The 243,793-nt window shown below is 42.5% G+C and overlaps 8 protein-coding genes and 1 long non-coding RNA gene across 27 annotated transcripts; 5 read left to right on the top strand and 4 right to left on the bottom strand.

Moving 5' to 3' along the window:
• Positions 1–13,456: 13,456 nt before the first annotated feature.
• Positions 13,457–112,209, top strand: CDON (cell adhesion associated, oncogene regulated). Of its 12 annotated transcripts, none has more exons than XM_032356537.1 (21): positions 13,715–14,157; positions 49,021–49,148; positions 51,038–51,310; positions 52,775–52,921; positions 53,779–53,922; positions 54,777–55,064; positions 56,978–57,247; positions 63,379–63,729; positions 69,630–69,919; positions 71,201–71,375; positions 73,257–73,385; positions 76,496–76,699; positions 78,530–78,711; positions 79,289–79,394; positions 83,263–83,385; positions 86,425–86,646; positions 88,784–89,064; positions 92,201–92,280; positions 101,399–101,644; positions 101,738–101,764; positions 101,977–102,061. In XM_032356537.1, exons 2-20 carry the CDS (start codon positions 49,070–49,072, stop codon positions 101,757–101,759), a joined length of 3,612 nt encoding a protein of 1,203 aa, XP_032212428.1. In that variant the 5' UTR covers positions 13,715–14,157; positions 49,021–49,069; the 3' UTR covers positions 101,760–101,764; positions 101,977–102,061. The 12 variants fall into 12 exon arrangements, 10 of the variants coding, with proteins under 10 accessions (XP_032212423.1, XP_032212428.1, XP_032212426.1 ...); XM_032356535.1 differs by lacking the exon at positions 101,977–102,061 and adding an exon at positions 101,867–101,970; XR_004288976.1 differs by lacking the exons at positions 101,399–101,644; positions 101,738–101,764 and adding exons at positions 105,622–105,653; positions 107,581–107,678 and having other exon boundaries at positions 13,716–14,157; positions 101,977–102,173.
• Positions 112,210–113,181: 972 nt separating this feature from the next.
• On the bottom strand, positions 113,182–123,472 carry VSIG10L2 (V-set and immunoglobulin domain containing 10 like 2). The gene is made up of 12 exons (XM_032358153.1): positions 123,382–123,472; positions 121,581–121,931; positions 121,067–121,342; positions 118,954–119,229; positions 118,154–118,402; positions 116,967–117,227; positions 115,378–115,668; positions 114,705–115,001; positions 113,913–114,035; positions 113,583–113,607; positions 113,421–113,473; positions 113,182–113,279 (listed from the first exon to the last, which is right to left on the bottom strand). Exons 1-12 carry the CDS (start codon positions 123,470–123,472, stop codon positions 113,182–113,184), a joined length of 2,391 nt encoding a protein of 796 aa, XP_032214044.1.
• A 21,106-nt stretch (positions 123,473–144,578) lies between these two features.
• DDX25 (DEAD-box helicase 25) lies at positions 144,579–163,718 on the bottom strand. The gene is given in 13 exon segments (XM_032358546.1): positions 144,579–144,843; positions 146,112–146,300; positions 148,395–148,557; positions 149,633–149,870; positions 157,369–157,400; positions 157,402–157,547; positions 158,537–158,651; positions 160,109–160,211; positions 160,297–160,389; positions 161,932–162,067; positions 162,543–162,584; positions 162,839–162,905; positions 163,535–163,718. Coding segments are annotated over 13 exon segments (1,518 nt in total). The 5' UTR covers positions 163,667–163,718; the 3' UTR covers positions 144,579–144,781.
• A 1,028-nt stretch (positions 163,719–164,746) lies between these two features.
• On the top strand, positions 164,747–173,431 carry PUS3 (pseudouridine synthase 3). Of its 3 annotated transcripts, XM_032358547.1 has the most exons (5): positions 164,747–164,943; positions 170,272–170,696; positions 170,810–171,375; positions 172,463–172,653; positions 172,794–173,104. In XM_032358547.1, exons 2-5 carry the CDS (start codon positions 170,322–170,324, stop codon positions 173,102–173,104), a joined length of 1,443 nt encoding a protein of 480 aa, XP_032214438.1. In that variant the 5' UTR covers positions 164,747–164,943; positions 170,272–170,321. The 3 variants fall into 3 exon arrangements, with proteins under 3 accessions (XP_032214438.1, XP_032214440.1, XP_032214439.1); XM_032358549.1 differs by lacking the exon at positions 170,272–170,696 and having other exon boundaries at positions 164,904–164,943; positions 172,794–173,431; XM_032358548.1 differs by lacking the exon at positions 164,747–164,943 and having other exon boundaries at positions 170,322–170,696; positions 172,794–173,431.
• On the bottom strand, positions 166,942–177,617 carry HYLS1 (HYLS1 centriolar and ciliogenesis associated). Of its 4 annotated transcripts, XM_032358550.1 has the most exons (4): positions 177,442–177,615; positions 175,481–175,530; positions 169,631–169,746; positions 166,943–168,262 (listed from the first exon to the last, which is right to left on the bottom strand). In XM_032358550.1, exons 3-4 carry the CDS (start codon positions 169,642–169,644, stop codon positions 167,335–167,337), a joined length of 942 nt encoding a protein of 313 aa, XP_032214441.1. In that variant the 5' UTR covers positions 169,645–169,746; positions 175,481–175,530; positions 177,442–177,615; the 3' UTR covers positions 166,943–167,334. The 4 variants fall into 4 exon arrangements, with proteins under 4 accessions (XP_032214444.1, XP_032214445.1, XP_032214441.1 ...); XM_032358553.1 differs by lacking the exon at positions 169,631–169,746 and having other exon boundaries at positions 166,942–168,262; positions 177,442–177,617; XM_032358551.1 differs by lacking the exon at positions 175,481–175,530.
• Positions 177,618–177,681: 64 nt separating this feature from the next.
• On the top strand, positions 177,682–182,594 carry LOC116598991 (60S ribosomal protein L29-like). Of its 3 annotated transcripts, none has more exons than XM_032358555.1 (2): positions 177,682–177,766; positions 182,066–182,594. In XM_032358555.1, exons 1-2 carry the CDS (start codon positions 177,745–177,747, stop codon positions 182,578–182,580), a joined length of 537 nt encoding a protein of 178 aa, XP_032214446.1. In that variant the 5' UTR covers positions 177,682–177,744; the 3' UTR covers positions 182,581–182,594. The 3 variants fall into 3 exon arrangements, with proteins under 3 accessions (XP_032214446.1, XP_032214448.1, XP_032214447.1); XM_032358557.1 differs by lacking the exon at positions 177,682–177,766 and adding an exon at positions 177,792–177,810; XM_032358556.1 differs by lacking the exon at positions 177,682–177,766 and adding an exon at positions 177,848–177,938.
• An 11,296-nt stretch (positions 182,595–193,890) lies between these two features.
• Positions 193,891–196,262, top strand: LOC116598992. The gene is made up of 3 exons (XR_004289216.1): positions 193,891–194,055; positions 195,531–195,607; positions 195,738–196,262. It is a non-coding gene; the product is annotated as an uncharacterized LOC116598992 (long non-coding RNA).
• A 23,047-nt stretch (positions 196,263–219,309) lies between these two features.
• Positions 219,310–221,634, bottom strand: PATE3 (prostate and testis expressed 3). Its single transcript, XM_032356456.1, has 3 exons — positions 221,586–221,634; positions 220,121–220,243; positions 219,310–219,611 (listed from the first exon to the last, which is right to left on the bottom strand). The coding sequence occupies exons 1-3, from the start codon at positions 221,632–221,634 to the stop codon at positions 219,487–219,489; spliced, it is 297 nt and encodes a 98-aa protein (XP_032212347.1). The 3' UTR covers positions 219,310–219,486.
• A 16,100-nt stretch (positions 221,635–237,734) lies between these two features.
• PATE2 (prostate and testis expressed 2) lies at positions 237,735–240,988 on the top strand. Its single transcript, XM_032358146.1, has 4 exons — positions 237,735–237,742; positions 238,640–238,797; positions 240,404–240,532; positions 240,852–240,988. The coding sequence occupies exons 1-4, from the start codon at positions 237,735–237,737 to the stop codon at positions 240,986–240,988; spliced, it is 432 nt and encodes a 143-aa protein (XP_032214037.1).
• The last annotated feature ends 2,805 nt before the right edge of the window (positions 240,989–243,793 follow it).

The raw sequence follows: 243,793 nt of genomic DNA, 5'->3' as shown, positions 1-243,793 counted from the left end.
CAGGCAGTGCGGCTAAGGGAAGAAGATCAAGCCTCTTGCTCCCAGAAATCTTGGAGCCCTTTCAATTTTGTGTTCACTCCCTGCAAAATAAATGTTTTGTGTTACAAGGAGACAGAGATAGTATCTCATCGGCCCTATAGTTTAGCACGGCCTCTGCCCACGGCTCACTTGACGTTTGGTGGAGGGGGGTGGGGGGGGAGGAGCATGGAGAAAAACAGGCCCAGGTTCTGTTTGCAAAACATTTTCATCAGTCAAAAAGCTGCCAGGGTTGCAAATATTAAATAAACCCTGACTCACGGAGACATATACCTTGCTTGGCTTTGCTGATCGGCTGGGTAACAGACAGAAATTACGTTACTGTGGAAGTGACAGCTCTAACATTCTGCAGACTTCTCAAGACGGCTCTGGCTTTTTCTGAACAAAGAACAATCCACAAAACGCCCATGGTTTGCAATGCATAGGAGACTGCTTACAGGATCACAGACTCTGGGCTCTCTCCTTGGTCAAAGGGGATGGGGTGAGATCACTCATTTAATGGCCTTCCACCTCCAGGTGGGGCTGGCTGGCCCGGAAGGTCTTCTGCTAGTGGATTTAGTGAGAGTGTGGCCCAAGCCTCGGGCCCTTACCGTGAGATCCCCAAGGGCCAGCCCCGTTTTTTCCATTGCAGAATTATAAGTGGGTTTGAAATGAGAGCATGGTGTTGCTTTGCCAGGAACAAAGGTTTTCAGTGTATTCCAGTCACTAACCTAAGACACCATAATGTAAGCCAGGCTCCCCTCTCCCCAACTCTAGCCAGTCCTGAAGTAAAAGTTCATCCAAGAACAATAATAGTAATAGTAGAGCCAACACTTACACTGGGCTTGCTACGTGCAAGGCATTGTCCTAAGGCTCACAAAACCAGGAGGAAGCCACTATTACTACCATCATTTTGCAGAGAGAACTTTGCTGTTTTCCTTATTCTAAAGTCAGGCAAGGCTCCCGCCTCATCTCATACTTTCTTTTTGGATCCCCAGGTTGACCCCCTCATTCTGCACGAGAACAATGTCTTCTACCAGCTTTGAAACAGTTCATCCCGGCTCTCTCTGTGGTTCTTTTCCCAGAACCATTTCTCTCTTGCTTTTTAAACCCATAACCTCCGTGGACACCATGGCAAACCAGCATCTACGCCACGACAAACCAGTGTCACACGGCTCACTTTACATGGCTTCCTCTCTGTCGTAGAGACGCCTTTGCATGAGAGTCACGCGTGTGGCTTGTGAAGCGCACGTGGTGGGATTCGAACCCAGCTCTGTTCTCTCCAGTTGTGTCACCTTGGGCCATTCACTCAGTCTCTCTGAGCTTTGGTTTTTGCGCCTATAACGTAGGAATGAGAACACCTCTCTCACAGGAGTGTTAAATGAGTGCTTGTAGACAATGCTCCGAGCTCTACGCCTGGCACTGGGTAAGAGACTACGTAAGTGCCTGTTTTATTTCATCAAAAAAGACTAAGTATTTCAAGAGCTGAGACACTGTCATGTCCTTCCGCAGGCAAGCCAGAGATAGACAAAGAGAAAAAGCTTGAGAAGCATTTGTTGACTTGCTTGGGTCTTAAGTGGCTCAAAAGAAAAGCCAGGCAGATATATATTTATATACTGACCTTTCCCACGGAAGCAGCAGAACAGGAGGCAGACACAAAGAAGGGTAGAAACATTATGTTTTGCCTGATAATATCTTGTACGTGCTTAGTAAACATCATTGAATACATTTGTTGTACTTAAAAATCGGCAACATTAACCTTGAGGCAGCGACAGCATTTTATTTTATTTTTTTAAAGATTTTATTTATGACGGAGAGAGATAACAAGTAGGCACAGAGAGAGAGAGAGAGGAGGAAGCAGGCTCCCTGCCGAGCAGAGAGCCCGATGTGGGACTCTATCTCAGAACTCTGAGATCATGACCTGAGCCGAAGGCAGAGGCTTAACCCACTGAGCCACCCAGGTGCCCACGTCAGCATTTTAAAGGTAGAGAGAGAAGCAGAGGAATCGAGAGACGAGGGATGGTGATCTAGTTCGTCTCCTTCGTGACTTTGGCTCATTTTTCCAAGAGCTTGTTCTGTTCGGAACCTTCTGAGCCATCTCCAGGACAGCCTTAGGGTGGAAGTACGCCCAGACCCAGGCACTAGAGGAAAACAAAGGGTTGACCCTCCAAACAAAGGGTTGACCCTCCAAACCGGGGGCTGCAAATGTTGAGTGAGAAGCCAGGGAATGACCATCTCTCTTTCCTCCGCAGACAGATCAGATGGCTCACAGGTGGGAGTCTAGACGGGCTGACCATCTCGAAGAGGTCCTGAAATAGTTCCCGTGTTAGAGGACTACCCAGCCAGCCTTCCCGCTCCAGAAGGGGCACGGTTACGACGTGCCGTGCCTCCCAGTCAGGAGTCTAAGAGGCTGACTTGTGAGAGAGAGGGAGTTAAATCTGGTCTTTTGCAGAAAGGAGCAAGCCGTCTCTGAGCCATCCTTCATGCGTGGAGGCAAGGGACAGGGCCTGATGAGCTTAAGAGAGCGCCGTGTATCCCCAAGCTCATGGCCCAGGATGGTCAGTAAAAAAGAAAAGGATCTCACTGTAGAAAAAAGTCTGAGTCTCAACATTTTGTATTGGTTTATTTTGAGTTTCAGTCTGCGAGCCCCCATCTCCGTTCATTCCAGCTCCAGAAAGGCCTCTGCCCTCCCCCTCGGGCATTTGTGAAGAATGTTAAGCAGCTCCTCGGGCAGCTCCTCGGGCCCAGTCCTTTCATCAAGGTGGAAGCCCTTTGTGAAGGGGCCCAAGAGGATCTGGGCGGCAGGGGGGGCTAATTGGCTCAGTGTTGAGCTTTTGACAAATCCTGCAATGAATACAACAGAGGAGCTGGGGAAAGAGGTGTTCCTGATTGCAGGTGGGGGTCGGAGGAGAATGGAAGGGGCCTGTGAATGGACTCTTCGACAGGTTTTCCCATGCTCCCTCCCAGCCCGGGACCAGGTCAGGGAAGGTGGCTGACATCAGCCCCCCACTTCCCCCGCTTGTCACCAGGGAGCCCTGTGATCCGAAAGGTGGAGGAGACAGAAGGTCCCCCCAATTCAAAATATCTCCCTAGGGATCTATCTGCTGCAGTATCCAAAAGTCTACACCTGGAGGGCCGTTCCCTAATGATACAGCTGCTGTTAGTTACTGACACTGGTCAATGAGTTCCCTCAAGCCTGGCAGGCCAGAAACGTGCCAGTAAGCCCCCCGGCCAGTTTGCATCTCCAACCTTGAGAAATCTGGAGAAAACCCTTCTCCTTCTTCCGTTGCCTTCCCTCCATTCACAGTCCCTTTGCAAGGAGGCCCGAGGCAGTGAGCAACAATTTTCTGACCATGATGGCTCATCAGAGAGAGAGAGAGAGAGGGGTGGATTGGAAGGGGAGTGGAAATGGCTACTAATTTCAGTTGTTCTCAATCTCTGCTGCTCTGTCCTAAGTCTCCACATGCAGGTGTCTAGCTCCCAGGGGCTCTTTCCCTCCTTGCTCCGCCTCCGTTTCTGGCATAACCATGGAGGTAAGGCTGTATCCCAAGCTGCTGCGAGGAGAGCCGCCCAAAGCAGAAGCCACTAGCTCCTTTAGTCTGTTTGCTCTGCTCCAACAGGCCAGAGTTCCAGGTCTGCTTTCAAGGTATCCTCACCCTGTGCAGCCCTTGTCCAGGATCTCTCAAGCTCCCAGACCCCTGATAAGGTGATACAGAGAACTCTGTTCAGAACCATTGTCTTAGGGGGTAGCAGCATGAATGCCCTTCATAAGCACATTTAAACTTTTTTCTTTCTTTTTTTTTTTTTTTTTTGGTTAGTTTTCAAACAGTACAATATCGGTTTCTGGAGTAGAATTCAGTGATTCATCACTTCCTTACAATACCCAGTGCTCATCCCAACCAGCGCCCTCTTTAATTCCCATCCCCCATCTAGCCCACCCCGCCCCCACCTCCCGCCATCATCCCTCAGTTTGTTCTCTATAGTTATGAGTCACTTATGGCTTGTTTCCCTCTCTCCTTTTTTTCTTTCCCTTCCCACATGTTCGTCTGTTTTCTTTCTTAAATTCCGCATATGAGTGAGATCATGCGGCATTTGTCTTCTCCTGTCTGATTTACTTCACTTAACATAATACACTGTAGCTCCATCCATGTCATGGCAAATGGCAAGACTTTGTTCTTCTTGATGGCTGAGTAATATTCCTGTGTGTGTGTGTGTGTGTGTGTGTGTGTGTGTGTGTGCGTGTGCGCACGCGCGCGCGCGCCCGCGCACGTGCACCACGTTTTCTTTATTCATTCATCAGTTGATGGACATTTGGGCTCTTTCCATGGTTTCGCTATTGTTGATAATGCTGCTATAAATATAGGGGTGCATGTATCCCTTTGAATCTGTATTTTTGTATCCTTAAGGTAAATACCTAGTAGTGCAATTCCTGGATGGCAGCGTAGTTCTATTTTTAACTTTTTGAGGAACCTCCCATACTGTTCTCCAGAATGGCTGCACCAGCTTGCGTTCCCACCAACAGTGCAAGAGGGTTCCCGATAAGTGCTTTTAATTAACGCAAAGAAAACACTAGGTTACATCGTGCAAAAGTGAGACTAAGAATAATGATTCATGAGATTTCCTTTTTAAATATATGTACATGTTTATTTTGTTAACAAGCACAATGAAATGCTTACCGGGTGCCAAGCTTGTCTGATTTTTACCAGTCTTCCAAATTTATGCCACTTAAGAATAAATACCTATATGCTATTTACAGCAAGCATCATCCTTATTACAAATCCATGAAAGACTCTAACACAAACCAACAACGCATGTGTGCTCCATCTTTCATTGCCCCTGTAACATGAGAGGTGCTCACGGCTAAAGCAATTAGAGACAACTTTGGTCTGTAGGAGAGGAATTCGCAGTGATTCCTACCACGATGATGATGATAAAAATAATAATAGTTCATCCTTATTCTTGATTATGTCCTTGTTTCTGGGCCAAGTTCTTTATAGGCATTACTTCCCCTTAACCCTCACAAAGTTTTCGCAAATGGTACTATTTCTGTTTCTCATTTTGGTGAGAAAACAGATGCACCAAGCATGTTAGGTGCAAGTTAGTTTTCATACCATTCTCTGCCGCTGCTCTAAGGAATATTCGCAATGGATACGGAACGCTGGTTGCCTCAAACCAGAGAATGGAAAGTCAGAGCAGTCATTACATGGCGTGCCTGTTCCGTGACACTAGCCTAGGTGCTGTTGGACAGCTTCAATCCTCAAAACCAGCTGGCAACATGTGACATGGATACTTGTGCTGATGAGAAGACTCAGCCAGGTTCACACTGCTTATGGACAACAGGACTGGAGAGAAGGGTTCCAGCACCTCCGGAGACTAGCCCAGTTAGAACTGCCCTAGGTGTTAGGTATCAGGAAGGGGACTTAAAGCAAAACCTTCAAGCAGCAGCTAAGACATTATCTTTGTGTTCTAATCCATGCTAGAGCTACAGACTGGCCAGAATTTGCTCTAACAACACCAAACTCTTAGAGACCTTGGCGTGATGTACCTCCTTTTCCCTCTTTGAGAAGAAGGAGGGAAATTCTCCTGTAGAGACAAAGTGATTGGCCTAAGTTCACACAGCAGAAGGAAGGATAAGGAGAGATCTGGGGATAAATTATACTGAACAGGTTTCCCAGTCTTTAGTTCAGTGGTCTTCCTACAAGACCATCCTGTCTCTAGTAACTCATTCGTTAGCTGCCCCCTCTGCAAATGTCCTCAGCCGGCCTTTTTCTTTTTACGTCTCAGACAGGGACGGACTCCTCCACTGCACGCATGCAACAGAATGATATGGAAGACGGCATCCGTATCTGCTTAGCACCTGCCAGTCTTTCTTTTTCCTGTAAAGTGATCTCCACGTTCTTCACTAGTGCAAAGAAGATGCGTAAAGTCATTTTTTTCCTCTCCTGGTGGGTCGGGTAAATTAATCTAGCATCACAAACCCAGTCACAGAGTTAGGTGATGTGTGTGTAATGGGTTTAGGCAGTGAGTCTCCGGGGCTTAGGCTGTTCAACATAAAAAAGGCCATAGAAATCTCCCTCTCCGTGAAATCCTTTTGCACATAATTCAGGAAATGTACAAGACAATGAGAATACAGTCAAACTATTGGAATTTCTTTTTGAAGCAAAAAATATCTTGCAGGGGCAAACTGTTGATTACCAACACTGGTCATGGTAGGAGAGCTAGCTACCTTGCAGTTATCAGATGTAAAACTCTGAAGGCTTGGGGGAGGGTTGGGCCATTTAATAACATGTCAATATTAAATTACATCATAAATAATCAGAACTTCCTGCATATTTAACGGGAACTTTTTTGTATAAATTTGGAAATTATCCAAATAGAACAAGCGACTTCTGTTATTACTGACCCCCTCCCCCACCCTGGGGTTCAACATATTTTGGGGGTTTAGTTGTCGTTTTGAACTTTGGAACTCTTAGCAGAGAGTAAAAAGACCCTAAACCAATTGACTTTTGATGGTCGTTCTCCCTTCTCTTTGTCGTTTTAAATGGATTAATGGTTTTCTTATGCAAATAAGATAAAATAAAATCCAAAACCAGGACCCAAAGCAAAACGTGTGAAGTCACTTTTTAGTCAGAAAGCCTTCAATAGACTGAGCTAGCTTGATGATGATACCCTTTGACCAATCTTGCTGTTGCCAAAAGGGACACTTCTGTGTCCCAAGGGACACAGAACATCTGTGTGATATTTGCCACATCTATTAGATCGTTTCTAGCCCAAGGATATTTTAGAGGCTTAAAACTTTAACGTGAGTTGGTATCAATCCAGACAGTAAGATTCGAGTTTCTAACCTAAGATAAAGTATAAAGATTAGTTATTATGATGACCCAAAGAATAAAGTCTCAAGGTCTTATTTACAATTCAAACCCTCCCTATATGGCTCCAATTGGCTGACTAACTTCATCTCTCACCGCTCCTTTGCCCTAAGCCCTGGGCCAAGCCCTATCTAGAGTCTTCTACCTGCAATCCTGCTTTCACAGGAAGGAGAATGGACCCATTTCTTACTTCTTTCTGAGTCTTCACCAGTCTCTGAGCTTAGATTAAGTTCTCTTTCCTTCCTTTTCTTTTTAAAGATTTTATTTATTAATTTAATTTAATATATTTATTTGAGAGAGAGCCAGAGCATGCAAGAGTAGGGGGAGGGGCAAAGGGAGAGGGCGAAGCAGGCTCCCTCCTGAGCACGGAGCCTGACTCGGGGCTCCATCCCAGGACCCTAGGATCATGACCTGAGACAAAGGCAGATGCTTAACTGACTGAGCCACCCAGGCGCCCTACAAATACATATTTTTAGCCTCTCCCTCCTATCTCTATATAAAAGGGCACAGCACTGTATATGCCATTCTGCTTTGACATCTCGCTCCTATTTCCCATTTCAGGACAGCTCCTAGAGTACTCGCTTTTATCCTCCCAGTTTTATTGTGATGTGATTGATATACAACGTTGTATAAGCTGAAGGTGCACAACATCATGATCTGATAGATGGGTATATTGTGAAAAGGTCCCCACGATAAGTTAACATCTATCACCTCCCATAGTTACCATTTTTCTTCTCATGGTGAGAACATTTAAGATCCACTCTCTTAGCAGCTTTCAAATACACAACATGGTTTTGTTCACTATAGTCCCCATGTTGTTGTATGGTACTTCCGTAGGACTTACTTAAAATCCCCCCCTTCCCCCCACCCATCTCTCGTAACCACCAATCTATTCTCTGTTTCTATTAGTTCTATTACCTAGATTCCAAACACAAGTGAGATCATCTGGCGTTTGTCTTTCTGTGTCTGGTTTATTTCACTAAGCATGAAAGTCCATCCATGTTGCTGCAAAAGGTAGAATCTGGAGTATTTTCCATAGCAATGCTCCAGAATGCCCCCCCCACACCCCTTTTTTCGGCTGCATACTACTCCATTGTGTGGCTGTAGTTCCTCATGATGGATATTCTGGTTGTCTTTAACCTGTCCTAAACAATGTTGCAGTGAATGGACCTTTGCATGTAGCATTTTATATGAATGCAAGAGTATCGGGAGGATAAATTTTAAGACTGGAACTACTAGATCAGAGGGTCAAAGCATGTGAAATTTTCCTAAATGTCATCAAATTTTCTTCCCTGGAGGCTGTACCATTTTTTGTTCTCACCACCAGTGTATGAAAGTATGGCACAGGCATTAGTATCCCCATTCTATGTATGAGGAAACTGAGGCACAGAAAAATATAAGGGGACGCCTGGGTGGCTCAGTCAGTTAAACCACTGTTTTCAGCTCAGGTCATGATCCCAGGGTCCTGAGATCGAGTCCAGCATTGGGCTCCTTTTCCAGCAGGGAACCTGCTTCTCTCTCTGCCTCTGCCTGCTACTCTGCCTGTTTGTGCTCTCTCTCTGACAAATAAATAAATAAAATCTTAAAAAAAAAAAGAAAGAAAAATATAAGATCATGTAGTTACTGTTCAGGCAGGGACTCACACGTGCTCTGCTGCCTCCTATGCCTTCAGTGTTTATCAAACTGTTATCAGTGTTGTTACCTATTTTATATAGAGATAGGCCCTATCCTTCTAAGGCTTTATGAACACAAGTCCTGAAGTTCAGAGTCTCTCTAGAAAACAGAAATTGGGGCAATTAAGTCAGTGCCTGGTGAGAGTGTGGGAAAAGGGAAATGCAGTAGGAAAACTTGGGAAATAAATGCAAGGTGACAGCTGGTCACTGAATAGGTGCTCCTGTTCGGCCACCAGGGATGTCTCCAGATGAGGAAGACTAGAAAATCATGCCTCTGGGTGGAGGAAGGGAGAGGGAATGTGTTGAGCTCCTCCATGTTCTTCTCACATTCAGAGGGCAGACCCACTCACACTTCTGGTTGGGTCAGCAGACCTTCTCAGATGCTGGGGGAGTGAGATCCCAAGCTTTGCAGGCTCCAGGAACAGCAGAAAGAGCCCCAAATGGGTCACTCTGATAGATAAGGGTCCTAGAGACAGGTGAGGACAAGGGATCCTGAGGAAGTCCATAGATGTATTTAAATCTAGGCATTTTCTTTAATTTGGTAATTTATGCCAAAAAGGTGCTCCATGAAAGTCTTTTAATGGACACATTAATTTGTAGTGACTTTAATAGAGAAATATTCTTTATTGTTATCCTTGTACATTAATGGACAGTAATCAAGAGTCTAGCCTCTAGAGCCAGGATACGTGGGTCTGAACACAAGTTCTGATACTGACTAGGGGTGTGCTCCTGGTCAGGACACCTCATGTTGCTTGGCCTCAAGTTCTCTCATTTGTAATACGGGACTCATGCTTAAAATAATACTTGGCATAACAAGTGTTATATAAGCATTAACTATTATTATTATTATTATAAGATCTAACTTTTATTCAGTGTTTGCTATTGCCAGGCACTAAGTATTTACATGTTTTACATCAGTTAATCTCTTTAGCAACCCTATGAAAGGAGGTCATATTATCAACCCTCCAAGAGGTATTAATATCATCTCACTTTCGGAAATGACGAGAAGACGACTCCAAGAGTTTAAATAACTTAACCAAGTCCAATGAGGTGGAGTTAGAATTTAATGTAGGTCAGCTTGACTCTACTCAGTCTATCATATTACTCTTAGAGAACCAATTTTAACATTTATTTTGAATTATAAAAGCACCCAGTTCAGGCCTAAAAGTCATGAAATATACATCCGTGTCACTTAAGCATCTGTCAACCTTCTTTTCATTGTGGCCGTGGGCACTTGGCTCATGGTATTTCTCTTAACATTTCTCTTGATCTCGTCACTGTCTCCCCATCTCCCCAGCCCTGATCCCATAAATTAGGTTAACCTGAAATCTCTGCACCACTTCCTCCACCAGCATCCTTTAGCCCCCTAGACCTAATCATTACCCGGAACTGTTCCACTTTGGAAACGGTGATCATAACCAAAGACCTGGTGGATTTTTCACTCCTCAATCCTGTAACAACTGCTCTTTAACCTCACAGAAATTTCCTTTTCTTTTGACATCTTATTTTAGTTTATCATTCCTTTCCAGCTCACACTGTGGATCCTAGGATTGATGATTTAAATTACTTTCTTACCAATACCCTGTATTATTCTCCTTCTCACACATCACCCAGCAAAGCTCCAAATTTGGATCAGAGCTAGCTTTTCCCTTTATGCTTGAGTGGTTACACTTTGATAGAGAAAATCAAATCATCATGCACATGCCTCCACTACGAATTCATGATCCCCAACCTCAGCCAGGCTCTCAGCATCACTCCTTACTCCTCTGATTGACTTTCAGCTTTCAATTTTCACCTCTCATTTTTCCTAATTCCAAACCCTCACCACCTTCCTCAAGCATCTTCTTTATGTTACACACCTTGAATTCAGTAAGCAACATTCCCTCCAAATTCATCAGGATAACCGGGGGCTTTAGATACTAGAGTTTTAAAGCTTGGCCACAACTTTAGAGGTTTCCATAGTCTTCCTGAGGGGATCACTTCTACTTTCACAGCATAAATACACTCTGTGCTGATGATTTTCAAGTTTATATCTCCAACTTAGACTTATCAATCTTGTGGACACCTGTCAATGGAGGTTCCACAAGGACCTCAAATTCAGAAGGCTCAAAATTGAACACACCATTGTTTCCTTAAAACCTGTATCTCATGTAGGACATTACAATCTTCCCAGGCACCATGGGGTAGGGGGCATGACTACCATCCCCTCAAGCTAGAAGGCTGATGTCATCCTTGAGTTCCCTCTCTTCTTCACTTTCCACATGCAGTTTCCAAGTCCTGTCAAGCTTTCTTCTTGTTTATGGAATCTCCCCTCTCTTCTCTGTTATTCTTTTCTCTCTTATTTTATTGTGGTCCTAGTGCAGTCTCTTGATCCAACTGGACAGTCCAGATGGCTTCTGAAGCTTCCCAATTTTTTGACCTCAGACTTGACTCCTTCATTCAGTCCTCATCACTGCTGCTAGCTAGATGATGTTCTAAACACAAACCTGATCATATCCACTGCCACTTAAGATCTTGCATTGAATCCCTATTGCCTACAGAATAAAGTCCCATCTTCTTAGCATGACATGCACTGCCCTCTGTGATGTGGCTTTAGCTTCATTCTGCAGTGCTTTCATTTACCCATCCCTACATAGTGCCTTAAACTTCAACCACAGGGTAGAGTCTGCAGTTCCTGTGGGCTGCCTTGCTTCTCACTTCTATACCTTTATTCATCATGCCTCCTCTGCCAAGATGCCCTTCTACTCCTTCACCTTTACCTGGCTAGCTCATACTATCTTTTAAGACTTAGTTCATGAGTCAGTTTTTTTCTGGAAGCCTTTCTTGACAAGCCACCTTCCCCTCCCCCTGAACTCCATGCAGTACTAGCAACACTGCCTTTGGCTCCCACAGCTCCTTGTTGATTGCACTGAAGACATCGCAGCATACTTACCCATTTATGTGTCTGGATCACACTTACATGGTGAGTTCTTTGGACCTTGGGGCTATGTCATATTTCTCTATATACCTCTTTGCTTAGCAGGGGCATACAGTAAGTGCCCGGTAAGTATTTTTATTTTTCAAAATTTCTTTTTAAAGATTTGATTTATTTATTTGACACACAGAGAGATCACAAGTAGGCAGAGAGGCAGGCAGAGAGAGAGGAGGAAGCAGGCTCCCTGCTGAGCAGAGAGCCCGATGCGATGCGGGGCTTGATCAGAGGACCCTGAGATCATGACCTGAGCTGAAGGCAGAGGCTTAACCCACTGAGCCACCCAGGCCCCGGTAAGTATTTTTTTTTTTTCAAGATTTTATTTATTGATTTGACAGAGAGAGATCACAAGTAGGCAGAGAGGCAGGCAGAGAGTGAGAGAGGTGGAAGCAGGCTCCCTGCTGAGCAGAGAGCCCAATGCGGGACTCCATCCCAGGACCCTGAGATCATGACCTGAGCTGAAGGCAGTGGCTTAACCCACTGAGCCACCAGGTGCCCCCCGATAAGTATTTTTAAAGTAAATGTTGAACAAATAAATGCATGACCCATTAATGAAATACTATTTTATGCATGATTTGATTTTTCCACTTTATGAACAAGGCAGAAGGAGAGGAATCAGTATCAATAAACATTTTTTACAATAAAGAGTATCAATAAACTGATTATTTCTCCATGTGATTATGAGCAACTAGAAGCATAATGATGGTCAAATGGCACAGTGAGATGGGGGGTATCCAGAGAGGAACCAGGAAGTGTTTACAGTAAGTGTAAGCCTGTGGTGATGGACAGCTAGGATTCCTACAGAGTAGCCACGGGACACCTGCAAGACTTCCCTCCTAGACATACAAAACTCTCTCGGTTAAACCTTCAGTGGTTATAAGATTTATTTGCTGAATGAGAAATCACTTAATATCCCTTAAGTTAAAAACATACAGATTTGTGATTGGAAGTAAAAAACGGGACAATGGAAAGCAAACTAGAGTTGCCGCTCATTCACCCCGCCCCCCAGCTGACTTTCTGAGGATCTAATGGTTTCACAAAGACCTGGACATAGTAAGAGCAGAAGACTAAACTGTTTGTCCACCACCACTTTCAAAGCATTTCTTTGTGGAATTCAAGTAAGAAGGTAAGGGAGACTGGCATGTTTTTCTGAAGTTCAGTACTGAGTGTTTTTATTTTTATTTTTTTAAGTCGGCTCCACTCCCAGCGAAGAGCCCAACTAGGGGCTTGAACTCACATCCTGAGATTAAGACCTGAGCTGAGATCAAGAGTTGGTAGCTTAACAGACTCAGCCACCCAGGCACCCCGGTAGTGAGGGTTTTTGAACTTCAGGTATCACTAGAACTCCTTTTGTAGTTAAAGTAATAAGTAATAATGGTGGTAAAAAGAAAAGAATAGAAAGCTAGTTAAAGTTATTATAAAGAAGTCACAGTCCTCGAATGCCCAGTGAGATGCGGGTGCTTTTCACTAAGTATCATACTTAACGCTTCACAACAACCTTGACATAGAAATTATTTTTCTCTTTTTCTGTTTGAACAACTGAAGTTCAGGGAGATCAAAGAACTTGAGGCAAGTCCAAAGGACGGCATGGGGAGACTCTGGGACCAAAGGCCACGTTAGCTTCACCAGGTGACCCTGAGCCTCTGCTGGTCACTGAGCTTTGTTACCTGCTCGCGTGTATGTGAATGCAGGGCGGGATGAAGCTGTCTGAGGAACTAAACACTGAACGTGCTGGAAAGCCTCAGGAGCCACAAGCGGCGGGAAGCTGGAAGCAAGACTGCACAGACTAGGTAGAAGCCAAGAGAAGGGCTGGACTCGCGGGCTCCAAGGAGAAATTAGGTGGCTGGGCGAGGGGCGGAGCGAGGGGCGGAGCATGGGCGGGGCATGGGCGGGCAAACAGGGGAGCGTGCAGACCATTCGCGGACCGGGCAGAAATGCCGCCTCTCCGGGGGAAGCGAGGTGAGGACAGAGTGAGCGAAGGCATTGTGGAGTCTCCGTGAGTTGCTAAGGTAGCTCATCCTCACCATCCTAAACCAAAGCAGAGACCGGACTCGACCTTCCTGGGCCGGCTTTCCCGTAGAGCAATCAGGAAGGGGATTGGGAGAAGGTCCTGCACAGAGCGTCCCCCTGCCCCCTGGCAGATTGGTACGGCTCATCCCCCCGCCGCTGATCTGGCAGGCTGCGCGCGCACCCTCCGGCGGGGTGCGGGCCGGCGGGGCGCTGCGGCCTCTGCGGCCCGGTTCCCTCCTCCCGCTCCTCGCGTGCTCCTCGCTGGCCCCGCGCCCGCCGGTGACGCGCCCGCGCTCCTTGCCGGAGAGGAGCGCGGCCGCGGGGGCGCGCCCCGGTGGCTCCGCCCCCCCCAGCTCCCTCCCCTGAGTCCCGGGTGCCCAGCTCGCGCGGCTCGGTGCAAGGAGAGCGGGGACCCCGCGCCAGCCCGCCCCTGCGTCCCCGCCCCGGCGTGCGAGGCGCCGCGCCCTCCTGCTCCCCTGCTCGGTGCATGGAGGGGCCCGTTCGGATCGCAGCCGCCGCCGCCGTAGCAGCCGCCAGAGCGCGGGGGATGACCTGGGGGTGGCTTTCGGAGCCGGCTGCCGCGCAGGAGGTCCGGGGACTGAGGCTGCCCCGCCGAGAGGTGCAGGGGTGGGCCCGCCGCAGGATCGGAGGGAGGGGTGGTCCGGGGACCCCGGGCTTGGGGGCCACGCGGCTCGGGTGCGGGAGGTCCGCGGGAGGGCAGGCCGGCGCGCCCGGGAGGGCATAGGGGTACCGGGCTGAGTGCGGGGTCTGGGAAGGGCAGCTGACGGATGCCCAGCGGGGGAGCTCCGGCGCTCCGGATCCTCGGGGACTCTGAGCCACCTCGTGGGAGGAGGCGGGGTGAGGTGTCAGTAACACGCTTAATTCTCTTTGACGGTGATCCGCTGGGGCAGGTGAGACCCAGCATAGCCGGGAGTAAGGGGCGCCAGCAGGTTTTCCCAAGGGAGCGGGATTCCTCGCCTCTCTCAACCTCCATCCCGCAGAGCGCCTATGAGAGACAGTGATTTATGTGTAGGGAGAAGCAAGAGAAATTTCCTGCACAATGTATCTTTCTCTGCCTTCACAGACTCAGTGACTTCCCAGCCCCAGGGAGTGTATTTTTCCTTCTCCTCTGTAAAGCTTTCTGTGGATTGCATTATCATTTGCTAAATACATTACAGCTCGCTATTTATTTCGGTCTACAGCTTACAGACCTTTGTTGCTTTCTCTCCACATCTAGGGATTTCAATAATAAATCACTGAGGAGGATAGATAGACTCTCTCGCCCTTGCCTTCATTGTTCTCCCTCACCCCACCAAATCAGGTGGAAGGCTTTCCAAAAGGCGCTCTTCTCCAGAATGCCTTCCTTTCCTGCTCAGGACTATCAGAGGATGGCAGGTGCTTTAAGGTCAGGCCGCTTTCCAATTGAGGTCTAGAATTTAGGGAACACCATTCACAGAAAATGAGCCTCTATGTCCTAAAACAAACGCTGTGAGAAACAGAAAATTGAACCAAAAGCTAACATGAGATTCATTCTCAGGGCAGTGGCCAGTAAAAATGATAGAGGCCAGTCGTGTTTCCATGCCTCACTGATACCATTGCCTGCCGACTCCCAGCTGACCTCTTGGCATACCTGAAGGGCAGTGTCAAGGAGGAAAAGGTAGGGAGGGGAGCTGAAAAATAAGTGGGTTTATTCTCAGCGCAATTCTAAGTGTTCTATGACATTTTATAGCTCATTTAAAATAAGTAGTCTATTTTAGCTGAAAATGGGGGGGCATTATTCAACTTTTAGGACAAGATGAAAGAAAAAATTTCTGGAAATTTAAAATTAGTGCTTAAGTAGAAAGCATTCTTAGGAACCCAGAGAGGCACCAAATACTGTAGTTTCTGTTATGCACATGTTGAAATAAACTGCCTCATACTTTAAGTTATATGAGAAGGATGGAGAAAACCTGTTTCATTTTGTAAAGACGTGCCCTGGGTGTGTGCTTGGCAGTGGGTAGAGCAGAAACATTTATATTTCTATAAAAAACACACAAGTGTATATTGTTTAACTTTCATGCAAAAACTCGGATATAGTATTTGCAAATCTGTCTTTGTTTGAATAGTTTAGTCAACCAGGAAAATCAGTTACTAGAGGTACTGTGCTATTGTTTGTGTAGTAAGTCACTTGGGATGCTTTGATTGATTGCTATGGTTCTCATGAACCTCCTCTTCTGTGGAAAGTACTTAAACAGCTCTGACCCTCAAGCCGGGAAGTACAAAGAACCCTTAGGACTTGGAGCATACTGATCTAGCCTGTGTAGTTTGGTGTCTGAATCAATCTTACCCCTTGCCTTCTTTGCAAGAAAGGAATTAAGTTCACTTAAAGATAGGACCCCCCCCCCACCCCAATCAGCAAGGTATGTATAGAGATGGAGGCTTTGTGTGGGAATAGGAACGTCTGTAATGGGCCACTGCTCTAAGGAGGTCAGGTAAATATGTTGACTAGTACTCCTGCTTTTCTTTTTCCCACTTTGCCCTTATGCTGTCATAACTTTCTAGATGATTTCATTTATGGGTTTGTCAAGATAGACATTGAAGTAAAAATTTTCCTCTCTAGAAATGTTTCTTTTGCACAATTTTAGACCAAAAATTGGTGATTGTGTCTGAGTGTGTCCTGGGGAAATGATTTCCGGAGTTCAGCATTGTCTTAGTGAAATTAGGCTGGGGTAAGAAATTAAAAATAACTAATTGAAAAATTGGTTATTTATAACGTGTAATTACATTAGCTATGGCCTTGTAATTAGCATTTGTACTGTGCAGGAGAATATGCAAGACAGCACATCAGGAGAGCAGATGAGTTGTCTACACAGGTAGTCTTTCTTTAGATATATGATCTTACTACTTAATAGGAACTAATTAGATTAGAAAGAGAATTTGGAGTCCGGTTGCTAAATAGGTTGCTTTGAAGAACTTGATTTTATGGTAATTTTTTGACGAGTGCTTTTTTTACCCCCAGAAGTTTTATTAACTTGGATTGAATTAGAGAAGGTTTTACTGTTTTTATTCAAGATTTTATATTGCATGTAAACATTCCATTTATTTATAAACATTCCATTTATACATTTTTATTGTGTATATGGCCCTCATTCACTTTTAAGGGACTGAGGAGGAGGGCTTTGATTCTTCTCAATTAAAATTATAAGATCATATACAGAATATCCTTCATGTCATTTTAAAAATATTGGATTACAATTAAGTGAAAAACTGGTTTGTTGGTTTTTGTTTTTTTTTTTTTTAATCCTTCAAGTTTTCCGTCATTGTTTGTGCTCTTTCCCCCATTGTCAGGCTTAAAACATACAGTATCATTGTCATCTGTCCCCTGAATAATGGTCCTGAGGTGATATTATTAATGTGGCTTTTTAAAATCAAACTAATTATACTTGCCTAAAAGAGCCACATGTGTGTGATTCTAGCTGCCTGGTGCCTTTTGAGAGCCCGGGAGACAAGCTAGTGAATAGAGCTGAAAATTCATTCTGTATTTGATTAAATGGAACAGACTCGCTGCTCCTTACCCCAGCAGGGGCTATGAGATCTCTTGATCCCCGAAGCGGCTCCAGGACCCTGGGAATTCCATTAGCAAGCACCTGAGGAATTTCTGCCCTGCAGTGCCTTTTTTGTATGTGTGTATGTGTGTGTGTGGAGAGGGAGTGGAGCTGAGTGGTGATGGGGTAGTGGAGGGAGGGGGGTGGAGAGAGGCTACATTGGAAGACTCCATATGTTAGCAGATCTAAAATCAAGGCATGACTTAACAGTTTATCTTGTAAGAGAAAAGCCCAACCCGAAGGCAGATTGCTAGTCAGGACTTTCCTCCAAGCAGGGACTGTGTGGGGATGTGTTGCTAGCACTGAACCGAGCGCCACTCTAGGTACAGAAAGTCGCTTCTCTGCTTTCCCTCCGAAGCACAAGCATATACACGTTGCAGCCTTGGTAAGTCTTCTCCGTATGATCTTTTGATAAATATGTAAAATTGTGTTATAGTTTGGTCTTGCCTGGAAGGACCGATGTATTGTTCTAATAACTTTTTAAACTGAGAGCAAAATCAGACTTTTATGGGAAGCCAGTTGCTTTACAGAGATGAAAGGCTCATTTGAATAGGCATATTTTAGTGTGCTCTTTTGTTTTTATATCATTTTATTGCATTCTTGTTACCTTGTTATAGAATTCAAATTCATGGGCGGTGTATGTTTCTTTCCTGCTGTCTTTTTGAGAATTCTGATTTTAAGTATCTTTTAAGACATTGCTTTGCAGACTTGCTAGCAGCCACAAGCAAATGAAAATATATCTACCAAAAATATTCGTGTAAAATCTTTGGAGCAAAATTTTTGGAAACATGAGTGTGTCTTCCTCCCCTGCCAGCCACCCTCCTCCCCACACACCCACAGCTGCCCCAAATAATTTTTGGATACAGACATTTTTCAGGATATTAGTCCAGTTTGTTGCTTGTGTACTTTTCCAGGAGCAGCACTTCTGAATCTTGGATGGTATTGTTAATTGATTTTCATATTCCGAGAAGAGTTAAACACGAATGTGAATTCCAGTGCCAGTTTCCAACTGATGCAGAATGCTGTGGCTTATTCGATGGTTAATTTGGTATATTTTGTTCCTGATTAAAATCATGTTGTGTCACAGTGCTTTCCCCCACTTCCAGCATGTAGTCCTCTCCCAAATTCTCACAATGCAGAGTGCTAGGAAAATAAAGAAGCCTTTTAGAGACCATGTTTAAGTCTTTCCCACCTTACTCCCGGGTATCCCTTTTCTAGTGCCGCCACACTGAAAGGACTCTAGAATGAGTTGGAGTAAACACTGAAGTCAGCAGTGTGTCTATCTCGGTTCACAGTGATTGAGACTCTTTTGCCGTGTGATATATTTTGATGGCCAGAGATCATTAAAAAAAAAAAAAAACTACCCCAAAACACATTTTGTTCTGCTACATACCAGTTGGAATGTGCGTAGGACTTCAGTTCTGGACAGCCAGCAACATGCCTTGCAGTCACAGAATGAAGGAATGGTGAAGTCCCTTGTATCTGAATTCAGAGGGAAAGAAATAGCCGGGTTATAGGACTGAAATGAGATCTAGTCTGCTTTCTGTTTTGTTGCTTATAGCTGCCTGGTCAATTTAATTTTTAGGTTACCATACTAGAAACAGAAGGAAAAATTGACACATAAAGCTTGCTCTTCAGCTACAGATTCATGTTAAAAGACTGCCCGCTGTTTTTAGTTTGTTTGTTTGTTTGTGAGCCGGGGCAGTGAACTTGACTGAAATCTTGGTTTCCTCATCTGTAAAATGGGAATAACAATAGTATCTCTTAACCACTTGTTGTGGGGGCTCCATGGGATGATGAAAGTGAATTGCTTGGATATACCAAATCGGCTCTGAGGGTTAGCTACTGTTACTTGTAGTAACTTTTCCCATCCACATTAGTCTATTACTCTGATCCAGAGTAGTTTCTTTGAAGTACTAACTAGTAAGAAATTCTTGGAAGTTAGTACATACAACTATAGTTGTAGTGTGCTACATTTTCTTAATTTTGCTGTTGAACTGAAATGTTACATTTTCCTAATGGATTGTATAATGTAATACAATATTGCATTTTTCTAATTGATTGTATAAGAATGTACATGAGTATACAGTTAATGTACACCGAGCAAACAGCTAGGCAAGGTTTTACATATGCACATATGTGTGGTAACTATGACCCAGAGCAGGATCCAGAATATTTCTTTCACCTCGGAAGGTTCCTTGGTGCCCCTTCCTGGACAACCCTGCCTCCCCCAGCAGGCAGTTACTGTTCTAACTAGTCCCACCGGACATTAACTTGAGCTGCTCTCAAACTAGATTTATAAAAATGGATTCATATGGTATATACTCTTTTTATATCTGTTTTCTTCCACTGCTCATTGTGTTTATAAAATTCATCTGCGTTATTGTGTACGGTAGTAATTTGAGCTTTTTAAATTGTTAGAGCATCTTTGGTGTGTTTTGAAATTTGTGTTAGTCAGTTTTATCGGCACATTGGGTATGTGGCCACTGGGAAGAAAGAAAATAGCACTTCTTCCTAAATTATTTGACAATCAGATCCTAGTAGCTAGCTTAGAAAAATTACCATGACCTTATTTTTGTACCTAAAATTGGGTAAAAGTAGTATAATTATTGTTAGTCACAATTACATAAAGCAAATCCATTAATAACTGTGTTGTTGTATGTGTGTTTTAGTTTTTAATATTTTGTTTAATTTTTAATTTTTTTTTTTTTTTCTGAGAGAGGGTGTGTGTGAGTGGGGAGGGGGTGGGGCAGAGGGAAAGTAGAGCAGGAATCATAAGCAGGCTCTACACGGAGCTCAGGGCCTGACACAGGGCTCGAGCTCAAGACCTGGAGATCACTACATGAGCTAAAATGAGGCGTTGGACACTTAATGGACCATGCCACCCAGGCGCCCCTTGTGTGTGTGTGTTATTAGAAGGGAAGGAAGAGACCCTCAAAGGGACCATCGTGCTTAGCATTTAATCCATAATCAATACTTAGAAATGTACAGAAGAAACAATTAGCCCAGCATTAGCGTGATGCTCTTTTAGAAGAGAACAGAGCAACACAATGTTCTTTTGAAAAATAAAAATAAAAATAAAAAAACACCCAAAAGGAAAGAAAGTGGAGCTAAGACGTTGTTATTGCTACGGAAAAATTTTGTACCCCCTTCAGGGAGAAGGTTTTGGCTCCCTCCTTGTTGTCAGACAATGCCTAGATGTTTAAAGTTTCTGTCCGTATTGTTGGAATTCCCTCATGTGCTAAATAAAATTTATTTCACCTAAATAGTGAAACAAGGCTACGAGATGAGGTTACTGATTTAGAAGGCCACTCCTTTGTTTCTTAAATTTTGGAGGGGGTTGTGGTTGAGGTAAATAGCTTGTATTTCTGTTCTTGGAAATGTTGAGGGAGGATTTTCTGGATGTTCTGCTTGAACACAAGCCACTTCTCTCTCAGGAGACACTGTATTTTGCAGCTCTTGTGATTTTATTAAATCTTATGATTTCATACTCCTTGACACGAGGTCATTCTTCACCGACAGCCATGTGCAGGGATGGGTTCCCCTGGACTCCAGAGAGACAAGTTGTCCCCTTTTCTACTTACATCAGACCACCAGTGGTCTAGACTTCAGGGAGGTGGAGAGAGTTGAGATAGTCATCTGTGATTCATCTTTTGTCCCGTAGGGGCGCTCCAAAGATGCAGATTTTGGTTCAAACGAAGGAAGAACTGTGACAAATAGGACTGCCTCAGGATAGAAAATGCTCTTTTGAGGGGACTTGAGCTCCTCTTACTTGACACTTGCTGAGGACACTGTGGAAGCCATTTCTTCTTTGGGTGAGAGATTGAACTGCCTGACTTCTAATGGCACTTGCAGAACTCAGGCTCCATGAAATGGGCTTTTCTGAAAGAGTGATTTTACATAACCAATCCATGTGTAATCTTGGAGGGAGAAAAATACGTTACAAAGTCCCAAACAGCCACTGAAGAAACAAATTTTCTCAGACCAGCCCTAGTTTAAAGTTGAGGACTGCCTCTACTTGTCAGCTCTTTTCACTCTAAATAGAATTCTTCCTTTAACACTAATAAGTAAATGTCAGATATTCTTTCTTACTTAAAGAGAAAATAGGGACTTTTCCAATATTCTAAGTATGTAAGTGTCAGAAACAGTAATGCTTTCAAAGGATAGTAGTTGCTCCCTTTTTATGGAGGGGCACAATGAGAATTTCCTTGAGTCCCTCCACTGGCCGAGATATTTCTTCACTCCTACAACGAGCGTACAGTCAAAATGATTAAATATACATCTTTGCTCTCTGCCCTCTCTCCTCCACCCTACTTCTCTATACTTGAATTTCAAAAGAGAGATAATTTGAGGGGGGAAGGCCTATACTAGTGACTTATCCCATCAATAAAACGGTATTTGGAACATTTTCTGAGGTCCATAGTTATTTATTCCAGCCATGTACACATCTTGTATCTGCAAAGATATGCTAATAATATTTAATAATGGATATTTAGAATGATTGAAGGGAGTGTATTATAAAGCAAAAAAGAATAGTAGATGGAGTTTTCATGGTTTTGTGTTTATGCACATGAACCCTCTGTGCCCTCCGTGGCTCTCAGCAGGTCTCTGTCCTCTCTTCTCTGTCGCGGCTACCTTTTACTCCTCCAGCATTCTTTTTACAATTTCGGAGAGGGATGAGAGGAGATTCAGAATGTGAGACCAAAAAAAGAAAAAAGTGATTCTGCGTGGTAAGCACAGCTTCAACTAATGAAGACAGTGCTTTAGATAAAAAATAGTTAAATGTCATATTGTGATTGGAATTCATGCATGGTGTTTTAGCAATTTTACTTTTTTCTTGAAAAAAAATTCTTAAATTGTAAATGGATAAAGTTTTAAACAATTTTTTTTAACATTAATTTAAAATGTGTATTTCTCTTCTGTGCAATGTTTGGTGTCCAGAGAACTGATTTCATGTCCTGTTTCTAAGATACTTGGCATTGCAGGTGTTCTCTTGGGTATCTAGGTACTAAAATTGCATTCTGGCTTCTGTCTCTTGCCAGGGAAATGCCTGACAGTTGTTGACTTTTTATGGTATCAGAGTAGAAGTAATTAGTATTCTCTATTTTACTATAATGGTGATATCTGTTCAATGAGTGATTGTACACACTGCCTAGTTGGAGGTAAATTTGGCAAGGGGGACGAATGTTTAATGGATAAAATACTACTTTTATCAGGCCATGAAATTACTCTAGTGACATCAGAACTTGGCAGCCTCTTTTATTCCAATAAAAACAAAAATAGCATCATAAGCTAGGGATAAGACATTTTTCTTGTCCATTTATTTTGGCTTATTCTCATGGTTTTGGCCTCAGGGTGTGCGTATAACAAAATAACAACACAGTGAGTAAGAGGCAATAAGAATTAGGGAATGAAGGTAGTTTCAGCTGAAACAGACATGCTGTTTATCCGTCGCCTCGGTTTCAGGCATTTAAACTGTTCCTCTCAGTTTGGTGGCTAGCATCAGGGTGGATATGAGGAAGCCTCATCGGTTAAATGGAGTTAAACTTCATCATTTGGCTTGTTAGGACCTTACTTGCAGTATGTTGAAAAAGTTTGGTGATCGGCTTATAAAATTGTCACGTGTCTGGGCGTGATTACAAATGCGACAGTACAGATCTGTAGAAAGGGTGCTGCTTAATCCTTTTTATAATCACCAGTGTAAAATAAACATCGTGTTACCAGTTAGTTCAGTTTGATTGGATGTAGTGTTTCCTCTTGCCTGTTTTACCCTGTTCACTCTTACTGTGAAGTTAGATTTTTAGATGTTATCATGATTTTTTAAAAAGATTTATTTATTTGAGAGAGAGAGAGAGAGAGGGTCGGGTGGGGAGAGATGGGCAGAGAGGGAGGGAGAGGGAGAAGCAGACTCATACTGGGTGCAGAGCCCCATGAGGGGCTCAGGCTCAGGACCCTGAGATTAGGACCGGAGCTGAAACCAAGAGGTGGACACTTACCAGACCACACCCCCCAGGTGCCCCAGATGTTCTCATGATTCAATGGCAGTGCTTATACCGGGTTTCAGTTTGGTGTCCCAGCATCTGAGCAGTAGGTCTGTTGACCCAGGGACTACTAGCACTGAGAAGATACTTTCATCATGCTTGATAGGTCATTAGACTCCTGAGTAGAACCGTACTAAAGTCTGACTGCTACATTCTCTCCATGATTTAACTTGTGGGTTTACCTCACTGTGATCACCTTCTTAAACAAGCTCATTTTATTTATCAATTAAATCTTTTATAGTAAGGAGAACTATAGTTCTGATGGGTTAAAGTATATTTCAGAGTTCTTTTTTTTTAAAGATTTATTTATTTGAGAGAGGGAGAGAGAGAGCATGCACACACAGAAGGAGAGGGAGAAGCAGACTGCCTGCTGAACAGGGAGCCCGATACGGGGCTCGATCCCAGGACTCTGGGATCATGATCTGGGCCGAAGGCAGACGCTTAACTGACTGAGCCACCCAGGTGCCCCCAAACCTGCTTCTAAGTAGCTACTTTTACTTTACCTGTTTTTAAGTCATATTATAGTCAGATTAGAATGGTTCTGATCTCTTCATCCGATCTTTTGTTTCCTACTTACTGATAGTTAGGCATATTTTCTCTTTTAATGGTCAAATCCTTTTTGAGATTAAAATAAAAACATCAAAATCCTACCCTGCATTTCTAACTCCAAGCTCTAGTCATCTTTTTTTTTTTTTTTTTAAAGATTTTATTTATTTATTTGACAGAGAGAGATCACAAGCAGATGGAGAGGCAGGCAGAGAGGGAGATAGAGGGAAGCAGGCTCCCTGCTGAGCAGAGAGCCCGATATGGGACTCGATCCCAGGATCCCGAGATCATGACCTGAGCCGAAGGCAGCGGCTTAACCCACTGAGCCACCCAGGCGCCCTCTAGTCATCTTTTTTTTTTTTAGATTTGTGCTTTAGTTTGATTTCTCTTTTAAAAGAAATTGCAATACTCATGTTTGATTGTAGACCTATATAGGTCTTTCATATAATTTTCATCATATGTTTTTGTGCTAATTTTTTTTTAATCCCATGGCTAACTAAAGCCCATTTGAGTCATTATAAGATGGGTTGTTAACTGTGGTCTCCTATTAGGCTAGCAAACACAGTTGTCATTATTTGTTACTTCTTTTGTGTTTGAGGATGCGTTTTAAAAGAGCTATTGTCATAGTGGTTAGGTCTTAAAATAATTTCACATTTGTTACTATGACAGCAGCCACAGTGGGGTTTTTAATCATACAATACAGCTTGTACAGAGATTGATATCAGCATTCTGTGGCATCAGATACATTTTAGCTCTGGGATTTGACTACATACATCTTTCTTTTGTCAGGAGGGGTTCTTGCAGCCAGCTCCCAAAGTGGGTTTCTAAAAGTGGTCCTTCCAAGTCTGGGCTGTATCCCACCCACAGGAAAATAGCATAAATTGTTTTAAAGAAAAATTGTCAATGTTTTACTTATTTTGGGATCTCTCTTTGAGATAGCAGCTAATCAGAAAAGATAAGGACATGATTAACCCTGTAAGACAAAGATCAGATTCCTGTTTTCTTAGCTAGCTGTGCTTAGATACAGAATACTTAATTAGTCGTGATCACACTAACGGATAGGCACTACCTATCCAACAAACTCCTGAAGCCTTCAACACACAAGAAAGAGAAACTGAGTTTTGAGTTTTTCATTCATTTCTGGGTTGATGAAATTATCCCCCCCTTCATACTGAAATGTGAGTCATCTGGCAAAAAAATCCTTCCACTTGACATTGGAAATGAAGTCCCCATTTACTTGTAAAAGTTCCTTCTAATTCACTGAGAAATACTAACCTCTTTTGTGTCTGATTTACCCAGAGTGAATGTAGGGCTGGTATACTGGGGCAGTTAACAGGAAGGAGCCTGGTGACGGAGGACTGGCAGATTGCTTTTGCAGACTGGGAGTCTTGTCTCTCTGGGTGCCCTGCAGACGTGCAAGAATGGTGCCTCCAGAGGACTGGGAAAGCAAAGTATTGTTCCATCGGGTGTTGCATGTACAACACAAGTGGGTGTACATGCCCCCCGCCCTTGCTCACTTAGCTCTTTGCAGAGGAGTGGCCCGTCCCAGCAATGACTACATGGGTCTCATGGTTCTTTTTATTCCATACACAGAATAATTTTCTCCCGCCTCTGATGTCATCATTTCTTAAATAACTTTTATACAGCCCTTTGTACTTGGCAGAGTGTTTTACACTGGTGTGTGTTTGCTCTTCTGCTTAAATATATGACGTAGTAAAATTTTCGTGAGAGTGGAAACCATGAATACAATATGTGATTGAGCATTAGTATCAGATACGAGAGTTTTTAATGTAGCTTGGAGTTAGGTGATCTTTAAAATCTCTGGAATGTTGGGAAAGGAGGTTCTTTGAAACTGTAGTCTTTCTTTTTAAGCTTTAAGTGGGTTATAATTGCACACTTGTCTGTGCTTAGGAATAGAATAAAATACTTCTAAACTGGTTATTTTTTTTTTCTCTTTGACATTTCTATGCCACAGACTCTGTGTTATACATTCTTTTGACCTAAGGGAAGTTACAGAAGTGAATTTTGCCTAAGGTGAAATTGATTCCCTGTCATCTTGGATTTTTAAAGTCTTTCCTTTATAGAGGTCACTTTATTTTTATTTCTAGCCACAGGGATGCTTCTTTCTAGTACATTTCTTTAGAGCAGGTACCTGTGTGCTTAGGAATTTTGTAATAGAATGTCCCAAGTGAAAATGAAGTTCGAAAGCCCTTTCCAAGTCTATGTAAACAAAATAGCAAAGGGAGCTTTTTAGAAATAAATCTCATTTTATATGTGTGTCGTTGATTATGGAATGAATATAAAATCTAAATTGATATGCTCTTTCTCTTAACAGTTACTCCATGATACCCTTGTATCCAAAACATGACGGGTGATATTGAGAGATAATTTGGTTGTTCGTTTCTTGGATATGGAGGAAAATGAATGTGAGCTTTACAGTTTTCAGTGAGCCTTTTAATGTTGCTTTGGTCTGTTATTGGTTATTTCCTTTTCATTTTGTATCAGTATGTCATGTTGGCTGAAACACATGTGAATGCTAAAGCATTTGGTCACAGCCAATTTGGGTCATTTCGGTGAAAATCAAACCAGTTGTTAGCTATTTAATGAAATGATTTAAAAATGGCTTTGATGACCTGGTTGAGAAGGAAAGAAAGAAACATAGATATTCCTAAAGTCAAATCCTGCCCCTCCTCCTTCATTGGAGTGAAGAGGGAGCTTTAATAACCAACAGAGACCAGCTCCCAGTAAGAGGTGTGAGGCTGTTTATTTTCACTCTGGAGATGTATATACTACAGAAGGAAAACTCTGGCCTTGCTTAACCTAAGCAAGTCATTACTTATCTACGATCTGGCAAGCAATTTGATTAAAGTTGACAGAGCTCATATAATATCAGAACCAAGCCCTCTTAATGATTGATGAAACTTGTCTGTCTTTTTTTTTTTTTAAAGGAGAAAAACTAAATAACGCATACTTGTTCAGATTTCTAATTACCAAGTATAAGCCAAGTCTATAATGTAGTTTTGTCTGTAGTGATTAATAGGTATTCATTTGTATGTTGTTTTTTTTAAAGATCATGATTAAATGGTTTCAAACTAATATTTTTATGTTAGCAGGTTAATTTGGCTTTTATATGATTCAATTCTTGAAATTTTGAAGTTCCTACTTCACATTTTTAACATCTTTTAAAGGTGGTTTTCTTTGTTGTTTCTTTGGTATTCTTTAGTGGTAATTTTGATCAATTAAGAACTTTCCTCTTTGTCCTCTTATCAAATTGAGTTAGTTGAAAAAGTCTTCAGCTTTAATGTTAATTTTTTTCAACCCCTTGCTTTCTAACCGTATAAACATGGTTTGGACAATTATCTTAGCAGATTTGGGCTGGGAAGTGTTGTGGCTCATTCCTTCGCTGCATTTCTTGTTCTCATTCCCAAGAGATTGATAGCAAGTGTGACTTGAATGTGCCCAGTGGTCTTGGGATGATTTAAACCAGGATTCTATGTACAGTGCTGAACCCAACTCCAGAGGATCGTTGTTTCATGCCATTCATAGGCTGCCTAGCAGACAGTCAGTACTGAACTGCCACACCCCTCCCCCACCCGTATGCCTTGTTTTAAGCAAATTTAGCATGTGCAGTTTTCAGATTAATGAAGCAATTGAATCGAGAGCGAATTAGTTTTCTGTGAATGGAATTTTCTTAACCTGGGAATTTTAAGGCTTTATATCATCAGGGTTTGGACGAGGGTAGGCTCAATGTGTCAAAACCAGATTCCACTACAGTCTGGTGACACAACCTCCTTGTGCTTTAGCTCTTCACCTGCATGATGGGAATGGATGAGAGCTTACCAGGCTGTTGGGCTATCTCATTTAATGTTCAGGTCCTGTGATCAGTGTATGGTAGGTTCTCCTGGAGGATGAGAGCTGCTGCTCTGATAGAATGTGCTGTCCCTGAGATGAGGGTTTATAGTCACAAAACAGGATGTAACTGTGACGTGACTGAATTAGACCGTTGAATCAAAATCAAATGAGTGGGGGTTAAATTCTGGGGAGCTACAGATGTGGGAATAACCTAGAACTGATGATATATTTCTGTTTTTGAATTGGTTAGAACTTGGTGCATAGTGAAGATTAGAACCTGGTGTGTAGCAAAGAGAGCTAATGGGGATCTTTTGGGTAAATTTCTGTGAATCTCCAGCATTTGACTTTCTTGTTCCATATATTTAATTTTGTAACTTTGTAATCTCCTCTTTCTCCTTTCTATCTCCCCAAACTCAATATAATCATATCAGTTTAATTGCCAGGAAAATAAAATTCGCTTTGTGAGAGATGTGTTTCATACCTCCCCTTTTTGACATGTTCTGAGAAGAAAGGGCTACCTGTTCTTGGAATCCTCTGCTCACTTTTCTCTCGATGATTTTCCCAACAAGTGTTGTCATCTATGGGAAATCCCAGTGCTTTCTAGAATTCTTATATGTATACTGCATGAGCTTGAATCTTATGTCCTTTTACATTCTTTTCTTTTGGGCTTACATATGGTCAGAACAAATAAACCCTTCACTGGGATGGTTAAAGAACACCAATAAAGTGCCATTCCCCAGTTGTTTCCAGAAAAGAAAAAGGATAGACATGGAATCATCAGATGCAAATATTTGACTTGGAGGTGGGCCGATTATACACACTGTTGTCTGCTCCACCCAGCAGCTCCCTTATGTTGTTTCTAGCTGGCCAGTGTGAGTCCGTTGCCCTCAAGTGACTGTTGCAAAGTCTGAGGGTTAGCAGTGGAGGGGGATCCAAAGAACTGGAGACAGGAGTTGTAGAATCAGTTAAGTGTTGAGAATTCTGTGTGTTTCTTCTACCCCACAGGTTGGCCTAAGTTTTGGTTTTTTATCACTGGAATCCAGGTTTTCAGGGAAGCACAGTAATGTCTGTTGTGATACTGAGTGTGTTTGCAGGAGAAGACGTTGGGTCACAACTCTGCAAATGCACAGACTTTAATAAGATATTCCTTCTGGGGCCTATAATGTAGAGGATAAAGCTTGACTGTATTGCATTTATAGAGTTTTCTTAGGGTACTGGTCTTGGTGGCTATGGAGGTAGGTTAGCATTTATAGGATTCTTTTAACTGCTTTGACTTGGGGAACTGTGCATCTTGTGTTTGAAACTATAATTCTTGTCCTATCCCTCACCCCCACTCTGAGCTCAGATTTGTAGGGATGTGTGAGATCAAGGAAATAGCTGTGTTTTGGTTAGTTAACAGAGTGTCTTAACCAAGATGATAATGGCTTGTATTTTTGCTAAAAAGGGGTCAAACTTGGATAATATATGACTTTTTCACAGGGAAAAATTCTTGTAAACTAATTTCGATTAAATTATTTTTATTAATAATCTCAAGTAGATACAAAATAAACTAGATGCAAAATTTTTAGAAAACGAAAATTTACAAAATAAATGCATAACTGCAAAACCAGTATAATCGAAACATTAAAAGTCCTTGAAATTTTTTTAGATTATCAGTATTGTTTAATGTAGAAAGATAGTTATGCTTATTTTATATTTCTCTTGCCTGATTTGGCTCTTTCGATTGAAGCACAATTAATATTTTTTTTCTTTTTTAAAATAATGACCTTGTTTTTAACTACCGGCCCAATATTTTGTGGACAGTCACTTTGAAAGTGCACTGTTCTGTGTGGTACTGGGAACTTTCAAACCCATTGAATGAAATGTGTGGGTGTATTAATACTTATTGTTGATGAACCAGAGTAATATGTGATCTTTGTAATAAGTGTGTTCGTAATGTGTAAGGCTGATTGCTGTGTCACATGCTTTTCAAGTTTGTTGCACTTACACTGCCATGAGCTAGAAGAGAATTCACATCTGCTTTTCTTGTCACTGATTCCAAAACTTTCTTTGTCCACTGTGTTCTGTAACATCACTTGACCTTCCCATGTCATAGACCTGATCCAAAAACACAAATGTCAGTTGGGCACCGGTATCTCTTGGCCCATCCTCATTGTCCGGCTGATAACCTGCAGTAAGCCTACGGTAACTGAGCTACAACAGGACAGAAACAGTGAAATTCATAAAAAATAATTTCATGCTGCTAGCAACCCATCTGCAGATTAAAACGGAGAAAGAGATCTAAAACCTGGTAGGCTTGAGAATCCCTCTGGAGTGAGAAGTGGCTGTGGATTCACACTGAAGTCAGTAGACATAAAAACAGATTTGTACTCAAGGCCTCTCTTTTATTCGGGAGGCTTTGTATAGAAAGGGGTAAGCGTAGGTCTGGGATTGCCCTGGGTTCAGACGTTACCCCTGCCATTTATTAGCTGTGGGACCCTGGGCAGGCTATCAGAGCTTTCTTTACTGTTCCCTCATTTGTAAAATGGCAACAATACCCATCTTTAGGATTGTTGTGAAGATCAGTAAAAGTACACGTAAAATCTTTTGCCTACAAACTTAATAAATGGTAGTTGTTATTACTCTTTGGAATAATGAATCTCTTAGGACAGCTGTTTGGTAAGATGTACAAATAGATGTATTTCCACGCAAACCACTTACTCCCTAGTGCCTAGTGGAATCAAGAGGCAGGGATGTGGTGAAATATTGGAATTATTTGGCAAGGTTTTTTAGGCTGCACAAAGAGCCTGCTTCCTCATTACCATTTCCAAGGGACCTACCCTTACCCCTGGCAATGGACCATTTCTCTCTGGTGCTTGGGCAGGAAGACAACAGAGTACCGACTGAAGCATTTGAGTCTTTCTCTGGTAACTCTGCCTTAAATACTCGTATGGTCTTTTGAAATCCTAATTTTATAAATACTTATAAAGATGAACTTATTTATTTATACAAACAAATCAGCAAGTTGATTTGTCTGATATTGACAGGGAGTGTTTAATCTAACCCACGTGCATGTATAAATTAACATTGTGGCATTTGGCTTTTAAAATGTGCTTGTTTTCTGTAGGTATTTATTTACCAAATTCGGGACTTTAAAAAGTGTTATGAAAAGATGGGACAGATTGACTTGATAGTTTGGGGGTGAGGGTTGGGCAGCAAAGCAAGGTTTATTGAGTGACAGCAAAATGATAGCACAGAGCTTCCCAAGGAGGGAGGGGACCCAAGAGGGTTGCCCTTGATAATTTTATAAAACTATTTGTGGGTTGACCCAGTTAACTTGGCCAGTACTCTTTAAGTATATTTGAAATTCCTCCTTGAGAGTTATTTTTTAAATTTAATAATGCTTTATGTGGTAGGATTTTGTTTACATGACTTGCCCTTATAAAAATTCATACCACATTGCAGGAAACATGACTATGTACAATAGAAACCCAGATATTTCAGTCTGTAATGCCAGTCTCTGTCATAAATATGTGAAGAGTCCATTATTTTAGCTACAAATCCTTGTAACAGTCTGAAAAGCAGAGACTTCCACTTACCCACCGTTGGTCCTGTGCTTTCAGAACTTTCAAGATCACGGTGAATGCTTTGTAGACCCTACTGGGTCATTTCTGTGTGTGAGCAAAGAGTGCTTTTGGTATTGTATGTGGTATCCTTTTGTGTTCAGGTTTAAAAGCACTTTTTGATAATGGCTGCTATTTAAACTCTTTTTTCTTTTGCCTGTGGCTTTTCTGTAATTCTGGGTCATGCCCTTTGTTTGTCATTTGGGTTAAGTACCTATTAAATATATTAGTTATTGATTTAAAAATCCGCATAGTAAAACACAAGTAAATATGGGAGTTCGCGTCTATCGAAGACCAGATAAACTCAGTGAACAGGTCAGAGACCATTAATGCTGATTCTCTTAAACTGTTGCTTAGTAATGTGAGGACCATTCTCATGTTATCTCTTTTGGCTTACTAGAATGTACATTAGTCATCTGTGAAATAACTTCGTAAGTCCCAGGGAACATTGCTGGGTTTCTCTCAATGTACATTTATCCCTTTATCAACATTTATTCAACACTCATTTTGTGCAAGAAACTTCTCAGGTGTCGGGTAGACTGTCATGGACAAAACAGACATGGTTCATTTCCTTCAATCCGGGTCTGGGTGGGAATCATTTATGTGACCGGTAAATCTCCAGCCTCATTCTTTTTTCCCACCGTATGAAGAATCAGATGAAAATCAAATTCTGTACTTTCTCTTCTAGGACGCCTCCTTGGCTGTAGTTTTAACCCAGGGGAGGTCAGACTACAATGAAAATCAAAGCCATTCCTGAAGACGTTTTAAAAAGCATGGAGTTCTAGAGTGGTGTGTGAAGAGAGTCATGGGAATTTTTTTAGTTGAATGTAGGGGTGTCTGTGTCAGTTTCCTGCCTCTCAAATGCCAGTATCCCAGCAAGGTCTGTAAGTCTGGCCTGTGTTGAAGAGGAATGTTTCTTTTCTCTTCTTCTTCTTTTTTTTTCTTTTAAAGATTTTATTTGTTTGATAGAGATCACAAGTAGGCAGAGAGGCAGGCAGAGAGAGAGGGGGAAGCAGGCTTCTCGCTGAGCAGGGAGCCTGATTCGGGGCCCGATCCCAAGACCCCGAGATCATGACCTGAACCAAAGGTAGAGGCTTTAACCCGCTGAGCCACCCAGGCGCCCCGAAGAGGAATGATTCTGCTGAAGAGTAGGAATTGCAGCCTGGGACCAGTTGAGGATCTTTGAGTGGCAGAAACCTGTCAATACCAGGAAGATTAAACATGCTGCTTTAGGGACATTTGTTGGTTGACATTTAAGATGAAAAGCTTCAGGAAGTCTGTGGTTAATGGTCCATTGGGGGCACATGATTTAGCCTATTTTGGAACCAAATGTATTGAGCTGTTGCAATACATATAATTACAATATATAATTATATAACTGAATATAACATATGATACATGATACTAATTAATATGTATAATACATGCATCTATAATATACGTAGCCAAACGGATAACATATAATATGTGTAATAACCACATAATATTAAACATACCAATCTAAGACCGTGAAAACTTAGGTCTACTGATTAGTTGTTTCTCAACATTGATTTTCAGAGCAGTAGTTTATTTATTTATTTATTTAAGATTTTATTTATTTATTTGACAGACAGAGATCTCAAGCAGGCAGAGAGAGAGAGGAAAGCAGGCTCCCCGCTGAGCAGAGAGCCCGATGCGGGGCTCGATCCCAGGACCCTGAGACCATGACCTGAGCCAAAGGCAGATGCTTAACCCACTGAGCCATCCAGGTCCCCGGGAGCAGCATAGTTTATAATGAAGATTTTATATTTGGGGTAACATGAGGAACGACCAACCAAAAAACATGCAGTAATGATTTCTTAAAGCCACATTTATTCTGAAACAGTGTTTTGCCTACCTGTTTGTACTGTACTAATGAGACAGTGACCACAGATGACAGTCTTTAAAATTTTTTTAAAAACTATTCTTACTTGGCAAATTGTGGGCAAGCTTACGTGGGACATGCAGGTGCTTTGCTTTAATTTACGTGGGACATGCAGGTGCTTTGCTTTAATTTTCAGTGTTCCTGGTTACTGACATCCAGATGTCTGGGAACCGCTGCTGTAGATTAAATCTAGCAAATTCTCAGTATGCAAGTTGTTCATCCTGGGGATATGGCTTCTTCGGGGTTTCTCATGCTAGCTGTTTTGTCCATCAGTGAGATTTAGGCCTGGGTGTTGATGATGCCTCATCAGGAAGGGTTCTCTTCCTTGCTGCAGCGGAAGTTGGCTTTTTAGCCTTCTCCAGCAGAAATGGAAATGCCTCACTTAGTGTTAAGTGCACCTTTATTGTTCCATGTGCTGAGGTCAGGAGGCAAACCCCTAAAAAATCTCGCTATATAAAGGCTGCTTTTTAGATGTTTTATTAGTACTGCTGTTGGTTATTTTAATTAGTAGTATGTTTTATGTGCACCCTGAGGCCATTCAGGCAAAGAATGTAATTCAAATAAACAAAATAATATCTGATGTTTTGGAACACCCACACCTGCCATCTGGGCCTTTACTCTTAAGGTGTGCTTACTTAGGTTGGCAGGGAAGCTAGGAAGAGAAAAAGGAGATGATTATGTAGTGTAATGAAATGTTTTAAACATCCATTCTTGGAAAGCTTGATGACCAAGTTTTTAGCTTGGTAATGCCATTTTCTGCGTAAGCGGTGGTTCCTTTTTTTAGGGTAAATATGAAGTTTGCATGGGAAGACCTGTCTTCTCCATTGTTTGGAGCGTTGCTCACACCTTTTACCTTTTTTTGACTGTGTTTCTGGGGTACCTGAGAGATAATTTGACTGTCAAATGGTGGATGGTGCTTTCACAATGCAAGAGAGTTTGCTAGGGTAATTTCCACAGGGTTTTTGTTTTGTTTTGTTTTACTTTACTATAAAGTAAAGGGGCCACCTCTCCCAAGTTTTTACAATGAAATCATAAACTAGTCTCATTTTTTTTTTCTTTTCGACTTGGCTTTTTTTTTTTTTTTTGAGTTTACACAAATATTCTCTTTTCTGTTTGCAAACTGAAGTGAACTATATGCTTTTGACTTAATTTTGAGAGCCGAAATTGTGTTGATTTTGGATACCTTTGCTGGATTTTCCTGCCATTCCCTCTTTCATTAAGTATAGTCCTTTTTGGAGTTTGCCAAAGATGAGGCAAAACTTGTGTAAGAGGTGCACCTGACCTTTTAAGTGTGTGTGTGTGTGTGTGTGTGTGTGTTTTCCCCACCTAAACATAGCACTTGTAAAATGTTTGTCATAAAGCTGGAAAAAATTATGGAGGTTTTTTTCCTTCCTTAGAGACGGAACCTAAACCATACTAAATTAGTAAATTGTTCTACCTGACTGACATTCTCTAGGAAAAAGAAATATATCCATTTAGAACACTAACTTATTTTTTAAAAATATGTTTAACATATATGTTAATATGTTAAAATATTTTATAACATTAAAAAAATACTCTGAAAAACAATCTGAGGGGTTTGAAGTGGCGGTGGGGTGGGAGGTCGGGGTACCAGGTGGTGGGTATTATAGAGGGCACGGATTGCATGGAGCACTGGGTGTGGTGAAAAAATAATGATACTGTTATGCTGAAAATAAATAAATGAAAAAATATACTATTTTTAAAATAAGGGCTACTGCCACTTTTTGAATCTTTTTTCTGCCTTAAAAACAGTTTTAAATGCTATTGTTTGTAGGTAACCCAAGAGTTAAAGATGTCAGAGACTTAGGAAATGAGATCATGGTGTCTCTATTGTCTTGTTCTACTTTATTGCCCCCCGCCCTTCTTTTCCCCCCAGCTACCTTGAATATAAGTACACAGTACATTTTCTTTCTGTAAGTGAATGAGAAGCTGCTTTTTTTGTGTTTTGGGGCTATAGATTCAACTGCATTCACAATCTGGCTTAGAAAATGGATCTAATGAAGAGATTTTAGAGTATTAAGCTAAGGCTACATCCCACAGCACTTTTTTTTTCTTTTCAAAGATTTTATTTATTTGACAGAGAGATTGAGAGAGGGGACAAGCAGGGGGAGCAGCAGGCAGAGGGAGAAGCAGGCTTCCCACTGAACAGGGAGCCTAACGTAGGACTCAATCCCAGAATCCCAGGATCATGACCTGAGCTGAAGGCAGATGCTTAACTGACTGAGCCACCCAGGCATCCCAATCCATAGCACTCTTAAAATTCCAAGACTCATATTAATTATGTCATTATGTAAAGAATGAAACTGTAACAAAACAAGACAAAAACCTCCCCATGTTGTTCATAGAAGCCAATGATGACAAGTCTTTCCAGGAAGAGCCCTGCTACTAGGGTATATAGATGTAGCAACACAGAAAATGTATTCTGCGGATGAAAGGTGTGACTAGTGTTAGATACATAGGAAATGTTGAGTATAATGTAATACAAAAGATTTTAAGAAGTATGCCAGAACTTATGTATCTAAGTTAGGGTCTGTAAGCTGTGTCTTCCATCTCACATTTTTGTTACTGCATCAAGACACTGGGAACTAGTTATAGCACTGTAAGAAAATTCTTGGTGTTCTTAATTTGTTGGGAGATAGCCATTAATGAATAAATTGGTTAATAATGTTGGAGTTAAGACATTGTAGTTTTGGGACGCCTGGGTGGCTCAGTCAAAGCATCTGCCTTCCGCTCAGGTCACGATCCTGGCCAGGGTCCTGGGATCGAGCCCTGCTAGAGGGGAGCCTGCTTCTCCCTCTCCCCCTGCTTGTGTTCTCTCTCTCTCTTTCTCTCAAGTAAATAAATAAAATCTTAAAGAAAGAAAGACACTGTGGTGTTAAAAATCAGGTGTGATTATAAGAACATAGTAACAATCAGGTTTATACATTGGCACTGAAAATAGTTAACAAAGGATTTTCAGGGAAGTTATGCACAGAGGAGTTATCAATGGGGTAAGTTTTTGTGTCTTCCAAGTTGGGCCAGTCTCCTGTGGTTTCCCCAGTTGTGTATCAGGTGTGTGCGTGCGTGTGTGTGAGTGTCACGTGTGTCAGTGTGTCCATGAATGGTCTTGACCCTCCTGTTTCCTGTTGCCTCCGCGTAATGTCAAAACGCAGGCACTGTTGTTTGCTACACACTCAGCCTAGCCGAGTTGTTCCCGCAGGCTTTGCATTTCTGGGAGACGGGCTAGACCTTCAGCTCTCCCAGCTGGATTAAAATGACTGGCAATATTGTGCTGTGTTTGCAAAGATACCGTGATCTTAATTGATTGTTCCACTTTGTAGTCCACTGGGGCCTTGTATCTTGATCATTGCTTTGACTCTAACTGCCTAGCAAAGTTTTCTGGGGTGCAGGTTTTCTTCCTACAGGCCAGTGCATATTTTTACATATCTGGAGACTTAACAGTCTGAGGTGATTAGGTACTTACTACACAGTCAACTCTGATTGACTTGTGTGTCCATTTGTGAGTGTTCCTGAAGAGCCCCAGGATCAGGGCATGGCTTCTCTTAGACTCTGTGAGAGCTGCGATGGAATTGTGTCCGTCCTAGTTCCCGTCACCAGCTGAACAGAAAGCGTAGGCAGCTAGGAAATCCAGACTCCTTTAGTGATTTTATGCAGCCGTGGTTAAAGGCGGAATGAAGTTCTTCGAAACCCGAGTCACTCTGTCCCAGGTCTCTAGGAAGTTTCCAGCTGAGCAGGTAGCAGAGTATAAAAGTCATTGTGATGGCAGTCCTGTGCTCAGCCAGCATCAATTTCAAGTTTTTTGCAGCATAGACTTTTTTCTTAGGTTTCTCATTTTTATTTTGCTTTCCCCCAAATGTTTGACTGTAAACATTAGAATCCATTGCATGAAAATGAATTTCTCCTTGAGGTTTTATTTCCTTGCTATTAAAATGAAATCCAAACCGAACCCCAGGGAGGGTAAGTCTTTTGGAACATCCAGAGAGAACTTTGTTTCATTTGGTAAGGTCTCAGCAATGCACTGGACATAACAACAGCTTTATTAAATTTATTACCTAACACTTATCTAGAGCCCCTTTTCAAATGTTTTCATATTCCATCCTGAATCCAAAAAAAAAAAAAAAAAGAAAGAAAGAAAGAAAAAGTTAGCCAGATGCCTGTCTGGGTCTTTTTAAGATCAGTCTGTTCAAGTTTAACTAGTTCTTAGCAAACTTAAAATCTAATGCTCTTAGCTAGCTTTTGTTTCATGGTTACCAAAACCCTATTATTATTTTTTTTTCTTTCCCTGTGAAACCAATGCCAGTGGCAACCTTGAAAAATCTACTGAGTGTTCACCTGTGGCAAGTGCTGCCTCTTCGGTGTCTGCAAAGTAATCCTCTTGAAACTTGGCTATATTTTGTCTTTTTAATAATCTCTGCCAGGTCGCTTGGTAGAATTTCGCTGTTTGTCCGCAGCTGTGTTTTAAAATACTCGTAATGCGCCTGTCCAGCTCACGGTGGTTGCCAGAATTATCTTATCTCCGTGATTTTTGGTTTCCTGTGTTCTAGAAGCAGGAAGAAATAGTCTCTTTGAAAGATGGTAGAACAGGAACACTTGGCTTTTTCTTTCTTTATTTTTTTTTTTTTTCAAACACACACATATTGTGAATAGAACCTAACTCCGCACTTAGACCCCCTTCTCTTTTGGTGTGTAATTAGGACCACACTGACTCCTCAAGCCCCTCACTGTTGCCTTTTTCTGCTGGTGACCTCTGACCCCAGTGACCTTTCCTGGGGTTAGTCCTAGGCCCTTTCCATTGTGTTGGAGCCCAGGCGGCTCATGTGGAGTTGATTATTTCTTTGCTCATTTGGCCTTTTTGGTGCCATAACTCCCAGTCACTTCCATTTTCTTCCTCTGCTTCTGACGGTCCACAGTGAAAGGAAATGCCTTCCACAGGCAGCAGGACCCGTCTGGGACCCGTCTGTAGGCTCGGCTGACGCGATGGAGGCTGGGGGACCTGGGGGGGAGGGGTGTGAGGTCTGTCGGAGTCGCTGGGAAGGAGGGTGCGGCCCTTCTGGGCCCATCACCCGGGCCCTGGGAAGAGCTGGGTGTCCCTGGCAGCGTCCCAGTCCTGGTGGAGGGGGGACGCCCCGGGTTCCGGATGTGGACCTGGCTGTTCGATGGCCTCCAGCTCTGCGCCTGGAAGATTTATCTGTTCCTCCCACCGCCTCCCAGCTCCTTGGCAGGTCGGCGCATGCATCACTGTCACTGCACATGACTGACTGCTCTGAGGGAGTCTTTCATTTCTGAAGAGAGGAGGATCACCCCCGTAGATGAACGTGCTGACGGGTCGATGGCGTCTTTGTTGCGACTGGACTCCTGATGGCACTTCGCTGCTTTGTCCTCACCCTCCTCCTGCCCCTACCCACTCCTGCAGTGAGATCGCTGAGAGATGTGTGGCAGCTGTTAGTCTCCCTTTTCGAGGCCCCAGGGGACCCCGGGAGGACTGCTCGGATCAAAGGCTGGAGGGATCTCGAGGGAGTCAGCCGTTAGAGGGATGGGTCCGATTACCCCAAACCGGGTGCTGCACCGATGAGTTACTCAACTCTCCGTCTGAAACTAACGATGGCTAATTGAATTTAAATTAAAAAAAAAAAAAAAGGTAGAAGCATATGAAACTCAATGACATTTTGAAACTCATTTTTAAGAAATCTAAGGGTTCATCCTGAGTTCATCCCCCTTTTCTTCTTTGTTTTCAAAGGTTTTATTAATGGTATTGATCACATGGATTGTTTTGAATGAGGCGTCGCTACACCTTCCAGTGTGGTGGAATTTTTTTTTTTTTCTTTTTAGGATTCTTCCCTCCTCAAAAGGGAGCAAGAGTTTTGTCTGTTGTTTTCCCTTCAACTCTCGTAGAAGCACTTCAGACTTCTTTCTGCTGGCCTCCTTGATCTCTTTCTTAGAGTTCCACTTTTGGCCAACTCAGCCCATTTTCTCTGTGCCTAAAGGACGCATTCTCCATTGCCTGCCACCATCAAAACGGCGACGACAAACCATGGAAAGCCATGCTGCTTCTCGTGTGTTTCCTGTACTCGGTGACCGCATGTCCCACACTCACTTGTCCAAGTAGAAATATGGACAGCATCCTTGTTCCTTATTTAAGGTCGGAGCCATGGGCAAACAAATGGACGCTGATGTATTCCAAAGACGTCTGTCTCAGAGACCATTTCTTTCCCGGCCCAGATCATTCACTATCCAAGGCCTGTCAGTGCCACCTTTTAATAACATTCGGTAAATATGTCCATGTCTTAAAAAAAATTTTTTTTTTAACCTTTTAAGTCTATTCCCTGCTATTTCTCTAGTGCAGGCCCCTAACTTCTTTCCCCAGGGCCTTCTCACCTCCATTCCTCTTGTCAGCCTTGCTCCGCAAGGCAGCGTTAAGTGATTTTTTCAAAGGCACAAGTCAGATCTTGTCCCTTGCCTGCTTGAAAGCCATTAATACTCCCCTCTCAGGATAAAAGCCAAATACCCTGACCTGATTTATATTGTTCTGTATGCCGTAGCTTCTGCTCACCCGTGCCAGACACCCCCCCCCCCCCCCCCCCCCGCCGCCTTTTTTTTTCCCTCCTCGTACTTGGCTCTGCAGCGATACTCCCTTGCTCCTTCTAATTCTGGGCACACACAGCTCCTACTCTTTGGAGCACCACCTCCCCTTGCTCTTTCTCCCTCCCTTCCTCCCTCCTGCCCCCAGACTCATGTATTCACATTCACCTGATCAGTGTTTCCGTGAGAAGTCTTCTTCAACCTTCTCAGACCAGGTGAAATGACCCTTCTGTGTTTCCTGTAACACTTCTGCTTTCTTCAGTGGTTCATCCATCCCCCGTCTGTTAACTACTGTAATTCTGCATAACCTTTATTTCCTAAAAGCGTTGCTTCTTAGAGAAAACCACGTCCATGGATGTTGATGGGAAAAAGTCATGATGGATTCCATCCTGATCCAAGATAGCCTGATCCAGGTAGAAAAACAAGTCAGCTGAACAATAAAAACAAACTTGTAAACAAACAAGTTGTACAGGTGATAAACAGTATTTTGAGAGTAAATACAGAATGTTCTTAAATACAGTGCAGTGAAGTTATTGGGCTCAGTCACGGAAGAGACGGCTGGAGGTGTGGTGGCTGGTAGAGGAGGGCCTGGAGGAAGTCCTTGTCCCAAGATGGTGGAGAGGCAGGAAAAGGACATTCAGACAGCAGGTCTTTTTAAGGAGTGAGCTGCATTCACGCTGAACTGAAACACAGAATTACAGCTCATGAAAACCTCTGAGGGCAAAATCAGGCTAAACCGGGAGGTGCTCCCCAACTTCCAGAAACAGGGTACAGAGAGCTTAGCCGAAAACGCTCTCCGTCCTCCCACTCGCTTGGCTTCTGTACACAAAGCTCTGTGTTTTGGGTTCATTCAAATACAGCAGGCCATTCCCATTCTCCGAGATGAGACTTTCTGAAAACCGTGGGGTCGTGGACGCGGACACTGGTGGGTGTATCTTTGCCCGAAACTGTAATATCAAAGTACTGCATTTTCGTTTCTGATTGGAAAAATTGTGATGCCCAATAAAGAAAAGGCGTCCAGAAAGTGGGATGACTGCAGGAGCCCTTGTGGTGAAAAGGCTGATTGTTCTGTGAGGCGAATGTGTGTTTGGGCGGCCTCATTAGCCGTCACTTCCCTTACCTGAGCACGAGCCGCAGGGAGACAGAGGTCTTGAGCTCCCAGCAGACCAGTGCATACAAGATAGATTCCTCTCAGTATATTTCCCACTGCCATTGTGCTGATGACACTTTATTCCAAAGCTAATTATGTACATGCTCTCTTTTCTCAATTAGACTGCAGTATCCTTTAGTTCAGGAAGTGTGCCTACCTCATCTTCCTTAATCTTTGTACCCCCACCCCACAGGTTCTTGCCCAAAGTAGATGCCCTGTGTATGGAATTAACGGACTGTGTATCTTCTAGGAAAAGTAGGGTTCTTTGAAAGCCTGCACAGAAAACAGTTTAGCTTCCTAGCTAAACTATCCAAATATTCAGAATGAAGAAAACTTTTATGAGATTTATAATTCGATGTGATTAAGGTCAAGGTAGCTCAATGAGTTTTAAAAAAAAAAAAAAAAGGTAAGCAGATGTTTGACTTCCCTCATTGAAATGGTGCTGAATTAATCTTGAGAGTGTTTATTCAAAAATTTTTAGGTATGGGCGCCTGGGTGGCTCAGTGGTTTAGGCCTCTGCCTTCGGCTCAGGTCATGATCTCAGGGTCCTGGGATCGAGCCCCACATCGGGCTCTCTGCTCAGCGGGGAGCCTGCTTCCCCCTCTCTCTCTGCCTGCCTCTCTGCCTACTTGTGATTTCTGTCTATCAAATAAATAAATAAAAATCTTAAAAAAAAAAATTTTTAGGTAGACATGTTCTATTTCTTCTTTTGTTTAGTTACTGCAGAAGACTTATTTTTTAAATCAACAGGAGACATAGCATGTTTTGGAGTAGATTATTTGAAAAGAGAAGCCAGTCTTGTTTTTAAAGAAGGAAATTACTGTGTCATGCAGAATAAGATGGTTTTAAAAAGGGAAACTTAAAGAATTTTCTGTTTTGAAGACCTGCATGGATCCCAAGCGGAGTTTTTATTCACAGATTAATCACAGTTATTCCCTAAACCTGAAAGAAAACTATAAGAAAGTTTGATATAGGAGTCTAGGGAGGGAGATAATTCAGAGGGACGGCTTTGATCATCCTTAGGAAGGCAAAGGCATTGCTTCAAAAACAAAGGAATCAAATCTAGAAATTCAGGAAAGACTTTTCCCAAAGGATTATTCTGGCAGCATGTTGAAAAGAGGTTATAAAAGCATTAAGTTCACAACCTGAACAATAAGTTAAGTAAATGTTAGGGAAGTATTTCCTTTCTTATTCTAGGACTAGGCATACCTTTAGCTTGCTTTTGCCAATAGAAATGCTGCTACGCCTGGGCTGGCATAGAAGTCCAGTGAGTTACATAAGACAGATTTTCTTCTGTGTAGAGGTGAAGGAGAGCTTCAAGGAGGTCCGATAACTCAGGGCATATACCAGTCATCTTTAGGAACATCAGGCTAGGACTCATCCCATACAAAAGTGGGGAGCCTTCCAGTGATTTTTATAGCATGGAGGAAGGAGTTGTGCCCTGATGTGTACGTTTAATGGGGGTACTACACCAGGCTGTTCTATTTTGGTTTTGGCTTTTTGTACCCTATTAGTCTTTTCCCTGGAGAGAGAGTACTATCAGGTGCTTTCTTGGGAACATCTCACTTAAATCAGCCACTCACAGCTCCAGTGAAAATAATAGAATCATGTTGACCATTAACTTCCTCTGAAGATATGAAGCAGGTAGAACTTCCTCATGGTCCTGTTAATTTCTTCTGAGACCAGTGAGTGGATAAGCCTCAAGAGTTCCGATTTTCACATAGGGAATTGATCACATCTTTGCTGAAGTCCAAAAGTAAGACAAGAACAAACCCAATTTAAAATCCAATTCCTTGAGTTATTTTTATTACCCCTAGTAGTTTAGGGAAGTAGAGGTGTTTAAATGCTTTATGGCTTTAAATGCTCGGTGGCTCACGTGGTTAAGCATCAGCCATTGGTTCAAGTCATTATCACAGAGTCCTGGGATGGAGCCCCACATCTGGCTCCTTGCTCAGCAGAGAGTCTGCTTCTCACTCTCTCCTCTGCCTGTGTGCACTCTCTCTGTCTCTCTCTAAAATAAATAAAACCTTAAAAAAATGCTTTCTGGATAAGAAAAGCAATAGGGGAGGGAGAGTAATGTTTTGAAATAAATGGTAATTTATTATTTTGAATGCCAGGAAATATTGCCAGAGTGTGTCTGTCAGCAGTTTTCACATACAGATTTATTTTTAGAGAAATGAATTTTATAAATTAAAATCACCCGGTATAACAACAGTGACCCTGCATCCTACTTTACAATAAATTTTGGGTAAAAAGCAGAGATTTTTGTGTCTGTGGTTTTTTTTGCAATTGAAAGCTTAGAAACTAACAAGGGTTGATAAATGTCCACAGTGTCCAATCCTTTTACTTTTTTGGGTGGTTCTTTATTTAAAAAAAGATTTATTTATTTTACAGAATGTGTGTGTGGTGGGGCGGAGGAGGGAAGGGGCAGGGAGGAAGAATCTTAAGCAGGCTCCGTGCAGAGTGTGGAGCCTGACATAGGGTTGATCTCAGGACTCTGAGATCATGAACTGAGCCGAAACCAAGAGTCAGACGCTTAACGGACTGAGCCACCCAGGCAGGCTCCCTTTGTTGTAGTTATTTTATTTAAATTTAGAAGATTATTTTTAGAAGTCCATAGTGGATTAAACAGTAAATGTTGCTTTGTCTTACCAAATACTTTAATTGCTCAAATTCATGTGTGACATCCATGCTTTGCTCACCACAGGGTAAGGATGTCAACCATATTCTAGTGACTGGGAGTCTTCCCCCCACTATGCTAATGGTGGCTATTGGGGGTAGGGTTTACATTGTTGCCATTTTGGGGGAGAACCACGTGACAGTATATATGTTAAGAGTATTAAAAATATTTTTATTGGGGCGACTGGGTGACTCAGTTGGTTAAGCATCCGACTCTTGAATTTTGACTCAAGATCGAACCTCACATTGGGTTCCCCATGCTTAGCGGGGAGTCTGCTTCTCTCTCTCTCTCCCCCTTTAAAATAAGCAAATAAAATCTTTTAAAAAGTTTGTGCTCCTTGACTCAGTAATTCCACTTTAAAAAATCTAAAAATGTAAGTAGAAGAGTAAAGATTTATGGACAAGGATATTTATAACAACATTATCTGTAATAGCGAGACAAATATACATGGCTACACACCCATATAAAAAAATGTAGCCTAATTACACAAAAGGGAGTGCTTAAGAAAATTAAAGCACATCTATTCAATAAAGTATCTATGGCTGTTATAGTTTGTAGTTTTATAGTTTATAGTTTGTATAATGAGTAAAAATGATCATTAGATAAAAAATGAATAAAGCATGATTTAAAACTATCGCATATATGTTATAATCTCAGTTATGTATATATACACACACATATGGAAAGGATTAGAGGGAAATGCATCAAAATATTTATGTGTTATCTTTAGGTGGTAGAATTGCATTTACTCGTTTTTGTTCTGTGTTCTACACATTGCTGAAAGTGTAGTGGGTTTTTTTGGTCAATGAATATTTATAGAAAATTTCTGTTAAGAGTTTTCTACTTATAAAAGTAATATATTCATTGTTGAATATGTGAAGAAAACTTGAATATTTTATTTAAAATATCATCTGCCTGTTAACTACATTGGGTGCTTTAAAATTTTTTTAAATGAGAAAAACACTGAAGTTTGAAACATGACATTATAATTTAACTCAGAATCCTATTCCATCTGATATGATTTAAATCACAATTCTGTTTTTAATTGTTGCATGAGAATATTTGGATGTTGTGTATGCTAGAACGGAGGTCAAACAGCCTTTGGCGAGTAGGAAGCCAGAAACGCTGTGTGGGCAGTGGGCGGGTGTGATCCTTCCGTGGACCTTTCCTATGCTGCCCCCTGTTTCCAGATCAGAAGAGAGTGTATGAGGAGGACGGGGTAGCAATTTCTATGCAGAGAAAATTAAGGTTGCTATCTCCCTTGCTGGGGTAGGTTTCTGTAGGTAAAGAAAAGGAGGAAAAGCACCATACATGTTAAGACATGTAAGAAGACAGTAGGAGACTTGTTCTGTTGTGGTAAATTTGATAAAAAAAAAAAAAAAAAATTGGGGGCGTCTGGGTGGCTCAGTGGGTTAAGCCTCTGCCTTTGGCTCAAGTCATGATTTCAGGGTCCTGGGATTGAGCCCCACATTGGGCTCTCTGCTCAGCAGGGAGCCTACTTCTGGAACCCTCACTCTCTGCCTGCCTCTCTGCCTACTTGTGATCTCTCTCTCTCTCTGTCAAATAAATAAAATCTTGAAAAACAAAACAAAACAAAATTGTCCATTTGTTGAAGCAGTGCAGGGGAAATACGGAAATATTTACATTATATATAAATATACATGTAGTTGTTGTTTTCCAGTAACTTCTTAGTTCAATAGTAACAGTAACACTAACACTAAGAGTTTCCTTTTTTGGGGGGGGGGGGGACCAAGATAGTACTTTTGGAAGTGACATAGCATTAAACAGTTTTCCAGGAGTGCTAATGGATATATTCTGCTTCATATATCACCCCACTTTCCTTGTGGTCAGCAATGTTTATTTGTGAGATCAGACCTAGGTCACGGTTGGTGGCTGTCGAACGTAACTTCAAGCTACCTGACTCCTTTGGCAATGAAATCCAGGCCCTCATTCTCGTTATCACTGTTCTCTAACAAACGCAGCAAGCTTTCCTTGGGTGTCAACGAAGTCACCAAATACTTACGATACAGTCGGAAGTTCTTTCCAGCCCCCAAATTCAACTGACAGCACGTTGCAAGGAACCCAATGGAAAGATAGAATTCATCCCAGATGATCCTGTGGGATTGTTTAGGTAGCAGTAATGAGCTGTGAAGTTTTAAAGGACAGCTGTAACGTAACTCAGCAGATCATGTGCTGGGGTTAAAGTTGACTCTGCTGTTTGTTTCACTGCTTTCTGATAAATAAATCGTTGAGGAAAGATTTGGCAAAAGGAACGCCCCTCCTTGTCCCCTTCTCCCAGGACTGCGGCTCCTGTTAACAAGTTGTTTGAATGTTTACTTTGCCTTGACTGCTGACCAGTGGTGTGTCAGTCCTTGCCGTTGAACCAAGTGAGAATTCAAATAAACCAAAAAAAAGGTTTTCACACAGCTGGCCTCTTCCACCAGTGAGTGGTACCAGAGTATCCTCTCCCACTTTTTGAAAGAGGTCAGCAAGAAAAAACTTATCAGGCGTCCGTGATCTGATGATCTGTGATCCAGATGAACTTGAATTGGCAACTCCTAGATTTTGGAGCGCATGGTGCAGAGAAGGAAACAGATCTCAGGAGACGTTATTTGCTGAATTAGAAGCCACACTTAAGGTCCATGCATTGTATTTCTTTTTCTTTTTTAAAAATTTTTTAATTTATTTTCAGCATAACAGTATTCATTGTTTTTGTACCACACCCAGTGCTCCATGCAATCCGTGCCCTCTATAATACCCACCACCTGGTACCCTGACCTCCCACCCCCTACCCCTTTAAAACCCTCAGATTGTTTTTCAGAGTCCATAGTCTCTCGTGGTTCACCTCCCCTTCCAATTTCCCCCAACTCCCTTCTCCTCTCTATCTCCCCATGTCCTCCATGCTATTTGTTATGCTCCACAAGTGTATTTCTACCTGATTTTATCAAAGGTTAGAATTGACCTTTGCATACGTGAATATGCACATAGAATTCCCATTTCTAAAATGTCATTCATGTAGCTTTCTCGTTACATTTTGTTGTATTAATATTCCATAGTCCTAGATTCAGTGGCTAGCCCTGGCCAAGTAGGCATGTGGGGGAGAATTTGCAGACATAATAACCACTCTTTGGATCCCTAGACTAGCAGGGTGCCTGGCATAGAGTAGGCACTATTAATATTTTTGCTGATTTTAAAAATCATGTATATGAGTGAATGAACGGATGAAGGAATAAAATATATAGCTAGAATATGCCGAATTCATGTGAGATGACAGGTCTCATTAAATACTACTTTTTAAGGTACTTCTGGGAATTACATTATATTGAGGTATTCCTTTCATTTTGAAAAATGTCTCTTTGGCGCCTGTTTTTGGCTGGGTATTAGAATTTACAGTGTTAAATACTGGCTCGTTCTTGCCTTCGAGGAGGAAATAGTTATGTAACCAGATACATTTCACAACAGAGTGATGAGTCCACGGGTAGATAGGTGTCCAAGGCGTAGAGCCATGTAGAGGAGGAATGAATCATATTTGGAAGGTGGCACGGACATTGTTAATTCTAGAAATTTTATTTGTCATGTTTATTGTCCATTCCCACTAGAGTAGATGGGGTACATTTTTGCCTGTGTCACTTATTCCTATTTATATATTTTTAAATTGCTCTCTTGCTAGCTTCTAGAATAGTACCTGGCAAGTAATAAATATTCCATAAGGATTTGTCACACGAATGAATGATTTTTGATAGATATTGTAAATCCCTCCAGAAAGGATTTACCAATATTTCCACCAGCAGTAGATGATTGCGATTTTTTAAAAAGGTTTTATTTATTTATTTGACACAGAGAGAGAGAGAGAGACAGAGATCACAAGTAGGCAGAGGCAGGCAGAGAGAGAGAGGAGGAAGCAGGCTCCCCGCTGAGCAGAAAGCCTGTCCCAAGACCCTGGGATCATGACCTGAGCCGAAGGCAGAGGCTTTAACCCACTGAGCCACCCAGGCGCCCCGAAGATTGCGATTTCTACCCACATCCTTTACTAGGGATGGGTTTTGTGAAATCTTTTTTTTTTTTTCAGCCTTAGCTCTATGTGTTATCTCTGCATTAAAGAAACACAAAAATGAGCCTTCCCTTGACTGCTGTGTGTCTCCAGCAATTCTCCCTATTTTTCTGCTTTTATAGCAAAGCCCTAGAAGGAATTTCCTGTGCTTTCTTCATTTCCTCCCTTCCCATTCTGTCCTGAACCGACCATCAGGTGCTAGTACCTCTTCCACTGAAACCATTCTTGTCAGGATCTCCTGTGCGTTACGGTGCCTTCAAGCCTTACTGTATTTCTCAGCAGTGTTTCCAATAGTTGCTCGTGCTTTCCTTCTAGAAATAGGTTTTTTCGCCATTTTTCTCCCTGGACACAACATTCTCCTGGATTTCTTCCTATTTCATTGGCTACTTCTTCATGGTCTCCCTGGCTTTTTCCTTCTCTGCTTAGTCTCTAAAGATTGAAGTATCCCAAGGTTCCTGCCTGTTCTCTCTTCTCCTATCATATTTTCCTTAGAGCTCATCTAGTGCTGGGGCTTTCATGGGTCTGATGTCTGTATTTCTGACATCTCTATTTCCAGCTCTGACTTCACACAATTCTGGACCCCATTATGCACTTGTTGACTTGATAGTAGTACTCGGATGCCTCGTGGGTATCTCAGACTTACCTTCCCAAAACAGAACGGCTGACTAACCTCTTCAGTCCATCTCCCCCCTTCTGGGCTTCCCCATTTCAGTAAACAGAGCTGTTGTGGATTCTGTTACACCCAAAACAGCTGAAATCCTTGACACATCTTTCAATTCTACCCTCTAGCCACGTGTTGAACAAATTCTGTCAGTTCTACCTTTAGAATATATTCTGAGTCCACTTTCCTTACCACCTCCGCAGCTGACTCACAGGTCTGAACCACCATGTGCTCCTCTCTCTCCTGAGTGACTACATTACCTCCTACTTGGTCTCCCTCTTCCCTTCCTGCCACACTTCTGTCTAGTCTCACCGTAGTGGTCTGTGGGTCTACAAAAAGCACTGAAATGGTGTCTGGCACATACGAAACACTATGTAAATGATTGTTTTTATTTTGTTGGGTTTTTTTGTTTGTTTTTTGTTTTTTTTTTTTACTGTTTCTGTTTTAGGACTGCAAAGGGGGGTTGCATTTTGGTGGTGGTAAATTTTAGATGCTTGTACAAGTACTAATGAATGCATACAGGCAGCTGAATCAAGTATTCATGTAGAGCGATGGATTCTGTATAATAGGAGATACTGTCTTAGCGCCTTGGAAGGATGAGCAGAACTCCCGTTAGCTTAGTGTCTAGAGATTAGTGTGAATTGGGAAGATACGGGTCATCGAATGCCTTGTATCTGCCACATTCTCTACAGAGCTTTCAAAATAAATGGCAGCCATCATGCTCACAACTGGGACTGTTCAGATACAAGATTTCAGCTGTTTGGGGGTGTAGATGACCTTTTCCTCCTTTCTTTTTCCTGTACGTCTTTCAGTGAGCCAACGCCCGGAAGTCTGTCCTGCCTGATTCTGTAATCTGGCGCTATGCATCCAGATCCTTGGCATTTACAGACACTGCTGTACCTCGTTACTCTCACGGTTCTGTGCCCTTCTGTGAATTCAGGTAAGAGCTGAAGAATGGTCATGTTCTTTTTTTTTTTTTTTTTTTTAAATTTTGAACCTTAATTCCAGTAACATACAGTGCTGTATTAATTTCAGGAGTATGATACGGCGATTCCGCCATTCTCTACATGACTCTGTGCTCAGCCACCATACGTGTGTCCTTTAACCCCCAAGAATGGTCTTGTCCAAGCTCCCAACTATTCCTCTTCTTAATCCTATAAAGAAACAAACTTCAGCTTCAAATCCTCACCAGCGATCATAGTTTCCAAAGGCATTTCTAAGATTTCTTTGGCCCAGCTGAATGATTTAGAAACGGATTCATTCAGCAATTTCAGGATCTCTTGGTAGTGCTTCTGGGCCTCGACAGGCCTTCCTGTTATTGTCCTTAAAATTTATTCCTCTTGTTGCCTTAAAAACAAATATCGTCCTATCACGTTCTTTTCAATAAGAGGATATGTTGCGAATGTCTGAATTTGGAAATTGTAACAAGAATAAAATGCTGACTCCACACCACTGAAGAAATTTTAGAATCAGCATGTTTTAGGACTCAGCTTGGAGAGAACTTGGTTCTTGGAGAGAACTGCCACTTTCTCACATAACCTTGTCTGAGTTTCTCTCCACTTTCTGTTACTGAAAAGCTTAAAAACATAGATAGTTAAATGTGTACATAAGCCCGTGCCCAGCACACGGCACTCAGGCATTCTTATTTTAGATTCATGTACAAATTCCTATAGAAGTCATATAGAAATACAAGCGATGTTTATTCAGTAAGTAATATTTATTATCACTGTTGAGAATACTGTATGACGGGGTGCCTGGGTGGCTCAGTTGTTTAAGCGACTGCCTTCGGCCCAGGTCATGATCCTGGAGTCCTGGGATCAAGTCCTGCATTGGGCTTCCTGCTCGGCAGGGAGTCTGCTTCTCCCTCTCCCACTCTCCCTTCTCATGCTCTCTCTCTCAAATAAATAAATAAAATCTTTCAGAAAAAAAAAAAAAAAGAATACTGTATGACTTTTTATAAGCCAAAAAGCTGATCTGGTTTTATTTCTGTTTTTGTTCAACAAACCACCTCAGGTTTTAGTCAAGAGAGGCACGTCCCTCAATCTTCATTTCTAGTGAAATATCCTGTGAAAGTAGGGTTAGCAACTTACTGATTTTTTTTTCTTTCAAGTAGTTTATCCCCCCAGATTAACAGTATTCTTGTTCCCGCCACCCTTTTGGGTGGGCAGGGGACATCTCTTTTGATACGTTGGCGCGAGAATGCACCCTTTCCCCCAAGCTGCTGAGGAAATGATGTCACATATAAAACTACTCTAAACACCGAATAAAACTTAAAATTGACACTGTACTTAGCTTTACACCCCCCAAAAAGGACAGACTTTGTATTTCAGCATGACTGGACATTGTTTTATATTAAAGGGAAGTAGTAAGACCGTAGCCATTATTTATAGAATAACTTAGTTTAAAATCAAATCCTTGCTGATGTAGGAGAGAATTCTTTTTAATTTTGCAAGTTAGCTTCAATTTTTCAGATTCTTAACTTGCTTTCCCTAGAAACCACTTCATAAAAAGAGCCATTTGCCATTTCTCCTTACAGAATTGGTATGTTGTCTGATTTATATCAGAAGGTTTCTCCCCTCTTCTACCCTAATCACTAAGTCTTAGGTTAACATGTTGCCCTTTTTTCCTTCCAAAAACGGGTGTATAAAAATGTTCCTAGAACTTTTACAAGCATTAAGAATAGTAACAGGTATTTTGAAATAAGGGCTTGCCTGTGATTACATAGATTGAGATGAAATGTATTCAATACACTCTTCTTTCTCTCTCCCCTTACCTCCTTTCTCTCCCCCTCCCCCTGCCCCTTGGCACATGGGGAATGTTTCCTTATAGGGTTGGCACCTTATTTTATTTCTGAGCCACTGTCCGCTGTCCAGAAACTTGGTGGACCCGTAGTACTACATTGTTCTGCTAAACCTGTGACTGCTCATATCTCATGGTTGCATAATGGAAAAAGACTGGATAGAAACATGGAACAGATTAAGATTCATCAGGGGACTTTGACTATCGTGTCTCTTAATCCCTCCCTTTCGGGTTCCTACCAGTGCGTCGCCAACAATAGCATCGGTGCCGTTGTCAGCAGCCCTGCGACAGTGTCCACTGCTGGTGAGTTGAATTTAGTCTCTGATATCTATGCTTTTTCCTAGAATTACTGTTAGCACGTGCGTTGTTTATAGAGGGAATTCCGAGCGTGGGCTGTGGAGTAAACGCATTGGAGTTCTCATCCCAGCCTTGACTCTTGCTGTGTGTTTAACTGGGGCGAAATGTCCTTGAACCTCTGTGAGCCTAACCTCATGTCTTCATCTATAGCGGGCATGGAAATAACTTCTCCTTTGTTAGGAACACAGTTTTATAACGCGAATTCTGAATTCCTTTGTGAATATTTAAAAGCCCTTAATAGCAACAGCAACAAAAAAGCTGTTGTCTCCTTTGATACTCAGTTGTTTCCTGTAGTCCTTTATCTTTCCTATCTAATGGTCTTATTTGTCTTGATTACCGAGTGATTTTAATTTATGTAATTGAAACCAGGCTAAAGAAGCAGGAAAAAAAAAATTGACCGTAGCAAGAGGAATGCTGAGTATTGAACTTATGGAAAATCTGGAATGTGGTGGTTTTCTTAGTAGGTTTGAGCCATCTGCCTTTCAAATGGTGATGGCTTCCAGTAATGGAAAATGTCTTTGTAAGGGCACCCCTATTTACAGAACAAATCTGGATTCCCCAGGAGTCGTGAGTTTGTCATAACCGAGAAGAGTAAATGTTTTTGTAGAGCTGTGACCCATGGACCGCTCCAAGACACACACTGGAAGGCCGAATTCCTAGTGGCAGGCGGCCGAATGCTTTCAGCCTTGGAGATAATAAAGTGGCTCCATCTGTAGCGAACTTTAAGTAGTGAGAGGGATCGAGAGAGAAATGATACACTGCTTGGTTTTTCAATGTCCTAGGTTCATTCCTGTGAACCATTTTATTGCAGTGTGAGTAACTACCCACAGAATAAAGATGCATAGGGAACATGAGTTTTGATGAGGGACTGGATTTGAAAAGGGTTTATTTCAACAGAATGGGGAGGACTATACTTTATAGTTCTCCCTGACCTTTTAAAATTAATTAATTAATTTTTAAATAGATTTATTTATTTGACAGAGAGAGTGTACGTGCACACAAGTAGGCAGAGCATCAGGCAGAGGGAGAGGGAAGAAGCAGGCTCCCTGCTGTCCGGGGAACTGGATACGGTCCTGATCCCAGGATCCTGGGATCGTGACCTGAGCTGAAGGCAGATGCTTAACCCATGGAGCCATCCAGGTGCCCCTCTCCCTGATGTTTTAAGAGCCGTTTGCTTTTCTTGTAGTCTTCTAGAAGCACTGACCTCTGGAAAAAGTTGCCATGACTTAGCTCTAGCCCTACCCCAGCTACTTTCTGAGATAAAAAAATCACACCATTCTGTAAAGGGAGATCAGCTGCCACTAATAGCCACGTTGGCAGTTGTGGCTCCTGGTTTTTTAAATTTCTCTGGGGAAGAGAGTTCAAGTTTGTATTTATTTATTTTTCTACTTATTTACTTATTTCTTTTAGTTCTCGGTGACTTCAGTTCAGCAACAAAGCATGTTATTACAGCAGAAGAAAAGAGTACTGGTTTCATTGGCTGCAAGGTACCAGATAGTAACCCCAAGGCCGAGGTGCGCTATAAAATCCGGGGAAAGTGGCTGAAACATTCCACAGGTGAGACCTTCTACAAAATAACCCAGTGGCGCCCATAGAGCGCCCGTAGAATAAAATGTCATTCGCCTGCTGTTGAGCTCTGTGTGCTAGGGACTGTGCATCCAAAAAAATAATGCATAAGCTATATTGATTGTCTCTGGTCTCCGAAGTGGAGACAAGCACAAGTGGCTACAGTGTATAAGTATTTACAGCCTCATTCATTCAGGTCTCTACTCACATATTTCTTCTACTGAGAAGACCTCTGTCATGGCCCCCATATGCTCTGTTGCTCTCTGTCCCCTTTACTTGGCTGCTTCTTTTTTCTTCCCACAGCATTGTGTTATATGTAGTTTTGTTTGCTTGTGTCTTATTTACCCCTTTGTCTGCCACACCCATCCCCCCCCACCCCGCCCGGCGCTGGAGCACACGCGCGCCCTGGAATGTTGGCTGCATGAGTGTTAAGCTTTTGTCTGCCTTCTTGATTGCTGTGGCACCTGTGACTGGGCCCTCGCTGGCAGGATTTGTTGAGAAAAAATGAAAGAATAGGCATTAATGGACACTGGGGATCAGTGCTGTAGGTGGAGGTCTGCTCAAGGTGGTAGCCTTGGTCATTGTCTCTTTCTAAATACGCCTGTGCTTTCAGCATTCTCAACAAATGATCTGTTGTCAGATGTTTCTGCTGGGTTTAATTTTTTTTCCTCTAGTACTGTTGACTTTTTTCCCCCCGCCTTGACTTTCCCTTTCTTTCATTTAATGCATTTTTCCTGACTGCTTACTTGCTGCTCTTCTCACGTCTGAATTTAAAGCACAACTATCAACCTTCAGTTGTTGTGATTGGTATCTTCTAGAGGCTTAACTGCATTCCCTTCTCTCCTCAGAGAATTACTTAATCCTTCCATCGGGAAATCTTCAGATTTTGAATGTATCTTTAGAAGACAAGGGATCATATAAATGTGCAGCTTTTAATCCTGTCACAAATGAATTAAAAGTTGAACCCATTGGCCGAAAGCTTCTTGTGAGTCGTAAGTATTTGAGAGAATAATGGTAACTAGGAAGAAGTTACCTCAGAGGCCTTCCTTATAAAACATTGGGAAATCAGAGTTCATCTTCTTTGCTTATCGTAAGAGAGTCTTATAAAACATTAAATACATAAATGCATTATGGAATGGTGTTGAACATGTTTTTATTTATTTATTTATTTATTTTTAAAGATTTTATTAACTTATTTGACAGAGAGAGAGATATAAGTAGGCAGAGAGGCAGGCAGAGAGAGGAGGAGGAAGCAGGCTCCCTGCTGAGTAGAGAGCCTGATGCTGGGCTTGATCCCAGGACCCTGAGATCATGACCCGAGCCAAAGACAGCGGCTTAACCCACTGAGCCACCCAGGCACCCTTGAACATGTTTTTAAAAGATAATGGATTTTAGAATTGAATTTTGGTCAAGATTGACGGAGTGGAAAGCATATGGAGAACTTGACCCTTCACTCAAGTAAAAAGAAATTACAGAGAAAATGTAACTTTATATCCATGGTAATCAAATTGGTGGCTAACTGTGAATTATGAAAAATTACGTGTTTTTCTCTTGCAGGGTATGGTAGCTGAACTGGGATAGAACTAATAGTCAAAGCAAAACAAAGTACTGGTTTCTGGTCTTGTCAGAAATTTAACATTTTCTCAACCGCTAATTCAGAAATAGCTCTAAAGCGTCACCAGGTGTTTTAATTTTAATTCTCAACTAAAAATGAATTAGCTACAAGTTGGACCTCGTAGCATAAAGAAGAATAAATGGGAAGTTGGGAAGGCTCTCACACATTTGCTAAGGAAGAGTTTAGACGTGAATATTTAATAATAAAAAATCTTTTGTGTTCTTTTTCCAGGCCCTTCTTCAGAGGATTTTCACATTCTGCACCCCACCCTGTCACAGGCATTAGCTGTCCTTTCTCATAGCCCTGTCACGCTGGAGTGTGTGGTGCGTGGGGTCCCAGCTTCTCAAGTGCACTGGCTAAAGGATGGTCAGGATGCTATGCCGGGAAGCAATTGGAGAAGGTTGTATTCTCATCTTGCCACAGACAGCATTGACCCAGCGGACTCTGGAAACTATTCTTGTATAGTGGGAAACAAGTCTGGAGACATACAACGTGTGACTTACATGGTTAATGTACTAGGTGAGTGTTCCTTATTAAACTGGATTTCAAGTCAGGCTGATTTCCTGGCTTAACTGATCCTGGAATGGAAGATCTTTTTTTTTTTTTTTTTTTAAAGATTTTATTTATTTATTTATTTAAGAGAGAGAGAGAGAGAGAGAAAGTGAGACAGAGCAGGAGAGGGAAGAAGATCAGAAGGAGAAGCAGACTCCCTGTGGAGCTGGGAGCCCAGTTCGGGACTGGATCCCGGGACTCCGGGATCATGACCTGAGCTGAAGGCTGTCACTTAACCAACTGAGCCACACAGGTGCCCTTGAATGGAAGATCTATTTGGGAACTATCAATGAAACAGGGACTAGTTGGAAACACCTATACCAGTAGTCAGAACAAGCTTCATTTTTTTAAAGGCCTGCTGAATTTGGCAGAGTTTCACAGTCTTTCTTGGTGGCATAGAACATTTCACCTGGGATGCTCATGAGAACCTCACCCCCAACCTGCTTATGTCATCCAGACTTTGTTCTTCCTTCCTCATGACATGGAGGACAGAGATGGGAATTCAGGGGGATGGAAGAGTCTGGACTGTATCAGTGTGCCGTACCTGGCAGTAGTAACTAAGAGTACTGACTGAGAGATGTCATCTCAAAAATGAATCTATTTCAGAGCGCCTGGGTGGCTCAGTCGATTAAGCATCCCTTTCGGCTCAGGTTGTGATCCCAGGGTGCTGGGATCGAGTCCCACCTCAGGCCCTTGCTCTGCGGGGAGCCTGCTTCCCCCTCTCCCTCTGCCCCTCCCCTTGCTTGTGCTCGCTTTCTCTCTGTCAAGTGGATAAATTTAAAAAAACATAAAAAAAACTATTTGATTTTATTTTCCCTTTTGGGATGCTTTTACTGTATCTGGCTCATAAAATTTGCATTATTTCCACCCACATTTCTATATATACACTGTATCTCAAAGCTTCTCCTTTCCTTTCTTCCCGCTACCTACCTCATGTCTAGCAGCAGAACATGTTTTCTGTCATCAAAACAGATTTTCATGCAAGCCAGAAATAGTAGGTAGTAAGTGGTTTCATAGTAAAGATAGTTTTCATAAACTTCTACATGCGTTTCTTTGCAACAGTGGCCTGACCTAGTAACACAGGAAGTAAGGAAGGGTATGGCGGGTGAGCTTTAAAGTGCAGTGAAAATCAGGTCTAGATTAATATGCATAATCAAATAACTTGGGCAGATGTTACAAATGTTGGTAAATAATTTGCTTTTTCTAGGTGTAAGTGACTTGATGGATTTTAAAGTATCTGTCTAAACTTAAGGCAGGGGGCGCCTGGGTGGCTCAGTGGGTTAAAGCCTCTGCCTTCAGCTCAGGTCATGATCTCAGGGTTCTGGGATCAAGCCCCCATCGGGTTCTCTGCTCAGCAGGGAGCCTGCTTCCTCCTCTCTCTGCCTGCCTCTCTGCCTACTTGTGATCTCTCTCTCTCTGTCAAATAAATAAATAACATCTTTAAGGAAAAAAAAAAAAAACCAAGGCAGAAATGACCCTGGAAAGAATTTAACTTGCAAATAAGCATTCTTCTGTTTTGGCTCTTGTTTAGTGTGAAATCCAGGGAAACTATTTATTTTAAACAAATCACCTGAAACAAAGGCTCAGAGAAGCCCAAGGGGTGTGTGTGTGTGTGTGTGTGTGTGTGAATTAAGTGGGTTGAGAGATCTAGAAAAAGAGACAATGACATATTAGTAACATATGGTTTATCCTATTAGAAGAAAGTTCAGATACATTTCTAATTTTTTCTTGATGACCACAGCGGATGGGAGAATGTGAGTGAACAAGGCAATTTGGTTTCAACTAGTTACTGGTAGAGGAAAGATTTTCTGTGTCTCGTGTGGTAATTTCAGAAGGTACCTCTTAGGGGCTCGAGTTTAATTTATTTGTTTGATTTTCAGAAAATGCGTCAATTTCAAAAGGATTACAGGATCAGACCGTCTCTCTGGGCGCCACAGTACAATTCACTTGTGAGGTTCACGGGAACCCAACTCCCAACCGCACTTGGTTCCATAACGCGCAGCCTGTTCGTCCTTCCCCACGACATCTCACTGCGGGAAATGGACTGAGAATCAGCGGTGTGACCCTGGAAGATTCGGGGCTGTATCAGTGTGTAGCAGATAATGGGATTGGATTCATACAGTCTACTGGGAGACTTGAGATTGAAAAAGGTAGGCTTTGCGTCCCGCACGCAATCGTAGGGAGTTTTACTTTTACAGATAAGCTTTTGTTTTGGTTGAAAATACAACATTTTTACTAAAAAGGTATAATCCTATTACCATAACAAAACTAATGCCTATTTCCCACGTTCCTTTCTAGTTCCATGATGAAGCAATATTATTTGACCAATCTCATTGGAAAAAATTTTTTTCAGTGTTTTTTTTTTAAACAATTACTACCTAGTTTAAAAGGCATATGGTAAAAATCTCTCATTCCTATTCCCCAGCCAACCATATTGCTTTTAGAACTAACTAGTTTTATCAGTTTCTTTCTTTCTTTTTTTTTAAAAATATTTTTTTTATTTGTTTGACAGAGATCACAAGTACGCAGAGAGTCAGGCAGAGAGAGAGGGGGAAGCAGGCTCCCTGCTGAGCAGAGAGCCCGATGCCAGGCTTAATCCCAGAACCCTGGGATCATGACCTGAGCTGAAGGCAGAGGCTTTAACCCACTGAGGCACCCAGGCACCCCGTTTTATCAGTTTCTTGAATATTCTTGTATGTGCCTTTAGGATCACTCACACATAACATGTCTGTGTGCATTTTAATAACATCTCTTTGTTTTTTCCCCTAAACATTGGTGTATTCTTCACCTTGAATTTTTCACTTAACATATCTTGGATATCTTCCTGTATTAAAATTGCTGCTTATTAGTATATCATGATATAGTTGTAATGATTTGGCTAGTACCATATTGATGGCTGTTTCTAATCTTTTGCCATTTTAAGGAGTTATACCACAATTATCCCTCGGCATAGATTATTTTACACAGTTGTGAATATCTGTACAGTAAGTTCCTAGAAATGCACTTGCTGAATAAAAGCAGGTATATGTTGGTAATGTGGGTAGATATCACTGAGTTGCTCTGCAAAATCGTTTCTGGTTGGGATACCTGGGTGGCTCAGGGGATTAAGCCTCTGCCTTCTGCTCAGGTCATGATCTCGGGGTCCTGGGATCGAGCCCCGCATTGGGCTCTCTGCTCAGCGGGAGCCTGCTTCCTCCTCTCTCTTTGCCTACTGTTCTGCCTACTTGTGATTTCTCTCTCTGTCAAATAAATAAATAAAATCTTTAAAAAAAAATTATTACTGGTCTTTATACTCTTACCGACCAGCAACGTGTAACTGCCTGTCTCCTCCTATCCTCACCAAGGCAGAGTGTTATTTGTTTTTTAAATCTTTGCCAATCTGCTAGGTTAAAAAAAGTACCTTTGGATCTGTGTTTCTTCTATTATGGTGAATTGGGCTTCTTTTCACAGGTATGAGTCATTTGAATTTGCTTTCCCATATATTGACTTTTCATTGTCTTTTGTTCATTTTAAAAATTAGATTGGTGGTCTTCTTTCTTGTGGACTGGTAGTTCTTTATATATTAGGAAATCAGTCTTTTGGCTATGAGTTATAACTGTTTCCAGTGTTAAACAGTCAGTGTCATGCAGGCCAATTCTCTGACCTTCGTGCAATTATTTTAGAAGTTAATAATAAATAGTTTTTAATTGGCATGTATTTGGAAATGTAAAATCATACTCCTCAATAGTGGAGTTAAAAAAAAGCTATAATGGAAATTTAATATACTTTGGTGATGAAAATGCCACAGATTGAATCATGTAGGATATAGCAAAAATAGAACTTGGAAGAAAATGTGCGCCCTTGAATGCTTATAAAGAAAAGTTTTTTTCATAAGAAAACTGGTAGGACTGAAAATTAGTGAGCTTAAGTGAAATAACAGAAGAGATTTAAAGCAGAGGAAAAGAGATAATAAAGATAGGAGCAGAAATCAGTTGAACAGAAAATGAAGATAAAGGAGAGAGGATCCATAAAGAAAAAGTTGGTTCTTTGTAAAATCTAATGGATAAATCTTTGGCAAAATATTAATAAATAATAACAGGAACAAAAAGTAAAAGTCTTGTAGAGACTAAAAGTAAGAATGTGCTGAACTTTGTGCCAATAACTTACAAATATAGGCAAAAATGGACAAATTCTTAGGAAAAATACAGCTTAGTAAGGCTGTGACTTAAAAGGAATTAAAAAGCCTGAATAGTTCTGTACTATCCAGAGGAAACTGATTAGGAGTTTAAAATCTTCCCACAGAGAAAACACCAGGCCAGCAGGTTTTGTGGAGAGTTCTACTAAGCTTTTAAGTAACAGGGCATTCCAAATATTACACAAACCCTTCCAGAGAAAAGTAGAAAATGGGAACTCTCCAGTCAGTATGATTTTGATTCTAAAAATCACAAGGGAATGGCATAAGAAAGGAAGATCAAAGGTCAGTCTCGTTTATGAACACAGATGCAAAAATCCTATCTAAAATATTAGCAAGCCATCCATATATAAGAAAAGGAAATCTGTCTTGCTTAAGGAGTTATCCCAGGAATCTGTCAGAAAATTTAAAGTGTCACTCATCCTTTTTTTTGAATAAAAAAGGAAAATAGTATGATTATATCAATAGAGGTGGAAAAATTTGACATATTTCAGTATCCCTGTTACACGCTCTTAGAAGAATAGAAATAGAAGGGAATTTTCTTAATTTGATAAAAAGTATCTAAAAGAAACTTACCAGAAACATCACTTTTAGTGGTGAAATACTGGAAACATTCTCTTTAAAATCTCTTGTGTTTATCATCCTACTGGAGATTCTAACCACGGAAGGACAAGAAAAATAAACTATATAAGGATAAGGAAGAAAGAAACCAAATCATTATTAATTTATAATTGCCGTGATTGCCAACATAGAGAATTCTCAATTTGCTGGCAAATTATTAGAAATAATAAAAGCATTTAGCAGGGTGGCTGGTGGGAGACCAACAAGCAAGAATCAGTGTCTTTCTATATGCTGGTGTATTAGGTTTCTCCAAAAAACAAAACCATTAGAATATATAAGATATAAAAAAGAGGTGATTTATTATAGGAATTGGCTCACATGGTTATGGAACTGGAGAAGGAGGAAAGCCAGTAGTGTGATGTGTTTGTGGGGAGGCGGAGGAGCTGATGGTGTGAGTCCTGACTGAAGTCCGAAGGTTGGAGAAACAGAAGGGCTGATGTTCGGGGTCCGAGGGCAGGAGAAGATGGATCAACTTTAGCAGGGAAAGAATTCACCTTTCCTCTGCATTTTTATTCTATGAGACACTCAGCAGACTGGATGGTGCCCACCCATGATGGGCTGTGCCATCTGCTGTACTCTGTTCACTAGCTCTAATGCTGATCTCTTCCAGAAGCACCATTGCAGACACGCCTAGTTATCTGGACCTCCCTTAGCCCAATCAAGTTGACACATAAAATTAATCATTATAAGCAGCAACAAACAGAAAATATAATTTAAAAGTGATCTTTCAGTATTAGCAACATTAAAAAGACCCAGGTAACTTAGAAAGGTAGACCAGTTGGTGGATAACCCAAATTCAGTATTAGACAGCTGTCAGGTCATTTCAAAACCTCTGCTGTAGATTCGTGCAATTTCAGTTAAAATCCTATCAGAATATTTTGAGAATCTTGACAAACTGATTCTGAAATTTATATGGATGAGCAAAGGCCCAAGAATAGCTAAGACATAGGAAAAGAAGAAGAAAAAGAACACGGGGGACTTGTTTTTACAGATAATAGTACACAAAAATCTGTGGCAATTAAAATATATCGTACTGGTGCAGGAACAGATAGTCTCTTAGAATGAGACAGAGACCACCAAAGAGACATTTGCACGTAAGGACTTGACTTAGGTCACATTGCTGTTGACGAAGAGGAGGCTATCCGTTTCAAGTTTTGATGCGGGATAACTGGTTGTCAAAATGAGGAAAAATTAAATACCTAAGTCATAATGTATACAAAGACAAATTCCTCGTGAATTAAAGTCCCATCTATGAAAGGAATGATGACAAAAAAAGAAAATAAATTTATTTATTTATATAGAGAGTGTAAGTGGGATTGGGAGAGGGGCAGCAAAAGAGTGAGAGACAGAATCCCAAGCAGACTCCCTCTTGAGCACGGGGCCCTGATGCAGGGTTTGATCTCACAACGCTGAGGTCATGACCTGAGCCAAAATCAAGAGTCGGATGCTTAATCGACTGAGCCACGCTGGCACCCTGAGATGGCAGAATTTTTGAAGAAAATACAGGAGAGTGTCTATCTGATTGGGTTTCAAAACTTAAGACACTTTGAGCTAATTTTTTAAAAAAGATTGATGCAACTCCATTGAAGTTAGAACATCTTTGTTATTAAAGGATACCACTAAAAATGGAAAGAAAGGCAATACACTGTGAGAAGCTACTAGTAACATGTAGAACTAATAAAAGAACAGTATCCGGAATTTCTGAAGAACTCTGAACCATGACAAAAGAGATAAAAAATATGTACAAAAGTCATTTCACAAGGGAAGGAAAATATCAGTGACATAGGTGAAGAGATGTTCAACTTCATTAGTACTCAGGAGAGGCAGGTTATGCCCAGTGAGGCAAGCTGTTACACTGACTAGATTGGCAAAAAATTCAGAAATGTGGGGCGCTTGGGTGGCTCAGTGGATTAAGGCTCTGCCTTTGGCTCAGGTCATGATCTCAGGGTCTTGGGATCGAGCCCCGCATCGGGCTCTCTGCTCAGCAGGGAGCCTGCTTCCCTCTCTCTCTCTGCCTGCTGTTCTGCCTACTTGTGATCTCTGTCTCTCTGTCAAATAAATAATAAAATCTTTAAAAAAAAATTCAGAAATATATTTATACCAAGTGATGGTTTTGTCAAATGTAGGAAGTAGGGCCGGAAGAAGAAAAGGCTGCGCTGGAGAAAATGCCATTTGTAATTAATATTCCATTGTAGGTGCACTTAAAAATAGCTCCAGGGGTGCCTGGGTGGCACTGTCAGTTAAGCACCCGACTCTTGGTTTCAGCTCAGGTTGTCATCTCATGGGACATGAGATCGAGCCCCACATCAGGCTCTGTGTTCAGCCTGGAGTCTGCTTGAGTTTCTCTTTCTCTCTCCCTCTGCTTCTCCCTCTTGCTCTCTCTCTCTCTCTAGAATAAATAAATCAATCTTAAAAAAAAAAATCTCCAGAGAATGATACCTACCTAGGACCACAAGGAAAGAGTTGGTGTCACCATCGTTTGGGAAAAAAGTGTTGTTCATGTATTTGGTAAGAAATACGTTCATCAACATTTACACAGAACTGGTTTCTCTCCCAGGATTTTTGTAATCAGATATCCTCCCTCCCCCGACCCAGGAGTTAACTACGTTTTTGTGAAGGAGTATTATTCTGTTTTATGCTCCTTCACACTGTTTTCATGTTTAAAGCCTGAGGTTTTGGCTTTGCCTGTTCTGTACTTAGAGTGGTCAGATGTGTATGGGTTACATGGTGGAAAGCTTGCAACAGATTCCTTTATATACATTCTTTTTTTCCTAGAAGACAGGAAGTCCAAGTAGGAGATGTCTAGGAGCCTAGAATGAAGAATTCTACTTTTTTAAAAAATGTTTTTATTTGAGAGAGAAAAGCACAATCGGGGGAAGCGGCAGAGAGAGAGGGAGAAGCAGGCAACCCAGTGAGCAGGGAGCCCAATGCGGGGCTCGATCCTAGCACCCTGGGATTGTGACCCGAACTGGAGGCAGATGCTTAACCTGAGCCACCCAGGCGCCCAAAGAATTCTACTTTTTATGGGCAGTTTTACTTGCTAAATTTGAGAAGGGAACTAAAAAGAAGCGAGTTATCTTTGTTTTAATTATTACTATCATTACTGTATCACTCTTTGCACGTGACTTTGCAGAAACTGTTATCTCTGTGAATGACTATATTCTCCCTACTGTTCTGCATGTAAAACACTGCTTAGAGAATTGTTAACTTGATTTACTGTGGTGATCATTTCACAAAGCATATATATGTGTTGAATCATGATGCTGTGCACCTGCAACTAATGTTATATGTTGAGTATAACGTTAATGTTGATTTAACATTCAGTTAAAAAAACACTGTTGAAGAAACACATGTATAAGGATGCATTGAAGACTGCTACTTGGGCACAACGTTGAGAACATTTATACAGTAAGATGAATTGATGTTTTTTTGCATTGTAGATACAATGGTGTTCTTACTTTGTGTGTGTGTGAATTACTTTTTTAACAGGCGGTGGACTCAAGCCAGTTATAATTACATCACCAGCCAGTGCGCAGGTGGTAGATGGAGACTTTGTGACTTTGTCCTGCAACGCCACTGGAATGCCAGTCCCGGTCATGCGTTGGTACGACAGGCATGGGTTGATAACCAGCCATCCGTCTCAAGTGCTTAGATCCAAATCCCGGAAATCACATGTACGACCTGGGGGCTTTGACTTGGAGCCGGTCTACTTCATCATGTCCCGGGCTGGCGCAAGCTCCCTGTACATTCAGGCTGTCACCCAGGAGCACGCCGGGAAATACACCTGCGAAGCTACCAACGAACATGGCAGTACACGGTCAGAGGCAGTCCTCTCAGTGGGTGAGTGGCCTTTCTTGTTTTTTCTCAGGTGATCAGCTTCCTCCAATGGTAGGCGATAAAGTGCTTTGAAGCCTATTATTCTCATGAGTCCAGCAATCATCCCCTGCCCCCCATGATAGTGAAATACAGAACTGTAGTTTTTGGTATTTGGTCTTCATATGAACCGATGAACCTTAATCTCCCTTTCTGATTTTTCTTGTTAGGGCTGTGGTTGTCCTGTGGACAGCTCTCCTTTGGGAGCAAGCCCTAGTTATGACCTCTTTGCGTGATTAATGCTTTTGGTTTTCTAAGCTACCGAAAATGGTCATTGCAGACATTTTTTTCAAGGGAGTCCTTGGTAAGTACGTATCCAGAGTCTCGAGCATTGGGGAAGTGGAATCGTGGTCCTTTCAAACAGTACCTCTTACTCAGAGGTACTTTTCCTCTGAGGTACTACATTACCTTTCTAATGGAATGTATAACATTTATTCTTTTTTTAAAAAAATTAACATATAATGTATTATTTGTTTCAGGGGTACAGGTCTGTGATTCATCAGTCTTACACAATTCACAACTCTCACCACAGCACATACCCTCCCCAATGTCCACCACCCGAGCCACCTGATCCCTCCCATCCCCCTCCCCTCCAGCAACCCTCAGTCTGTTTCCTGGGATTAAGAGTCTCTTATGGTTTGTATCCCTCTCTGGTTTCGTTTTTCATTTTTTCCTCTCTTCCACTATGATCCTCTGTCTTGTTTCTCATATTCCTCATTATCAGTGAGATCTTATGATAACTGTCTTTCTCTGATTGACTTATTTTGCTTAGCATGATACCCTCTAGTTCCAATCACATCATTGCAAATGGCAAGATTTCAGAGGTTTTTTTTGTTTTTGTTTTTGTTTTTATGGCTGCGTATATAATATTCATTCTTGATCTTCTGCTGATTTTTGTTGAGGAGGTCTTAAAAGCTTTATACAGTTTTTGAGAAACTAGTGTATAGAGTATCAATATTATTAAGGTTAATTCAAGTCCAAACCTTCTGTCAGTGAGTACTCAGAACAGCCTTCTCCTGCGGGTGGTCAGTGGCATGGAGACTGTCCCCTTACTTGTCGTGCAAGAGGCAGAGTACTGCCCTTAGTTTTGGAGCTGAGGGCCCTGCCGTGGGCTGCTGCTTTAGAGAGCTTCGTGTGGCCTTCTTCTGCCTGGGCCCTCAGATCCCACAGGTCAAAGAGTCCACGGGGTCAAGGGGCTGTGCTTACCCAGAGCCTGGCACCCAATGTTCCTCCCTCTATAGAGCAGGACAGGGCTCTGGGATTCCTTGCTTTCATTAGTTCACAGTCTGGTTCCACACAGCTCTCTCTCTCCATGGCCTGTCCTCCAGAGTGCAGGCCGCACCACCAGTGGCTGGGACCATTAAGCCAGAAGAGTGGCCAGGGGGGCAGTCTTTTGCACAGGAGTGAAGGCGAAGTAGACGAGGTTGGATGTGTACACATGTATTTCCATTCACATGCACATAGGGACCCTCTAGCTCCAGATGAAGCTGTAGGTGGGGAGAAGTAGGGAAGACCAGGGACTTCCATTATCCTCTTGTGCCCCTCTGTGGAGGTATTGCGGGGCTTAAGCCTGTACGCTGGGTTAGCTTCCTGGCTGTGCCACTTAGGAGCTTTGAGACCTGACAAACCCTTGAACTCCTTTCTGCTTATTTCCTCATCTGTGTAACAGACATAGCAAAGGCCCTCCCCATCAGGTGGACGTGAAAATTGAAGGAATTCGTATGTGCAAAGTGTTGAGAATGGTGTCTGGCAGTAGAAAGTATTAGGTTATAATTATTGCTATCTAATGAATAGTACACGGTAGTTACCCCAGGTAGTGGTTAGGGACGGAAGGAATAGTTACTGATTTAGTCATCTTAAGAATCCTCAAAGAAGGTGGCTGAGTGCTTATTTACTTTGTTTTTTTTGTGAAGAGTGGAGTAAGCAAGGTCAAAGAGAGAGATGACCACCCCTTCTCTTAGCAGAGACCTTGGGTTTTGAGGTGTTGGGTGTATAAATATTTATAGAGTGGGTTGTAACTCTCAGAACTAAAGTAGGGGGGACAGTCTGGGGAGGGTGGCTGGCGTGAGTGGTCACAGTGGGAAGGGCTTTGACAGGTTTGGTTATATTCCTTGTTTAATTAGTTTCAATTCAGAGTCATTAAATTTGTTGCCATTAAAAGTAGTGTTTTTATCAGTCTCTTTTCCAATTCAAAAAGTGTCCTACCTTTAAAAAAGATGTCTCATCTGACCAGTTCACAGGTTGTTTTTTTTTTTTTTTTTTAAGATTTTATTTATTTATTTGAGAGAATGTGTGAGAGAGAGAGATTATGAGCAGTGGAGAAGGGTAGAGGAGAAGCAGATTTCCTGCTGAGCAGGGAACCCAACATGGGACTCGATCCCAGGACCCTCCGATCTTGACCCGAGCCGCAGGCAGGTGCTTAATGGACTGAGCCACCTGGGTGCCCTCACAGAGTTGTTTTGAAGATAAGTTGAAGTAACGTATGTGAAAAAACTTTTGAAAGTAGCATTGAGCCCTTATAAATTGTGTCTAGTAGCTCATGAGTATTCAAGTTATATTACTGGAAGTAGTAGAGGGGAAGGAATTGAATCTCCCTCTTAATAAAAGTTACAGAAAGTCTCACTGCATCCTAAAGAGCAGAAGTGGAATTTTGACTTTATATGGTTAGACCCCGGCTGGAACACAAGTTTGTCTCCTGCCTCTGGATCAGTTGAGGCCTGTGGTCTTTAAACTCTTGGCCAACTGAATACCATTTCCCAGTGGTAACCAGCCCAGGGGATCCATGAAACTGCTAATGATTAAAAGGTCATTCTACTACAAGAGCATGGAGATTCCTCAAAGAGTGGAAAATAGAGCTACCCTATGTCTGTGGTGGGACCAGTGGGTATTTGCCCAAAGATATAAAGGTAGTGATCTGAAGGGCACCTGCACCCCAATGTTTATAGCAGCAATGTCCACAGTAGCTGAACTATGGAAAGAACCTAGATGTCCATCAATAGATGAATGGATGAAGGAGATACGGTGTATATATACAATGGAATACTATGCAGCCATCAAAACCCCCCAAATCTTGCCATTTGCTAAGATGTGGATGGAACTAGAGGGTATTATGTTAAGCGAAATAAGTCAATCAGAGAAAGACAATTACCATATGATCTCACGGATATGGTGAATTTGAGAAAAAAGACAGAGGGTCATAAAGGGAGGGAGGGAAAAATGAAACAAGATGAAACCAGAGAGGGAGACAAACCATAAGAGACTCTGAGTCTCAGGAAACCAACTGAGGGCTGCTGGAGGGGAGGGGATAGGAGGGATCAGGTGGCTGAGTGATGGACACTGGGGAGGGTACGTGCTGTGGTGAGTGCTGTGAATTGTGTTAAGACTGATGAGTCACAGACCTGTACCCTTGAAACAAATAATATGTTATATGTTAATACAAAAAATTTAGTAACAAAATAAAAAATAAAAATAAATTAAAAAAATAAAAGCCATTCTCTCCACCCAGCTGAGTTAGCGCCTGTTGCTTGAGTCCCTCTGGCCACAGCAACAGCACTAGCTCACCCCCTTCCCAGCCAGCCCGTGTTCTGACTCACTAGGTAAACACGGGCAGCTCCAGAAGCAATATTTTGAAGTTTGTCTCCATGAACTTAATTAGTTTTCTCCTATGTGATTTTCTCTCTGGTGTTTTGTTTTCTTTAATGGAGGACGCGACTGGGACACCTTTTCTCTTTTAAACTGACAACTGACCCTATACTGTTAGCTGTGTTTTGGGGTTTGTTTTGTTTTGTGTGTTTTTTTTTTTTTTTTTTGCTGCTTCTCTCCTGAACTGCCGTGGTTGTCCTAAAAACACACCCACTTTTTTTTTTTTTTCCCCTAAACCAGGAATCCGACCTCATTGTGCAAAAGAAACCCTTTCACATTGTTTCCCCTGCTCCCTTCCTCCACACAAGTGGTCAAACATAGGAGATGTTTTTGTCGCCAATACGAATAGCACTTTAGAGTAAGCAGGCTGTCAGTACTTGGGTTTCATGGTGCTGGCCGCATACTTGTTTTCCTAGACTGCTTTCTCATTTCTGACAGCCGCCCTGCTGACATTCTTCTGCCAGCTCTTGTCACCATCTCCCAGAACCTTAATTTCTTCATCTGTAAAGTAGGAGTGGTGCTATCTACCGAAGAATGTTGTTTGGGGAATTTAATGAGATTATATTCCTTAAGAGTTTAGCACACTGCTTGGCACATAGTATGTGCTCAGTAAATTCTGGGGGGGGGTTATAAATGCAATTTATTTATTTTTTTCAGTGCAAATAAAAGTATTTTTCCCTTCTCTGGATGTTGCAGATGCTTTTAGTCGTATAAAGACTGTTGGCTTGATTTATTTTTCTTTAGATTGGCAGTTTTTTTGTTTGTTTCTTTCTTTATTTTATTAACTGGAGTGGCAGTTTCTTAAGCCGACTTTTGATTCTATCCAGAAAGAGGGCTTGCTTTGGAAATAAGTAAACTCTTCTTCCATCTTTGCTAGTCTTGTTTCATTTCTCCCCTCTTGTTGAATATAAACTGTTTTGCTTGTGTAGGGTAAGTATTTTAGTTCTCCAGTAGCCCCTTTATTTATTTATGTTTTAAGATGGATTTATTTATTTATTTGAGAGAGACGGAGAGAGAGGGAGCCAGCGAGCATGTGTAGGGGGAGGGGCAGAGGGAGAGGAGCTGACTTCCCACTGAGCGTGGAGCCCAAGGCAGAGCTCCATCTCATGACCCTGAGATTGTGACTTGAGCCGAAACCAAGAGTTGGACACTTAATCAACTGAGCCACCCAGGTGCCCCCTCCAGCAGCCCCTCTGTTATCTCTTAGTTTCTGTGGGTTGACCGGATGTAGCGAGGCAGTTCTGCTGGTCTTGCTTTGGATAACCCTTATGTTGTTGCAGTCAGATGGCACCTGGGGCTGGAACAGCCAAAGTGGCTTCACTCCCACATGTGGCGCTTTTGTGAAGGCTGGAATCCCCAGCTTCCTCCCCTTCCTTCCCTCCATTCCCCCTGCCCCCCTGTAGTCTCTCTGCGGGGCTAGCTTGGCTGTCTGTATGTGGCAACACGAGAGTACAAGTGCCAGGCCTTCTTAAGACTCAAGGCTGGAAGAGCACAGTCTTACTTCTGCCTTCATTGGTCAAAGCCCATCCTAGGCTCAGCCCCCATTCAGCAGGGAGGGGACCGCTGGAGGCCGTGAATGCTGAGGGCTGTCTTTGGAAACCCGTGGCCTAGTAGGTCATAGCCTCACTCTTGACTTTTTCCTTACTATTTAGTTCACCTTGTCTCCAAGGGAATGCATTGCTTCATTACCAACTGGAGTTAATGCTCTGTGTTCTCCAACTTAAAATCTTCCGAGGTTAACCTAGCAAATTGTTCTAAAAGGGAATACTAGCATAGAGCAAGAAAGAATAATGGCCTTCAGATCACTTAACTGTACTGCGGCATCTGAAATTGATTTTGCTGTAAGAGGTTGCTCCCGGAGGTTAGCTGTTTCCATGAATAATAAATTGAGATGCTCCTTCTTTTTAGTTCTTGGGCTCAGATTGTCATTATCCATGTGGCCAGTTAGATGGCTGTGTAGAAGGCCCTGAAATAATGAATTTCCTGGGGCACCTGGGTGGCTCAGTGGGTTAAAGCCTCTGCCTTCGGCTCAGGTCATGATCCCAGCTTCCTGGGCTCGAGTCCCACATTGGGCTCTCTGCTCAGCAAGGAGCCTGCTTCCCTTCCTCTCTGCCTGCTGCTCTGCCTACTTGTGATCTCTTTCTCTGTCAAATACATAAATAAAATCTTTAAAAAAATATGAATTTCCTCAAGCTCTCTCTCCTCTCTTCTTCCCATCCTCTCAGTTCCTTTTGAAACAAATACAAAAGCGGGACCAGTCACAGCTTCCAGTCCCGCTTGGAATGATAAAAGAGATGGTTCAGAAGCTGGATCGTTGAACTCCTTTCCAGTGAAGGAGCACCCCAGGGCAGTGGATTCAGCACCAGAGAAAAATGCTAGTGGAGCCGCCGTCCCGGATGCCCCCATCATTCTGAGCCCTCCGCAGACCTACACAGCTGATACATACCACCTGGTCTGGAGGGCCGGGAAGGATGGCGGGCTGCCCATCAATGCCTATTTTGTGAAGTATCGAAAGGTAACCTCTTCTCATTTGCCAGCTTTCTCTTCACAAGCCTTAATGTTGTGTGTGGAACATGTGCTTATTATCTTTGACTTTTATGGAGCTGCAGGAAACAGAACAGGAGTGTTCTAGGACTGAGTTTGGGAGAGCTGTCCCAGAGGTCATGCTGGATTTACCAGTCTTATAAAGCAGTAAGAATTAAAGAGGCATAATTTCCTCCAAAATAGGAATTCTAAGAACCCAGTGACTTCATGATGGTTTTTATCAAGCATTTTAACCCCTTGGGTGCAAAGCTCTAGAAACCACTCTTTAAAAAGTCATCCCTTCTCTTTCTGAGATAGTAAAATACAGTTTATTTAGCAAATAAAGCAGTTTCTTTTTAGAAACCCTGAACAAAGTCCTCTGGCACAATTTCTGATGGTTATGTTTACTTCACGTTATCCTTCTTCATTGTATTGGAATGTGATGTTGTTTGGTGATTTATTTGGGTGAACCTGGATCCTCTCAGTTGATTTTTCAATGTTTATCCTTCCAGAGGCTTCTATTAAAGCAAAATGAGAAAATCTCCTCTCTTTGTTTAATGAGACTAGTACATGAACCAAAGATGCCCTCCTAATTAAAATATGTTTCTTTGTCCAAGCCATTTTGGTACCCATTTAATACCTGGAAAAATGAACATGGTGATATTTGAAAGTGTATTCACTGCTTCTAACCTGAGGATTCTGGGTAAAGAAACTTTTATTGAAATTCCTACCCACACAAAAACTTCCCTCCAATGTCATTTTCTGGTTCCATTAACTAAGACACAGCAGATTAGATCTTTTAAAAATTTATTTCCTCCAATACATGTGGAACGTGTGGAGATAGGAAGAATGCTGGACCTGGATAATGGATAATTGCAGAATTCATATGTGCATACAGATTCTACTTTATTATGTATTATCATTAATACAGATTATTATATACTTATTTTATGCTCCTATTAGCACAATAAGAAAGGATTATTGTTTCCTTCATGAGTAAAGGAAACAAACTCTGGGAGATCAGATAACTTTCTTGAGGCGATAAGTTAGTAGTAAGTAGCAGAACCAGGAGTCTTTTTATTCCTAAGAATTCCCAAGTTGTGGCTACGTGTCTCCTTCTAGTTATTAGTATGAAGAAGTATTATGTCTCTTTTGCTTGCAAGGGGGATATTCCATACCAAAATTCATGTGAAACTGAAGATTTTCTCCAATTTGAATGGAAGGTTTTTCCTCCCCGAATCTCCTTTTCAATGGCTTATTTTCTCTTGAGTAGCTCGATGATGGTGTTGGCCTGGTGGGAAGCTGGCACACGGTTCGAGTCCCAGGAAGTGAAAATGAGCTCCATCTAACAGAACTGGAGCCCTCTAGTCTCTATGAAGTTTTGATGGTCGCAAGAAGCGCAGCGGGTGAAGGCCAGCCCTCCATGCTCACCTTCCGCACAAGCAAAGGTGAGTATCACCTTCCTTAGGAGGAACGAGCTGACAGGCAGAGAGAGGGGGGAGGCAGGCTCCCCACTGAGCAGAGAGCCCGATGCGGGGCTCGATCCCAGGACCCTGAGATTGTGACTTGAGGTGAAGGCAGAGGCTTAACCCACTGAGCCACCCCGGCGCCTCGAAATTCTTGTATATAAATTCCCTAAATAATTTGATGATTGTACCTTTTGGGGCCATGCATGTTATATTATGCCATCCCATTCAGTATTCTCCAAGTATTTCTCAGGGTTTATGATAGGTAAGGCATTAGAGTAGGTGATGTAGGGAAAACAAAGATGCTCAAGACAAGATCCATCCTAACGGGGCTTCTCCTTTGCTAAGGGGGGTAAGACATAAATAAATAGCAACTACAGGGCAGGATTTCAGTTGTGCTAATGTTTACTGAATGCCTTCTGTGTGCCGGGCCGTAAGCAGAATCGACAAAACTCCTAGCCCTCATGGAGCTCACGTTCTAGCTGGGAGAGACTTACACCTAAGTTATAAGTACATTAGGAAGTGGTGAATGCCGTAAGAGACGTTAAGTTAGGGGATGGATATAGGAAGTGGGTGCAGTAGCAGTTGTCACAATTTAAGCGAAGTGGCCAGAGAAGTCCTCAGCGGGCTGTCAGCAGGGGAGCAGAAGGTCCAGGGTGAAGTGGGAAGGCCACATGGTTATCTGGGGAGAGAACATACCAGCTGAGAGAGGAGCAAGTGCAGAGACCCCAGGGCGGGGTGTGCTTGAGGTACCCTAGAAACACTGAGGGGGCCCCTGTGACAGAGGCAAAGGGAGGAGTTCTAGGGGAGAAAGCTCAGGGAGATGACAGAGGGGCCAAGCCACATGGTGCCTTGTCGCCCCTGCAAGGACATTGACTTTGACTCTGAGTGAGCTAGAAGCACTGGAAGGTTTGAGCTGAGTAGTGACACTGTCTGCCATGTTTCAAGGGGGACTCCGGCTGTAGGGTAAGGATACTGGAGGAGGGCACAGGTGTCAGCAAAGAGGCCAAAATATGACAAGTAAAGGACTTAGAAGATGCTGGAGGAGTGCAAAGAGAGGATGTTCTTTCTGTGGGTTAGCTTGTTGAGGGTGAGCTTGATTGACAAGACACCATTATAGCTTGGCCATCAATGGACAAAAAGACCAGTGAGTGGAGCGGGGAACAGGGCGGAAGAATATTTTCGTCTGAAGTAGAAAATAAAAAGGAGGTATGATCGAGAAGAAATTTATTTATTGGCTTTTGGAAAACACCCTTTCATACTAATGACCGAGTCTAGCTAGGAAAAGAATGAGTATTTCTTATTTGAATTCTATTTTGAGTTAATTTTCATAATCAGCCCACAGTTGTTTATAGAATCTGACCTATTATAAATACTGAATAAGAAGCAGATATTTCGGTTTTATAATAATCACCCATTTTCACTTTTTGCCTCTTGGAATTTTCAAACTCAACATAATAATTTTCCCATAAAGAGACAGAAGCTCTTTAAGCATGAATTTTATGCTTTGGAATTAAGAAATAGGTAGAAGAAAAACGCATGAATAGTTTGAAAGCCTTTACTTATTTGGCTTTTTTCACTTTGTGGTGTTTATTCTGTGTATAAATGAAATTCTGCCTGATGAAGAAAGACACCTTTTACTTCTCCCTTAAAAAGGCTATTAGAAAAAGATAACATAATTTTCAAGTTCGATTCCTCAGATTAGCTAAGTATTTACAATGTAGGTCTGAAATTTAGACCCTGTAACAGAGGAGCTCTAATATCTGTATACCAGTTGAGTTTTTTGTAATGTATTTTCTTACTTTACATATATACAGAAGTTTATGTTGCAGTAGATGAGTATACGTCTTCTAACTTTTCTAGAGAAAACAACCTCATCGAAAAACACACAGGCGTCCTCACCCCCCATGGGCGTCCCTCGGCGCCCCGTTGTTTCAGAGGCTGCAGACAACTTTGGAGTGGTCCTTACAGATTCCTCTAGGCATAGTGGAGGTAAAGTGGAGAATCTTTATTTTATTGATTTTGTTTGTTTACTAGTGGACCTGACATGTTTCAGATTATTTGGGGGTTGGAGTGGGAGAGAGTGTTTGTTTGTCATTTGGATTATAACCCCTTCCAGGTCCTACTTCAACCATTTTTTTAATGCCCTATACTCAGATCTTGGTAACTCACTGTCATGATTGGTATTTAAGGTAATATACTCAGATTCAAAATGTTCTGGTACTAAGGTTGTATAACTCATAAAAAGGAATTTTCTGCTTTCTCTTTGGCAAAGAAACCAAATTTATACTTTCAAAGTCTGACCTCTCTCTCTTTTTTTTTTTGGTGACTTATCAAAATGTGTGGTGGTACCTATAGAAAGATTTAGATTTTTTTTAAGCAAACGATTACATGCCATACTGTTTTATTGCTGTATTTTGTCAGTGTCACACTCCGTTTTATTGCTCTATCTTGCCAATTGTATGGTTTTTAATTTTTAATTTTTAAAAATTTTTAAAATATTTATTTACTTATTATGGGGGAGAGGGGCAGAGCAGGAGAGAGAGGGACAAGCAGGCGCTCTGCTGAGCACAGAGCCCAACGTGGGGCTTGCTTTCACGACCCTGAAATGATGACCTGAGTTGAAACCAAGACTTAGATGCTAGACCAATTGAGTCACCCAAGTGTGCCCCCTACCCCCTCCAATGAGTGGTTCTTAGATGTCATAGTAATACAGTTTTCAAAAGACATCTTTTCAGTATTTAAATTTCACACTTACCAATTCTGCAATTACAACATAATGTACTTTTTGTGACTGTGTTAATAGGTGTTAGCAGAACATCTAGGGAGAGCTTCAAGTTCTGTTGCTGAGCTCTGAGAATGTTCAGGCTTCTCTTCCCTATTTTTATAGTCTGTCATGAATTGGTCTCAGACAAAAGAGAGTCATAACATTCGAACACTTCCCAGAACCTCTCTGCTTCTTCAGTATCATGAGCCTCTCCTGCTTGAGTCCTTTCACCTCTGAGGAGCTGTTCAGCGACTGCAAGCAGATTGCTGACTCAGCCGTCAGCTTTATCTGAGTAAAGCTGCCCTCTGAAAAAGAAAGACCGTATGATTTGTGTAACACACTCAGGTAGATACGGACCAAATGCTGTCGCAGTGAAAGTAAAGTCAGTCTTGCCTCCAGGGGGTTTACAGCATAGAGGGTGACATCGACAAGAAGTCAGTAACCATATAGGGGGTAATATAGACAAGTGAACCCATAATAATGACTTCGATTCATTACGCCTGAGAGTCTACACTTGTTGATGCGATCACAAGAGTATGTGAAGGAGGCAGGTGGTGGTAAGAGAGGCTCCCTCCGCTAAGCCTCGAAGACAAGACCATTATGAAGACAAGGATGGATGAAGGAACAGGAAAAGAAGTTCTAGGGAAAGAGATGAACGATGGACATGTTGTATTCCATTTAGAGATGTGGAGGTTAGAGAACTTATTTGGTTTGACTGGTTGCCATGGGGAATGACGCCACCAGGGGGAGGCAGGCGGGTATCTTGTAGAACGTACTTAGAATGTCAGTCTTTCCCTGAAAGCTGTGAAGAACTCTAAAGGACTTTAAGGAGGGGGACAGGGAGAACAGCCAAAGATGAAGCTAGAGAAATAATGGGCGGAGTGACAGAGGGTCACTGTGTCCAGAAGGACACAGGTGAGAGACAAAGGGAATTGAATCCATATTGAATAAAAGGGAGAAATGAGGTGACCCTGGGCTGGGGTGGCCAAGAACCATTTACCAAGGTGGGTAATCAAGATTTTTAGGTGCAGTTTATCGAATGAGTTCTGGAAGTCCCGAGTTTGGAGTTATCCAGGTAGAGATAGCCGTAAGAAATGATTTCTTGAATCTTCTGAACAACCCTATGAAGAAGATAGCCGGTCAGTTTTACAACTTAGGAAACTGGGGCTCTTGGAGGTCATGCATTTTTTACTGGGGCTGCTCTTCACATTCCGATTTTTTTTAAAGGTTTTATTTATTTATTTCACAGAGATCACAAGTAGGCAGAGAGGCAGGTAGAGAGGGGGGGGAGCAGGCACCCTGCTGAGCAGAGAGCCCAATGTGGGGCTCCATCCCAGGACCCTGAGATCATGACCTGAGCTGAAGGCAGAGGCTTTAACCCGCTGAGCCACCCAGACGCCCCCAAACTCCAACTTGTCTCTTTGATGTCACATGCTTTTTCTTCTAGATCTTGATGATTCTCCTGTGTAGAGATTCTTTCCCCTAATAACCTTCTTCTGTTCAATCTATGCTGTTTATCCTTGGATGAGTTTTAACCTTCTGGGAATCAGTTGACTGAAGTTGTTGGTTATCTAGGACCAAAAAAGAGATTCACTAACAGTTCTATTCATTCTGTTTCCATTGCTTTCTAACTTGAAAGGAATACAGTAAGTATCACTCAAAAGTTGCCTGCTTTGAATATTTTCCTCTTTTTATCCAGTATGCAGTTTGTTTTTTAAATGCCACCATTTTCTCCATATGGGTACCGTGGGCAACGTCGTTGTGTTCTTTCTTATGTATTTGTGTTGGAGCTAGAGAGATGTTGAGATAGAGTGGTCTTGCTTAAGGAATGTGGCACAGGCTAGACAGCAGGGCTCCCTTAGTGACTTATCTAATAATCTGTAGATCATCTGCTGAATGTGTTTATAGCTTGGGTGGATTAAGAAAAACATTTAAATAAAATCACAACTAATTTTAAACATTTACTGTAACTTATAAGCACAATCAGACATGAGGCACTGAGTAATGATTACTTATACACTGTTTAGCTATGAATCCAAAGGAGCCTGGTCACTATTCTCATTACCATTTACTTTCAGTTTTTTAGAGCTAATTCTCAAGTTTATATATCTTGCTTTTCCTTCCTTTTATTTCCTGTTTTTGGCCATTTTGTTGCCTGTTAGCTTTTAACAGAGGGCAGGAAGATAGTTATGATGATGTTACTACTAACTCTGCTAATAAGTTTGGTGATGAACCTTTAATAAAATGTTGCTTAGGAATTTATCCCTTTCAGTTTATTTGAGTTATTCTTGTCTCTGACACCATGGGTTATTGGAATGGATGTTTCCGTGTTTAGTTCCAGAGGCACCTGACCGGCCTACCATCTCCACGGCATCAGAGACCTCTGTCTACGTCACTTGGATTCCTCGGGCCAACGGGGGTTCTCCAATCACTGCCTTCAAGGTCGAATACAAACGGATGAGGACCAGTGATTGGCTGGTGGCCGCTGAAGATATCCCTCCTTCCAAACTTTCTGTGGAAGTTCGTAGCTTAGAGCCAGGTAGTAATACTCAAACATTTCCTTTTTTGCCATCTGTGCTGACTTCATTATTATTTTTTTTAACATTTTATTTATTTATTTGAGAAAGAGAGCACGAGAGCCAGAGAGTTTGAGAGAATGAGTGGGGGGAGGGCAGAGGGAGAAGCAGACTCCCCGAGGAGCAGGGAGCCCAGCGTGGGACTTGATTCCAGGACCCCGGGATCTGCACCTGAGGTGAAGGCAGATGCCTAACTGACTGAGCCACCTAGGCGCCCTGTGCTGACTTTAGATGCCTATTTGTAATGATTTTGTTTTCCTCTAGTTGTTAAAGTAATGGGAACCTATTCTGTGAAAATTTGAAAGGAAAGAAACTAGAGAGAAGAGAAGAAGTCACTCAAAACCTACCCATCCAGAGATAAGCTATGTTTACACTTTGGTATATTTTTTTGTAGCCTTTTTTGTTTTTTAATCATACCATAAATCATGCCAGGATCATGCCATAAATACTGTTTTGTGACCCCATTTTCCCTGTATCACAGGCATTTTCCAATATCATTAGAAATTCTTCAAAAACTCAGTTTTTTAATAATTCTCTATCTACTGTATAAGTATATTATAATTTACTTATAATTTTTTTCTGGGTTTTGGATATCTTTAACTGTTGTGATGTCATCTTTGTGTATGTGTGTATAGGTGTTTTGCTATGATTACATGTTTTAAGTGGAAAATTGCTTATTATTCGGCTAAAATTGTTTGCTCTAATGATGAACCTCAGCCTAGTTATCCTTAGTGCTTAGGCTATGGAAACGAGAGAATACCTAAGGCTTCTTTGCTCTGTAAGTCTCATTTCAGCAGAAGGAGCCCCCCCTCCCCCACCGTCGCCCCACTATCTTGAGACTGCGTGCGGGTAGTTAAACCGCACGAGAGAAAAGCCGTCATCACAGATGCATTTGCGTGGCTTGTATCTCTTAGGTTTCATGACCATTTTGTTTATGGACTTTTAGATGGACTTAGCAGCAAATGCCTGTGTTTGTCTGAACAGGTAATAAGAGCCTAGGGGCCTGCAGGTATCATTGGGAGAAGGGGACAAGTTTTAAATGAGGGTGAGACTCAATAGCACGTTTTAGGCAGAAAGCACCGTCTTCGGAAGCCCAGTGGTTATGTCTGTGCTGTCAGGAAACGTGCTGGAGGAGTCTCGTTTATTCTTTAGATGCAGAGCTTCAGAAGCTCACAGTCCTTAGAGTTTTTCTTTTTTTAAGTACTTAATATGGAATGCAAATAAATGCCTTCTGTTGTAGTTTAAATCTGCTCCTGCTTCTTTTTTTTTTTTTTTTTTTTAAATCTGCTGCTTCTTATCCTATTCTTGTTGCAATCAGAGTGACATCTGCTGTCACCCACACAGTGCCCTTCCGAAGCGTATTTGCCCTGTTGAACTTCGCTTCAGTGGTTTCTTTCAAAGGGAAAAAGACCCTAGTTTTGAGCACAGATACTTCAACTAATACTGTATTTGATGGTTATGACTTTAGCACATGACAGTAAAGAGAGTAAACGTGCTCTTTCCCGTTCTCTACACGCCCCTTCTGTGACAGACATCATTCCTCTTCCGTGGCATTGTCTCCTGGTCACTCCTCCTAAGCTCTTGGAATCTGAGTCATCATAAACACACTCTGCCGGCTGACAGAAGCTGGCAGGCGGGTTGGAGTCAGTTTACTATATAGGCTTCAGAGGACGTGTTTGTTCACCTGGAGACTTGAGCGCAGTTGTCTTGTTCTGACTGTCATACCTTCAGCTGTCTATGGCCATTTATTAAAAACTGATTTTTTTGTTGTTTTTTTTTTTCTCCCTCAAAAGGTTCAACATACAAGTTTAGGGTCATTGCCATCAACCATTATGGTGAGAGTTTCCGGAGTTCAGCGTCTCGTCCTTATCAGGTGGCTGGGTTCCCCAATCGTTTTTCCAACCGTCCGATCACGGGACCTCACATCGCGTATACTGAAGCTGTCAGCGATACTCAGATCATGCTGAAGTGGACGGTGAGTGGGACGTCTTCTCTATCAAGACGTGTTCTCGTTTGGCCACGTTGATGATCGACTTAATGGTCTCATGACCTGGTATGATTAGTAAAATGTTTTTAACTTTTAAGTATTTGGCCATGTTAACAATTGATTTACTTTTCTGGTGACGCGATATTATGAATAGCAAATGTTTCTAACTTTTAAGTCGGGGAAAATTGAAGGGCACAGATACTTGTCTGGAAGCACATGTGGTCTGGAAGCACATGTGGGTAAGTGAGGCTTAAAATCAGCTTGTCTCTTCAGCTCTCATCCAAGTGTTAACTTAATTATCCTTTCAGGATCTGTTTCTTCTGAACCAAATGTCCCTTTCTGCTTCTGAACCTTGTGAAATATACTACTTTATTTTCGCTCAGCCCAACAGAAAAACTAAATGCGCTTAATACCTTTGATTACCTTTGAATTAACTTCAAAATGGCTGTCGAGGATGTTTGCAAAATGAAGCTAGGAAAAGATCACCACACAGATAAAGGAATCTTCATGGCTCTGAAAGTTACATATATTTTTGTCCTTACAAGTCTTTGCTTCTTTTTTTTAGTATATTCCATCAAGTAACAATAATACTCCCATTCAAGGATTTTATATCTACTACCGGCCTACAGATAGTGATAATGACAGTGATTACAAGAGGGATGTGGTAGAAGGTAAGTCCCCCCACAAGCTGGAGTCCCAGTAAAGAGCTTGGATGGAGGGGTTTCTAAATGTTATGAGAACCATCATCCCAGGTTAGGGTAGAGAAAGCATGAACTGTTATGTCCACTATTACTTTGACTTCTTCCCAAAGAAAGACCATCTTTCCAATTTAATATATGCAGTAGTTTACATTTTGGTCATAGAAACAATTACCAAAGTATGGGGGAGATACTATTTGTCAGCAGTTCATCTGAAAAAGAATTATGTTTTCTGTTTTATTTAAATGAATGGTAACCTGGGTATAAAAGTCACTTGCAACTGCTACTGTATTTTAAAAAATATGTCTCAGTCCCAGTTCCACTGAAGTCTGTACTAGAACAAGTGCATCTTGAGCATGTAATCCGCTTTTAGAGATGCTGAGAAATTGGAATATACGTAGAGTAAAAACCAGCCGAGACAGTGAAGGGTGCTGAAACTGCCTTTCCCCTGCACTTAAAATCTGATCCAGAACTTTGCATGTGGTCTGAAGGCTTCAGATGGTCTTCTGGCCACTGTCTACACTGGCCCCCAGTCTCGTGTACCCTTTCCCCACTCTCCTGCTGCCCACCGTGTTTCTTCTGTGACACACTAGCCTTCTGAGTTTCCTTGTGTGCACCAAGACTTGTCTTGCCTCGGGACGATGACACGTGGCAATTCCTGCTACTTCCTGTGCTCCTCTTCCAGTGTCTTACTTAGGTCACTGCACTTTTCTGTTGTGTGGTTCAACGTCATTTCCTCAGATAACACCCGCCTCTGTATGTGAGATACCTGGGGTGTAATTTCTAACTCTGGCCTTTATGGTTCTGTCGTAGATGTCATCATGGTTGCTGTGTAAGGAGCAGGTGTGTCTGTGTGTGTGTGGATATATGAAGTTATTTACTTAGTTTGTCTCCCTCACGAAATCTTAGCTTCTCTGTAGGCAAGGAGCCTTTGCTTCCCTTGCTATATCCCCAGCCCCTACAATGATGCGGTGTTCGGGATTTATCGAACGAAGGAACAATTGGAGTCCAGAAAGAACAAGGGAATGTCTGGGGATGATGAGGCTGGAAATGGGGTGATAAACAAGTAACATGACAGCTGTCTTCACATCCTGACTGACTGTTAAGTGGAGGAGAAACTCTGCCAGTTGGGGGAAGGGCAGCCAACAGGAAGTAGCATATAAGGAAGACCCCTCTGTGCAGCATTTTTAACAAAATAAGAAACTCCCTAATGTTGGAGCTCTTCAGTAGAAGCTGGAAGCTTATTTCTTGGTGGTGTCTTGGGAGGGGTTATTGTTTTGGGAGGAAGTCTTCTTCAGAGGGTTTTTTTGCACTCCAAGATTCTGACTCTGAATTGCTAACATCCCAAATGGGTCATGTCAGAAAACAGCCCTAGGCCAAGGTTATTTTCATGTGACTTCTTGACATCGAATGCTGCCTATTGTTTTTGGTAGCAGTAGCCTTATAATAAAAATAGTAAATATAAATAAAATAGTTCTAAACAAGGTAAATGTGAGTAAAGGGAACAACTCTCTCTGTCTCTCTCTCTCTTTCTCTTTCTCCATGTCTCTCTTTTCCCTACCTCTCCTGGTTCCACTCTCTAGAAATATCCACCAGTCACCAGTTTTTAAAGGATACTCTCTAGTTAAATCTTTGAACTTCTGCGAGCTTGTGGGGTGTGAACACAGTGTGTGGAACTAGGAAATTACTTTATGGAAGCTTCTGTATCCACTAGTAGTGTCTGCAAATGTGAATTTTGCCTTCTGGTTCACAGAAAACTTGTTTATAAACTCAGTAGACGAAGCAGTTAGATGTTTAAGTGGGCTTCGCTGTGCTGTGTAATTTGCTTATTCCCTATTTTCAAGTTTATGCATTTGAAATTCTTTTTGTGGCAGTTTTAAACTATTGGGCTGTTCTCCCAAACCAAGGAACAAAAGTATTTACCCTTTGCACGTAATGTTCTCTTTAAAGTAAAGTTTTAGATTGCTTCTCTATTGACTCAGAATTGTTTAAGCTTTTGGAGAAAAAGTCTGAAATTCAATTACAGTGTTAAAGAATCCACTAAGAGCAATGATATTAAGTTATCCTATCTTTTGAATTAAGTTCCACATTGGGATAAACCATAAATGTTTCTGGCAGACAGTGCCTTTGTGATGAATATTTGTGTCTTACAAAGTTTAGTTTTAAATAAATGAAAGCATCAGGCAGGCATCCTAATCTCTAAGCCTGTTGCTTTGGTTTCTCACCTTTTCTAAAACATCCTTGGAGAATTACCCGTTTAAGCACATGTTGTGCTGGTTGGTTGACTTTCAACCTGATAATACACTTAGCTGTCTTATTCATCAATGATCAGTAAAGTCTCTTTCTCTCTACTAGTGATTTCTGTCATTTAGCCATTCGGAGAATTACCCTAACAGTGGAATCCTAATCTAACAAGATTTGTGTTCTTTTAACAATTTTCTCTCATTTATAACATATCAGAGGTGTAGTTTAATTCCATTTTGCCTAGGACTTTGAAGGGAAAACTTCAAATCTGGTGTGGAAATTATTCGGGAGAATGTTTATAGTTAGGTGAGGGTAGGGCTGGGCAAGAAAGGACCCAAGGACAGACAAAAAAATAGAAGTCTTTGAAAAAGTTTGTGGAATTTCAACGTAGATCTATTCCAGTCTTTGAGTCAAGGTTTTGAGTCAAGTTTATTGTAGGATCCTCTTTACACTTATAAAGGGGGCATAGAATTCCTTACTTCTCAAGCCTTTCAGAGTCCCTTGGTCCTAGAACAAGCAGATTCTCTTCGTGTAAACTGTGGGTCTTTATGAAAGAGGGATTTTGTGATGGTGACCTGCAAAAGGGGTTTTGTTTCCGGTTTGGAGTATTTTTGTCTGTGTTGAATTAGAAAGGAACCTAGTGCTCTTGGTCCTGTCAGCCAAGTAGATTTATACTTGGATGCTTGGTTTGGTTTTGTTTTTCCTCCCCCTTCAATTAAGTCTTGAATCAGTAGGTGGTATAGTTGAGTGTCTCAGGAACTGTGGAAACAGCTTGAAGAGGTATTTTCTAAGAGGGGTTAAAGGTGCCTGAAGAGTTCACTGAATCTGGCAGAAGTGTCCCTGTTTATTAATGTTCATCACATGCCCATGGGAGTGAACATGGAGAGTGATGCATTCAGGAGTGCTCAGTTGAAGAGTGTTTCTAGATGAAACACCAGCCATGTGCTGTGGATAACAAAATCATTCTGTTGGAGGTATTATGTGGCTTGGGGACCTTGACTCAAAAGAAGAGAAATAGTGGGAACAGGAACCCATAGGTTCCCCTTGTAGATTTTGCTTTTTCATGATTCTTAACCATTTATTCAGGCACATGCTGAGCTGTCTGTTCGTGTCACATTCAGTCCAGTGGGATGGAGAGTTTCTCTAAGACCTGTCTTGTAAATAAATGGTCATTTGTCCTGGATAAGGCACCATTTGTGGATCTCGTGTACAGTATTCCTGTCTGGTGGACAGAGTAGATTGACTTGCTAGGCTAAAATGGGACATAAGAGGACTTGAGGGTTTTTGTTTTTCCTTCACCTATGCTTAAAGCCACCATGTATTTTATGAAAGACTCACCACTAACTATTTATAACAAAGCATAGTATTAGTACCAACGCACAGGTATGGCTTGAATTCAGTCTACCTCTTGTCCTTTGTTTCGTGGCCCATTAAAAAAATGCTGTTTATCTGGGGAGTATTACTAAAATACATCTATTAAGATGGTTTTCATTGCACAGACTGACTCTACGGTGATACATGCTATTCCAGCCTTGTTTGGAGATCACCTTGCAGGTCGTACGATACGTAAAACTTCTTTTATATTTTTTCTTTCTAGGTTCAAAGCAGTGGCACATGATTGGCCATCTGCAACCAGAAACTTCCTACGATATTAAAATGCAGTGCTTCAACGAAGGGGGAGAAAGCGAGTTTAGTAACGTGATGATCTGCGAAACTAAAGGTAGGAGAGGAAGGAGAGCTCAAGCTTTGTCCCCGGATGGTGCTGGAATTCCAAACTCTGCATTATTCCTTCTGACTCTTGATGTGTTTACCTAAGGAAGCGTCTGCTTTGGACCGTTCCCTAGTTGTAGGCATTAAGACCATCCCAACAGAAAGTAGAATATATTGGCTAAAGCACTTCTCTTATTAGTTTACTTAAGCATCGATTGTATTCTTGAATTTCAGTAAGTCACTTCCCTTCTTTTTTCTCTGCACGAAGGGAGTAGAAGTATTTGCTGGATAATTTCTGCAAATTGGAATTGCTGCAAGAATTAGAAAACTTCAAAAGTATAATTTTCAGAAAGAGTGCTTTGTACGCTTGAAGTTGTTTCTTGCATGACAGTTATGCATAACACTGTCTAGTTCTTAAGCACGGTGGCTAAGTTCAGCATCAGCCATGCTAATGCTAGATTGAAATTCTTGACTTTGCCGATGTATGGATTGTGCAGTGTCTTCTGTGTTTAGGATGGCAGTGCTACACATGAATGATAGAAACAGCTACATGGCTATTTAAAAACTCATGTCCAGTCTCAGTTAATTGGACCAAAAAAGGGACTGTTTTAACTTGTGTCTGTTTTTAAGAACAAGAGGAAATTTCCCCAAATCCTTACCTATCCACCACACCATTCTAGTCTTGGTGGTCAGAACTCAGTCCCACTGTGCTCCCCAGATCATTCCCTGGGAATGGAATGATTGACCAGGACCTACTCGAGTTGTGTGGGGTTTGAGTGGGCAGCTGAATGGAAGTGGGCTCTGCTAGTGGGCTCTGCTAGGCTGCTGAATGGCAACCTTTTGTGCCTGCGATAGGTGATTTTATGATGCTGATTTTAAAATGAAGAAAATAAGGCTCGGAAAAATAGAATTATAAAGACAAGACGTAGTTCCATCTTTTAATGTTAAGTCATGCGACTTTCTGCAGCAAAACCCACGTATTAAATCTACCTTTAAGTCTATATATACACAGACCTCTAGATTTACTTTGGTTAGTATATATTTGAGGGGATTTTTGTCCCAGTCACTGTGATTGTCCACAAGACATTTAAGAATCTAGCCAGGCAAAACATAGACAACAGTGTAATAACTGTATTGTTTAAATAGTATTATGGTATAGGTGTGTCTATAATTGTATGCCTCATTAATTGCTGGAGGGGAAGACTTTGCTGGAGAAGAAAAGTTCCTACCTACAGACTTCCAGATCACTGACAAATGAAAACACCTCTTTAAAACATTAGCCGTTCATACTGAATAACTTTCTCAAATGTATGACACAATTCCTAGCCTGTTTAAAGAGAGACCGTAGGATACACAATCTCTGCTTTTAAAGAAATGAGTCAAGGTTCTTGTTGTGAACAATGATTGTCTTATCTTTAGTCATTCAGTAAAGTTTTCCAGGAATGACAGAGGTGCTGAGGCCAGCCATTTCCCCCTGCCCTTAAAGATCATAGACTGTCATGATTTTTCTTTGGTTCTTTTATTTCTCATCTCACTTTTCTTGTTTCATGGTGTTAGCCTCTTCTGCTGCTGCTGCTGCTGCTGCTCCCTCCTCCCTTCCCTCTCCTCCTCCCCTCCCCCACCCCCTCTGGCTCCTCCCCCCTGGCTCCTCCTCCTCCTCCCTTACCCCCTTCTCCCCTCCCTCTCCCACCCCCCTCCTCCTTTTCCTCCTGCTCTTCCTAGCGCTAACTTTGTCTTCTTATTGCTGTTGATGTGTCTCACTCACCATCCACCACAGAAATTTTTAACTTTAGCAGAGACTGACAAAATCATCAAGCTTGGTAGAATTATGAATAAATAAAGAGTAAATAAGAGTGAATAAAGCTGATGGACTTCCCCGTGGGTAATTGTGATCTTTAATATGTGATCTGCAACGTCTATTTTGCCTCAGAAACCCGTTTGTTTTCTTTAGAATTGGCAGGGTTCTTAGAATTGTCTAATCCAACATCCCACCTGAAGTAGGAATTTCCTTTAGAGTCTCTGCCAACTATTTATCCACTTCTCAGGGTTGGAGACCTCTGTCCCTTGGAAGGTGGCCTCTTCTTTATGGATTCCTAGCTCTGTTCTGCATAATGGTGCTAGAAAGTTGAACCTGAAGTAGAATTTTTTAAGGACCGCTCTGCTCTACTGGGTCGTTAGGAGCCATAACAGGAAATATAATAGCTAATAGTAACAAAATTGATTGAACACTGCCGTGTGGCAGGCTCTATTCTAAGTGCTTTACGTGATTAACTCGTTTACTCTTCATTACAACCTTGCTGTAGAGATTTTATTTTTATCTCTAGTTCCCAGATGGAGAAACTGGTTCCTAGAGGTCAAGGTCATGCAGCTAGGGATAAGTGGTGGAACAGAATATGCCCCGGGCCTTCTGGTTCCAGAGAGCAGGCATCGGCCACTGTGCTTTGCTGCTTTCTATGGCATTTAAAGCATTAAGAACATATTATTTGAGGACAGAGAAAATGGGGTTTGAGTCCCACCTGTTATTAGCTTTTGTTGTCACTATTTTCCAGAATATCAACGAACTAGGATAAAGAACTGCATTTATGTGGACCCCAAAGGTCAATGGTTTTGGAATGCTTAATGTTAAGCGGGAGGTTTTTGGAGTTGTATGTAATTGTTTGGTCCAAAGTGAGATCTTTCATCTCAGTCACATAAAAGAGGCATAAAGTATGTAATCTTGAATTCTACTCAGCTCAAAGTGTGTCATATAGAGAGGAGTTTCAGTCCCATCCGTAAGGTTGAGCAGGTAATCAGACAGCAGTTTGGGTTATGCCAAGGGCATTTCTTTCTCTAACTTTATGATTTCTCTAGTATTTGTGGACTGAGACTTCAGCACATCAGATTTTTCAGCTTTGGAGCCTCGCTGTGACTCACTGGTGGTCAGATCATCCCAGTAACAAGTGTAAACAGACTGGCCGTGCATTCCTACCCAGACCTCCTTCAGAGAGTAAACCATTCCACAGAGTCTGTATTCACCCTGACATCATGTTTTCCTTTGTATGTCAACTAGTGAAACGCCTCCCTGGAGCTTCTGAGTATCCCGTCAAAGACTTGAGTACCCCTCCCAGTGCTTCGGGAAGTGGACGAAACGCCGGGCCAGCAAGCAGCCCCAGCAGAAGCAGCGACATGTTGTATCTGATCGTTGGCTGCGTGCTCGGTGTCATGGTCCTCATCCTCATGGTCTTCATTGCCATGTGCCTGTGGAAGAACCGCCAGCAAAACACCATACAGAGTGAGCCATTCATCATTTCCTTGTCTTTTTCTAAAGATGGGTAGGAAAATATTGTCCGAATCAATACTGATCCCTAATACTGTTGTGGGTTCGTGTCACGGTATAAAGTGCGTCAGCTACTCTGCAGTCAGGGGAGGTGACTTTAAGACTGTGCGAACTGTCAGCCAGAGCAAGTGGAGTGTCCCGTAAAATTGCCCAGTAGAAATAAACAGCAAAGCCAAAACCCGGCAGGTCTCTAAGTAAATAGCCGACTCTGTGCTGGGAAACTCTGGCTTTGTCAGACCACCAAAGAGCTTGAGTTCTTGAAGCATGGGCTTTGGAATTGTTGCGGGAACACCTCCGTACTAATGCAGGTCTTGGCAAAAGGAGTAGGAAAGGCTGGAAAGAAGGGAGAGGAATACTCTTCTAAGTTACTTTTCTAAGTTTCTAAGTTACGGAATGACCTCAGTTAAGGTTCTGACCAGTACTGCTCCAGCCTGGCATCTCTTTCCCCCTACGTGTGTCTAGTAATGGGAGTGATGGTACCATATGAAAACAGATAACCTAGAACCCCTTTTCCCTCTTCTTTCCCTAGTTTCTCTCCTCCCCACCTTTCTTGTTTCTCCCAGCTCTGATAAGACAAGGGGATCGAATCAGGCAGAGACTTGAGTCTTTGGTGGGAGGAGGTTTCTTGGTTTCCCCTTTGACTCCAGAATAAGAGAATTAAAGCTAATAGCTCAGGGGGAAAGAAAAAAAGGTGATTTGTTTCTATTGAACTGGTGCTTTCTAGGAGATAGACAGGGAGAGAGGTGGTGGTAGTGGTGGTGATAGTCTTAAAGGGTTGGAGAACATTTGATTGAGTCTTTTTCTAAATTGTTAATCATGTCATTGACTTTAATCGTGTGAGTGTGCACTCAGTCATTAAAAGAGAACTAACTGCTGCTCTAGTCGTCTAAGCAAGCTTGATCTTGTTAAGGTCATTTTCCTTTGTGACTTGGTGATATGTTCAAAGATGGAAATTTATGGTAGTGATTTCCATTCAGTTATATTCAGAAGATACTCACTAATTGTCTTTAATGTGCCTGGCACGGTGTTAGACAATGGGGATACAAGAAGCTAAACCTGGCCTCTGCCCTGACAGCTTATAGTTGTTGGGGTTTTTTAAAGATTTTATTTATTTATTTGACAGAGAGAGAAAGAGATCACAAGTAGGCAGAGAGGCAGGCAGAGGGGGGGCGGGGGAGCAGCCTCCCTGCTGAGCAGAGAGCCCGATGTGGGGCTCGATCCCAGGACCGTGAGATCATGACCTGAGCTGAAGGTAGAGGCTTAACCCACTGAGCCACCCAGGTGCCCCTATCAGCGTATAGTTTAGCGGAAAAGATGAGCAGGTATACCAACGATAACTCACCTGTGCAAGAAGTTGGGTAACAGGAGGAAGGACACCTCATCTAGTATTTGGCCTGCTCTAAGACCTTTGAAGAATTTATCAAAACTCTGCCAACAAATCCTGCACAGTTTAAGTGCTGTATTTTCTAAGGGCTGTTCCACTTTTTCTAAATATGTGTAGCAGGTGTGCCTCTGGAATTTGGAATTTTGAGGCAATTATTTAAGTGCTTTTCATAAAAGGAAATGGGATCATTAGCCTTTTGCCTTTAGTACCCCACCACTTCCACATGGGCTGTGTGAACCAAGGAGCCGATTATCAGTGAATGTGTACACAGCTCCATCCTTCATTTAAAAGTGTTGCTTATTACAATTTAAACTATCCTACCTAACATTTGCCTTTTGTTGTTGTTTTATAATTTCCCTCGGCACTTTGAAGTGTGTGGGAGTTTAAACACTCTCTTTTAATGTTGCTGGTACTCAGATGGTTGCAACTTGCATGATTTATTAATTCTCTTGAGTAATTTCTCTCTGGTTAATTTCTCTTCCCACTAACAAGGCCTTAATTAACTCAGAGTTCCTAGCTGTCTCCACACAAGGAAAGAGCAATAACTTTCTTAAAGCCTATCTCATAATTAGACTTTAAGTGAACACATTTAGGGCATTTTATTTTAGTGTATTTATAGTTTCTTAGGGGTTTATTAATAAAACTGCCTAAGCAAGATTGTCTTTTTCATTATCTTACTCCCCCCCACCTTTTGTTCTCTCTTAACAGAGTATGACCCTCCAGGATATCTCTACCAGGGGTCAGATATTAATGGGCAGATGGTGGAATATACTACTCTGCCTGGCACAAATCGGATAAATGGGAATGTTCATGGAAGCTTCATAAGCAATGGCGGTCTCAGCAATGGCTGCTCCCATCTTCACCATAAGATCCCCAACGGAGTCGGTGGAGTCATGAATGGGAGCTTAAACGGAGGGCTTTACTCGGGGCACACAAGCTCACTACCCAGGACACATGTGGATTTTGAACATCCTCGTCACCTAGTAAATGTAAGAGACCTAATTATAAATAAAGCCTCCCTATGCCCCCATGGTGCCGGGGAGCAAGAACAGGCTCATCCTCCTTGGCTTTTGTCAACATAGAAACCTGGGTTTATTAGACTAAAAATAGTCTGTGTTACTGGCAGCGCCTTGATCAAGAGTAATCTCTGTAAGCATTCTATTGTCAGGTGATAGTTACATTCATCATCATATATAAATCATTGGTTTATATTTTAAAATTATTTCACAGTGAAAGTGGAATCCCACTAACGAACTGGATGAAGTTCTTCTTTTTTTTTTTTTCAAAAATTTTATTTATTTATTTGACAGAGAGAGAGAGAGAGAGATCACAAGTAGGCAAAGAGGCAGGCAGAGAGGGAGAGAGAGAGAGAGGAGGGGAAGCAGGCTCCCCACTGAGCAGAGAGCCCAATGTAGGGCTCAATCCCAGGACCCTGAGATCATGACCTGAGCCGAAGGCAGAGGCTTAACCCACTGAGCCACCCAGTCACCCCTGAAAGTTATTCTTGAGAGTTTGAAATACCACTGGGCATAGAGTGGACCCAGTACTTTAAATTTGCTTTATTTAGAGCAGTCTGAAAACTCATAAGCTTTAGAGGAGCCAGGTAGATCGTGAACTTGAGCAAAGCAGGTGGAGGTGGTTGCAGCCCGGAGAGTTCTAGCTGCAGCTCATGCCAGTTATGGGCACACAGGACTGAGGGCCTGCGGTTACCGGGTTTTCTGATTTTTTTTTTCCAAAATATCTTGTAAATCTAGGCAAAATTGCCAGATTTTTTACCTGTTGGCAACTACTTCCAGTTTTTGGAACCATTGCATAGGCCACGTGGAACCTATCTGCAGACCACCAGATTGTGACTTCCGACCTATAGTGAGTTTCTTTTGTTTGTTGGATCCCACGTGCAGAAGGGTTATTGCCTGTAAGATTTTGGCCTTTTATTTATTTATTTATTAAATTAAAATTTATTTATATTTTTTAAAAGATTTATTTATTTGAGAGAGAGAGAGAGAATGGAAGTGCAAGGGGGCAGAGGGAGAGGGAGTCTCAAACAGACTCTGCCCCAAGTGCAGGGCTCAAGTTCACAACCCTGAGAGCATGACATGGGCCGAAACCAAAAGTCAGTGTTTCACCGACTGCATCACCCAGGTGCCCCGGGATTTTTGCCTTTTATAATATTAGTATTCTTTAGCCACAAGGAGTGATAGACCTTGAAAAACGCTTTATTTCAGGGAGAATTCAATGATACAGTTTAGTTTTTGAAATGGGAATAGAATGACTAACGTATTTTACATTATGCTGGTTAAAGAGGTTCTCCGCATTAGGAAGTTTGATTTATTACACTGTTTGGCTATTCATCCACATTATTTTTCAATCAAATGGTTGATATGTTTGGTTGCACTCATTGTGTAATCAAGCAGTCATTGACGTTTTTGTCATTGTTCTGATTACAGACAAATTTGCCATAACTCACAAAGTGCTAAAATCTGAAAAAGTTCAGAGTTTTTTCATCCTCAACTTCAACAAAGATTTATTAAAATATTGCATTTGGAGAGCAAAACTGTAATACATATTTGTATCTTAGAGCTGGGCATCTAATGGGTTTTGGGTGATCTATTTTTAGTGTATTGTAGAAAAATACCTAGTTTGCTTGAGTGCATCTCATTACCAAAAGAGAATAATGATTTCATTATTTTACGTGGAAAGACATGGCTTATATTCAGACTTCGTAAACTTTTTTAGTCACCTGGTCCAAACTACTAACAGTGTCCAAGAAACGAAAGGAGAGAACATTAAGGTTTGAATAGCACATGCTGTTTCCGTAAGAAGAAAAAAAATAAATCTGATGTTTGATTGAGGATTTGGACACGGCAGTTTGGGTTTTTTTGAACAATGAATTACTATTTAAATAATAGTTGCCCCTTCAGGTGTACAATTTTAGAGGCTCTCATCTGTGGTTTTTACTCATTAGTTTTCTTGTCTTTTCTGGGTGGGAGGAAGTGGGGAAATTTTCAAAATACCGGTGATCATAAAAATCATCGAATTAACTTCGATGTGTTTGGTGATTCACGTAACACATTACCCTGTAGGCTGACTTCATTTTGTGAAGCTTTGGAGCTTCTGCTCACAGACGGAACGTAACAGAAGCTATTCTTTCTCGCAATGTTTTCTTTAAAAATCCCTGTTGCTAGTTGGATCAAGAATGTTGAGGGACGTTTTCAGTACTTTTGGTTTGCTTAGCTTCTGGCTGTTGTTATGAGATGAATGGAAATGGAAAGTATTCTGGGAAAAACAATTGCCTGAACTTTCCTTAACCTTGAAGAACTGCCCTGGGTTTGGGTGTACTGGAACAACCTCTCCCACCCTTATCAGACTCAGTTCTGCTGGTTTTCATCTGAAAGCAGAATTTTTACTCTGACCGAAAGGCTCGTTCAATTCTGAACATCAGTTGTGGAGAACTCTTGACATTGTATATGTCAAGCAAGCGTTTTACAATGAGGTATGTGTTAATCTGGGCATTTTTCTTAATTGCTGGGCAGTTTCCGCCAAAAGCAACATCAAAATATTAATCCTCCCCTCCAAGTCATTGCTGGCTGAGAATCTACTCCATCTGGAAAAATATAACATGTTTTAAAACTTAGTGAGTCAAGTGAACAGACCTAATCGAAATAATTACAGGAAAATGAAGATGGGTTTATCTTGTGACATCATTCAAACAGATTTCCACCCTGTTTCTCTAACTGGCATCACGTGAAATCGTTCCTTAACTGCTAGAAAAGTAAAAATGAACAGGAGGTTCTAACTTACAGTGTATTTAGGACCCAGTAGGTTTGAACCACTGAAGGGGAAGTGACTAAATTTCTCCATTTCTTTGGCTCCTTTCAGGACAAATATACATGGAAAAAAACATGGCAGTCAGCTTGTAAAGTGTAGTTTCAGTGTTGTATGGAACTCCCTTGTAACTATTGGTGAAGAATGATAAGCTTAACTTTGTTTGGGGGTTGGTTGAAATAGACTGTGTAGCTGTTTATCACTGGCCTGGCTTTTCCGTTTGGGGCTGTTCAGTTTCAGGTCTGTGGTATCTTCACGATGTGTGTTTCTCTTTTTCCCTGTACTTCCGTCCCTGACCAGGGTGGTGGACTGTACACAGCAGTACCCCGGACCGACCCGCTGGAGTGCGTTAACTGTCGAAACTGTCGGAACAACAACAGGTACACGGCTCTGTGTTTGCGTGGGTTGCTGGGAGTATGGGGTAGGACTCTTGTTTTTGCCCCCTCCACCAAAGGAGGTTCTTGACAGTACCTAGGCTATAAATCTCAGAATTTGGAGACTTAAGTGGAGAGCTGTTACTAATTTTTTGGCCCTGCTTTGTAATCTTCACCTTTCTGGGCCTTGGGGTCTTGAGATAGATGGACAGTATTAAAGATATTGTTTCCTACTGAGATATTATTAAAAGTTTTGATGTTTGTGAAATCTTTAGAGTCATTTCTATATACAGACTTTGTCTTTTTTCACCTGTTCTTTTCCACTCTCTGTTATGAATGAGAGTGTGTTTGAATGTTAGGGGACAGATAAATGTATAAAGTAATGTGTTTTCATAAATTTTCTTACCGGATTATTCAGTACCTTTTTTTTTTTTTTTTTAATTCTTAAAACCTTGCAATAATTAAGTAGCAAAATCTCACTTTTTTTTTCCCGAAGCTTTCTTTTAATTTGGGGGATTTGAAAAAATCATTAAGTGACATGTGCATTTACAATATTTCACACAAGATAGAAAAATGTAGAGTAACATGTCCATTTCAATTTTGACAATATCCAGGAAGCTTTCAGGCTGCCTCTATACATAATAACTCCAAAAGAGTATCAGATATTCCATTGTATTAAAGTTGTGTCCTTCAGAAACCTTAGTCCTTTTTCTCCCGTAACAATGGTATTGGGTGACATTGTCTCAGAAGTCCTCCCCAGCCCTAAAACTCTACAATTTAGCAATTGTGTTAGAGTTAGTACATTAAATATAAGTATGGACTGGAGTTTGGGTATTTCATTATTGAAATGAAGTGGGACCTACATTTTTAAATCATTTACAAGGTTAAGAGCTGTGTCTGGAAGGTACCAAAACCAGAACTTGGAAGTAGCTGGTCAACTACAGATTGACCAGTACATTTCTCAGCGTGTGTTTTGAGAGTCACATAGCAAAAGCAATAAAACTTCCTGGAGATTTGTCCTTATCTTTTACTTAGCCCATCTTAGGGTGTCTGTGTTAGCAGGAGCTATCTGCCTATTTTGTGTACTGAGTTGTTTGTTACATTTTTAAAATTCTGTCTGACCCTATCTAAATTCTAAGTTGTTTATAACATTGAAGCCATATTTTTGTCCTGAGCTGGCTGTAGGCTTTATCACAGTTTGTTAAGAACATACTAAAGTTGTTTCATACACCTGGTAAGTAATCGAAGAGACCTAGTTGAGACAAATGGTATTGCCTAAAGACGTAATGTATTTTTCTATGTGGTTCTTGTGGCCATCGGCAGATCTCAGTTCAACATTGGCATTAAAGCGATGTTACATGAGAACCTCGGACTTGAGAATAAGCAGACAGACATAGGATTTGCTGCTGCTTAAATCTGTAATCTTGGGGGAAAGTTACATAATCTCTCTGTGGCTATATCCTTATCTGAAAAATGGAAAATTGCCCTAGGAAATGTAAAATCACCCCAACATACTCTGATGATAGATTTTGGTAATTTGCTGCTAATCACGTCTTTATGACGAAGTTGCCATCCTGGTACCAAAAAGACATCCCATTTCCTTAAAAGAACTTTTATGAGCGGTATCTACCATCTTGCATTCATGGCCATTTGTATATTTGTGTGGGTGAATGTGTGTGTGAGTGAGTATATGTGTATAGTATTGGGAGCTTTTGTTATATGTGTTTTTTTTTTCCCCTTTTAAGACAATGGGCAGTTACAGTTCTATTAATTTTTTAAGTTGGTGACTTCTTGCATTTCATGTGTGTGGGTTTTACTCTTACCTAGGAACATAGGTGTGTTCTCTTTAGTCTGAGAAAATCAGCTTCTGTTTGTCCCTGGCTTAAATTTACTTCTTTCCTACATGAGCGTCTGCCTGTTTAGGGCAAGTCTTGGCTTGCCTGCGTTGCCTCCACGGTTAGCCAGATGTCTTCTCTGGCTCCCACGAGCCATTATGTGATTTTAATGCTTAGCGATCTGCCAGATAAATATCAGTAAATACCTACCTTCAACTCTGGAAAACTGGAATCATTAAATGTAAAGCTTCTAACTCTTTTGACTTTGAAATCGAAAACAGATATCTTTGCTCAAGATACCCCAACTGACAAAATCTGGAATAAGCTTTGAACGCTGAGAGGTGGAGAAGCACAATTTTAGTGTATTTACACTTTTAGAATGTTGACATCACTAACAGTACCTTTACATCTCTGAATGCCCGTTGAACTAAGGTGGACACACTTAGAGGCATAATTTCAGTTATGTTAGATGAGGGCTTACCTAGTGAACATGGGCGTGCCCATTTTATTTTATATCGTTTATATTTTATATCGTTTTATTGTGCTTCTTTGCTTTATCGCACTTTGTGGATACTGTGTTTTTGTGGCCACCGTGTATCACGCAAGTCTGTCGATGCCCGTTTGCCAACAGCGTCTGCTCACTTTGTGTCTCTTTCACATTTTGGTAATTCGGGCAGTATTTCAAATTTTTTCCTTATTCTGTTATCATAACCTCATCACGGATTGTGACTCTCTGAAAGCTCAGATGATGGTTAGCATTTTTTTTTAAGCAATGTTGTATTTTTTTAATCGAGGCATGTATGTTTCAATAATAAAGGTGTGGGAGGGATTTGAGGGTTTTTTTATGTTAAGCAGAGGTGGGGATATTGGTTAAATGTTGAAAAACAGTGGGTTAATTGCATCGTATTTCTTCGGAAGATTTTTGAGAAGGGGAGCTCTGTATTCGAGAGATGTCTTTAGGCTTGATTAGTGGTAGCAGGACACAGTGGGATTGCAGGAAAGAGACCAGCCTGATGGTTTCTGTAACGAAGACCCTAGCTTTCGTGCAAGGAACAGGTGTAGGAAGGAAGAGATGGGGGAGGTTCTAGTGTGGGAATCTTTTTTTTTTTTTTAAGGCTTATTTGTTTATGCGAGAGAGGGGTGGGAAGGGGCAGAGGGAGAGCGAGAGACAGAATCTCAAGTATATTTCCCGCTGAACGTGGACCCCAACGTGGGTTTTGATCTCATGACCCTGATCATGACCTGAGCCAAAATCAAGAGTCAGATGCTTAACTGACTGAGCCACCCAGGTGCCCCTAGAGTGGGACTCTTTAGGACTTGGCCATTGACGGATAGGGATCTAGAAAAATAAAGGAGGTTCAAAATGAACAGAAAGTTTCAAGCATGGATAGCATGGTAATTGCCATGGTAATAGTCATAGAAATAAGGAACATAAGGGGCACCTGGGTGGGTCAGTGGGTTAAGTGTCTGCCTTCAGCTCAGGTCATGATCCAGGGTCCTGGGATCGAGCCCCATGTCGGGCTCCCTGCTCAGTGAAGAGTCTGCTTTTCCCTCTTCGTCTGCCCCCGCCAAGTTGTGTTTGCTCACACTCTCTCTCTCAAATAAATAAATACAATCTTGGAAAAAAGAAAGGAAGGAAAGACGGACAGATGGGGGAACTTAATAAAATGATGTATTGAGAAAAAGGGACGGATTTGGTTTTGGGCATTTAGAAGTCCAAGTGCCAGTCGGCTGTCTAAGCCAAGGAGACAGATGAAGGTGTTGGTTTTGGGTTCAGGGGGCAGATCGGTACTATGAGACATATTCAGGAGTCATTTGCATCTAAGTAATAGAACTTAAATATGGGTGAGATCTCCAAGGGAGACAGTAGCCATGGCTGATTATTTTTAGTTATTTAAGGTGTTGTTTTGCCCTATTTCATACTTACTTAAAGTGATTAGACATCCTTATTATAAGGCGATCTCTTTTTAATTATTTTTTGCTTATGGGCTTGAAATGTCTTTGAGAAGGAGCACCTGAATGGCTCAGTAGGTTAAGCATCCGACTCTTGGTTTCAGGTCAGGTCTTGATCTCAGGGGCATGAGTTTAAGCCCCACATTAGGATCCACGCTGGGTGTTGAGCCTACATTAAAATAAATAATAATAATAATAATAATAATAATAACAATAATAAAAAGCGTCAGATCCTGGTGCTGTTATTTGAAATGTCTTTGAGGAGATGAGAAAGGGGTAGGATAGCATAAGGAGAGTGAAAGGAAAAAGCGTTCATTTATTCATTCAGCAAACATTTGTTGCAAGTATGTAGTGGGCTGGACACCCAGCTAGGTCCTGGGACATAGTAAGCAAACTAGGCATTGTCCCTGCCTGGTTTTGAGCTTATAGTTTGATGGGGAGACATACCTTTTTTCAAAAGGATACAAATAAATCATAAAAATGACTATATACTTAAAACTGGATGTTATAAAGCAAAAGTAAAGAGTGTATTAGAAAAGAGCAGCCTCCCCAAGCTTGTGACGTTTTGCTCTAAAGCTGTGAAGAATTTGTAAAACTAGGTGAAAGAGGAGGAGATAGGTTTAAAACTTTCCAGGCAAAGACAAGGTACCAAGTACACAAAATCTGTAAGCAGGGGGCGCCTGGGTGGCTCAGTGGGTTAAAGCCGCTGCCTTCGGCTCAGGTCATGATCCCAGGGTCCTGGGATCGAGCCCCACATCGGGCTCTCTGCTCCGCGGGGAGCCTGCCTCCTCCTCTCTCTCACTCTCTGCCTGCCTCTCTGCCTACTTGTGATCTCTGTCTGTCAAATAAATAAATAAAATCTTTAAAAAAAAAAAAAAAAAAAAAAAAAAAAATCTGTAAGCAGAATGCCGGGATTCATACAGAGCTTCAGGAAGACTAATGTGGCAGGAGCCTCATAAGTGAAGGAGCCAGAGGTAAAATGTGAGCAAAACCAGGTCATGCAGAGCTGTGGTGAGTCAGCAAGAGATTTTAGGTAGGCCAGCATTGTACTAGAACATTCTGGATGGAGTTGGAGAATAAATTGGATGGGGCAAGAGAGGATACAGGGGACCAATCAGATGGCCATTGCAGTAGCTCAGAGGAGAAGCTGGGCTCTAGGATTCTTGCAGTAGGCAAGAAGAGAAGTAGATAGGTTTGCGAGATTTAGAAAGTGCCAATTGGAAAAAAAAAAAAAAAGATATGAGGGATTGGTTGAGGAGGCAGGCAAGGGGTTATCTAGGTAACTTGGTGCAACCACTGAGCTAGGAATCACTGCAGGAGATGAGGAGAAACTGTTTACCCCTTAGCGCATACCCTTGGGAGTCATCCTTCTAGACCCCACATCAAACTCACGTTTACACAGGGTGGGTCTTATATTCCACAGATGCCTAAGAACTGAGGCAGTCTTGCTTAGGGCCTGACCCCCCTGCAATCTTAGCTGCATAGTGTCCTGCCATGCCTTCTTGGGTTGAAACTTAAATGTATTTTGTAGAGTGGGCTCCTAAGAAACAAGTCAGTGTCAGCCTTAGTCCCCTTTTATCATCCCTCTGTTTTGGCAGTAGCTATCTGGAGAGAAAATGTGGCTTTTATTGTCTAAATTGGAATACTGATATGAAAATGTGAGAACAAGTACGAGGAAATGTACATTGCAGCAGTCTGCGGAGTTTTATTGATTCTCATGCTCTCGTGGCATGTTGTAAATGTCTGCTTCACTGTATTCAGCTAATTTGAACGCTTTTCACGGTTTAAGAGTGATTTGTAATAGCTCACCATGGACAGCTAGAAAGAGGTGTATAGAATGTGGCTTTTTGGGGGAGTCCATCCCCTCCACTAAAGACTTAATTTGAGAAATCCTTGTGCATTTCAAGAATGTAACAGATTTTAATCAAATAAATCAAAAACTTTCTATCCTCCTTCTCTCCTCCTCTTCTCAATTTAAAAGGCAGTGGCGTGGTTCTGGATATGTAATCAACTGGGGTTTTTGTCAGTTGCTTGGCTAGCTTAATGGGAAAGGATTGACGTTAAATCCTGCCTGTTTACCATCAGTCCTTGATAATTTGTAAAAGAGTAGAGAGGACACTGATGGAATTCACAGAGAGGTCCCATCAGGAAGGAACAAGTTATTAAGGGTTCTAGAAAGATTGGAAGTGGGCAGGAAGTAGCCAAGTAAAAGTGAGCTTGGAAAAATGGATCTAATCCATTTGGGGGAAAAAGCGCAAGCTATACGTGGCTGATGTCAGGAGGAGAAATAAAGTTAATGCCTTAGGAAGCGCAGATACCATGAATGATCTCCGAGGTTTTGCCTAATGACGACCTTTAAAGTCTGTGTGTTGCTGGGCTTGGGGACACTCTTTCACCCACTGGGAACCTTCCGCTGGGGTCAGATATATGCAGATAAAAATAGTGTGTAGAGGGGCGCCTGGGTGGCTCAGTGGCTTAAAGCCTCTGTCTTCACCTCAGGTCATGATCTCAGGGTCCTGGGATCGAGCACCACATCCGGCTCTTTGCTCAGTGGGGAGCCTGTGTCCCCCTCTGTCTCTGCCTTAGCTCTCTGCCTACTTGTGATCTCTCTCTCTGTGCCAAATAAATAAATAAAATTAAAAAAAAATAAAAATAAATAGTGTGTAGAGAGGAGCATGTGAACGTTTCGTTAGAGTACTGGCTCATTCTGGCTTACGAGTTGAGCTACCCAGCTGGTTTGTTAAGTATGAAAATGACTACTTGTTGATTATGCCTAAATTTTTTCCCCCAGCAAGTGAATCTGTTAAAACTCAGTCTTTCTCCTATGGCTGATCACATAGCTACTTCAGAACTAGCCATAAAAACCCAGAGGCAGAAAACATACAGAAACCTAAGACTTGGTTTCTTTCTCATCTGTGGTAATCTTGCCTTGTTCCCTAAGAAAAAAAATTCAAAGCACTGTGATTTTTTTTTTTTTTTTTAAGATTTCATTTATTTGACAGAAGGAGGCACAGCAAAAGAGAGAGAACACAAGCAGGAGCAAGAGAGGGAGAAAGCAGGCTTCCCACCGAGCAGGGAGCCTAATGCGGGGCTCCATCCCAGGACTCTGGGATCATGACCTGAACCAGAGCCAGACACTTACCGACTGAGCCATCCAGGCGCCCCTGTGTCTGATTTTTCAAATTGCTCAGCACCTTCCTTTGAGGAAGTTCTGTATTTCCTACTTATAAAATTGGAGACTAAGGGGGCATTTTCAGGAGTTAGGTGGTTAGGATAGTGTTTTTTGGTCTTTTATTTGTAAGATAGTGTGTGTGTGAGCTTGTCATGTTCAGTAACGTAGTCATTTATTGTCACCTATTATGTGACAATCGCCAGTAAACTAATTCCCAAAGGGCAGCTCCTACTCTGAGAGGGGGGTCATTACATCCAGTAAAGAGTATACGATGAGAGTGGGGGACAGCCATGGCCCTGGGGGAATGTCATCAGGGTGCTGTTGCCTAGTAACTGATGAGCTTCCAAAAATAAGCCTGAGTCAGCAAACTGACGGAGACACTGAGGCAAGAGGAAACAGAAGTGAGCAGACTAGTAAAACACACCACCACCAAGATGTGACTGTTTCAGAAGTCTCAAGGACATACTCATGAACGTACGTGTCATACATCCAAGAGATTCATGGAGATCCAGTCTTTGCCCTCTCACCATAACCAAAAGAGGAAACTTACGCAGGTATCTACTCTGAGTAATTCTGTCCGTAACCGTGCTTATCAAATATCCAGCTACTGGGTATACAGAAATGGAACACTTCGCTAGAAAATATTTTAGGGGTCCTCGGTAGTTTTCCTGGAATGTCCAAAATACATTTAGTGAAATACTCATGCAACACACTCATCCAAGCGCAATTCTGTGCCAGTCTCTTACTTCCCAGTGTGTGCTCCTCAGATGGTTGGTTCAAGTTTATGACACTGTAATAGTCCTTCTTCTGTCTTACAGGTTTGTCAGGTCTGTCCTGTTAACTGAAAACATATCTTGGTAAACTAACAGTCTCAGACCACCTGAATCTGTTTTAGCACATATTTTTGTCTGTGGCAAGATGCCCAGAGTTCTATTTACTCAATGTTTTTAAACTTAAAATTAAGAGAGTCGTTTTCATTGAGCCAGAGACAACTCCGTGAAAACCTTCACTCTACCTTAAGCCAATAATAACTGCAATTGAAGGATTATCTGGGAACCCTGAGGCAGTGGAAATTATAAACTCTTTGACTATATGAACTGTAAAATGTGCAGTGGAAGAGCATCTTGATGAATGTCAGATATTTGCAGATAGACTCATTTGACCCTGTTCTGTCTCTCACTGCCTGTAGATTGGGGTCTTTATAGATATTCTTCATGTGATTTACCTGACAGCTTTAGAAATTTTAGTTCAGAGGGTGCCTGGGTGGCTCAGTTGTTAAATTACCTGCTTTCAGCTCAGGTCATGATTTCAGGGTCCTGGAATCAACCCCCGCATCAGGCTCCCTGCTCTGCAGGAAGCCTGCTTCTCCCTCTCCTACTCCCCCTGCTTGTGTTCCCTCTCTTGCTGTCTCATTCTCTGTCAAATAAATAAATAAAATCTTTGAAAAAAAAAAAAAAGGAAATTTTAGTTGAGGTATTAATCAGTAAAATTGTTTTCACATGCTCTATTCCTGATTCTATTCAGAACAGGTATTATATATATTTTTAAAAATTTTATTTTATAAAGATTTTTATTTATTTGAGAGAGAGTGAGTGAAGGAGAGAGAGAACACGAGCAGGGCAGAGGAGCAGAGGGAGAGCGCAGGGCTCGATCCCGAGACTCCAGGATCATGACCTGAGCCAAAGCAGACATTTAACTGACGGAGCCGTATAGGCGCCCCATTCCTTTTTGTATACTTTGTCCTCTATGCTTACGTCTTAGCACATAACCCCTAAGTTGAAGCCATTTTTATGCCAACAGCGGTAGATACCTGGGATAGAATGAAATTATTTACATGTGGTTTGTGGCTATCTAAATGGTTAATTCCTGATGATTAGGAGTTAAGATTTAGTGTACTGGAAAATTTTAAATCAGTTTGGTGTATCCTCTTGGAAAGTGGGTCAATCTAACTCAAAGTATGATCTTACTGTCAACACCGTTCTGTGAATGGAGAGTCACGATTCAGAACCAAAGTAAACAGCTGCTGCTATGCTCTCACTTTGCTGAAAAATAGATACCAAAGAATAGGGAACTATAAAATTGTACTTTTTTTTTTCTTGTGAAATATATGTCATTTCTTTTAAAACCTCTTGTGTGTTCAACCTGTGTGTTTGCTCCGGCACAGAAGACCAGGTTATCCTCCATCACACACAGTTGGCCGTGGCCCCTCTGTCTTGGCCATCCCTTGGGTCCTGCCCCACCATGTGATTCACCTCGGCTGCCTCACAAAGGTGCCTCACACTCAGACTGTCAGGGCTGCCCCCACACTTCATTTAAAAACCTCATCCTTCACTTTAAATGAAAGAAATGAACAGGAAAAAAAGAAACCAAAAGGAAAGAAACAGAAAAATTTAAGGCTTCTTACTACTTGGTGAGTCGTCATTATTTTATGTTAACATTGTGAAATTTCATTCCTCTTCTGTGAACCCAAACAAATTATTAATTTATAAAATTTTGTTTTTAGGGAACTTCCCTGGTTTTTCTAATACTGGCAAGTATTTTTTTTCTTTTTTTCCTAGTTTGACTTTGCTTCTTTTAAATGAAAACTTTTCTTTCTGACCTGATGACCCTTTTTGGTCTTTTGGGTTTCTAGGGTCTCTGCATGACTTCTAGATTCTTGGAAAGAAATGAGGCATCAAGCCAGAAGCTCAGTTAGTTAATTTTACAGCTTCATCGTCGGGATTTTTGTTTTTTTTTTTAAAGGACAAGACTGTGTGTTGTATGTCTCATTGTTTTAAGAGCTTTCTCTGACACTGAGGCTAAGCATTGCCTGCCCTCATGGAGATTGAAGTTTAAGTCAGACGACTTTGAAACCAACAGATAAAAGAAATCCCAGACAGCAGAGCCTGTGTTGAACGAGGACACAGATAACTATGGCAGGGATACAAAAATCTTCAAGGGTAAGTGTATCTGTTCATTCTCCCTTTAGTGGACACGTCTCACCTTAGTACTGGGCATTAACAAGGTATTACAGGTATTTTCCAATTAGTTTAGTCATGGCCCCTCCCTGCCCCTGATAATGAATTTACTTGCTTAAGAAAAAGGATATATTTTTTTAAATCTGATTTTTTTTTTAAGATTTTATTTATTTGACAGACAGAGAGAGCACAAGCAGGGGGAGCAGCAGGCAGAGGGAGAGAGAGAACCAGGCTCCCCACCGAGCAAGGAGCCCAATGTAGGGCTTGATCCCAGGACCCTGGGATCATGACCTGAGCTGAAGGCCAATGCTTAACGACTGAGCCACCCAGGCATCCCAAAATATGATGTTTTAATGTTTATTAGTTCAACATTTTTGAGATCCTACTGTGTGCCATGAACTACGTGCGTGGTGCTGGATACCATGACTTTAATCAGAGTCCCATTTACCTCAGTTCTTTACTAACTTCTAGACCATTTTAATTCCATTCCTTCTCTAGGGTTTTATGTTATTTTTGTCACAGGTTTTCATTCTACAAATATTTAAAATCCTCTAAGACATTATAGTTACTGTTTCCTTGAAGTCAGTATTTATTTATTTATTATTTATTATTTATTTTAAGATTTTATTCATTTATTTGACAGACAGAGATCACAAGTAGGCAGAGAGGCAGGCAGAGAGAGAGGAGAGAGAGAGAGAGAAGCAGGCTCCCCACTGAGCAGAGAGCCCAATGTGGGACTCGATCCCAGGACCCTGAGATCATGACCTGAGCTGAAGGCAGCGGCTTACCCACTGAGCCACCCAGGTACCCCCTTGAAGTCAGTATTTATTCAGAATTCCTGACACTCCCTTTCTTTGTTGCTCCTGGTTCCTTTCTGTATTTCCTTTCTTGCATCTGCTGGCAATCGTTTCTTCAACGTGAAAAACTGCCTCTGGTATTTCTGGTATTTTCTTATAATAACAGGTCTGAGGGTCACAGAGGCTCCCAAGCATTTTGGTCTGAACACGCCTTCAGGTTCCTCTTCCTTTTCGAAGGATCCTTTTTACAGTTCATTGAATTCTAGGTTGGCAGTTACTTTCTTTTTGTACTTTAATCATGTCGCATTATTGCTTCTGTCATTTCTGGTGAAGAATCATCTGTGCAGTTAGTACTGTTCCCTGTCCAAGTAATAATGTCTGTTTCTTTCTGGCTGCGTTTATGGTTTTCACATTGTGTTTTGCTTTCAGCAGTTTAATTGTTCACATCCAGAAGTGTACTCCATCTTTGTATTTATTCTGAATGGCTTGGGGTTCATGGGACTTCTAATATCCATGCTGGAGCTTTCATCAGTTTAGGAAATTCTTAAGCCCTTATGTCTCCATATATGGCTTCTGTCCCATTCTCTTTTCTCTCCTTCAGAGAGACTCCAACTGTATATGTTTTGAGCTTTTCCCTTTTCACCTATGCCTTAAATGTCTTTTAAGTTTCCTTCTCTGTTTCCCATCCTTTTGTCTCTGCCCTCCAGTCTGAATGGGGTGCGATGCCTGCTTTGTGTATGTGAACCTCTGTTCATCTGTGCCAGTTAGCTCTTCGCCCCGTGTATTCAGTTCTCAATTTCAGTTAATTTACTTTTTTAGTGTAGAAAATCCCAATAGTGGTTCTAGGTGTCTAGTAAATTCCTCGTCTTGTCATCTGTTTTCATGAATATATGCATCCAGGTCTTTCATAGTCTTTGCCTCGTAACTCAGTATATTGCATCACTTACTTTTCTCTTGTTCCTTTCTCTTGATGGGCTTGGTAGTTTTTTATGAATTCTAGGCAGTGCGTATAAAAACTCACAGAGGCTCTGGAGGAGGAGTTCTTTCTCCAGAAGGATTGGTTTTGGCAGGCAGTTTGGCAAGGGGCACATCACTTTTCTCCACTCTGGAACAGAGCTGTTCTACTGCTGAGCTTCCGTGGCTAACAAAAGCAGTGTCCTACTTCTACATCACCATTATTTGTACAGCGTAAATCTTCAAGGGTCCCAACGGGAAGTGTTTCTCTCTTTAGGAGACTCAACTCTAGTTTCTGTTCTTCCCAATGCCATGAAAGTGCTGGGAGGCCTGCCTCAGCGTCTTAGCTTTGTAGCCACCACCTTCTGCTTGATGTCTCAGCCTTTTCTTTTTGCACTGAATCGGGCAAATGCCTCAAGAGGAAAAGTGGTATTGAAACTCAGGTTCAACATTTACCTTTTCTCTGGAGAGCCAGCCGTTCAGGTGCTTGCCTTTTTGGGTAGTTGCCCTCTGATGACTTCAACAGATTTAAAGTAAAAATTTCTCCATTCTTTGTAGTTGTCCTTGGCAGGAGCGTCGTGATACAAACTAATCAGTCATAGCCAGAAAACAGCAATTTAATTTTTTAAAAGTTATTTCCTGCAAGTCATGGTAGCCATCTAGAGTCCCCTGACCAGAGATATTTCTGGTTTGGGGAAATCAGAATCCTTCTTATTCTCTAGCTCTGTAATTGCTACCTGGTGTAATTTCCTCGACTATAAGACAGTTGAGTCTGAACTCTTAGGAAAGAGTAGACACTGGTCTCTAGCTGGTTCACATGGAAAGTACTCTTTCACACCAGCCACACATCTATACCTTTTTCACAGGTGAGTGCTGACAGTGTCTTTTATATCTCTTATATAACCCCACGTCACACGGTAGCCATTTGTTTACTTGTCCCATCTCCTCTGCGTGACTGGAAGTTGGAAATCTGCTGTATTTACCTTTATATTTTTAGTGTCTACCACAGTGTCTGACATTTAGAAGTTGTTCAGCAAATGCTTTTAGAATAAAGGGCTCTTGTATGTAAGGTTATTTATATAAATGGATAATATCCATTAAATTTTCATTAGTAGTATCTGAATTCAGAAAGGTAGGGTTTCTGTGGGTTTTTTAATTTTTTTGTTTTGTTTTTGCCTCTGACCATGTCCCCCATTTTGGGTAAATACCTTACTTAGAGTCTGTATTGGATCCCTGAAAATATTCAGGGGGAGTCTCAGGAACCTGAGACTAGGCATTGGACAATGGAAGAGACCAGACAAAATCCAAGAAGGAAAGAACCCAATAACACAGACATTACTAAATAGCTCAGGAGATCAGTGCTCACCTTTGCCAGCATCCCAGGGAATTCTTAACATTTAGAGTAGAATAAGATGTAGCATGCGGCAAATAATACCATACTATCCTGGAATCATGATCTGTCTAGCCCAAAGCCCTGATTCTGTCTCCAGCAAACTTCCTTCTATACTAGTGCTTCCTTCATTTTTTATTGGCTTAAGACATGCATGGAAACAGTTGGGTTTTATTTGAATCAGGTATATATTTCTTCTATATTATTAAAACTTAAAATATAGTCCTATATCTTTTACTCAAACTGTTCTGTGCAAATTAATGCCTCACAGACTTTGCTTTCATTTCAGGTGACAAGTGTCTAAATTCCACTAAAGGTATAGTAAGTACATTTCTCTATTTGAAATGAATGTTGGACTTACTTAAACTAAGGATCTTGTTTTCTGACAGATATCTTACTCTCTTGCAGGTTCAGATCTTTCTTCCTGCCTAGCATTCAGTATTTCCAATAATTTGAACCAACAGAGATGCTAGTAACATTTTCGTGGACGTGACTGATTTTCATTTGCCCTAGAAATGTAACATTCCATGTTAAAAAGGTGGAAATCCAAAGAATGCTTACCTTTATTCCCTAACATTGCCTAGCTACATCATACTACCAGTCAGTGCTCTGTGTTTCCTAACATTGCCTAGCTACATCATACTACCAGTCAGTGCTGTGTGTTTCCTACCTAACATGCCCAAATCAAAACCAAATGAAATGACTTCAGGAGAATCTTCTTATAATTGTGGAAATAAAAAGTATATTTCTCTAATTCCAGCTTCTGTTAGTGATGGACTAGCTCTATCATCCACAGGTAATAATGATGAAATCTGGACCATTTGGAAGTATTGGAGAATAAACAGAAGCAGGCAGAAACTGAATAAATCTAACCTTAAAAGACAATGTCTGACCGTTATTCATGGATTTTTGCTGGAGGGCATTCTCCAGTCTTGGGTCAAGGACCCAAACAGAAGGTGTCAGAGGGTGGAGTTCAAGGCCAAAAGAATAACCAGAAAATTAGAGGGGGACAGGCGGGGAAGCCAATAAAAAAAGCTACTATATGGATGAAGAAGTAGGAAAATTTAAGGAGGAAAATGTCAATAGAAAAAGACCCTGAGGTGACACAGATACCACAATTAGCAGGCAGTAACTGAAGGCAGCTGTTATAAATATGTTCAAGCACCTAAAGGAAGATAAACATACAATGAATTCACACATGAGGGATTGCAGCAGAGAAACAGAAAAAAATAAAAAGGACCAAATGGAAATTCCAAGCTGAAAGGTATAATTAACTGGAATGAAAAATTTACTGAATGAGCTAAACAGCAGATTGGAGACAATAGAAGAAAGAATCAATGAACTAGAAGATCAGTAGAAATTATCCAATCTGAAGAACAGAAAGAAGAAAAGAAAACACGTATCTTAGATTAGGGCCAGAAATCAAAGTAGAGCAGGATTGAAATGCTCAGTGCTAATAAATTCTAGCAACTAATTATGCAAAGAAAAATTTAAAAATAAAACTTGGATTTTGAATGTCTAATCTGTGTAGTGTTTTTTCCAAGGGCGAGAGGGAACGTATTATCTGACTTCAAAGCAGTGTGTGTTTGTTGGCTTTCATAAGATTAGTCCTCTCATGTGGTCATAGGTTTCTTAGCTTTCTGTTCTCTTCTTCCTCCTTTTCTCCCCTGTTCCTTCCAGTGACCAATGGCCTTTTTCTTCTGTGTGCTATATTCAGGAACCAATTAGTTGTAAAAAGGAAGACAACTTCAGACACAGACCAAGGCAAAGGAAGCCTGTGAGATAGGTCCTCACATATGGTTTTTTTTTTTTTTTAAAGATGTATTTATTTATTAGGGGAGGGGAGGGACAGAGGGAGAAGGAAAGAGAGTCTTAAACAGACTCCGTGCTCAGCGTGGAGCCTGATACAGGGCTTGGTCTCATGACCATGAGATCTTGACCCTGAGATCATGACCTGAGCTGGAACCAAGAGTCGGATGCTTAACCAGTTGCGTCACCCAGGCACCCCCATATATGGTTTTATTCTTAAGTGGTGCATTCTCCTGCTGTAATTTTTGAGTTCTTACTATATCAAATCATAGTGATATCATTTCATCATTTTTAAGCATTCTTAAAGCATTATTTTAAGCATTCTAATCTTTCTTAAGAACCTTGGAGTACAAAATATGAAATGATATTTCAAAATAAGTGTCTTATAATTATTAATCCCTCTAGACACAATCCTATTTCTTTTGGTTGTATTTTCTAGGTGTTTCACGAAAACTAACAGCACTTTCAGCAGCAGCCCCCTTCCTGTGGTCCCAGTGGTAACATCTTATCCTCAGGATGGTTTGGAAATGAAGCCCCTCGGTCACATGAAGATGCCTGCATGTCTGGCTTCCACAGTCCCCGACTGTGGCCAGTCACCTGAAGAGGACTTCAAAGATGACATGGCGCCAAGACCTGCCCAGCATACTTGCTGTCAGGACAGTAGGAGTGAGATCAACTCTGAGTGCACAGAAGATACAGCAGAGTTCAACAGAGGTACTAGGCGACATTATAAATCTTGAGTTCCTAGCTGGTCTTTAGTTAGGTAAGACCTATATGAGGACAGTTGCTTTCAGGACGTTCTGTCTGTGATCAAGTCACATATTTCTTAAATACTGGGTGAGGGGTATTGGGTACTTCAAAAAAGTTGACTATATAAGGAATTCTGTGAAATTCTATTATTCAGATCCTTCATCTCAGGATGTTAATCCCAATACAGTTTGGAGAATAAATCCAAGGGGGTTTGATTTGGTTTGTGCCTGAACTGTAGAATTGCTGAAAGAATGTATTGTATCATCACGGGCCTTTTTTATCATTTGAATTGCTTCTGGAGTTGTAGCCTTTCCTTAGAATGCTTACTTGTGGGGCTTTAAGGGGTTTGCTTTAGCCCCGAGGTGAATTATACAGCTGTTCATGAGAGCTCAACCTTATTTTAAATCTCTGAAACCTACTTTCTTTCTCAAAGTCAAACTCAACATAACTGGGCTCTACATTTACTCATTACTCTTTTCTTTATTGCTCAAAGTAATTTTGTGAGACTGTTGTGTAAAAATCCGCCTTTCTGATTTCATAATGCTCCCAAACCTCTGTGTTTTTCAGGAGACAGCTGCGTCCATTCAGAAACAGAGAACAAAATTTTAAGTTGGAATCCTCTTATTTTGCCTGATGTGTCCAAGGACTGTACTGAAAAGACCACCTGGTCTCCTTCTGGCATTTCTTTAGACAGCCCTGCAGGGGTCCTTCAGCAACCCCAAGAAACCTGAGGGTGTGCAAACGACCAGTCATGTTCCCACTTCAAGCCAGTAACTGCACAAAACAGGCTAGGGGATGGACTGTGTGAAGGACATGAATCCAAATCAGAGAAGATCATTATTTATTTTTTGTAGTAGTAATGTCCTATGAATGTATCTTAAAATGTGTGCCCTTTTATATTATTTATGCCTTAAAATTTCCCTCTTCCTTCCTCCCCCTCGGTAGGAAGCAACCTAGTTTTGCGTAACTCTCAATCCTCTGAGAGTGGTGGCATCATTCCATGTTTCCGAGAACCTCAGTGACCATAAGAGCTCCTCCTGCAAGGATCCAGCCTATTGGCCAGTTTGGCTAAGAGGGAACTGAAGTTTTCAGATGGAAAGCTGTCTTTTGGTGTATTGTGTTATCAGACTTTCTGAGAACATTTGAAGTCACGCTTGGTTGTAACTTAGTGTTTGTAATAGCAGGTGTCTTATGAATTTGAGTGCCTTCCACAGAAGTGATAGGTGACCTGTTGGCTTTCTGTTTTCACACAGGCACAAATGATGTTCAGTTTTCTAGGCACTAGTCACAGACGGTGTCATGATCATGGTTGAGGTTAAGGTCTGTGGGGTATGTAGACAGGGGATCAAGGCTAGAGAGAAAAAGATAGCCCTCAGGTCCCACTCATCAAAACTGGGTTGGCTTATTCAGTTGTCACTGTAGGGCTCATTTTGACTGTTTCTAAGAGTAGGAACAAAATGAGTTTAAAGCGGAAAGAAAGTAGACTTGGAAAGAAAGACCCCCATTGTGCTCCCGGTGTCACACCACCTGAAAATGACTATTTTTCAAGCTTCCAGCATGGGCAATACTTGGACGATGTGAGTGTCAGAAAAGATTTAATTTGGAGGGAAAGGGTATGGTTTGAAATTTCCTGACTTTTTTCAGAATGTCGTCATCATAAACACACACCTGAAGCTTTGGTTAGTGGAGCCCGTAAATCACAGTTACGGCTCCCTCTGAGTGACAAGGACATTTGCAGCTGCCTTGGGAAGGCCTTTCTTCTCCACATCAAAAAAAAACAAAACAAAACAAAACAAAAAACCACACACAAAAAAACACTACTCCTATTTAATAGCTATTTTAATAGCTTGAGTCAAACTTCAATGGATGACTGCTTGTTTTTGGATTGTGCTTCCCTTTGGGGAAAAAAAATAGAAAATGATTCTCTTTATGTATTGTCGAGCAGTTTCAGCAATAAATGAGAAAAGTTCACAGTTCCTCAGAATTGAAGTGAAATAGACTAGAATACTATGTTAAGCAACTGTTTCTGTAAATGCATCAGTATTCCCTTATGTATGCCTATGTATCTTATAAATAGAGCTGTTAGCGAAGTACGCTGTTTGAGCTGGCTCACTCTGCAAGAATGACTTTGAGTAGAATGTAGCAAGTGTCATTTCAGGGTCAGGTATTAGGGACACTGTAGAATTGAGTGCTGCATTCCAGATCGCCATACTGAGAGTATACTGGATTTTTTCTTCCCGTGGTATAGATGCCATTAGCTTTGCAGGGGGATAGCTGCATCCCTTACTTCTGTGACTAGCAAAGGACAGAATCCTCGTGCACAGAATATGAAGACATACTGTGTTTGGCCAACCAAGACATAGCTGTGCTGTTGCACAGGGAGTTTTAGAAAACTGGGGAGCAGACGTTTGTGGGCAGTCATTTTGATTCAGGAAACACAGGTGTACTAGCATGAGCCTTGGGTCATAAACTGCTTTTAAAGATTGAGTTTGGATATTTTTGTGCACTAGGAAGAGAAGATGACTTTCCCTCTAGGGCAATCTTACTGTGGACTGCTTTTATTTATATTATTAGTAACGCTGTTTTAAGTGTTATCCCTCTTATTGTATTTTATTTATAAAAAAATGCCTTTATATATTGAGACGTATAAATATAAATATATAAATATATATATAAAATTGCCTTGCCATTCAGGAGTTATGCATCCCCCCTAACCTTGAGTCGTTCTGAACTTGTATGAACCCAGTCACCAACAACAGTCCTGCCTGATGTCGCTTCCCCAGGAAGTCAGAGGACATAGCAGCATCTCGTGAACCCTCACAACAGATCTCCAACACAGTCCCCCACCACAGAGCTGGCGCTTCAACCCGATTTACCCGGAGCTGTAATCCGAGCTCCTTTCAGTTTTCCAGACTGCTTTCCAAATACATGCGGTTCCCTCTTGCCATGGAACCAGCCCGGGTCTGCGTGCTCTCTCCCGCCCTCCCCTGCTGCATGCTTCCTCCGACTCGACCCCAGAGCCCAGAAGCTGCCCTCTGTCCATGCGGGCAGAGCATGCCTGTCACTTGGTCTTCCCAGAGCCCCCATATCTCCCGGTGACAGCCCTCACCACCACCACCCCCCGCCTGGGAATGGGATCTTCCCTGGGCTCAGTGAGCATGTCATTGGTCAGGCCTCCTCTGTTCCTTCTGGTCTTCGAATTCTCTGTGGTTCTTTGTTTTAGCGTCAAACTCTGCCCGTGCTCCTGGTGTGTCATTTCACTGTGTCCTTTCCCCCCCATTATGTACCGATCGTCTGCTCATAGGTGCTGTACAGGTTGTGAGTGAACTTGCAATGTTTTTAACACCTGTGATGTGGCCTTTTAGGAAAGCATCTTTTTCTGGGTTTTGTTTTTGTGGAGTGAGTCTGTGAAGGCCAGTACCCAGAGAGCTCATTCCGGAGAGAGTACTGCCAAGAACTTGACTTCATGGCTGGATTTCACGTGTTGCTCTGTTTTGTTTTGTTTTTTTTAAAAGTAATGGCTTTGAGATGCATGTTTTTGTATCCTATTGAAAAGTATGTTTTATTTCCCTGAAAGTTGTAATGTTATGTTTGGAACTGTACATATTCTAAATGATGTAGCGTTGACAGGTTTTGTCTGGTTGATATGATTTTCTATTAAAAGAGAACGCTGCTTTCCTGGAGAGTAGCGTCTGAAGATGGGGAACATCAGATACTCCCTGTTCGTATGAAGCTGCTTCTAGCTTGTGGTCGGGGTGGGTGTACGTCTTCCTCAGACCTCCATCCCCGCCCGTCCTCTTCTGAAAATCCCCATTGCATGTCCCAGAGCCACGTGAGTTAATCCCTTCTGTTCTGACCACAGAGATCCGGCCCTGAAGGAGCAGGATCTAGGACAGCCAGTGTTTCATGGGGAGCCTGGGGGTATACCTGAGCCCCGGGGGGCTGTGTCCGAGCAGGCAGACGCCCCACCCTCGGGGGAGCTCTGTGTCTCTGGAAGGAAGCCAGGAGGGACGGAGAGGAGCCTGAGGGGCATGGAGAGGAGTGAGCCCTCCTCGCTGTTGTCTGTGCTGACCATTGGACCATCTGTGTGAACCCCTGGGCAGACATTGCGCCTCCTCAAGAAAAGCAGCCCTAAAAAAAAAATGTCTGGGCTCCTTCGACCAGAAAGCCAACAGGGTCTTTGGCATGGGGTGGGGCCTTGTTCTGTTTTATTCCCCGTGTTGAAATAAGCCTCCCTTAAACCTTAGCTCCAGTCCTGAGAGCCTGGAGAGAACTTGAAATCCCTTTTCTAATAAAGTTGAAATCTGTGAGAACCTAAGAAGCAACTGCAGTGTCTGTCCGTTTCCCGTCTCCTTTCAGGCGCCACTTATTCCTGGCAAGATCGTCCCCTGGCTTTCTTGCCATTGCTTCTCATCTGAGTCCCCCGCCGAGGCAGCTCGGCGTCCTGACGCTTCTAGTCAGTGGAACAAGCATTCATTTGTGTTCACCCCAATTTCAGACACACACACACACACACACACACACACACACACACACGAGCCCGTGAGTCATGCTGGCAGCGGACAGTGCAACGGGAACGGCCCCCGTTCCCTGCCAGCCAGCTCCCCCCGAGCCTAGTGGCAAGCAGTGGCACCTGGTCATGCTGACACAGACTCCTGGAGACTAGTGACCATGCCTCCCTCTGGCCACCCCTCTGATGAAGCCGGTCCCATAATTGAAGCTTGTGCTCTTGGGGAAGGAATTTGAGATTTGGGGAATAACTTTGGGGGCACATTTCTTGCTACAGTTGAATGAACAGAGCACATACCTTTAGATCCTGCTTCCCATCTCCTAGCCACCCTGACAGTAGGAGAACCTGGGACCCAGCCGGGGTCAGCCTCTCCCTGTGGGAACTGCAGGGGAAATTGCCCTCTCCCAGTGATAGCATCTGGTAGGATTTATTTAGCAACTCTCAGTTCACAGGCTTTGTGCGGAAGCAGCTAGCTTGTTCATAACGCACCAGGCACCGTGCCCAGAACCACCCTTCTCACACGGCCTTGGACACCCGGTCATTTTTTCTCCAGTTATGTGTCTTCCTCATCCTTCCGTCTCTCCCTTCCACAAGCTGGGCCAGGCTGTCTCTTGTAACCAGGTCACTGAGAGGTGCTGCACTGAGCCTTGTCCTTGCTACGAAGGCGGGAAGGGGGAGCCGGTGTCTTAGCCATCTTGGTCTTAAAACCAAGTGTGACAGAGGGATCTTTCCAACTCCCACCTGTCTCCTCTGTGCGTATTTGGGGCCCATCCTGGGACCTCATGGTGTTGCGGTCACAGTGATGGTGACGTTAACTGGGGCATCCGTGAGTTCTTGTGCAGGATCTGAACCTGGGTTGGTGGGTGGCGGTTCGATGCCTACAGGCACAAGCAAAGGAGACAGACGCCGCGGAGGTGTCCCTGATTGTTCTCAGGACCAGAGACTGAGCATTGTGCATGAAACTCAGGACTGCCGTCCTTATATATAAGTAATCATCTTTGGGATGAAATCATGCTTACCGGCCTCTGCCTCTAGGCCTTCCCTTGAATCCCCGTATTGGTGGCTTTGCTCCCTGAGGGCAGAGTGGGAGAGTGAAGTTAGTGACCACTACACTTCCACGGCCTTCCCTTCCAGGTAGAAGACAATCCCAACCCTCAGAATGACTGGGGTTCTACACTCACATGGGAAACAGCAACTGACCAAGGCCTGTAGGAAGGAAAGAAAGTGCATAACTTGAGCAACCCAGCATAGGTTCCGGAAAAAAAACCCCTCCCTTTCTAGATAGACTCTGTCCTAGAGACCCCAGAACATAGAGGGGGTGGCCCCAGATGCCTAAGTTTGGGAGTTGGAGCCCAGATGGACAGCTAGTACTGGAGAGAGGACAGAGTTAAGGAAAACCTGAGGTACCTTGCCCAGGGCAGGGAGGGGAGGGGTCTGCATCTCTCCTTGAATAGGTCTAGACCTGGCCCCCCATGGAGTCAAGCAGCCTTGCCCTTGAGCTTCCCACTCACAGGGGAAAGTCTCCGGGTGCCGGGCAGCATACTGGAACACCAGCAAGGAGGCCACCGTTGCCACCACCACTCCTGTACCCGCTGCACCCAGCACTGCTGGATAGGCGCTGAAGGGGGGGTCCGCTAAGAGTCAAAAGCGCTGGTTACATGGCTTTGGATCCACTGCTGAACTTGACAACAAAGGCTACAAGGGCAGAAAGCAGGCAATGCCCCGTGGTGGACAATCAAAAGCAAGACTGGACCCCCAGAATACAGAGGTCAATTCGTTCCCAAGGAAAGAGGTGCTCTCTGCATGCCTCGACCTCTAGAGATTTCGGTCCCAGCCATGTCCCCCATTTCTGCCATAGAAGGCAGAGGCCAATTGTCTTGGCAGCTTGGGGGTGAAGGGAAGGACACCACGAAATCTGGAGTTCCCAGAATGGAGAGAGAGCTGCAGGAAGCTGAGAGCCCACCAGTACCCTGGGAGGTGAGACTGAGGCACAGAGTTGGGCCCCTCCTCTTACTGAATCACCAGCACCCTGCACCCCACCCCATCCACACTTCGGATTCAAGCTGAACTGTGGCTCCTACCCCCAGGCCCAGGGCCTCCAGGGCCTCCCAGGGAGAGATGGGAAAGACAGCAGCGGACGTGACCCGAGGGGAGGGTGGAGAAGAGGAAAGACAGGGGGATGGAGGCACTGGGTGGGAAGGAATGGAGTCAGGGATGCCCCTGCGAGGAAGAAGAGGAACCTGGGTTTGGGGTTCGATCTTGGGGAGAAAGGGTAAGTGCCTCTATGGCCGTAGCCTCAGCACCTGGTGTCTTCACCTCGGAGGGGTGTCCAGCCGTGTGGTGATTCAGAGCCAGGACGCGGAAGGCATAGCGGACACCTGGGTCCAAGCCGCCCAGTTTCCGGCCCCGGCTCTCAGGCTCGATGTCCCTGGCCGCCGTCTCCCAGGCCCCGGCTCCCGGGCTTGGGACGCTGGCCCTCCGCTGCACCAGGAAGCCCGTCAGGTTCCCGGGGCCCTCGACGGCCCAGCGCAGCTGCACCTCTCTCCGGTGCCTCCCATAGGTCAAGCGGCGGATGGTGACGTTGGGAGGAGCTGGGTATCCTGGGGGAGGAGGCGGGACACACGCAGGCACCTGAACCCCTTCAACCACAAGGCGTGCGTGTACCTGGGCACCCAGCTTTGTTCTCTTTTTGTGGAGAGACAGCCAGTAGAGTGGCACCACATTGGAGCGTGCCCTTCTGGTCTGTGTCACCCTGGTTTCCTTATCTACAAACTGAGCGAAAGGTGATTGCGACACCAAGGGGAACCGCTGGCCTGCATTCAGGAGTGCATCGCAGTCGGGTTCACACAAGCCCATCTGGGGCCCGCGCTGAGGAGCGCACGTGTCCAAATTTGGAAGCAGAGGATTCCTGTGCCTTCCCCTCTAGGGGGCCCCTGCCCCCTCACCACACACAAGCGCCCGCTACACCTGACTCACTCTGGACCTCCAGCAGGACGCTCCGACTGCTGCTGCCCAGGGCGTTGCGTGCCACGCACCGGTAGGCGCCCCTGTGGCGGGTGGGGTCGGCATCCCGGATGCGAAGGTGGAGCTGGGCGCCCTTGGGGTGCAGCGTGAATCCGGAGGTGCCGCCTTCCACCTGCCGTCGCTGGGGACCCAGCCATAGGAGACGGGCAGGCGGCATGCCCCCCAGGAGGGAGCAGCCCAGCCAGGCCTCTCCTCCTTCCAGCACAGACACCCGGGACTGAGCCACTGACAGTTGCGGGGCTTCTGCAGGACAGAGAGAGTCAGGCTGGGAAGGGTCTGTTGCACCCGGGCTAGTGAGAAGGCTGGGCAGTGAGGGGCTGGCTAGCCCTGGAGGGGATGAGGAGGGGAAGAGAGCCAGGAGACAGGGCCAACGGAGTTGAGAGTGAAGCTTGTCTCCGGCTAGTCTGCCGCCTCTTCCAGGCTCTGATTCTATGCCAGCATCCTACCACCATCTGCTCCAAGATTTCCTGACAGTAACTGTGTGCCTCCATGCCCCTCAGCTACCCCGCTCCAGTCTCAGCTCCTAAAGGTGGGGCCCCGGCCTTACTCACCTCTGTATTAACCACCTCCCTCCCAGCACCTGCCAGTGAGGCCCTACTCCCTAGTGGCCCACCAGTTCCTTGCCCCAGGCACAGGGCTGGGCCCAGAGCAGGTGCTTAGTTTTTATGTACTGAGTCCTAAACACCCTGCGTTTCGGGTGTCCGTGAATCTCCTGGGGTGGAATTTCCAGCCCGGAGACTGAGTAATAAGGGAGGGAAATATTCCCAGGGGAGGGTCTCCTGAGAGCGCCCAGAGACCAAGATATGAATTATTTTGTGAGAACTGTTATATGTGCCTGCTCCTCTGTGTGCTTTTCCCACATTTTTCACTCTTTTTTTTCCCCTTGATTTGGCAATAAATAGGACTGGCAGGGGGCCAGATGAAGACAGAAAGAAAGCAGACTCAGAACCCATAGAGGCAGTGAGAGAAGTAGAGACCTCTGATGCCTGAAACATGGATGCAAGGCAGGAATATAATCAGGCATCTCTCATGCAAATTAATGCAAATGAGGGAGACAGAGTCCCTGGCCAGCCAGACGGGAGCTGTCCAACAGCCACAGCCCAGCCCCATGTGACTGTTGAACCCTCGCAATGTGGCTGGCCCACACCTACATGTGCTGTAACTAATTACACCAGATTCTGAGGACAGTAGACTAGGATACTTCATTCATAATTTTTAAAATTACTATACATTGAGATAATCATATATTGGATATATTAAGTTCAATAAAACGTTTCTCTTGTTTTTTTTTGCTTTTTCACATGTGGCTACTAGAACATTTAAAATTCTATATATGGCTCTCATTGCATTTTTATTGGACAACACAGACCAAGACCAAACACCCTGATTTTATGGATCAAAAACACTTGAGTCCCTGAGAGATGAACTGGCCCAGACTTACTTCGCATTCCTGCACAGACAGCCCCCAGGGCCCCTCCTCCTGATTCCAAAGGGGCTGCTCTCGCACCTCGGCCAGAACCAAGCCACAAGCCTCGACTCACCCAGCTGGAGTCGGCAGTGGGGGTCAGGGACCCTGAGTGGGTGAGTGCCCTGGCAGGTGAACTCTTGGCCAGCCAGGTCTTCCTGGGCCTGCAGGAGGTGGACAGCCAGCGAGGGGCTGCTGCCATCCAGGGGCTGCTGTAGCCCATCCAGCCAGCTCAGCAGGGCAGGGGGCTGGCCTCCAGGCCACTCACAGCTCAGCATGATGAACTGGTCTTCGACTGTGGCTGTGGTCCAGCAAGTGGGGCTCTGGAGGGGATCCCCTGGACAGAGAATAATGGCTCAGCATGGCTGTACAGGAGGACAAAGGGCTTTGTAACCCTACCTCTTCCTTCTTCCCTTCTTTCCTCCCTCTTTCCCTCCCTCTCTCCTTTCCTTCCTCCCTTTTTCTTTCCTTCCTTTAGATTTTATTTATTTACTTGTTTCAGAAAAAGAGAGAGTGCGCACAAGGAGGAGGGGCAGAGGGAGAGGGAGAGACTCTCAAGCAGACTCCCCACTGAGTGCAGAGCCCGATGTAGGGCTCAGATCTCATGACCCTGCCATCATGACCTGAGCTGAAACCAAGAGTCAGATGCTTAACTGAGCCACCCAGGTGCCCCTCCTTCCTTCACTTATTGCCTTACTCACTCGCTCATTCATTCATTCATTCAGAGTTACGGAGGGCTGACCATGTGCCGGAGCAATCATGGGAACAGACACCAAGCAATTATAATATACTTTGATGAATGCAGGTTTGATGAGTACAGGTACAAAGACAAATTCTCTGGGGCTTCAGGCAGAAGGACTTTAAAGACAGGATGGTATCTGAACTTCATCTTGGGTGGTGGGTAGAAGTTTTCAAGGCAGAGAGAAAGCTAAAGGCTCATTTCAAGAGCAACATGCAAGAGGGCGGTAGTAATCTAAGGTCAATGACAGTCTGCTGCCGCTGGAGGCTGAGAAACAGGCAGGTGCCGCAGGGTTCCAAGCCCAAACTGCAGAGGACACAGCAGAGTGGTGAAGACCTGGCTGGCAGGGAGAGCAGTTGGGAAGGAGGTCTGAGCTGAGTGCTGCCCACCTCCTTGTTCATGGCAAATCTTGAAGTCTGTGATCTGGAGCCCCACCCCAGATCCTAGGGCTCCTCGAGGGCGCTTCCCCGGCCCCTGCCCACACCTGGATCATCAGCGCCCTGCTGTGTCCTGAGTCCACTCACACAGCGTGATCCTGCAGAAGGCAGGCAGTGCCAGGGCTGGGTGCTGGCCAGCACAGACGAAAACACTGCCGTTGGGGAGCTGGGCGGCGGGCTGACTCCAGGTGACGTTGTTGAGGGCGGTAGGGCCAGCTCCCTGGGGCCCTTCCCACTGCAGCTGGGCAGCTGGAAGCCCCCCAGGCCAGGTGCAGACCAAAGTCACAGCCCCGAGGGTTGGGAGCACAGCACAGGAGGGCTGCCCCTCAGGGGGATCTGGGTGGAGAAGTGGGTGAGGATGGGCTGGACAGATGTTGCTGCTGGAACACTGTGGTCCCCAGGCCCAGCTGGGGGCCTGGTGGCCACAAGGCGAGGGTAGGAGAAGTAGGGAGAATTGGGTGGGTGGGGGAAGATGGATTCCTCTGAGGGGTTGGTGAGCAAAGAGCTGGACTCTCAGGTCAGGAGGCAGGAGCTGAGGGGGTGAGTAAGAGTTCGGAGCCCCTGAGGAATCCCAGGGGCCCTTGGAAGTCCCCAGCTTCCCCTAGGTTCCCCATTGCCCAGTTTCTCCTTTTTGCTGCCGTGTTTGCCTCATGGTCATTTCTCTACCCTTCTCTGTGCCTCAGTTCAGTCCCCAAAGCTGTGGGAAGAATCACTTGGGGAACAAGGTCCAAATAGGGTCAGGGGTTTCCCCTCTCCCTGTCCCTTCCCACAGGTTTCACAGCCTCTCCCCCTGCTCAGCAGCCCCGTATGGCTCCCCCACCCCCATCCCTGACAATGCTGATTCCCACAGGGCACGAGGCTATGGCAGCCCCTACCCACACACTCACAGTAGATGGTGAGCCTGGTGCTGGCCTGGGTACGTGTGTCCAGGCGGCTGTTGCGGGCCAGGCAGGTGTACAGGCCTGTGTGGGCACGTGTGGCGCTGGCGATGGTGTAGACAGGCCCGGTGTGGACCTGAGTGTGGTCACGGAGCCACACGTAGTGACTCGGGGGGTTGGATCCCGCTAGGCAGCTCAAGGTCACCTCTTCCCTCTCCTTGGCCCAGAAACCCTCCTCGCTGAAGCCCAGTGGCTCCACGGAGATCACAGGATTGTCCGGACCATCTGGAGGGCAAGGAAGACTTGTCTCATCTCCCCGGTCTTTTTTCCTTCACTCACTTGTATGATCTTGGTTGCACTGATCGTCCAACGAGCCTGTGTTATGTGCCCACTCTGTCAACCAGTGGGCAAGGGGCCCTAAGTCCAGTCAAATGTAGGTGCTCAGGGTCCATGGAGGCAAGCTCCGTAGGCTGTGGGAGATTTCCCAGAGGGACTGAGGGAGGGGGACAGCAAGAGCTGGCTAGGTAGGAGAAAGGTAGGGCGCCAACCTTCCCCGTTCAGCCAGGATCGAGGGGCTTCCTGGGACTGGGACGCTTGGTGCCTCTAGACTGGAGAGGGCAGAACACAGGGTATGACGATGCCCCGACCATGATCCCAGAGCCAGCCATTCTCACTTCTTTGGGTCACTGCCTTCCCTTCTTTCCCGTCTTTCTGACTCCCAGAAAGGACTGTATCGTCTGCCTGCCATTCTTCTCCTCTGTCTTTCCCAAGAACTGCTCACCTGTCTCCTCCATGATCTTGAGTTTGCAATCCCACAAACCACCACCCACAAGACAGGACAGCATGAGTCCTGGTTTTTTAAATCCTTTAGATCAGCATTGTCCAACAGATCCACAGATCTTTTTAAATTGTCCAATTTTAAATTTCTAAATCTTAAAAAAGGAAAAATGGCTAAACCCAACCAAGCAAAACAGCATCAATGGATTGTAATAATTTTAATAATATTTTGTATTTAACCCAATACACCCAGAAGATTATTTCATGTGTAATCAGTTATAAAAACTATTGACGAGCTATTTGGGGTTTTGGTTTTTTGTTTTTGTTTTTGTTTGTTTGTTTGTTTTGACTCAGTCTTCAAAATCCAGTGTGCCTTTGGTAGACTGAGCACACCTGTTTTGTTCAGGCAAATCTGCAGGGCTCGAGCCCCGTGAATGGCAGCCATGTTGGGCAGTGTGGCTCTAGACCGTCCTAGTCTTCTTCCTTTCACACAAACTTCTAATTCCATTTTTAAATTACTTTTTTTAATTGCAAATTTTCATTAGTTTTATTTGTTCTTTTTACTGAAAGGACTACTCTGGTCATTTGTTCACTTTTGTATTAGGTTGTATTGTATTGTCTGTATTAGGTTCTTCACTTTTGTATTAGGTTCTCCCTCATTGCTTGTTTTGGAGCTCCTTGTGAGTTCTGAAAAGTAGTCCTTTGTTTGCTCTTCATGTGCTTTATTTTCTTTAATTTTTATTCATTTATTTGAGAGATAGAGCAGGAGAAGGGGAAGGGGCAGAGGGGGAAGCAGACTCCCCACTGAGCAGGGAACCTGACATTGGGCTCGATCCCGAGACCCTGGGATCATGACCTGAGCCGAAAGCAGACGCCCAACCAACTGAGCCCCCCAGGCACCTGTGCTTTAAAGATAGACTTCCGATTTCTACTTTGAGGCTCTCAACCGTTGACTTGGGACCAACTTGCTGCCCTCTCTGTCCACTGTGTCCCTACTTCTAGTTTCCCCAGGGTCCAGTTGGTCCCTGTGAGACCTTCAGGCTCAACTCAAAGGCTGGCTCCTCAGGCCACCCCTTTTACTCTAATTATGGGTAAAATTGTGACGCCGAATGTATGTGCATTTACCTGGGAAGGGAGGCTCAAGACCTGGAAAAGGCTAGAACTCCTGTAGTAGATCCATGTCTGATAGGGGGAGTGGGGGGGCCCACAGTGCCCTGAGGCTCTCACTATTGGAGCTGCTCAGCGGGCTGGGTGCTGCTGGGGGGGCCCTAAGGCATGTCAGGAAGCAGGGTGCAGAAGGGAGGGGAGGTGCCAGCCCTGACCACGCACCCCCCATGTGACTCACAGATGACATCAAGGAAGGCGCCATCACTGCTCAGCCGGCTGACGGTGTTGTTGGCACTGCATATGTACCAGCCCAGGTGTGTCCTGTTGACCGGGTCTAGCCGAAGCCACCGCTCCGTCACCTCCACCAGCTCCTCCTCCTGGCCTTGAGGTGCCCGATGTTGCCAGGCGAATGTCACAGGCTCAGTGCCCTCCCGGACTGCACATGTGGCCACCACGGAGGTCCCCTCCACGGGGGACAGGTCACTCAGCCTCACTCGAGGCTTTGATACGGGCACTGGCCAGAGGAAGGAGAGGCCCTGCATTTGTTATCTTGGACCCAGGACTGGCTGGGGGTTTGGTCTGCCCACAGGGTCCTGACCCTCCCTTCCTTCAAGCCCAGGTTTTCTCACTCCCCGGAGGCAAGGTCCTATGGCACCCGAGCCCAGCCCAAGGCAATGGGAGGCACATGCAAGTAGAGGCAAAGCAGCACACAAGGCCACTCGGGTCAGACCTGTCCCAGTTTGGCCTCTCACCCAGCACGGCCAGCGCGAGGTAGGAGTAGGTGGTGTGCAGCTGGCCCCCGGCCACGTACAGGGCCTGGCACAGGAAGTGGCCTCGGGCCCCCTCCCGCAGCTCCCGAAGCACCAGGCTGCTGTTCCGTAAACTAACGGCCCCCAGAGCCGAGGCCCCGGCCTCCACCTTGGACTCCGCCCCATTAGTGACAGCCACAGGCCGGGGCGTCAGCAAGCCCAGGGGAGTGAAGCTCCAGAAGACCACGAGAGGGGCCAGTCCAGAGCCACAGGCCAGCTCCACGGAGCCACCCCGCACTCCTTGGATGGACGTGGCCTCTTCGTCAGGGCCTCGGTGGGTCGGGTGGGGCGGCCCTAGGGACAGAGCAGCAATGCAGGATGTCTGCGCTGGCCTGGGCTCTCCTGCTTCCCCTCCTTGGGCCCCTTGTCCTCCTTCCTGGAGTGGGTTTGAGCGAGCTCCGGAGTTTCTTCTCTAGCTGTGCTGTGGGAGCCGGCGGCCGGGGGATCCTTGACCAAGATCAGCGAACAGACTGGAGCCGAGGCTCCCATCCCCACGTGCCATCAGACCATTGCAGAAGCTTGATAAAAATATATACTCTGGGGCCTCATCCCAGACCACAGAGTCAGCATCCCCAGGGCGTCAGGGCCCAGGAATCTGTATTTTCAAAACAAACATCCAGAAGTTGATCTGATGATCAGCCCAAGATTGGGAGATCTGCATGGCCACCGGCAATTCAGGCTCAGGGGTGGGGGGTGTCTCTGCATAAAGATTCCAGGGGGAGTCCAGACCCACTGCAGCAAGGGGAAGATGACAGCAGCCTGCTGGCAGCCCAGCCAGCATGCAGTTGTCAGCCGCTAACTATGAGGTGCCTGTCCCCATACCATGCACCAGGGTTATAAGGACAAATGAGTCACCCCACCCCTGCTCTTGGGGAGCTTTTAGTCTATGCTGTTCTTTTCTCCTCAGGACCTAGCATGGAACCGCGACATGTGCCTGAGCCCCATGTTCTCCTGTCCCCCGTGGCCTGGTAGCTTTAACGTGCTGAGTTTCAGCACACACGGATGACGGTAAGTGCCTCAGATGACAAGGCATGGGAGTGATTCACATTAGCTTCCATTTGTTGAATGCGTTTGTGCGAAGTCCTGCACACGCATTACTTGTTGACCTTAACTGTCACGGTAATCACATCCCCCAGAGACTCTGAGCATGAAGTCACTTCGTCTCAAACCACACGGTAGGTGGTCGAGCTGGGAGTGGAGCCTGGCTGCCCATCTCAGGCTCTCCTCCACTGCTCCCAGCTCCTCCGGAGAGAGAAGGGGAGACAGGCATGGAGCTGGAGAGCGAGGGCAAAGTTCTGCTATTCCATAGATCAAGAAGCAGAACACTTAACACAGAAGCTTCTTCTTCCCACTGTGCTGGACCAAGCTGCCAGCATCTCTCAGCTAGACTGTTGGTCTCCCAAGTGCTCTCGGCAACCTGAAGACCATCCACTTTGGAGGGAACGTTGGGAAGCCCAGATCTATGTTGCACCATGCTTACTACCTGACGGTCACCGACAGGGTGACCCCAGCTTTGGGAGGGTAACTCAGTGGGCTCTCTGTGCCCTGGCCCCGCCTTCCCCGCCTGGCACAGAGCAGTGGCTCAGGGCATGCTGGCTAAGCCCTAGTGGATAAAGAAAGCTGATGGACTTCATTGAATGGCCGTGCAAGTGTTAAAGGGAGATCCCAAAGAAGGCAGCGGGAGAAAAGGCAGGATGTGAGTGGGGAATGGTCCACCGGGTGGGGTGGCCGGAGCATCACTCACCTGAGGCCCCTACAAGCAGAAGGCAAAGGGCTGTCAGCAACAGGAGGCTGAGCGGTCTGTGCAGAGCCCTCGGACCTCTCCATGGCCTCATCTCCCTGGGTGGCTGTCCACCTGGGGCTCTTGCCTGACACTCAGGTGCTCTCTCTCCAGAGCAAAAGCCTGGCCCCGGAAGGACTGGGGGTCTGGCTCGGGTTGCCAACCTCAGCCTTCTGCCACCCTTTCCCTGCTCTCCTGTTACCCTTGCTGGCCCAATGACAAGTGAATTATTTACCAGATGATTCACTCCATCCATAATGCAGAGTTGGGGAGGGCAAGACCTGGCTGGGACAGATCTAAGGGACACGCCCTGAGCTCCCTGAATTTTCATCTTAATGATAGTATAAAATGAGGCACAGAGCATAGAGTTGAAAAAGGCCCTAGTCTCAGTGAGTCCAACCACCTGCCCAGCGCGCAGTCCTCCAGACCTCAGGGGCGAGGAGATTCAAACACACCTTCAAATGCCCTTCCTCCCCCCTTGTGTTTTGCTCATGTTTTATTGGGAGAAACTGGTAGAGGGTGGAAGAAGCTCGGGGGTCAAACACAAAGTCAGGGTTTGACTGACCAACAGTGAACTCAGGAAATTTCTGAACCTGAGTTTTCATTTCTTTGCAGATAAGTGGGGATAATAATACCTTCTTTCCTGTAATGATTATTGTGGGTATTAAGTGAAAACCTTTTATTAGCCTAGGGGAACCTTCTTGGGTGCTCATAATGTCCTCTTTCTTGCCTTAGGTAGAGGTTAAAGTTCATCAAACTGTGTAATTTTGTTGTGTAAACTTTTACGTGTGTTTGATAAAATTTCTTCTCTCTCTCTCTGGCACAGGCACATGTACACTTGCACACATGCACGCACACACTCGGGCAAACAGTGCCCAGAATGTAGCTGGCATGCCGTCCATTGTGTCCCCAGTCAGAGCTGATCTACGAGGCACAGACCCTTGATACTGGAATGGAGACCAGCTGTCCCATGGCCCTGGCCGTCTCTGATAGACAACCTGACATGAGGTCAATTTTCCATCCTCTGGTGTTGGGTGTAGGTGAGAGTCCCAGACCCCAGTGAGATGGGGGATCTTATATCTGGTGTCAGGTTCATCAGGGCTCAGCTGGGACAGGAGCTGTCAGAGCTGAGTGCCTCACAGGCTCCTCCTGGGCCCAGAGCGGCCCACCGAGGCTCTCTCGGCTTCTCCCTTGTCCTAGGATGGTGGATGACCCCTGTCCCATTCTTATTCAATCATGGCCAAGGCTCTTCCATGCCGACTCCCTGTTCCCTCCTAACTTGACTTTGAGCAGAACGGCAGGTCGTCCCTGGGATTTAGGCTCCCATGTAAGGGAGACTCTGGAAGGGAGAGTCAGGGAATAAGGTGTATTAGGATTCCCAGAGAAATAGAACTGGTAGGATGTGTGTGTAGAGAGAGATTTACTGTCAGATCTGCAGTTAGCAAGCTGGAGACCCAGCAGGGCTTATGATGTAAGTTCTAGTCTGAAGACTGGCAGGCTTTAGACCAAGAAGAGCTGATGCTTCAGCCCAGGTCCAAGACTGATGTCTCAGCTCAAAGCAATCAAGCAGGAGGAGTTCTCTCTTATTTGGGGGAGGTCAACTTTTTGTTCTATCCAGGCCTTCAACTGATTGGATGAGGCCTACCTACATGGTGTGGTTGGGCGGGGGCGGGGGGGACAATATGCTTTAATCAGTCCACCTATTCAAATGTTCATCTCATCTAGAAACACCTTCACAGACACACTCAGAATAATGTTTGGCCAAATATCTGGCCACCCCGTGGACCAGTGAAGTTGACACATAAAATTAAAGATTTTCCCCCCACCCCACGAGGGCAGAGCTGCGGTCCTGTCTGGAAGGGAAGAAGAGGCATGGCCAGAATGGGAGAGCAGGTCCAGGTCTCCTGTCTCTGATGCTGTGGGAGCTCAGGGGCCAAGAGACGCAAGGTCTTCCATAAGACAAGGAAGTACAGTGGTCAGAACATGGCTTTGCCTCTCCATTATTATGTGATCTTAGCATGTAACTTATCCCCTCTATGCCTCCGTTTCCTCCTTTCTATAATTGTTTTCCTGAGAAGAGTAAATGAAGTGACACATACATAGCACCTGTCTATTAAAATTATTTATGCACCTTGACCTGAAGAATATCAATAATTAATTCAACAAACATTTCTTGATCATCTGCTATGTGCAATGAACCATGTATACGGCAGGACATCTCTCTTTCTCCCTTCTTCTCCTTCCTGTAGAGTATTGGCCAAGCCAGGGTACCCTGGCTCTGTGCTTTGCTCTGGGCATGCTCAGTGTCTAGGCCCAGGGGCAGGTGAGGCTGTAGGCTCCCCGGGTTTGGGTGCCTACTTCCCATCCTCCCCTCTTGCTCAGGTGGATACAGGCCCCCTCATGGTGGGGCTTCCATCGACAGCCTACCTGGGTCCCAAGGCTCACATCAACTCCTGCCTCATTGCTTTGGGAGATCCTGGAGGGAAGAAGAGGGGGTGGTGTGCAGTTAGGAACGACGAGAGACCAACCCTAGAGCGTTGTCTCAGCTCAGCTCAGCTCAGGAGAGAAGAGGTTACAAGGATGGATGTGAGGACCCAGGCTCTGGAGCTGTTTGAATGGAAATTGTGGAGAACCACACTGAGGGCTCTGAATGGGTGAGGTCTGAGGCCTTCTGGAAAGATCGCCCTTCAGCCCTCCTGTTGACCAGCATTGGGTGGGCACCGCAGTAGCCACGTGACCCTGGGCATACAACACGTCCTGAGCTTCCTCATCCTCATCTTTCAAGTGGGCGTAACACTGGTGACACCTTCAAGCTGTCGGACAGATAAGACGTGACCACACATATCCAGCATCTTGTAAGCCCCAGCACATTGTGTACACTCCGCAAATGTTCATTCTTGCCCTCTTTCTGTGTACGGTGAACTGGAATCTGCTTCCCTCGTACTTCTAATCTCTGGGTTGAGTTCTTTCACCGAAACTTGGCAAAACAATTCACAATCTTCTTCCAAATGAAAGTCATTCGAAAATTGAAACAGCATGTCCAGTCCTTTCATTCTCTACCGGAAGAATAATACAAGGTACCGTTTCTCTCCGGCGCGCGCTGTGTTCCCCACACTCCATGCGAAAACACTGCACATTTTGCCAACAGGCTTGGACTTCCTCCGTTTCCCCCGCACTCCTTGTAGCTCCATCCCTCTGGGCATTCTCCAGCTGGTCCCCACCTAAGACTGTCCCCTTGGGGCTGGCCAGGGGCCCATGGAACCACTAGGCCTCTCTGACAAGGCCCCAAATCTCTCTCAGTTACACCGTTCTGGAGTTTTGTTCATCCGTCCAGTTAACATTTACTTCTGCGTCCCTGAGTCCTCACTCAGGCCCACGAGGAAGTCTGGACAGAAACTTCACATTCTGAGAGGAAATGACGGCTCCGTGGGGCTCCCCAGGTCTTTTGAGGAGGTAGTTGTCCGGCAACAATGAGTGCTCAGGTTTCCTGGCCTTTGCCTCCCTTTTGGGCAAACTTCAGCCTCACGGTGGACAGCAGTGCGTCACGTTTCTCCAGCCTCTTGTGACCATTTTGCATCCTGGTTCTGAAACCTCCAGCTTTTGGGGGAGCAGAAGGTGGAAGATGGGGACAGCTGGACTGAAGCAGAGGAGGCAGAGGTTCCTGGAAATTAATGGCTTTTCCATATGTGTCCATGTGTGCCTCATCAGAGGCCAACCAGAGGCCCTTGGGAACCCGGGCAGGAGATGAGCCGAGGGCTGGAGAGGAAATGGGCCAGAGGCTCCGCAGCCGACATGGCTCCCGCTGTGTTCCTGGCTGAGAGGAGGAGGGGGAGGGCAAGAGGGACAGAGGGCCCGGCAGGGGTCACTGCTTAGTCACTTTGTTAACTGCTCTTTGGAGACCAGAGAGGAAAAGAATGAGGCCCTAGATAGAGGGGTGAAGAAAGGGAGACCAACTGACCATAGGGGGCAGACAGGGGAGGCAGGGAGGCAGGGGAGGCTGAAGTTGAGGTTACCAATGGTGGCTAGACGCCTCGCTGGGGCATGGGAAAGAGGCCTGGTTTCCATGCCAGTGTTGCCTCATAGCTAACCCTCCTTCCGTCTGCTTTGCCATGGAAGAGGAGACCTTCACAGCCAGCCCCCTAGCACCACTGCAGGCAGGATACCCCATTGCTCCGGGTCTCTGTTTCTGGATCTGTTAAAAATGGGGTTGTCACATTGGCCCAGGGGCTTCTCAGGGCTGTTGTAAGAGCTGGAGGAGTGGGTGCACAGAGGGGAGTTGCAAAGCAGAAACCACTGTGCAAATACAGGGGTGTGGAAAGAGCAGAGCTTGGAGGCAGGTCAGCGTTCAGATCCCGGCTTTGTGGCCCGCCACCCGAGGGAACCCCAGGCACGTTCCTTCTCCACTCCAGGTCTCAGGTCTTCCCTGTAAATGAGACTGATTCTTGATGCAACAACACTAGAAAAAGGTTATTCATTCTGTTTTGTGAGATAATGGTTTTGCCACGATGTAAGACATCATTTTCTTAATACTGAAACACTTGGGGATGAGATGTCATGGTGTCTTATGTTTGCCCTACAAGACTTCTGCAAAAATGGATGAAGCTTCAGCCAAGTCTTAGGTTCTGCATTGCCTCGAGGATGTTTGTAGAGCAGACACCACAGGGGCTTCAAACCCTAGTTCACATTTTTTATTTTTTGAGAAGCATGAAGTCACTGAAAACTTGTGTTAGGTGTTCCCCATGGAAGTGGTAAGGACTAAGGAGCATGCCTCTAGTGGCAGTTGAAGAGACTTTCCTGAGTTTGGGGACAGGTCAGAGGTCCCTTGGTCCCTGGAAGAGGATGAACCTCTAGAGGCCAGGCCCGTGACCCACAAGGGCAGAGAAATGGAAAGTCCCTCCAAGCTCAGCCAGTGAAAAGGTCGGCAGCAAACACGATGGACCCCGGGTTAGAAGTGTCTCCCTGTTTTTGGTACTTTGTACAGAAGCCTCAAAGATTCTGGTGGGGATCTGGGGTGGGGGCAGGGTCCCAGGAATGGTGACAGCTTTATTTGAATTTAATAGAGCGAGATTCACACCCACTTCACTGCCATTATTATTGTTATTATTATTATGTTGCCGCTGTTACTATTATGAAATAGACTGGAGCTGGGGCCGTGACACGAGGCGTCAGTGTGTGCTGCTCCCTGTTGCAGTGACAGGAACTTAGGAATGGCTGAAGCTCCTCCCCAGGAAAGGTTCCAAGCTCTTCCCCGCCCGCAGCTAGCAATGGGGCTCCCACCATGCCTGGAGTCACGGGGCGGGGGACAGGTTTCCGTGGCTCAGGGCCTGGTTGGAGAACTCGGCCTTGTCTGGACCCAGTAGGTATCTGTCTGGACAAGGCCAGTGGAGCTGGCCAGGCACCGGGGGTCTGTGGAGGAAGCCAGGGCCCAAGGAAACGCTTGCCTCTCTCTCCATCTGCAGGCCTGGTCAGCTCCCCTCTTCCGCTCCCAAGCCCTGCCCCCCAAACCTGGCGAGGTTCTCCAAGTTCCCTGGCTGGGGAGCAGGAAGGAGTAGGGAGTTTCCAGAATGTCTCTGTAGAGCTCCAGAGGGAGGCTTGCAAACTGGAAATTGTCAGCCGTTTCCTTGACAACCAGCAGCCAAATAATTCTGGGAATGGAGGAGGGAGGGGAGTTCCCTGCGGGGCGGCCAAGAGAAGCAGCCCTCAACCCCCAGAAAACTTCCATTCCCCATTACCTAGCTCAGTTGGGGTCCAGTCAGGAGACAGAAATCACACCAGTCGGCTGGAAAAAGGATAAAGAATTGATATACGCTTGTTATGAGGTAACAAGAGAATGCTCAAGTGTCCTGGGGAAACCAGATGAAGAGGTTGCAGCCACTAGCCCTTAGACCTTTGAGGAGGGACCCAGAACTCTACGGAGGAGGCTCTGCATGGGAAAGAAGGATCCTAGGGGCTTGCGCCCAGACCTCTGAGGAAGGGGCTCCTGGAGCAGGACTGTGGGGCTCGTGGGGGATGGTGAAGCCGTGAGCGTTGGAAAGGCTGCAAACATTCGGCTGCTACTTTGGGACGGGCCTGCTGCTGGAGCGAAGGTGGCCAGGCTTCTGCTTACAGGGAGCACTCAGGCACAAAGGGAACAAACGTGCTCACCCTTCCTCTTCTAGCCATCAAGCCTCCCTCTAGTGGCTTGGTTGCAAGGATCAAAAAAGGAACAGCAGGCAAAGCAGAAATGGGATTCTCAGGGCCTGAGGCCACCTTTGCAAAGCAGTGTATCAAGGATAGGAATGGAGCTGAGAAGCCAGAACCTTAAATTATTATTAGTCACGGAAGCGTGGGAAATTCTGGTCTTCTAGCCCCAGCTTTACTGAAAAGAGCAGGACATATAGTAGGTGCTCATCTAATATCCTCTGGCTTCGCTGTGGTTGGTTCCTGAAAGCGTATGTGAGCAGGCTTTCCTGGACTTACTCTGGTTTGTCTTGAAAAGTTACTGATATTCACAAGCTGTGACGGCTGGAAAGGACTTGTGAAATGATAACGATGAAAACAGTGAAATATTTAGGTAAGAGCAGCCTGAGGAACACTGACTCAAAATCACTGTGATCAAATCATACACTAAGGGTAAAGGACAAAATAAATAGATCCAGGGAACAGAAATAGAACCAAGTCCAGAAATCTACCCCAGCACATATGGATAATATACAATAAAAGTGGGGAAAAGGATGATTTATTTAATAAATTATGTAGGCACCCCTGGCTCCCTAAAAAAAAAGGAACAAGCTTCATCTCTGTACCTCACAAGTTACTGAAACTAAATTTTAAATAGATGAAAGATTTAAATTTATTTAAATTTACACACGTAAAACAGTTTATGTGTTGTTCTCCATATTTAAACAATTTCATGGGGAAATATTTAAAACAATTTTAAACACTGTTTGAAGCAATTTAACGAGGAAAACATTAGAAGAATATTTATACAATGTCTGATTTGAAGAGATTTTTCTAAACAAGACAGAAAATCCAGAAGCCAGAGAGGAAAAGATAGATGTGTATCTTTTTAAATTTTCAAAGGATTCAAAGATCACATGGAGTAAAAAGACAAATTACAGACTGGAGACAACATTTCAGTATCTACTAGCAATAGAGAGTTGGTATCGGTAACACACAAAGAGCTCCTCCACACGATGAAAAAGAGAAATAAGTCAGCAGGAAAATGGACAAAACACACAAATATGATGCATCTATATTTCTGTTGTAAACAGCCAATGCATTTAGGGAAAAGCACACAACCTCAGCAATAGTTAAGAGAAATGTACACTTTAAAAACGTGGTGTCTGAGTGGCACAGCTGGTTAAGCACCTGACTCCAGCTCAGGTCATGATCCCAGGGTCCTGGAGTCGAGCCCTGCATCAGGCTCCCTGCTCAGCGGGGAGTCTGCTGCTCCCTCTCCCTCTGCCCCTGCTCATGCTCTCTCATGTGCTCTATCTCTCTCTCTCTCAAATAAATAAATAAAATCTTTAAAAAAATAAAATAAAAGCATGATACCACTTTTCCTTCATCAGAATAGCAAAACTTACAGAGTGAGGAGGGTCAGGGCTGGTCGAGATGTAGGGGAAGCAGCAGTAACAGCTGTGAATATGGGGATTACCCAGACTTCTGGAAAAGGGATTTGGATGAAACCTAAAAGTACGTATCTTTCTGACCCAGCCACTTCATTTCTGGTAATTTATCCTACAGAAAAATAAATAAATACATACAAAGATATGGGCAGCAAACTCCAGTATGCATGGATATACATAAAAATTTTTGATAGCATTTTCCTTTTGCTGGGGCAAAAATACTAGTAGTGGTTGAATGATAGACGTATGTCCCTATACTGTAATGTTATGCAACTACCAAAGAGAGTAAATTACAAAGATAAATACTGTACAATTCTACTTTAGAGACCTCCAAAGTAGTCAAACTCATAGAGACAGAAAGAAAAGTGGTTCAGAGGCTCGAGTGGCTCAGTCGGTTAAGCGTCTGCCTTCAGCTCAGGTCATGATCCCGGGGTCCTGGGATGGAGCCCTGCGTTGGTTTCCTGCCATTCCCCCTGCTTGTGTTCTCTCTCTCTCTGTCTCTGACAATTACATATATAAAATCTTGATGAAAGAGAGAAAGGAAGGGAGGAAAGGAGAAAGGAAGGAAGGAAGGAAGAAAGGAAAAAGTGGCTACCAGGGGCTGGGTGGAAGGAGGAATGGGCAGCTGTTGAAAGTACAGAGTTTGCATTTTACAAGGTAAATTCTGGAGTTCCATTGCATGGCAACGTGAATATCCTTAACATTAGTGAACTGTACACTTAAAAGTGGTTAAGATGGTAAATTTTGTATGTATTTTACCACAATTTAAGAAAAAGAGTACATTAGAGAGATTTTCACGATGTTAAGTGAGAAAAGCAGCTTGCAGGGAAATCTAGGTGGGATCTGTGAAATAAATGACACATTCACATAAATATGAATAAATGTCTGGTGGGCAACCCAGACCTCTCCTGTGTGACCCGAGTCCTCTGATTCCAGAGTGCTCTCCGTCCTCCCCAAAGCCTAGGATCCAGCAGGAGCTGGCATTGAACTAGGCTCCCCAGCTTTCTCAGCCTTCTGGTTCCAAAGCACCCTTTGGACTCCCGCCCTGGTGTTTCCCGATTTCAACCCTCCTCCCGAAAACACCAGGTCCCCAGGGTCTCTGACACTGCCAGCCAAGGCCCACAGCTGTTTCCAATATTCTGCACAAACTTTATTGAAATGAGAAGCCCCGTTTATCATCCCTCAGGCCCCGGCTCCTCCAGATTAGGTACGTATGACCTGACCTGTCAGCAGGGCCTGAGCCAGCAATCAAAGAAGAGATTGTTCTGAGCCAGGAGGTAAGGGGGCAGACGCCTGGGGAGCTGAAAAGACCCTCGAGGGGTTTCTGACCAGCCAGGGGTGGATGGGGTATATTCCCAAGCCAAGGGGAGGAGGGGAGGGCAGGGCTGGGTAAATTCTTTAAGGGCCACTGCTCTGCTTGTCTTTTGTGGCCGTGTCTTCTCTCTCTAGCCTCCACGCCTCTTCCAAAAGATATATCTTAGAGCAAGATGATCTCCCCATTACCAAGCTTCGAACTCAGCCCCAATTTCTCTTTCCTTTCACCTCTGAGCTATACCAGGAAACCCCTCCAGGCACAATAAAAAACTCTACTCCTCCTAGAGCTGCAGAATCATCAACACTCAAATACTGAAAGTAGAGAATGCTTTAAGTCTCAGCTCCCTCTCAATGTCGAAAATCCCTCCACCGGGCCAGGCTGGTTGAGACCTGAACCTTCTAAGCCATGTGGTCCAATAAGATAGTCCCTAGCTGTGTGTAGCTATTTAAAAATAAATCTTGGGGCACCTGGGTGGCTCAGTGGGTTAAAGCCTCTGCCTTCAGCTCGGGTCGTGATCACAGGGTCCTGGGATCGAACCCCCCATCAGGCTCTCTGCTCTGTGAGGACCCTGCTTCCTCCTCTCCTCTCTGACTGCCTCTCTGTGATCTCTATCAAATAAATAAATAAAATCTCTAAAAAAAAAATCTCACATCCGGGTATACATCCAAAAAAAGTGAAATCAGTATCTCGAAGTTCTATCTGTACCTTCATGTTTACTGCAGACTGAGTCACAATAGCCAAGATATGGGAACAACTACCAGTCCACCGAGGGATGAATGCATAAAGGAGAGGCAGTCTAAATATATAACAGAATATTTCTCAGCCATAAAAAAGTAAATCTGGTCATTTATGACAACACGGATGAATGCCCTCTGCATTATGCTAAATGAAATAAGCCAGAGAAAGACGAATACTGTTTGGCTTTGATGGAATCTTATATGTGGAATCTATAAAAAGAAGGCGGGGGGAGTCCAACTCAGAAACAGTGTAGAATAGTGGTTGCTTGGAGCTGGCCAGTGAGATAAATAGAAAGATATTGACCAAAGCATTCAACCTTTCAGTTATAAGATGAATATGTTCTGAGGAGCTTGTGTACAGCATGGCGACTATAGTTAATAATGTTGTATTATATACTTGAAATGTGCTGAGAGTAGTTCTTAAGAGTCCTCACCAAAAAAATAAATAAATACATAAAACAAAACAAAAAAACCCCAAAAAACAAAAGATACCTATGTGAGATGATGAATATGTTCTTGTTCACAGTGATCATTTCACAATGTACACTTAGATCAGATCATCACATTCACTTTAAATATATACAACTTTTTGGGTCAATTACACCTCAATAAAACTAGGGGGGGAAATGAGCTCAAACTAAAAATTCAGTTTCTTGGTCACACTCGCCACATTTCAAGTGCTCAGTTAGCCACATGTGTCAGACAATGTGTTGAGGAAGGTGCAGAATCTTAGATCTTCCCCTAGGTGCGAGCTAGCAAGTTAATCTGCCGGTTTCACAAATGCTGGCAGAAGACAAAGGGCTTTCTTATTTACAGCAACATCGGAAGCCAGAGTATCAGCATTTTCTTGCTCCGGTTTCCTAAGCTCTGGTTCTCACGAAGAGGGCCACCTGATACTTATACACACAGTGGGTAGCAATACAAGAGAGGAAACCCCAGTTCAGGAACCTGAATATTTTATAATGTGCAGGAACCCGACTGGTTGTTTTTTTTCCCCCCCTCTGGAGGAAGACATTATCTCTACTGTTCACGACTGTCGGCTACATAAATGTTCTTGAAAATTGTCCAGAAAAAGGTAATCATTCTGAAAAATGTGCAGAAATGCAAAAGACCCATGGAGAACTATCTCTCAGCACCATGCTGATATTGAACATCTCCATCCCTGTAGAGAGTTCTGCCAGATGGAACTGCTCTAAACCATGCGGAGCTAGCTGCTTTCCTAGGTCCTACTTGTCAGTTCTGAATATGGACCAGAGGAGTCAGAGAGAAATGAGCCAGCAATATAACTTTCATGTTGTCTTCCTTGATGTGGGTGTTGGTTGATATCATACTGCTTGTCTTTCTTAACTAAGCTGTGAAAGGGTCGGAATTAACATCTGTGCATTATGTTAACATCCCAGGGCTGTCATGTGCTCTGCGGTCATGAGGACACTGTGAGAGCAAAGGAGACCCAACCAGAATGTTCCCGAGTGGTCTAACACTCCAGGGTAGTGGTTCCCAGACTTCAGCAAGCTCGGGAATCACCTGGAAGGTTTGAGAAGAGGCTGGCTGAGCCCCATTCCTAGAGCTTCAGATTCAGGATGTCTGTGGTAAGGTCTGAGAATCTGCATTTCTGAAACATTTTCAGAGGATGCTGATGCTACCAGCCTCACACCGCGCCATGAGAGCCACTGCCCTCGTGGGATGAGAGCACTCTGGACAGCAGCCAAGGTAATGCCTGTGTGACGATTTTTTTCTCATGCATATTTGCATTTTAATGCATGTTGGAAAAATATAACCAGCACACATCAAACTAGTTCCATTTTAAAGGAAAAACAAATCAATTTAAGGATATATTTACACATACAAATCACAACCTGTCAGCTTCCACATTTATAAAATGGCATTATTATGTTCCCATGGGAGTTTCCCAGGACTTGTGAAGATCTCCTGCCTTCCTTCCTCCCTCACCTCCCTTCCTCTGGAGGAAGGCACAATCCCCACACCCTTATGGTCTCCTTACAGTCTAGGGGACACATGCTGCCACCTTTAAACATCAAGAAATTGTTAGGGGTTATTATAGTCCCAGGTTACCAGCCTAAGACAGAAACCACCCTTCCCTCTGGCTGAAGCCCGAGGACTCTAGAAGGAAGAAGAAGTCCTAGCATCGGGGAGAGTGGAGAGTACTGCAGTGATTTCCCAGAAGGCCCATCCTGGGCCCTCCACCTAGCCAGCTGCCCTCTGCCTGGGACTAAGCAGCACCACACTTCCTTTGGGGGCAGCTGCCTGGAGTTAATAACAAAGCATCCTGAGCCCCAACCTGTGTCAAGGGATGGACCTGAGCCTAGCCTGGACGATGCATCCAAGGCAGAATCCATGTTCTTTTTCTACAGTAAGGCCTTGTCTCAACAGGCCCAGTCTTAACCGTCATAGGGCCGCAGGAATGACAAAATAGGACTTAAGGGAAACAAATACTCTTGTGACCATTAGCACAAATAAACCCCTCTCTGGGAGCCCCTTCAAGGAACTCTGGTCAAACCAAGGGGTCTTGCTCCTGTCTGAAGGGCCGCTAATGGGGGAGACAAGACGGGCAGAGAGGCAGCTTTGTAAGTGAACCCCTAAATTCAGGCTTTTGGCTGAGCCCTATGGGCTTCGAGTGGTGTTTCCATCACACCATTCATTCCACAGGTCTTTCTGCTCCCTGCCCTCCTCGTTTTAATGATCTCAGACAGACATAAAAACGGCTGAGCTCAGCACAAGTGACTGAGACATGAACGTTGCCTCAGGGTCCCCATGGACCCCAGCTGGGTACCATGCCGCCCTCAGTTCCATTTTGACAGGATAAAGTGAACTCATTTATTCAGTTGTTTTAAGTGAGCTCACACTAGGCAGTGCCAGAGAACAGAGACATAAATCTTTCCCAGCACATGGAGTCATTGCCAAACACCTTGGATAAAACTTTCTGCTTGTTCAAGACAGTTTTTCCTCCCCTCTAGAAATGAGGAGGGGAAAAGCACTAAAAATTGAAGGGAATGGAGGGAGGGTGTTAGCAGATTCTGGGAATGACAAACTTGTCAACGCTTTGGCCTAATAAAAATTCTTCCAGTAAGAAAGGCAGACTTTTAATGCAGAGATTTTCCTTCGTCTTTCGGTGGGTATGGAGGGCGTCTCTGGTCATTGGGTCTGGCTGCGGGTTAACCCTAGATGAGGAACGAAGGATTTTCTGACATCTCTAAAGGCGGCATCTTCACCCTTCAGACAGGGGGTACAGCCTCAGATGCTTCCAGACGAGAGCAAACCCAAGCAGGCTGTTTGAAAACCGCCCCAGCCAGAAAGAAAGCATACCTGGGGAGGACAGTCACCCAGAGTGGTGCGGCCTAACTAATCCTTTTCGGGTGCAGGATGACCCACTTTTGTTTTTCCGGTTCACTAAAATATTTCTTTTACAGTTTTTATTCTTTGCAAACATTCTAAAGCTACACACATGTAGAAGAAAGTCCTGGGGCATCTGGGTGGCTCAGTGGGTTAAGCCTCTGTCTTTGGCTCAGGTCATGATCCCAGAGTCCAGGGATTGAGCCCCGCATCAGGCTCTCTGCTCGGCGGGGAGCCTGCTTCCCGGCCCCTCTCTGCCTACTTGCGACCTCACTCTCTCTGTGTCAAATAAATAAATAAAATATTTAAAAAAAAAAAAGAAGAAGAAGAAGAAGAAGAAAGTCCCATAACCTTACCATCACCGTAATGTATCCAATGGCTTTGTGTTTCTTGTCTATACACATTGAAAGCACAATGGTCACCAGGAGTCTAGACCCCCCCCACCCCCAACTCACTTTTTTTTTTCCCAGCCAAGAATTCCCACATAGATCTAAAACTTTCCCATATAGTTCTAAAACTTTGCTACTCAAGGTGAGGTCTGCAAACAGCACAGGCACCATCCAGACCTGCTTTTCAGAGAGCTGCAGATTCTCTGGGGGATTTCTGTTTGCCCCACAGGCTGAGACGGGGTGCACACAAACACATCAGCTAGGACAGAACTCTTCTCTACACTGGGGCTGCATGGTTCCACCCTGAACCCCTTCTTTCCGTTGGCATGGAACACCTGTGAGGGCTTGGCCCTCGGTCGGGTGCTGGGATCCATAAGACCCATGAGAAGGGTCTCCGCCTTCCTGCCCCGGGATCTAGCAGAGGTGAAGCAGGAATGGCACTGTGGGGTCTTCCACCAACGCGGGCCAGAGGTGAAGAGGGTTTTACAACTGGATGAATCCTCAGGGGCCGAGGCCATGGCAGGGGAAGTGGCTTTGCCCTGGCACAGAATGGGCTAACAATATTCCAGGTATCAGACGGAGTATGCAGGTATCCTGACCTCCGCAGGGTACACCGGTCTCCCTCGCCTGGACTCCCTTTCTGGCAGACAAGTCAGCATGTGGGCCTGCATGGTCCAGCCCAGGTACAGCCCAGGGAGTCCTCCCAACACCTGTGCTCTCCAGAAATCCCAGCCTCCCGGCCTAGGCCATGCCCGGTCCGTCTGTGATTGCACTCCTAGCATGCTTCTGCACATTGAGACAGAAAGGACCTACCATGTCATTAAATACGGCAAAGAAGTCAATTCTCCACAGGTTAATGTGTGGACTGAATAATTATTACTGCTAAATGGGTGCAGTCAAACCAAAATCCAGAGGGTGTTTTGGAAGTTGATAAAATGGATCTAAAATTACTATCGAAAAATGAAACTGGTAGTGATATTTTTTTTAAATGAGGAGGGGGTGCCTGGGTGGCTCAGTCAGTTGAACGTCTGACTCTAGATTTTAGCTCAGGTCGTGGTCTCAGGTTTGTGAGATGGAACCCTGTGTTAGGCTCGGCGCAGAGTCCGCTTGGGGTTCTCTCCCTCTCTGCTCCTCCCACCCCCACTCGTGAGTACATGCTTGCTCTCTCTCTCTCTCTAAATAAATAAGTAATCTTCTAAAAAATGAGAGGAACAAGTAGCCAAGAGGCTACTTGTTAAAAACACATCATGCAACAATACTTAAAACTGTGGAACCAGCACAGGAAAAAACTGGAATTAAGTAGGTGGTCAGAATCCTATTAAATGTGCATAGATGTTGGATGCCTGGGTGGCTCAGTTGGTTCAGCCATTGCCTTCGGCTCAGGTCATGATCCCAGGATCGAGGAATCGAGTCCCGCATTGGGCTCCTTGCTCAGCAGGGAGCCTGCTTCTCTCACTGCCTCTGCCTGCCTGCTTTCCTGCTTGTGTGTACTCTCGCTCGCTCTCTGACAAATAAATAAAATCTTTAAAAAAATTTTTAAAATCTGCATAGATGTGTAGAAATTTAATACAATAAGGGAAATATGAGAATAAAATGGAAAAAGGAAAGGATCTCTCAATAAATGGTGTTGGAATTATCAACATTTTTTAAAAAGGGAAGATGTGATCGATTTGATATGCCTCACACCAGAATAAATTTCAGATGGATTAAAGTCAAATATCTTTTTTAAAGATAAAAATCACAATAATAACAGAGAATAAGACCAAATATTTTCTAGAGCAGTGCTAACATTCTAGAACCAGCATCAGAACAGCAATCAGAACTCACAAAATTATTGATGTATTCCACTATAAAAATTAGATAATTTTGTGGGTAAGCCATAATATAAACAAAAGAGGCAAACTGGGAAGACGTGGTTTAGGAAAAATAAATATCTAAAAAATAAATAATATCTTTATTTGGAAAAATCAGTTTGTGAATGTATTTCACACAACTTGATAAAGACATTAAGCTCGCATAAGATAAGTGGGTAAAGGACACATGTTTTCCAGACAATGAACCATATTTTTAAAAAATCCCACCTTGTAAGCCAGAAAAAGTCACCTAGCAATTTGAAAATGAAAATACTGCTTGCTGGTAAGGTGAAGCGAAATCAGAGGGATGGTATAAACTGGTGTGGTTTTGGCCCTTTGGAAGCAATTTGCCATCATCTACTAAAAGCCATGAAAATGCACCTGTTTTTTACCTAATACTCAAACTGAACATCTCCTGTCCCAAGAAATATTGCAAAATAATGGGCAAGAATTTCACTGCATTATTTATAATTACAATATGTTGAAAAACTGGACACCACATAAATGTTCAACAAAGCTAGGAATTTGCACTGTGATATATTCACTGGACAGAATAGTCTGGTCAATTATCATTTTTAATAATCCCAAAGACTATGCAGCGATAGGAAAAAACATTTGAATGTTTCAAGTAAAGATTAACTACAAGTATTTATACTAAGATGGAAAGGACCATCAAGATAATTGTTGTGATGAATTAATGGTATTATTGGTATTTTTCCCCTTACTACTTTTATTTGCTGTTTTATCGCTTTTATAATATAAATATTAAGTGAAAAGTAATCCACATTCTGCATGAGTTGATGAAAATAGGCATAGAGAGATTGTCACATGGGGAAGAGGCCAGTGGATCTGCAAGTTAAGACAGGTTAGAACTTAATCACTCCATTTTCTTTTCCTTTCTGGAAAACAGTCTTCCTCTATGCAAGGCTTCTATGGCTCATGGTCTTCCATGTGTATAGCTCTGCTGTGTGCAGTCATGGAAACATGGTATTTTAGAATGGACAGGGCCTCTGAGATCATCGTATTCCAAACTCCCAGCTAATTCAAGCACAAGAAGTACAGTCTCCATTGCAAGTGACCGTAATGGAGGCTTCTGATCGATTGAACAGTCGTCCCATGAATGGGGAGCTCACTACTTCACAAAATAGCCTGCTCTGGCTCTGCCTTCTAAATCATGCCTGAAGCTGACCATGGGGAAGAGGCCAGTGGATCTGCAAGTTAAGACAGGCACCTGACCATGCCTCTAAACCTCACAAAAAGTGGGGCGTCCTGGTTAGTCATTTCCTTCCAACTGGGATTCCAAGCCACAAATCACAAACTACAGGACTCGAGTGAAACCACATCGTTCTTCTTAACATGATATCAAGCTCAAAATAAGACGTTAGGGGCACCTCAGTGGCTCAGCTGTTTAAGCATCTGACTTCGGCTCAGGTCATCATCTTGGGGTCCTGGGATCAAGCCCTGAGTTGGGCTTCCTGCTCAGCAGGGAATCTGCTTGCCCCTCCTCAACTAGTGCTTTTTCTCTCAAATCTTCACAAAAAAATAAGACATTATCCCCATTCATGAAAAATATATTCTAAAAATTCTGTAGAAACCCATAGCCATTCTACTGAATAGAAAAAAAATCATAGGCAAAGGTGAATTTCCAAAGAAGGGTGTGAGATAGTTGCCCACCCTTCCCTCTAAGGACTAAAGACTTTAGATCTGTAGAGATTCTCACTTAGAAAATTCCTTCATTTCTTCTGGAATACAAGAGTGGAATACAGACCTTTTCAGTGCTCATCTTTTTTTTCAATACATTAGAGCTTCTGGTTGTCTCTAACCCAAGTAGAAGTTGAAGCTGATTAACTGTGGGAGGAGGGCTGACAGCTCCACATGGGCAGTGGGGACTCTGAAAGCTTTCAGGACACACCGTTCCTTCTCTTCACCAAGAATCATCCCATCTCCGGTGTGTTCCCTGTCTTACATTGGAAGGGTTTACGAGCTGGCTATTTAGTGGTGGGGTAGGAAACCACATTATAAAAGGATAATGGTGCTTCAACCTCTCCCCAGATTTTTTAAAAAGATTTTGTTTGACAGAGAGAGAGATCACAAGTAGGCAGAGACGCAGGCAGAGAGAGAGAGAGAGAGAAGCAGGCTCCCTGCTGAGCAGAGAGACTGATGCGGGGATTGATTCCAGGACCCTGGGATCATGACCTGAGCTTAAGGCAGAGGCTTAACCCACTGAGCCACCCAGGCGCCCCCTCAACCAAATTTTTAAATGACAGTGAATGGAGTGTTATGGATATTAATATGGATAATTTAAAAATGATAGATTGCAAAGTGTGATTTGGCAGGTAGGACACAATGTTTGTTCCTCACCCCTACCTCAAATTCTTATATTGAAGCCCTACCGCCAGTGTGACCATATTTGGAATCAGGTCAGGAGGAAGGGGCTCTGGTGTTGGGATTATGGGATTAGAGACACCGGAGAGTACACTGGCCAGCGCTCTCTCTCCCTGCCACGTGAGGACATCGTGTGAAGGCAGACAAGCATCCTTGCCAGAAATTGAATGCTGCTGGAGTTTGATCTTGGGCATTCTAGCCTCCAGAACTGTGAGCAAAGAAATTTCTATAAAGCCATCCAATCTGTGGTATTTTGTTATGGTGCCCAAGCTGACTGAGACATAAAGCAATAGGGAAAATTAGGGGAAGAGAGCAGTGTCTCAAGACCGTGACTGACAGCCTGCCTCTGAGGGGCACCAGGCAGCACAGCCGGAGTGGGAGAGACAGACGTGGAAGGCTAGAGCCTGGCTGACCCATCCCTCCTTTGACAGCAGGAAGCACAGGACAGCTAAGAGCCCAGGAGAATGTAGAACCCAGAACTGAAAACATTAGGGGGCCACGGGGTCAGCAGACAGAAATAAGAAGGGCAAGGTCTAACTCTCCTCTCAGCCATGGATTAAAAAAAGTATACAAAATTCTGGGGCGAGTCGTTTTTGGATTCTTCCAAGAATAGAAAGTTGGTATACCTTGAAGCATAGCCTGAGCTATTTCAAGCAAGACCAAGATATTTAATAGTTCCATGGGTTACAATGTTATGAGTACCTTTAAAACACACGGTTCCCTGCCATCATGGCAGGGGCGGTATTGGCGTGAGGGAGGATTTAAGAGGACCCCACTCTTCCGTTAGTCCTGTGGTAAAACTAACACAGGCCCACCTGCTGGACCCCACATGTCTTTGGAGTCAGCATGCATGGACTCTCTACACCACAGCAGGAAAGAGCAAAGAAGGCCCTCGAGCTCAGAGGGCAAAGAAGTGCAGGCCCACAGAGGGGTCCTTGATCTGAACTCCCATTTCACCTTCCAGTGCAACAGCTCTGTCGTCTCTGCTCGGGTCCTTTTTCCAGTGGAGTCCCTCTTTGAATCAAAGGAAAGGAGACCGAGCCTCTCAGAGGACCCAGAGCAGAAGCAAGGCTGGACCAAACCAGCTTTCTCTCCCCAGAGCTGGGAAGGTCCTGCTCATCTCCCCTTCTGCCAGCAATCCTCTAAGACTTTCCACTGCAGATCACACGTGCAGAGACCGCCAGCGGCTTTCATTGGGACCAGGCTTTGCTGAGGGGGATCAACACTTTCTCATGACCAAAAGCAATAGCGTCTCTTGAGAAGGGCTGTCAGACACCCTACCAGACTATGACCAATGCGTTTGCCTTTCCCATTATTCATAGTTGCCTTCCATCCAGCACCTAACATCATAGGAGCTGTGCCCCAGGTGAGGTGTTCGCTCACAACTCCCACTGGGAGTCACAGCCCTGCTCTACGTAATTGTGAATTTCAATATGCTAACACTATCATGCTGGCCAAGATCAACTTAATGGATTTGGTTTAGTATTTGGTGCCAAGTAATACACAGCTGATTAACCTAGTGCACAGATGCACTGAAATCATCTGGTTATTCCTTGCCTCTCCATGGACTCCTTCCTAAGGCAGGCATCAACTGAGAGATGACCTTGGCCAGGCAGTGCGCGGAGATGTGAAAATTGCTTGCAGTTCCCAGCAAGGAGCTGCACCCCGAAGAAAGGCCTTCGGATTGTTGACTCACCACACTGGACAGCTAGTGTTAAGACAGCTGTGATGTGCACAGAACACAGGACGGCTCTGCGGCCTCCTAGGTGGCGAGACAAAGGAATGTGAGGAGAGGGGCAAAGGGGAAGGCCGAAGAATGCCCATTATTTGCAGACCCGGTGGGAACAGTTGCCAAATGGAAATCACTGAAGAAGTTTGTGAGGATAACCGGTAGAGCGTCTATGGGAGATGTGGACTGGAGAGGGCAATGGCAAAGTTTCCTTTAGAACTCCCCAGTGCGGGGCTGCGTTATGTGCACGGCCGCACTGCCTCTTCAGATAGAGCAGGGCATATTAAGATACTTCCTATGCTCAGTCATATTGTGCCGTATAACTGAGGTTCAAACCTTGGATGGAAAACATCAGGGAAGAATGTCAGCGAATGAAGAAATGGCAAAGAATTATTTACTCGACAAATAAATTTGTCAATAAACAAACAAATAAATAAATAAATAAATTACAGAGCACCTCTTGAGACTGTGATCTTTCTTATCTACTGCTTTCCCTATGCCTTCAGCTCCCCAGGCCTGCACTTCTAGGCCCTATCTTTGGAGGCTCTGGCTTCTTCTGCACGGGGGATGGAGTCTATGTTTTTTTCAAGTTCTCCAGGTAATTGTGGTGGTGAGCTGGACCTGGAAGGTTGCCTCATGCGGCTCATCTTAGAGAAGTGTAGAGCGATGCTGAGTACGTGGCCAAAGGCATCATTCAATACAGATTTCTCTCTCATAAAAGGACACAAGGTGTCTTCTCTGGGAAGCCAGCCGGGCTGGTGTTTGGGGTCCCTCCTCCGAGCTGCACCAGTGACCGGCACACCCCTCCCTCCGTGGGCACAGTCTGTTAACATGCTGCCTTTTTGAGGCTGCTGTTACTCTGGGATCTGAGAACAGCTGTAACATCTTTTTCCTCTTCCGTTCGCTGGTGTCTGGTCTGCCGGGGAGTGAGGCAGCTGGATGGTTTTCATGGGTTTCTGAGCCCTCCTCACGGGGATAAAACCTGGGCAGGGAGCTCTGCGCGTGGAATACCAGAACAGATATGCCAGAAACACCCTCCCCAGCCCCGGATGACGGAGGCACTCCCCACAGCTGTGGGTGGGGCTCTGCAGGCCGCCTGGGCCGGGGCTCTCTAGCTGAAGGCCGCGGACCCGCTCCAGCTTTCAGGGAGAGTATCGATTTCCCCGGTTTCCTCAAGCCCACTGTTTCACTTGTTAGCAGTAAATGTGAGAAATGAAAAGCATCGCAATGGGACTAATAGGAAAACGTCTGGGATTCTCAGATATACCCTGAATGAAATGTTACTTTTTTAATAAGGCAAATGGGTCCCCCCCCCACCTGTTTTGAAAAAATGCCTATAACAAAGCCACATTTTCAGAGACTATTACATGGCTGGTGATGGATTAAATCTGCTCTGTTTTGAAGACATTAAGAAGCCAAGCAGAGGAAATATTTCTACATTCTGTAGGTCAGCTGAAACATTAAAAAAGCAAAATTTCTTCTTTTAAATTGTTTGACTTTTTGAAGCTTTCACCCTGCACTCCCAAGAGGTGCGCGCGTGCACGCGTATGTGCGGTGCGCCCGCCTTCCTGAGCACGCCTGCCTGGGGGAAGGGACACCAGTGAGTAGGCTGGGGCCAGTGGCTTCTCCGCACGCTAGCTCACACTTCCGACCCAGTAAGGCTCTACTGCCATCTCGTGGCACCCCAATGTGTTCCCAGGAGGCAGTGTGCTCAGGTCTAGAAATGAGGTCCCGCGACATCCCAGAAGCCCATACAAAGATGTTTACCTGTAAATGAGATTAGAATAAGAAATAATCTCGATTTTTTATTCAAAAAGATCATGTGCTTCACACCAATCTGGTTCCTCAGGTCTTAAGACTAAGGTACCATGACATTTATTTTGCCATATTTAACAGTTTCACTTTGAAAAAGCCCAAACAGAAAAAATTACCTTCGAAACCCACTGGGACATTCTCACATAAACTAGATATTTCACAAGCAACAAAGTTCTGTCTTCAATATTCAATCTTTTCAATTTCATCCATGTCTTCAGGATCAAGTTGCTTAATGCTGCTGTCTAGAAGGAGAGAGAATGGAATCAGTCTGAGCCCAGGGCCTGAATGAAATGTCAATGAAATCTCACTCAAGTCCGAATTTCTGAAGACAGTGACACTTTTGCAGATATGTGTTCCTGAGAACCCTTGCACAGAAAGCCTTGAGAGAGGAACGTTCTCAAGATCAGTTAAGGAAGAGATGGTATCAAAATAACCAATTAATACTGACTAAAATAGCATCAGATGCACCAAACAATAGAACATGCGTGTCTAGACAGCTGGGTAGGGAAAAGGCACAAGTGAGGGGAGCCTGGGAAGGGGCCTGCTCATGCTAGGAGGGATGAAGAGAACCCGTGGGGGGGGGGAAGGGGGCAGTGAGTGTGAGGGGGCGTGGGGTGCACGGTCGCAACAGGGAGAGGGGCTGAGGCTCCTCCACTGAGGTCGCTTCCCAAGACTAGGTCATATGGTGCTCACCATAGCAAGAGTGGACGGGCTGTAAGTTTCTTTCTTCACCCTCCCTGCTTCTCCTACCATAGGCTGCTTTATCAGCTTCCCTGAGGGGGCCCTGGACATGCTACAGTCTGATTCTAGACTGCATACACGTGCCTCTGTGCATTCCCCCAGGACAGTGTCCACTGCTTCCCACAAAAGTTAAGTACGATTTTTCCCAAAAGGTGAAGATATATTTGGGGTCATTTGGGTATTCCTCTTCCCCTGCTCCCCAGCCATATCCATGGGCTTTGGGGCATAATTTGAGAGGTGGACATCTCAGTTTAGGTCACCCTTTTAGTTTCCATCAGTTTCGGTCAGAGGACAGGAGCCAGTCCAGGAGCCCTAGCCAGTTATCAGGGAGCCTGCCTTGTTTGGATGGGGGTCAGGAGGAAGGACAGCAGATCGCAGAATTCAGGACCATCTTAGTTGTTAGGGTGAGGCCAGAGGAAGGGAATAATGTAGGAGAGGAAGCTGGGGACAGAATATAATCCTAAAGGACTTTATTACTTTGTTTCAGATGGTGCTTTATGGGCCGTGAAAAACTGCCCCAGGTCCTACAAGGGGAGTAACATAAACCTGAACTCATACTCAGTCCACTGGACTTTTGGATTGTTCTTCAGCTACTATATATGGATGATTTCACCAACTGTCTCACTGTGGGGACTCTGGCACTGTGAGTTAGAAGTCTCCCACTCCTTGGCTCCTGCCCCTAAGCCTCTGGGCATAAGGTGCGTGACACACGTCATCACCGTCAACATCAGCAGGATCCACGGGTCCCCTGGCAACAGGTGCTACTTACTAAAGTGATCCTGGATTTTCATGAGCAAGGGCAGCTTATCCACTTCAATCATGTTGAAGGCGAGGCCCTTTTTCCCAAAGCGTCCTGTCCGCCCTATGCGGTGAAGGTAAGTCTCATAATCTGGCTCCTCAGCTTGGTTTACAGGGAGATCAAAGTTCACGACAATTGTGACCTGCTTCACATCGATCCCTAGAAGAGAAGAGACACCCTAGGGTCCTGCAACTGTTTCCTTAGGACAAAGCTATTGACAAACCACATCTGCCAAGGGAATGAATTCTCATGTAACAGTCACAATTTACAAATAAAATCTGGTCTTCCATCATGGAAGTGGATACTGGTCAGCAGCGTGCTTGCACAGTAGGTCTAGCATGCTTGTTTTAAGAGTGTCAGTAGAAGCTGGTTCCACAGAAGGTTGTGTGTGTGTTGTGGACAGGAGCTCTCACCACCCACAGAGCCACAGCCTCCTCTCTGTTCCTGCTGTGTAAGTCCCCAGCAGCCCCCTATCTAGTGTTCCCTACCCTTCCTGGAACCCCACTCTGCACCATGCCCTGGCCGTCCTCCCATCCAGGTCTTTTTTATCCCTTAGCTCACCGTTACAACAACTTCCAGCTGGGTTCTCCCTCTTCTCTCCTCTAATCTCTCTGACCACAGTCACCATGACAACGTCCAGAACACTTGTGTTCAGGACCCAACTGCCCCAACTGCACAGGACGAAGTACAAATGATTCCAGATTCCCAGCACCCAAAGTCTCACCTCTTCCTCTCCTGAGTCAGATCCAATGTCAGAGCCACAAGGTCTTGCCATTTTCCAAGCAAACTGTCAATTCTTACCCAATTGGATTCTCTACCCTTCCTTCAAAACCTTTCACATCTAATGTTCCCTAGGAAGACTTCTGTGATCCCCCAGTGCCTCCGTCCTCCAGCACAGTAAGCTGTCTGGGTCACCATCCTTGTCCTCCTTGGAGCTCCTGGTGCCCTCTTTCCTCCTAGGTCTAGAGTCATGCCATCCAGTATGGCTATCCAACTTCAAATTAATTTAAACAAATTCATTTCCTTGGTCACACTAGCCATATATGGCCAGTGGTTACCAACTGAACAGCACAGAACAGATTATTTCCATCAGTGTGGAAAGTTCTATTGAGCTGCACTGGTCTAGACAGTCAAGCATCTGGACACTGACCTCCCAAGGGGCTGGGACCTCATCCTTTTTTCAGGCTACTCTTCCACAGTTCGGAGCTCCATAGCTTGGCAGTTCCCCATTTCTATCTGGTGAACTAAGAATGAATTAGGAAACACTCTGAGTATGGGGTCTAGGTAAGAGTACAAGAAGGATGAAGTCTGTAGGAAGGACTGTCTCTTGAAAAAAAACAAAGAATTTTTTTCCCTCAGTAGTCAATAGTTTTGAAGTTAAAAACACCTCCGAGACGGTCAACATCATTAGGCAATGTGAGTTAAACACACAATGAGATGCCATAAACATCTACTAGAATGATTAAAAAGAGTGACAACACCAACTGCTGGCAAGGAAGCGGAGGAACTGGAACTCTCCAACACAGCTAGTGAGGATAGAGAGGTAGTCGCTTTGGAAGACAGTTTCTGAGGAAGCTAAATATGCATTTACTGTATGACCCAGACATCCTACTCCTAGATACTTATCCAAGAGAAATGAAAACAGGTCTCTGAAAAACCTATACATGAATACTTACAGCTTTATTCAAAATAGCCCCAAACTGTTAATAATCTAAATGTCCCTCAACTGGTGAATGGATGAATTGTGGTACACCCATTCAATGACTACTACTCGGCAACAAAAAAGACTGGACTACTGATGTAAGTCACGACACTGATGAATTCAAAAGCATTACGTTGAGTGGAATAAGTCAGACACAAGGGCTGACTACTATGTAGTTTATATAACATTCTGAAAGAATTTATATAGCATTAATGCTATATAAATAGCATGAATTTATATAGCATTAATGCTATATAAATAGCATGAATTTATATAGCATTCTGAAAGAAACAAAATAAAGAGACAGAAATCTGATCAGTAGTTGCCAGGGGTCAGATGATAAAAGGAAGAGGCTGGCTACAAAGGAGCATAAGCAAGTTCTGGAGGATGAGGGGAGTGTTCTGTACTTTGATTATGGTGATGGTCACATGACTCTGTATGTTTGTCAAAACTCACTGTAAAGTTAAAATCAGTGATATTTATCATATGCAAATCACATTTCAATAAACCTGATGTTGAACATGAACACACACACACACACACGCACACACCTCGAGCACAGACATTGGTCGTTATAAGAACTTTCTCTTTCCCATCCCGAAACCTCTGAATGATGGAGGCTCGCTGATCCACGGTCAGCTCTCCGCTTAACAGAGACACTTGGTGGCCGTCCTGCATCATCTCCACAGTCAACCACTTGGCATTTCGACGAGTCTATGTGAAAACACAAAACCCAGCATAGCAGCCCACGTCCAAGCAGACTGGCTGTGTTTGCCACGCTCACAAAGGCACAGCGGGGAAGCCAGAAAGGCTGCTTGGGAGCTGTGCTTTACCTCTCCCTTAAGCCCTAAGAGGAACCTTCGAATGGGGCACCTCCTGTGCTGCTCAAGGTCATATCCTCTCAACCTGTGGGAGCTTTGGCTTCTCCGCCATGAAGCAGAGATAAAACGCTCACTTGCTTCATGTGGTAGGATGATGACAAAATGGAATAACAGGAGAGACAACCTCAGGCACTGTAAGAGTGCTTCCTATCTCCCGGTGTCTTGCTCAGATCTTTACATGTGTTATGGTCACTGTTTTCACCACAATATGATGAAACGCATACCTCATTTCATTTAAAAAAAAAAAAAAAACCAAGAGCTTAAAAACATGAAGTCACTTGCCCAAGGTTTTCATGTCTAGTCCATGGTAGAAGCAAGCTTGCTTTTATTCTATAAGCATGTCCTCAGTGCTGACCCTGTGCCAGGCGGGTGCCAATTCTAGTGAGACTAGGCAAGTAAGATAGAGGAGGTCCTACGCTCATGGAGCTTACAGTGTTCACGTGGTAGAGAGAAAATAAAACCAAGATGTGAATGTGAAACATGTCAGAGAGCAAAAAATAAATACGAAAATAAAAATAGGAAAATATTATTTGTGAGTGACTGAGTGGCTACTTTACTCATAGTAAGTCAGGAACTAGAAAAGAATATTCTTAATCTGACAGAGGGGACCTGTAAAAACCCCACAATGAATATCAACCTACAGGGGCAAGTGTTAGAAGCAATCCTAAAATAGGGAGGCCTCTATTTAACGTCATCTTGAAGTCTCTATTCCGTTACTTAATCTTTCTAAGTTCCTCCCATAACATACAGATTCATTTCTGTCCCAAGTGGTTCTGAAGATTAAATATGCTCCTGTACTCAAAGTGCTGACAGGGGTGCCTGGGTCTCTGGCCCCTATTAGTGTCACTGTCCCCTCCGCTCCTGCGGGAGAGTCTGAGCACGGCGAGGACAGATCTCAGCACCGTTACCTGGCAGAAGATGATGGCCTGCCCGATGGTGATGCCACCGTAGATGTTGCACAGGGCTTGGTACTTGTCTTTCCTACTCTCGCACAACACGTAATACTGTCGGATGTTATTCAGGGTCAGCTCCTCTTTTCGTAACTTAATAACATTAGGGTCTGGAATGATTCGCTCTGCAAACTGCCACACAGAGTCCTCAAAGGTCGCTGAAAAGAGGAGCATCTGGCACTCAGAAGGTAAAGCTCTGTAAGAGAAGGGAAGACATCATCAGCCGCGGCCATCCCTGTCACTCTCCTAGGGGCGTGGGGGGCTTCAAACATGTCCTAGCCCCTGCCACCAGGGGTCAGCGGAGGAGTGGCTGCCTGCCACAAGTTCCACCCCTGTGCAAAGGGCCACATGTTCTGCCCCTCTATGCCACCAAGAATTTGGAAAGACACCCACAAGCTGAGTGTGGAGCTCAAGAGCGAAGTTTAGATATGTATTTTGAAGGGTCTGGGGTCTTTCATGCCCATTTTCTTCCTAAGCGAGGCAGAGTCAGGAGCCCCGAGTGTCCGTCTAGGTATTCTTCATGGTGTTCGTCTCACACAAAGTGAAACGGGAGCAAGGAAACAGGCCAGTAATTCAATGGCAGGTATTAGAGTTCTTGGGAGAAAAAGAACAGCCATACTCACTTTCTTTGGGATGGGAAGGACCTGGATAGAAACAAAAGGGGAACAGGGGAAACACTACTGCACACAAACCATAAGCCGAACCTGCAGCAAACACAGGACTAATTCACACTGAGTTTAAAAATGGGCAAAATGAAGCTAGCAGTAAGAACAGAGGTTAACCCTGGGGAGGAGTGGCAGGGATGGGGGGCAGGTGGAGGCTGGGATATAGGAAACGATCCGTAGGGGAACTCTGGAGTGCTGGTAAACTTTTAGTTCTTGGTCTGGGCTATTATCTCATGAACCCAACCTCTTTGAATTTTCACTCAGCTGTATACTTGTGATTCATGTATTTCTCTGAACATATTGTATACATCAATAAATTTTAACTTACTCTGATTTCACCAGAGAGAAATCACCACTTTTGAGAAGACAGAGCATCTACAAGATAGGATGTTAGTGTTAAAGGAGAGTGGGGAGATCATGAAGTCCAGTGACTCCCAGGTACTACGTCAAGCCTGTGGCGTGGGTTGTCTGGGAAGCTTTTCCAAGTAACGATCTGACAGACTTCTGGGCAACTACAGTAGACTGTCTACAGCTGTACCTTCCCTGCTTCCCACGTACCACGAGTATGATTATAAAGAGACAGAAAGACATGAACCCACAACATGAACAGAAGGAGAGAAATCAGTGGATGTGATAACTCAATGTATTTCTGGAAGACAGGAAAGCGTGGTAAACAAGAAAGCAGATGACGCCCTTACATGAGCGGTACAGATGGAAACGGTGATGCAGACAGTGGCTGAGATGCACAGGTAGGGGCTCCCTCAGAACCTCTGAGAGTTCTTGGAGCTACGAGCACCCGGTGCCAGAGAAAGCGGGGGTGGTGTGCTAGAAGATACGAGGAAAATTCTGCATTAGCTTGCTGTGTTTTGGAGGAGAGAGAGGGTGGGGGAGAGAAGGGGAGACATCTTGGCCATCTACTGTATCACAGTTCTCCATCTGGAAAAAGCTGGCACCACGACTGGCATCCCAAGGTTTGAGACATTTCATGCCAAAAAGACGACGTACACAGATTACACCAGGAAAGGAAACATGGGCATTCTACAGAACACTCTGGATTTCAAAGACCTGGGATGAAACAAATCATGTAAATTTTTTCATTAATGATTTTTATATTGATTAAATTGATAACTTATTAAATGCTATTTTTATATATTTAAAGAAAATATAACATGAATTTCACCTTTTTAAAAATGTGGCTATTAGAAAATTTAAAATTACACAAGTAGCTTGCATTATATTTCTATGGGACAATACTATGATTTAATCTTGTTTAAGCAAAAGAAGAAAATCAACAATGGAGGAATGAACAAGCAACATAAATCCCTAAATTTTTTTTAAAGATTTTATTTATTTATTTGACAGACAAAGATCACAAGTAGGCAGAGAGGCAGGCAGAGAGAGAAAGGAAGGGAAGCAGGCTCCCTGCTGAGCAGAGAGCCCGATGTGGGGTTCGATCCCAGGACCCTGGGATCATGACCTGAGCTGAAGGCAGAGGCTTTAACCCACTGAGCCACTGAGGTGCCCCCATAAATCCCTAATTATTACTTAATATTCTCTTGAAGTGAAAGCAATTTTCGACTATTGGGTCTTTCCTGGAATTCTGAGTCTTTCATTCTCAGTTATATGTAAATGGTAAGGGATGGCAAGAAGAGAGTCTCACTTGATCTTTGGCCAAAATTAATATTTTTAAAAAGATTTTATTTATTTCACAGAGAAAGAAAGAGCAAACACAAGCAGGAGGAGTGGCAGGGAGAGGGAGAGGGAGAAGCAGGATTCCACTGAGCAAGGAGCCTGATGGCGGGCTCAATCCTAGGACCCTGGGATCATGACCTGAGCTGAAAGAAGATGCTTAACTGACTGAGCCACCAGGGCGCCCCTGGCCAAAACTATTTTAAATAAGAAGTCTGGCTGAAAATGTGTATAAGGAGTAGCTGGATCCCACTTTATTTCAGGCAGTTGGGCATGTACAAGTAGGAGACTAGAGGTTTATTCTGTGCAGAAATCCCAGACTTGGGGATGCCAGCGTTGCAGAAGGTGAGAGTAAAGCAGAGAGCTGAAAATAGGGAGTAAAAATATGCATATGAATATGCAGCCCATTCCCTGGCCCTTTTCCCAGGAGGCCAGCAACCAAATATATGTCTCCTAGGGAGGAGATGAGAGACATTCCATAGTTCTAATAACCTGCAAGTAACGAGCATCCTAGGGGGAGCTGCCCAAGTCACAAGCCCCAACCATGCACCCAGAGCTGCCAGCAAGCTTCTTGGTTCTCAACCATAGGTAATGAGAGGCTAGCCAAGAATCACCAGATACGAGGGGGGAAGGTCCACCACAAGAGAGACAGAACAAAGAGACAAAAAGGAGAAACTTAAGAGAATTCAGAGGCAAAGTTGAAAACAGGAAAAAAATTGTAAATACTAGAATTAATATTCTCAGAGAGACAATAGCAGCATATTGCGCCTATAACAAGAAAAGGAAGTTACAGAAGAGGAACAGAGAAAGCCAGGGCAATCTAGACAAGACAGGAAACGAAGGTCAAACAACTGTGTTATTTTAATGACAGACAGAAGGACACATTCAACTGGGTGAAAAAGGTAAATACCAGAAAAAGAGCCACTCTCCCGCATGAAGGAAGAACAGAGGACAAGGCTTGGTGGGAAGGAGACATGAAAAGTATATATGGACACCGAACCTCCCAAGTTCAGGATGAGACAGGCAACACTTCTAAATTCAAAGTTGTTTTGTCTTTGGAAAGCACATAGTGCTCAACTGGAAGCAGGGGATGCTGAACCTGTCTGGCCACCCTGCACAGAGGGACATGCATTAGTGCGTTCCTCCCTTGGTATCTCTAGGAAACAGTGAAGTTACATCGCGTGCTTCCCTGCTTGCAAGTGAAATGTCCTGCAGGTGAACAAATGGAGACATTCTGACCACGGATGCCTTACCACGTTCAGTGGGGAGCTAATTCTGGAAGATCTTACCAGTGCTCATACTTTGTACATTACACCAGCTGCTATGTCAAATCACAGCAACAAAAAATATCTTCCCCCATTTCTTAGGATTTGAAAAGTGGGAGTTCAAAATATCTTCTTGACTTCTATGAAGTTTTAATGAGACACAGAAAATCTAAAACAGAAGATTGCTGATATCACATCCAAATACAAACTAGCTTCTGCTCGACTGTCTGCATGTGCCGCAGACAGTGCAAACGTAAACTCTGGCAGCTTCCACTCAGTCTATAAAATTCTCAGAGAAAACAAAAAGATCTTGCCACCTAAATATCCTGCGGGCTTTGTGCACAGCACTTCTAAAAGGTGAATCATTTGCTTAATTGTAATACCGAGCTTTCGTTATCAAAGTTTTTGCTTACTTTTGGCTTCCTCAGAACTTGCAGAGGTACTTAGTAAGATTTTTACCTGTATGGAAATGGAAGGAGAGAGTCACCTGGAGAGTCACCTGGACATCTGCCTGTATGATACTATCACTGTTGAGGCCATGGTAAGGAGTTAAAAAGTTGCCCAGTCATAAAGTCATATTTTCAAAGTGTGAGACAAAAAGAAAGTCCTTCTCTAATCTGAAAATACACTGAAGGTGGGAATGGAGGAGGTGATCATAGTAAATGATTGTAATAAAATGCTGTTTCTCCAAAACTGTGTGATGACCTGTGAAGTTGCTTTCAGGAGACTGTTTGCCCCTGAGTTGTCTAGTGTTACCTACAAATACTCGTAGCAAAAAAATTACTAATTTTTTAGGAAATAAGGCTGCTGCAGGACTAAAAAATGTCACCAGAAAAGGGCAGCCCAGTTGAACAAGACTTTCTTGTTCCTTTGCTATAAACTGTAACTTACTTAGAATCCATCTTTGATTTCACAAGCCTAAATCGCCTCTGTGCTTCACCACCATTTTCCTTGAGAACCGCACTGGTAGCTGATGTACTTCAGAGCGTTTGAAAACGATGGACATTTTAGATGTGGAGAACCTAAATGGTGGATTTACAGACGCAAGGGATCTGAATGACAAACAGCTGATCTACCAAACAAGCCTGCAGAGCGGATGTGTACATTTCTAGAAAGCTAGACACGAATGCTTGCGTGTTTGAAAACCTGGTGTTGATAGTAAGTAAACTCTTAACTAGTCCATGCTTGAACACTTTTGTGAAGAGCACAGCACACTGGACGAACAGCAGGAGTCAGCAAAATGAATTTTATGGTCCAATGTAAAATTTCCCACCATATACAAAAAAGGCGGCTTCAGGTAGTTCAGAGAATTATTACTGGAAGAGGAAAGGAAAAGAGTAGGAACAGCTTACTGTGCTGGTTGGGTCTTTAAACACAAGTAAGAGCTATTTAATTAGTCCTATTGTATTGAAATTATCCTCATAAAAAATCTTTTATTTGAGTATCTTAAAAATATATAATGGCACAGAGCACAAAATTTAAGCAGCCAATAATGAATTTAAAGAGATTAAAATAAACTGCTGTCAAAGATGACATTATAAAATACTGTTTATGTTTCTCATATTATTCATTTAGCTAATTGTACTAATAATTATGACTAATTGCCACTGTTAACCAGTTCTGTTGTTTTGCTTAAATAGTTGCATTTATTTATTTATTTCCTAAAGATTTTATTTATTTGACAGAAAGAGACACAGCAAGAGAGGGGAACACAAGCAGGAGGAGTGGGAGAGGGAGAAGCAGGCTTCCCACCTAGCAGGGAGCCTAATGTGGGGATCAATCCCTGGACCCTGGGATATTGACCTGAGCCAAAGGCAGACACTTAATGACTTAGCCACCCAGGTGCCCCAAAGAGTAGCAATTATGTAATAGAAAATATAGGGTGATATAGAATTTAAAAGAAACATGTACTTCCCATATTTTTATCTTAATAACACATGTGTATGACTATTTTTTCTATATTATTACATAGATATATTTTTTTGTCTGTAATGACTGTGTCCTGCTCTTTAAAAAGTTCTTCACTGTAGGGAAAGAAATAACCTAAGCAATTTTTCCAGATCTGGGAGGCACAAATTTTGCAAATGAAGAGGATGAGTGCACTATGTGTCGAGAACAATGGGTGAGGAAAAAAGGACCCAAACCAATGCACATCACTGAGAAATATTAGAATACAGTGGGGAGAAAAGATTCTGAAAGCTTCTAGAGACAAAAAACAGATTACCTACAAAAGTTTGGGGATCAGGATGACATTAAACTTGTCAGCAACAACATGGGAACTGACAGTATTAATTATGGTATCTTAAAAAAATTTTGTTTTCAACACTGACTCAGAATTTATTGGAAGAATTAACTTGGATTCCACATGTAAGCAAACTGTCCATCAAAAGATCAGATTTACAGCTACAATGAAGACACTTTCAGACATGTGGGAGATGGAAAGTGAAATTCCTAACAGTCTTTTCAGGAAGTGACTAGAGAATATACTCCCGAACATTGAGTAAACTGACAGTAACTAAGAAAAAGCACCCAGAAAACGGGAGATTCCAAGACCTATAGTGACAGCTGTACAACCAGACCAGACTGAAACTGGACAGAGCTTGGGAGAGTTTCAGGAAAAAAGACATTGATGGAGTAGTTTGTTTGTTTGTTTTTAAAGATTTTTTAAAAATTTATTTGACACACAGAGAGAGAGGTCACAAGTAGGCAGAGAGGCAGGCAGAGAGGGGGAAGCAGGCTCCCTGCAGGGAGCCAGATGTGGGGCTTGAACCCAGGACCCTGGGACCATGACCTGAGCCGAAAGCAGAGGATTAGCCCACTGAGCCACCCAGGTGCCCCATTGATGGAGTTTTTAAATGTATTTGCCTATTTGGAAATACCACTGAAATCAAAACACATATGACGAAATAGGCAGAGAAAGATTAAATATCCCTAGCCAGTAATACTAACCAAACTAAGGAAAACAGACAATTATTAATTCTAGGGGAAATAGCTGTATAAGGAAAAAACATAATTATAATAATATACTGCATGACAGTGAACAATATTTATAATGCCCTAATGATAAAAACACTATTAAGGCAGTCAACTCTTACAAGGTAAGCACAGAGAGGTGGCAGAGGGGACAGGAAGCGGGGGAGGGGTGGTGGTACCAAAGAGCTGGATTCCCACTTCTATACTAGCAGTCATCAGACACTGACACACTAAGAAACAGCCATTTGAGCATACTATTTAAACATATGAAGGTTAATACCAAAATAGAGATTCTCTAGAAGCAGCACTGTTTTTTCATTACAGGTCTTTCACAACTGCTTGTTTCTTGTTTTTTTGTTTTTTTGTTTTTTTTTTCTTGAAAGATTTACTTATTTATTTTGGGCAGGGGCAGGAGTGGAGGGGCAGAGAGAGAGAATCCCAGGCAGACTCTGCACTCAGTGTAGAACCCAACCTCGAGGCTCCATCTCAAGATGCTGAGATCATGGTCTGAGCCAAGATCAAGAGCCGGATGCTTTATCCACTATGCACCCAGGTGCCCCTCAGTATTACTTGAATTTAATAAGTGACACAGATCCTTAGAGCCCACTCCCAGAAATTCTGAACCAGTAAGGCTCGGGTTAGGCCCAGTAATGTGTAATTTTAAGGCCCCTGGGTGATCCTGAGAGAGAGGCCTAGGAAAACAACAGGATTTACTTGACAAATGAAAGGCAAAATCAGGACTAGACCATGTGTCTCCTGATTCGAAGTTACTGTGTTCTCTACTCTCCACAGCAGCTTGTGCAGGCTTTAATAAATTCTCTTTAGACATTTGCTCTTAACAGCAAAATTAGTGGCACAATTGGTGGTTTCATGTACAGGCCTGCAGTGGAAACAAACCAATCAGGCAAGAGTGACAAACTAAAGTGGGGAAATGACAGCAGTCTACGAGGCTGCTGAGCTGGTGAAAATACTCCCAGTTTGTTTTAAAAGCAAAGGAAGTAGGGGAATCAAGCCATGAAGACAACTGGGAGCAGCCAGATAATCAAACTCCCCCTCCAGACCGAAGATCCAGGAAGAAAAAAGGGTGAATGTTGAAACTTACCTCTGAATCCGAATGCTCTGATCTGAGAATCCTTAGTGTGTCAATCATCACATCCGCTTCATCCAGGACAACCACACGAATCTTAGTCAAGTCAATTAATTTTCGCTTGAAACACCAATCTAGAACAGTCCCAGGAGTGCCAATTATAATCTGTTTGGTGATGTCCGTGCCTCTGGGAACTGGGGAGAAAAGGGTTGAAAGATTCCTTCAGATGCAAAGGACCCTCACAGTCCACAACTCGGGACCACACAACAGGACTGTGAAGTGAAAGTATATTTCATGATGATTTTCTAAGTGCAAACCCTGAGGGTCATTGAGGATTTGTATTTGCAGAGCTTTAGGATAAGGTCCCCCGTTTCTATGTTTTAGAGTAATAAACAGTCCTGCCATTGGATTCTGCCCCACGGTCAGTGAAAAAGCCACCCTTCAGTGATCCCATCACCTACAGAAACAGCAGCACAGCTGTGAGAAAACCTACCAACTGTTCCCCAAATGGAAATAAGCACAGTACTATCAATGGGTTACATTAAATAAATTATGGAATGCTATGAAGCTAGTCAAAACAATGAGGTGGGATTATATTCATGAATGTAGAAAGATGTCCAAAGCATGTACTTTTTTAGACACTATGAAAAAACGCTCCCATCTTCATGAACACTCTACAAAAACAAATACCTACATGTACATCCTCATGTGTACAAACTGAAAAAAGAAAGCAAACCACGGAGGTCTTGTGAATAAAACTATTATCCTTGGAAACAGGTTTTTGAATGACAAGGAAGAACAACTTCCACCTTTATCTTTTGACCTTCTCTGTTTTAAAGGTTTTTTTTTTTTTCCTGCTATGCACATGTAACACTTTAATGAAAATGTTAAACATACAAGCTGTTCTGCAAAAAAACAACTGAGCCCCCCAAAAACGAAAGCTATCATCTTGCAGGATGTGGAAATGATGCAGCTAACATGTACGGGGTCCTTATTAAGTGCCAAGTGTGTACACAGTGCTGCCTCTACATCGGTTCATTTAATTCCAGTCACAGCTCCTTGGGACAGGTGCTATGATGGCTCCCATTTTAGAGACGAGAAACCGGAGAAGGTACAGAATATGGTTGCTGGTGGTGGAGTCCGGAATTACAAAATCTGCCAGGCCTGGCTTACTGGTACATACTGCGATTCCCTCGAATGGCGTACATCACTTGAACATCCACACAGAATTTTCCCATCCGTTCGACCACGCGACCAGTCTGCAAAGCCAGTTCATAAGTAGGAGCTAGGCAGAGGCACTGCGAGAGAAAGGAGGGGGAAATCGCAAGGCTCACACAAGCCATCATGCAAATCTGAGGTACAGTTAGAATTCATACAGGGAGACGCAAGTTTTGTGCAAAACTGGGAGATTTTGGATGAATAAAGTATTTTCAGTTGAACACAATTTAGCAGTGATAGATCTGAAGTGAATGTTGAGTATGGAAGGAGAGAAGAGGCTGAAGGATAGAGAAATACCTTTATATATTCCTCTCTAGAGTTATGCAGAACCACAGATCTGGCTTTATTGTGCGTGTGTTGGGGGGTGGTGTAGGGAGGCTGGGAATCAAGAAGAAAGGAAATGCAAGGCAAACCACTCCTTGAGTGTCACCCTGTCACTTCTTCCCTATTAAAAGTCTGCCTGTTTCCAGAACACTCCCTGATTGATCCAATCCACTATACACACCTCTGGCAGAATATTCCCTAAAACTCTTCCCTTTGTTACCTCCAGCCCCTATATCTGGTGGTTGCTGAGGAATGAAGATGTTGATGGAAGAAACTGGTGATATTTAATGCATTTATGGGCTTCAATTAAGTATCTGTGATACAGAGGACAGGAAAACATAGCTAAAGTGCTAATAATTGTTTCCACACATTTCTCAACATGGGTTTAAGCACAGATTTTCCTGAAAAATTTTTATTCATAATACCAAACCCTGAATATGTATTTCAGTGAACCTGTCCAAAAAGCCAGGCACCAGTCTTCCACATCCCCAGCTTATCTTGCTAACAAACTGTAAGCTTCCTAAAGGAATCCTTTGCATGGGGTGCGCTCAGTACTCAGGTAGTCAGCTTGTCAAATGAGCTGATGAGAGCAGCTTGGAGATACACAGGAAAAGCACCAGACACTTGCCCAAAGTGGAAGCTAGGCTAAGAGAAGGGCAAGCACACTTCCAGCCCCTGCTCTGCCACTGTTGGCTACCTGTGACCTCATGCGAGACACTTTCCTGCCCAAGTCTCAGTCTCCCCTCTGCTACAGGAGGCAGCGGACCGAGTGCTGCTTTGGTCCTACAGCTCTAAGGCCACCACTCGTGAATTGCTCACTTCAGGTCAAGTGCAGTGTGAAAAGGATATATTATTTCATCTACACGACAATTCTATGAGGCATTCATTCACTCAGCAAGCCAGACACTGTGCTCAGAGTCAGCAATGATCCACGCTTTTAGAGATGTTATCCTTCCAGACAGGGAAACAGACTTCGGAAGATCTACTAACTCACCTAAGACACTCTAGTAGTAAGCAGAGAGACTAGGACTGGAACAGGTCAGACTATAAAGCCTGCGCTCCCACCACCGTTCCATCCTGCTGCCCAATGCTCTGTGATTTTGAGAAGAAATGCCTATTCTACATGCTATCATAGCATGGCAATATTATCTCCCACTACTAAAATATCACTAGCACTGCAAGCATTCCCCTCTCTCCATCAACCTTTCCTTACCTGTGGGAACAATTCCAAGGTATTGACTCTGCTTAGCATTGCCAAGACAAAAGCAGCTGTTTTTCCTGTTCCAGACTGGCTCTGGGCTATGAGGTTCTGGGGTCTATAGAAAAGAAGAGACACCTGGGCATAAACTGCATACAGGAGGCTAAAAACCAAGTTGGAACAGCACTGCCCTGGAAACTCACGGGTGGGCCAGCATCATAGGGAGAGCCATCTCTTGGATTTTGGATGGTCTGTTAAATCCCATTGCATAGATCCCTTTTAATAGCTCTTCCTTCCTGTAAGAAAAAAGAAAAAGCACACACATAAAGCCTACAATTGGTCAGCAGCCTCAGAAATACAGACTCAAAAGGTGTATTTCTAAATTAAGCCACTCTACAACAGGGCTTCAGTATTTAGAAACATACAGTTTACACCCTGACTCCCAAACATACACAATTGTGCCTGTATAGTTGGACCACTCAAATAATAAGCTATGCTATAAGCCTAGGCTGAGGACAGTATTAATAGCCTAACATTGAACTTTCGGTTGAACCAAGCAAAAAAGGAAAAACTCATCTGATAGAAGTGTATAAATTTGTCAGAAGAGTTTTATTTTCTACACAAGCAGAAAACAGATTTACTCTTTCTTTCTTTTTTTTTTTTAAGATTTTATTTTTAAGTAATCTCTACACCCAAAATGGGGCTTGAACTCATGACCCCCAGATCAAGAGTCCCATGCTCTTCTAACTGAGCCAGCCAGAGGCCCATACTATTTAATTCTTTTTAATGAATGACAATCTTTGATTCTTTAATAGCAGTTTTCAAAGAAGACAAAGTTTTATTGAGGTAATTCTTAACATCAATTCTTTCTAGGAGCAGAGGACACAATATTACCTCATCCTTCTAAGCCAACATTTTTTTTTTTTTTTTTGAGAGAGCGCGCGAGAAGACACACGAGTGGGGTGGGGTAGAGGGCAGGGGCAAAGGCAGAGAGAGACCATCTTAAGCAGGATCCAGGCCCAGCGGAGACCCCAATGGACGGCTCATTGATCTCATGATGCTGAGATCATGACCTGAGCTGAAATCAAGTGTTGGATGCTTAACTGACTGAGCAACTCATACACCCCTGAGCCAGCATCTTTAAATGCATCTTTCCCGCGATCTCATGATAGTTGACAGAAAGAAGAGAAAATGACATAGGTTAGAAAACCTCCACTTTCAATGACATGTACGTTTTGCATTTGGTTATTTGGCAGATTACTGGCTGCCAACTATTAATCACAAGTAGGCTTCTTCTTTCATTTAGAAATTGTTGGGGCATTGGGGTTTTGGCTTTTTCCCCTCTACGTAAGTCCCTATTAGTAACTCTTCCTGTTAAAATGCAGATCCTTAATGCTAGTTGATAGATCCCTCGAAAATGCAAACCCATTTGGGAAAGTTATTCATTTTAATACCGTCTGAAACAAAACATAATTAGGAAGGTAACAGCTTCTAACTCATCTAAAGGGGCTGAGGGAAGGTATTTGGGCCATCAGTGTCCCCGTATCTGTATTACAGTATGGAGAATAGCAATATGGCTGTGTTGAGCTTAGCTATCCCCATTAGCATAAAGTTAGAATATTTTACCATCAAGATGTTCTCAATTTGCTGCACACTCAGGTATCCTACTGCTCCTTTCTGAATTATATTTCAAATGCATGCAAAATGTACACATCTCATTTTAGTATTAAATATTAGAACATTAAGGGAATTCTGAGAGTTTTTATTTTTAGCAGATTACTTTGTTCGGTACCATTCTTTCCGGCATTTTCCCACAATAAATGAGTAAAAGTACTCACAGCCGCAGCTCTTCAAACGTTTTCACTGAGTAGAGTGGAGAGCTGGGATCCTTCTGTAAGACTTCAACTCGGTGACTGGATTCTACTAAGGACTGTCGGATTAACTTGTTTAAGAGTGAATTAGCTGCCAAATCCACTGAAAAGCAAAAATTAAAAAGGATGATACTGCAGGATAAAATCCAGCCTCCAAAATGAATCAATCAATTGGTCCTTCCCATTCAGAGAATGTATATCAAGCAACTGCTCCTACTCTCATCTTTCCTCTAAAAGGAGATTCTAGAAAGAATGACGTAACACTGAGAATTCCTTTTTAGACGAGAATCCAGTTTCTTATGCTCTGCTGCTATACCAACCTCCGACCTTAAGCAAGCCTACTTCTATCACCACCAGAACTAATTTTTCCTTGCCAGCTGAAAACTCTTAGTCCATTCCTACATATTCCATTTCAACTTCCCCTAAAGAAATATGGCTAATCCTAATTTAGTATTTCTCCTGATAGTCACTACTTACGAAGAAAACAGAAGACCGCCCTTTTCCCATTGAGATTATATTATTTGCTCATTGTGAAAATCATGAGTGCTAGTTTACATGCAAATAAATTTATCTCCTACCTACATCTTCATCATCTTCTTCCGTATTATTAATAGAACCATCTAAAAGAATGGAAGAGAAACAATAAATACCAACAGAAATGTAAAGTGTATGATCTCTCACCATCTCCACAGTATGCACTGACAGCAAGGGTCATCCAGTGACGGAGTGGGGTTAAAAAACTGGGAAGGTAGTGAGCACCTTGACAGTTAATAGGAGCCAGAAACATTTCAGTTGCCAGAGACCTGAGGAAAGCAATGTTTTGTTTTGTTTTTAAATTAATTGAGGCCAGTCTGCCTTATCTAACAGCACTCACCTATGTTTGGGACTGTAGAACTCTTAATGCCCCGAAGGTTCTTCCGGGGATGGATGAGGTTTGAAAACTATTGAAAGACACAAATTTCAACCAACATTAGGAAGCAAGTCACCAAGCAGCCCAGGGCTCCCCCTTAGCAGGGAGGGACCCACCCGAATACTGTTACCTTTGCCGTGTCAGGTATTAATTCTGACACTGGATTCTTTTCAGGAATAGGTCACCTCTATGAATTACGCTAAAAATCGAAGGAGACTTTACTGCTGCCCCTGTACCTTAAGTTCCTCTTTATAGTCCTCTAACCTAAGTGTGGCAGTCCTTGGGGGTCACAGCACGAGGAAGGGATGGTGGATAGCAAAGCGCGGTGGTCGGTAAGATGGAAGCTAGCCGAAGCTCAATGGTCAAATTGGGAGAGCAGGAAACTCCAAGATCTAGTTGGGACTGTCAGCTCCTTTCTCTCCCGAGACTTCTAGGGGTCTTCATTTCGCCCTTTCAAACCAAAGGTCTTGCGTACCTCTCGGGGTCTCCTGCCCCTGGCCCTCCCCCACATCCTTGCCACATTCCCCCCCCCCCCACCATTTGACACCCCACTCCACACGCTAGCGGGGCTCTCTCCTCCCGCCCTTCCCGGCAGATGTCCCTCTCGGAGTGCGGTTCTGACCCCCGCCCACTTGCCCTCCCCGGTTCAGCGGCAGTTACATGACTGTTCAGCCGCTCGCTCTCCGCCGCCCCGGCGTCGCCTCCCCAAAGTAACGACGCCATAGCCGCGATCGCAGCTCCCGCCCCCAGCACGTGCGCCCTCCCCCGGCACGAGGCAGTGCCCGGCTCCATCCTGCGGCCAATGAGCTTCCTCCGGGGGCGGGCTGACGCGCCCTCGACCACCCGCGACGCGCCGCGCAGGCGCGCGAGCTCCAGGGAGGTGGGCGGAGCCAGGAGAGGAGGTGGGAGCTGCGGGAGACGAATTCAGAGGCAGGTTTGCCATCTGGCAGCGGCGCGTGGGCGCCGGGCGTTCAGGAGCCCGCCACGCAGTGCCAGTGTCGTGAACACTCGCCTGCTCCTGACCTTTGCTAAGCCAGCAACAGCTTGAGACTGTAAGCCGCACTGATTCGGGAGTCCTACCTCCCTTACCCAACACCTACTACGCGATTTTCCGGGCGATGAGGCCGGATCCTCCCCCCTCCCGGCTTCCAGGACTCCTGCTGTTTCCCCGAAATATCCGCTTATACATTACATGATGTCAGAAAGACCAGAGAATTTCATAGGAAAGTAGAGGCTCAGAAATGGTGAGTTTCAGCTGACAAATTAATTCAAATGCGAAAGATGCTGAAAGGAAGTAAAGTTGTTCAGGTTCTAACTGTTGTCCCTGTTCTAATACCTGTGATGTTTCCACACACCGGCTTGCTTTAATTTTAATTCTGGTATGTGCTCTTTGCTAATGCAGTCCTGAGATAACTGTTTTCCTTGCGGTACAACCTTTACCTCCTACACGTATCTGCATAATCGGACACAGATTCCTTGTACTACTGACTGCTAAACTTCAGTTTTCTGCTTGGAATCTTGAGATTTGGATCAGCATCTCTTCAAAAACCCACAAACCAAAAACTTAGTTATGATCTCTCCGTGGTGCTGAAAGCAAGACTCCCAGCTCCGTTGGGTCACTCTCAGGCATCTCAATCGTTTATTTTGAGGTTAATCAAATTCCTTTTCAGACTTCCCATGTGGATTCTAGTAGCAAATGTTTGTCTCACAATGATAACTTTCTACTAAGTTAAGAAGGTATAAAATCGGGCCGGGTTCTTTAATGTTAATTTTCATATAAGGATTGCAGACATTTGAAAAACTGCTTTTCCGTTATTTCGCACTGGAATTTATCCTTTTATTCTTGTATTACCATAGACCCCAGATTCTATTTTGTTGGAGGTGGAGAAGGAGTGGCCAAACTAGAAAATATTAGGCAGATTTCAGCGTCAAGCCTGCACCTCCCTCTCTTGGAACTACATTTCCCACAGGGTGGACTACATTTCCCATGAGACCCTGGGAGCGCGCGCTGAAGACGCTAAGAGACAGCTTCCGGTCTCGCTAAAAGCTGCGTGGTCGACAACCGGAAGGTAAGTAAGGGGACTTGGGGATGAATTATTTTTTGGGTTATACAAAGAGGAACGGATAAACGGACAAAAAGCTGGACCTTTTTTCCCCTTTCCCATACCTTGATCTTCAAAGCACTGATAGGAGGAAATGGGATCTTGCTTAGGACCCTGTTTTTGTATCTGGTGCTTTTTGAAACTCTGGCAGAAACTCACAACAGTAAGAACTTAGTTCGACTCTTAGAGGGCCCTTGGACTTGAAGTCTCAGCTGTCTCTTGTTTGTTCATAAAACTAAGTACTAGTAGAGGTCGGGATTCCAGTAGTATGTGGGGAGGGAGGCGTGGCCAGTTTTTTCAAATTGGGAGATTGCTTTCCACGCGATTGTTTTTTCACTGTTACTGGTCATAAATAAGTGCGTGTCTCCTGGTCTTTTGGCTATTGCTCCTCCTTCCCTCTTTGTTTTAAAAATAAGGTTTATCGTTGAAAATGCGTTCTTACTCCGTTACTAATATTTTGAGATTTAAATCTTTTTTCAAAAAGATGTATTGAAACTCCAGTGATAGCTGATGTTTACAGTCGATGCTCAGCGTACGCACCAGTTCCCTCCTTGTAATTCCGCAGCCCCTTTGCAAGCGTTAGATCGGCTTAGGGTATGCGGTGGGGGTGTGGTGTGTTGGAGGAAGCTCTGTAGGCTCAGGTCCTCTTCTTGCCACAGATCTTAACCACCTGCTTAAGCCCTTTGGACTAATTTGGTTAAATAATGGTTAAACTAGGTGATCTCTGGAAACTTTTTGTGTTGGTACTTACTAGGCTTTGAGATAATATAAAGGAGGTAGGTCTTAGGTGTAATTTGCATATAAAAATGCAATGTGGCTTTTAAGTTTTTAAAAGTATAAAAACTACTTTTAATCCCACTACATTTTGATTTTTCCTTGTGCTTTGTATGTGCACGTCTGCGACCGTATAGTTTACAGCCTTTTTGATTTAACTTGCACTTTTTTATTAGCTTCCCCTTATTTTCAATGGCTAATATTCTATCTAATCATTTCACTATTGTTGGAGAGTTTGCGGCTTTTACTTATTTGCAGTGAGCATATTCTACATCTATCTTTGAGTCACAATTTCTTTCTCAATAAATGCCTTGCAGTGGAACTGAATGATGTAGCTTAAATATTACAGAGAAGATATATTTTAGCGGGTAGTAATGGTCATGGTCAGTTACTCATTTCTAATTTACATAGCTGTTTTCCCTTGAACAAGCTAACTATTTTTGCTCTCACTCTAATGGCTTCAAGTGCTAAAACACAACCTCCAGATTTTAGATATTCCTCCCTGGATTAGAAGCATCAAGAATATGGGGCGCCTGGGTGGCTCAGTGGGTTAAGCCGCTGCCTTCGGCACAGGTCATGATCTCAGGGTCCTGGGATAGAGTCCCGCATCGGGCTCTCTGCTCAGCAGGGAGCCTGCTTCCCTCTCTCTCTGCCTGCCTCTCCATCTACTTGTGATTTCTCTCTGTCAAATAAAAAAAATAAAAAATAAAAAAGCATCAAGAATAGATCCAATTTAAGGTAAACAGAATTAGTGTTTTGGTCCATACCCAAATATGCCATGTTCATTTCAGTATTTGTGTCTACATCTAGTTCAGATGTTAGTAAATTCTTTTTCAGAGTGACAGGCATAATTTGCAAGAAAATCTCAGTGGCAAATTGTAAAAATCACTGTATTCTAGAAGTGACAGTTGGGAGGGCAATAAATTATTGAAGTAATTCTGAAATAAAACTGGTTAGAATCCAGTATGGCATATAATATGGTTATTGAGTATCGATTAAAAAGCATTTAAATTTTCTGAATTTACTATGTTTCTTTAGTAATGGAATATGTTGTTACTTTTCTTCATTCCTTTAGGATTGTGTACATAAAGGAGTTTTTTGTTCCTTTCCTTTCGCTTGATATTCACATGGTGAGAGTATGATGGGGAGAATGATTGGAGGCAGAGTCATGACCAGTTTTGAGATTATCTTACTTTGGGAAGTATTAATAAGTAAAACTAAGATCAAGTTCACAAAATCCCAATTCTTTAATGAATAAGCTTAATGCCCAGCAACCTTAAAAACAGCAGCTCACATTGGCCAAAGATTAAAAACAGTATAGAACAGAAACAGTGCTATCTTGACAAAGGGAAGAGTAGATCTGTGGCTTTCTCTTACAATTAATGGATTTGAGTGTAATTTGGAATTGAAATGGTATTTGATACCAATGTGATAAAGACCTAGGAAAGACCAGTGATGGGTGAGGTCCTTACTCTATAATGTTCCATGGGCTTTCAAGTTAGTTGTTTCTATTTAAATAGAAGGACAGAGATAAAGAACGAGGTTATCCCCAAACAATCCCATAAAAGAGGTTAAAAAAATTTTTTAAGAAGGAAAAAGCGGGAAGGGAAACTTCCTGGGCATGACACCATTTGCAAGGTCACAACGAACACCCCAACGAAGGGCAGATCTTTTCTTCTCAGTTGGCACCAAGTAATTGTTTGGAACATAGATGTGCTGAGGTTTGGACTGGGGTTCTGCTCGAGAAAGCATCTGCTCTCTGACACCCCAGCGTAACTCCTTTCTATGATCCTCACCAGGTAACCTCATTGAGTCCCAGTCTCGTTTGTACTCAAAATATCGGGCTACCCGGTCTATCTTGCCTCGGTTTCTGTTCAGCTGGTCCAGCCTTGGGAGGATAAAGGACTTGGGTCGGCTGGCAACAATCAGGTCTTGTTCATAAGCCGGAGGGCCCATTTCTTCTCTTCGTAGGTAGCAAATGAGCTGATCTTGAGAAATTCCTTGGTACTCATGTGGTAGATTAAGTTTTTGTGAAATGTCAGCTGGGGATTCCCTGTCTTCATGGCACTGTAGACTCATCAGCCTTTGTCTTAAGTCCCAGAGATCCATATCACTCTCTGTACCAGACTCTGATTCACTGATAATCGACTCATCAGTCACTAATACTTCCCCATCTGGTTTCTTTCGCAACACCTTTCTCTTCATTACTGGCTTTCGGAGTCTTTGGGAGGCCTCGGAGGCTGTTTCTGAAGTGGCATTACTTTCTATGTGTGGGTACTGCAGGTGCATAGGAAAAGCAGGTCGCTTTCCTGGGGTTACTGAAGCTTTACTGTAGGGATCATACTGGATAGGCTGGCCATCTCTCCTGATATCTCCCTCACCCTGCCCTGCACAGATATGGGTAAAAGCTGTAGCAGCTGCCAACATTCGTTCTTCTGGATCCATATTGGCCCATTTTTGTCCATCGAGTCCCATGAGTTCCTCCATTGGCTCCCCTTCACTGTAGAACCTTCTGCAAGAAAAAAATACCGACCAGATTTCTGTAATTCCCAGTTCTTAAATTGTTCATTCCCTTTTTATGTACTATTTTATTGTAGTCAGATGGAGAAAGAATGGCTAAGGCAATCATAAATCTAAGAGTTATAAAATGTAGATTATAGTACAGGGTAAAATGGTAATAGTTTGGAGGAAGATTAACTCAGCTGCAGAGAATCCATCATCTGCTTTCATTTCCACTTTCTTCTTATTTGTTCCCACCTTCTAATGCCTGGTGGTTCCTGCTACCTTTAGTAGCTCCTAGGACAGGACAAGTGAGTTCTGCCATTAAAAAAGCTTGTGACTTGGGGCACCTGGGTGGCCCAGCTGGTTAAGCGTCTGACACTTGGTTTTGGCTCATGAGATCAGGGCCTTCATCTGCCCAGGGTCAGATTGAGATTCTCTATCTCTGTACCTGCTCACACTTTGTTTCTCTCAATAAAATCTTAAAAAAACAAACAAAAAACTTGTGACTTACATGACATGGGGCATAAAGCTTAACAGACATACACTTAGAGGGGCACATTATATATCCAGCATTCTTCTGTGTGCTTAACATTTATTAATTCATGTAATCCCTCACCTGTGAGGAACTGGTACTCTTATTATCTACTTTCAACAGATGTGTAACATGGAGCACAGAAAGGCTAAATAACTAGCCCAAGGTTACACAGCTAGTAAGTGGTGGAGTTGGAAGTCTAACTCAGGCAGTTTGGTTGCTTTTAACTATGAGTGACTTAATCCAAAACCATCAGAAAAGCAGTGATATGCATAGAAATACTTCTGTACTAGGCAAATTAGCCCTTTGCCGTAATTATTTTTCTTCCAAGTTTGTTTACCTTCTGATTTTATTTTTTGCTTGTCCAGTTTTCAAGGGTTTTTTTTTTTTTTTTTTTAGGTAGTCGTATTTTTTTGGTTTTCTGCAGTTTCTGTGCTTCTGCAGGATCTTACTTAGAAATGCTCTTACCATTACAAAACTATAAAAAAGGTTTTCTTCTAGTACTTTTATAGTTCCTTTTTTTTATTTATTTAAACTTTTAATCATCATAGATACAAGAAACTCTTCAAGGCCAAAAATTAAATGAGCTGCCAAGAATTAGATAACATGGCCTTAGTAGGGATTTGGAGACAGTCCATAACTAAAGTGACTGTCAGTTATAGATTGTCTAGCACTGTCCTAGATTTAAGGATATAGTATATTCGTCCCCATATTTTTGAAATACAGCAGAAATTTCAACATCTTAATTACATTTTCCTGACTCTACTAACTGCTAGAGTTACAAAGTATAAATTCAGTTTGACTTAAAAAAAAAAAAAAAAAAAAACCCCTAGTGATGTTTATTACCTTTTTTCTGCCATCAAAATTGCTTAGAGTGGGGAAATCTTGACTTCAGGCTTTATTTCTAATATGAAGTACAATCATTGATAAGTTTCATCAATCAGGCTAGTCTACTGTAGCACCTTTAAAGACAGAACTGAGTATTAGATGTTAGAACATACAAGCTACTAATTTTATCTGAAATATTGGAAAGTTAGTAGAAAAAGAGTAGACATATATTCTTTATAAACAGTTTTATGATTAGAAAGATTGGACAAGTATAATGAAAAATAAGAAGGAAATGTTTTAAGGAAGAAATATCAGTAACATCAGTCCTTAAATCATCTCAGCTAATGAAGGAGAGAGAGAAATGGGATCTACAGACATTTTCCCTAAATTCTGACAAAACTTTAACGCCAGCTCACTATTTCTTAATCCCTCCCCCCCTTTCCTTTTTGCCTGTGAACTGGCCAGACAGGATGGAAAAGAAGAATGTGGATGATCAACCCACAATAATTAAGCCAATTCTTATCTCCCTGGACAGAAGCAAAATATATCCTTTAGGCATTAAATTAAATCTTAGGTACTATTTGCACATAATGGAATGATACTGACATCACCAAAGTAATTCACATTGAAACTGTTGTGTCCTTTTACTCTCTTTTCAGGCAGAGTGGACCTGTATGATTCCTTTATTCCTGGGGTTGGTTGTCTTATCATGGCTGAAAATGACATACATAGAACCCAGACTGAGAAACTCCTAAAAAGAGTGCAAGAACTGGAGCAGGAGGTACAAAGGCTTAAAAAAGAACAGGCTAACAACAAAGATTCAAATGTGAGAGAAAATTCTTTAGCAGCTGGAAAAGCTAAGCGTGCATTTGATTTCAGTGCTCATGGTCGAAGACATGTAGCCCTAAAGATAGCCTATCTGGGCTGGGGATACCAGGGTTTTGCCAGTCAGGAGAACACAAACAATACAATTGAAGAGAAACTGTTTGAGGCTCTAACAAAGACTCGACTAGTAGAAAGCAGACAGACGTCCAACTATCACCGGTGCGGGCGAACAGACAAAGGAGTTAGTGCCTTCGGACAGGTAAGGGCCACTATGTTCTTTCTCAAAGCCAGCAACACCAACATATTCTAGGTGTTACATATTAAGAATTCAGATTGTGTCTCCAAAACAAACATCTTTCTTTAATTCCACAGGTGATTTCTCTCGACCTTCGTTCTCACTTTCTGAAGGGCAGGGCTTCAGAGGATTGTAATGTAAAAGATGACGTCTACGATGCTGCTAAAGAGATTCGCTATACCCACATTCTCAATCGGGTACTCCCTCCAGACATCCGTGTGCTGGCCTGGGCCCCTGTGGAACCTAGCTTCAGTGCTAGGTTCAGCTGTCTGGAGCGGACTTACCGCTATTTTTTCCCTCGTGCTGATTTAGACATTTTAACCATGAACTATGCAGCTCAGAAGTACGTTGGCACACATGATTTTAGGAACTTATGTAAAATGGATGTAGCCAATGGAGTTATAAATTTTCAGAGGACTATTTTGTCTGCTCAAGTACAGCTAGTGGGCCAGACCCTGGATGGGGAGACATGGCAAGAACCTTTCCAGTTATGTCAGTTTGAAGTGATTGGCCAGGCATTCCTTTATCATCAAGTCCGCTGTATGATGGCTATCCTTTTTCTGATTGGCCAAGGAATGGAGAAGCCAGAGATTATTGGTGAGCTCCTGAATGTAGAGAAAAACCCCCAGAAACCTCAGTACAGGTAAGTTAAAAACAAAACAAAAAACCCAAAACTGTTGCCTTTAGAATTTTTAAAAATATATTAAACATTTTATATAACTAAAGGTTAACATATCTTCCTCTCCCAACAACTGTCTGATTAACTAGGTCACTTATTTTGTCTTCATGAAGAATTTTTTTTTTTAAAGATTTTATTTACTTATTTGACAGAGAGATCACAAGTAGACAGAGAGGCAGGCAGAGAGAGAGAGAGGGAAGCAGGCTCCCTGCTGAGCAGAGAGCCCAATGCGGGACTCGATCCCAGGACTCTGAGATCATGACCTGAGCGGAAGGCAGTGGCTTAACCCACTGAGCCACCCAGGTGCCCCTTCATGAAGAATTTAATCTATCTTGTAGAATGTTATAAACATGCAGGAGGGCTATCTTTATCTTCTCTCGTTCTGTATCCTTAGTAGGAAATGGGTGTTGGTACCAGGCCCCTTAAATAAAGTAACATTCATTTCTAAATCTTTTTCCCCCTGAATTTATGCTGAGAGGTATTATTTTTAGATTCTGGTGAAGTTTGAAGGTAAGGATTCCAACTATTCTTATTAAATCTTCCTTGCTCTACATTATTGTACTTTTGAATTTTTCCTAATTTTCAGTGTTGGAAATGGTAGGAAAGATGGAAAGAATAGTCAGACTTTTCTTTTAAGAGCAGGCTGAAGTCATATCAACCAACAATTCATTCCTAAGCAGTGAAATCTACTTTTTCCTTCATATCATAGAAAATTAACAAGTTTGGAAAAATATAAAAAATAATTTCATAGCATTAGGGTTGAGACGAGTCAGCTCACTTGTAGGTGACCTGTTACCACTGAAATTTACCCTAATATAGATCAAGCCTAACTAGTTGATCTATGGTTTGTTGTTTTTTTCTTTCTCTTAATTATAAAGTTGTTCAAGGTGAGGGATCGTTTTTATTTATCTTTTACTTGATACTGATGAAGTTTCCCCCCCTCCTTTTAACCCAATTACCTACTCCCCCAACCTTGTTCTTAAAATACAAGGCTGTTAGATGGCTGCTGTGTATTTTCACACCCTTGTTTCTTACCTCTTTTCTTCTCTAGTATGGCTGTAGAATTTCCTCTAGTCTTGTATGATTGTAAGTTTGAAAATATCAAGTGGATTTATGACCGGGAGGTTCAGGAGTTCAATGTTACCCATCTACAACAACTATGGGCTAATCATGCTGTTAAAACGCACATGTTGTATAGCATGCTACAAGGACTGGACTCCATTGCAGTACCCTGTGGGACAGGTATGACAGGAAAATCCTAGGATACAATTTCTTACTAGAACTAAAGTTATATGGGCTATGGGGGGAGGAAGGTTATATAACATTTGCGGTGATTCTATTGTGGTATGCATCCATGTAATATCTGATTGTATATATTATAGGACCAAAGATGGATGGAGTGATAGAATGGAAAAATGTTAAGCCCTCTGTCATAAAGCAGACCAGTGCCTTTGTAGAAGGAGTGAAAATGCGCACATATAAACCCCTAATGGATCGTCCTAAATGCCAAGGATTAGAATCCCGGATCCAGCATTTTGTACGTAGGGGACGCATCGAGCACCCACCTTTATTCCATGAGGAAGAAACAAAAGCCAAAAGGGACTGTGATGATACAATGGAAGAAGAAAATACTCTTTTGGAGAAACCAACAAAGAGAGTCTGTGTTGATACAGAAATTAAAAGCATCAGTTAACTCTAACAGGATCTAGGAGGCAAGAACTAGCTAGTGGTAGGTGAACAGAAAAGAAATACAACAAAGCATGTGCTGAAGTCCTAAAATTCAGATGATTAGTTCTTTGAAAAAAAGAAACAAAAAAAAACCATTCCCCTGCAAACCCAAAGACTATTAAGCCCTATAAAAGATGTTTTAGCCTGAATAAGAGTTCAAACATTCTCATTCCTCCCCAAAAGGTTTAAGAGATAGAAGATGCAAAGAGCAATTGTGAAATGGAGAGTTTACATACACATGGGAACCTGTGCCTTGTGTTCAAGTTTATTAAAGCCTGATTCTGTAAGTGTCTAATTTGTTATGCTGTCTTTTTAAAAAACCAATGAGATATTCCCTACTTATCTGAATTCTCATAAAGAGCTTTGCCTGAGTGTCTTTTTTTTTTTTTTTAAAGATTTTATTTATTTGACAGACAGAGATCACAAGTAGGCAGAGAGGCAGGCAGAGAGAGAGGGGGAAGCAGGCTCCCTGCTGAGCAGACAGCCTGATGCGGGGCTCAATCCCATGACCCTGAGATGATGACCTGAGCCGAAGGCAGAGGCTTTAACCCACTGAACCACACAGGTGCCCCTGAGTGTCTTATTTTTTAAGAGAGAAATTAAAAGTAAGAAATTTAGTTAAATATTTGGTACATTCATTTACAAAAGGCACACTATGACATGAAAGTGACCTAAGTGAATAAAGCTTACAAGGCTTATCAGTCTAGTGCTGTGAGTCACAAACAGTCCTGGTTAGAGTCTTTTTTTTTTTTTTTAATAGATTTTTATTTATTTGAGAGAGCACAAACAGCAGGAACGGGGAGAGGGAGCTTTATGTGGGACTCAATCCTTGGACCCTCGATCAGGACCTGGGCAGAAACCAGATGCTTAACTGACTGAGCCACCCAGGTGCCCCCATCTTTTTCTTCTTTAAAACCTTGTACATATGTAAAAAAATATTCTTAGCTTAGTTCATGGGCCATATAAAAATAGGCCATAGAGTTTACCACCCCCTGGCACAGTGGTTTAAGGAAAACTCTTAAAAAGAGATTTCCAAGCTAAATCTTGCAGAACAAGGGAGAGCCAGTTAAAGTTGGGATAAAGAAGCAAAACTTTAAGTGTGTCCAAGGCAGAAGTTGCAGTTTGTATAAAGCATGAGAGAGAGCAGCATTTTACCTGCAAGTAACTGTAAATACAGGAGTATGGCTTGACACTGACAAGAGCATAGTTTAGGAAAGGAGCAAGGGTCATGTTTGTAGAGTCCTGTAGGCTTCCTGAAAAAAGCTTAGATTTTTATCTTGAGAGGCCACTGGAAAAAAATACAAGCAGGGATACAGAAATACTGCTCTGGTTATGGTGTGGATTGTAAGAGGGCAAGACAGTGGTACCAGGTAGGAGCCAGTTAGAATAATCAAGGAATTAGATGATGATGGCCTAGACCAGATTTATAGTAAGGGGATGGAAAGAAGTAGATGAATTTTGAAATTAAGAAAGGAGAAACCGGGTTTTATGGTTGAGTAAATGTGAGGTTCAAAAGTAGGGTGGCTTTCAGGATAACACTAGGTTTCAGACTTAAGCACATCTAAGACACAAGGGACAGGAAAATAAGGGGCTTTGTTCTCAAAGCTGGTTAAGTAACCCTCAGAATATTAACACCAGTATTTACTCAAGAGTTCAAAGTTCTTTTAAAATGATACACTAGAACTTCTAGCCATTAAAATAATAAACATCAAATCAAATGAACTCATATACCTTTTGCCTCAATCTTCATCACTGTAAAGTGTAACACTTCTGTACATTTATGAATTATATTGTATATTTGAGATTCAAAGTCTTACCAATCAACAAACTGTTCCTACTTAGGTTCAAAACTCTAGGGATACAAATATGGTTTATACCCTCAAGCTGCTAGTTAAGACAACATATGGGACAATTACAAAGAATATTAACATGAACAGAGTTAACTGATGCTGTGGAAGTGCCACAGAAGCTTAGTAGTGGGTAGGCCAAAGACACAAGACTTCACTGAAAAACTTTCAGGTTTAGAATGTAAAATAGTAGAAAAGTCAAGTGACCTTGTCATACTGAAGACGACACATCATAGCTTTTACATTCTAGCAGAGTAGAAACTGGAAAAGATCCTTATTTTAGAGATGGGAAAATAGTGGTACAAAATAACTAAGCTTTATTCTTACTAGCCAGTTGTACAATGCAGGTCATCTAGATTTTGAATCAGGTCATTGGTTTTTGGAACCTGATCTACCAACATTTCATAATGCCCTGAATGTTCTTAAAGTATTGCTTTCTCCTTTAATTCTGAGGTAAGGACAAACGAAAACATTTCGTTTTTTCAATTTCCTACCTTATTTCAGTGTACCTCCACTGCCATTAGTTTTCAAGTTAAAGAAAAACCTGGAAAGAAAACAGTTTATGAAATCACTATTTTAAAAAACAGCAACTCAGGGCGCCTGGGTGGCTCAGTGGATTAAAGCCTCTACCTTCGGCTCAAGTCATGATCCCTGGGTCCTGGGATCAAGCCCCGCATGGAGCTCTCTGCTCTGCGGGGAGCCTGCTTCCTCCTCTCTCTCTGCCTGCCTCTCTGCCTACTTGTGATCTCTGTCTGTCAAATAAATAAATAAAATCTTAAAAAAGGAAAAAAAAACCAAAAACCATCAACTCTAGGGGTACCTGGGTGGCTCAGTCATTTGGGCAACTGGTCATGATCCGGGGTCCTGGAATCAAGCCCTGAGTTGGGCTCCCAGCTTGGCAGGAAGCCTGCCACTCCCCTTGCTTGTGCTCTCTTTCTCTGTCAAATGAATAAATATAATCTAAAAACAAAACAAAACAAAAAAAACACAAAAAAATCAACTCTACAGAAATGATACATGGGACAAAAAACACTAAAAGCCATGCTTGGGAGATTCTATAGAGGCAAGGGAGGTAGAGGATCAAGGTCTTAATAATATATTAAGTAAAATCTAGTATAATAAGAATTTAGTGATATTTTTTGGTAGTTACCATAAACTTTGGACAATCATCATAGATGAAGCAATGATGAATCCCAAAATGTAACTTTGCAAAAGTACCTAAGTTATCTGAAGTAATATTTGGGAATTTCAGCTTCTGACTCAAGATAGGGACTAATAACTGATAGAAATAGTCCTTAGATCTTCCTTTCTTCACTGGAAAAATGGAATTATTCCAATAGGTGGTGAGGTTTAAATGAGATTGTACACATTATATATGAATATATAACATGCAATATGTTTTATATGTAAGATACATATACAAATAAAATGGTACTCTGTGAGAAGTATTGCACGATTTATTTCAATGTTCATGCAATACAAAACTACCTAAGAATAGCTAAATAAAGCAGGGACAGAAATGAAATAGGACTCTGCCCGGGCTATGAAGATCTCCAACACGGAAGCCCTGAGAGCGTTTTTTGTTTTGTTTTGTCTTCTTTTTTAATGGCATATGTACTATATATTCAGTGATTAACCTGTTTTCTTTGCATTTAAATTACGCACTCTCCTTTTCTTGAATGTATGAAGATGGATATTTGTAAATAAGTATAAACTTTAGTAAAGCCCACAGGTAACTGTAAATTCTACTTTTTAATACAAAGACCTGGTAAGCCTTTCCCTTTACTTAGGGAGAAACTTTCACATAGAAGATAGAACAGCTTATATTTTGCAGATTATCTAGTATTTTTTTCTTTAAGTACGTTCGTACTTCTTGAATTTATTTCTAAAAACAATGCGGCTGTATAACTTTATAATCCGAAAAAAGGTGTATTTTCATCTGGGGTAGGACTATAGGGTTCTTCGATTCTCCACACTATCCTAACTCATTAGGGAGAGAGGTGCACGCACCGTGACACCCAGAAGTTCACAAAGGGCGTAACCAGGGGTTGGAAAGACTCTGGTTCCCGCAAGACAACAAAGACGATCGTGTACCCACCTGGCCCCGGGCGTGGTTGTCGCCTCGGATGCTCGCGGCCTCCGGGGAACCTGGCTCCCTCGGCGGCACCGCCCCCCGCCGCCCTCTGGGCCACCGACATGCAACCGCTGCAGCCACCAGTCAGGCAGTGGGCGCCCACGGTGACCTCGAGGGGCTCAGACGTGCCAAGGGCACGAGAGAGCTTACACCTGCCTTGGGGAGCAGTAAACCTGGGTTCAGCAGGAATCTCAGGCGTTTCCCAACCCCGCCGGGGGTAAACTCCCATTCAGCGCTTTTCAAAACCCGACCTCTCCACAGCAGCGGGCAGCCAGCCCTCCCGGGCCCGTGCGCCCCCTATTCCAGCGCCTGCCGGCTTACCTGCCCCGTCAAGGTCCGTTCGCCGCACCGAGTCCGGGATAGCCAAGCTCCGCAGGCTTCCGTTAGTGTCCCGTAGCTCGCGCAGGCGCACGGCCTGCTCACGCGCCGAGGCTTCAGTTAACCGCCCTGCAGCCGCGGTTTAAATCAGAAGAGCGAACCCGAGAACTCGGCACCGCCCTCTAGCCTTCGTATTGGCTGTGAGGGTTGTCGTCTTCCATGTGTACATTCTGATTGGTGCTCATTTTCTCTTGCCCTTCCCCGACTGGCGGGAGGAAGCCCGGGATCTGAGGCGTAGATTCGGGAATGCTCCTTTTTCGTTGTACCGGTGCGTTACCCGGAACCGTGGCTGCGTCGTCTTCAGGCGCACGGGTGGGGAAGGAGGGGACTCTGTAACCTTCGTTAACGGCTAGTTAGCTGGGGTTTGGCAGGGGCGGCCTTAGCGTTCAATCCACCTGAGTGGACGGCGTCTCTATTCTCAACTCCGGAAGGCTGCGGGGGTGGGTGGCGTCGGCAGGGAAGGCTCTCGGAGCTCAGCTGGAGCCATCTCCAGCGATCCGCCTCTTCAGACGGCGCACCTGGGTTCTGACCCACGCAGGTTCTGTTTAAAAACAGACTGCACTGAGTGCTTTCCGAGACTCCCAAGGCTGGCGGACCCATTGTCGTAGGTCCTGTCCCTACCGACGTTCGTCTGCACCCGTGCTCCAGCCACACTGACTTCTTGCTAGAACAGCGCTCGCGGTTTTCCTCCCGAATGCCCCCGTCTACTCCCTTCCCATATCTTATTCTTTAAAAACAAAAATGTTTTTGGTATATGTACCCGCTTTGGGAATCGCTGAGGATGAGATCTAGGAAAGAAAATCCCTAGATGTCCCTACGACTCGATGTTCTAGTCATTGCCCTGAAACGTAGCTGAACAGTTTGTCCTCCAAGGCTGAGCGTTCTGTATCCCACTTCACACAAGCAGGCAGGTGCCAGTTGACAAATTTATATTATTTCTTAAACCCAGGATTCAGTGAGAGGGAGCGGATAATATTTCATCCTTTTCCTCCAATCACTTTCCCCCTTAGTCGGGGCCTTTGCATGACCTCTAAGTCACTTTGCATTTGTTGGGGGGTAAGAAAAAGGAACAAGATGGCAGAAAGTGGGTTGTAAAGATTTGAATGACCCTACCCCCTAGATCTCCAATATCAACACTACTTTAGTACCACACATTCTTTTCTTTCTTCATGAGTAAATATCCCTTGTTCTAGTTTGGTCATCTTGTACCTGTATGATTTTTCTTTGACATCAAATCTTCCTAATCTGTCTTGAAGACAAGAGCACAGTCATTTTTCTTACCTGCTGCTTTGATCATTCAACATGCTCCTTACCTCCACCATCAGTTATCTTCTTGTCATCCTTTATGATAAAGTTCGATCTTTGAAAACCTTTAATTAATAACAACCAGAAGGATCTATTTCCTGTCATATTTTAAGTGGTATCTTTTGTTCAACTCAACCCTTGTGTTTTGGTGGACCACTTCATGCTCCAATTTTGCCTAGATCTGATTTCGTAATCTTCATGATTCTCTGAAATCCACTGAACCCAGGTCAAGAAACCTTAACCAAAGCCATCTCAAATTGAGTATATGGAAGAAGATCCTATTCTTAAAAACCATATTGTGTCCTTAAAAACATAAAGGAAGCTTCCAAACACATTAAAAAAAAAACCAAAAAACTCGTATATAAGGAAGCCCCATGAACTTAGTGCCTAGTTCCAATAATTATTAACTCATGATCAGTCTTGTTGCTTCTATATCACTATCCATGTACCTCCTCTTGTATCATTTTGAAGCAAGTGTCAGGCATCTAAAATCTATAAATATTACAATATGATTACTTTAAAAAAGGACTTTTTAAAAGCATAACCACAGTACTATTATCACACCTAAAATAGCTAAGGTATTTCCTTAATATCATCAAATAGCCAGTGTTCAATTTTCTACTTGTCTCATTTTTTTTTCTTTAATTTGCTTGTTTGAACCAGGATCCAACCAAGTATATACATTGTGATTGGCTGATCTTTTAAGTTTCCTTTATAAGTTCCTCCTCCCTTCTTGTGCAGTTTGTTGAGAGAACCTTGTTGTTGGTCCTGTGGAGTTTCCCATAATCTGGATTTTGCTGATGAACACAGTTTAATATGGTTTCCTTACCTTTTGGTTATAACAGCTCTTGTTCAGATGCTTCTCTTGCTTAGGATTAGCTGTTTATTAACCCAGCAGCAGTTTTATCTTTGCCTTGAAATAATACTTTTAGCTGGTTATATTGTCATGCTTAAGTTAATCCCTCCTTTGTGATATGTTTGCTTACCTCACCTGTTTGTTGACATTTTCAAACTCCTTCAACTGTAGCAGGTCTCTGTAGACTCATTATCTCTTGTCTCTGACGTCTGCAATTGGTCCTTCTTTCAGTCTTGGAAATAGAACACTGGCCTAAAGAAAAGCAAAATGAAAACAGCTCTTTGGATGCTGCTCCCCCACTGCCTTCTGCCAGCCTCCTTGTCCACCTTGTCTCTATTCTCATTGCTGACATTCCACCCGCATCACGATATTCAAACTGTGCTCTCAGATATTGCTAATGTACTTCTTAATGGTCATCCCCAGGTATTTTGCTCATTTCCCATTCTCTTATTTTTTTGAGAGTGTTTGATAATTTATTCAGTAAGTATTGAACACTGTTAACCTTAGAAGTAAAACTGTCAGGTTTTTTTGCCACCAAAAATGTTTATTTAGGAATAGCAGGGGATTGCAACTCAGGACATGCAAGATATAGCAAAATGATGGGCAAGTACACAGAACAAAGGAGAAGAATGTTCTTTTATAAAGAAAAGGAAGACGTTGGGAAGGGCGGCTTTTTTTTTTTTCTTTTAAAGATTTTTATTTATTTATTTGACAGAGAGCGATCACAAGTAGACAGAGAGGCAGGCAGAGAGAGAGAGAGAGGAAGGGAAGCAGGCTCCCCGCCAAGCAGAGAGCCCAATGTGGGACTCCATCCCAGGACCCTGAGATCATGACCTGAGCCGAAGGCAGTGGCTTAATCCGCTGAGCCACCCAGGCGCCCCAGGGCGGCTGTTTTAAGCAAAAAGTTTATTGGAGTAAACTGGAAATTTGAAGTATTGCAGATTTTCATTCGCTGAGTGGTGGCAGTCTCTCATTGGCTAGGCTGTTGCCAGCCATGTGGGAAAAGCCTCCTTCCTTTTTCTGGGGTAGTCAAGTATAGGCTGCTTCTTTTGGGAATGCAAGGCACATCTCTTCTTATTGGGGATCTACAATTGACAGTGAGCAGTGGTAGGACATGAGACTGTCCCTTTTTGGCCTCTCAGCTCCATCTTAAATGACATATCCTTTATTTGGTTTCATGATACCTATGATAGGTACTGTACTATATGTCTTAGTGATTTGATGATGAATAAAAAAGACATGATCTGCCTCCCTTATGAAGCTTCCAGTTAGACTGAAGAAAATTACATTTATCAAACAATCACAGGTTATTATAAAATTACAGCTATGTTCAGTGCTAAGGAGAGGCAAATGGTCTAACAAAAACATCTAATAAAGGAGAGATTTAACATAGTGCCACTGAACAAAGAGCTAAAGGGTGAGCAGGGGAGATGTTGTGGAGAGGACAGATGGGGGTGAAAGAAGATTTCTAAGGAGAGGGAAAGCATTTGCAAAGGCCTGTTGGGGGTAGAAGCTTGGAAGATTAAAGAAATTGAAAAAAAGACCAGCAAAGAGACAGGGTAGAGATGAGACTGGAGAGGTAGGCAAGGGCGAGATTATGTAGATCATGTAGGCCAAGACAAAGAATTCAATCTTTATTGTAAGAACTATGGAAACTCTAAAGTGCAGATTGGGATGGGTTATATGACATACTCAGGTGTGGATTTGAAATTTCATCTTCGGTGCATTGAAAATGTGTTTGAGGAGGGCAAGATTATATGAAGTCCAAATTGGAGGCAGTTGCAGTATTCTAGGCAGTAGATGGTTGTGGCTTAGGTTAGGATGTTAATAGCCAAAGATAGCAGGAAGAGGACAGATAGAGAGATTTACTGGATAAAACCCTAAATGATGTGACCATGAATTGGCTGGGGTTGATGTATGAAAGAGGTCATCGATTATTTGTAGGTTTCTAGGTTTTGAAACTGGATGCCACTTTCTGAGATAGGGAATATTGGAAGAAGACCATATTTTAAGAGACAGTTAGGTTTTGGGCATGGTGAATTTGAGATGCCCTTGAGACATCCAGGTGAAGGTAAAATTAGGCAGTTAGAAATCTGATGTAGAGGTTAGATGCAAGGTATGGCCTTGTAATATTTACGTGTGGCTGGATAGTTATTAAAGTAATGAGTGAGAATGAGATCTTCCAGGACAGAATATAGAGTGAAAAGAGAAGAAAGACTACTCTCTTCTTGAAACTCATCTGGTGAACTCTTTGAGACTTCCCTGTCCTGGTTCTCCCCTCATCTCCCTTCTGCCTCTTAATTGTTGCAGGTTTCCAAAGTGGTCCTTTGTCTCCCCCTTGGAGAGTTAATAGTTGTTTTGTTTTGTTTTTAAGATTTTATTTATTTGAGTCCCTTTCTCTTCCAGCCCAAGGCACTTCAGCAGCCGCGGGCTTCGGTGCAGACATGGCCACGTCCAAGAACCACACCACGCACAACCAGTCACCAAAATGGCACAGAAATGGCATCAAGAAACCCCAGTCCCAAAGATATGAATCTCTTAAGGGGGTAGACCCCAGGTTCCTGAGGAACATGCGCTTTGCCAAGAAGCACAACAAGAAGGGTCTGAAGAAGATGCAGGCCAACAACGCCAAGGCCATGAGTGCACGTGCCGAGGCTATCAAGGCCCTCGTCAAGCCCAAGAACCCAAAGGGCGGCAGCCAGAAGCTCAATCGACTTGCCTACATCGCTCACCCCAAGCTCGGGAAACGTGCTGGTGCCCGCATTGCCAAGGGTCTCAGGCTCTGCCGGCCAAAGTCCAAGGCCAAGGCCCAAACCAAGTCCCAGTCTTCTGCTGCAACTCCGGCTCCAGCTCCAGCTCCTGCTCCTGCTGCAGCTCAGCCTCCCAAAGGTGCCCAAGCCCCCACAAAGGCTCCAGTGTAGAGGCTTCTGTGTGCCAGTGTGAGGACAGAAGGACTGGTATGACCCCTGGGCTTCTATCCACATGGGGCTGGTGTCCTCCTATGCTATTTGTACAAATAAACCGGCAGGATCTGTCAAAAAAAAAGATTTTATTTATTAGAGAGAGAGAGAGCGGGGGAGGGGCAGAGGAGAAGGAATCTCAACAGACTCCCTGCTGAGTGCAGAGCCCATTATGAGGCTCAGTCTCTCACCCATGAGATCATAACCTAAGCTGAAATCAAGAGTCGGATGCTTAACTGACTGAGCCACCCAGGTGCCCCGAGAGCTTAATAGTTTTATTGCTTCCACTAATTTTATATGAGATAATTTCAAAATCTTAATTTCCAACTCTTACCTCTTTACTGGTTTCTACAATTGATCTTAGCTGTGTACTAAGATTTCTAGTTGAGTATCTTCGTCTTCCCAAATACAACATATCTAAAATACTATTCTTTGTTTCCCTCTGGATTCACCCTTACGATACCATATTCCTTTCAGTGGTATCATCATTTCCCCAGGCTTCCAACATTTAAGTAGTGATCATTTTTTACTCTTTCTCACCCTCATATATCTTACAGTTACCAAGTTCTGCTATTTATTTCCTTTTAAACCCTCATCTCTCTCACTTCCATTTCCTTTTTACTACTCATCACTAGTTCAGCCCTAATTATTTCATTTTCAGATTCCTTCTGTAACACATTTAATGATATGGAAGGGTATAGCACAGTAGTAGTATAGGCTCTGAAGTCATATTTCTGGGCTCAAATTCTGACTCTTCCACTCCCTAGTTCTGTGACTTGGGCAAGTTATATAGTCTCTCTTTGATTCGATTTTCTCACTTTTAAAATGGAGATGATAATCTGATTTCCTTCATAAGGTTGTTATGAAAATTAAATGGGAAAATGCATGTTGGCACAGTGTCTACCAAATAAAAACTGACTGTATTATTAGATAGTATATAGTACAATTCACCCTTCAACAACACAGATTTAGACCATTCAGGTCAACTGATGATGTAGGGTTGTTATATATATATATATATATAAATATATATATATATTTATATATGTTATATTTATATATTTATATTTATATATATTATATATGTTTATTTAATATATAATATATAATAAATAATAAATAATAAATATATAACATATTTATATATGTTATATATATATATATAAATAATACTGTAGGTATATTTTCCTTACGATTTTCTTTTCTCTAGCTTACTTTATATATAATGTTCTACAGTATATAATGCATATAATGTTCAAAATATGTGTTAATCAGTGGTTTATGTTATCAGTAAGGCTTCTGACCAACAGTAGGCTATTACTAGTTAAGGTTTTGGGGAATCAGAGGCTATAGGCTGATTTGCGACTGTGTGGGAAGTTGATGTCCCTAACCACTGTGTTGTTGAAGAGTCCAGTTGTTTGTGGTTTGCAGATAAGTTCTTCTGCTCTGTAGCTTGTCTTACACCCTCTTAATAGGGTCTTTCACCGAGCAAAAGTTTTACCTTTTGATTAAGTCCATTTTATCAACTTTCCCTTTTATGGATCATTCATTTAGTGTACAGTCTTTAACATTTCTTGCAAGGCTGGTCTAGTGGTGATAAACTCCTTCAGCATTTGCTTGTCTGGAAGATTCTATCTCTCCTTCAATATTAAAGGATAATTTTGCTGGGTAAAGTGTTCTTGGTTGACGGGTTTTTCCTCTCAGCATTTTAAATAGATTGTGCCACTTTCTTTTGGTCTGTAAAGTTTCTGTTAAGAAATCTGCTGATAGTTTTCTCTTTTACACAACAAGTTGTTTTTTCTCACTGCTTTTAACATTCTCTCTTTGTCTTTAATTCTGACACTTTGGTTACGTGTCTTGGTGGGGTCTCTTGGTTCATCTTATTTGGAACACTCTGGCTTCCTGGATCTGGATGTCTGTTTCCTTCCTGAGGTTAGGAAAGTTTTCAGCCATTATTTCTTTAAATGAGTTTTCTGCCCCTTTCTCACTCTCTTCTTTGGGGAATCCTGTGATATGAATGTTGGCCTGCTCAGTGTTTTCCCATAAGTCTCTTAAGCTATCTTCACTTGCTTTAATTTCTTTTGTTTGTTTTGCTGCTCTCATTGAGTGTGTTCCACTGATACTTTCTAATGCTTTATCTAATGTGCTCTTGGACCCCCTGATGTATTTTTCAGTGCATTATTGTATTCTTCAGCTCTGTGACTTAATGTTTATATCTCTTTGTAAAAATTCTCACTTTGTTCATTTATTCTTCTGTCAAACCTAGTGAGGATCTTTATGATCATTATTTTGAACTCTTTATCAAGTTAATCACTTATCTCTGTTTCCTTAAAATCTTTTTCTGATGTTTTTATCTTTGGTCACTATCTCTGTGCTGTGCCCTGAGATTGGTAGCTCCCAAGAATTATCTCTCCATTTGTTACAGTCTCATGGGACCATGAACACAAATTCCACTGGCCACCAGGGCCAGGCAACCAGCTGTAATCCTAGAATGGGGATACCAGTCAAGTAGACTAACTCCCCTCCAGGAGATACCGGTGATCTGGAATAGCAGAGGGAGAATAGGAAGAAAGTGCCTTCCCTCTAAGGTCTCTGGAAAGGATTAGAGTCAGCCCTTAGATGTGTTTTTAATTAGAAGCCTGCTCCTTAGGCCACAGCTATGAACATAAGCTAATAGGTCTCTTTCACAGAAAGACTGAACACCTCACTCTATTGCCTCTTTGCTGTGCCCTGGGAAGGTAGTAGCCAGTTAAGAAATCTTTCTACAATCCTGTGGGACCCACGAGTGTAAGTCACTGGCTACCAGGCAATCTAGAGATGTCTCCTTGGCAGCAGGTACAAATATCAGGGCACCAGAAGACAGTACAAGTTCCTATCCAGGAGATACCAGTGTCCTGGAGCAAGACAGAGGATTGGCACAAAGAGAGTATCTATAGGCGTCTGTGTTGGTATATGTTTCAGTAGGTCCATAGCTGAATGCTAAATCAGAAGCTTTCCCATCAGGCAGATGCTTTAAGATAAGCAAGTAAGTCTCTTTCTCCAGATGTCTTGATACTTTGCCATTGGCTGCCTTCGTACTGGGCTCTAGAGTGGGTGATTCTGCACAAGCTCTTTAAGAAGTGTTTCTCAGTTTCAAATAGCCTTGTGGGTCTCATGGACGCCAGTCTCACTGGCTTTCCAAATCAGATATTTTGGGGACTGTCTTTCAACACAGGTCTTTAAAGTCAGGGTATCAGGTGTATGGTTCAAACCCTTCATTCCTCAAGGAGAAACTTGGGTTTGTGAGTGCCCTCTTGAATATAGGTCACTTGTGTCGGGGGTGAGGAGGGGAGCATTTGTGACATGTCTCAGCTTCTCCTACCACTTCATGTTTGTTTGTTTGTTTTTCTCATTCACCCAGTGTGTGGTAGCTGCTCAGCTAGTTTTGGGGGTTCTTTCAGAGGATCTTTTTCCATATGTAGTTATAGATTTGGTGTGTCTCTGGGAACAGGTTGAGTACACGATCCTACTACATCACCAGCTTGAACTGAAACCTCCATTTGGATTTATCTGTAATGTTTTTGAGTGACTCTCTGTAGCTCCTTTGGTGATTGCTCTAGGTATTATATATGCATAACTAATCACTGTCTACAGGTGTTGTCATTTTATCAGTCAGAATGAAGTATAGAATACCTACCTCCTTTTATGCCCCTTCATAATGCAATCCATCATTCATAATGTAATTGTCTTAAATATTTCCTTTTTCATACATTAAGACCCATGTCAGACAACATCATAATTTTTGCTTTCTCTGTCGAATGGAATTTTGAAAACTCAAATGGGAAGTCTATTATATTGATCCATTTATTCTCTTACTGTGTTTTTATTTCCTCTTGACTTTCCAAGAACAGCATTTCTTATGATCTTTCTTTAGACATTCTTCTAGGGTAAGTCCCCTGGCAACATGTTCTCCCCAGTTTTCTTCATCTGAGAATGTCTCGTTTCTCGCTTTCATTCCTAACGTGTATTTTTGCTGAATACAGGATTGCTCTTCTCTTTCAGTACTTGGAAAATGTTCTTCTTTCCAGCCTCCATAGTTTCTGATGAGGAATCTCTCACTTGAATTGAAAATGTCATTTCTTTCTTAATGCTCTCAAAATTTTTTTCCTTTGTCTTTAGTTTTCCGAAGGTCGGCTCTGATGTGTCTTGGTGTGGATTTCTTTTCTCTCTGGCATGTGGGAACAAGCAGGGTGCTTTTGTGTGGTGTTTTTGCCTGCTTCGTATAGCTTCCTCATGTGTGTCCATCAGTTCCCAGGTGACTACTTGAGAGGGATCGTCTCCAGATCTCAGAGTTCTCTGTGTACTCTCTCTTCTAGTTCCTGCCTCTGTGAGCTCTAGCCACCCTGGTGTTCCCAAACTGTCAGTTTTGTCTCTTCAACTCAGGCACACTTCTGTAGCCTCTGAACTCTTCAGGTAGAAACTGGAGCCGTCTTAGAGCTGACCTCATTTATTTTCCATGCCTCGGGAATCACTGACCTACATTGCCTCATATCCAATGCCTTGAGAGCCATGTAATCTATTCCTTTTTTAACATGCTTTAGGCCAGAAGGTAAATCTGGCCCCTATTAAACCATTTTGATCAAAATCAGAAGAACTGTGTAAATGCAATTTGAAAGGATTAAAAGTCAATGGGTGGGTCAGATACCACCCAGTTTGTGCTGGGCAGCTCAGACCTCATGGAATCTTGGTGGCCCATGGTCAGGTGTTTAGTTTTACTAAGGTCCAGCAGCAGGGCAAGGGCTGTTATCTGTAGAGGATGGTGAGCCTTGCTCCGAGGTTCTAGGAGGGCTGTGCTCCACTTGACCTGCAGGTGCCTGTCGGGGGCTCCAGACATCATCCCCGTCTGCCACTGCCACCTTGTGCACCACTGGATGTGCTGATCGGATGGCCCCGAGGCAGAGAAGCTGGCCCAGAAGTCTGGAACTGCTGCAGAGCCTTCTCTTTTCTGGGTCTTACTCAGAACTGGCAGCTTTTTGGTCACTCAGCAAATGGGCCTGATTAGCACAGCCAAATGAGGAATATGTTGCCTCCAAAATCCAAGACACCCACAAGCCAGTGGACCTAGTTTTATGTTGTAGGAGGGCCCTGATAAAACAATGAACTTATTCTTCATCTTGCAAGGGATCTCTCAACATGTCTCATGTCACTGAACCCCTAGAAATTACACTGAATTAGAAGGCTTCTGAATTTTTATTGGACTTACTCCTTCTGACATGCAAATGTGTTACCAGTATGTCTGGAGTACTTGCTGCTTCTTGCTGTCTAGGTCCAATTAGCATTATATCATGACTGTAATAAGACCAGTGTGATACCTTCTGGAAGGGAAGGGTAATGAAGATCCCCTATGAACGAAATTGACATAGGGTTGGAGAGTTGTTTTACTCATGAGGTAGGATAGTAAAGATGTATTTCTGGCCTTGCCAGTTGAAAGCAGACTGCTCCTGGTGGGTGTATGGACAGAGATGGAGAAAAAAACATTTGCCAGATCAGTAGCTGCACCCCAGCTTCCAGGTGTTGTGTTCAGTTGCTCAGACAATGAAACTGCATCTGGTACAGCAGCTGCAGTTGAGTCACCACCTGGCTAAGCTTATAATCAAGCACGGCCGTTATCCATGTCCATCTGTCATCTGCCCAGGCCAATTGGGAGAGTTGAATGGGGATGTGGTGGGAATCACTTCTCTGTATCCTTCACATCCTTGATGTTGGCACTAATCTCTGCAGTCCCTCCTAAGATTTAACTTTAGTTTACTATTTTCCTAGGTGGAGGAATATTTTTTTTAAGATTTTATTTATTTATTTGACAGACAGAGATCACAAGTAGGCAGAGAGGCAGGCAGAGGGAGAGAGGGAAGCAGGCTTCCTGCTGAGCGGAGAGCCCAATGCGGGGCTTGATCCCAGGACCCTGGGATCATGACCTGAGCCGAAGGCAGAGGCTTTAACCCACTGAGCCACCCAGGTGCCCCTAGGTGGAGGAATTTTTAATGGCTTCTGTTTGACCTTTTCTGGAGTAGCTCTCACTCCATAGTCAGGGAACCAATGAAGGGATTCTGACAGCTAAGTATCTCTATTCCAAGTATGCATTTTGAAGTTGGAGAAATAAACATAGGAAGAGTTCAGGGACCCACTGGAGCCAAAACTCCATTGAACACCTGACCTTCCTAAGCTCCTGCTCTGACTGGCAGGCCACAGTGATATTTTGGGTCTCTTGGAATTTGTGTCACTTCAGAGCTGGTTTCTAGTAGTCTCTGAAAGGTTTGAATATTTCCTTTACCCCAGTGTGTAGTTCCCTTGGTAAACAGCCATAGGTCTCTTTGGGCATCGCTGGGATGAATATTAAGCAAAATAAGTTAGAGAAAGACAAGCACCATATGATTTCACTCATATGTGGAATTTAAGAAACAAAACAAATGCGCAAAGGAGAAAAAGAGAAACAAAGTAAGAAACAGACTCTTAACTAGAAAACCAAGTGATGGTTAGCAGAGGGGAGCTAAGTTGTGGGATGGGGAAAATGAGTGATGGGGATTTATAGAGTATGCTTACTCTGATGAAAAAATACAATGTAATGCGTGTAAAAGAAAATAAAAAATTAAATTTAGAAAAGCTAAGCTTAAGCCTAGAATGTCAGTTCTAAGCCTATATATTCCCAGATTAATGGTGAGAAATTATCTGCACTCTTCAGAAATCTAAATTTCCATAATAATATTTTACTGTGAAAACCATTAGCCATCACTTTCCTCAGTGCTGTTTGCATTGCCTTCTCTCATCTGCCTAGCTAGCACCATTTCTCAAACCTTAATAACTACACAGGGAATTTTTTTCTCTCTCAGATAAGTGGTCAGAAATATATCTGCTGCTGTTGGTCAGGCCAGATACTGATCCCGGGGTGGTTAAGGTGTCTTCAGCTGCTTTGGAACATAGGCAGTGTCTAATCCAGGTCTCAGAGGCTTCCTGTCACTCTGGCTGCCCCTCTGCCTCAGGGCTGACCACCTCAGTGGCTTGATCTGGGAACGATTCTCCTCCCTGGGCTTTGCATCTGTGCTCCTCGTAAACCCTCCTTTAGAGGGCTTCTCTTGCAAGTTTATTTGAGAGCAAAGGGGATTTGTATTAACATCTTCACTTCTATGCCAGTTAAATGTTGATGTCCTATTGTTGCTTCAGCTCCACTGGGACTCTCTTATTCAACTAGATCTTAGCCAGTTCCCAGAATTCTTTGGCTGTATAGTTGATTCTTGAACAACACGGGTTTGAACTGCACTTACATACAGATTTTTTTTTTCAACAAGTATACCTATAGTACTATAAATGTATTTTGTCATCTTAATGTTTTTCTTAATAACGTTTCTCTTCTCCACCTTTATTGTAAGAATACAGTATATAATGCATATAGTACACAACACGTATCAACCATTTATGTTATCCATAGGCTTTCAGTCAACAGTAGGCTAATTAGTAAAGTTCTGGGGTAGTCCAAGTTAAATGCATATTTCTGACTGTGTGGGGGGTTGGTGCCACTGACCTCCACGTTGTTCAAGGATCAGCTGTACTTATCATAATCATAAGCATCTAATGAACATATTCTTATAGTAGACACTATTCTAAACCATTCACATGAATCATCAAATTTCATTCTCACAAAATCCCTATGAGGTTAGCATAATTATTTTTTAAATTAACTTAATTACTAGCATGAGTTTATACTATAATTAGTGTAATTATTTTTCTTTTTTTAAAAGATTTATTTAGGGGCGCCTGGGTAGCTCAGTGAGTTAAAGCTTCTGCCTTCAGCTCAGGTCATGATCCCAGGGACCTGCTCTGCTCAGCAGGGAGCCTGCTTCCCCCACCCCCACCTGCTTCTGCCTACTTGTGATCTCTGTCTGTCAAATAAATAAATAGAATCTTAAAAAAAGAGATTTATTTACTTCAGAGAGCAAGAGCACAAATGGGCTGGAAGGGCAGAGGGAGAGGGAGAAGTAGGCTCCCTGCTCAGTGGATCCTATCTTTCTCAAGAAACAGAGTCCCTGGTGGTTGATTGCCAACCCATGGCTACAAAAAAGACCTGGCTGAAATTCTGAAACTGATTTTTTTTAACCACATTTTAAAACTGGATATTCCTAATATTCTCTTTGAAAGAAGGGAGACAGCAAGATGGATTCGTTATGCTCACCTCACAAATCTGAAAAGTAGAAGTGGGAGCAACTCTTGCAGTTACATAAACATTTGTGACTTGGTGGTTACCATCCAGACTTTTTTACGCAACCAAAAGGTTCCAAAGCAGCTGCTTTAAATTTATAGAACTTGGCTGTCCAGAGTGAGTGAACAGTTTTGATTCTTAAATGGTCTCTGTGCCCTAGGGAAGAATATGTTGTTTGTAATAACAAGGACAATTTTTGGTCCACAGTCCTGGAAATTGGTCGAGAACGGCTGTTAGGGGGTGGCTGATTGGAACCTCCTATCCTGTACTCATCAGTCTGATATGTGCTGGGCAACGACCAGAGCAACGGGCTGGAAGGTGGTAGGAGGCTGGGGCAATGGAACAGGGCTTCAGGGTATGGGCTCAGGGCAAAGCCCTCCCTGCCTTTCTGACTGAGATCCTGCTGATTCCATCTAAAATGAGCCTCAAGAAAGGGGGTCATGCAGAAAGCTTTAGGGGGTGTCCTGGTGAAAAAGCCCATCGTTACTCATGGCCTCTCCACAATCGATCCCCTGTCAACTATGTTAGGTGAATTAAGGTCCTAAGCGGTGCACATGGTAAGAGCTGAACCAACGAGAAGGGGTGACTCAGAGTTCATGTCTGACCCCGAATTCCTGTTCCTTGCTTCTGTCGCCAGTCACACATGACCTGACAGCTGAGGGGACCCGGATCAGGATCTCTCTCTGCCTTGACGTTGTGACAGAATTTCAGTTCAGTCCCATCTCTTAAGCATAAAAGGAAGACATGGGGCTCTGTGGCTTCTATGCCCAACTCATTGACCCATTTCAGAAAATGGTACCTTCCAGGCTGCTATAGCTAGAAAGTCTGGATGACAGTTAAAGTGGAGAAGAGAGGCTAGGTCAGGAGGCTGATTTGAGTTGAGTATGGGGGAGGGGACCAGAGGATTCTGGGGTAACACCCAGGCCTGCAGGGCAGTGCTGTGGGCTGGGTCCAGCGGCTAGAGGGAACGTGGGTCTGCGGCAGGCCTAGGGGGACTACAGGCCAGGAGAGCTAGTCAGCCAGAACCCATGTCCCCAGAAGACCTGCGAGTGAGGCAGGTTTGCTTTCATATGCAGAAGAAATGGTCACAGAGAAGAAATGGGACTGGATATCCATCTCACACTTCCTTCTTCCTGCCTGTGTGGGAGCTCGATGGGAGCTCTGTAATACAGCAAGTCTCCCTCTTCTCCAGGACTCCCCTGGGACCAGATGATCCCACTCTCGGGTAGGCTCCCTACTGAGCAGGGCTAGGAGAAGTGCTTATTGGAGGTTGGCAGAACTAGTGAAGAGGTTATTGTGGAATGCAGGGAACATTCTTTGGGTTGGGGGGTTGGGGAGAGAGGGCTTCTGTTCCTATTTTCTTTTCCCTGCATCCCCTGCCCTTTCATGGTCCTCCTACAGGGACAAGGGGAACCCACCCTGGGACTGACTACAAAGGAGCCGAATATAGTTCTCCTCCATCTGCAGACATAGGGCGTGGGTCCAGGGTGAGCCTCTGGGCAGGGCAGGAGCAGGACAGCATGTCCTACAACCTCCCATGGAGGAAGGGGCAGCAGAGTGGAAAGGCTTTGAATAGGAGCCAGGAGAGGAGGGGAGAAGGGGAGAAGGTGCAGACTCTCAGCCTCGAGATGGGGGAGGGCTGGGAACCTGCTTACAGGGGTTCAGACATGGAGCAGGGAGGAAAAGACGGGCTACAGGGCACATCATCTCTATCTGTGGGAGGGACAGGTGGCCGCAGGTGTCCAAGGCCAGTCTGGGGCCCACACTGAGATCCTCAGGTGAGGGGTTGAGGGGCTAAGCAGTGGCCAAAGCTGGCGCAGTCTGGAAGGCAGACTTAGGTGTTCACCTTTTTAAAGGGATTGACCAGGAGACCAGCTCCCGAATCTCCTGCCATCTCTGGGCCTCGCATTCTAGGAGGGGAAGACAGGTTCGATGACAAAGGTGCCCTTCCCATAATAGCAAATCACAGCCTCACACATACTGCGTCAACCATGACAGTTGTTATGAATGTGAACCTGTGGTATATGCACAGAAGAATTCTTGCATGGAGGTATGGCACCTGTCCACAGTTTCCTCAGATTTGGAAGCACAAAGGGAGTTTAAGGTACTTCTTAGGAATTTGGCGTATTTCCACAATTTCTGTTCCTTTTCTTCCCTGTAGAATGTTGTTTATAGTTGCCTGATGAACACAGGAGAGAGATACATGACACAAACTTTGGGATTCAGTACCAATTTTAATCCCTGGTTGCCCAGATCCTGATGCAGGAGCATCCTTCCAGCCAGAACATGGGATCCTTTGCTTCCAAGCAGAAGCTTGGTTTCCCAACTCAGACCCTCTGAACTTCTGTCCATGGATTGGTGCCTGTGTCTCACACGGTCCAAATGCAAGACTCACGAATGTGGTCCCTGTGGGAATTACCTGGACAGTGGCTCCTAAGTCTTAGATCCCAACCAGGCTTGTGGGACACCCTAGTTTTAGTGGGAGTTCATTTGTGAATGTTTTCTCTGCCAGGCAGAAAGAGATTCTTTTTTTTTTTAATTTTTAATTTTATTATTTTATTTTTTTAATGGAGAAAGACTTTTTCTTACCTGTTCTCCCTTTGTCTCTCCCCACAGTCATCTCCAGCCCTGGAAACCCTTCTCCAGATTGTAAAAAGAAGGAAACAACATGGTAAAATGGAAAGATAACAATCCACCCAGTCCAACAGGTAGGTGCTTTGTTCCCAAAGGAAAAATACTTCCCCCTCCATGTGCCCTTAGGCTTCAACTGTAAGATGAGGTCCATTCTTTCTAACCTACGTGCTTGTTCAGAAAATCCAAAGAAATCAAGTGCATAACATGCCTGAAGAAGGTTTGACACCAGTAGCGTCTTCCTGACCATTATCCATACATGAATTTTTATTTCTTTTTTAGATTTTATTTCTTTACGAGAGAGAGCATGTGTTGGTGGGGAGGGCCAGAGGGAGAGGGACAAGCAGACTCCCTTGGCAAGCAAGGAGCCCTACTCAGGGCTCAGTCCCAGGACCATGAAATTATGACCTGAGCCGAAGGCAGACACCTAACCGACTGAGCCCCCAGGCACCGCTCCACATGTGAATTTCTTAAGTCCCAACGCCTCCATCTGATGTAGCTCTGGCAGTCCTTGTTTCCACCTGTGAGGTCCCAGAGGCAGAGAAGGGAGAAACTTGTTGAAGACCCCATGGCCGGTAGGTAGCCCACTTCGCCTTCCATCCAGATGTGGAGGGAAGATTATGCGGGGGATCACACTTGGGTAGCCTGCGTCTGCTTCTGGGAATGAGCCCGCTCAAGAAAAATGAGGCCCACACTCACTCTTCCCCCAAGACAGGAAGCTGCCATTACCCATGCCTCTCTTTTTTGTGGTGACCACCAACCGCAAGGTAGACAGGACTGTCATCCTGCGATCTGGGAATTAGGGGCTGTCCGTATGGCGGGACCGTTCCCTTGTGCCTCTCAGGTTAACTCTTGACAACAGTGCACTCGTATTTTCATCAGCTAGTTTGATTATCTGAGGGGTGCACTCGTATTTTCATCAGCTAGTTTGATTATCTGAGGGGTGCATGGCATCCTAGGTGCTGAGGAGAGAGCAGTAGACACGACACAGGAAAGTCTTGCATTCATGGCACTTTCGTCCTTGAGAGGGGAAGAGACAAGAAACATAAATAAGGAAAAGCCATCAAATGACAAACCGGGCGAAACGCGTGGGAGCAAACAGGAAAGGGGCAGGGCGAGTGCGCTCAAGGAGCTTTGCACATACATCCAGATAGTTCGTGTTTGCCGGGCATGCACTGGCGAGCCTCACTAATCAACTGACACTTCGTGGATGAAAGAGGGAGGGACACCTGTGGGTGCGATCTGCAGGAAGGGAGGCAAAGACAAAGAACTGACAGGAAAACTCCTTTCCAGGCCTCCCTGCTCCTTTCCTTCCCTCACACTCCATTTCTAGTGACCCATCCAAATATGTCTTCCTCTCTCCCCGTCACCCTCCGTGTAAGTCTCTCTCCCACTGTAATCATTTCTGGTCTTTGTCTCCTTTGGACAAATTAATGAATAAAGCTCAAGGGACACAGATCTAAACCTCTCCACCGCTTCTTGAACTGCCCCATCCGTCTCTCAGAGGCGTGCTACGCTGGGCAGGTGGACCACATCTGGAGTCCCAGGCTCTGGTCCTCATGACCCACTTTGGCAGGGGGTGGGGGGGTAGTACCGCTGGAGGTCGCCCTGAGGCCACTGTCCAGGATGCTTCTACCTGAAAGGGCCTGAGCAGCTCTGTCACAGATGCTCAGTGATCCCAGCTCTGTCCTATGGGAAAGGCTGTCTTGCGGACATGGGGTTAGTCATGCTCTTTGCAGGCCAACATCCCAAACTACAGGCTGATGAAAATACGAGTGCACTGTTGTCAAGAGTGAAGAGGTACTAGCGAGAGAGATTCTCCACCAGCATTAATGAGTACCTCATGCTGGATCTAATAAAATGAAAGGGGGTGTCTGGATGGCTGAGTTCTGAGTATCTAGAGGCCTGCAAACACAGACAGGATGTACCCTCTCCTGGGAACATTGTAGAGAGGACTCAGGTGACTTGATCTGAAATTAATGATTCTGTGATCTAGTGGGATGCCTGAGGGCAAGTGATGGGAATAAATAGAGCTGGAACCTCCCTCTAGGATCATCCCTGGAATGGGTCCCAGGATGTTCCAGTTGCTTCTGCTGGGCACATTCACAGTGCTCTTCATGGATGAAGGTAAAGCCTGGTGAGGGAGGCAGGGATGGGTGGCGAGAGCCTATGTGGGGAGAAAAGGGAGGTGGTTTCTAACCTTGACTTTTTGGGCTGCTGTACAATGGCTTAAGGAGATTTCTTCTTCTCTTCATAGGAAACCGAGTCCTGACATCGAGATGTATGGTGTAGTTGGTTTGCAGTTTTTGGATAAATAATGCCGCAATGAGAGGGGATACTCCTGATTTTTTCAAACATTGTCTCTCTACCCTCCCTGAAATATTCCACTCTCCTCACTCACTGCTCTAGTGTCTTTTTTCTGTCCCCAGCCTTGGGCAAAGGAGGGAGGAGGCTTGAATCCCTGGGGTCATAGCTGTCACCCACTCAAGGGAGTGAGGACCCCAGGCAGGAGCTGGGAAGGGTATCAGCTTCCTTCTTGCGAGGTCTACACTTTGCCAGTGTAACTGATAGTGGGAAGCTTCTGAAGCTGAATTACTTAACCTAGAGCTCTGCTTTAAAATTTCCTCTTTTTATTTAGTGGTTCGATTTTGCTATCAATGTGCCCACTTTGATGGACTATCAGATGCCTGCACTGGCTTGAAACAAGTGGCTGGAAAGTCAATCTAACATTTGACAAAAGGAGTTGTACCATAGATCACTACTACTACAATGATCGAATTACTGGAAGTGCAGGTTATAGAGAGACACAAAAACTGTACCAGTGGGTCCCCAACCTTCCCTGATGTCAAGGTGTGGAGGCTTAACTGAGACCATGGGAGAGGCTGGGGAAAGTGGAAATTCTTATAAACTACTTGGTGTGGAGCCTCAGTGGGAGGGCAGATGTCTTTTGTCCTGGTCCTGTCCTAGAGAGATGATGAAATGTAGGCACAGCTTTGGGTGTTCATTTCCTGTCCACAGAAAAACCAGTGTGGTTCTGAGATGTCATTGCTAGGAAGATGGTGTGATTAAGCAAGGTGATCACATTTGCTTTTTTTCTCTCCTTAGGGAGAACTCTGTATCGTTATTCGGAACTGTCATGTAAACCTTGTGAAGAGGGAACGGTTCAAGTATACCATGACTTACTGAAAGAAACAATTTGCTGCAATCAAAAGGACATGTGTAATAACGGCAACATAAATTTAGATACTACAGTGGTATTTGGAAGAGGGATAGATAACATGACTGATGTGATAAAAGATAGAAGATAAACACATGCTTAAGATTTTAAACCATATAGGAATGCACATCTTAAATAATACTTTCCCCTTCCCCTAAAATAGACCAGGAGTATAAGGGCACTGGAGTGGCTCAGTCTGAAGAGCATGGGATTCTTGATCTCAGGATTGTGAGTTTGAACCCCATGTTGAGTGTAGAGATTACTTAAATAAATAAACTTAAGGGGGAAAAAAAAAAGAAAAGAAAAAGATAGTATAAAAGGAAATAGAACATAAAGTAGAAACACACAAATTTACAAACACCATAAAACAATATAACAGCATTGACTTAACATATCAGCCAAATTAAAAAGATTTTAGTTTAGTAAACAGAGCAAAATCTAACTCTATGATGATTTACAAATATGACGAAGTCAAAACAATTTGGAATGTGTAAATATAAATGAATAGGAAAATACATATTAAAAAGCCATATTGAGTATGAGCCTTTTTATGGGCTCAAAATCATCAAAAGAGATAATATACTTTATATTATTAAATTCACTAATGTACCATAAAGATATAAATTATTAAAACAGGAAGCCAATACCAGAGCAATGACCTTTCTTAACAACCTCTCCTATAGAAATATGTAGGAGGTATGATGCAAAAAAAGAAATGCATGCTAATCATCAGTCATGTGGGTAAATAATTAGCAAGGAGATTGAAGACATATACAACATGATTATTAAGGTAGATTTTATAAAACTATATCTAATCCTGAACCCAGATAATAGAGAACTTGGCTTTTCAAATACACACGGAACATTCACAAAGATTGGTCACATATATTTGCCCTGTGGAAGATAGAGTTGATTTACATCTGAACTGTAGAAGGTTCATATTTTTGTCAGTACATGTTTGGAATTTTGGCCAGGATAAAAAACCATTATGATGTGCTCTTTAAAGTCTGAAACTCCCCTGGTGACTCCCAGCATCATTTTATTTACTGATCTAAATAAACTGTTTTCCAGCCTGGCTTGATCACATGGTTACAGATATAACGCCATCCTCCCCACCAACCACATGCACCCTCATTAAGAACTTCTGTTTAAAATAGCCCTGACACTGAGATTCCTGACACAGATTATGATTGTGCAATCCAGTGACAGAGAGCCGTCTGTATGTAAGTGAGGACTCCTGGGAGCTTGTGCATGGAATTTCTCTTGGATTTCCCAATTTTGTCTGTACTCTTCTTCTTTTGTTGCACTGTATCCTTACTCTTTAAATAAAAGCTATATTCAGTATGCGCTATAAGTATGTTCCTAGAGAATAAGTGTGTTCTGTGAAGTCTGATGAGGTTTCCCAGATACCTAAATTTGGGAAATCTTTGCAAGCCCTCAAAGAAATACTTGATAAATTCTAGGAAATAGAAATAATATAAGCAATATTCACTTACCACATGCAATAAAGTAGAAGTTAAAAATAAGACCAAAAAGGTGCCATCATCTGGAAATATAGGAAGATGTTATCAAGGAGCTCTTAATAGGAAAATCCAGGACAAAAAAAAATGCAGAATTTCTTAACAGAAAACATTACATATCAAAACCTATGAAATATAGCTATAGCATTTATCAGTGGAAAATTCATAGAATTAAATACACAAAAATTTTAAAAATAATAAGTTAATTAAACACTCAATTCAAAATAGCAGACCACGAACAAAGTAAGCAGAAAAAAGTTAGGAACTAGCAATAAGTAAAAGCAGAAATTCAGAGGTAGTGTAATCATTCCATATGGCCATGTTGCTTTCTATGGCTGCCACATATTATCTCGCAGTTTCTATAGGTTGAAGTCTTGACAGAGCTTAATTGGGTCTTCAGCTCAGAATCTCACAAAGGCTGCTGTCAAGGGGTAGACCAAGAGCCATGTTCTCATTTGAAAACTTAATTTAGGAAGAATTCACTAATAAACTCTCTTGGCCTGTTGGTAAATTTCATCTCCGTAATAGCATAACTGAGTTTCCTATTTTCTTTCAGGCTATTGGCTAACGCCTCTTTCAGCTCCAAAAGGCCATTCATTCATAGTCCCCCACCACGTGGCTACCCTCATATTCAATTTACATCACTGCTTCTTCAAGGCCAGTGGGAGAGTCTCTCTCCTGTTTGCTAACATCCAGTCTTATATAATGTAACATAATAATATGCTTGATATTCTATCACCTTTGCTACATTCTATTTGGTTAGAAGCAAGTCCTAAGTTCTGCCCACATTCAAGGGGTGATTCATTGGGCATAACCCATACCTTAGGATATTTCTGTCACATGTAGAAAGCAGGAAATAAATACAGCAAATGAATTAAAAAGTTTATCTAAATAAGCAAATCACAAAGTTAACCTCTTATTTAAAAAGGAGACTGTACAAATACAGAATATTAGATATTGCAAAGGAGAAATAAACATCCAAATGGGAAAATTTAAAAAAACATTTGCTTTAAATTTCAAAATTAATTTGTATAATCCTATGCAAATGAATATAAACATCTAGTTTACAGATGTATAAACATCTAGTTGAAATAACTAATTTTCTAGGAAAATAGAACTTTTGCCCAAACTGTCCCAAGCAGAATTAGAAAGGCTACAGAAACTCATTTATGTTTTAAAAAAATAGAGAAAATTGGGGTCCCTGGGTGGTGGTGGTGGTTAAGTGAACAACTCTCGATTTCTACTGGGGTCATGATCTCAGGATCTTTGAGATCAGGCCCTGCTGCAGGCTCTGCACTCAGGACAAAATCAGCTTGAGATTCTCTCTCCCTTTCCCTCTGCCCCTTCCACTCATGTGCTTGATCTCTCTCTCTCTCTCTCTCAAATTTAAAAAAAATGAATCTTTAAAAAATAAAAAAGGGGGCGCCTGGGTGGCTCAGTTTTTGGGCGTCTGCCTTCCACTCAGGTCATGATCCCAGGGTCCTGGGGTCGAGCCCTACATTGGGCTCCCTGCTCTGTGGAGGGCCTGCTTTTCCCTTTCCCACTCCCCCTGCTTGTGTTCCCTCTCTCACTGTGTCTCTCTCTGTCAAATAAATAAATAAAATCTTTTTTAAAAAATAGAAAAAATTATAAAAGAGCTCCTGTCACCTCCCAAGAAAAGCACTATATCTGTATGTTTTCACAGAAGAATTAAAAAAAAAACTTTTTTTTTAAGGGGGATTAGGGGAGAGGGAGAGAGAGAATCTTAAGCAGGCTCCCCACCCAGCATGGAGGCCACCGTGGGACTTCATCCCACACCTGAGATCATGACCTGAGCCAAAGTCAAGAGTTGGATGCTTAACCAACTGAACCACCCAGGTGCCCCTCCCAATAAAAACCTTTAATAAGTTGATGATTCCAATGCTACTTAAACATTTTCAAAGTATAGATAAGAAATATTCTTTTTATTAAATAATATCCAAATCCAAATGAGTTTGTGTAACATAGACCTTTATAAAAAAATCTCACTTTTTTCTGGTTAACAACATAAAAAAAAAAAAAAGAATTGGAAGAGATTGTCATTAAAAAGACTTGATGAGGGCGCCTAGGTGGCTCAGTGGGTTAAGCTGCTGCCTTCGGCTCAGGTCATGATCTCAGGGTCCTGGGATCGAGTCCCGCATCGGGCTCTCTGCTCAGCAGGGAGCCTGTTTCCCTCTCTCTCTCTCTGTCTGCCTCTCTGCTTACTTGTGATCTCTCTCTGTCAAATAAATAAATAAAATATTTAAGAAAAATAAAAAGACTTGATGATGGAAAAAATAGTCTAGTCTGACATAAAAAAAACCTCACAAACATCAGTTTAAAAATCTTTGACCAGGTAGTAGCTGACAGATTTCAAAAACAGATAAAAGAATAACAAAATGAATTATTTCAATTCTGTTGAGTAACAAGCCATTCTAAAACTCAGTGGCTTAAAATTATAAATTATTTCCTGTGTGTGAGGAATTTAGGTGATCCCGATTTGCTTAGCTGGACAGTTCTGCTAATCTCAGTGAGCCCAGACTCATTCATATGTCTAGTGGGTAGCTGGAGACTGGTTGATTTAGCCTGGCCTTTGTTAGGGTGACTGAGCTCTGCTCTGTATGCTCATCTTCTCCTGGGACCAATAGACCAGCTTAGACGTGTCTTACTCATGGCAATGGAAGAAGCATAAGAGAGCATTGTGTAAATTTAAGGTGTACGATGTGTCAATTTGATACATTTATATATTACAATATAATTGCCACTGAAACATTAGCTAACACATTTATTATGTCACATTTTATCATTCTTTTTTTTGTGGTAGGAACAATTAAGATCTAGTCTCTCAGCAATATAAAAGTTTATAATACAGTATTGTCTAATCAGTGAAATCACTAATTTCACATTAGATGTCCTGGATTTATTTATTTACTGATTTTATGTTTGTATCTTTAAACAACATCTCAATTCATCCACCACCCAGACCCTCATAACCACTTTTCTTACTCTCTCTATTCTCACTAGTTTGGCATTTTTAGATTCCACATGTAAGTGAGATCATACAGCATATGTCTTTCTCTGCCTAATTTATTTCACAAAATGCCACCAAGTTTCCTGTTGGGGTGCCTGTGTGGCTCAGTCAGTTAAACATCTGCCTTTGGCTCAGGTTATGATCACCGGGTTCCTGAATCAAGCCCCAGTTGGGCTCCCTGCTCAGTGGGGAATCTGCTTCTCCCTTTGCCTCTCCCCCTGGCTCATGCTCTCTCCCTCTGTGTCAGATAAATAAATAAATAAATAAATAAATAAAATCTTTTTAAAAATGAAAATGAAAAACAGTTTCATCCTCTTGTTACCAGTGGCAAAACTTCCTTCTATATCATGGCTAACAATATTCCTGTATGTGTTGAGGGGGGTGAATGTCACATCACTGATTTTTCCATTAACCTGTTGAGGAACACAAATTGTTTACATAGCTTGGCTGTTATAAATGATACTGCAATAAACATGGAAGTGCATATATTTCTTTGATATCCTGTTTTCATTTCTTTTGGATATATACCCAAGAGTGGAGTTGCTGGACCATACGGTAGTTCTTTTTTAAATTTTTAAAGACCTCCATGCTGTTTTCCATAGTAGCTGTACCAATTTACATTCCCACTAATGCTGCCTAAGAGTGCCCTTTTTTCTCCCCATCCTCAGCACTTGTTACCTATATTTTTCTTAATGATAGCCATTTTAACAGGTGTGAGGTGATAACTCATTGTGGTTTAGATTTCTTTCTTTTTTTTTTTAGATTTTATTTATTTATTTGACAGAGAGAGAGATCACAAGTAGGCAGAGAGGCAGGCAGAGGGAAGCAGGCTCCCCGCTGAGCAGAGATGTGGGGCTCGATCCCAGGACCCTGAGATCATGACCTGAGCTGAAGGCAGAGGCTTAACCCACTGAGCCACCCAGGTGACCGGTGGTTTAGATTTCTTTGATGATTAGTAAAGTTCAACATCTTTTCTATGTACCTGCTGACCATTGGAAGTCTTCTTTGGAAAAACGTCTGTTCAGTTCTGCCTATGTTTTAGTGGGATTTTCTCTTTTCTTCTTTTCTTAGGAATGCATGGAGACATTGATGTGTTTTGAGCCAAAGATCCCAATATGAATCACCTCAGTTCTCTTCCTATCTCATCAAATGGCCCTGGACTATTCTCTTAACATCTCAGAACTCCAGTTTTCTTACCTATGAAATAAAAATGCTAACTTCTTTAGAGTTGTTCCAAGAAAGAAATAAGATTATAATATCAGCTGCCTGGCTTGTGTTAGGTTCTCAGTAGATGCCAGAGTTGTTTTATTGTTACTGAGTTGTAGGAGTCCTTTATAGATTTTGGATATTGACCCCTTATCTGATACATGGCTTAAAATGTTTTCTCCTATTTTGTAAGTTACTTATTCATTTTCGTTTCCTTTTCTTTTCTTTTTCTTTTTTAGAAAAATGTCATTTTTATTTTTCTAACACTTGGAAGTTATTTTATCCATTTATAGAAATTCTCCTGTTTCCCTTTGTTAAAATTAAATTATTTTAAAACTAATTAGAATAGGTAAATGAAGCATTATATGGGTAAGTAAACCTGTAGAATCTTATTTAATATTCTTAATTCCAGTTACATCATTTTAAGTTTTTTTTCATATTATTATTATTTTTTCCAGTGGGTCAGTTTTATTTTTTGTCTTGTTTTTTAAAAACTTAAATTCAGTTAATATATACTATATTATTAGTTTCAGAGGTAGAGGTCAGTGATTCATCAGTTTTATATAATACCCAGTGCTAATTACATCATATGCCCTCCTTAATGTCTATCACCCAGTTTCTCCATGTCCCTACCCCTCTCCCCTCCAGAAACACTCAGTTTTTTTTCTATGAGTAAGCGTCTCTTATGGCTTGTCTCTCCCTCTGATTTCATCTTGTTTTATTTTTTTCCTTTCTACCCTGGATGATCCTGTTTCGCTTCTTAAATTCCACATGAGAGTAAGATCATATGATAATTGTCTTTCTCTGATTGACTTATTTCACTTAGCATAATACCATCTAGTTCCATCTACTTTGTTGAAAATGGCAAGATTTCAATTTCTTTGATAGCTGAGTAGTATTCCATTGTATATATACCACATCTAATTTGTCCATTCATCTGTTGATGGACATCTGGGCTCTTTCCATAGTTTGGCTATTGTAGACATTGCTGCTATAAACATTGGGGTGCAGGTGCCCCTTCGGATCACTGCGTTTGTATCTTTGAGGTAAATACCCAGTAGTGTAACTGCTGGGTCATAGGGTAGCTCTATTTTCTACTTTTTGAGGAACCTCCATACTGTTTTCCAGAGTGGCTGTAGCAGTTTGCATTCCCACCAGCAATGTAAAAGGGTTCCCTTTCTCTGCATCATCCCCAACATTTGTCATTTCCTGACTTGTTAATTTTAGCCATTCTGACTGGTGTGAGGTGGTATTCCATTATGGTTTTGATTTGTATTTCCATGATGCTGAGTGATATGGAGTATTTTTTCATGTGTCTGTTGGCTTTGGAGAAATTCTGTTCATGTCATCTGCCCATTTCTTGATTGGAATTTTTGCTCTTTGGGTATTGAGTTTGATAAATTCTTTATATAGATTGTGGATACTAGCCCTTTATCTGATGAGACATTTGCAAATATCTTCTCCCATTCTGTTGGTTGTCTTTTGGTTTTCATGACTGTTTCCTTTGTTGTGCAGTGCTTTTTATCTTAATGAAGTCCCAATATTTCATTTTGCCTTTGTTTCTCTTGCCTTTGGAGATGTGTCTAGCAAGTTGCTGTGGCCACGGTAACAGAGGTTGCTGCCTGTGTTGTCCTCTAGGATTTTGATGGATTCCTGTCTCACATTGAGGTCTTTCATCCATTTTGAGTCTATTTTTGTGCATGGTGTACGGACATGGTCCAGTTTTATGCTTCTGCATGTGGCTGTCCAATTTTCCCAAAACCATTTGTTGAAGAGACTGTTTTTTTTCCATTGGATATTCTTTCCTACTTTGTCGAAAACTAGTTGACGGTAGAGCTGAGGGTCCATTTCTGGGTTCCCTATTCTGTTCCGTTGGTCTATGTATCTGTCTTTGTGCCAGTACTTTGTGCCATACTGTCTTGATGATTACAGCTTTCTAATAGAGCTTAAAGTCTGGGATTGTGATGCCACTAGTTTTGCTTTTCTTTTTCAGCATTCCTGTGGCTATTCAGGGTCTTTTCTGATTCCATACAAATTTTAGGATTTTTTAAACTTTTAATTAATTAACTAATTAATTAATTTTTAAAGATTTTATTTATTCATTTGACAGAGATCACAAGTAGGCAGAGAAGCAGACAGAGAGAGAGGAGGAAGCAGGCTCCCCGCTGAGCAGAGAGCCCAATGCAGGGCTCGATCCCAGGACCCTGGGATCATGACCCAAGCAGAGGCTTTAACCCACTAAGCCACCCAGGCTCCCCGAATTTTAGGATTATTTATTCCAGCACTGTGAAAAAAGTTGATTGTATTTTGATAGGTATTGCTTTGAATGCTGTAGGTAGCACAAACATTTTAACAATATTTATTCTTCTAATCCATGAGCACGGAACGTTTTTCCATTTGTGTTTTCCTCAATTTTTTTCATGGGTGTTCTATAGTTTTCTTAGTACAGATCCATTGCCTCTTTGGTTAGGTTTATTCCTAGTTATCTTATGGTTTTGGGTGCAGTTGTAAATGGGGTCGACTCCTTAATTTCTCTTATTTCTGTCTCACTGTTAGTGTATATAAAAGCAACGGATTTCTGTATATTGATTTTTTACCCTGCCACTTAGCTGAATTCCTGTTCTATCAATTTTGGGGTGGAGTCTTTTGGGTTTTCCACATAGACTGTCATGTCAGCTCTCCAGATTGAGAGTTTGACTTTTTCTTTGCCGATTCAGATGCCTTTTATTTCTTTTTGCTGTCTGATTGCTGAGGCTAGGACTTCTAGTACTATGTTGAACAGCAATGATGAAAGTAGTCATCCCTGTCATGTTCCTGCCCTTAGGAGAAAAGCTCTCAGTTTTTCCCCATTGGGAATGATATTTGCTTTTATGATAGATGGCTTTTATGATAATGAGGTATGTTCCCTCTATCCCTATACTGTGAAGAGTTTTAATCAAGAAAGGATGCTGTACTTTGTCAGATGCTTTTTCTGCATCTGTTGAGAGGATCATATAGTTCTTGCCCTTTCTTTTATTAATGTAGTGTATCACATTGATTGATTTGTGGATGTTGAACCACCCTTGCAGCCCACAAATAATCCCACTTGGTCATGGTGAATTATTCTTTTAATGTACCTTTGGGTCCTTTTGGCTAGTATGTTGGTGAGAATTTTTGCATCCATGTTCATCAGGGATATTGGTCTGTAATTCCACTTTTTGGTGGGTTTTTTGTTTTCTGGTTTGGGGGTCAAAGTAATGCTGGCTTCATAGAAAGAGTTTGGAAGTTTTCCTTCCATTCCTATTTTTTGAAAAAGCTTCAGAAGAATAGGGATTAATTATTCTTTAAGTGTTTGGTGGCATTCCCCTGGGAAGCCGTCTGGGCCTGGGCTCTTGTTTATTGGGAGATTTTTTAGTACTGCTTCAATTTCCTTACTGGTTATGGGTCTGTTCAGGTTTCCTATTTCTTCCTGTTTCAGTTTTGGTAGTTCATACGTCTCTAGGAATGCATCCATTTCTTCCAGACTGCCTGATTTGTTGGCATATAGTTGCTCATAATATGTTCTTATAATTGTATTTCTTCAGTGATGTTTTTGATGTCTCTTCTTTCACTCATGATTTTATTAATTTGGGTCCTTTCTCTTTTCTTTTTGATAAGTCTGGCCAGAGGTTTATCAATCTTACTAATTCTTTCAAAGAACGAGCTCCTAGTTTCATTGATCTGTTCTACTGTTCTTTTGGTTTCTATTTCATTGATTTATGCTCTGATCTTTACTATTTCTCTTCTCCTGCTGGGTTTAGGCTTTCTTTGCTGTTCTTTCTTCAGCTCCTTTAGGTGTAGGTTTAGGTTCTCTATTTGAGAACTTTCTTGCTTCTTGAGAAAGGCTTGTATTGCTGTATACAAGAGCAATACTTATATTGCTATATACAATAGCAATACAAGGACCACCTTTGCTGTATCTCAAAGGTTATGAAGTGTTGTATTTTCATTTTCATTTGTTTCCATGAATTTTAAAAATTCTTTAATTTCCTGGTTGACCCACTCATTATTTAGCAGGACTCTCTTTAGCCTCCATGTATTTGAGTTCTTTCCAACTTTCCTCTTGTGACTGAGTTCCAATTTCAAAGCACTGTAGTCTGAAAATATTCAGACAATGATCCCAAGTTTTTGGTACCAGTTGAGACCTGATTTGTAACCCAGTATGTGACCTATTCTGGTGAATGTTCCATGTGCAGTCAAGAAGAATGTGTATTCTGTTGCTTTAGGATGGAATGCTCTGAATATGTCTGTGAAGTCCATCTGGTCCAGTGTGTCATTCTAAGCCTTTATTTCCTTGTTGATCTTTTTAGATGATCTATCCATTGCAGTGAGTGAGGTGTTAAAGTCCCCTGTTACTATTGTATTATTATTGGTGTATTTCTTTAATTTTGTTATTAATTGGCTTAGTTAATTGCCTACTCCCATGTTAGAGGCATAAATATTTACAATATTTAGATCTTCTTGTTGTATAGACCCTTTAAGTATAACATAGTGTCCTTCCTCATCTCTTATTAGTCTTTGGTTTAAAATCTAATTTGTCTGATATAAGGATTGACACACCCCAGCTTTCTTTTGATGTCCGTTAGCATGATAAATGGTTTTCCACCTCCTCACTTTAAATCTGGAGGTGTCTTTTTGTCTAAAATGAGTCTCTTGCAGACATTATATTGATGGGTCTTGCTTTTTTTTAATCCATCTGATAACCTGTATCTTTTGATTGGGGCATTTAATCCATTTAATTCAGAATAACTATTGAAAGATATGAATTTAATGCCTTTGTATTATCTGTAAAGTTAATATTTTTCTGTGTTGTCTATATTCCTTTCTGGTCTGTATTACTTTTGGGCTCTCTCTTTGCTTAAATGACCCCTTTTCATATTTCTTGGGGGGCTGGTTTAGTGGTCACAAATTCTTTTAGTTTCTGTTTGTTGTGGAAGACTTTTATCTTTTTATTTTGAATGATATCCTAGGTGGATAAAGTATTCTTGGCTGCATATTTTTCTCGATCAACACCCTGAATATATTATGCCAATCCTTTCTGGCCTGCCAAGTGTCTGTGGATTAGTGTGCTGCAAGTCTAAAGTTTCTATTCCTTTGGGTTATGGACCTCTTGTCCTGAGCTGCTTTCAGGATTTTTCTTTGTCTCTGAGATTTGCCAAGTTTCACTATTACATGTTGGGGTGTTGACCTATTTTTATTTTATATATCAAAACAACAAAAAAATAAAAATAAAAAAGTATTGACCTATATTTTAGTGGCCTATTTTTATTTATTTACTTTATTATTGATTTTTAGGTGGTTTCTCTGTGCCTCCGGTACTTGTACCCAGGTTAGGGAAGTTCTCTGCTATAATTTGCTTGCTTCTGTCTCTCTCTCCTTCTCTCTTTCCTCTTCTTCTCGGATCCCAATTATTATATTTTTTCACTTTATGGTTTCACTTATCTCTCAAATTCTCCCCTCATGATCCAGTACTTGTTTATCTCTCTTTTTCTCAACTTCTTTATTCTCAATCATTTTTTCTTCCATATCACTAGTTCTCTCTTCTGCCTTATTTATCCTAGCAGTTAGAGCTTCCATTTTTTATTGCATCTCATTAAAAGATTTTTAAATTTTAATTTGATTAGATTTTAGTTCTTTTATTTCTCCAGAAAGGAATTCTTTAGTGTCTTTTATACTTTTTTCAAGCCCAACCAATATCTTTATAATCATTATTCTGAACTCTAGTCCAACATCTTATTTATATCCATATTGATTAGGTCCCTGGTAGTCAGTACTGCCTCTTGTTCCCTTTTTTGAGGTGAGTTTTCCCATCTTGTCCAGAAGAGAATAGATAAGCAAGAGAACAAAATACTAAAATGGCACCAACAACTCCAGAGACATATACATGAAACAAAGCAGAAGAGACCTGAAACAAACAAACAAACGAAAAGAAAAAAAAATTCCAAAAAGAGAGACTATAATCAGGTGAACAGAACAGAGCAATACACTATATCCTGTGTGTATTTTGGTTGGTTTGTTAGAATAAACTACATCTCAAAATTGTAAAGAAAGAAAAACATATATATATAGAAATAAAATTAAATACATTGAAAGGATAGAATGTAACTGTGAAGATGAAAATTAAAAAGAGTTTAACAAAACAAAACAAAAAAAGAAAACAGAATATGATTGTACAGGTGAAGAGAACAGAGCTATACTCTAAATTCTGGGTGTATATTTGTCTGTTTGTTAGAAGAAACTGCATCCCAAAATTGTAAAGAAGGAAAAACCTATACCTATACAAAAATAAATATGATGAAAGGATAGAATGTAACTGTAAAAATGAAAATTTAAAAAGATTTTAAAAAAAGAGTTGATAAAATAAGAAATTGGTTGGAAAAGGAAAGAGAAAAAAAATTAAATTGAAAGAGTAAAGAATTGTGGGGGAAAACAATGAATTCTATATGCTATATTCCCCAGCACTGGAGATTTGATGTTCTCATTGAGTGGCAAACTTGGTCTTGGCCACATGTTCTTCCTGATCTTCTGGGAGATGGGCATTTTGCTTTGATTCTCAGGTGTCTTTACCCCGAGTGAAATTGCACTGCTTTTGCCAGTGGCCAGGCTAACTAATCTGCTCTGGATTGCTCTGTGTAGCTTTTGTTCCCTGAAGGCTTTTTGCACATCTTTAGAGGATGAGAATGAAAATGGTGACTTCCCAATCTTCAGGCCCATAGCCAAGAACTTGGGGCCCCACTCCCCAGCCTGAATTCAGGGAAATGCAATAATTTCTGCCTCCCTGGTCTCCATCTGCACTCTGTTTCTCACCCAGCCTGTGGATGAGCATTTGTATCTCAGGTGTGGGACCCCATTTCAAGTCTCCAAACCCTGCAGACTTTTGCAGTGCATACTTACCTGCTCCTCCTGGGGGAGTAATAGGGGTCTCACTGGTTTTGCCACTTCCTGGGCCCCTTCTTGGAGAGCAGTCAATCGACCATGTCCTGCTTCATAGTATATGGCAAATTTGAGCTGAGGGCCCACTCCTGGGCTCACTGTTTACAGCCAGCTTCCCCACTCCAGTGCCTGGGAACTCTGCCAGCTCAAACACCCCTAGTCTTCATGTGGCCCTGAGTATCCTGAGACCACACTATCCCACCTAGAATTCCACCCCACTTGGCCACCGGAGCACCTTTCAGGTATTCTGAAGTATTGGTCTTATGTTTAAGTCTTTAATACAAGCTGAACTAATTTTTGTGAATGGTGTTAGATAGGGGTCCAATTTCATTTCTCTGCATGTGGTTATCTACTTTTCTCAACATCATTTGTGGAAGAGACTATACTTTTTCCTTTGAGTGTTCTTGATTCCCTTGTCAAATATCAATTGGTCATAAACATAGGAGTTAAGTTCTGGGCTCTCTAGTCTGCTCTATTAGTCTATTCTTCTGTTTTTATGCAAGTACCATACTGTTCTTATTTTTTAGCTTCATGGTATAATATGATACCAAGAATTGTGATGCCTCTAGCTTTGTTCTTTCTCATGATTGGTTTGGCTGCTCAGGATCTTTTGTGGTTCTATACAAATCTTAGTATTGATTTTCTATTTCTTTAAAGAAATGCCACTGGCATTTGATAGGAATTGTGTTGAATCTATAGATGGCTTTGGATATAACAATATTATAATTCATGAACATGGGATATCTTTCCATTTGTTTATGTCTTCAATTTCTTTCATCAATGTCTTGTAGTTTTCATTGCACAGATTTTTCACTTCCTTCCTTAAATTATCCCAAAGTATTTTTTGTTTGTTTTGATGCTATCATGAATGAAATAGTTGTCTTTATTTCCTTTAAAAAATTTTTTTGTTGTTAGTATGATAGTGCAACTAATATTTGTGTGTTGATTCTATATCCTCAACTCTACTGAATTTGTTGCTTACTCCCAAAGCTTTTTGGTTATACTTTTAGGGTTTTATATATATATGTTTACATAATCTGCAAATAATGATAATTTTACTTCTTCCTTTCTGATGTTTCACTTCTTTTTCTTTTTAATTTTAATTTATTTTTTAAATTTCTTTTCAGGGTGCCTGGGTGGCTCAGTTGGTTAAGTGACTGTCTTCAGCTCAGGTCGTGATCCTGGAGTCCTGGGCTCGAGTCCCACATTGGGCTCCCTGCTCAGTGGGGAGTCTGCTTCTCCCGATGACCTCTCTCTTCTCATGCTCTCTCTCTTTCATTGTCTCTCTCTCCCTCTCAAATAAATAAATAAAATATTTTAAATGTCTTTTCAGTGTTTCAGAATTCATTGTTTATGTACCACACCCAGTGCTCCATGCAATACATGCCCTCCATTATACCCAACACCAGGCTCACCCAACCTCCCCCCCCCCACCCCTCCAAAACCCTCAGATTGTTTTTCAGAGTCCGCAGTCTCTCATGGTTCATCTCCCCCTCCAATTTCCCCCAACTCCCTTCTCCTCTCCATCTCCCAATGTCCTCCATGTTATTCCTTATGCTCCACAAATAAATGAAACCATATGATAATTGACTCTGTCTGCTTGACTTATTTCACTCAACATAATCTCTTCCTGTCCATGTTGCTACAAAAGTTGGGTATTCATCCTTTCTGATGGAGGCACAATACTCCATAGTATATATAGACCACGTCTTCCTTATCCATTCGTCTGTTAAAGGGCATCTTTGTTCTTTCCACAGTTTGGTGACTGTGGCCATTGCTGCTATGAACATTGAGTACAGATGGTCCTTCTTTTCACTACAGTGGTATCTTTGGGGTAAATACCCAGTAGTGCAATTTCTTTTTCTTGCCTAATTTCTCTGGTTAGGACTTTTAGTATATCTTGAGTAAGAGTGATGGGAGTGGGCACAAAACTTTTAATTTTTCACTGTATGTATAATGTTAGCTGGGGGCTTGTCATATATGGTTTTTATTATGTTGAGGTATGCTCTTTCTCTAACCACTTTGTTGATGATATTTTTCTCATGAAATTCTGTTGCCACATGCTTTTTCTGTATCTATTGAGATGATCATATGATTTTAATCTTTAATTTTAATAATGTGGTATATAAGATTTATTGATGTGCAAGTGTTGAGCCATCCTTGTATCTAAGACATAAATTACATTTGGTTATATGATTAGTCCTTTCAACGTGCTGTTGAATTTAGTTTGCTAATATTTTGTTGAGAATTTTTATATTCACCAGGGATATTGGTTTTCATTTCTATTAGTGTTTTTATCTGGTTTTAGTATTAGGGTAATGTTGCTCTTGTAAAATGAATTTGAAAATGTTCCTTCCTTTTTAATTTTTTGAAAGAGTTTGAGGATTGACATTAATTCTTTTTTAAATGATTGATAGAGAGGTGCCTGGGTGGCTCAGTGGGTTAAAGCCTCTGCCTTGGGCTTAGGTCATGATCCCAGGGTCCTGGGATTGAGCCCCACATCAGGCTCTCTGCTAGGCTGGGGGCCTCCTTTCCACTCTCTCTCTGCCTACTTGCGATCTCTGTCTATCAAATAAATAAATAAAATCCTTTTAAAAAATGAATGTTTGATAGAATTTGCTGGTGATGCCATCTGATCCTGGGGCTTCTGTGTTTCAAGGATTTTGATTACTGACTTATTATTATTATTGACTCATTATTAATCTACTCAGATTTTATATTTCTTCCTGATTCAGACTTGGTAGGTTGTATGTTTCTAGAAATTGATCCATTTCTCCTAGGTTCACCAATTAGTTGACATACGATTGTTCTTAGTAGTCTTTTTTATAATTCTTTTTATTTTTGTACCAGTGTAGTGTCTCCTCTTTCATTTCTGATTTTATTATTTGAATCTTCTCTCTCTCTCTCTCTCTCTCTCTTTTTTTTTAGTCCAGCTAATGGTTTGTCAATTCGTTTATGTTTTTGAAAAACCAGCTCTTAGTTCTGGTGAGTTTAAAATTGTTTTTCTTGTCTGTTTCATTTCTTTCTATTCTGGTTTTGCTATTTCCTTGCTTCTGCTGATTGTCAGCTTATTAATTTTTCTTTTGATTTCTTCTTTGAGCCCTTTGTTGTTCTGGAATGTGTTAATTTCCATCTGTTTCTAGATTTTTCAATTTCATCTTGTTACTGATTTCTGGTTTCATACCATTGTATGTTATGAACATACTTGGTATGAACTTCATGAACTTAGTATAAAGTTTATACTTAGTATGATTTCAGTCTCCTTAAATTTGCTAAGACTTGTTTTATGTCCTGTCATATGGTCTATCCTGGGGAATGTTACATGCGCACTTGAGAAGAATTGATTCTCTTTCTGTTGGATAGAATGTTCTATAAATGTCTATTAGGTTGATTTCATCTATGTATGGTTTAAGTTTTATTGTTTACTTGTTGATTTTCTGTCTGGATGATCTATTCAATGCAGAAAGTGGAGCATTAAAGTCCATGCTACTATTGTATCATTGTCTATTTCTCCTTTGTTAGTATTTGCTAAATACATTTAGGTGCTCCAATGTTAGGATTGTATGTATTTACAATTATTATATCTTCTTGATGAACTGACTCCTTTATCATTATGTATTGACCTTCTTTGACTTTTATAACTGTTTTTGGCTTAAAGTCTGTTTTGTATAATCTAGGTATAGCTACCCTGCTTTCTTTTGGTTTCCAGTTCTATGCAATATCTTTTTCCATGCCTTTGCTTTGAACCTATGTGTGTCCTTAAAACTAAAATGAGTCTCGGGGCACCTGGCTGGCTGGGTGGGTTAAAGCCTCTGCCTTCAGCTCAGGTCATGATCTCTGGGTCCTGGAATCAAGCTCCCAGCTCTGCATCGGGCTCTCTGCTTAGCAGGGAGCCTGCTTCCATACCCCACCCCACCCCCACCTCCTGCCTCTCTGCCTACTTGTGATCTCTGTCTGTCAAATAAATAAATAAAATCTTCAAAAAAAAAAAAAAAAACCAAACTGGTGGCATCGTGTTACCTGATTTCAAGCTTTACTACAAGGCTGTGATCACCAAGACAGCATGGTACTGGCATAAAAACAGACACATAGACCAGTGGAACAGACTAGAGAGCCCAGATATGGACCCTCAATTCTATGGTCAAATAATCTTTGACAAAACAGGAAAAAATATACAGTGGAAAAAAGACAGTCTCTTCAATAAATGGTGCTGGGAAAACTGGACAGCTATATGTAGAAGAATGAAACTTGACCATTCTCTTACACCATACACAAAGATAAACTTGAAATGGATAAAAGACCTCAATGTGAAACAGGAATCCATCAGAATCTTAGAGGAGAACATAGGCAGTAACCTCTTTGGTATCAGCCACAGCAACTTCTTTCAAGATATGTCTCCAAAGGCTAAGGAAACAAAAGCGAAAATGAACTTTTGGGACTTCATCAAGACCAAAAGCTTCTGCACAGCAAAGGAAACAGTCAACAAAACAAAGAGGCAACCCACGGAATGGGAGAAGATATTTGCAAATGACAGTACAGACAAAAGGTTGATATCCAGGATCTATAAAGAACTCCTCAAACTCAACACACACAAAACAGATAATCATATCAAAAAATGTGCAGAAGATATGAACAGACACTTCTCCAATGAAGACATATAAATGGCTATCAAACACATGAAAAAATCTTTATCATCACTAGCCAGCAGGGAGATTCAAATTAAAACCACATTGAGATACCTCCTTATACCAGTTAGAATGGCCAAAATTAGCAAGACAGGAAACATGTGTTGGAGAGGATGTGGAGAAAGGGGAACCCTCTTACACTGTTGGTGGGAATGCAAGTTGGTGCAGCCTCTTTGGAGAACAGTGTGGAGATTCCTCAAGAAATTAAAAATAGAACTTCCCTATGACCCTGCAATTGCACTACTGGATATTTACTCCATAGATACAGATGTAGTGAAAAGAAGGGCCATCTGTACCCCAATGTTTATAGCAGCAATGGCCACGGTCGCCAAACTGTGGAAAGAACCAAGATGTCCTTCAACGGATGAATGGATAAGGAAGATGTGGTCCATATACACTATGGAGTATTATGCCTCCATCAGAAAGGATGAATATCCAACTTTTGTAGCAACATGGACGGGACTGGAAGAGATTATGCTGAGTGAAATAAGTCAAGCAGAGAGAGTCAATTATCATATGGTTTCACTTATTTATGGAGCATAACAAATAACATGGAGGACATGGGGAGATGGAGAGGAGAATGGAGCTGAGGGAAATTGGAAGGGGAGGTGAACCATGAGAGACTATGGACGCTGAAAAACAATCTGAGGGTTTTGAAGGGGCGGGGGTTGGGAGGTTGGGGGAACCAGGTGGTGGGTATTGGGGAGGGCACGTATTGCATGGAGCACTGGGTGTGGTGCAAAAACAATGAATACTGTTATGCTGAAAAGAAATTTTTCAAAAATTTAAAAAAAAACTGCTATGAGTCTCTTATAGACAGCATATAATTGGGTCTTGTTTTATCCATTCAGCTAGTCTGTGTCTTTTGACTGGGGAATTCAATTCATTTACATTTAGGGTTGTTATTGATATGTAAAGACTTACGATGCTACTATTATTAGTATTATTAATAGTAAAACAATTACTACTTTTGTTTTCTGGTTGTTTTGTGTTTATATTATTTCTTTTCCCTCTGTCTTTGCCTTTATTTGTAAATTGGTAATTTTCCTTGGCCATTTGCTTTGTTTCCCCTTTCTTTAGCTTTTGTGTTTCTACTATAGGTTTTTGCTTTGTGCTTGAGTCTTACTGGTTACAGTAATTGTAGTTGCATTATTTTTGCACATAAGTCTGATTGCTGAGATCAAGTGTCAAGTAGATTAAACAGTCCAGTTTAAGCTGATAGCAGGTTACCTTTGATTTCTCTATGAAAGCCCCACCCTTTTACTCCCTCTTTTTTATTTAGTTGTTATTATTTACCTTTTTTATATTGTGTACTTATTAAATTATAGTAGCTACAGTTATATGAATGCTTTTCCCTTTGCCCTTTGTACTACAGTTAAGTGGTTAAAATACCATCCTATTAGAGTTTTCTAAGTGTGATTGTATATCAACCTATAGCAGCGTGTTGTGTGTTTTTGTATGTTTTCATGCCATTGATGCCATTAGCCAAAGATGCCATTAGCATCTTCTCATTTCCACTTGAATAGCTTCTTTCAGCACTTCTTACAAGGCAGGTCTAGTGGTGATAAAGTCCCTCAGCTTTTTGTAAGAATTATTTTTATGTTCTGGATACAAGTTCTATGGAAGATGAATATCTTCTCTAAGTCTTTATCTTGCCTTTTTATTCTCTTAGAGATGCATTTTGATGAACAGGGGTCGTTAATTTTTTTATTTTTTAAAGATTTTGTTTATTTATTTGACAGAGACACAGCGAGAGAGGGAACACAACCAAGGGGAGTGGGAGTGGGAGAAGCAAGCTTTCTGCTGAGCAGGGAGCCCAATGTAGGGCTCAGTCCCAGGGTCCTGGGATCGTGACCTGAGTAGAAGGCAGTTGCTTAATGGCTGAGCCTCCCAGGCACCCCGGACATCATTAACTTTAATGTGGTCTAATTTATCATTTTTAAAAAAAGGTTTTGCTTTTTGGGTTATGTTTAAGTAAGTAACCTTTGCCTCTTCCAAAGTTATAAATGCATACTATGCTTTCTTCTAGTTTTATTGTGTAAATTTCATATTCAATTTATAATCCAGTTTGAATTTGTTCTTTGTGCATGTTATAAGATAGAGGTAATGAATAGAAAAATTTAACTGTGTAGAGGACCCAGATTAGTATTAGTGCTAATAGAAATGCAATGTACTATGAAAGGAGCATCTCAAATTAGTTGGAAAAAATGAACTTTTTATTTTTTAAGATTTTATTTATTTATTTGACAGAGAGACTGTGAGCACAAGTAGGCAAAGGGGCAGGCAGAGAGAGAGGGAGAAGCAGGCTCTCCACTGGGCAGGGAGCCTGATCCCAAGACCCTGGGATCATGACCTGAGCCAAAGGCAACTGCTTAACTGACTGAGCCTCCCAGGTGCCCCCAAAATACGAACTTTTAAATAAACATTGTTGAGTTAATTGAATAGCTATATGGAAATACATTAAATTGGATCAATTTCTTACAAGGATAAATTCCAAACAGAGAATTTGAGTGTTAATTTAAATGTAAGTATTAGGAGGAAACATGCATGAATTATTTTCTAACTGGGACATATAAAACAGCTGAATTCCATCAATTATCAGGAACGTGCAAGGTATCCTTTACAACCACTAGAATAGCTAAAATTTAAATGACTGATAATAATTGGTGATGGGAGGTATGTGGAACTTTCATATAGTGCTGGTAGAATTATATATTTGTATCACCACTTTCACAAGCTATTTGGCAATTTCTTTCAAAATTATGTATATGCCTATATGGCTACCCTATGACTTATAAATTTTACTTTATTTATATACTTAAGAGAAATGAGTGTATGTCCACCAAAATTCTTATCACAAGGATGTCTGTAGTAGCTTTATTTACAAGAGTCCAAACCTCAAAACAACTTCATGTCCATCAACACAAGAATTGATTTAATAAATTACTATGTATGTATACAAATTATTATGTATGTATACAATTATTATGTGTGTATACATATATGTATGTATGTATATTATGTATGTATACAAATTATGTATACATTACAAATTATGTATACAAATTATGTATACATTTGTGTGTATACAAATTATGGATGTATGTATATATGTATGTATACAAATTATTATGTATGTATATGTATTATGTATGTATATGTATGTATATACATATACATAATATGTATACATACATATTATGTATACATAATACAAATATTATGTATGTATACAAAACAAGAAGAAACTCTTGATGTAAACAAAAACATGCATTAATCTTAAAAAAGATCTGGCGAGTGATAGAAACCTGTGTGTGCTTTCATTTGTTCAAGTTCATAAATTCAAGAACAGGTAAAATTATACTATGGTGATAGAAGAACAGTAACTCTGAGAGTGAGTGGTTACCTGAAGAAACTTGCTGAGTTAATGGAAATGTCCTGTGTTTTATCTGGGATGGTGGTTATATAGGTTTATATAGTTCTCAAATCACAGCAAACTGTATACTTAGCATATGTTTATTTTATTATATATGAATTATACTTCAATTAAGAAGGTAAAGTAATTAGGGGTCCTGGGTGGTTGATTTGGTTAAGCATCCAACTCTTGATTTCAGCTTAGGTCATGATCTTAGAGTTTCGAGATGGAGTCCCACATTGGACTCTGTGCTGGGTGTGGAGCCTGCTTAAGATTCTCTCTCCCTCTGCCCCTCCTCCCTCTCTAAAAAAAAGAAGATAAAGTAATTATATTTCAACTCATAATGAATATTGGATCTAGTTAATAATAATCAATGGAGGCTAAAACTGTCGGATAAAAGATTGAAGGGGAGCTTTATATTGTATAAAATAAATCTGAGAACAAAAATATTTATGTGATCAATCTTCACATCATGAAAGCTAGGAAAACCCATACCTTCAGATATTTCCAATAGAATTGGGTCAGATTACCCCTTCTAAACTTCCACTTCTATTTTATTACGGTAATATTGATTATGAATTTTGAAATAAAATTAGCTAATGGATTTTGGAAGAATCTCATAAAAAATAATTGTTGGTGGGGCGCCTGTGGCTCAGTCATTAAGCGTCTCCTTTAACTCAGGTCATGATCCCAGAGTCCTGGGATCAAACCACATGTCAGGCTCCCTGCTCAGGGGGGAACCTGCTTCCCCCTCTCCCTCTGCCACTTCTCCTACTTGTGCTCACTTGTTCTCTCTCTCTCTCTTTCTCTCTCTGTCAAATAAATTTTTTAAAAATCTTTAAAGGTATTTGAATACTGAAGGGTCCCATAAAAAGAAATATCTTTTGCATAATATCTTCAAGGAAAACACATGGTATAGTAAACTTTTTTTATTTGGCAGGGAGTAGAAATTACCTTTCCTAATACACTCAAGAAAATAAATATGCAGCCAGAAAAAGCATAAAAGCATCATAAGTCCTGTAAACTAAACAGATGCACAAGGAAAGTTTCATCAACCTTACTGGCCATTCAGTTAAACACAGAAAACTTTTTGCTGACCAGTTACAGGCAGTAGAAATGAGACACAAAATCTGTTCTTGCTGTGATCTGTAACATACTGGGGCAAATAAGACAAACAGAGAAATGATTCATTGAGAGAGTCACAAAAAGTATTCATAAAATGACTTGAGTATTCAGCGAGGGAGAATTTGTATAGCAATTACGTGGGTAACTGGAGAGGTGACAGTGGAAGTGGATAGCAAAAGAGGAAAGAAATAGGGAAAGATTAGGAGAGGAAGGAGAAGAAGGGAGAGTTGTGATGTTTCTTGAGCGTACATCTTGACAGACCTACAAGTGGCCATGTGTGAGCTGTGACTACCACAGAGGCAGGAATGTCCTTATTTCCTGATTTGTACTGACATTGTAAATGGCTGCACTCTGCAAAGGCCAAGAAAATCATAACTGAGTTTGAAGTGAACACTGTCCACTTGGGAAAATATTGTGCCCACAGAGGAAAATCTCAGCTGTCCGCCATCCATTTTGCCGCTATTTCTGCTTAATTATAGTAAGCAACAAATGGGAATTTTAGATCCAAATATTTGTGAACTTTCAGCTGAAGTGTTTCTAGTCTGCCTCAACTATTTTAAGCTAATCACAAGGTTTGGGAACAGTCATGTTTTAAATTTTGCTGTACAGAGACACTTGGGACAGGCTTCTTGGAGTATGGTAATGCCATTCCCTGTCATGGGAGAAATCTGTTGTTCTGGATCATTATCCTCTGACTAAGGTAGAAACCAAGCTGGAAGCATCAGGAAAGATGACACTGAAGTGAAGAGAGCTGCAGTACATTGAGGATGGATAAGGCAGGAAAGCAAGGGCGTACGGAGCATGAAAGGGGAGAAACATTGACATCATTCTAAAGTGAGACCTCTGGAGGGCGAATATTTTAGATTTTGAGGTTACAAAAATTTTGCTTGCAACACTTATGAATGTAAGTCCGATTGTTGAAATCAAAGGTCAAGTCTCTGCAGAATTTCTGACACACCATATATGATAACTGCAGAATGTTATCTGTAATAAGAAAGAACATAGTAAATAATGCAGTGGTCTAAGTTCTGTAAAAACAGGTCAAACCTGGCACTAGTCCTGTCTGAAAATTTAATTAGGCATCAGGGTAGGTTAAGGGATGGCTTCACAGCTTCTACATACCAAAAGAGCAGAGGCAGGGAGACATAGAAATCACGGGCCCCCTTCATGGTTGTTTGCCTGAGGTCCCTAACAACCATCAATTCTCTGTAGCTGCTTCATTCCTATTCCAGGTAGAAGATTAGCAACTAGTGCTTTAGTATCTTCAGAGTTCAGATCTGTCAGGTTAGTTTTACTGGGAACAAAGAACCCCCCTCTTCCTCCTATCACATCTTCCCCCGTCCACTTCTGTCTGCATGCACAGGGACCTGAGCTCAGGGGCATTCTGCTCTTCGGTTCCTCTCCTGGATTAGCCTGAGTTGAGATAGGAAATTGCTGACTCTCCTAAGAATGCCCAAGAATCTCACAGTACCTCCCTGGACCCCCTGACTCACCCTGGAAGATCTTTAAAGTCATGCATGACTCATACTTCTGAGCAACACAGAAACCAAAGCCTCTTCTACAGCGATCTGTCCGTGTGTGAAGGTGGCATGTCAGGCACTTCAGTGGTGTCGCTGCTGGAGAGTGGAGAGCTGCTGTGAGTGAGACCAGGGGACCATGGGAAGGACCTGGAATTATCTAGACCAGATTGTGGGAGCTGGGGGTGGGGCGTAAGGGGGTGGATGAGAGCTGGTGGTGGGGAAAAGAGCATGTAGTAAAGAGTTGGGAGCTCTTACCAACTTCATATCTAAGAGAAATGCCATTGTGAGAAGAAAAGGGGTCTTCTGGTCCCTATTTCAGCCCTTCTAACTGAGGTAACTTAGAGCAATGATTTTGCCTCCATGGGGTTGTTTTTTTCCAACTTTAAAATCGTTCTATTAATGATGGCATAGCCTACCTGACAGCACTGTAGGCAAGCAGGAGTATAATAATGAGGGTAAGTGCTTTAAAATATTTTACCCAAATTAAGAAAGGCACAGATTCCATGGAGCACTGGGTGTTATATGCAAACAATGAATCTTGGAACACTACATCAAAAACTAATGATGACTAACTTAACACAATAAAAATAAAGAAATAAAATATAAGATAAAATATTTTACCCAAGCTAGTGTTGCTAACATTTGCTGCTTAGATATTGTTAGGGAATATACTCTGTAATCTTCGAACTGAATCTGTGTAAAGTCCTCATGAATTATGACTAGTTAGTGACATGGTATGGTGGGTTGAGCTAATTGAAATACAGGTTAATAAAAGAAACAAGCAAAAAGCCCAAATGCAAAAGGAAAGTAGCCTTTATTGAGCATCTCATTTGGGCCATGTTCTCTCACTTTTTATCTGATTTAATCATTACAAAAGCTTTGTTAAGTATTTTCCCATTTCTCAGAGAAGCAATCAAAGGTACAGAGAATTTAAGACAGCAGCCAAAGCATTAAAAAAAAAAATTCTGCTTCTAGAGCATCCAGTATTTCCTTTCCTATAATCATTTGTTTTCATATAAAGTACCTGATAAGGGTATCAAAAGCCACTGGCACTAAAACAAACTACAGAATTATCCATTATACACCAACCAGCTCTGTCAGCAAATGGGATACAGATTTATGAATGAAAGGATATCCTCAGGAAAATCTTGCTAGGATTTTGAATTATGGGGAGTGGTAGAGACAGAATGGAGAAAGGGGCAGCCACAGAGGCTGGTCAGGAAGGTGCTCACAGAGCCCCTGGTGAGGAAGGACAGAATGTTGAGAAGGTCAGAAAAGATGGCCTGTAAGACAGAAGGAGCATTCTGAAGAATGTCTTTTCCTCCCTTATAAATGCGGTCAAAGCTCAGCCCTCCATGGGTACCTACAGTACATGGAGATTTTCCAGGGCCTCCCTGTAGCCTGTCTCTGGAGTCCACTTCTCAGGTCTGTGACTCACCTACAATGAAGCAGAAAAGGAAGAAAACCATCAAGAAGTGTTTGTCCATCCTGAGCCAGAAGTCCCTTGCACAGGAAGAAGCCAGGAACCGCAAGAACGGCTCTTCAGGCTAGAGGGACAAAACCTGAACGATAGGGCAAGGATTATTCATGCCTAAAGGCAACCAATCACCCAAGGCTTCCTCTTGAAGCTCAAGTTTATTTTCTCTGTATCCCATAGCAAGTATAATGATAATTAGTAAACGTGGGGGTTTACAGCAAGCTAACTTTTTTTTCTGGCTTATAAGTTGACTTTTTTTTTTTAAGATTTTATTTATTTGACACAGAGAGAGAGATCACAAGTAGGTAGAGAGAGAGAGAGGGAAGCAGACTCTCTGCTGAGCAGGAACCCTGATGTGGGGCTCGATCCCAGGACCCTAAGATCATGACCTGAGCCGAAGGCAGAGGCTTAACCCACTGAGCCACCCAGGCGCCCCTAAGTTAACTTTCTTTTTAAATAAAATCCTTCTCCTAATAATTATTGGTGTAATTATGTTATCATTCTTATCCTAATTTTACAGAGGAGAAAACAGGCTTGGTGAGACCTAACATCTTACCCATGATTACATAGTGGGTGGAGGCCACACTTGACACCACCTTGATTCAATACCTCTTGGAGATTTTTCTTTTAAGATTTTATTTATTTATTTGAGAGAGAGAGAGAGAGAGAGACCACAGAGGGAAAGGAAGAGGGAGAAGAAGACTGACTGCTGAGCAGGGAGCCTGATGTGGGGCTCGATCCCAGGAACCCAGGAACATGACACTTGAGCCCAAGGCAGATGCTTAACAGACTAAGCCCCCCAGGTGCTCTGCCTCCTGGAGATTTATTCATACATTCAGCAAACATTTACTGGGAACTGTTGTGTGCCAGGAACAGTCCCATGTGTGAAAGTAGAACAATGTAAAAGTCAGGAAAGTTCATGTAGCTCCTTACCCTTTGGGGAAGAAACAACAGAGTGAACGAGATAAAAAAGGTATATAATCTATGATCAAGCTGGGCCTTCAACCTAGAACTTCTGTTTCTCATCCCAGGACCCCTTCACCTTAGCAGAAATCTGTTCTTCGCAGCCAGAGACTGTTTATTCTGTCGGGCTGTGAAGTCCCCCTTAGCATTATCACACAACACGATCTTTACCAAGTTGTGAACCAGCTGGTTTTTCTATGATTTAGTGATGACTCTAAAAGTTAACTTAGTAAAGGTTCACCACAGGTAAAGCGGCGGGAAACCATAGCCAGTCTTGGCATTCTAGTGTTCCTAAACCTGCCTGTGAGCTGATAGCACCTTGGCTAGAAATATTAGGAATCTTCCATACAGAGCTAATTTAATGGCATGTTCTTTCTTGTAGGAACAATATGTTCATTAAAACATACCAAGGGGCACCTGGGTGGCTCAGTCATTAAGCATCTGCCTTCAGCTCAGGTCATGATCCCAGGGTCCTGGGATCTCCTGGGAAGCCTGCTTCTCCATCCCCCTCTCCCAATTGCTTCTGTTGACTCTCCCGCTGTGGCTCTCTGTGTCAAATAAATAAATAAAATCTTTAAAAAAAAATCAAGTCTGACATTTTTAGACATCAGGTGAAGACTGGATGACATAGGTCTTAGTACAAATGACACAGAATTTACAGTGCTCTTTTTCTATGACCACTCAATATGATTTGCCTAAGAAGAGGGCCAAAAGCCTTAGACAGGGAATTGGTTCCATAGAGAGCATCTTAGAAATTGGATGACATTTTTCAGGACTTTCCAAAGGCTTAGCAAGAAGGCAAAACCCTGAGCCTTCGGTGCTTGGGTTTACAAGGCTATCAGAGCGTTTTATTTGCCACCCAGTTTCTCTGCTTTATCTATTTAAAGAGAATGATTCTAAAATCCTAGCCAAGGAAGCAAAGTACATTCTAGGTTAAGCTGCAGTTAGTTTTCAGTGTCTACTCTTCTTCCTTGGCAGATGCTTTCTGAAAGGTCCCCTGAGTATTGAGTCTCTTTTCTACTAGATTCTTTCCAGTTAGGATTGTGAAATTTTGCAATTCTGCCCAAACACTGGGATCCTCTGACTTTCTCCTCATCTTCTCCCAGTACCTCATCCATCAGATTTTCTCTTGAAAACAATTTCTTTCTTCATTTAGCATGACATAGGAAAGAATAACTATTAGAACCCATTAGGAGCAGTGTGATACAATGGACAAAGGATTTCTCTAGGAGTCTGGAGACCTTTGGTGGATTACTGTATAATTCATGGCATCTTTAGCGAGCCATTTATCTGTGATGTTAGACTTCAACCATTCTTATGGTCCCACAACTTCAACATTCTAAGGTTTCATAATGTGAATCATGAGGATGGGTACTAAGTTCTGTTCTCCTGACCTAGCAGTTTGCGTGGCACATGATGATGTGCTGAACCATGACGGCTCAACAAAGGAGGGAATGAATGAAGGATAAACCTCACATGATACCACTCTCCCCTCTCCTACTGATACAGAGTCCCAAATTAAGGCACTCCATGACAAGACAGCCACCTGCTCAGCCTAGATGCCATTTGCCCTGCTCTGAGGAGGAGAAAGCAGAACATTGTGTCCTCATATTCATGGTCTCTCTTGGCTTCAGGGTGGGTAACTTAGATCTTGATGATACCACAGATGAGCAACCTCTTAACTTGTGCTTCTAAATTCTGCCCTTTTTTTTGGGACATGGACCTTGGCACAGAGTCAGAAGCTGGCTACTTTGTTCCTGGGTTCCCAAGCAGTAGCTTTCCAGAATGTGAGATAATGATTGTTTCAAAAATCTGGTGGAGAGGAGCCTGTTTGTGGGTCCCAGGGAACTCACCCTCACATATCCAGCTGCTGGTGGGAAGAGGTAAAGGAAAGAAGAACAAAACCAACATTTATCGAGTGCTTGCTGTGTGCTATACACGAGGCTAGCCACTTCTACTTAGATCATTTCACGGAGCCCTCACAACACCCTGGTGGTGCAGGGTCTGTCAAGAAGCCCAGATGTGGTTCGAGTATAGATCAATGTCACTAAAATTCTGACTTCATTCACAATATTGCTGATAATCTAATGCTTTAGATGAAAAGTCCCAGGACCTAATGAAAATTTTCCAAAAAAAAAAAAAAAAACCACTTTCAGAACAGTTTATGGACTGATCTTATACATGTGAGTAAGAGAATTTTGTTAGTACCTTACCTTCATTCCTGAACAAAATTTATTAATATGGGGTCTAGTGTCCTCTTAGTTTCATGGGTTCTATGAACCTTGATAGAAAATTTTAATATTTTTCATTAACCTCTTGTCAGGGAGCAAGAATTTCTGTCCCTTTTAAGGTCCTTTTGGCCCAACTAAGAATCAAGTTGACATAAAACATAAAAACAGGAGAAAAATCAAATTTAATAGCATACATATGGGGAATACACTCAGACATGGAAATCCCAAGAACAGGCAGGCAAAATGAGGTATATATGTCCACCCAAACTAAGGAGAAGGGGGTAAAGGTCTGGGACTTCAGAGGAAAGGAACGCAATTTACTGGAACATAAAAAATAAAGAGTAAATATTTGGTAAACAGAGGGTTGCTGGGCTACTCAGAAACAGTGGGATATAGAGGGCTAGGTTCCTCCCCACCTACCATACCTAGTTCTTACCATACTGTAATTTTATCTACAGTGATAGCTCTCTTCCTGGAGCAGGTCACGCATCTAAATTCTTTTAGGCAGTTGAGGGGTAGGTAAAGAACTTTTCCTGAATCTGCTGGCTTGTAATTTATTGCTTTTCTAAGTTTAGATTTTATTTATTTTTTTGAGAGAGAGCAGAATTGGGGGGAGGAGCAGAAGGAGAGGGAGAAGCAGACTCCCCACTGAGCAGGGAGCCTGAGACAGGGCTCAATGATCCCAGAACCCTGAGATCATAACCTGAGCCAAAGGTAGAAGTTAACTGAGCCACCCAGGAGCCACTGATGGATTGCTTTTTGACTCAAAATAATCTTCATGCCAAAGTATCCCATCTTGGGGTAGCCTGCTCTTGGCTCCTACAGTCTAAAGGAGATTTATCATTTCCTTCTATATTTAATGTTGGCAACAAACTGCAAAATGTTAGCAGTACCCAAGGCTATTACTAATAGAAGTGAAAGAACAGCAATTAGATGTTTTCATTTGCATCTTTGAACTTACTTGAACACAAAAACCACAGTGGGGTGTGTGTGTGTGTGTGTGTGTAAATATTCTCATGAATGCAAGTGTGAAGCCAGATAAAATGAAAATGCGTCTTACTTCTGTCCGTCCAGAAAATTAGGAATTTCTCCCAATAAGAAAGCTCAGTTTGAAAAACAGCATGGGGGCGTCTGGGTGGCTGAGTGGGTTAACTGTCTGCCTTTGGCTCAGGTCATGATCCCAGGGTCCTGGGATCGAGCCCCCCATGGGGCTCTCTGCTCAGCGGGGAGCCTGTTCCCCTGCCCCCCGGCCTGCCTCTCTACCTACTTGTGATCTTTCAGTCAAACAAATAAATTAAATCTTTTTAAAAAGAAAAGAAAAAGTTAGCATGTTTCTGGGGCACATGGGTGGCTCAGTAGGTTGGACATCTGCCTTTGGCTGGGGTCATTATCTCGGGGTCCTGGGTTCAAACCCTGCATCAGGCTCCCTGCCCAGTGGAGAGTCTGCTTTTCCCTCTCCCTCTGCCCCCCACCCCCATGCCTACTCTCTCTTTCCCCAATGAGTAAATTAAAAAATCTTAAAAAAAAAAAAAAGAATTGGCACATTTCTAAATGGAGCTATGCCATTTTACAAAACCGTTTTCATGGGGCTTCCATACATTTTCTTACCAGCTTGTTGGATGAAAAGAAGCTCCACTTATATTGGATAAACTTTAGTGAACCATGTTGGCACTGATTTGTGGACTGCAACAAAGGAAAAAAAAATCCATACTACATTTTCCTTCTCAAATAGGATACTTGATATTTCTTTAAAAATTTGAAGTAGTCATTGAGGAATTGGCACATTTGCCATACTCCTTCATTTTACAATGGATGAAACTAAAGGAACCTTTTTCAGTGTTGCCAGTTTCCCTTTTCCTTTTGGTTTTGCTTGCTCTGTGCATGCTGAAACTGTCAAAGAATTCTTACATCATGAGTCTCTTTTGGCAATTGCAAAAATCAGTGACTTTTTGGCAATGGTAAAAAGGTGGTTTTATCATGCAGGACTTTTTTTTTTTTTTTTTAAAGATCTTATTTATTTATTTGACAGAGAGAAATCACAAGTAGGCAGAGAGGCAGGCAGAGAGAGAGGGGGAAGCAGGCTCCCTGCTGAGCAGAGAGCCCGATGCGGGACTTGATCCCAGGACCCCGAGATCATGACCTGAGCTGAAGGCAAAGGCTTAACTCACTGAGCCACCCAGGGGCCCTCTCATGCAGAACTTTGAAACAAAAGCTTCTCTTCCCTTTTCACAGATGGAACTCCTACAATGCTTGGTGACCATTTGGTTTTCCTACTTCTTTGAGAAATGAATCTCCTCGCTGATTTTTAGGACAGACATGCACAACAGTCAATAGACTATTCAAACAACTCTGAAAGAAATTCTGTCATCAGCCGAAAGAGTCATCAACTTTATCCAAAGTAAGTTTCTAAATCATCACATTTAAAAAATATTTCTGTGAAGGGGCGTCTGGGTGGCTCAGTGGGTTAGGCCTCTGCCTTTGGCTCAGGTCATGATCTCAGGGTCCTGGGATCAAGCCCAGCATTAGGCTCTCTGTCTTCCACCAAATAAACAAATAAAATCTTTCCAAAAATAAAAATTTTTTTTTGGAAAATAAGAAAATCTCCTCTATCACACAGAAGTTCTCTGGCTTTTGACAGGGCAAACTTTAGTACCTATTTTGATAAAGAAGTTTTATTTATTTGTTTATTTTTTCAAGAAAAAGCAAACCTACCCTGGAACATTTTGAAAAAGAGGACTTTATTCATGGTGTGGCTCATTCCAAAGATACTTAACCATCTGGATGTGATATATGTTTGCACGTAAGGTCCTGAACTTATTGCTAAGGAGTTATAAAAAATCAAACCTTTCTTGGCTAAACTGCCAATATAAATGAAGAAGGTAGAGGCCAGTATCCTTGCAAATGTATGTTTTTCCCTCAGCTTTATTCAGATATAATTAACATTAGCTTTGGGTAACTTTAAGGTCTATACTATGTTGATTTGATACACTTAGATATTGCAATAGGATACAACCTAATGGTGGTAGTTAGCTAACTAGTATGGTGGCCTTAGCTAATGACTCTGTTGTGTCACACATCATGACCATCTCTTTTTAGTGGTGAGGACATTTCACATCTACTCTCTTAGCCACTTTCAAGTAATGTAATCACAATGCTGTGCATTACATTGCTTGAACTCGCTCGTCTTCTAACTGTAAGTTTGTACTCTTGGACCAATAGCTCCCCTTTTTTTCCCCTTGCAAATGTTCAAGTGCTGTGGGAAAAGCTCTGCCAGAATGGAATTGAAATACAAAATTCTGTGTCAATTTACTTGAAAGGAGAAATCTGTGATCATCTGGAAATACCCCAGAAATATTTTGAAAGTCATTTCTATCTTCATGACATTAATGTTGAGTCCAGGAATCACACTATTTCATATTTAAAATTTTTTTTTGATTTTATGTTATGTAGCCTCTACACCCAATGTGGGACTCGAACTCACAATCCCAAGATTAAGAGTCGCATGCTCCACCAGTTGAGCCAGCCAGGTGCCCCCATGATGTTTTATGCTTTCTATATTTCTGGTATAAATCATATCTAAAATGTCACAGAAGTGCTGAAGATGGGTTCATTTGTCTGAGACAAAACACTTTCTCTTCAATTTTTTTTTAATTTTTAGTTCAATTTTTTTTAATTTATTTTTTATTTTCAGCATAACAGTATTCATTATTTTTGCACCACACCCAGTGCCCCATGCAATCCGTGCCCTCTATAATACCCACCACCCTGGTACCCTGACCTCCCACCCCCTCCCCCTTCAAAACCCTCAGATTGTTTTTCAGAGTCCATAGTCTCTCATGGTTCACCTCTCCTTCCAATTTCCCCCAACTCCCTTCTCCTCTCCATCTCCCCATGGAGGACATGGTTATTATGATCCACAAATAAGTGAAACTATATGATAATTGACTCTCTCTGCTTGACTTATTTCACTCAGTTCAATTTTTTTAAAAAATATTTTTAATTTGTAACATACCTGGAGTATAAAATGTCCATGTGTCTCTCGATGACTTTAAAATACATTTCGTTTTATTTTAAAATATTTTTCTTCATAATAGCTTTATTATGGTATCATTGATACCCAAAAAACTGCTTTTATTTAAAGTGTGCAGTTTGATAATATTTGGCATGTTCATGCCTGTGAAACCATCACCCAAATCAAGTCAGTGAACATATTCATCAGGTCTAGAGATTTCCATGTGACCCTTCATAATTTCTCTTGTAATTCCTCTCCCCCGTTGCCATCTCTCCTCCTAACATCTGCAGGCAACCACTAAGCTGCTTTCTGATACTTTTGGATCAGTTTGCATGTCCTAGAATTTTATAAATTGAGATCATACAGCAAGTGATATATTTTTTTTTTTTTTTGGTTTGGCTTCTTTCAGTCAGCATATTGTTTGTGTGATTTATCCACATTATTGAGTCAATGGTTTATCTCTTTATATTGCCTGGACATATTTATTCTATGGACACACCACAGTTTGTTTATCCATTTGTTGATGGACATTTGAATTGAATTCATTTAGTTCAAAATATTTTAAATTTCTCTTGAGACTTCTTCTTTGACCCATAAGGAAGTTAGAAGTGTGTTATTTAATTGCCCAGTGTTTGAGGCTTGTTTTTTCTAGATATCTTTCTGTTACTGATTTCTAGTTTAATTTCATTGAGATCTGAGAGCATACACTGTAGAGACTTGTATTCTTTTAAATATGTGTAGTGAGGTACTGTGGCCCAGAATATGTCTGTTTGGTGAATGGTTCGTGCAAGCTTGAGAAGAATGTGCATTCTGTCTGTTGGAAAGATATTCTATAAATGTCAGTTAGATCTAAGTGTGGATTGGTGCTATTCACTAAGCTGTGTCCTGAATTTCTGCCTACTGGATTGCCCACTAATGATAAAGGGGTGCTGAAATCTACAATCATAACAGCAGATTCATCTATTTCCCCTTGCAGTTCTATCAGTTTTTGCTGTGTGATGCTCTGTGGCAAGGCACATGCACATTAAGGACTGTTACGTCTCCCTGGAATATTGACCCATTTAAAAGTCTATAATGCCCCCTTTATCTCTGTGATGATCACGGTGGTCACCATGAGAGCCGAGTTCTGGGATACCCTTTGTACAGCCACCTTCTGCTGTACTTTGAGCATCTCCAAGGCTGGGGGAATGCCGTGTGGGCAGCAGGGAAGAAGCGCTGAGAATTGTGGCCCATGGAGCAGCTGTCTCTTATTACTATCTCTTAAAATCCGCAGGGGGCTCTCTAATCTTCCTGAATATGTGGTTTGGTGTTTCTCATTAATTTTGGAAAATTCTCAGTCATTACTCACAATATTTCTGCTATTCCTTTATCTCTTTCTTTCCTTCCAGTGTTCCCACTATGTATGTTATACCCTTTCTATTTGCCTCACAGTCTGGATTATTCTGTTCTATCTTTTTTGTTTATTTTTTCTCTTTTTACATTTCAGTTTTGGAAGTTACTCTTGGCATATCTTCCAGTCTCACTGATTATTCCTTGGCTGTGTAGTGTTTCAGTAATTACAACAGCAAAACAAAAGCCAGGTAGCCTACATGAATATGTGCTAAGGTCCTAGTATTACTGGTGAAGTGGGAAAGGTAATAATTGGCAGTTTTCTGTAATAAGTTAAAGATGTAAGCGGTAATACCAAGGTAACAATTTAGAGAAGGGTTTAAATAAAAAGTATAGCTAATAAATAAATACAATGAAATAATAAATATTTTTGAGAAACCCAAGAGAAGTCCAGGAAAAATTTTTAGAAGAATCTAAAGCAGTTCAAATAGGGAAAAAAAATATGTGCTAAGTAAAATCTTCTATATATACCAGTAACTGAATTAAATACAAAAAGATTAGATATTCTAATTAATAGTCCAAGATTGTCAGATGGTATTTTCAAAAATCCACCCCTGTGCTACTTATGAGCTCTATCAAAAACAAGAAGATTGAAAAGGGTTGAAAGTAAAAGATTTTAAAAAGTCATACCATGAAAACCCTGACTCAGAAAAAGAAACCTGGCATAGTTACACAAATATCTAAAAAATTTACTTTCAAGTGAGAAACCTTACTGGAGATGAAAAGAGACTTTTCATAATGGGAGGGAAGTTAACCTACCAGGAAGATATCCTAATTCAAAGTATTTGTACACCTAACAACATGGCATCAGAATTTAGAAAACCGAAGAATGGCAGGAGCAATAAGGGAGTTAGATATTATTTCTCATCTCATTATGAGTTATCTCATTAGGAGAGATTTTATTACATGCTTCTCACTAGCCAATAGAACAATCATATAAAAATCAGTAAGGATATCGGTTATCTGGGTGGTAAAACATGAACCAGTTGATATATACAGAATAGTGCATCTAACAAAAGCAGAGTAAATATTCTTTTTAAGCGCACGTTGAATGTTTACCAAAATTGGATGATAAATCAAGGTGTAAAAATTCAGAAAAGATTGAAATAATTCAGGATGTGTTCTTTGACCATTGTGGAATTAAGAAATGCATAAATTACAAAAATAAAACGAGAAAATTTCCCTACTGCTTCGAACAAAAGGAACCTTTAAATTACTGGTGGATTAAAGAAGAAATTATAATGGAAACTAGAAATAATTTGAAGTGAGTACTTGTGAACGTGTGGCATTTATACTATGGGAAGCAGCTAAAACAGGACTAAAAGGAAAGTTTATAGTCTTAAAATGGATATAGTAGTAAAGAAGCAATACAGAACACTAACGATCTAAATATTTACCTCAAGGAGCTAGACAAAGGAGAGCATATCAAACCTGGCAAAAATGTAAGAAAAGAAAGAGAAGAGCGGAGGTAGATATTCAAAAGACAAAATCAACAAATTCTAAATGTGTTTCCTTGAAAATCACATTCTTAATGAATAAAAATGGAGAGAAAACAAAACGTAAGCATATCAGGAATAGAGGTGGGCAAAATGGGTGAAGGGAAGTGGGAGAGCATTCTTCCAGTCACAGAATGAATATAGGTCACAGGATCTAGTGCACAGCACAGGCTGGTCAATGGTATGGTAATAGCGCTGTATGGTGACAGGTGGTCACTGCTACACCCGTGGTGAACCTGGCTTTTTGTATCAACCTGTCAAATCACTACCCTGGGGGCGCCTGGGTGGTTCAGTGGGTTAAGCCGCTGCCTTCGGCTCAGGTCATGATCTCAGGGTCCTGGGATCGAGTCCCATATCGGGCTCTCTGCTCAGCAGGGAGCCTGCTTCCCTCTCTCTCTCTCTCTGCCTGCCTCTCCATCTGCTTGTGATATCTCTCTGTCAAATAAATAAATAAAATCTTAAAAAAAAAAAAAATCACTACCCTGTGCACCGGAAACTAATGCAACATTTGCATGTCAACTCTATTTCAACTAAAATAAAGGAATTATCAATTTTAAAAGCAAGATTTGTAAAAAAGCATGCAAAAAAACTAAAAAAAGAGTAACGGAATAAAGAAGATATATATCACTACCTTTCCAGCAGACATTGGAAAGAAAATAAAGAGGATAGTATAACAATCTATCTATAATGACAAGTTTAGCAATTTCACAAAACACAACATTTTTTTAAAAAATTGTGAAAACTGTCAAAAGAAGAAATATTATTACTGATGAAATTGGATCCATAATTATAACTCTGTTGCTAAGGAAATCGTAGTCCCCAATGTCTTTACCAGTGACTCCTCTCAAACATCAAGGGAAAAAACCTAACAGTGTTATGGATCCAAGATAACCTTGACATGGTAAGAATGTTAGAAAATATTTTCAGACTGATCTCTCAAACCCTGATGCAAAATTCCAAAACAAACATTACCAAACTTAATTCAATAATATGCAAAAAGGATAATCTACTTCAATCAGGTAGATTTACTTCAGGAATACATGAGTTGTTTAACATTAGAGGAAGGAATCAATTTAATTGTCCACATTCGTAAAGAAGAAAAACAAAACTATGATGATAAAATGAAATATCAGTTTATAATAAAATTATCATCAGATTACAGTCGAAGAGAACTTTTAAATTAGATGAAGAGTATCTATAAAAATCCTCTTAATGGTGAATTATTAAATTAGTAGTCTTTCCAGCAAACTGTGCTGGAACAACTAGATATCCATATGGCCAAAGATGTAACTTCTCCTTTACACTGTACAGAAATTAAACTAACTATAACTTCAGATGGATCTTAGACTGATGTACAAATTAAGATGATAAATCTACTAAAAGAAAACATTGCAGAAAATGTTCACAAAATGCAGGTAGGCAAAGATTTCGATAACAGAACCTGGAAGCACAAATTACAGAAGAAAAAGATTATAAATTTAACTTCATCAAAATGAAAGTCTTCTGATTCTTAAAAATCACTATGAAGAAAATACAAAGGTCAGCCACAGTTGAGGAGAAAGTAGCTCCCATGTGTCTGGAATATACCATTTCGTTTGTTGAGTGAGGCCTTTGGGGGCCCCGCCCACCTACCGAGTTATTGAGTCTGAGTTGACTCACTCCCCCATGTTGAGTATCAGGCCAGCAAATACATCACGAGGTTTCCTTGGATCGGGCTTCAGTTTTCATGAGCCCTCTGGAGCAGGTCAGGAGCCACTTTTCAGAAGGGCTAGAGCCGTGTCAAGGAGGTGACAAATCCAAATCTTCAAGGAGTATCTCCCCGTGGCTGTTGCTTCTTTGTTGCCAGAAGCTCCAACTGACAGTCATCACTCCCAGTGCCCGGAGCTCAAAGAGGCCATTAGTGTGGTGGGCTCAGAGGTGGAGAGTGGGCCGCCGCTAGCTGCAACATATGGAGAGATACAAAGATGTGGTTATCTATAATCAAAAGGAATATTATTCACCCATAAAAAGAATGAAATCTTGCCATTTGCAATGATCTGGATGGAGCTAGGGAGTATTATGCTAAGCAAAATAAGTCAGAAAAAGACAAATACCATATGATTTCACCCATATGTGGAGCTTAAGAAGCAAAACAAGTGAACATGTTTGGGGTGTGGGGAGGGGGGAAGAGAGGGGAGACTCTTAACTGTAGAGAACAAACTGATGGTTACCAGAGGGGAGGGCACTTGTCATAAGAACCGGGTGTTGTATGAAAGTGTTGAATCACTGAATTCTACCCTTGAAACTGATATTACACTGTATGTTAACTGACTAGAATTTAAATAAAAACTTGAAAAAAAATAAATATCACCATTTGGGAATCTGATGAATTATGGATCTAAATAATAAGCATAAATGGCCACTAACATAGAAAGAAGCCCAGGCATATTCTGTCCCTTCATTAAACAACAACACGTCACCTACTGTCTTGCCAAAGAGATGGAATCTGAGTTTGATCAAGCCTGTGGATCTGGTTTTGAACTTATGGAAATATGCAGACACAAGAGTGTCTTTAACTGAACCATGAGTTTGCATTAGTGGATCCCCAGAATGTCATCTTATACCCGAAAGCTTGTACCCTTGGACAAACTTCCCTATTTCTCCCACCCCGAGCCCCAGGTAACCACCATTCTGTTTTCTATTTCTATGAGTTTGACTTCCTTTTTTAAGATTTCACATGTAAATGAGATCAGTGTAAGTTGTTTTCAGTCTTGCAATTATCAGATTGTAAAGAACTATGTGTATTCAGTTTTTCACAGATGTGCAAGGCTAATTCCACAGAGGGACTTGGGTAAGATCGCTAGATCTGTCTGATTTTAATAGCTGCTGTGTCATTTTCCTCCTCACTGATGTGTTCATTTACAGCAGTGTATGAGTGTAACACCCAGTTTAGGGGTGTTCTCAGATTCTGATGATTGCCAATCTGTAATGTCAAAATAATATCTCAGTTTAGCTTCAGTTCACCTTTCTCAAATGATGAGTAAGGCTCAGCACGTTTTATATGCTGAAGAACCATTTGTATTCCTTTTTCTGTGAGCTAATGTTAGCATTAACCATCTACCTTGCTTCTTGAATTGTTAATATTTTTCTAGTCCATTTCTAGGATTTTGTTGTATAATAGGAAGAGCTAGACCTCAGTCTGAGTTATGAGTTGCAAATATTTTGTAACTGGTTGCATATTTGTTATTTGGACTTTGCTTATGAGTTAGTGGTTAGTTCCCCACCCCACCCCCAGCTTCAGAAAGTTTTTTAATGTAGCCAAACATGAAATTGTTTCATGGTTGTATATTTTGAGCCATATGTTGAAAGGCATCCCCCCCCAAGACTATAAAAACTCCTCTCCTGTCATCTTTGACACATTAGTATTTATTTCTTTATACCATCTAGGTGGTCCTTTGAAACTTGTCATTTATTTCCTTTGTAAGTCTGCATAAATAGCACAACACTTCACTCTGAAATGTAAAAGTACTTGCCACATACAAATACCTTGAGATCCTAGCTGGAACGTAGAAAGGGCCTCATTTTGGGGCACCTGGGTGGCTCAGTCATTAAGTGTTTGCCTTAGCTCAGGTCATGATCTAAGGTCCTGGGATCAAGCTTCGCGTCAGGCTCCCTGCTCAGCAGGAAGGCTGCTTCTCGCTCTCCCACTCCCCCTGCTTATGTTCCTTCTCTTGCTGTGTCTGTCTCTGTCAAATAAATAGATAAAATCTTTAAAAAAAAAAAAAAGAAAGAAAGAAAGAAAGAAAGAAAGAGGGGCGCCTGAGTGGCTCAGTGGGTTAAAGCCTCTGCCTTTGGCTCAGGTCATGATCCCAGGTCCTGGGATCGAGCCCCGCATCGGGCTCTCTGCTCAGCCGAAGGCCTGCTTCCTCCTCTCTCTCTACCTGCCTCTCTGCCTATTTGTGATCTCTGCCTGTCAAATAAACAAATAAAATCTTAAAAAGAAAGAAAGAAAGAAAGAGCCTTGTTTTCATCTCCTTACTATAGTTTAAAGAAATCAGTCTGATTAACCTGGTTGCTCTGTGAGAATGGCCTGAAGGATGCAAGAGTGGATGTTCCACAAATATTTTGGGGGTGTTTCCTACATTCCAAGCCTTCAGATGCTGGGGCACAGTGGTAAAAGTCCTTGCTTTATTCTAGTCAAGGAATCAAACAAGTGACCAAAGAGGTGTGAAAGGTCAGGTAGTGAGAATCATTATTAATCGGGGCGCCTGGGTGGCTCAGTGGTTTGGGCTGCTGCCTTCGGCTCGGGTCATGATCTCAGGGTCCTGGGATCGAGCCCCGCATTGGGCTCTCTGCTCCGCAGGAAGCATGCTTCCCTCTCTCTCTCTCTCTCCCTGCCTGCCTCTCTTCCTACTTGTGATCTATGCCTGTCAAATAAATAAATAAAATCTTTAAAAAAAAAAAAAGTAAAGCAAGCACTGGGTGTGGTGAAAAAATAATGAATACTGTTTTTCTGAAAATAAATAAATCAATTTAATAAAAAAAAAGTAAAGCAAGAAAAAGGATGGAGAGGGATGTTGACATTTTCTTTTTTTCTTTTTTTTTTTTTTTGAAGATTTTATTTATTTATTTCACAGAGGGAGACCACAAGTAGGCAGAGAAGCAGGCAGAGAGAGAGAGGAGGAAACAGGCTCCCTGAGAGCCTGATGCGGGACTCTATCCCAGGACCCCGGGACCATGACCTGAGCCGAAGGCAGGGGCTTAACCCACTGAGCCACCCAGGCGCCCGACATTTTCTAAAGATATATCAGGACTAAGGGGGGCCTGGGTGGCTCAGTAGGTTAAGTATCTGCCTTTGGATCAGGTTATGATCTCAGGGTCCTGGGATCAAGCCCCGTGCGGCCAGTGGGCTCCCTGCTCAGTGGGGAGACTGCTTCTCCCCTTCCCTCTACTTCTCCCCTGGCTTGTGCACGTGCATGCTCTCTCTCTCTCTCTCTCTAAAGTAAATAAATAAAATCTCAAAAAAAAAAAAAAAAGATTTACCAGGACTGAGGGGGTGACATTTGAATGAGCAAAGGGAATGTGGTAGGAAATAAGAGGGAGAGTGGGCTTTGCTCAGAATGGGGAAGACTTTCCAGGCGGTGGGGGAGCTTTGGATTTTCTTCAAAGAGCGATGAAAAGTCACTGGAGGATTTTGAGTAGGTGTGCGGCATCCAGGACCTGTAAAAGTGCTGTCTGACCCCCTTATAGAGAATTGACTATAACTGGGCAAGAATAGAAGCAGACAGGCAAAGAAAAGAAAATTGCCTTGGACCGGGTGAGAGATGAAGACAGATTGGATTATAGTAGTGGCAGCGGGACAGAGAAAAATAAACCCATGTGAGAAGTTAGTAGGTAGAATGGATAAGACTTCCTGTTAGATTCTCTTTGAGGCTGAGGCACAGGGATCTATCTATAAGGAATTCTTCCCAGGTTTATTGAACCCCTAAACACTAAAGTAGGAGCAGATATAGTGAACCTGAAGGATTATGATTTCATTTTGAGGCAGCCTGAAATTATGGTACTTGAGCCTTCCATAGTGGAAGGAAATTTGTAGACGGGAGTCTGGAAGTCAGAATAGGGGTCTGAGACAGACTTGTAAAACTGCATGTCATCAGCCTACGGAGCATACCCTACGCTGTAAGAAAGGACCCAATTCTCACCCAGCCTCGGAGTGTCAGTACTCAGCTTATTCCTAGCTACTCTCTTGTGCAAGGCAAATTAGAGCTAGTTCTGTCTGACTTTCTATCTTCAAGGTCCATTCTAGAAGAGATGGTTACTAACTTCTCATCTTTTTGAATACCCAAAGCCAAATGTCCATCTTATTGAAAGTTAACCCTTGACTGGATGCTCCTGATACCCCCGTCACAGCCAGGCTCTTGCCCCTCGAATGCCAAAACCACAGCTAGCCACTACCCTATGCCTTGCCTAACCAGATGTCTTTCTTGTATATGACTCCTGATGATGGAAGTTTCTGGCGCCTGCCCTAGCGAAAGGAACCATGGAACTGTAAGCACTGCACAGGCAGTTAGTGCTTGATAGTTTCCAGGGCCTTAACAAATATGAGCTTCTTTTTTTCACAAACTTGAATATAATCCTAATACTAATCCTATGAGAGACGAGACAACAGTTAGTCTCAACATCAGGAACTCACCCCAAATCACAAAGTTGGCAAACAGCAGAGTCAGCATTCGAGCCCATATGTGTGACAAACTTAAGTTTGGGATTGAGGGAAGCGTCCTTTCAAGAATTCAGTATTGGTGCAGAGGACCTCGTACTTTCATAGGTTTCCCAACTCTGGGAAAAGGGCTCTTTTCACTGACATCTTGAACTTAACACTGTAGTGAGCAAGAAATTTCATCCTATGAATGAGGAACCTCAGCAGCAAGACCAGTGCAGTGTCCCCTTGAGCCCTTCTCTTCACCCACGTGCCATCATGTCCACCAAGCTTTGTCTCTGTGCCGGAGTCTCTGGCTCACTTGTGTTTCTGCAGCCACATGACCCACTCTCCTCACAGTGTGACAGCTGTTTGACATCTCTGTACTCTTGACATATCTGTTCCTTTGGGTACCTGTCCCTACTCACTTTTTCCACCTAACACATTGCTAGCCCTCAAAGTCCTGCTCAACCCCCCTTCTTCTTGGAAAGCTTCTCTGGTCAGGTAGTCACATTTGAATGTCCTTCACCTAGATGTTCCTAGCCAACTGTGCTTGGTGTCCTTTTGATGTCTTTGACTAGACTTTAGCCTCTGTGAGGCCACTGAGTCGTGTCCTGGCTGCTTGGCCTCTTCTCTTCCTGGGATACTGGCATTTGATACTGATATTTATGAGAATATCAGTCAGTTAGTTGGTAACACCTGAGGGCAAACCTGACAAATTTCACCTTTTCCTCACCCTTCTCCTGAAGTTTCCCTTTCCTCCACCACGAAAGGGATACTCCAGTGCTCCCACCTCCACACCCAGGCTACACCTGGAGTTGGAGCTTCGTTCCGTTGTCTCGGTCTCCAATGGACAGAGGCAAATCTGAAATTGTTCTGAGGAGAGTGACCAGGTTAGTGAAGAGAGGTAAAAAAAACTAGATGTCCAAACCCTGTCTTGAAATACCTGAAAGGTAAAATGTAGGAGAGAAACTTGATTCTACTTGCAAAGCACAAGGCTTAGAAATTATATACATGTATATTATATATTAGAGTATGGTATATATTATTTATAGATTATAATATAGATTATTATGTTATATGTAATAATATGTAAAGTAACATAAATATAATAATATAACATACTATATGTTATATATATAACATTTAACTATATTATATATTATATATCACAATATATTCTATATAATATTATAAATTATATAAATTATACCATTGATCTTATCATTCAGGGGAATTTCTAAATAGATGCCTTATGGGGACAGGGTGGCCTCCTGGGTGGCTCAGTTGGTTAAGCATCTGCCTTCAACTCAGGTCATGATCTTGGGGTCCTCAAACCCAGACCTCATCAGGCTCTCTGCTCAGTGGGGAATCTGTTTCTCTCTCTCCCTCCACTCCTTCCCCTTGCTCATGTCCTCTCTCTCTCAAGTAAATGAATAAGTAATCTAAAAAAAGAAATAGATCCCTTTGGGGTAGTGAGACTTAAGTTGGTGGCTTAGCTCTGAGAACATTGAGTTACTGTCTGTCCCTGAAATTTTATGATTACGTGATTTGGATGAATAGTCCAAGGACAGATCACTGGTGGAGATCAACCAGTGCTTTCCACAGGAAATTGTACATGACAAAAGTTCCAGGATGTTTGTTGTGTTTCTGCTGGGCATAGTCTTTCTGGTCTGCTCAAGTAAGGGTGAGTCCTGGAAGTAGAGGGAGAGCTGTTGTTGATTAAGAGATGGGCTGGGGAAGGGGAAGTTTCCACAGCTGGCTCTTCGGGCTTTGGCAGATGTGTATGAGGTTATGACAAAGAAGGCTTTTCTTTTTTTTTCCCCAGGTGAATTGGAGGAACATCTGAAAGGTACAACTATGACTAGCCTATAGTCCTTTGTAAACAGGTCATTTGTGACATGTTGAAGAGAAAAACCTCTCAAACTTCAGAGAGGGCTGTAATCCATTCTTACTCAATAATCTTGGGAGTTTTATCTCGTCTTGGACTAATTTAGTCCATTTTTTGGTGTAAGGAAGCTGAAATCTCTTTGTTCATTTCCCCTATGACTGTATGAGATCATCAGGTTAAATAATGGGCCCACAGAGCCTGGGTGGCTCAGTGGGTTAAGCCTCTGCCTTCAGCTCAGGTCATGATCCCAGGGTCCTGGGATGGAGCTCCAAATCAGACTCTCTGCTCAGCAGGGAGCCTGCTTTCCCCGCCCCCCACCCCGCAACCCCCTGCCTGCCTCTCTGCCTACTTGTGATCTCTTTCTCTCTGTCAAATAATAAATAAAACCTTAAAAAAAATAAAGGGCCCATAGATAAATTTCCTGGGAACTCTGATCTTTTGAGATCATATACAACAATTGATTCATGTCTGTATAAGTTATTGTTCAGAAGATTATCACAGAAGTCAATGGCCAAAGAAAGATTCAGAACCACCAGGCAATAGTAAGTTCCTATAGAGAAACCCACAGGCCTGGAGCATCTTCAGACTCCATCCTTTAAAGAGCTCTTTCTGTGTCTGGCAGAGATTACCAACACATGCTATAAATGTAGAAAATACCATCTTGGGTTGTGCTATGACACCATGAAGACCTGCACCCTAAAGGACCAACAATCCTGTGCTGTTGAGAACCTTTACTTCCTTACAAGAAAAGGTAACGTGGGGTAAAGAGTGGCCAAGAGATAACCACCTGTGCATGGGGGAGTGGGTGGCTGAAGACGGGGCAGTCCTGTAGAGAGAACAGCAAAAATGCATTATTCCCCAAGACAATATTGAGTAAAGGAAAGGTTGACGTCTCTTACCAGTTGGGGAAATACAGTCCATTCTCTGGTCAATAATGAGTAGATTCAGTCTTGTAGCTCATTTGGGCTTAGCAAATGGCTCTTGAAGCTTTGAGGAGAGGTTATTCCTCGGAACATGATAGGAGGAAGTGGAGTCATTACAATTGTGTACTCTCTCTTTCATGTCCTCAGGGCGGAGTATGTACTATTATTCTAAACTGTCATGTATTACCAACTGCGAGGACATCAACTTCCTGAGTTTTGAAAAAAGGACAGAGCTCATCTGTTGCAAACATAGTAACTATTGCAACCTCCCTGAGGGGGTCTAGCTCAGCAGTTTTCCTGGACTGGCTCATTCTTCAACTCACCATTCCCTTTATCTCTTCCCCCAAACCTGTACTTGGATCTCCTCCTCCAACCAAGGGTAGAGTGAGAAAGCCAGCTGGTGAAAGTCATAAGGACAGAGAGTGGAGAGTAGTGAGTCTCATTAATGATGGAGGACTAGACCAGACTGACCTTTTGCAAATCCCTGTTGCTCACATCTGGCAGTATTGATTTCCTTATGATGGAAATAGAATTGCCGCAAATAGGATTGGGTTTGGAACTGGTTATTATCTCCTGTATGGTAATGCAAAGAATTGGAAATCCCGAACTTGTGCTGAGAACTCTGTGACCATACTTTATTCTCACCTATATCCACTCTTCTGGTTGGAGTTGAGATTCTCTTTGGATTAGTCCTGATATCTCCTGGTGCTCTCCTTTTACCCATGGGTTATGGAGATTAAAAAGGAAAACACTGGCTTCCCAATTTGTTGGCAACATGAGCCATATCTTTCTTTGTTAGAGCTCTTGGAGGAGGGGAATCTCAGGCAGAAAGAAAATTGGACAGGCATAGGGATGAGGCATTAAGGGAAATTGTAGGGACCTTTCTGTTTGTGGAAACTAAGATTTTTTATTAAAATTTTTTATTTTTTATTAACATATAATGTATTATTAGCCCCAGGGGTACAGGTCTGTGAATCGCCAGGTTTACACACTTCACAGCACTCACCATAGCACACACCCTCCCCAATGTCCATAACCCAACTAGCCTCTCCCTACCTCCCTCCCCCAGCAACCCTCAGTTTGTTTTGTGAGATTAAGAGTCTCTTGGGGGGGCTCAGTGGGTTAAAGCCCCTGCCTTCGGCTCAGGTCAAGATCCCAGCGTCCTGGGATTGAGCCCCGCATCGGGCTCTCTTCTCAGCAGGGAGTCTGCTTCCCTTCCCCTCTCTCTGCCTGCCTCTCCGCCTACTTGTAATCTCTGTCTGTCAAATAAATAAATAAAATCTTTAAAAAAAAAAAAAGAGTCTCTTATGGTTTGTCTCCCTCCCAATCCCATCTTGTTTCATTTTTTCCTTCCCTACCCCCCAAACCTCCCACATTGTTTCTCAAATTCTTCGTATCAGGGAGATCATATGATAATTGTCTTTCTCCGATTGACTTATTTCACTCAGCATAATACTGTGGAAACTTAAGATTTGAGAGACAATTTGGTGTGGGTGAAATTGGCTTGAATTATCAGGGCCCTGGCTGGCCACGTGACCAGCCAGCACCAGACTGAACTAGGTGATTTAATTGGGAATGGAGACCTTGTGCAAGGATGGCCAGCGCTCCTTATAAGAATGAAGGGGGTGAAAAAGAATGAAGGGGGAAATGTGAATAATAATAAAGCAGATGACATGGTAGTTGAAGATAATAAAACGAACAGAGATGCCACGGGTAGAGTTGTAGTTAGAAAGTTCCCAGATAAGATGAAGTTACAAGTAAACAAAGGGTATTAGAGAGCAGAATTTAGTAGTGGTGGGAAGAGAAGACCCCAGACACTGAGTGGAATAAACAGGCGGAGAGGAATGGAATAGCACTGATGGTGGAGTGTGGCCAAGGTGGTGAGGCTTCCTTGGGTACAGAATAACTCTTGCATCTCTCTCCTTAGGAGGCACACTGAAGTTCCCAGTCCCCGATTTCCATGAGCTTTTTCCTCCCTCATTAGGCCACATGAAATGTTTAACGATAAATCAACCACCTCTCTACTCAAGTCATTTGGTATGCTCTCTGTGTCTGAGAATATGTTCCTTTCTGAGGAATTCTCAGTTGGGATTTTATGGAGCCAGAATGAAGAAAGACATGACAACCTTTTAAAAATGGACAAGCAGATTGGAAAAGCCAATGTAACATGGATATTTTGAGTTAGGGAAAAAAACATATTTTTATTCCTATTTGTATTATGGGCTCACTCACCTATTGAATCACTGGGGATGGGAGAAATCTGTCTAGGGGAAAAGAGAGAGAGAGATCATTGTTTTGCATTGGGTCTCAAAAGAGACTTTGAAAATATTTCTGCATCATTGTTTGGACAAAGCTTGGCTTTGTTGAACAAGAAGAGGGTTCTAATTATAAAATCTTTCCTAGATGGCCCAAGAGCAAATGTTGGCATTCTCAGGATCAGAGCATCAAAAATAATTTTTAATGTAGTAAATGGCCTTCATTTGGTTTTGGTGCCCTGCCCCAATCCTCCTAGCTGACCAGTGCTTCTGCCATCCAGCTGCATTGAGTGTTGGCTCAGGGCAACTCAGTGCTGTTTACTACTCTGCAGATTTGTCCTCTGCTAAATAGGAGCTGCCTTTCCCAGATGCTAAGCTCCCAACATGAGCACAGACCTCACCCAAGGGTGACTCCTTACATCATGATGGGACTAAGTCTGGGGTGCATTATATGCTCCAGAGCTCTTCCACAAGATTTGACTAAATCCCATCTCCAGCTGAGACCATGTTCTTGTTAACACTTTTTGCCTGACATCTTTTGCTTCTGTTTCCACCCCCTCCCTGCCACCAAAATTGTGAACTGAGAAGACCAAATGTTTTCCACCATCACTAGGAATGGAACTCTAAAACAAGATGAAGTTAAGTTAGAAAATGAAGTTACATTTTGACACCTAGGAGTGACATGTAAGTGTAGGGTTTAAATGCACTCCTCCTCGTGAATAAGGAGACTCTTTCTTGCTGGGTTTCCTTATCACCTAGATAAAAATGCTCTAAACTTGGAGATTATCTTTTGGCTCATCCAATTTTGGGATTTTCTTCTTAGTACCATTTTCC

Source organism: Mustela erminea, chromosome 9, assembly GCF_009829155.1.
Source record: "Mustela erminea isolate mMusErm1 chromosome 9, mMusErm1.Pri, whole genome shotgun sequence".
Classification (NCBI taxonomy): domain Eukaryota; kingdom Metazoa; phylum Chordata; class Mammalia; order Carnivora; family Mustelidae; genus Mustela; species Mustela erminea.
This window is presented reverse-complemented; position numbering and strand designations above follow the sequence as displayed.

Excerpts from the sequence above, each read along its gene's own strand:
- CDON (XM_032356534.1), top strand. The coding sequence starts at position 49,070 with ATGCATCCAGATCCTTGGCATTTACAGACACTGCTGTACCTCGTTACT. Across the intron at positions 57,248-63,378 it reads GAGACTTGAGATTGAAAAAG|GCGGTGGACTCAAGCCAGTT; the intron begins GTAGGCTTTGCG and ends CTTTTTTAACAG. Across the intron at positions 63,730-69,629 it reads AGAGGCAGTCCTCTCAGTGG|TTCCTTTTGAAACAAATACA; the intron begins GTGAGTGGCCTT and ends CCATCCTCTCAG.
- VSIG10L2 (XM_032358153.1), bottom strand. The coding sequence starts at position 123,472 with ATGAGGCCATGGAGAGGTCCGAGGGCTCTGCACAGACCGCTCAGCCTC. Across the intron at positions 119,230-121,066 it reads CGCCTTCCTTGATGTCATCT|ATGGTCCGGACAATCCTGTG; the intron begins GTGAGTCACATG and ends CTTGCCCTCCAG. Across the intron at positions 117,228-118,153 it reads CTTCTGCAGGATCACGCTGT|GGGATCCCCTCCAGAGCCCC; the intron begins GTGAGTGGACTC and ends TTCTCTGTCCAG.
- PUS3 (XM_032358548.1), top strand. The coding sequence starts at position 170,322 with ATGGCTGAAAATGACATACATAGAACCCAGACTGAGAAACTCCTAAAA. Across the intron at positions 170,697-170,809 it reads GAGTTAGTGCCTTCGGACAG|GTGATTTCTCTCGACCTTCG; the intron begins GTAAGGGCCACT and ends TTAATTCCACAG. Across the intron at positions 171,376-172,462 it reads CCCCAGAAACCTCAGTACAG|TATGGCTGTAGAATTTCCTC; the intron begins GTAAGTTAAAAA and ends TTTCTTCTCTAG.
- LOC116598991 (XM_032358555.1), top strand. The coding sequence starts at position 177,745 with ATGCTCCTTTTTCGTTGTACCG. Across the intron at positions 177,767-182,065 it reads GCTCCTTTTTCGTTGTACCG|CCCAAGGCACTTCAGCAGCC; the intron begins GTGCGTTACCCG and ends TTTCTCTTCCAG.
- PATE3 (XM_032356456.1), bottom strand. The coding sequence starts at position 221,634 with ATGGACAAACACTTCTTGATGGTTTTCTTCCTTTTCTGCTTCATTGTA. Across the intron at positions 220,244-221,585 it reads CCTTTTCTGCTTCATTGTAG|CAGCGACACCACTGAAGTGC; the intron begins GTGAGTCACAGA and ends TCCACTCTCCAG. Across the intron at positions 219,612-220,120 it reads GACTTTAAAGATCTTCCAGG|ATAACATTCTGCAGTTATCA; the intron begins GTGAGTCAGGGG and ends TTCTTATTACAG.
- PATE2 (XM_032358146.1), top strand. Across the intron at positions 238,798-240,403 it reads GACCAGGTTAGTGAAGAGAG|AGATTACCAACACATGCTAT; the intron begins GTAAAAAAAACT and ends TGTGTCTGGCAG. Across the intron at positions 240,533-240,851 it reads TTACTTCCTTACAAGAAAAG|GGCGGAGTATGTACTATTAT; the intron begins GTAACGTGGGGT and ends TCATGTCCTCAG.